We start from the raw sequence: 242,464 nt of genomic DNA, 5'->3' as shown, positions 1-242,464 counted from the left end.
CATTTTTATGCCTTACTATACTATGACATTTTTTGACGTTTTTATGCCTCACTATACTATGACGTTTTTTGGCATTTTTATGACATACTATACTATGATGTTTTTTGATATTTTTATGCTTTACTATACTATGACGTTTTTATGCCTTACTATACTATGACGTTTTTTGACGTTTTTATGCCTTTCTATACTGTGATATTTTTTGTCATATGATGCCTTACAATACTATGACGTTTTTTTGATGTTTTTATGCCTCACTGTACTATGACGTTTTTTGATATTTTTATGCCTTAATATACTATGACATTTTTTGACGTTTTTATGCCACACTATCCTATGACGTTTTTTGTAATTTTTATATTATGACGTTTTTTGACGTTTTTATGCCTTACTATACTATGACTTTTTATGACATATGAAGCCTTACTATACTATGACGTTTTTTGCACGTTTTTATGCCTTTCTATACTGTGATGTTTTTTGACGTTTTTATGCCTTACTATACTATGACCTTTTATGACATATGATGCCTTACTTTACTATGACATTTTTTGATATTCTTATGCCTCATATACTATGACGTTTTTTGATGTTTTTATGCCTTACTATACTATGACGTTTTTTGACATTTTTATGCCTCACTATACTATGACGTTTTTTGATATTTTTATGCCTTAATGTACTATGTTTTTTGACGTTTTTATGCCACACTATACTATGACGTTTTTTGATATTTTTATATTATGACGTTTTTTGACGTTTTTATGCCTTAGTATACCATGAAGTTTTTTGACATTTTTATGCCTTACTATACTATGACGTTTTTTTCACGTTTTTATGCCTTTCTATACTGTGATGTTTTTTGACGTTTTTATGCCTTACTATACTATGACCTTTTATGACATATGATGCCTTACTTTACTATGACATTTTTTGATATTCTTATGCCTCATATACTATGACGTTTTTTGATGTTTTTATGCCTCACTATACTATGATGTTTTTTGACGTTTTTATGCCTTGCTATACTATGATGTTTTTTGACGTTTTTATGCCTTGCTATACTATGATGTTTTTTGACGTTTTTATGCCTTGCTATACTATGATGTTTTTTGACGTTTTTATGCCTTGCTATACTATGATGTTTTTTGACGTTTTTATGCCTTGCTATACTATGATGTTTTTTGACGTTTTTATGCCTTGCTATACTATGATGTTTTTTGACGTTTTTATGCCTTGCTATACTATGATGTTTTTTGACGTTTTTATGCCTTGCTATACTATGATGTTTTTTGACGTTTTTATGCCTTGCTATACTATGATGTTTTTTGACGTTTTTATGCCTTGCTATACTATGATGTTTTTTGACGTTTTTATGCCTTGCTATACTATGATGTTTTTTGACGTTTTTATGCCTTGCTATACTATGATGTTTTTTGACGTTTTTATGCCTTGCTATACTATGATGTTTTTTGACGTTTTTATGCCTTGCTATACTATGATGTTTTTTGACGTTTTTATGCCTTGCTATACTATGATGTTTTTTGACGTTTTTATGCCTTGCTATACTATGATGTTTTTTGACGTTTTTATGCCTTGCTATACTATGATGTTTTTTGACGTTTTTATGCCTTGCTATACTATGATGTTTTTTGACGTTTTTATGCCTTGCTATACTATGATGTTTTTTGACGTTTTTATGCCTTGCTATACTATGATGTTTTTTGACGTTTTTATGCCTTGCTATACTATGATGTTTTTTGACGTTTTTATGCCTTGCTATACTATGATGTTTTTTGACGTTTTTATGCCTTGCTATACTATGATGTTTTTTGACGTTTTTATGCCTTGCTATACTATGATGTTTTTTGACGTTTTTATGCCTTGCTATACTATGATGTTTTTTGACGTTTTTATGCCTTGCTATACTATGATGTTTTTTGACGTTTTTATGCCTTGCTATACTATGATGTTTTTTGACGTTTTTATGCCTTGCTATACTATGATGTTTTTTGACGTTTTTATGCCTTGCTATACTATGATGTTTTTTGACGTTTTTATGCCTTGCTATACTATGATGTTTTTTGACGTTTTTATGCCTTGCTATACTATGATGTTTTTTGACGTTTTTATGCCTTGCTATACTATGATGTTTTTTGACGTTTTTATGCCTTGCTATACTATGATGTTTTTTGACGTTTTTATGCCTTGCTATACTATGATGTTTTTTGACGTTTTTATGCCTTGCTATACTATGATGTTTTTTGACGTTTTTATGCCTTGCTATACTATGATGTTTTTTGACGTTTTTATGCCTTGCTATACTATGATGTTTTTTGACGTTTTTATGCCTTGCTATACTATGATGTTTTTTGACGTTTTTATGCCTTGCTATACTATGATGTTTTTTGACGTTTTTATGCCTTGCTATACTATGATGTTTTTTGACGTTTTTATGCCTTGCTATACTATGATGTTTTTTGACGTTTTTATGCCTTGCTATACTATGATGTTTTTTGACGTTTTTATGCCTTGCTATACTATGATGTTTTTTGACGTTTTTATGCCTTGCTATACTATGATGTTTTTTGACGTTTTTATGCCTTGCTATACTATGATGTTTTTTGACGTTTTTATGCCTTGCTATACTATGATGTTTTTTGACGTTTTTATGCCTTGCTATACTATGATGTTTTTTGACGTTTTTATGCCTTGCTATACTATGATGTTTTTTGACGTTTTTATGCCTTGCTATACTATGATGTTTTTTGACGTTTTTATGCCTTGCTATACTATGATGTTTTTTGACGTTTGTATGCCTTACTATACTATGACTTTTTACGACATATGATGCCTTACTATACTATGACATTTTTTGATATTTTTATGCCTTAATGTACTGTTTTTTGACATTTTTATGCCACACTATACTATGACGTTTTTTGATATTTTTATATTATGACGTTTTTTGACGTTTTTATGCCTTAGTATACCATGAAGTTTTTTGACATTTTTATGCCTTACTATACTATGACGTTTTTTGTTATTTTTATGCCTTACTATACTATGACATTTTTTGATATTTTTATGCCTTACTATACAATGACTTTTTATGACATATGATGCCTTACTATACTATGACATTTTTTGAAGTTTTAATGCCTTACTATACTATGGCGTTTTTTGACATTTTTATGCCTTACTATACTATGACGTTTTTTTCACGTTTTTATGCCTTTCTATACTATGATGTTTTTTGACGTTTTTATGCCTTACTATACTATGACCTTTTATGACATATGATGCCTTACTTTACTATGACATTTTTTGATATTCTTATGCCTCATATACTATGACGTTTTTTGATGTTTTTATGCCTTACTATACTATGACGTTTTTTGACATTTTTATGCCTCACTATACTATGACGTTTTTTGATATTTTTATGCCTTAATGTACTATGTTTTTTGACGTTTTTATGCCACACTATACTATGACGTTTTTTGATATTTTTATATTATGACGTTTTTTGACGTTTTTATGCCTTAGTATACCATGAAGTTTTTTGACATTTTTATGCCTTACTATACTATGACGTTTTTTTCACGTTTTTATGCCTTTCTATACTGTAATATTTTTTGACATATGATGCCTTACAATACAATGACGTTTTTTGACATTTTTATGCCTTATTATACTATGACGTTTTTTGACGTTTTTATCCCTCGCTATACTATGTTGTTTTTGATATTTTTATGCCTCAGTATACTATGACGTTTTTGATATTTTTATGCCTTACTATCCTATGACGTTTTTTGATATTTTTATGCCTCAGTATACTATGACGTTTTTCGATATTTTTATGCCTTACTATCCTCTGACGTTTTTTGACGTTTTCATCCCTCGCTATAATATGTTGTTTTTGATATTTTTATGCCTTAATATACTATGATGTTTTTTGACGTTTTTATGCCTCACTATACTATGACGTCTTTTGATATTTTCATATTATGACGTTTGACGTTTTTTTGCCTTAATATACTATACTATGACTTTTTATGACATATGATGCCTTACTATACTATGACGTTTTTTGACGTTTTTATGCCTCCCTATACAATGACGTTTTTTGATATTTTTACATCTTACTATACTGACGTTTTTTGACGTTTTTATGCCTCCCTATACAATGACGTTTTTTGATATTTTTACATCTTACTATACTGACGTTTTTTGACGTTTTTATGCCTCCCTATACAATGACGTTTTTTGATATTTTTACATCTTACTATACTGACGTTTTTTGACGTTTTTATGCCTCCCTATACAATGACGTTTTTTGATATTTTTACATCTTACTATACTGACGTTTTTTGACGTTTTTATGCCTCCCTATACAATGACGTTTTTTGATATTTTTACATCTTACTATACTGACGTTTTTTGACGTTTTTATGCCTCCCTATACAATGACGTTTTTTGATATTTTTACATCTTACTATACTGACGTTTTTTGACGTTTTTATGCCTCCCTATACAATGACGTTTTTTGATATTTTTACATCTTACTATACTGACGTTTTTTGACGTTTTTATGCCTCCCTATACAATGACGTTTTTTGATATTTTTACATCTTACTATACTGACGTTTTTTGACGTTTTTATGCCTCCCTATACAATGACGTTTTTTGATATTTTTACATCTTACTATACTGACGTTTTTTGACGTTTTTATGCCTCCCTATACAATGACGTTTTTTGATATTTTTACATCTTACTATACTGACGTTTTTTGACGTTTTTATGCCTCCCTATACAATGACGTTTTTTGATATTTTTACATCTTACTATACTGACGTTTTTTGACGTTTTTATGCCTCCCTATACAATGACGTTTTTTGATATTTTTACATCTTACTATACTGACGTTTTTTGACGTTTTTATGCCTCCCTATACAATGACGTTTTTTGATATTTTTACATCTTACTATACTGACGTTTTTTGACGTTTTTATGCCTCCCTATACAATGACGTTTTTTGATATTTTTACATCTTACTATACTGACGTTTTTTGACGTTTTTATGCCTCCCTATACAATGACGTTTTTTGATATTTTTACATCTTACTATACTGACGTTTTTTGACGTTTTTATGCCTCCCTATACAATGACGTTTTTTGATATTTTTACATCTTACTATACTGACGTTTTTTGACGTTTTTATGCCTCACTATACTATGTCGTCTTTTGATATTTTCCTATTATGACGTTTGACGTTTTTTTGCCTTAATATACTATACTATGACTTTTTATGACATATTATGCCTTACTATATTATGTTTTTTGATATTTTTACGTCTTACTATACTGACGTTTTTTGACGTTTTTATGCCTTACTATACTATGACGTTTTTTGATGTTTTTATGTCTCACTATACTATGACGTTTTTTGACATTTTATGCCTTATTATACTATGACGTTTTTTGATATTTTTATGCCTTACTATACTATGACGTTTTTTGACGTTTTTATGCCTTACTATACTATGAAGTTTTTATGCCTTACTATACCATGACGGTTTTTGACGTTTTTATGCCTTACTGTACTATGACTTTTTATGACATATGATGCCTTACTATACTATGACGTTTTTTGATGTTTTTTATGGCTGTCTATACCATGACATCTTCTGATACTTTTATTCCTTACTATACTATCACTTTTTATGACATATTATGTCTTACTATACTATGACGTTTTTTGATGTTTTTTATGGTTTTCTATACTTTGACTTTTTTTGATATTTTAATGCCTTACTATACTATTACGTTTTTTGACGTTTTTATGCCTTAATATACTATTACGTTTTTCGATATTTTTATGCCTAACTATCCTATGATGTTTTTTGATGTTTTTTAATTTTTTAAGCCTTACAATATTATTAGGTTTTCATGCCCTATCATCATATGAAATTTTTTGATGTTTTTATGCCTTTCTATAGTTTGAAATTTTTATGAAATTTTGTGCCTCACTATACGCTGATTTTTTTTTTTTTGCCTTATTATATCATGGCGTTTTATGCCTTAGTATCCTATGACTTTTTTATGCCTTACTGTACAATGACTTTTTCATGCCTCAACCTACTATGACTTCATTAGTTCTTACTTCACAATGACTTTTTAGGCCTTACTATACCATGATGTAAATTATGCTTTAGTACACTATGACTTTTATTCAGTGTGACTTTTTATGCCTTGGTTTACTATGACATTTTTAAGCCTTAATATACAAAGACTTTTTTATGCCTTACTACACTACAACACTTTTATGCCTTACTATACGAAGACTTTTTTATGCCTATCACAACATAGCTCTAAAGCCATGACAAAAAAGCAAGGGAACACAGGTTGGGCAAATAATAATACATTTATTAACAACAAAATGATGTAACCAAAACAAAAGTACTAAGATAAGCTGTGAGGTATGGACATCAGTACGATCAGTGTTGTGGGTGCATGTGTGCATGAATGGGATATATGAAGTGTGAGCAGTTGTCTGCATGAACACAAAAGTAGAATATGCTGAGTAGCTGAGAGAGATAGAGCCCAAAAACAGCGTGAAGAGGCGACCTCTTGTAGGGTAGAAGCACTGGGCCAAGGTGTTTCCAACTTGGTGATCAAGGTGTTGCTCCACCCTCCAGGGACCTACTGCACAAATGGGAAAACAGAATAATAACTTAAATAGAAAACAGAGATAGGTCAGGGTTCTAACATTGGCTATGTAGCCATAGCAAAACTCATAAATAGCTCCTTTAAAGCTGCATTAATTCATTTTATGGGCATTAGGGGCAAAAAATATGCCGACAATCACATGGAACTGACATGTTAATAATATGCATAGATATTAGATACATAAGCATAAACTTTGTACACTTGGTGAATGTAAGTTCTCAGACAAACATCTGATTCTTTAGCTGCTTTGCTTCACCAGCTGGTTGCTAACTTTATCTGTCTGGTTTGGTGCGGGAAATATTATAGATCACTGAAAAGAGCTGTTTGCTGCTGCTGCCGCCACTGCTGCTGCCACCGCCGCCGCTGCCGCCGCCGCTGCTGGAATAAGGGGTTTGAAAAAGCAAGCTTTGAAATAGACAGTTAACATCATGTATTACTCTCACTATCAGATATTTTTGTTAAATGCAAAGGGCATCACAAACAGAAAGTGTTGCATTATGGGATGTTGGCAGCCTTACTGTTGCTAGGCTAGCAAGTTTCTTCATGCCGATTTAAAGTAAGTTTGTCTTTTACAGTTTGACAGCATTAACAGTGTTTGGGAAAGGCAGTTCATATTACAGGATTGTCTGACGTCTTATTTAACGTGTTTCACTGCCATCAAGAAAATCAATTCCCGACCAATGAAAACAAGTTGAAAGTGTCTCCTTGACATTACACAGTCATTTGATAAAATGTTAAAAGTATAAAAAAAATGATTACACATATAACATTTACAACAACGGATGTACTTATATACTACATGTTGTGTTAAAAATATTATCATAGAAAGTCACCCTAAAAACTGGGCTAACAATGAGTTATTACTAATCTAAAGCATTAAGAAATTATGTATTAACCACTAATAAAAGCCATCATTGACAGCCGCGCAGCAGCCCCGTGTTGGTCTGAGAAATCTTGAGAACTACGAGCACCCAGCACAGATCACAGTTGCATAATACAACCATCTGATGTTTATTTCGCGTTGTCGTGTTTACAGAGTGAGCAGCCGGTTGTTTTTGATGTGTGTTGTGCAGCGTCCCAGGAGGTGGCCGGCAGACAGACGTGTCTGTGTTCCCGCACAACGAGACAGGATGGGCAGATCACACAGCGTCTGAAATTGCAGCCAGAAAATGCTCTCATCGTCTGCGGGGATTGAGACTTTGTCGCCTCCACCATTGCAGCTTTCCATCCTCTTCCATGGGAAAAACAGGGTAATCGTTTGATATGATTCATCAGCTTAGCATTAATCCACTGGACAGTTCTTGTGTGTTTGTGTTTAAGTGTGGTCTGGGCAAACCCTCCTGGAGAACTCCTCGGGAATTGGTTTTATTGGAAATGTGATCAAAGGAGTCAAGAAGCAACCAAAGTGCAATCTGGCGTAGAACAAAATCAAGCTCTCTCTTCAGGTCTCTTCCTCTAACCTGATAGTGTTTCATTCACTGACCAACAAAACAATCAGACATACAGACACTGCACCTCTGTTACTTCTCCAACAATGCACTTCAAGCCTGGAGATGGTTTTACAAAGACTGTGACTATATGACTCAGAGCAAACAGTCAAACACATTTCAGGTAACAAAGTGAGATAGAATAGTATGAGGAGAAGAAAAAAAATTTACTGAATTCCATTCAATCCAGCAAAGTGTTTCCTGTAAGGAACTTAGGATGTTTTACCAGTGGTGAGTTTTTCAAAAGGTTTCCTCAAGACATTGTTAATTATGACCCCACAATATCTTTAGCAAACTACAACTCAGCAGATGGCATTAATTGTTTCCATGGAAATGCAATGATAGCCAGCTTTTCAGGTGTGAAACTGGTCTTTTAGTACAAATTTTGCAATGTTGTATTTTCAGACAATGTGATGCAAATTTTCACAACGCAGCAAAAGTGTAGAAAGTCACTGAAAAGATACTAGAGGACACAAACAGACTTGGATTCACTCTAAGACAAAGATACACTTGCAGAAGTTGAAAATATTTCAGTTTAAGCTGTGAAGTGTGAGGGTGAGAGAATAGACACTTAAGGGCAACGTACTGTATATTGTCAGTGTACAACACAAACATGTCAACTGTACAGGAAAGTAGCAGAGTGAAGCATTTTTGGCGCATGCACATGGTGAGCAAGTCTCACTGTAATAGATGGATGCCATCTTTGAGTCTCGTATTCAGTTTCATAACACATCCATGATATCAGTACGCTGAACACTGACTGCAAGAAAGCTGCAGCGCTCACATTTGCATTCATAAAACAAAGCAAAAAATCTGGACACACCTCCAGTCTGATCTAAGAGCAAAACTAAGACTGTCTCAACTCGCTGAACTTGTCCAACAGATCTCTGTTGATATCAGCCTTTAGAGGTCATAAGGTCATGTAGTTGAAGGTGACGCTGGGATGCTCTCCCTGCATTTTCCTTGTAAGGGGAAAGGACGGGTTAATGGTGTCACAAGTTAACCTCAGCTGACAGAGAGAGATGAGTAGGAGAGACCGAGCCGGCAGTGATGGAGGGTCCTCTCCTCCTCCTAATAAAGCAGAGAAGGGAGACCAAACGATGTTAAATTACCTCCGACGCCTCCCTCTCACACAGAGCCAAGCCTCCACATTCAGCCGTTAAAGTAGCTGCTGCAAAAACGGGGGAATCTTTCCAAGAAGCTCATTTGACGAACATTGAGGTTTATGGTGGCTGCGCAGAGCGTGAGTGAGCCATTTGCGTTTTATTCAATCTACTTAACCAGCTGACGGAGGTTGTAAAGGCTGGCAGCCTCAGTGAGTGGAGGCAATACTGATGACAGCATCATAAATAAAACTGCTGATGGCACGTACATATTGATGGGGACACGGGTGTGAAGCAAGGTAACATAACCTCACTGCTCCTCCCGCAGCTCACAGAGGATGTCAGAATCATATAGAAGGAGCAGACCGCCCCCTTTTCATTTCCACACTAATCCATTAAGTTTGTGTGCACTTATACAGTATATATACGTATATATACACTTTATGCTATCTGACATTTTGCTCCAAAAAAAAACACACAGTAGTAGTTTATTCAGGAAATGCTCCTTGATTTATATTCGACCCACTGCCACGGCAGGCTTGTGCTGTGATACGGACCCCCGCCCCACTCTCCTCCTGGCAGGGTTAATGCATCCAACACACACTGAGAGAAGCCATTTACACCCCCCCATTTGCTTTGCAGATATTTGGTGGTAACAAGTTGTCCAACATGAATCATTTATGTAGCCTGAGGCTTCAGTTTTTACAATAAGTAAGTTTGATCTTATGCCTGTATATAGGCCTGCATCTGAAGCATGGGGATTTAAAAGTGCTTAAATAACAAAAAAAAAAGGGCGGGGGAACATGGGTATTAAAGTTTCAAAAAATGAGAAAGTGACAAAATAATTGCAAATCGGTTTCGGGCCAGGCATTCGCCACACGCTCAGACAGCCTTTTAAGCAATTTCCTTGTCCTTGTGCTTGTTTGATGCCTTTTCCTGCAATGTCACTGAAACACAAGCACACATACATGGGCATCAAAGCCACCACGTTCCATTAACTGACAATTTCTTTCAAAGAAAAGCAGCTATAAGAAGGTTAGAAAAAGTTTTCTCTCCTCTGTGCCCTCAAAACTCAGACACAAACACCACAGCAGACAATAACAGATTAAAAAAAAAGAACATTTTAATCATAGTGGTGTGTTTACATAGAAAGCTGCACTGGCATTGAGCTGATGGCTTGTTTAAATGCTACGTACCACTGCAGAGATAGATGGGGTAATGAATGGACCACAAGGTCATTTTTCAACATCCCTCTTTCCTCCCAGCTTCGGGGCGTTATCACTTCCAATACTAATTTAGCTTCACTCCTCCATCACCTCTCTAAACCAATAACTCACGTTAGGTACAGTAATCAGTAGAAATGAGTCAGTGTGCATCTCTGTACCTGCTGCAGAGCGTACTGCATAAAAGTGCATAAAACGTAATTTTTTTTTTTTCTCATCTCGTTCATGAGTGCTCCTGCGAGATCAGCGCTGCGTGTGGGCATCGAAGCCAGGAATGCGAGGAATTACAGTCTGGCTGTGCACAGTTTTGCTCTGCATCCCAGTTGTGAAATCAGTCAATCCGGAAAATAGCTGCAAGCTTTTGGGGAGGGGGTTTGAGCATCACAGGAAGATTTGGCAACAACTTTCATCTCTGCTCCCCTACTTCCATCCCAGGTAAAGCCCTCCCTGAACCTGTGACGCTGGCGGCAGACACAAACCAGAGCTACAGTTTGTTTACCTCCAAACACGACAAACAGCTTCATTGTTGCAAGGTCTCTCGTCATGTTTATGCTCCGCTCTTGTTGCCTGTTGCTGAGGGGATCAGTGAGGTTTACAGGTTTACAGCACCTTCACAGGGACAGGCTGAAGACTGCGGCGAAGACACTGCACAGGGCGTGAAAACGAAAAGCTACATGACTGAAATGAATTACACCGTCTGCTCTGTGTGTGTGTGTGTGTGTGTGTGTGTGTGTGTGCGCGCGCGCGTGCGTGCGTGCGTGTGTTATAGTCATATACTGCGTGCGCATACACATCTTTGAATCTTCAAAGGGACTTTTTGAGGATTAAAACTTGGATGTGGTTCGATTCAGGTTCAGGAAATACTTTTGGGGTGAAACTAATGATCATGTTCATTATTGATTAGGCTGCTGATTATTTTCTATGTTAATTTTTTAGTCACTCCACAGCAACCTTTAGAGAAACCTTCAAAACTTTCAAACTCACCAAGCACTTCATTAGGAATATTAATAGTTCCTTCCTTTGTTCTTAAAACAGCCTCAGTTCTTCGTGACATGGATTCCACAAGATCTTGGAGACTTTCCTTTGAGACTCAGTTGACATGACTGTATCGCATCATTCCTGCAGATTTGTCAGCTGCACACTGATGCTGCCAATATCCTGTTCTACCACATCCCAAAGGTGCTGGATTCAGGTCTGGTGACTGGGGTCATGTTCATGAAACCAGTAAGAGAGGACTTTTGCTTTGCGACATTCACATGCTGGTCATAGTGATGTACATGTCCAACAACAATCCCCAGATTGGCTGCAGCATTCAAGTGATGACTGATTGGTATTAAAGGGCCTAAAGTGCCAAGAAAACATTCCCCCACACCATTACACCACCAGCAGCAGCCTGGACTGTTGACACAAGGCTGGTTGGCTTCATGGACTCATGCTGTTGATGCCACTTTCTGACCCTACCATCTGCTGCCTCAGCAGAAATACAGATTCATCAAACCAGGCTACATTTTTCTAATCCTCAACTGTCTGGTTCTGATGAGCCTGAGCTCAAAGCAGCCTCAGATTTCGGTTCTTGGCGGACCGGAGTGAAACCCAACCCAACTCAATTTGAACTGAGGTCGGCACAAATGAGTTTTTAAAATGGTTGAGTTCACATCAGGGTTCTCTATATTGTTTGCCATACTCGGGCCTGGAGAACATGAGACGGGTCAGACAGTATCCTCTGTGCTTGTCTGAGAACAGAGCGCATATTGACTGGACGGATCCGGTGTTCATTCCTCTCTATACCCTTCACGACTGCAGTACAAGAAGAGCAAGATTTTAACTCTAGAGTGCGAATGCCATACCATGCTGACGTCCCATACCTGAGCCTGTTCTCTAATACAGCCTGCTAGAATAAAAAAGATCATCGTCAGGTCCACCCCACACAACCCGAGTCTGAGTAGGAAGTATAAGCTCTTGTGTGAACAAGAACACAAACTTTCTACACGGGCCTTCCAGCAAAAGGTGTTGTCCAAGTGAACACAAAGGTACGCTTGTAGGAGTAGACCTGATTGATTGGTTCATCATGTAAAACCACTGGACTATGAACCCCCCACTGACCCAGCGTCCAGAGCAGTGTCCTCAGTTTTTCTTACATTTAAAATGAGATGGGCGGCATCACACCGCTGCACAAAACTCTCTCTCAGTGAAATAGGCTGAGGGATTTGTGTCCTTGTGCAGTAGGCTGAGGATCACAGTGTCATCAGAAAACTTAAAAATGTATTTCATATTGTTTATATTAGGGCTGGATTGAAAAAAAAAAAAAAAGTATTCTACGTTCTAAATCGATCTTCACTTAAATAATCCAATATCGATTCATTTTACCGTCCCCATGGATGTTTGCTGAAGCCGACCACCGTTCTCCCACAACGAGATCTGGGCTCCACAGAAGCCCCAGGTCTGAAGGCAGATGTGTTGTTGCATTTCTGGTCCATTTGTAATGTTAACATTAATAATTTTAATAATGCACCAGGTTAGAAGTCCAGTTCACAGCATTAGTTCTCTGAGAATCTGACTCATAGCCAAGCAAAATTATTGGTATAATTACTAAAATGTCTCCAACTGAGTCGATATTGAATTAAATTGAGAATCACAATGAATCAGGACCTTGTCAATAAGAATTGAATTGATTTTGGGGAAATCAGTGGCAATACCCAGCCCAGAGAGAGAGAGAGAGAGAGAGAGAGAGAGAGAGATGGCGGTGTGTATGACAAAAAACAAAAGCAAATCTTGACGTTTCAGAAGCTGAAACCAGAGAATATTTGCCATTTCTGCAGATGCAAATTTGGCAAATGACAAATCAAAATAGTTGATTAACTTTCTGTCAATCAATGAATCAATCAATGCATCTCTAGAACTCTTTATGTCAGTGAGTGTCCTCACAAGTATAGAAATAAAGATTTGTGTGCGGAGGCTGAGTGTTCATCATCAACATGAAATCAATCCGGCAGCTCAACATGTGGATATTGAACTGTCATTCACTCTAATTAACTAAATGAAAGAGCAAAGACAGTATGACCTGGTGGTATCAAATCTGTGCTGGATACAGGGAGGTGGACAAAATAATGGAAACACCTGCACAATCAAGCACAGAAGCCCTGGAAATAAAATACTGTATTTGTCCATCTGATAATGTTGGATTCTCATGACGTTTAACTTGACAGCCTCTTATTTTGTTTCAACAAAACCTATACAGCAGGGAGATATAAACAGAAGACACTTTTCAGAATAAAAGTAGATGATTTCTAATACGTGAAGAAAAACATTACTGCTTTCGCAAAGACATGGTGACATGGTACATGTGTTTCCATTATTTTATCCACCCTATGGATCTAATCCTTTTGCTCTACATTTCCAGAAGCATGTTGTTTCAAACAGTATAGAAGGAAAATCGGTTTCATTCAGCGCTGGCACCAGAGGAAACAATTGAGGAAAAAAAAAAAAAAAAGGCAATTTCTGTGCAGCCATTTTTTTCTCTCCTGCAGAGGATATAAGACCCAGAGGAGTGTTTTTTTGGGTGGGTCACTTGTCTCTAAATTGGAGCTTAATTTTCCTTTTTTTTTTCCCTCCCCCTTTAGTATTCATCACCCACACACACACAAGTTCACACTTTCTCCGTTTCTCACAAACACACCACACATTCCTCTGGCATCTCTCAGGTGGCTGTTTGGCATCCTACTGCAGCTCTCTGATGTCACCACCTGGCAGCTGACGGTCGACGGCAGCTGACATGATCAAATCGGGTGCTGTTTCGCTGCACCTCGGGAACAGGGACAGGTTAATGAATCTGCCAAACCAGCCTGGACATTCATTGACATGTTGCACCTCCAATCCTCTGCCCAGTGGGGTCACACAGGCAAAACTCACAAGCTTCAAGACGACCACAGAGAGTCCAACAGGCCAACATCACTGTGGTGGTTTTTTCTTTTTTGTTTGTTTGTTTAATTTTCCTTTTGGCACAGAGACAGAGAATCAGCCAGCCAACTCTCATGGTATGGACCATTACATTGACGGATTATTATTTGGTCTCCAGGCACTGACTGCACACTTTTCTCAACCAAGCTCATCACAGTAGAAATTGGGGGGGTGACACTAATACCTCCCAATAACCATTTCAGATACAGAACACAACAAAAGCCATTATGCAGAATCAGCCATGTGTGGGCAGCAGCAGCAGCAGCAGCAGCAGCAGCAGCGACTGTGCCAAGTGGTCACATGTCCTGCAGGGAACAGGTGCACCAGCCTGGAGAGTAAGATGGACCACGTCCCATCAGAGCCTCCGCCTGCAGCCAGCAGTCAGCAGTCAGAAAACCCTGCCCTCATTGTAAGGCTATTGCATATACATCTTTTCTACATATAGAACATAAAGGGAGAGAGAAATTCTCTTAGCGCTCAGAGGCAGGACTGTATCTGTTACGGCTCGGGGGCTTGCTTTACTCACTTTACATTGTAACAGTTTTCACATTAAGAAAATAATAATTGCCACAATCAAGTCAAGTCAGTTTTATTTATGTAGCCCAATATCACAAATATGCCTCAGGGAGCTTTACAATCTGTTCAGCGTACAACACCCACTGCCAAGCTGGATAAGGAAAAACTCACATACCTCCAAAAAAATAAACCTTTACCAGGGGAAAAATTACATCATTTGTTTAAAAGGGATTATTTGGTTATAGCCCTATTGCATATGATTTCATTTAAGGAGGTCCAACACAAAAACTAAATGGACTGAATGAATGGAGTGAACTTCCATTCTCAATTGCCAAACCATAACTTAATGCAAATCTTCTGTATAATTGTTTTTCTTTGGGCAACACAGCTACATTTGTTGCTACATGTTGGATTTAAATGACAAATGTGAATTGCTAACTGTGCTAGTGACAAAGGAAAGCAGCGTATTTAACCATATTTTCACAGAAATGTGTTTTAAATGTACTGAGAATATGAACTGACGATGGAGAGTCGATTATATTGATGCATGTTGGAGAAACAAACAAGCCACTCAGAGCTTTGTAGGCAGGGTTGATGTGCCAAGTCTCATTTTTAATTTGAGCAGGTTTACATCAGTATAGAAAGAACTATGTGGCAGATATAGGCCTTTAAACACGTAATGTTTCAGGGGTTCAAAAGTAATTGGACACTTGGCTACTAAAAGTTTCTTGGGCAGCTGTTTATAGTTTCAATGTTAGTTCATACACACAAAATAGAAAAAGGCTCACACAAGAGTGACAGAGTTGAGAGTTGCCAGTTAGATTGAGCTGGAGTAAACATGCCACAGCCTGGCTGAGAGCAAGTTTGGGCGTTTCGGGAGGGGCATTGTGCGAAACTGAATGTGACACAATAATCATTACAATGTGTCCGAACCTCCGCTCTTTGGTTTAAGACAGAATGACTTTGAATACTAACACTTAAAGTCCTACCTCTGCAAGAAGTCCAGAGTTGCTCCCAGTTCTGATGTATAGCTGATGTTGAGACAGTAGTATGTTGCAAACATCAGTGTAAGAGCATTGCCAAAATCTGAATACTTGTCATTCACAATGTGCTGGTCCATTGGAAACATGAAGTGTGCAGCCGTCAGGGGGGGAATTCACTACGGTACACAACAGAGGAAAAAGTCTCATTTAAAGTTATAACAAGCTAACATCACGACTATCGACACCCACTGTGAGGAACTACTGTAAAAATATTTTGCCGTCATTTGGCTACGTGTTAGCACAATAAAAAGAAAACATTCATATCCAGGTTTCACCTTAAATAATTAATGAAACAAAAAGGTCAAGATCTCTGTGACCTCATAAAATACGATTTCGGCCTCTAAAATGTGATCTCAAGACCCCCCTGAAGGAATCTCTTCAAATTTTACTCACACATCCACTTCTACTAAAAGATGAACTGATTACATTTTGGTGTAAAGGTCAAAAGGTCAACAATCAAAGTGACATCACAAAACACATTCCTTGCCATAACGTAAAAAGAATTCACACACAAATTACGACACACTTCAACACAAATAGGACAAAATGATGAAGAGATGACATTTTATATCCAAAAGGTCAAAGGTCAACGAGTGAAAACACTTATGGCCATTATTCAACACTGTAAATCAGCAACAGAAGGGAAGATTGTGACCATATTTGTGCAACTTGACTGGTTGACTGAGGTTTACAACTGCAAGACCCTCGGAGATAATTTTCCATCATGTTTGCGATTCTTTGTGAGCTTTACCAGTTGCTTATATTTCACTGGATTGGATTGAAATGTCAATATCTCCAAATTTCAACTCTGTGCAGTATTGATATAGTTCTGTCATATCTAGAAGTTATTTGGTCCTGCATAAACAAACTGAGTGCCACAGATCCACTTTAAGATATTTTGACTGAATATTTGCCCAAGAAGGATTATTTTAATTTACTTGAAACTTTTGTATGGGAGTGCTAATATTCATTGCATACATATAGAAAACGTAAAGATGTTATATAACTCAGTTTTTGAAAGTAGCACTGGCTGTAACAGATTCAATGGTTTTATTTCAGATATTTGTACTATGTTTATTTCAAGGTTTTCTGTCTCAGTGTGATACCTATTGAGCCTGTTTTTCATTGAATTCAGTGACAGCTTTTGTTGCATGCTGGATGATGGCATCTTGTTCTGTGTCTGGACAAAAATATTAATCTTAGTTCCTTAGTGCAATACACATTATTTTGCAATTTCAAGCTTTTCTGAACTAATTTCTGATGGAGGCAGCTGCCTGCTCCCAGACAGCCAGGCTCAGACCTAAAGCTAGCTGCCAGGAGGAGGCAGCTAGCTGCATATGTTTTTATAGATTCCCTAGGCAGGTTGTGACATTAATAATTGATTAGGATGGTCACTGGACTGCTGTGTTAGTAAATTTAGAGGATTGGCAATTTTGATTAATATGTGTGGATATAATAATACAGCTCAAAACAAAATAAACTCTTCCAGGAATGATTGCTGAATATAAGCAAACGTATAGGGTTTACAGTAATAGGTGGAGACTTTAATTTGGCATCAGATGAGTAGTTAGACAGATACCCATCTATTCATAATTATTACCACTACAACACTACACTGAAGGAATTCATAAATGTCAACTCTTTTATTGATTTGGAGAGAAATAAAAACTTAGGAGACAATTTTCTTGGATAAAACCCAATGGGAGATCATGATCCAGAACAGATCTTTGGCTGGTGACTCCATAAATTTTGTGACAAATGTTTCAATATCCGCTGCACTGGTAAAAGACCTTTGTGTAGTTGAAATTACACTGAAACCAGAAAATAAACCTAGATGAAGGAAAAAGCACTGACTGTTCATTGATCTGTTAAACTTAGAAGAATATAAAAGACCTTAGTGGTTATAAATGATACAGAACTAACTACTTAGTGTAGAAAATGGGAATGTTTTAAATATAAGGTCAGGAATCCATCCTTTCAATTTAGTAAAACTAGATGTCAGCAACAAAGAAAAATGAATTTAAGAAATTAATGACTGTTGCAGAAAAACTGACTTATCAGATGAAGACAAAGCAAAGTCATTAAGTCTACAATCCAGATTAGATAATTTATTCCTCCAAATGGCACAAGGATCTTAATGTTAGATCCAGAGCTAAATGGATATAACAGGGGGAGAAGAATACATCTTTTTCCTTTTTCTTTTTTTTCCTTTTTTTTTTACTTGAAAGGAGAATTTAAATCCAACAAGTAACCACTACCATGTTCAATTTCTTACGTTTATATTAGACGTCTGATAAGGCAGTAATCCTCTGACACTGCCACACTCACCTGTGGCACCTGGCAGCTGTCTCCACTGTGCAGGCGGGATATAAGAGCGTGGGCGAAGTTATCTCGTTGCCGAGGTCCGGGTTTGTTTGGAGACCGGCGAGATGAAGAGGAGGAGATTGGAGTATTTTCCACACTGACCGCGACCTGAACACAGAGCCAGGGATCAGCGAATACTGTAGCAAGACAGACACCTCTTCTCCCGTGTAGGTCGCCATCATGTTTTTGTCAGCCATATTTAGTGAGAAGGGCGGGTTGCTGGTGGATGCCAGAATGTCATTGGCAGAACAAGGGGGTGTGTCTGGGTGTAGCTTCAACTTTTATTTTGAATGAAAAAACATTATTTATGGCATTATTATGGCAGATTGCCGCAGTATTGTGTTGGCCTTTCATCTTTATATTAGTTGATGCTCATAAAGTCACAACTCACCATAAAATTCAGTCATTGTCATTTTCACCTTCACAGTATCTACTATGCATTGGAGGGAAAATACTCTAGTTCCTCAAAGAGCATAATGGATTGTAATCCAGGTACATCGGCCTTTTCTGTGCCTTCACAGCTCTTTTGGAAACAGATATTGAACTGTTGTTTATAGTGAGGGACATGTTATTGTGACCTGCGTGCAGACACTGCCTAAATCAATGCTAGAAATGTCTCACTACATGTTCTCGGGGCTTTAGCTTGTACAAATCCAGTTAGGAGCTGCTGATCCATAAACCATGCATCCATAATCAATACCTGATGTAATCACTGACTCTCTGTCAGCTCCCCTGTCAGAACCTAAAACCCTCTGTCTTTCTTTCATCAAACCTCATTTGGAGAAACTTGTTTTAGCCTGCAGCTGGATGGGCAGTGACTTCAGTCGGGGGGTGGTTCTCCTGAAGTGGTGCATATGTAGTTACTCTTTTTTTTTGGAAGACGCTCAGTAAAATCTTAAAACAGATGGCCACTGTAGTTTTAAGTGAATATCAGAATAACAAGAGAAAATAGTGCATTTTTTAGTATAAGTAGTAGTATAGTATTAGTAGTATAATAGTAGTGAGTGTTGTAACTCACAATACAGTCAAATGTTTGCTTAATGCCAGTGTATAAGACCAACTAAAAGTGGCTTCAAGTGCATTAACATATTCAACCAAGAGCCTTGCAGCACATGCAACATGTGATAAAACAAATGCGGCACTAATTAGACTTCACATTGTAGATCACCCTTTTTTAATGAATTGCATGTGTGAAATAACTTGGAAACAACTTTAATTAAATTTTCTGCAGCCAATGTCGGCACAATGTCAGTGCTTTTTACTGTCATCTGACAAAGTAGAGCACTAGTTAATTAATACCTCCCCTCAGTGTGACACTTTGATGTCTACAGACTTAGGTCAAATTGCAATCAATCCTTTTCTGTTAAAAACTTTTTTGTTGCCTTATCTACCATTGTCAGGACAGTCTAGATCCATTTACAAAGACTTGGATTGTGCTCTGATACAAAGTTAATTGAGCTAACTCAGAGCCGTCGTGATGCTTCAATGTGCCTCCGCAGGCTTTGCGACTGAGGCGTACCGTCTAAATGGCCATGAAAGGAAACATCAGTCACCAGTCTGCCCCAAAACAAAAGCACCTACGTTCACCTTTGATGAGGAGGAAGTGCGGGGGAAACAAATAATGTTTTAAGGGGCGAAACAGCTGCATATCATGACAGAGGAGCCCACAGGAGCCTGCAGAGGGCTCAAACTCCTTTTTAAGAGCCCATCTACATTAGCCGAGGATGGCGTCTGTAGTGGAGGTGAGCTGTGATTTAAATAGGCAGCCTGCTGCATCAAAGCCTGTCTCGCTGTTCTTCTGGCTACAGCCTTTTCCGCTTGCATGGTTATCATAATTGCTCTTGCTCAGCGGACATGCTGCTTCCGTCAGGGCCACGTCCTCCTGCATTACAGCTGAGGAGCCTCAGCCAAGCAGAACCTGGCTTTGCAGGTAGACATGTTTTTTTTTTTCCAACTCCTCAAAACATCTCAGGAAGTTTGACACAGCTAGTTTTAGGAATAATAAGAGGGTACTTCGTCAGTGACAGCGTGATGGCTTATCAGCTTTAGTCAACCAGCTCTGACTTGACCTTCTAACATGTTTCCGTTGACCTTTTAAATCACATTTTACTCTCTCTTCTTAAAGGGAAAGTCAACCCAATCTAGTGAATATCAAACTTTTTCCCCAGAGGCTAAAGTTTCTACATAGATGTAGAACAGAGACTGTGGCCAGCTTGAATCACACTAGCTGTCATTACACAGTGAAATGTGCCAAAAGTTGGGTGAGGATTACTGTGAAAGCACAGTGCTGATGTTAAATGATGTGCTGACCCATCATTAGGCCCTTCACAGAGGGACAAAATCTAAATGTCCATAGTAACTTTTGAAAACCAAGCCTCCACAACAAACTACTCTATCCACATGCCCGGCATACTCGAAACTGTCTGCTTTGCAACATCACGGCTACATACTTTACATTTACACTGTTGCCTCTCTTAAAGTGTTGAAGCTCCACTGGAAGCAATCTGTTTAGCCATACGCTGTACTGGCGAAAACATCTGTATGCAGAGCTGAAGTTGGAGCAGTTTCTATGGACATTTTGATAAAAGAATTTGTCCGCTTTGAAAACTTCACCAGTGAAATCCATCTGTGCGGTGACTACAGCTGCCGTCCTCCATGTGAAAGCAGACTGTTTTGCAGACACTTTTCAAGGCTTGGTATGAGAATAGCTTTTTTTCTTCTTTTTTTTTTTTAAAAGTCTGTCCAAAGGAATGTTTTCTCTGGACAGTGTTTCATTGATGAGCTGCAGAGGAAGGATAGTAGCAAAAAGAGGCTGTAACTTTGGAGGATATCCACTTGATTTGTCTGACTCGGATTTCTGAAGCCTCATATTACCTTCAGACAAAGTTTGGCACAGAGCAAGGACTGGATTTAATCACAAGCCCTCCAAACTGAACAACCATACAGGTCTCTTTTTTTTTTTCAACCCCTCTGATATGACCCATAGGAGCGTCTCCGGAAATAGCGCCCCTATGGCGGTTGTCATGGTTACAACAACAACAACGTGATTAACTTTGTAGAACCGTCATGGATGATACAAACAACATAACCTGCCACTTTTAGATGGGAATCAAACACTATACTAGAGTAATATAACTGTGTTTTGTTGACACATTCATCCACCCCAACCTCGTCCTAATGCTCCTGTCATAATTACTGCAGCCGCTAGATGTTGCCTAACAACGAGGCGTAACTATGGGTCATAATAACCTGCTGCACAAACAACCTATGGGCTCGTTTTTTGTTTTGTTTTTTACAGGAGAATAGTGTATACATATTGTGTGCTTGCACTTGATGCTTTCACTCAGAACAAGCTGCAGTGAGTTTGATATGTTGCTTGGGATACATGGCTGCCACACAGTGACTGTCACAGCCCATGAAACCGTGACCCAAACGCTCAGTAAGCACTAAATCAATGTGCTGTGTGTGTGTGTGTGTGTGTGTGTGTGTGTGTGTGTGTGTGTGTGTGTGTGTGTGTGTGTTTCTTCCTTTCATCTCCCATAAGTCTGCGTTTTGGTTTTTGGAAACACTGGTGGTGCATTTATATCATAATATAAGTTGTGTTTTCCCACAGGAGCGGCCAAATACCTCCGATTCACCAGTGATGAATTGGCAAATTAGTGGCCAGCTGTCAAATGCCGGTAGCTTGGGCTTTTGCAGCCCATCACTCCTAATCAAGAGAACCTAGCCCTTTTTAATATGTTGAAGATAAAGTAACAGGCACTGTGATAGCAGTTCTGCTAAATGAGCCATTTGAAAGCGTGGCTCATTTTTCATAATCCTGGAGAAGTCAATTAAGGGACTTGTGGAGCTGAGGGAGGCCCAAGGAGACACTGAGGTGCAGTGTTAGAAAAGAGACACGAGTGAGTTTTAGTCACAAGAGGAAGAAAAACAAGCAGCGTCTCAGTGGAAACACCACAGGGAAATGTAAGGAACAGTATCTGAAAGAAGAAAACAAAAGACGGAGTATAAAAATGTCAGACGCAGTGACAGCGACACCAGTTTTCATCAGCCAGCCAAAATGCTTTCATAGCCTTTGACTGGCCGATGCAACAAGAAACAAAATATCCAAATTGCTCGTCTGTAAAAGAAAACGATTGTTTCCCTTTGTGCGGCTCCATCTGCTCCCAGTAGACCCTAAACAGCTACAACACCACGCCCCGCACTGACAACGAGCCAGAGGAAGAAAGTGAACTCCTGCTGAAAGGCTGTTAATAGTTAGTGTTGTGTATGTGAACAGTAGGAAATGTATGCGCCATTACTTTATCGCCCTCTGACAAGAAAACCGAGGGTTTTTTTTTTGTCCCACGCTTGTCGGAGTGTATTTACATACACATAGGCCTCATTGTAAAAAAGAAAAGTGTTTTCTCCTTAATAAAATGTGTGAATAAAATGCCTCCTCTTTTTGTAGTAATTTTCACATCAGATAAAACTGGATTTAATCCAATTTTTCTGCCTTGTGCAGCTTCTCTTTTGTGTCTGGCATGAATTTAAAACATCAACAGCTGACTTGCTTGCTTTGGTCCTTCTGAAGATCTGATACATTTATAATATAATATATATCCACGTCATGGTTTTCTGTGGAAGGGACAGAATAAATCAACCATGCTTATGTATTTTGTCAATGTTGTTGCAGAATAACAAAGTTGATTCATGACTTTAAATCCCCCAGGACTACTTTAAAATAATGCCACAGCAATGGCTGTTTGGTCACTGCAACCAATCCAAATTCATTATAAAGTTTCATTGAAAAACAATAGCTTTTTACACAAACAACTTCAAATGTTTGGCAGACAAGCGGTTGAAACAACTCAAAATCCTTTCCTTGGGACCATTTCTTAGATTCCCATACACAAACACACCCACAATAAAATGTATGAGTTAATAGCCGTACTCTGTTTACTCATACATGTTTACATTGTTCATCTCTGTGCAGAATTGGACTTTTTGGCTTTATTATGGTGCACAGAGAGCACAGAGGACAGAGGCTGGAGGAGAGGCGGAAAAAACTGAAACTGTGTCAATAAACTGAAGAGTCAAAACAAAGCACGTTTCGTTTCTCTGCAGGATTTGTGGTAAATGCATGTGACAGCTCCTCGAAAAACCAAACAGATCACCATAAACCAACAGTGGATTCATTTGACATCCCTGCAGGCCTTTTTTGTAAATGCCAATGCAATAATTTGAGGCACACCCAACTTTAAACTATCCAGTCTGATCTTATGAAAGAGTCAAATTAATCTCTAGCAGCTATTTTTCGTGTCATTTGTGAATTTGAAAAAAAAAAGTCTCAGGTCAGGAGTTCCTGTCAGCTTGAATGGCAGCAGTTCAAAGGATCATGAACAGAATAATTTTATAGATGAGGCGGAATTAATCTCAGCATCTTTTCATCCACACACACACACACACACACACACACACACACACACACACACACACACACACACACACACACACACACAACACACACACACACACACACACACACACACACACACACACACACACAAACCATCAATACTAATTGGAACCAGACTGAAGTGTTCAGCAGTCTCCTGCATGCAGACTCGCCCCAGAGATATTCATTCTCACCAGCAACAGAGCATGAGCTCATCCCCAGCTGCGTCACCAGCGGGAGGGGACTAAACTTGCAGGCACTAAATGGAAGGGTTAAAAACCAGTGAGGTCATGTCTATAGGTCATACGTGCAGATCTTGATTTGTATTCAAAGACAGGATGGAGAAGTAGGAAGATTTCGTAGAACGCAGGAGTCCTCTGAGAGCTTCCTCTCCTCCTGCCTCGGGACATTGTGCTGCCAAAATAACACAACAAATGAGTTCAGGCCCCACCAGAGCGTGATGTAATCTGCTCCTTAAAGGCACAGTCTGTGATCCAAATGTAAACAAAAAACCCCCCACAAGTCAAGACTGAAACCATCCATCAGTCTTAAATGCATCGGCAGCTTCAAAGAGGATTTCACACATTTACCACGGTTAGATCTACTCAGGTCTATGATGTCATCTGTAATTGGCTTTGTCAAGTCTATGAAAATACCCCAGATCACATTATCAGGGTTATTTAAAAGCACCTCTGAAGCTTCACCCATACGAGTAATTAAAGGTCAGGATCTCGGCCTCTCGTGCCTTGATTTTGACCATTCGTTTTAAAACCTGTCTCTGTTGAGTTCACCAACTTAATGGAAGAGCAGCAATAAATATAAAAAGATAATGATACTTTGGTGTATTAAACTGGTAATATTCTTCTCTGAAGATACATGTAAACTTTTCTGTGAACCTAAGTGCAGAAGGTTCTGATGCGCACATTTCCTAAATGTCAGCAGTACGCTGTGCGGGACCTGCGTGTCAAGCAAGTTGATTAGTTGATTCAACTCTGGTTGGTAGGCAGGTACGAAACGAAAATGAAAAAAGAAGGAAATGTTATACAAGTCGTGCGCAACATAATGACAGAGCAAAAGCCTCTTTCTAGACTCTTGAACTTGTTCGACAGTCATTCTGAAAGGAATCCATCTTCGGTGAAGCATGGATAAAATTCTCACCAACTGTAGCCTCTATAGAGAGCAAATAATGGCCCAAAATGAACTGCAGCCACAAGAAAGGCTGAGTTCTGAATAAGGAGCTCAGCTGTGATAATGGAGGCAAAATAATTAACCACCTCGCAGACTGTACGTATTTGGACTGTGAGCCATTTTCTGTCGTGTTGGCTCTGTACTCAAGCACACCAGATGTGACAAAAGGAAAGTGTGTGAGTGTGTGAGACGTGCATATCCTTACTGCGTGAACGCTGTAAGATACACCCATTTGAGCAAAGGCAACAAGTTAATGTCCCATATCAAACAGTCACTGACAGACCTCTGATGGAAATGAAGGAGATCATTAACGTAAGAACAACAGCAATATTATTCTTAAAATGTTCATTTTAATAAGGTGCTGAAAATATTCAACAGTCACATTTGCTCTTTTTCCTTTTCACAGAACAAGGACATTTATAACCCAAAGCCAGGAAAACCGCAGATTGTAAGCTGCAGAACAGAGGAACATGACCTTTAGGTATATACACAGACAAAAAAGTCACAGTGTGGAAGAGAGAGAGACAGAGAGAGACTGAACACACTGCACTGGGCAATTAAGGCAACACGTCAAAAGGTAATAGACAACCTTTTCTGTACAAGGAGAGTAAAAAAAAAAACTAAAAAAACAAGCACCAGGAAACACATTACAGAGCCTCCTCAAAACCCACAGGAAATGACATTAAAACACTCCTTATAGCTGCTGTGCAAGACAAAGACACAAAAAGAAGTCATGGACAAGTTAGAGAAAAAGTTTGTCTATAAGTGACAGATGTTGCTTTTGCTTTGATGTGTTTCTTTGTGGTTATGTCCCTCTAGGTTTGGAGCTGTTTTTTTTGTCACAGCTCCAGTTTTATCAGTCAAGGAATCCATGAAAATGACAACTTCCTTTTCTCTTTATCATTAAGGTTTTTTTGGTCAGTACACTCTCAGTTGGCGCAGAGACACCTGCTGGTGCTTTGGAGGAGGAGCAGCTTGGCAATTACGATGCAATGTAATCCTTGTGTCTGTGCAATAAAATAATCTCCCTCAGTGTGCCTCAGCTGTGGTCGAAATCGTGACCAAACATCCTGTTTCTGTGAAACAGTGTGAGTGTTAACGGTGTTAGTGTTGAGACATTTCCAATAAATACTGGCAGGCTGCTGAGGACAACAAATGATTAAAAACTGTAAAAAACAAATGAACATTATTCAGTTAGATTAAAATGCAAATCTCCCAGAAATTGACACAATTAACCATAAATTGGCTGAACAACTTTTGAAACGTGATGGTAGTTCAGATGACTCAGCTTCCTCCACATGGACAGTTCATTGATGGGGAAAAAAGTGCAGGCTTATCCAATCCCAGACCACGTCTCTAGCCGACATCAAATCATCACTCTAGATCATTTTTGCATAATATTGTTCTTGAGAGGGTGATAAAACATAATCTAAGTACCTGCCTCTCAATGACAGGCAGTATCACAGGTCACTTAACAGTGTCGGGCCGGTCGCAGCCTGCAGTTTGGAGCAGCACTAAAACAACAGGAGGTCGCTCGTTCGTCCCTGACTCAGCGCAGCCAGGCCTGCTGATTGGCTGATGAAGCTGTCCCTTTAACATCCTTCATTTTTTTTCGTGACGCTGATCTGGAGTCTGCAACGTCCAGCTTGTGAGCTTAGAAACAGTGTCCAGTTTATTATAAAGACTAACTAGGGAGGTGAACGGAGCAGCCACAAGGGGGCGACACTGAGAACAACTTTAAATATACTTATTATCATCTGTAAACAACAATAACTAACAGTCCGTCATGCCGTGCCTGGTTAAAAAAAATGAAACCGTTCACAAACGTTTGTTTACATACAAACATAGACTGACATATAAAAACAGGTTATGATGTGTTAGTCATATGGCATTGAGTCAATCACGTATAAAGAGTAAACCGTTGCTGTAGAACTGCTCTGTGGTTCTTCTCAGCAGCCATACAACAGCAATCCATCACCACCCTTACAAATTTATATACATTTACATCCTTAAAATCTTACATCTTGAAAGAATGTGGGCTTTCCACTTTCCTCATCATCTCCCTTTTCTCCTCTGCTTTGTGCAAGAATAATTATTTAGTCCCTTGTTGTGAAGTTGTCTTGTCTTTTTGTCCTCCGCAGTGTCACACGGAGACAAAGACGTCCAGGTAGAGGCGGTCGTAAGACTCCCTGAAGAAGAGGATGAGGACGAGGCTGAAGAGACAGGAGCCTGTTAGACACCAGTTGAGCCATGACAGCTCTGGATGAAGGAGAGAGGGAGAGAGAGTGGAAGAGAAAGAGGAAGAGACATGTTTGGGGTTAGATTTAAGCGCTCTGCGTCAGCTCGTATCCAGAATGTGACACACTGGGTGGGCAGGCAGATGACTCAGTGCCCTGCTTAAAGTCGCTGCCACCATCCAGCACTTTGTTGTTGTTTTTTTTTTATTATTTATTGTACATTTGTTTCTTCTCTTTTCAGCCTTTTTTTTTTCTTGTCCTTTCCTCTGCTTCCAAATAAAATGGTCTGGAGCTGTTTTCCCAGTTTGGACTAAGCCCCTTAGTTCCAATTAAGGAAAATCTGATCACAGAAAAAATAGTGTGCCTCCAATTTTGTGGCAACAGTTTGTGTTTGGCCCTTTCTTGTTTAGCATGACAGCACCCCTGTGTACAGATTCAGGTCCATAAAGTAATGGTTGCCTTAGTTTGGTACTTGACCAGCCTGCACAATGCCCTGACTGCAACCACATTGCCCCACGCCTCCTTTATGCAAGGAGGAAACTGTGCAGGTAGGTTCTAAAATCTGGTGCAAAGCCTGAAACCATGAGGGTGGAGGCTGTGATTAATGCCCATGTTATATGGAATGACATGTTCAACAATCACATGGGTGTTCAGGTGTGTCCACTTACTTATGGTCATTTGCTGCATATCTAATCATAGCAGTGCGGAGGTGAATATTAAGTAAAAACCAAAAAAATACACGTAATAAAATAAAATAATTCATTCAGCAGGTGAAGTCATTGCGTATTCATGCACATATTAGCTGTTGCACATATTAGCTGTTGCACATATTAGTTGTTGCGCATATAAGCTTTTGCACATATAAGCTTTTGCACATATTAGCTATTGCACATATAAGCTGTTGCACATATTAGCTGTTGCACACCATCACTTAGAACAGAGAATGACCGCTGACTTCAACCCTACCTCAGTGCCAAGCAACAGCATGTGACTATAATGAAATATGAGTCATCTTCATAACTCCAGAAACCTAATGAGAGTTGGTATGAAGTGACACTGAATAATTTATAATCATATAGGACTAATGGCTAATCGATAGAAATTCCAGACATACCGTATAGGAAATAAGAACAGCCTCCTGAGCTGTCTTTCATGATGATTTTGAATAATTCATTGATACTAGCAGTGTTCCCCATTATCATTGACCTACACTTGAACCTAAACATGGTGCAGAATGAGGTGTTCTATTTTCTCAGCTTGGTTCAAGCTCCATTAACCACAGGAGAGGTGCTCTGGCTGTCTGCAATAATGCAGAATCTGGAGGGCAGACAGGAAGCTTGCAACTGCACTGAGCCGTTGGCATCTTGACTCATTAGCACACAGACAACCTCTTCTTCTTTTCAGCCTCTGTGATGCACACACACTCAAGACTCTCTCCATGCAAGCCTGCACTAACACACAATCACACCTGACTCAAGTCGATACTCCCAAAAAAATCAATAAATCTCAAGTCTTTCAAATGCATGAAGTCGTCCCCATTGTGAAGCCGGCCGTCTCAACAGCACACAGGTGTTTGAGGTGTTTTGCCATGACTGAGACGTTAAGCAGAATCTATACTGCGTGGTGAGGGCCAACGTCTCAGTCAGGACTGACGACGCGGTGGCAGCAGGCAACTGCTCGGGTCCTGATAACAAGCCGGACTAAATATAGAGAAATCAGGTCGTATACACAGCAGAGCCCTGGGGGCCCTGCCAGCACAATGTGCTTCAACTCACGCCGGCTCCGCTTCAACTCCAGTCAGCTGGCTTTTCATATCGCCAATCAGCTGCCCCGGCCTAAAGAGAGCACCAGATCAATGCATGACGCAGCCTCTTTGTGGTAAATTATGAGTTTTGGCTGTAAGGCACAAAGCTTTCTGAGCTTGATGCTTCACCTCTTCCATGAGGAGAAAGAATGTGGGGTAAGAAGATGAAAGCCAAGGATAAATTGAGGTAAGAGAGAGGTGGAGAAGGGGGGTGGAGAGAGTGGAGGGAGATGAGGGATTGGGTGAGGGTGCTTGCAGTAAGGTGTCAAGACTCCTGAAGCAGCCTCATTAATCAGGAGTGTGTGAGCCGGACAGGGGGAGACCTGGCGTGGAGACGGGTTAATGGAGTTGTGTTTATCTGACCTAAAGTCTTTTCAGTCAAACTCTCTCATTTTCTCACATGTACACTCGGACAAAGACTCGTCCATTTAAAGTTGGATACACACAGTGTGTTGGGGTGTGGGTGTGTGTGTGTGTGTGTGTGTGTGTGTGTGTGTGTGTGTTTGGTCCTGCAGTCTTAAAAGAATGCTAATGCAGTGCTGGGTAATTCAATCAGGTGATGTGGTAAAAATGGACAGGCAGCTCAATCGCTCCCCTCTGATCTCTGAGGACATGCAAAGTAAAGTTTGGAGGAAATACAGTTAAAGTTTGGCTGAATGGTAAACAGACAGGAGGGGGACTGAGGAGGGGGGGACTGAGGAGGGGGGGGGGTGAAGGGAAAAGATTAGAGCAAATAAGATAAAAGGAAGAAGAGAGGAGTGAAGTCACTTTGTTCTGTTCCTAGAGGCTCCTCAGCTCACCGGCTTGCTTTAAAGTTGATTATTAGATTTTAATGATCACAGCTTAGAGGACAGATATATCTGACTCGAGCTGTGTTGCAGCCCTTTAAACTTTCCTATAATAAAGTGAGCAGCCACAGATTTTCTGGGCTGAGCACTGAAGGTGACTGCACTGGCTTTGAAACATTTGAGAAGCTTAGACTAATAAAAAATCACTTGTATCTTTTAAATCCCTCGTCATAATTGTCCTACACATTTTTTCTACTTTTGATAAATGGTTTTCATCTGTGGTGTCCTCTTGTTTTCACCTGTTTTAATCCATTTGAAGATTAGGCTTTTATAGTGATTGTTGAAGCAATTTATGAGGTTATTGAAATGGCTGATAATTAAGTTCCTGAAAAGGAAGTGGGTGATGATGGCAAATATTTTTAGGCAATATCAAAGAGCCCAAAGAGCTGGTGGCCTATTATTTCTATTGAATTTTCAATCTCTTTTTTGTCATCCTTTAACCTTCATCTTAACTGACTTTTGCACAGGTGGTGCTACGGTGGTGCTATGGCAACCAACTTAAGGTCAAAATTTTGAGAATTTATCATCAGCTTTGTCAGTTTCATGAGGAGAGACTCTTCATACAGTGAGAAGAGTGAAATTTATTACTTCAGCTATAAATCTGTAACTGCAACTTCCAAACTTGTATATTCTGTTCTATTTGATAGGATGGCGCATGTTGTCGTACATCATCTTCACCATGACAACCCACTAGAAGCCGACTGTGCAACACTTCCCCCGCCACCTCTCTGTCTCACTGTGGTTGCGTCATCACTCAAAACTTTAGCAAGTAGCTTCAATGATGAGTAACTTGCTCATTAGAAAACACTATGCAAATAAGCAACTTACAACACTCATACTTAATTTTTATATATAAATTGAAGGAATCAGAGAAATGCAATAACAATCTCCACAGAGACGAATCTCTCTCTCTTTTGTTTTCATTAAGTTAAATTATTCAACTTTTAAACCCCTCCTTTTTCTTTTGCATCCCACAATGCCATTCCTCTAATGAGAAAGCAAACAGGGGCAAACTTTGCCTTTGCTTTTAAGTTGTTAAAAATCCAAACTTGAGCTTGCAAAAAAACATGCTAAGATGCTGACTAAGACTGTCCTGTGGTGAGTTCTGTCTGTTTATAATTTTGTAGTAATTTCTCAAGTGAAAGTGTAACATCTTTTAGATTTGGTTCTCAAATCTTGATTTTTTTTTTAAACATCTTAACTTACTTCTATCTAAATCTAGATCTAATCTCTTCAAAATTTAGAAACCATTTTCCTTATTCTAAAAAATGTTTTCAAAAATAGCGGCAAAACAATTGTTACAAACATCACAGAGGGCAGATGTAGGTCAAGCGCTACACCCTGCTGTGCTACGTTTTAACTGAACCATAACAACAAGACATCAGCCGACTGCTCCACTGCTGCCACAAACTACAGCGGGATCACTGTGACTGGATGATCATGTTCAGAGGACATCAGCGCGAGCATCGGACAGTTCATCATATTAACAGCTTATTACTGTATCAGTCAGCGTCAGCAGAGCGGTGCCACAGAGGAAGGCAGAGACGGGGGTCGACAGGCGTCTTACGGCCTTAATCAGTCTTAATTGAGGTCAATGCAGCGTTATAATTAATGCGGCTCAGTTTCTCCTTTACTACTGCGGCCTTTGTTTAAGAAGACGGGGGTCACACCTGAAGACACATTGACATCGTGTACAGAGCTGGATGATCCATCACAGAATGCCCACTTCCTCATTATGATCCATATGAAAATATTTACTGTTGACACACAAGTTGGTGAGCATGTCTTTAATTGCCAGAATATTGATAATGACTGCCATGTGTGTAATTAATGTGCCGCCCTTCATTTACTCTGTCAGTGTTGGGTCTCACTCTTGATTCAATACTGAAAAAGGCTTTTATTCTCTGAGGAGCAACAGAACGAGACAAAGAAAAGATGTTTGTTTTGTTTTTAAACACCTCCACAGCTTTTAGGTCGAAAAAGTTGGTCTGCAAAGGCATTTTCACTTCAGATGAGAATGCAAAGTTTAGCAGAAAAGGAAAAAAAGTTCTTGGGACTAAAGAACTGCAGCAATTATTTTTCTGTGCTGAATAATCTCTGCTTCCCCCAATGCATGAGAGACTAACAACTCACAGCTGAGCGGAAACTCAACGCCACCCCTCCCTCCTTCCCCTCCCTCCTCCTCCTCCTCCTCATCCTCCTCCTCTTCTTCTTCCTCCACAAAACCTTTGAGCCTCTTTGGCTCCACAATACCTATCTGCTGCTTTGTATTGCCCCCGATGCTCCACGCTAAATGACACAAACACACAGCAGGCGAAATTGAAAAAGAGCGACAAGCGTAGATATATGGCCTAGAGGCTCCATTCATGTTTCTGAGTCACATGGTTCAGAGACTGTGGAGATTTTTAAAACATGAAAACAGAGTCAAGAGGCCAGATAGGGCTCACTGAACCAAGACCGGGCTCTCATGGATATTAAAATGGACAAGGAGCTTAATTCATGAATGTCTCTCCGCTCACAGGGAAAAGGAGCCATAATTCAGAATGCATAACAAGGCAATGGGCAGCCAAAAGGAAAACTCTAAAATGAACTGGAAATAGATGGAAATCTTTAAAAAGGCCAGAGTCGCCAATTTTCAATATCAAGAGTTGAAAGGGTTTTGAAAAGACGAGGCTCATGCAGAATTTATCAGTTCTGAAGTCTGCATATTATTTGCCACATCCATTATGGGACAACAGAGAGGAAATTAGAGTAATGAAACAGCCCACTAGAATACCTCCAAGGGGAATTTACATAATAATCTAATTAATCTTTGCAGGAGTCATCTCTTCAGGAGAGCAATACAGCCGATTCTCAAACACGACAGGAAACATGCACTTCTTTAATTCCCTTGCTATAGTGACTGAACAACATCAGTGTTTTAACATGTACCTTTCGGCATTCCTGTGCTGTACTTTTAAAAATCAAGTGAGATATGCTCCAGTGATGATGACTACCGATACGTAAAGAAACACAGTGCAGTTATGGTTGCAGAATTGGAGGCTACAGTGAGTCGCTATCGGAAAGTGACGAGATGGGCCGAGGCTGGGTGGTTGGCATGCCGACTTCAGTAGAAGAAAAGACGCGATAGAAACTTTGGCTTTGCCGTCCACCATTGTTCAAAATCTCTTAAAACACATCAGTGATCTGTTCCTTCATTACCATGAACACACAAACTGCAGTTTATTGAGTCAATCCACAATACACCATCCTGGTGCAATAGATATTGAAATGTGTATTACTCCTCATCTGAAAATAGTTTCCAACAAATGTGCGGTTTCCTCCTCATTGAGTAACATTTGTTAAAAACTGTAGTGGGATGTACGAATTGTTGGTTTTGGGCTTTTCACAGTATTTTCTCACTATTAAATAAAAAAAGAATAATGCCAGCCTCATCCTTGAATATATCCCACTGTTACAGTAACCAAATCCCACAGGATACTGAACCTTACATAATGGTTGATCACCTGCTCTGACCTGCAAACAGCGATGGGATTACAGTAGAACAGTAGAGTTCAACAACTTGGTACCTACAGAAACTTTGTGTTTGTATATTGTTGGAAAAAGTATGTGGGCAATCTACCACTTAGGTAGTGATCTGCAAGCTGCCTGCCTGCCTGCCTGCCCGCCCGCCTGCAGCAGTGTGAACTTTCTGAAGAGAGAGCTTCGATCCATCATCGCCTATTATACGACTTCAGGGTGGGAAGTGAAGAAAGGAGCAGAAAAAGCTTCCATCATCTCGGCTTGATCTTCTCTCCAGCTGTCACAAGGAAGTTGTCAGGATCCATCTCAGCACATCAGACGCCCGTGGCTTACCCAAACACACACACACACACACACACACACACACACATACATACATACATACACACATACACGTGCTGGCATCTCAAAAACAAGGACATACTTGTGTGCTCACAGAGGAGCAATACATTATGTGCATGGCTACACACAAAACATGCAACACACTGAGATACATGCAGACACACGTTCAACCACACCAAGTAGGATATCATTCAGCATCGCAGAGAGAAGCGTCAAACAGAGGATGCAACATGTATTTTTTATGACTTCTACTCTTGTGATTGTGGATGTGTTAATGTGTGTGTGTGTGTGTGTGTGTGTGTGTGTGTTTATAATTGTGTGTGTGTATGATTGTGTGTGTGTGTTGGCCTGCAGCTGCTCTATCTACCCAAAGCTCTGTCTATCCACAACTGGTACACTGCTGTCTAATCTATGATTTATCACCATACTGACACACTACTGGTTCTGATAAATCAAAAAACATCACCTGTCATCTGAATCCCACAGTTTCACTTCTGTTGTATGTTATACGTCAGCTACTGTTGTTTTCACTTTGAATATAACTAAACCGAATTTAAACTAATCCACTGAGCATCACCCCAGCTTCATTCTCAACCCTTCAGATTCCACCTGTGAAATTTACCGAGTCCAACCTGCATCTGCGTTGTATTTCAATCCAGTTGCCATCCTGCAATTCTTTAATAAAAGCTTTTAAATGACCAGGAGCAACCTCAACTCCTGAAATAACTGATGCCAATAGTATTCTGAATAAAGTTTTATTCTCACAACAACATGTTAGGTTGTAGATGTATAAACAATGAAATGAACTACAATTAGTTGACTAATCAATTTGTTAATCAGCAAATCCACAACACTTTGGTGTTGGTCCAGCCAAGAAAGCAATTTGTAGCCTGGGCTCTGGGAACTTTAGATGTGCCTTTTTCATTATTTTCTGACATTTCACAGGTCAAACTATTAATCATTTAATCAGAAATGTGATCAACAGATTAGTCCGCCATGAAAATAATCATTAGTTGTAGCCTTGATATCTTCCCATGCTGGGCTATGTGCAGTGAATATTAGAGACCTGCTGTTCCTGACAAGGCAAGCTGCTTTCGAGCCCTGGCTGTCATACTTGTTAGCGGCCCCCGAGGGCCGCTGGGCCACACGGCTGTTCAGGTCAAACAAGAATTATATTCACCTGCACTGGCAAGACAACCTAGAAGGCAGGATCAAGATACAGTTGTCAGCCAGCAGCTGTCAGTAGCCTTGTAGCAATCGGAAGGATTTGGCAGAGGAGGATGGACCTCATGAATATTTATGAGGGTCTGAAAATATATTTCTTATTTACTCAAACAAACGGTAAAAGGAGTGTGTGTGTGTGTGTGTGTGTGTGTGTGTGTGTGTGTGTCAGAGATGGATCTGTCTTTTCCAGCTGATTGCTGCTGTGATGTAGCCAAACTTACAGGGAAGGATAATGAAACTGAAGACAGGTGAACAAAGATCAGAAGAAGAAGCCGCACTCATGAAACATGGTCTCGAGTACATACTAACATACACACAAAAATGCACTTTCTCACACACATTCACACACACACACAAACACACAGTTGCTTAGATGGATGACTGAGCTCAGTTTACTTATGAATTCACTTTTTCATGAGAAAGCCACAGAGGCAGAAGAGAAGCAGATGACATGCTGTCCTCTCTGCTGCAGCCGTAAATTATTATATCAAAGTCTGTCAGGCAGCCAACTCAAAAGATAAATCTGAGTCTAAATTACAATAGGAAGTTTTCTTTCTTTATGCTGAATGTGTCAATTGCATTGAAACCTAATTTTCCCACTGTCCGCCTTTTATCGGCAGCATCTGCAGGGCTTCAAATGGATTTTTGGAGACAATTGAGCCTGTGGCTTTTGGGAGATGAGAGAAACCTGCAGGGGACAGAAAGCCTCTGAATGGCGCACATTCAGACATTTTCCATTGACAAAAATAAGAAATACAAGAAGTATTTAGGTGGTGTTATCCTAATGCCACGAGACTAATAGGTGCAGAAGATGAATGAAAAAATGAATGCATTTGAAAATATTAACAAACCAATGGGAATTTCATCACATACTGTTTCCTCATTCGCACACATGCAGTACTCCTGTCTTACCTGTAGAGTAAAAAGTAAGAAAGAAGAGGAGCAGGCCGGTGACCAGGTTCCCCAGGAAAGTGACCACTCCACAGGTGATGCCTTCAGGGACCGGGTACACCGTCTCGATGAAGAGCTCGAAGAATATTGGCACGCTGCTGTTGATAAAAATGCCCACCAGGATGCAGGAAGTGTACAGGATGGCTGTGAGAGGGCAAAAGAAACAGCAGAACAACAAAAAGTTACAGTTTAAACTGGTAACTTTGATGTAATTGGGCATCAAATCCCATCTGAGCGACTGTTTAAAAAACGATGGCATGCTAGTCAAGTTTATGGAACCACAGTGGTGATTTATGCTGTGTTCTAAAGCTTCCTACTGTGCCATTTGTTCTCAACAGCAATGAGATTGATGACGAAAGCCTCATCCTGAAGCATTTCATTTAGAACGCCTCCCCTTAAGGTGGCAATTTACTGGAAACAAACCCAAACCACTGTGGGCATTTTGATGGAAAATGGCCAGTTTGCAACCCAAACAACATAACACATCTCCCCCAAGTCTGGTCACCTGGCCTGCAGTGTCACATAATGAATCAAATTTGTCAGGTTTGTGCGTTTCTGGCTCACTCCCTTTGTTTATATCACATTCCTATTTCAAGTGCTCAATTTTAGGAAGGATCAGTTTAAGGCTGCAGGGGATCCAATTGTGTGTTTTTCTATACTTGTGTAAATGTCATACCTGACTCAAGTAAATCTAACAAAACAGACCTTTTTTGAAACCTTACTCTGACAGATTGAAAAATGTGTATCATAAAGGCCTTTTTTAATGTATCAAAAGAGGCCAAACTTCCTAAATGTTAAATATCGTCAGAAAAACAAGCAGCCAATTAAGTTACCTGAATAAAATACCGTCTAAAATTCACAAAAGTTTAAGTCTGTAATAAGTAAATCAAAGAATGTATAAACAAAGTTACAAGTCTCACCAGGCAAACGGCTCTTGGTGCTTTTTGATACTATGAGCTATGAACACATTTTTGTTATCACAAGGAAAGTATTGATGTTTGACACGTAGTCTGGCATGAGAGTGTCATGAGAATGTTTTACTGGCTCTGTGACACCAATTCAATTTGAATTTCAGTTTCTTTTGTAATATATTGCCGTTATTAGTTTTTTTGCACACTCAGCATTAAGCTGTAATTCATTTCATGGATTCTACAATATATTAAAATCAAATTTCTTATTCTTTTGCCAAAATGTGCAGCGGTCCACATAGGAAACAGCTCGTCTCATTTGCTCCTGAGGCATGACGAGAATGCTGCTGCTTTAATTTGTGTAATATAGGCTTATTGCTACAAACAGCAGTTTATTGTCAGCTACGTGTGTGTGTGTGTGTGTGTGTGTGTGTGTGTGTGTGTGTGTGTGTGTGTGTTTGCACAGCAATCAGAGAGCGCTCAGTATGTTTGGCCATCTCAGGGTCTAGTCTCAGTCCTCAGGCTGGGACCGAAAGTAAAATGTGTGAACGTGTATTAGAGTAGATGTGCGGAGAGATTAAGCCATCACCTCTTGAGCATCACGGCACCCTCCATCTCCCTTATCACGGCAGATTGGCCCAAATGAGCTCCCCATTAGCCTGCACGTCCCTTTAATCACAGTGCCTCTGAGGGCCCCCGCGTGCCCGACTGCCTGTGACAAGGAATCCAGGCGGCACTCATGCAGCCATCAAACAGAGCCTTCTCCCCTGCTTGTCTTTATTCAACCCTAATGAAGCACTGATATCAAACCCTTCAACCACTGCACTTTTCCCCTCACGTTATTGAATTAGCCTATCTGCAGCCAGCTCCCACAAGGTAGCAGGAAATCCCTTGAAGGAGGGAGACATGAGATGAGCAGAGGAACATGGGACGTACCTCACTGCCCTGAAGAGAAGACAATGTTTTTTCTAGAAGTTATGTTGGGGGTCGTATTACAATTAGACATTTATGCATTTAGGACTACAACTAACAATAATAATAACAATAATAATCAGCATAATTTTTAAGTAATCTGCTGATTATTTTCTTGATTAATCATGGAAAGGTACCAGACCTCTGTTATTTGTCATTCCCCATCACTCCCCATTGCCCACATTTTATATTATCTCTCTACTGTCAGCTTTGTAACAAAGGCAAGAATAATTTGTCTTAACGTTATTAGTAGCCACAGTCGAAAAACATACTTGGACAAGCTACATAAAGGTGATTATGGTTTATGGGAAGTAGCAGCAGAATCCATGATATTGATTTATATGACAAATACAACCATGGGAAAGTCTAGTTTATCTGTGTACCTTCTTATATTTGGCATTAACACGTGTCCATCATTCTGTGCTGCTTTGAATAATAGGGAGTTCATTTTAGGAAATCAAGGAATTTAGACAAGACGAGACCAGAACAGAGACACACAAAATCTAATACACCACAATGACAACTTCTATGCACATGATTGATTTTTTTTTTTCTTCCCAAAAGACTGGTCAGTTGGTCGCAAAAACTGCAGATTACACTGATCTGTGTATGTGCCACTGACCATCCCACACTGGGATAATGAGGGGTTTTGGCAGATTTTGTTGCAGTATCACGACACCCCCCATGTATGCTGTGCCAGGTGGATGAACAAGGTTGGAGTCTGGCTGCTGCAGATTGCCAGAGTCTCAGATAAGAGGACATGAGATAGAAAGAAAGCAATGCCAGGGCCTGGAGAATGATGATGGATGATGATGCCTAGAATCAGTGGCTTTGAACGACATGCTGGTATGCTTATTGGTTTGGCTTAGTGAAAGTCCACTAATGTCCCTAATGGGTTTATCACTGACATCTACTAATGGACTGGTTCTGCTGAATATGTACCAGATGTACAGTGCTCTGTGCAGTACCTGTGCCGTACCTACGTGGTGCTGACTTTAAGCTTCCGGGGTGTTTACATCCATATTGGTGGAGAGTATATGAATCATTTTACATGTGGTTGCTCAGTTTTAAGACAACACAGCAGGACAAAGCCAATGGGTTTTTAGGGCCAAACACTCAAGTGTCATCCATGTGTTTTGCTCGCTGAGGACCACACTGAGGACAAAAAGGCTCCAAAACAAGCAAGAAGTGAAGCTGGCTGCACTAGAGCCAGTAAGCTATTGCCCTAGAAACACAGTGACCCCGTACGTGCAATATGATGACTGACTTTCTAGGGCAATCTCTACTGGATCTAGTGCAATAATTAAATGTATTTATTTATTTATTTATTTATTTACCTGTGTTATTTGCTGTGGTTGTTCTATTTCCCTGTGTCTTTAAATGCACTAATCAAGAGAAGTCCTAATTGCTTTGCATTCTGGACAATGACAATAAAGGCTTTCTATTGTATTCTATTGTATTCTATTCTACGAGTTGGAGTCCAGAGCCAACACAAACACTTACATGCTGGTCTATATGTACTAAGACGGGATGCAGGCGAAGCACACCTGAATCCACATAATAATTCAGTGTGGATTGTCCTGCCTTTGGCAAATTTATCTGAGCCAGAGCACTGAACTGCTCACTGAATTCATTTTGGCTCTGGGTTGCATCAGAGCCTCCCCAGTTGCATCGGCTGTGTGCAGTGTCTCCTTGGACCAACCTGCAGTGGAGGGAAGGTGAGTGACTCTGCTCAGACAGGTGAGCGTGAACCATGTGGAGGACAGCGAGGCTCCTGCTAGCATCAGCACCAGGATCAGCTTCAGCATCCCCCGAATAGAGTCTGCAAACCTGGGGGTGGGTGAGACGAAGGGGTGGGGGAGAAAAGAGGAACATCAATATATATATAAAAAAACAAAACAAGAAAAAACGCTGAGACAAAGTACTACACATTCAAGATGCTGATCTGAAAAAAAAAAAGAAAAACACCAGGACAAAAAGGCTGACATGATTACTGAAGTGAGTAAAGGCAGCTGCTTCAGAAACAAGAGGCATCCTTCATAAACACAATGAGCAGCTATGCAATTTCTCAATGTCTGCTTCTTCTGTGACTTGTGTCATAATCTATTACTGGAGACAAGCATTGTTGCAGAGAGAGGCTAGATCATTTCCTTCTCCCACTTATTTCTGAGTACGTCAGTTGCACTTGTCATTACACAAGCAGACACTATTCCAAGGGTTGATTCAATTTGTCTCACCAGCTAAACAGACAGACTTGAGATGTGCATTTTATTATATTGTGGAAGACAAGCCATTCGGCCATTCTCAAACTCTCTTGAGCATTGTGGTTTCTCTTTGTAGCCCTTTCTAAACCCTCATAGTTCATTAACTCCTCTCCGCTCCTCTGGGTATGCATATGTATGCTTGTGAAAAGCTACACAAGCCTGTAGCAAAGAAAGACACTAATTACTTTTGTTTTGTTGTGCGCAGACGAGATGCTTTAGAAAAGAGGTCTGAACCTGACAATGAACTTAATGCAAGAATAAAAAAAGAAGTGCTAGAAATGGCTGATTAGTTCAGCTAGGTTGTGAAGTTCTGTCAGCGTGCTGAGGGCCAGGGGATAAGGGAAACCACCCTTTGGGCAGATAATGAGAACATCTCCACTCAGAATGTTGCGGGATGGCATTTTTAGATGACATTAATATCTCCTGGGATTTCATGAGCTGTCATTCACAGCTTCGACATATTACCTCTGTGTTCACAGGACATCTACTACATTCTGTATTCCTAACTCTGGACTTGGAATCACTGGGAGAGAATTTAGAGCAGGCTAAGGGGCATAACATGATTAATTCTGCCTTCTCTGATAAACAGATCTAAAGCCATCATATTTCTGTTTTCAAGAAAGAGCCGGTTACACTGGAAGAGGCAGTCTAGTTAGAGTGCCAAGCGCTTGCTACTACACAGAGATGTCTAGTTCCTCTGCCCACAGCTACACCCCTCAAATCTGCATCACCCATCTGCCACTGACTGGCTCACATCCACAACCCTTCAACCTCCCCCGGTGCCAAAGAGGGACGAAATCCTTAGCCTGCATCCAGTCAAACCCTCATCTCTTTGCATAGAGGATCACAGGCTACTCCCCTGTATCAATTCCAATCGATCCTCGAGGCAGAAACACCATAAGTAGCTTATTTTGCGTACTCAACCTCCAATGGTCTCTGAGTCCAGTTGATAAAGAGCTTGGTCACTGATTGCCAAGATAAGTCAGGTGCAAGACAGTTTGAATGAAACTAAAACAATTGAGCAGAGTTTGGGTTTTGAAAACTACTGGCTTACACTTGACCAATAGCAAAGCTAAATATCCTATCATCAGAAGTGTTGTGTTTTTAAAGGGGGAGGCCACCAATGACATGACATGTTCCTTGTTTTGAGTCAACTGGACATACACTTAAACACACAGTATGTAACTTCTGCCACTAGGGCTCTTTCAATCAAAACGCCACATGGTGGAATTGCTTGGGATCGTGGGCGTTGTCTTCTTGCCGTCAGCTTCTCCCAGTTTGGATTCCTTCAGTGTCAGTCGTTCAGGAGGTTTTTTTTTTTTTACTGGGAGCGGAATTATTCACAGAGGTGTCCTCCTCTCCAAATCAAACAGACCAGGGGATTAAAACCGTTAAAAGCACTGAGTAAAGCAGTTGAAGACAGTGTTTCGCTGATGCTATACAGCGGACATGAGACGTTAGGGAAGGGTTGGGAGCTGAGATTGCTGCTAACCTTTGTTTCGATTGTTGCTCTGATAATGCATGATCCAGATGTTCAGGAGGTTTTTACCGGTGGGTGTCCTCCTTCCCATAACAAATGGACCAGGGGATTAAAACCAGTAAAACACAGAATAAAGCAGTTTCACTTTAAAAATCTGTGATTCGCTGATGATCTTCAGGAGACACAGGGCGTGTCAGGGAGCGACTGGGAGCTGAGCTGCCAAACATTTGCTTGGCTTTTTTCTCTGATAACTTAAGATCCAGACGTCCAATGATTAAAATACTTCATCTGGTTAGAATATATAATTAAAACAACCAAGGTGTAAAAAATGTATCTTAAAACTGCGGTTTAAAACTGGATAAAAGTGAATTTTGAGCTTTTAGCAGACAGCCACAACGCCAACACATAGGGGATATGATGCCATCAAAAGGCGACCAAGTGAAACGCACCGTTACCATGACACCTGTTACATTTGGCATAATGTAACTCAAAAAAATATATAACACAGGTCTGGTCACTTTTAGACATTTTAATGTGAAAAAGTCACATATAATAACATATTGTAGCTACATGTCAGTGGTTTTCTAAGACTGATGTACTTAGTAGAAGCAGAGGGCCTTGCCACAGACATGATGTGGAAGTTGGAAAGTAATACAATACTTTGTGGGCTTTGGTGTTTTCCTAGAAATTGTTGACAACAAGACTCACACAAAATAATATTGAACAAGAGAACACTTCTCTCCTGTAATGTAATTCAGACCTCTGTTACACTACTCAGTGAGTAAAGAGGGTCATGTCATCTCATGAGGCAATGTTGGAATTAAAAGCCTATCTTTAACACTCCTCTAACAGGATTTATTGGCCATAAAGATAGCATCGTTTAAGTCATGTAGAATCAGATTCCATTTTCTGCTCTCCTAGTGCCTGCGGGGTTTGATGAATATCATTAGTATGGTATTATCATTTGGGCCTGTCTATGTTTTTAGTGAGGGACATGCAGTAAATAACCAAATAGATGGAGAAGGTATAAGATGACCAGCATGCAATTACGGATTTGCAGGTAAAACAAATGAGGCAGTAGTTGATACTCATTTGTGTTTGCTCTATCTCAGCTCATTAACCTGAGAGTATTGCGTGGCTCAGACCTTTGTGATGTGAACGAGAATAACCCAGTTCTGTTTTCTATCACCTCCTCTTCCCTCACCCGCTCTCTCCAATCTTTTTAACTGGAGCTAGTAATGGGAAGATAATGAGGGACCCTTGTTAGTTATTCTTTCCCTCCTCAATCTGTGATGGGAAAAAAAGTATGCAGCGACCGTTATCCAATCAGCTTCTGTCTGGGCCATGCAATTAAACAGTCGCCAGATTGTTTGTCAAATGTTTCCATGATGGGTGCCACACCTTGCAGCATCCACCACCATTAATTGAACCTGCTGTATTAAGCTCCCTGCCATTCAACTATTCACCAGCAAGTCACAGGGAGGGAAATGCTTTCAAGCATCCAGTGATTTTTGGCAAAGGCCCGACCGCTGATCCCCTAAGAAATTTAGCTTTGGAGGAATACAAGCCACTTAAAATGTGAAATTGCAACACAAAAAGCATTTAAAAGGGGGTAATTTTCTGCCCCCTGTGGCAAATTGTGCTCAGCATTGGCTTGGTACTGTGGTAGCTGGGGGGACAGGGACCGCTAGTGGCATATAATAACTCGCATTCTGACATTAACATCTTAAGGGCTGCTAGTGGGTGAGACAAGGGCCAAAGATTGCTCTCTGCTCAGTTCATTACCACAGGCTTTCCTGGGAATGTATCTAATGATGCCATGTTCCAGCAGGATGAAGAAGAGGAAGAAGGAAAGAGCAGAGAGGGGCAGGATTTAGTTTTATGGGAGTAGAGAGAGAATGAATAAAGTAAAGATACTGGTTAGTTCCTTCTGGTTCTGCTCTTTTAAAACATTGCCCTAATCAAAGGAGCCCAGTAAGATTGCATCTAGGGGCTCATTTCCCAACGGACATCACAATCAAAGAGGGGATGTGAGGGAAAAAAAAAAAAAAAAAAAAAACAGCTTGGTGACTGATGATAGTAAATGAGAATGTCTGTTTCCTGTTTTCCATTACCCAGGCGCAGCAACCACAAATTACAAGTCAACGTCTCAATTATGCTCCAGCTTAGCATAGCATTATTACCCAGATACAGGTGTGAAATATATACAGTAGATGTACGCTTAAATGGTAAGAAAATGTCTGACTTTCAAGTTTTTTTATTTATTTTTTCTTTCAAAAATTCTGAGACAGTAATGATGAAATAATGATGTACGTAAAGTTGTAAAACTAAAACAAAAAGTGCATTAACTTTCGCTTATAACACGTCCAAACTAATTTCCAACCCAATTAATAAATCAGCAAAGCTGGCCTCACATTTTTAAAGTAAAGTAAAGGTGTTGTCATAAACTTTACTTTGTCAGATGACTTTGTATCATTACATAGTAATAGAATCAATATCTCGGTGCAAAAGTGCAGGAACTACGGTTTGCCTAATGCACAGGTAGCATTTAAGAGCTGCAATCAAATCACTACACTGATACTTGATACGTGGTTTAGACAGGTTCACACCTGACCCCTACCAACCGCGTTTATCACATTTCCACATCTGCACATAGAGCAAATGATGTGCGGCCAATTGTTAAAACTGAATTTCATTTAACTATCAACTGTAGCAGCAAAGAGTCTAATCAATCCGTCCATGGCCTCAGAGTCTATGTAATCAACACCAATAACTCAACAGCTCTGTTTACATACACTCATCTCATGCTGCAAACAGCTTCATTGATTAACGGTGGGAGTTATGGGCTCATTTACGTGATTACAACTTAAAGAAAACAGTGGGCCTGCCTGGAAGTGCTGATTGGGCCTCGGCCTACGATAAACATATATCCGTCAGAGCAGGAATGAATCCCTTGCTTTTGCAGACTCCACACTTTGTCTTTGCGGTGTGGCTCCCTATTCATCAGGGGAGGTGAAGTGGAAATGCAATAGCATCTATTCCCCTCGCTCTATCACAGCGTCGCTGGATACAGATCATATATTAAAAGAGAGTAGATTAGATGAAGGGAGCGAGCGAGAGACCCCCATCCTTTTACTCAAGTCAACCCTCCACTGTTCGTTACAAGAGAATAAGTTATTAATAAGGTTATGAACGGGAGCTAGACTAAATTACAATATATATGTATTACACCAGTGACCCGAGCCATTGCACTGTGAGGAAGATTCAAAAGGTACTAGCTCCTAATCTACTTCTTCAGGTAGCAGGGGCACAGGGGAGGCTATCGCACAGAACTTGAAGTGAATACTTGCAAGAATTCAAGGACAGTTCCATCTTTTGTGTTGCGTTACACCAGGTACGCATTCATGCCGGGAACAGGTGGTAAACACAGAAAGCCAACTAGAACTGTCATTATTCTAACTACATAGGGATCTACATCTGAAGTTGCTCAAATGTCTGGTTTTCTGACCATCCTTGAGACAACTCTACATCGAGGGCTGCATGGGTTACACAGAGAAGGTCTGCAAATGTAAATGAGGGGTTACAGTAAATGTCTGTTTTCTAATTTGATGCCTCACCGGGTCCATCAAGTTTTCACTGAGCTGTGTGGCCTGATAATCAGACTGAATTACCATTTTGTTTTCACTTAAACGCTGAGAAAATTAGACATCAGGGGTGGGGTGGGGGTGGGGGGGGTCAGGGGTCTGGAACCAGGCAAGGGTGGCGCTATGTTCTCTTTTGAAAGTTACATAATAACATGGATGAAAGGGCTGGGTATAGGCTACCCAGGTCCATGGCGTTTGTTTGTGGGAGATGTTAATTAACAAGCCCATTCTGGGGAAGCTCTGGATGTGCACAGGTCTTAGCAGTCTAAACTTGCTGAGGCAATCTTACCATACAACTGCAACCACTCAGTGGTCACAAAGTGAGAGACTTACATCATTGAAAAACAAGGTATAGCTCACCTGGCCATTGCCACTCCAAACACACAGCCACCAACAGTCGACCAGAAACCAATCCAACCTGCATCCACCTGTATAAAAAAAGAGAAGATAAAGAGGATGGTGGATTAAAAAAAACAATAAAGTAAGAGAGAAAGAAAAAAGGAGAAGAGACAGGGAGAGAGAGTCGTGAAGCAAAGGGAAGATTATTCAGTGTTCAACATGCAATTCATGACTGTGGGGACAGAGCGAGACAGAGAGCAAGCACTAAGTGTCTGAAGTCTGCTGAGGACTGTCAGTCAGTGTGTCTGGCAAATTGTCGGGCAGCATTGCTATAAGAACAGCTGTGCGTGTGTGTGTGTGGGTGTGTGTGTAAGATCGTTGTCCTTTCTTATTTATCCTGGTGAAGGCCAACACATACACTGCCATAAACTCAGGAGAAACAACGCTATGGCCAAGGGACTGCAGCAGAATCAATACGAGGTGAAGTGTACCACACGTACGCACACACACGCGCACACACACACACACACACACACGCAAAACCAATCAGCTTGTGGCACCCAGGCGAGAACGTCTCCGGGTGCCAATGAAGGTGTTTGGTTCCCATCCATCTCCCCGAGGCAATAACTCACATTCAACCAAATTCAACCAGATGGAAGATGAGACAGCAAGGGAGCAGAATCTAAAGTAGGATCTGATGCTTTTTGCTTAATCATACTCTGCAACGACCTGTCAGGAAAGTCTATAATGAAGAAAAGTGGACTATCAAAGTTATTAAATGTAAAATGTATTCTGGCTGAGTAAGTGATGAATGCCAAAATGTTATTATATTTGATCTAAATTACACTCCTCTGAGTGTTCTGTGCCGGCCAGCCGCCTGTAATATGCTAAAAACTCATCGGGAAGGCACGCATGGCTTGAGGTGAGGCGAAATGCACCTCCCCAGTAAATGGCGCTGATCAAAATATTTGATTCACAAACATTTTAAACTCCCACTACCCTATTGGCCCCTATAACTGCTGCTTATTATCTATGTAGGCTGTGCAGCACCAATGTAAGGGCTTCTAAGGCGTATAATGCCACATTGGTTTGTGCACCAATTTAGGAAGCTAAACATAAATTGCTTGCCAAGCCATTTCAATTCTGAGATGCAAATTACTATGTTTCATGTGCGGGTGGAGAGGTAATTAACTGCAGTATTCTTAGTGCCTTGGAACCCTAAAAAAAGGACAGATTTGAAGCTTAATCATGTCTGCTATATTGCGATTGTGTCAATAAGCTGGAGATGACTAGTGCTAGGGAAGGGAAAGCCAGGTCTTCTGGCTCTTGACACATTAACGTGTTTGAGTTCCTTAATTTTTCTCTCTGAATCTCTTGTTATAAGCCATTTTAAGCCAATAATCAAAGACCTTATCCTTAGCTTTAGTTCAACATGGTATTCCTCCTTCAAGTCACTTCATGTAATCCCAGAAAATCCACAAAACAGTCTTCAGTAAAAAGCAAGTGTTTTGTGTGAAGGCAGAACATGCATTCTAATAAAGTTAAACACTGCTCTGGAACTTCGCAAGTGGTTTAGTAATGGAATAAAAACAGCAATCACACTAAAAAGGAAGCAGGACACATTGGATCAGTCTGTAGTTCTGTGCATTATAAATGGCTCATCTCCATTAAGAGAACAATTACACATGACTGATGATCACAGTGCAGTACCTGTTTCCTGAGTCATACTCATTATGGTAATGCTAAGGTCTGCGCTCAATCCTTCTGTCTGGCTGTCTGGCACATTTCTACTCAAACGCCAGGAGTGCAGTGTTTTTATAAGAGCCTTTACTATCCCACTTCTTCATCAAATCCAAACCAATAATTATACACCTTAGCATTGTCAAACCATCTCACTGTCCTTTTGTGTTTCAATGGCACTTCTGGTCCTGGTTTCACCCTAACTTATACCTCCTACCTAATACAATTATAGTCATGTACAACCCATTCCTCCAATCTTGTTTCATTGACTGGACTCCGGGTTTGACAACTCCTAACTAAAATTAGCTTTTTTGATGAGAAGATGTTGGAAACATTTCTTTGCGGTTCTGGTCCATGTTGACATGACTGCATCAGATCACATCTGCAGATTTGTCAGCTGCACATTCATGCTGCCAATCTCCTGTTCTACCCCAAAGGTGTTCTGCTGGAATCAGATCTGGTGACCGGGGAGGCCACTGAAGAACACAGAACTTGTTCATGAAACCAGTCAGACGACTTTTGATTTGTAACATGGTGCATTATCACACTGGAAGTAGCCATTAGAGGATGGTAAATTGTGACCATAAAGGGACACACGTTGTCAGCAACAATACTAGGGCTGTGGAATTCAAACCATGATTGATTGCTATTAAGGGACCAAAGTGTGACAAGAAAACATTCCCCGCACCATTACACCACTAGCAGCAGCCTGGACTGTTGACACAAGGCAGGTTGGGTCCATGGATTCATGCTGTTGATGCCAAATTACCCTCCCATCTGCTGCCTCAGCAGAAATCCAGATTCATCACACCAGGATATGTTTTTGCAGTCTTCAACTGTCCGGTTTTGGCGAGCCTGAGTCTGAGCACGCAGCAGCCTTACGTTTCTGTTCTTGGCTGACAGAACTAGAACCTGACGTGGTCTTCCGCTGTTGTATCCCATCTGCCACGAGGTTCAATGTGTTGTGCATTCCGAGATGGTTCTCTGCTCGCCACGGTCGTGAACGGTGGTTATCTGCGTTATTGTAGCCTTTCCATCAGCTCTGGCCACTCTCCTCTGACCTCTCAACAAAAAGGCATTTACATCCACAGAACTGCCGCTCACTGGATGGTTTTTTTTTGTCTTTGGCACCATTCTGAGTAACAACTCTAGAGACTATGTGAAAATCCCAGATCAGCAGTTTCAGAAATACTCAAACCTGGCAGCAACAATAATGCCACGGACAAAGTCACCGAGATCACATTTTTTCCTCATTCTGATATTTGATGTGAACATTAACTGAATCATCAACTGAAGTGGGTTTAAAGGTGTCCCTAATAAAGTTCTCAGTGAGTTACTGTACAAATAACAGCCAGAGCCTTCCTCTATAGAGAGGTTTTCAGGAGAGAACTCCAGTTTCCCTGATGCAGGCAAGGTCACTTCTTGGATGTACCATGTCAACATGAAGTGAGCACATGTTCCCAAAGTGTGCCTGAATCTGTATCCTATACTTCCATCTCCTTTCTTCTAGAGTCCATCCCTGGTTTTTACGTTGCACTCAAACTCAAATGTCACTCCAAAACAAGAGCTAGGAGCTGAGGAGTTGGTGTGGGACTTGGTTGTAACACCTAGTCATGGTAGTTGCCAATTACTCTTTCCACCACTGCTTCACCAAGGATCCACCCAGTTTCCTAAACATACATTTCCTAGACATTTTCAAGACAAGAGTAAAAACCCCCCTAAAGCTTTCAAAGTGTGCATTCAGAATCCTATGGGTGACATCACAGTTGCTGTCTACATGTTTAACTCACAGTGTGTTTGCAGTATCTTTAGGCTGTTGTTTAATTTCCATTGATGTTCACACTGGCCTTGTATTTATGAAGCCACAAACATGAAAATTTTGAAATCCATTTCCATGTGCCTTCAGCCCAATACTTTGTCACCCTCAAGTTACTACAATCAGTTTTTGCATCACTCAAAACCCTGCTAACTTTCCTAGCATAGTGTCAGTCAGACCACTGCGTCTCCTCCTGCTGTGCCATTTGCCAGCCAGCCGATCCCTGCATGTCTCTGTTCGTCTGTCTTTCATTTATTTAAATCAACCCTTGCAAGTTTCTTCTGGGTTATATTTAGTCAATCTTCTCCCCTGGTCGCAGCAGGACATGGCTTAGTGCTGGATCACTTTTTGTCATTTGTAGTGTGCGTGTTTTAACACTATGATTGTTTTAGGACCCTCAGCTGTGGATTGGGCACAAGTTTGTTTGTCCAAATCAGTTTTAGAGAGTAGACGGCAGCATTTGTCTCATCCGACAACAACTATACATGCTGCCTCACAGCAGCCATGGTCACCTCTCAATCAGACCACATGGCTAGCTGGAAAAACAGATGACAGAAGCATCTTTATCTTTGGGGAAGAACCCTGAAGAACAGCTCAAAGAAAAATGCTGTAAAAAGATGGGGAGGGAGGGCAGAGAGGGGAGGGAAGATGAAGCGAAATCTGGAAACAGACTAAAGATAAATGACTGCATGAAGCAGAGGTAGAAGAAAGTTGTCAAATGTGTGCATTTCAGAACACTGAAAAAAGCATTTGGTATTTGCAGTACAGAAGTCATTATTCGAAAATAAGCGTGACAGCGTGCAGCTCCAGACCGGCTTCTGTGAGAGGGAGAAGAGATGGACAGGAAAGGGAGGGAAAGAAAGAGATCTCCAAAAGTAGATGAAAACCTCCAACTAGGGCAGAGTGGAAATAAACCAAGATGGCTGGAAGTTGGCACGTAGGTGGGATGTATTGCATCAGATCCAAGTGTGGCCTGTGAGCATAAATGAAGGGATTTAAGTGATGCACTTAGGCGAAAACGAGCGCACTTGCATCCCACCCATTTGCAGCAGGATCTGGTCTGCATAGATAGTGCCAGCGTGAGGCACGCTTTATATCATAACAGACTGACACAGGCTTCACAATCAGGATGACCTCTGCTCCCGTACAATGGAGCAATTATCCGCAAAGGAAAGGAGTACCAAGGTATACACATCCGCTTGTGAGTACACTTTCATGTAACCACCCACCTGCTTCAAAATGAACATATTATGGGAAACCACGAGGAAATTAATAGAAAGTATGAAATTGCCCTCTTGCTATCATCTTTTTGTGCCTTGGCCTGAGGCTCTTACTGCATATTTTAAATTACCAGACAAACAGTCAGTCTCAGTAGCATTTTTCGAATGAGAGGAAGATAACAAAAGGGAACAGAGCAGAGCAAAAATGTTTGTTCCAGTGCAAGTGCATGGGAGCTCATGGAGAGAAAGAGGGAAAAGGTCTACACACATCACATCTTGTGCAACATCTCTCTGCACTGTTTTTGGATCTGACAGAATCAACAAAGCTTACAGCAGATAGGAAAGCGGGATAAGTTAAACCTATGATTTGGATCTGCGGAGGCACAGTGAGCTTAAAAAGAAGACGCTGTGTTTGCTTTTCCTCAGTTTAACTTGACTTTAAGAACAAACATCTCCATGTCTGAAGAACAAAGAACATTTCCAGAACTCTTCTTAATACTCTTCCATTTCACCATGTTTGGATGCATCACTGTTCTGGTCCATTCATTTTCTAAGCTCCAAGTTTTGTACCCATGAGATATCCTGTAACATAGCTCACCTCACTGCAACAGACTTTTATTCTTAACACACTTTTATCTCCTTAACTAGCATGGATAAAAGGAATGTGGAGGAGAGGAAAAAAATCTTTTGAGAACAAATGAAATCTAAGAACAATTTGGTATGCGCTCTGCTACCTCTTGACAGGGGTATAAAGATAGAGGTGTGACGAGAAGTGTCTCATCCTTCGCTCTCCTGTGTGTGATCTCCTCTCAAGCAGCACCTGTCTGATGATAACCTTGAAAAGATCCTCCCTTTGTCTTTCGACATACTGCTGTGTTGAGACCTGGAAGATGGAAATGATACAGACCTTCTTCTCCAACCTGCACCCCACCCCCCCCACCCCCACTCAACTTGCCTTCCTCTTTTGTCTGTCTCAGACTGAAGATGGAAAGCAGGCATGCAAATGATGAATTGCAGTTGATTGGGCCCCTTCACAAAAGACGGACAGAAGTGCTGAGTGTGATTAACAATCATTTCCCTCTTTTTTTCTTCTTTTATTTTTAGGTCCCTAGAAATATGGCTGAATCTGTTTTTTGTACAGTGAAGGACATCATTTTTGAACTTTAAAGTGTATTCAAAAGAGGGTAAGAGCGAGTTAATAAAGCACTGCAGAAAAGTTCAGCTGTCAGGAGGCCTTCTACACAGAAATACACTTTCTCATTATAGTACAGGAGCCTTGGGGTTAATTATCCCTCAGCATCTCCAGTATTTCAGATCTGCTTTAAAATGCAATGTGTGCTTTCTGTGCGTTGACTCTAAGGAGCATCGACTGGACAAATAACAGGCCTCACTCTCTTGAAGGCATGACGACTTTCTTCAAGACACAACCAGGAGGCCGAAGAGAAATCTTACCGGATATTTATCCCATTGTTCATCTGAGTGGGCTACACTTGTGTAAAGATCTGCAAATAGCTGGCACAGTGAGGGTTTTCAAAACGGGAAAATCAAACCTGGTGAATGGAATGGTAAGCTACTCGCGCTGCTTCGTTTTTTATGCAGAAATACACGATGGCTGTCTTTTCATTCTATTCTTGGGTGCAACATCCACCTAAAGGGTAACCAAGATGAAAAGTAAAGTGTTGAGTAGAATAAGTGCTGACCTAGTCTGCACATTTTCACAAAAAGCGGCCAAAATAGCAGTATTGACTACGGATTTTACCTTTTTGATGGAGTGGTGTTTGGAAAGTCTTCCCACACAAACATTTCTTGGCAAAGTGTGCACTTGAAAAAAAAGCCCACTCATAGCTACTATATTCAGTGCTGTTAGTGACCTTGGTTTACTGATGTTCTTTTTATCCAAACCTAATACATTACCAAGATTAAAGGTGATATGTCATTCTGTGTGTGTGTGTGTGTGTGTGTGTGTGTGTGTGTGTGTGTGTGTGTGTGTGTGTGTGTGTGTGTGTGTGTGTGTGTGTGTGAGTGTGAGTGAGTGAGATACCTACCTGACTGACTTTGGCTGGTGTAAGGACCATGTCAAGGACTCCTGCCCAGCCGGCAATCACTCCTGTGGGGACTGCATAGGCCAGCGCTATCATCAGGAACCGCAGGTTACTAAAGGGGACAAACCCACATTAGAGATTCAAGATTGATGCACTCTCAACAAAGTCTTGTGACTAAGTTGTTTGTGTACTGATTCTCCCAGCAATATGAATATGGCTGAGTTCTCTGACCATGTGTGTCTTGGAACCATTAGATTAGAATAATATCCATAACATTAACCTTAAATCTTCTATATCTTCTATAATCTTCTATGCTGGACAACACATCATTCTGTGAAAGGACAGAGGGTCACTATGCTAGCCTCTAGTTTATTTTTTAACTATAGCCACTGACTAAAGTTCTGTAAAAACATACTGTTAAAATCAAGTACAGTCCACATCCTAACAGCTCTGGCCTGAGATGAAAGAGTGAAAGCAACATAATGAAATTCCTCCTTCCCCTCCTGTTCACTGGTGTTTGGAGGTCTGCCATCAGCTCCAGGTCTTTTTTACTAGTCTTCCCTATACTGTGCACACACACACACACACACAATTCCTCCTGCTTCTGTCACAGCAAAAGATCTATCCTTATGCAGAGCGTAGTGACAGAGCGATAAGCATCTATCTGCACATAGTGGGCAGAGCTGCCAAAATAAAGCTGAGGTGTCACAGAGGGCAACATGCACCTAAACTGAACAATACGGTCCAAAGCTGCTCTCCAAGCTCCATGGTCGTGTGGTGTTCAACAGATGGAGTGAGATGTCCTCTGATTCATTCACTGGATGAGTGAATTGATAATAAATTATATATCATAAAAGACTTAACAGAATTAATTCACTCTGGTTTCCGCAATAACGAATCAAACAACTCAAAAACCTCCCTGAAGCTGAAACCGGTACCACGGTAACTGTGACTATTACAGCAACTACTGCGGCTGACTCTCAGTATATTCAGCATCAGCATATTTAAAAAGTGTGGAAACATTTATTTGTTGATATTATTCCCTATAGAATATAATATTCATTCTTGAGATATAAGTTTAAATGGTAAATTCCAGTTTGATAGCACTGTTTAATGGAACTATTCCTACTATTCAGTGAAAATGGGGGAGGACGATTAAAGGTGTTCTTATACATGTAAAAAAGAATTCTCTCCTGTGCTCCCTGGGATTATTTATATTATATAATTATCTATCAATTATTTTTAGATTAACCAATTAGACATTTAGTCTATAAAACAATAGACTATAATAAAAAATACCTGTTATAATTTCCTAGATCGCCAGGGGATCTTTACATGACCAACAGTTTAAAACCCAAACATATTCAATATATTTCCAGTTTATCAAAGTGCTCACATTTAAGAAGCTCAAACCAGAGAATAGTTTGCATTTTGCTTGATGAATGACTTTATTACTGATTATTAAAACTGTCACCAACTATATTTACACTGAGTTTTTAAATCGGGTAATGAAACCAAGTATTGCCAATGAATAGTTGCTGATCAAGTTATCAGCTAAAATCAAACTGCACAATAATAGATGAAAACAAGCACCATTTCCCAGCTGTGATAAATGGCTTTAGGCTACAGATATTGTGCTGCAGGGTTTATTACGAGCTGTCTGCTAATATCTCATCAGCTCACAGCGAACTGTGTACAGCAGGGCGAAGAAAAAAGAAAACAGACACCTCTGTACACCTCGTTATGTATGCGTATTCAGTGTACAAACAGAGAGCGCACCTCTTTAGGGTATATGGCCCCCCTCCAATCACATGCAACCCAATTACAATCACTTGGAACACCCACGCTAATCACCTTCGCCCAATGAGGTGGCTTGCTGATTTAAATCAGTGCCACCTCCTCAACCCCAACAATGTGATTAGAATCACTGGGCGTCTGACAAATGAGGCAGAGCTGGCAGAGCCGGCAGCAGATTCATAGATTGTTTTGTTTTCTTTGCTCTCCTCTTTTTTGTTTATGGACACTGTTTAACATTTATTCTCCACCTGCTTTGTTCATTATAATGCAGGCGGTATCCTGAGCAGTATCGTGCAGGGACATCTGGAGAACACTTTTGGCCTCCCGCATCCCTACTATGGCATCAAACGCTCAAACACACTGACAGATCAAGTTCACACACACACTTCAAGTCAGTCTTTGAGTTGCAAACTGTGGGGGGAACTTGTCCCAAGATACATACACTGTACAGCAAAAGCATTGTTGCTTTAAACACATGCACACCCTTCCCCTTTCCTGACACTGGTGTACTTCAGACAATGAATCACTTCTATTTGCAGAATGCTTTGACTCCACAGAAAAACAAACACAGCCTGTCTCTCTACTGCAGCCCTGTCTTGTCCTAAGCAGTATGAAGCTACTTGGCCTTGGAGAGAGAATGGAGGGACGGTCATAAAAGCCCCATGATGGAGCACCCTCTCTGCTTTTCTCCCAGCACCCCTTTCATTAACCTTGCCACAACAGCAGGAAATCGATATCCAGGCACCTTTTTCTCTGTCTGAGAACTTATTTAGATAACCAAATGTAAGCAAGCTACTGGGTAAGAGAGGGGTCATTTTTCCCCCTTCCCTTCCTGCTGGTGATGAAATATTTCCGAAGAAGTCACAAAGCTGGCGGCGTCATCAGCTAAGTGCCATTTGTCCTTGGCAGACCCGGCTGGAGATCAATGCATCAAGATGACAACTTTCGAAGCTAAAATGAGTATGACCGGGGAGGGAGGGATCATCAATACTCTAGGCTTAGGGCTGTTTAGCATTCCCTCAGACTGTGATCAGAATACAATGATAACTTTACACCATGTGTAGAGACATTCAGGCTTCTAATTAGACTGCTGCTGTGGAAGCAGATGTGAACAGCTGGAAGCTCTCATCAAGCTGAAGATCATTAACCAGTGCTCATACCCTGACAGGCTAAATGGATGAACAGATACATCAATGGATAGGTATCAGGCGCGCTAACTGGCTAGATGGCTGACACCTGCTGTCATTGTGGAGGGCACAAATTGTTACCATTTTGTCAGCTTCTGCAGAAACAAACTTTACTCGGAATGCACCAATCAACAATGATACTGACCTTATTAAGCAGATCAGGTATCATACAGATACGACTAATCAACTTTAAATACAGTTTCTTCATCGATGTCATTATAAAGTTACCTAATAACATTAATTAGGTCACGACCAACTTAGTTTTTAGTCCCACTGCCATCCCTGGCCTCATGTTACCTTCCATAAAAATGGTCCACCTCCACCGATAGACACTTGGGAGGAAGTACGCTCAGCGGCACAACTAGTTACATGCTCAGATGCTCTCAACACCTGGAGAGAATTTAAGAGGAAGGACTACAAGCAGGTTTTTCAGAACACCACATATAACAGCTGAAATAAACTCTTCTGCTTCAGGCGACTGGAGGAACTGTGGTGCACAGGCGGGCAACCATACACACACATTCTGCTCATGCGCAAAACTGGAAAATGGTTCCAATCTATTAGGGAAACAATGCATCTTTACACCCCACAAGACCCAAGTTTCTCTCTGTTACCTGAAGAGACAGAAGGAAGGAGCCAAAAGTAATTACTCCTGACCCTCCCGCCTACAATTAATAGACACAAAAATTATGAGACAGATATAAAATGTAACAAATTACTCATCATTGAGGCTTCAAAAAACCCAAATTTATTAAGAGATGGAGCCCAGCCATGACATTACTAATGCAATAAAATAAGCTTTCATCTTTATCACTTCACTTTCCTCACCAGCTAATCATCTACTCTGATGTTTGGACTGGGCAAGTAGAATAAAGTGGGTTTATGAGGGAATTTTACTTGACAACAGCTTCCTGTTACACACTGAGATGTGGCCAATGAACGCAGTGAGAGTTAATGTGCTGTAAAACCAAAACAATGGGCGAAACAAGACTAAAAATGTAAAAATATTAATTAGTGGAGCTTTAAATTTTAATTCTTTTGCCTGACGTGTTTCTGTTATTATGTCTACCTCCTGTATGAGTGCACATGGACACAAAGACTTAAAAGTCACTTTTCCTCCATGTCCAGTCCCTTCAGAAGAATTCTAAGGCTTGATGCTGCTGGACCGAGATACAACATGCTGCCCAAACAGGTCGCTGGAAGGCTGCCTATCAGAAGTGGAACAGAAACCCTCTTAGCTGGATGGCCTAGTTAAGTTGGCCAGTCTGTTTATGTATGTGGATGTGTGTGCATCTTTCCAAAACTATGCATTAGGTTGATATCTGCCTGGTCCCTGTCATCTATCTGAGGGAGCTCTTTCAGCGAGTTAAGCCCGTCTACGCTGGTCAGAGGCCTATAAAAATCCTGGTGCAGTAGTGAAGCTGTTTCTTTCTAAAGGGGACCAAGTGTAGCCAACAAAGCTAGGCCAACTCCCCGGCTGCCATCGCCCAGCTTTCCTCTCCCTTTTCCAGCTCTTTAATCCCTGGCCACTGCCATGGGCCTCATTCCTCCACAAGCCAGGCAAAAGGCAAGACACTCACTCCTCAGGCGATGCTGTTTCCTCATGGCCCAGAGGATAAATATTTCCTCAGTAGAAAGTGTGAGAAGGGGGGTGGAGTGCTGCAGGGTTATAGTGAACTGTGATTCAATCACTGTCTCTAGATTTCCTCTTAGCTCTCCCCTTATCCGTTTCACAGGGAGGGAAAAAGACAAAGGTGATGAAACATCAATAACTGCATTCCACTAATACTGAAATTCAAGACCTTGTCATAATATATCATCTCTCGATTTCTGTTACCACATGCATCAATGGTGTTTTGAGAATGTATCGATTACTGAACCTGATGGTATAGATGCAGAGGATGATGCAGTGGATGATGCTGCGACCAATATATTATAGCTTAGTAATTAATCTAGAGGGAAGGCTGGGGTTTCTTTGATAACAACCCAAGCAGATGGTGAGTGGCAGACCCCTTCATTAAGATTCCATATCCTTCTCCAGCGCAAGACTCTGTCACTTTAACTTTCTAAGACAAGAAGCGTGCATTGCATCAGTAAATAAGAAGCCAAACTAGACCAAATGGATTTGTAGACACAGCAGTTATTGAGCACTGAAGGTGCTGCAGAAATCTGCTCCTGACTGCTCTGTTAGAGTCTGATGTCGTAAAACATGACAGCACCTGAAACTAATTTCAAATGCAGCGCTGAAGCTTCACTTGTTTTACACGTCTACACCAAAATTGAATCAAGGACACATCAATTTAGGCATGCTGAATAATGTACTGAAAGAATGGCCTCAACAAACCGTGTCAGATGGTATTGGTCTTTCAGATGACTTTGTGTGTATGTGTGTCAGCATGTGTGAGTCGGTTTTTACCTAAGAAGTCTGCAGATGCTGCTCCTGTAACTGAGTCTCTGGCTCGCAGCGGCCACACTGGGAGGCATCGGTGGGCGTGATGGGAAATAGAGCAGGACTGCCACAAAAAGCACGGCAATTGCAGTCAACTCTGCCGGAGCACAGCGACAAAGATAAAAGACATATGTGTTATCTTCATAGATAAGACAGTCAGACCAATTTGACATTTTAAAAAAGGTCACAGTGACATCTCAAAAGTCCTTTAAAACCAGCCTTGGAATGAACACAATGGCCTGCTAGACATGACCATAGACTAAATACATGTCCTTGTAGCACTGGTTGATATATCAACTTATTTCTCTTGGTGAACCAACACATTTTACAGCTCTATGTCATATATGTATGTATATGTATATATGTATGTATATCGCTGCTTAAAATGAGTTGTCCCCACAATAATCATAATCATATGGAGAGGTAGCCGGTTTCTACTGTGCAAATTTTAAAGTGCTTTCTATGTCTGTCCTTTCTGTCTTTTGATAACCTCCAAAAAACTTTTGGTTCACAAAGGGTGCCTGCTTCGTCCTTTAAAAATAAATAACAATACTACCTTAGGTTAAACAAAAGCCGCAGCCTCAATCTATTACAGCATGCTTGTTTCTCTTTTCAGCGTGCTTTTAATTTTCTGAATCAGTTAAGCATAACAGTCCCAGCAATCTATTTTTCAGAGGGGCGGTTATGAAGATTATAATTGGAGTTTTTTGGTGTTCGTGCAAATATCTTGGATCCCTTCGCCTGATTGTATTTGTGTCCCTTGACGGGGTTGACATGATGTCGAAATGATGTGCTATCGATCCTCCGTGCCCTCAAAGGTTCTCCCTTGCTGTTGGTACCTGCATACATAACCAGCTGGATCCTGTCTCGGATGGAGCTGTCGGAAACTGCTGCTGCCATCGTGGTTGCTGCCTGGGTGTCATTGGGGGCTGGCACTACCATAGGTCCAACTACAAATGAAGCCGCGCCTCCCAGGTAGGAGAAGAGTGAGGCCACAGCCGTTGCTGTAGCTCTCTGGTCAGGAGCGAACCATGTTGTGGAGAGGTAGGGGCCGGCGCTCATTATGGTTGGGCCGGCTAAACCATTCAGAAACTGACCTCCGTGTATCATCCTGTAACAGAGACAGAAGGAGGAAATAGCTTCAAATCTTCACTATAAACAACAAACAAAAAAAAATCACATATTGTAAGGAAGTGATGTGGTGTAGGTACAAACATCTGTGCGGCACTTTGGGCTTTTCTTTGAACAGCAAATATCAATATCAAAAATTACAATTTTCCACAATATAGGGAGTAATTTAGATGTCACGTAAAATAATAATAATTAGGTTAATACATTCTAACACTGACACCAGGCTAAGTTTATCTGGCTAATTAAAGTCTAATTTCAGTTAGCCAGATGTGGAAAATGCAGTTCTCTTAGCTCAGCTGCTTTCAGTTACTATAATCAAGTTTAGTCTCTGAAAGGTTGAGTCTGCATTGTGTGGCTCTATAATGGCCTTTAAACGCAACTATCAGTAAAATCATGACAATGTGATTGATATGATATGTAACTTTACATTGTCCCTGGCCAGATGTGAGATTTCCGCTTCCAGCTGTTGCAGGGACACTGCACAAAATCACAAAATCAAAGTTGAGGACTTTTATTTGATTAGGAAAAGTGTAATGCAGGGTTTTCATGATGCGTGTTGACCCTGTAAACCTTTCTTTTGTGTGCAGCCTATTTATAATACACTGTTAAACAAAGGTAATCAGACATGACTGCAGCAGTGAGCCTGTCATCAGTGTATTCATTAAGTTAAAAATAAACATCAAGTAATGATGCATTTCTTATAAAAATCTGATGGAGTAATGACAGGTGAAAGAATGAAAATAAGGTGCAAAATCTCCAGGGAAGTAAGTAACAACCTGACCCTGAGAGAGTCCAAGTTATAGTCTCACTTTCAGACCGAGCTGTGCAAGACAGATGTACTCAGAGATGTCCCCCGATGGCACCAAACCCCTCACCACCACCACCCGGCCCCCTCCTGCACTGTCTAACTGAGACAGCCAGCCGCCAGAGACAGGGCATGGCTGATTGATTGTCTGTGAGCTCAGTAAAGACACCTTTCATTCAGAGCAGTTTGAGACGGCTCAGCAGGGAGAAAAGGAGAAACAGGAAGGAAGGAAGGAGGGAGGGAAAAGGCAGAAAGAGAGAAATTGATGAGGTAGAGAGAGGAAAGGACAAGGAGGGATTCTGGGCTAATTCTAAGTATTTGATGTTCAAAAATATTCGGTATATTCGCGTGCAGATTGTAGGTTTGACAGCTAAGAGTCCCCGCTGATCCTTACTAGATGTTTACCAGCCGCAACAGCATGTGGCTGCTATTGTTTTCATCTTGTGAGTCTGTGTGTTGTGACATCTGTTGTGCCCTTTTAAATATTTTGTTAATACCAACTGGATGAAATATATCACCAGTTAGTTAAGTGAAATAATTTTGGAAGTAATAGATGTAAGCGTATATGACCAGGATGTATGATAATCAGTGGTCCCCAACCAGTTCCAGCTCATGGCCATGACTTGAAAATCTCAAACATCAGACCCCATAACAATACGGAGCCCAAATAAAGCCTCAGAGCACTTTTTGTTTTAATGATAACACTTGAACATTAGGACTGAACTGAAAGCAGAGGAAGCTCAATTCTTCTTTTCTGTTTGACGGGGGAGACACCATCTGTCTCTTAATGCTTTTTCTTTTCATTCATCCTGTCGCTAACCAGTTAGCCATTTTGATACTCCAGCGTTTGCCATAGATGTAATCTTTTAGTGCACAATCACACTGAGCTAGAAAACAAGTATACAATGTGGTCTGGCAGCAAAGTGGTCCAGCAGGACCTATCCAGTTTCTATCATTAGCTTAACAGTGAAAGGAGTTTTTAAACATTATCAATGTTTTTAAAGATAATTTTGTTTTAAAACATTTCTATTTTTATTTCAATTTTTTTTTTTTATATAATTACATCTTTTTGCAAATGATTTGTCAGTCCCCTTGCAATACCTTTGCAGACCACCAGTGGGCCCCGGCCCACAAGTTGGGAACCACTGTTCTAAAATATTATTATTAAGATTTAAAATATTATTCAATAAGACCTTGGTTTAAATAAGACGATTGATAAGACTGTTTCAGGATTTGCTGAGACCCTGAGAGACTAATAGCTGCCATCCTTTTGGCATCCATCACTGTCACTGCAAAAACCATCAATATGACCATTTTAAAAATTCACCTGTGTGGGGATGACAAGTACATTTTAACACACCACAATACTAGTGCTGATATGACACTGAGGTTTTGGTACTGATACCATAACCAAGTATGAACATGTTTTTCTACAAAACCATTAAATGTTGTCTAAACACAAGCAGCCAGATATGAACTTTGTCTACCTAAAATACAGTTTAACACTGGCAGATTATTTTTCTTAAATCAGGAACAATCTGATCAAAGAATATGTAAACATAATTAAAAACGAAAAAGAATTCAATGCGACTGGAACATTTTGTTTCGGTACCCAAACCTACATTTAGAAAAGCAGCAGTATCTTCAGACATAAAGCAGGTATACACTAGTTTGTTCACTCTTCATTGTGCTTACACTTCTCTGCCTTCTAACTGTTTTTAACGTTGCTGTCCACTGGGTTCCAGGGTTGACAGATAAATGCGTCATGGCAGAATACAAAGTACCGTGGTCGCTGACAGATTGACTGTAGAATAACTTGTTCACCCTATATCTCCTTCCCACATCTCAGACCTGCTAACATCCAAGCCTACACACCAGCACCCTCCAAAAATATTCTCTGACACTTACTTTTTATTCATCCCACTCCTTATTTCTTTGTAGAGTTCTTTGTAATGTGCCTCGGTCTTTATTGCTAAAAATTATAGATATGTGCACATCTATGAGAGTGATTACACACTAGTGTCCTGTTTTGATCATGCATGGGAAACATCATTTACATAGAACACAGAATAACCTGGTTATTCATTTCCCTTTATACATAATTCTACCATTATCAAGGTTTCTGATCTGGCCACCTGCGTTGGTGCAGGCATGTCTTTGATGTCTCCTCGACAGCCAGCCTCTCTGTCATTTCTCTACCAAGTTGCCGCAGCAGTTGAGGGATGAACCCAGTGTCGGGACACTGCTGCATTCACCGCTATGCTATTTTCTTCTCCATCTTATTACAAGTGATGGAAGACAAGAGTGACAAGCGAGAAAATTTATCCTCCACATAATCAGTGCCACACTGTCATTTCACTTCAGTAAGTTATCATCATTACATCATTTGTCAGTATATATATATATTTTTTAAAGTTACCACTTTGTGATTTAGGTCAAAGATGCATCTGCTGTCATGGAAAAAAATATCAGAAACCTAATACCCCAAACCACAATATCCCAGTCTTTAGATAGCATATTAGCATATTCAGGTTTGTCAAAATGTGTGTGAAACCAGAGTATGGTTTCTACACCTTTACATGTACTAAGAACCTCCAGGTTAACAACAGGGTATATTAGTGTTAGGGCTGAACGATATGCAAAACAAACTAATAATGTGATTATTATGACAGAGTCACAATTTCAGTTGGAATGGCCATAAAAATGATGATGCTATTTTTAGTAACACGTTACCTCACACCTGGAGAATATGATTTGTAGGCCAGGGCGTTTCTGTAGCACCACAATGCTTCATTTATGGCATGTTGTGACACATTTTTCCTTTATAAAAAAAAAAACAAACTGCAGCTTCTGTGATTTGGATATTGCAATTTCAATTATATTTCAATTGACTGTTCAGCCCTAATTGGTGTGCATAGAAATGTGCTCCATGTTAAGACGCTGTATTTTTGCAGAATACTAAAATGTGACGTCCTTAGCCACAGATATCACTGGATAAAATGAATGCATGACAAAATGGCTTACTGTTAATCACATGTCACATTAGGGTCATTCGAAGCATCTCTCAACATCTGTGACTGGCAGGTTATGTGTTTGTCCCTCAAATCAATTGGTGCTTAATTCAAGCGCTAGTTCACCACATATTCATTAGCTCTCGATTGGTCAAATCATCCTGATCCGGTTAATCAGGTGTTGGTGCAGAAAGGAAATACAGAAAATAAGCCGTGCTGGGGCTCTGTAGGACCGAGAGTAAGCACCACTGATCTAACTGCTTGGCGTCTCTCCATGATTAAGAAGTTTTTTTGTGGTCTGTCACACTTTGTTAAGTGCAACACTAGGTATATCACTGTGGCTGAGCTCCATTTGGCTGGGCCAGCGTGCCACTTGTTTTGTAATGGCAAGAGTGGAGGCACCGTGAGGTGAGACAGCAGGTAGGATGCTGAATCTATATCAGCTGATACTCAAACAGCAGCTGCAGGTGGAAATGGTAGAGGTAGAAATGCTGTAGTAAAGCAATTTAATCTTTTCACAGCTTTTAACTGTTGGAAGAGACGCTATAATACCTTTTCTATTTGGATTCAGCCACCCATCTGAAATATGTGTTTTCCTTTTTGCTCTGAATGCTGTTGATTCACTTGGTATTTTGTTTACCTGCTGCAGAGAGCCGCTGATTCAAGTCGGCATAGGCATCATCTGACACACTGTAATGGAGTGGACACCACGCCCCAACTAGCACAAGCCGGCATTGTGCCAGTCAGGTGCTGGAGCGCCACTTTTGATCACAGTCTCATTTAGGCCTGGGAAGGGTCCAGATATCAGACTGGTCCACCTGTTGCACTTCATCATGTCATTAGGCACAGGGATTACTCCAAACCCAACACTCAAATCCAGTTTGTCTAAACACTGATTATCAAAGCAACTCAAATAATCTGTCTAATTTAAAACAATAACTGTGGATCATTTGAATTTTTCATCAGTGTTAATACAGTGCCAAAACCTAAATTATACTTTAATCGATATCTTAGTTTTTCTATTTAAGAAAAGAAAACACATTAACAAAACACGCCAAACATGTTTTTACTGTTGTCCCAACTCCCAACACAAATGGCTGCAACATAAAAATTATAAGTTCTAAAATTATAGTTAAAACAGGTATATACCATAACCTGACCAACTCAATGACAGCATTCAGTATCACAGCTTTTGAAACTTTGTGTTACAAAGTTTGGTCAGTACTTTCTAAGTACAGAAGTTCATTATCCTGTCTCAGCGTCTATATGATCTCAGGATGGATGTGAGAAAGAAGAAAATTGCCTTTAATGTGACAGGAGATGAGGACAGATGGTGACTAATATGAGGATGAGCGGTCACACGAGGCAGCCGCACTGTGGTGGGAGAAGGAGAGTGAGGGAAGGGTGCAGCTTTTTTTTTTCCCCCCAACAAGAGATGATTAAGTTAATCAGTATTGATGAACCCTGTCAGACGGAATCTGATCGTGAATGAGACAAAGAAGCCAGCACTGTGGTGAAATCATCTGACTGCTTCTGGTACGCCAGGGCTGACAGACCCAATTCTGCCACCACAGAAAGGCCAGGCCAATTCTGTCTTGAAAATGGCACCACAGCAATTGTCACAGTAATATTACAGCCTGCTGCAGCACCCACAGCATGTTCTGATGGCCAATCAGACAGTGTGAGTGAGTCTGAGATGTCACTGATAGACACTTACTAATCACACAGCTAGTGTTTATTTAAATATATGAGAGAGACAGATGGAGAAAGAGACTGAAAGGGCAAGACAAAAGAGTGAACGCTTGAAAACAAAAAAAAATTGAGGAAGGTAAAAGTTGATGTCTTTGATTTGAGAGCAGACTTAAGCACAGCAAGGTCTAATCAGTGACCACTGATGCAAGAGTGCCTTTTCTGTCCCTGCCTGAACCGCACAAAACAAACACATTCAACTCAACGCTCCTTTTTCAACCATAACTGTAGCAGCTACACAGAAGATTCTGGATATAAAGGAGAGGAAGTTCCACTGCTAACACGTTCACAACTGCCTTTGATTTCTTAAAGAGTCAAAACATAGGCGGTTTACTTCCTTGAGAGGATAGCATAAAAAAGAAGGAGAAAAAAAAAGTAATCACATTTCAAACATGAAACGGCATGCGGAACAAACAGATCTGCAGGGGGCTGTCAAGGGAACTTCACTGTTTCTAAACCTGGATAACTGTCGCCACTTGTCTCCCGATCAGGGGAGCAGGAAACTCAAACGCTGCGTTTGATCGCTCTTGCAACGCCCTTGAACTCTACCTATTCAAAATTCTGGTGCCAGCTTCCTTTTCTCTCAGGTCGTCTAAGTCGTCATCCAAGCCCATTCTGATATGAAAAAAAAAAATATCTTGAGAGCCAGCCTACACAGCAGCACCACAGGTCACTGAACAAAAGCTCTCACAGCCTGATATTCTTTTATCTCCACTACTGCAAAGCAAAGAGTGACATCTACTGGTGATCCAGGGAGCTGCATGATCATCATATCAGCCTGTACTTTACTGTGATAATCCATTATGTCATCCATTAAAACATGGCTTCAAGAGCAGTGACCTGTTACATTTAATATGCAAATGAAGCTGAACTGTGTCAGAACTAACATTTGCTGTGATTCATGTTATCTTGGCTTTCAGTGAGCCATCTTGCTTTCCACTTTGAAAACTGAATCTAAAGAGCTGAAGGTCATGGCTGTGTAGGACTGCTCCCATCATCCACTGGGAAAACAGCTGGCAGCTCTGACCCCGGCAACACACTTTGAACTTTGCACGTGTTTCGTCTTGAGCTCTGCAGACACCAAGATCTGACACATCCTCTTGTATGGCTGGATTCAGGCGGGTGAGATGTCAGTTTTTTCAGTTTAAACCACCAGTCCTGACTGTATCCAAACAAGTAGAGGAAGAGGTCTTTTGCTTCTTTGCAGCCCTGTTTCTATTTGATTCTACTTCCCCTTTACAGTAAAAGCATCTGGCAATTGTTCGCGCCAATGCTGCTATATATAGATATATTTGAATGGATGGATAAAAGCCACCAATAAATGACGAGTCGAGATGCATTAGTCTTAACTGGAAGGTTATTGAATGAGGGTCAAGAGAGAGGCTGAGCTCAAAGTTACATTTGAGGGAGCTTTGTGGGCTTGAGACGAATCTTAATCCGGCCCAATAAAATCAACAATTGCTGCTGTACTGCCAACCATGATCTATCATTAGAAGGGAAACTCAATTTTACTCATCAAGATCAGTTAACATGGTTAACTCTTCTCCTGTAAAACCATGTGTATAATGCTGTGTGTGACTCAGACCCATCTAGGTTAAGTCTGAGAAAAATAACCCCTGATGGTGTCTGGGTATCTGGGTTATCTTATCCAACATTTTGGGACACTGGAGTACTCTTGTATGAGGTCACTCTGAAAGTTAAAACAATAAAACAACTTGAAATAACCAGTTTGTAAACTGTGGCATTATTAATATTTTGATTTACTGATGAAATTAAAACTCCAAATAGATCCTTATATCATTTCTGGAGGACTTCACATTATTAGGCTCATTAAAAAGAAGTTGAGTTTGCCCAAAACTCTGACCCAGTAATGAGAGGTGTATCTGTGTTTCTCACTGAAATACAGATTTCCAAGACGCTCTTTTGCTCTGTTATTTGTTTCTAGTCTGTATAAGTTAACATTGTAAAACACAACCAGGTCCACATTGTATTGATATGCAACACAGTGACCTATACAAGGTCAACAGTCTAACATAAGTAGTCTGCACATGCACGACGTGTTTATTCTACACGTTGCTACAGTACGAGCATTTAGAAGTGGACGTCACTCTTGACTGACAGCTGTGGTTGTGATGCTTCAACCACATGGAGCGTCAACAAACCAGGATGGTAAAACACATTTCACAGAAAACTGTAAATACTCTTTTTCAACTTAGGCACCTTCACAAGGGAATCGTGATTCTTCTGCCGAATACGCTTTAACTGAATCTTTTTTATTTTCCTTACATTTGGCCTGTATCAATATAACATAAGCTTTTCAGTCCACTGATGACTTTCTTACCGCAGCCTCCTGAGACACGGAGCGAAAGAGACCGAGAAACAAATTGATTTATGTGCTCTCTGAAAGCCAAAATCATTTAAAAAATCCTCAAGTCCGTGGAGTGAAAGCAATATGGGACACTGGAGGATTCTGTGGAAAAACAATTTCCTCTATGTATTGATATTTTATGATATACTGCCTCATTGTGCAGCCCAATAGGAATCATTAGATGGATTACTACTCGGAAATATTCAATGAATTTACATTTTTAAAAGGCACATTATAAAGGCACATTATAATTGAAATGACCTTCTCTGAGCACTTGCGCTTTCTATAAGAGGAACACTGAGCTCATGAGTAAAACAGAGAATTAAACACTAAGAATAATGGGATTCCTTTTATGTTGTCCAGTGATGGCCTGTCAAAGTGCTGACAGATAAGGGAGGAAACTGGCAGCAAGGACACGAAAAGAAGTTACAGAGCCACACAATATTGAACTGTCTTTCAGAATCCTGCTCTCTGGTAGCCAAATGCTTTCTGGCAATCCCACTATCCAGTTACAGGTGTGTACTCTGAAGAAAAAGAAACAGAACCCTTGGATCAATACAGCTGAACACAGCATAGCAACCTGAAAAGCCACAACAATAGACCAACATTGCATGTTGTACTGATGTTCATCCAGTGTCCTGTGTTCAGTGAGGTCACAGTAACCTTTGACCATCAAAATCTAAACGGTTCATCCTTGAGTCTAAGTGAAAATTTGTGCCAAATTTGAAGAAATTCCCTCAAAAAATAACGCCTCCAGCTGGGGCATAAAGAGTGGAATAATGCTGTAGTTGCTGCAAGTGGATATTGTGCTGCAAGATGAGATATTGTGCCAGAAAATAAATACGTTGTCTGTGAACATTTTACTGATTTGTTCAGTATCCTTTTTGACTTTCCAAATATGTAAAATAAAATGTCCTTATTACATTTATAGAAAACACAATCTGGTCTCAACTACGTTTCCTATTAAACCTATATGCTGTTGCAGTTAGGTTGTATAGAGATGTCATTTTTAGGAGACAGGGTTGGTCGGTCAGGTATTTGTTTCACCACTTTGGTCCAGAATGAAGTGACAAAATATTTATTGGATAGTCTGCATGAAATTCTGTCCAGACATTCATGATCCTACTGACTTTGGTAATGCACTGACTTCACCTCTAGTGCAACCACGAGGTTGACATTTGCAATTTTGAGTGAAGTGTCTTGACAACTCCTGGATGGAGTGACACTGGTGATCATTGCTCTTCAAAATCTCAATCTGTCCAGTTCTTTGGTTTATGATAAGATACACATGACATTCCCATCAGCCTCAGCTGGGCTTTGTGTTGAACATACTAAGATGGTGAACATGGTTATCATTCTACCTGCTACGTTTAGACATCAGCATTTTAGCACAGTCATTCCGAGCGTGAACAATTATTTCCGATATAAACATTAAAAAATAGAAGTTAGTAAAATATTCATGTTATAATTTCCCAGAGCCTGAGGTGACCTGTTCAAATTATTTTTCCAGTTTTTCATCCAAACTTCAAAGACATTCAGATATACGATGAAGAAAAGCATTAAATCCTCCTGTTCCCCACAGAGGCTGAAACCGGTGAAGGTGTGACAGTTTTACTTGAAAATGACTGAAACGATCAATCAAAATAGTTGGCAATTCATTTTCTGTGGATTGACTAATCCATTAAATTCATAATCTTGTCAGCTACATCACAAATCATGGCGAACTCATTAGACAAGGTGATGTTCTAACTTTGGCAAGCAACTCGATGCTCATAGATGGTCCTGAACTGGGTGTGGCAGCCGGTTTAAAAAAGTATTTCCTTATAAATCAGATTAGTCGTTATGGAAGGCTTATGACTGCAATGAAGATCACGAGTCACTCTCTGTCTCTGTTCCAAAACCTTTCAAAAGGTTCATCATCAACACACTTGCCTTACTTGAAACATCTGCTAGCATAGTGTTTTACAGCGGCGTCTTACCATCGTCTGAGAGGCTGCTCTGTCAGTGGTATGCTCCGCAGAGCCGCTCCCAGCAGCATGAGGAAGGCAGAGAGGAGAAGGGATGCCCGCAAACCTGGAAGACACAAGATATGGTCATGAAAGTGGAAAAAAACAAAGGAAAAGAAATTATTTTATTACTTCCTGCTAATGAATATTTTTATGGTTTGTTTTTGACTAGAAGTATAAGAAAATTGACTAAACAAAACAGAGAAAAGCAGCAAATCTTCATGTAACAGAAGCTGGAGCCAGCAAACATTTGGTATTTTCTATTTGGTAAATTACCTAAACTATTAATTGATTACATAATACAACAGTCCATCAATAACTCTGACCTTCATGAAGGTTATGAAGGTCCAAAATGACCATGCAGCTGTTTTAAAGTCTATATTATTAGTAGTATTAGTTTTGGCTTGGTGTACCTAATAAAGTGGCAACTGACTTTATATGGCCAATAAGAACACTAACCAAACAGACAACAGGAATCCCAAAGCTTCCTGTTTGATATCATTTGTTACAGCAATAGTACAGACAGACCTTTATCTGTCAGCTTGGAAGTGTCTATTCTCAGTTTCACCCACATGATGTCAATATAAGGAAACTCTCTCTCCGCTTCCCTGTTTCTGAAGCTTTGGCTACCGCGCTATAATTACCATTGTACCTCATCGATCCCTGATGCGAAAACAGGTCACGTGCCAATATGGGCCTATGGTGCCCGTTAGAAATGTGTCTTGCTAAATACTCTTAAACTTAAACTTAATATCTTTAGACTTTTGATTATTAGTTGAATTAAACAAAACAAAACAATGAATCAAGAAAATAATCTACAGATTAATCCATAATTAAATTAATAATTAGTTCCAACCGTAATTAGAATGGACAGATGTTTTAAATGCCTTGGATAAATTTCAAAATATCTGTAGCAGCATATAAATAGGGGAAGGAAATGAGCAGTGCCTTGCCCTCTCACTTTAACCAGTGTTTATGGGTCCTCCAATGATGCATATGAACACCCTAAAACACCTCAGACTTTAGTTGCATTAGATAGATGTCACAATGACTGAGTGTAACCATGCAAGTGTAAAACAGGGAATTGTCTAAACTAACCAGTCTTGAAACAGTCAATTAATCAGGTGGTAAATAACAGTTTTGGTGACTGATTACAGTCATTTATAAAGCAAAAGCTTTCTCTTGCCCTATCTGAGAATTTGCTGTTTTTCTGTTTTATATAACTGTAAATTGAATATCTTTAAATTGTGAAGTGTCACATAAACAAAATGAACAATTAGTCAACTTCAACTCTTACTTGTGATTCTTTCCTATTTTAGACATTTTATAAACGGGATGATGAATGGGGAAAAAACTGCAATGCAATGGACACAGAGACTCTGTATTTCCATCATAGGTTATTCAAGTGACAAGTAACAAAAACTGTAATCAGTTAATTAAATTGTATTTTGCCGGCATGCTATTATAATAATGCTGCAGAAATCTTGTACTTTCTGTGATGCAGGTGGGCTAATATTGCACAGAGTCTTGCATTTGTATTTACACACAAAAAAAAAGTAGAGCATTTGTATTTACACAAAAATATTTCACATACCCAAAAGTCAGAAACCTCGAGCGGCCCTGGAGGCCAGCTGCTGTGAGCAGGAATTACAAGCTTTAAAAACCTCACAGTTAAATGGGAGGATCAGCTTTGCCTGACACATTCTGCACTATCAGCGTATATGTATGTCATACCCTAAGCACATTACAAGTGCTCTGTGACCACATCACATATGACTTGGTGTTAAGACTCTAGCCTCTCTTGGATGCCAACTACTGTGTTGTTGATCATCCACAATTTCTGCCCTCGGGTAGAGGGAACTCTCAGAGGAAAGCCAAGCTTTTTCCCCACTGACAAGACAGAGAGTGTGTATTATAGACAACAGTTTAAGCTTGTTGCAGCCTGTGGATGTTACGTAGGTTTTTTTTAAACAAGGTCACACCATGGCTTAACACAATTTGTGAGTGCTGAATGAGCTGCCCTAACTCAATATATGACTCAGAGGCAGACATAGCTGAACGCTGGGTCTAAAGCAGGGCAATAACTTTACAAGTCTGTTGGGGAATCTACAGCTGGATTATTTTACTTTATATAGTCTTGTCAGTAATAAGTTTCTACCACTCACTGAGCTCAGAAGATATGATATGACAATCTATGTTTAAATTACGCAAACAAAACACCCCTGACTTCTAATTGCTGATGAATCAGAATCACAAGATGAGTTATGTAATTTCTTGGCAAGATTTGGCTTGTGGTCTTCAATTCATCCTGGTTACTGGGATGTTGTTACTGTTTTTGTCACCTGACAGTTCAGCACAGACAGTAACTACAACGTGTCAGTCAGGTGATGTGGAGGAACTGGTTAGGTGGCAGGCGTCTGATTCAGTGGCTTAAGTCAAGAGGGCTCCTTCAGACTCCCTTGACATCACTCAAAGGCACTACTAAATATTTTGGTGTCTTGTGAATTTGAACCCTCTTGAAAGAGAGAAGTCTTAAAAGCCCATCAGAGGTTTCTAGTCCCACATCAGCACTTTTTAGCTTTCAAACAGGTTCAACTCATCTACATGGAACACTGAACACAGGAAAACCCTTCTGCACAGTACAATGTTGATTTAAAAAAGTTAAAGGGGTATCAATCGTTTTTTCTGCCAACATGTTATATGATGAAGCCCATTAATACAAAAGTCAACCAAAGATGCATGTAAGTGATACCTGTACACCTGCACACAAAGACCAAGTCAAGTTATCAAGCAAAAATACCAAATATTTGTTCTTCTTTTCAAAGTTTTTTTCTGTTTCAAATTTAAATTGTTGAATATATGTGAGTATTAAACATTTGGTTGGACAAAGCCAGTCACCTGAAGATTTTTCACAATTTATAGACCTAATAAGATGAAAATACCTCAGTCGCTCATTCTGAAAATGGACAATGACAATGATCATTTTCTACAATGCTATCTAAGACTCATACAAATTTTCAGACTAAATAAAAGTGTCAGCCAATTTATATGAGGAAATATCCAATAATGGTATCAGCTAACAAACAGGATAGTAGTTGTCGCTCCACTGTTACTTCAGTTACTTTAAAAAGAGTTGATTAGTTTATCAAATATTGACGGACATGGACAGACATGAAATCTACTACCAGTTTATGAAATCGCAGGTATTTTAAATTTAAGTGGCCCTATCTTAATACTATGGAGTCAACATTTGTGATAACAGTTATCAAAATACTTTAGGTCACCAGGGTGAATATCTTTATCAGTGACAAAATACCTCGAATTCCCAGGCCACAGAATGATATGACAATACTAATTTATGTGACCAGAGAAGCGTCTTCTGTGTAGGATCCATGTCAAGTAACTACACTAAACTTCTCAGTGATATATCAACAAGACAAACATGTCATGAGTTATCTAAGACTTGTGGGTGATAACAGAGGGGTCGGGTGAAAAAGAGAGGTCAAAAAACCACAATGTTAAAATAGGACACAGTGTACCAGATTAGAAGAGCTCACCTTTTTTGTCCAATAACCACATAAACAGCAGCCAGGGGACGAAACCCACTGGGCCCCACAGAACCAGAACTGCGATGTCGGACTTGGTGAAGCCGAAAGCGTGAACGGCCGAGTTCTGGATGGGACCCCAGAAGTTCCACACCATCCCCTGCATTAACCCCAGCAGGGAAAACAGGGTCAGAACCAGCCATCTTCTCCCGTACACTCTGCTGTTTACTGGCTGAATGTTTGCCTCCGCATGAGAAGGGGCAAGAAGAGGCTCCCGTTCGGCCTCGGTGCTCGGAACGGCACCCATCGTCGCTGTCTTCTTGTCAGTTCAGTTAAAATTCCGGTTAAAACCCCTGTGTAGTAACGGGAAAAGGACGTCTCGCCGGGCTTCTATCGACCACACAAAACAAAAACAGCCGTTAGCTCCCCTTTCTGTCACTTAACTTTACTGCGCATGCCCAAACGGAAGCGGTTCGGAACGTGGAAACTGATGTTATGGGGCTGCCATTTTGGCTCGTCTGGAGCATTAGCTTGAGGAGGGCTGTTGCAGCGTCGGCAGATCCCAAATGGAGTAGATTCACACTAAAGTGTTCCAGATGTAAACAGAAACCGTACACTGTCACGTGAGCTTTGTTTACTTCCGTCCGTACCTCAACTACACGTGTAGTGCAAGGTGAGTCCCCCTTTTTTCCAGAGATCCCTCTATTTCCGCGAAGTTTGAAAACGTTAGCTTTCTTGGGATATCTTTTCACAAAAAGAGGCTAGCTGATAGCATCGCCTCACTATTTGAAGGGAGTTTAAGGGAGTTGTGTGATAAATCAAGTTCCTCACTCAGAACGATGAAACCAAGTTGCCCCTTCTGTCACGTAAAGATAGTTAGCGACATTATCTGAATGTGTAATGACATTAAAGTGGTTTATGGTGAGGTACTAGCTCGATCGGGTGAGAATGGTATGACAAAAAATTCGGGAACATGTTGTTTGTTTGTTTTTTAGAGGACAAAGGCCATTTAAAATGGTTAACAGTTAACTACAAGTTACGTTGATGTGTATTAAAGAAAGTTAACTTAGCTACGGCTGCAACTAACGATGATTTTCATCATCGATAAATCTTTTATCATCAATAAATGTTTCATCGATGATACGGCTGATCTGTGATGATGACACATTTGCTACACTGCCTATCTCGTCACATTCACCTCTTCACTCTCTGCCTGAACCTGCCCGAGCCTGCTGTTGAATGCAGGGAGTGACATTTGGGTTGTTAGTGAAATGAAAGAGCACTGAGGGAGGAACAAATTGCAGTAGACACAAAACAGCAGTTTTTTTTAGTATGCATAAAGTTTTACAATCTTGTTCACTTTTATCCTGCAGAAGATATCTTAGCTAATAGTCACTGGTACAGTATAATCTCTGTGAATAGCGATGATAATGTAACACCACAACTGAAATACCATTTATTTATCAGCTAATCTCTATCTACATCTTCTTTGTTGCAACAGTGTGCTCTTCAGGCCATGGCTGCCACCCCCATTCAACCCTTCAGCACAGAGGAGACCCAGAGGATTCTGCAACACCTGCAGCAGCCGGCAGTCTTCATGAACATGACCAGGGGCTGGCCTGTTCTCCACTGGACTGCAGAGCACCTGTCTGCCTGCCTTGGTGACAAACTGATCCGGTTCAGACTCGGGAGAAAAGGAGACGTGAACAGTAAGCTGTACCTAAGATTGATCTCGACAGATCTGGGTCGAAATAATTCCTGTGTAATTAATCACCTGGATTGAACATGCGGAATAAAAGGACTTCTGTGTCCCAAAAAGATTCAGTTGAAATGAATTTCTTCAAAGCACACTCTTATAGGAAATGCAAGTCATTTCCATTCAACACTATCAGAATCATTTTTAATTTATCAAATTCAATATGGTAAATTAATAAGCTTTTTCTGTTTTTGTGTTCCTGATCACATCAATGCACTCTTACAGGAACGCCCTGAACACACTCACACAGTTACACACATTAACACCTGGAAGCTGCCCAGTACAACCACAGTCTGACCTGCTGGACACTGAGCAGCTCCACTGGAGCAGTTGGTGGTTAAGGGCCTTGCTCAAGGGCACAATAGTATTCATGAGGATTTGGATAAGATCCAAATACTCAGTTCTGTATTTTCACCCAATTTTCTGTGATCACATAATAATTGCCTGCAGTCTTGTGTAGTTTATGCTCTAAGTGATCATTTACAGGTTAGACTGTAGTTAGCAGGACCCGATGAAGAGGCTGTTTTAATGATCTGGTTTAAAATGTCACGTAAGCAAAACACAAAGCAATGAGGATTTTTGCCTATGAGCATCTGGTGTATTTTGTCGTCAGTGTGGCTCTAAAACAGCCACAATAATGACTCCTCCTGTGATAAATAACAGCGTGCAAGTCTTCTAATAAAAGCTAGCTAATTAGATTTCTAAATCATCTTTTTCAGCTGCAACAGCTGACAGGCTGACACGAGGGCATTACTCATTATAAGTGCCGTCACTCAGCTATCAACACACGTTGTTTACTAAAACAAAGGCAAAAGCGAATCACCACAGCTGTGATTTATTTTTCTCATAAAAGTGGGTGAAACAAAATTGCATGCCTGTGTGACGAAGCATAGTGCAGAGATTCTGGTACATGAATTGCATTTCTTTTAGCACAGATCAGTTCAATTGTTTTTTACGTTACGTACCATTATGATCAAGTGATGATTCGCTGTCTTGCTCATTTTCTTGCTATTTTCTCCCATTCTCATAGCACCTCTGTTCGAAACCCAGTGTTCCTATGTGGAGGCCAAACTGGTGCACTTTCTCAGCTGGACCCGGGGTCAGTCTGGGACAGATGTTGGGCCTTTTTCTGAATTCTCCTCCTCAGAGTATTGGGCTTATGCCGACTACAAATACATCGCCATCCTGTTTCAAGATCAGCCTTCCATGTTTGAGGTAATCTGGCCTCTGCTTACATACACACATGTTAACATTTTAATGTACACCTGTGGGACACTTTGGCCTTGGAGGTGCTACTCATAGTGTCTTTTGGTCTGTACTAGACTCAGTCTTAACACAATCTTGACAAATTACACATTGTTTGAAAGCTCTAAGTCTCCCGAGTCTACCTGTGAAAAACATTTTAGGATCCTCACATCACCGCAAGAGCTGTTGACACAGTATTGGTTCAGACTTGTGGCTATTGCTCAGAAGTGCTCACACAAACGGTGCTTCTACAGACCTTATATTCCCCTTTCTATGCCAAAAAAAAATAGGCAAGGCAAAAGAAACCCCAATATTTTTACCATGTTTGCCTTACAATACAGTACATCTTACAATTGAACCAGTCGTTAATGGTGTTTTAAGGGTCAGCAGCAAGCAATAATACAAGATGAAAGCTCATTAAACAAAAGTTTGGGCCTGTGGTGAAGAAAGTTTTGACAATTTAGGTCAGTCCCTGGCTGTATGAATGAATTAAAGTAGTGTATTTTTGATAACATGGAGGTTCTTAAATAGTCAAGATAAAATATATGACCAAAAACGTATGTGGACACATGAACTTTACACTCTTGATGTAACCTGGATGTGCTCCCATTCAGCCACAATGGGAAACTGGGCAGACGATTTCTTTATTAAACTTGCTTTGTGTATAAGGGCCTTGTGTTGACGTAGGAAAGATATGAATCACCATGAAAAAAGCAGAACAAAAAAGTATGTGGACACTGATGGCTGTACACATTGGCCATATGGTGTATATCCTATGGAAAATAATCTTCCCATCCCATTATTACATCTGGTAAGGAGGTTATGATTTCACCCACGTCTGTTTATTTGTCAGCAGGGTTATGCAAGAAGTACTGGACTGATTTGCACCTTACTTGGTGGAGGGATGGGGCATTGGCCAGGGAGGAACCCATTAATTTTGGGGCAGATCTGGATAATTTACTATGAATTTGAATTTTTCTCTCTGAAGTCTGGTGTATAATGTTTGACATTGGCCTTGGCGGAGGTCTGCGCTCTTTTAGTGTCCTTGTAGTTTTTCATTTCATTTTCTTTCAATTTTTAAAAACAGGTCAAAATTTCAAATTAGGACTGACTGCATCTAACAATGCAGTGAGACAGCACTGTTAAATGATAGATCAAAAGCAGAACAGCAAATCTGGTCCTGACGTTAAAATAGTTGAGAATACTAGACTTCAAGTGAGAGCATAATGTGCATTTACCAGTGACCACCCAGGATCAGATATGTTGCCAAACTAAAACAAATAAAGAGAATCCAGGGTCAACTTAAACGCGTGTTTTTATTAGTGTTTTCATTATATAAATATGTCCATGCATGTCAACAGCTTAATTGTTTGTGTTCTCAGAATGAACACACGTTCACATCCTGGTGGAGCTGGTCATGTATGACTTATATGAAAAGTATATAATCACATACAGTCTAAGCAAACAAGAAGAGAAGAAATGTTATGAATACCAAATTTTATTTGAGATGACAATAAACACAATTAGAAGTTTTTTTTTCTTAAGGCTTAATTTAAGAAATATTATTCACATACTATTACTGTCTAATCGGGTTGCAACAGCTTCAGCTTATCAACAAATTAAAAATTAAATGGGGGGAAAAAAAAAAACGAAAGAGCCAAAAGAGTCTTTTTTTCTTAGAATTTTCAATGTTTTGACATTTTCAATTAAAATGTTAAGCTTTTCCCTCTAACGACTTTATTATTAGCTGCTATTCTTGTCCTGTGGTAAGTAAAAGCATAAAAGTGCCATCCGTTCTCGAGCCGCTGCCACACGTTCGTTTCATTTTATCTCAGTGATAAATTTTTATTGGGCATGCACCTGCAATTATTACCTGCTGACATTCATGCTTTTGAGACAGGCAGACGTGGGCTATTTTTCAGGATAAATGATGCTGGGGAAAAGGCTGCCTGAAAGCTAGATTGACCAGTCTGTCATTTACAGCTGTCTGCATACATCGTAATGACTTGCATTATTGCTACACCTCTGTGCCCTGACAGGATATGATTGACAGGACATTTTTTCTTGAAAGATGACAAATATTGTCTTTGGATTCTCTACACAGAGACCTCTGTTGGTCACCTATAATAGGTGTAAGTAGCTGATGAGGTGGGGCTACATCTTTGAGCTTATAGCCGTGTTGTGACAGCTGTGAAAATGTGAGCCGTGTCTCCATGTCATGTTTTTTTATCACATCCAAAAAAAAAAATGAGACTTGTGATTTAAAAATCAATTGTTGTTATTATTATTTTCGATTGATAATTGTCATAATGTGGTGTGTGTAAGTGTGTATGCGTTTGTGTTGCAGGATGTAAAGTGGTCCGACTTTGGTTTTGAGGGACGTAATGGGAGAGAGAGCACCTTATGGATCGGCACAGAGGGGGCCAACACACCATGCCACCTGGACTCGTATGGCTGCAACCTGGTGCTGCAGGTCCAAGGACGGTAAGACGGATCATCAAGCTAAACCTAGATGCCAAATCCTTTGGTGCTATTTTCTACTTATCCCGCCACACAACATAATGGGCATGTGAGTGTCAGAACCAGAAGAAGATGGCCTGGTCTGATGAATCGCATTTTCTTTTACATCATGTGGATGGCCAGCTGTGTGTGCATTGTTTACCTGGGGAGGAGATGGCAGCAGGATGCACTATGGGGAGAAGGCCCTTAATGGCAACAGTATTTCCTGATGGCAGTGGCCTCTTTCAGCAGGATAATGTTCCCTGCCACACTGCAAAAATTGTTCAAGAATGGTGTAAGGAACATGACAAAGACTTCGACAAAGGCATCTTTTTTTTTTTTTTTTTACAATTTTTTATTTGTATAGCGCCAATTCACAACATTCGTTATCTAAAGGCACTTTTCAAATAGAGCAGGTCTAGACCTTCTCTTTATAATAATATTTACAGAAACCCAGCAATTCCCACCAAGAGCAAGCGCTAGGCAACAGTGGCAAGGAAAAAACTTCCATTTAAGAGGCAGAAACCTTGAGCAGAACCGGACTCAGGGTGGGCGGCCATCTGCCTCAGCCGGTTGGGTCGGAGAGGGAGAGGGACAGGGAGAGAGGGAGAGAGAGAGAGAGCATCTGTGGGATGTACCAGAAAAACAAGTTCAATCCATGGAGTCCACACATTGCAAAATCCTTGTACAGGACTTAAAGGGTCTGCTGCGAACATCTTGGTGCCTGATACCACAGGACACCTTCAGAGGTCTTGTGAGGTCCATGCTTCAACGGGTCAGAGCTGTTTTTTCTGTTTTTGTTTCGATGGCATGAGGGGACCTGCGCAATGTTAGGCTGTTGGCTTTAATGTCGTGGTCGATCGGCGTATACCCACTGAGAGGCGTAAAAGTAAAAACTGACATCGCCCTGTCATACCTGTGATAATGGGTCTCTGCATTTAATAGAGACTTGTCGTAACTGAGCTGAAAGAAGGTTCAGGATTCCATACAAGCGCGGCTGTGCCCCACCACGCTGATGGTGGTGTTTTTATGCCGGTTAACCACCTACCTCTTCCATAACATGAAAGGTGCAATGTAGTGTAACTGCTGACACCGAGCGCGATCTGTCCTCTGCCCCACTGAAAGAGAGTTAATTCGTCGCAGAGCTCACCAGCACAGTAGGGGAATGGAGATAGAGGGTGAGGCGCTATATGGGGCACTGTGAGTCAATAAACAAAAGAGGAAAGGTCTCTGAGTGTCTTATCTCACTCTGCTGGTCTTCCAGAGAGCAACAGTTTTATCTCGCTCCTTGTAATTGGGTCTCGGATTCTGTTATTTGGTATTGATCTCAAAAGGGAACGAAATTCAGCACAAGCAGTTCTTTGACACTGCTGATCCATGAAAATACAACAGCGCTGATTGATTCCATGACATTTGTGACAATGGTGGGTCAGATGCACAGGAAACAATAATGGCAGTGGCTGTGTTACACAACACCCAAACTATTCAGGGGGATGTCATTTGAGTTTCAGGTTAGAGACAACTGGATTCTTTTGCACTGATTAATTTTCATTGGCCCTGTCAGCTTTAATTATCCTCACAAAATGACATAATACCTTTTGGAATTGATAAAAAAAAAAATGCTGCTTGGATCTTTAAAACACTGTTCACTGTCACTGTAGTTTATACTAACAACATCTTCTTCCTGTCATCATGATTCCTATATTTTGTGTTGTATCTAAGTCCATCACAGTTGAAACTGTTTACATAATTTCTAGTATTTACTACGCTCTGTCAGAGTGCAATAAAAGAGTTGTTTACAGTTTTGGATAGCTGCAACTCTTGGCTTACAACAACCTACTCGGCCTGAATTTATGGCTGACTCGGTCACCACCAAACAGTTGAATGAATTTCTAACGACAGCCTTTGCCTGCTCATTAGTCATTAGCTCATTAGTGAAATCATATCTACCTGCGATGTTTCCTCTTTGCAGGAAACGCTGGCACCTCTTTCCTCCAGAGGACACGTCTAAACTCTACCCAACCCGAATCCCCTATGAGGAGTCCAGTGTCTTCAGTCAGGTGGATGTGCTCCATCCAGACCCGAGGAGGTTCCCTGACTTCCAGAGAGCCAGGGTCCACACCGTCACTCTGCAGCCAGGCCAGGTCAGAATTCTGGACATGGTAGTGTCATCCGCTGCCAGAAAATGGACACACGCAGAAAAAAAACATGGAAAATATAAAATCAGCTTCTCTCAAGATGTTACATTTCATTTCATGACCAAATAAGGGCGGTTTCATTCAAGTAAAATTTCGAGATTTACTCTTGTCTTATTGAAGACATTGTTTATACATTCACATTCCCATCATTTTTTATTTTTTTTATTTTTATTTTTTTTTACTAAATTATATAAGAAGACCAGAGGTGAAATAATAAGCCCATTAACAGGGAAATAATTGAAAGCTATTTTTATAATTAGTGAATGTTTAAGTCATTTTTTTAAGCAAAAATGCCAAATGTTAGAATTTCCTGTTTTTCTTTGTATTATATGATAGAGTATCACACGGATATAAAATATTAGCTATCAGGTAGATACTATTTTCTGGCATTTTGTAAACTGAACAATTAATTGAGTGAGTGAGAAAATAAATGCAGCACTAAAGAATTGTAAAAAAACAAAAAAAAACATAAGAAATAGTCACATTTGTAAACAGCTTTATGCCCAGCTGAAATAATAAAATAATAAAGCTATAGTTTGTTCTCAGTCAATCTTGGTTAAACATTTTGTAGCTGTGTTAAACTGTGAACCCTGTGTCATGTATAATACCAGTATGGTTATGCCATGTTTTCATTTTTGTATCAAACATTGAACAAAATTACATTAAGCACCTCTTTTGTAATGAGGAAAACCACCCATCAGTGATTTACTGAGGTTTGATGTTATGCAATACTGTAGCTCTACATTTATGTGATGAACTGCTTGTGACACAGAAGCAATAACCATAAAATATGGCTTTATGAGTCCTTAAGCTCTGAACATGTAAAAGTAGACTCAACGGTGAGATTTATTTGTCGTGGTGTCCTCCATAAAAGCGTGAAGCAAGGCAACGGTCGTGACTTGTGTTCCAATTAAATCCTAGCCTGCTCAGTTATAGGGTTTCACCTTCAGCAGAATGGAGTTTTTATATTAAAGGAAGGGGAAGGTTAAGCTACATTAAAGTCGGCTGCGTCATCACTCTTGATGACTTGTCCTGGAGAGAAGTTACAGGATCACGTCTAAGCCAGTAAATCAACTGACAAATCAGTCAGGTTCCCTTCCTCTGCTCCGCTTTAGACGTGGGTGAGTTCATGGTGCCCCTAATTTTCAGAGACCTGAATCGCTGCCGGAGTATTCCTGGGTGTATTTGGTCTACTTTGCCTTGTTTCAGATTCCAGCTGCATTGTTTTTCAAAATGGTGTCAAAGCAATTAGCCATCTGTCTGTTTTCACTATCTGCTTGTGCTGGAGCTCCTGCAGTATACCAAATACCCTCCCATCAGCTGCACCAAAACCTGGCTATCGAGTAACTCTGGTGGCTGATTGCAGAGTGATGTGTAGGTTACCGTTGATGACATAACAAGCTGGTTTTGCTTGTTTTGTTTAATGAGAAGTCTGCGTAAAATACCCTAACTCTGTTTATTACCACCTTTCCTCTTTTCACTGGGTAGTTTTTTGGTGTAAACTAAGTCCTGGCTGGTCTAAGTTGATCCCATGATCAAAAGACTTTTATCCATGGATGTTCTTTCTTAACCTCTGGGCTCAGCCTTTTAACTGTATAGGGTTCAAAGGTTATAGTTATAGGATTCCATCTAATCATAAGGAAGGAAGGAAAGAGGGAAGGAAGTTTGGTTTCCTGACTTTCAGAGCTATAGACGCTACCTCACATTCTTTATTTAGCTAATGGAGCAGGCACAGATGTCATCCCATGACTTTAATCTGGTCCGTTAGTCATACATTAACAAGTCATAATATATGGGAGGCAGGTTGTGACCCCTGTCTTGGTTTAAGGCCGGCCTTTGGCATCAGATGTTTGATTCTTCTGGGGCCTCCAAATCAATGATGTTGAACTCCAGCTGATGGTGTGGCCGGACCCAGCATTTACAAACAGTTGAAAGCTACAAGTGCACTTTTGTGCTTAGATTTTTGTCACCATAAAAGTACTTCAGCTGTTGACACAGACTGGATAGTTATGGTATCTACAGCAATCTCCTGCAAGATGGCTCCACCTCTGCAAATCAAATCAAAGGAGAGCTCATCCCTCTTGTCTTGTCAGACCACAGGCCACGAATGAATCAGGACTGCTGAGGAGGCAGGGAATCAATAAGGCTTGCCCGTTTTAATAGAGTCACTTTGGTGAACTGCTGACAGTGTTTGAGGAAAGAGGTGTTTGCTGCCATCTAGTGGATGACCAGTACAGTCATGTATTCTCTTAACATTTATCATAGTGGCCTGAAGACAAAAAAAAAAAAAAAAAAGGAGGGGGAGTGGGTGACGTCTTGATACTCCTAATCCATTTAAGCTTCTAATAATGTTTTATCTTCTCTGCTCAGGTACTTTATGTTCCCAGACACTGGTGGCACTATGTGGAGTCAGTGGATCCCGTCACCGTCAGCGTCAACTCCTGGGTCGAGTTGGTAAGGAACCCAATTTTGTCTCTTCCCTCCTCCTGAGCTATTCAGCTGAAAACCTCAAACAATGAAAAGACGTTCCGTGACTTTTGTGTCTCAAATAAATTTGAGGCACGTTGGCTTCCCCTCCTCTTTGCCCCCGAGGAGCCCCTGCTCCCGGATGAAGGCCCCTCTCAGCTTTGAGTAATGAACAGGTCTGGCAGTAAAAGATTCCCTGTCATTATGATGAGTGTATGTGGACAGCAAGGAGTGTGTGCCGCATGAAAAAAAAAGCTCCCTGCTGCCAGACAAATGTTTATTCAAGCAGCGGGTCCCTCTCCAGCTTTTCCCTGCAAGGTCACAGACACAACAAACTGTGCCTGCAGCGTCTCTGTGATTCTGTGTAATTATCTTGATATGCGGCACTCGTACTTGTTTCTGCTTGGCTCTCTGCTCCTGCACAGGGAGCGGACGATGTGGCGAGAGTTAGCGAAGCTGTGACCAAGGCTGTTGTCTGCGCTATTAAAAGTGCTCCGAGTGACGACAACGCTGACGACTGGCTCAATCCCACTGAGGTAGCAAATTAATACTTCCTCCAATTAATAGCTCCCCAATTACTGCCTCTCACTTGTGTTGGTGTCACTAAGAAGAGAAAACTAATGCAGTCTTCAGCTTCTGTAAAAGATTTGCAGGTTCTTCGGTTTCAAAAACACCATGTCTGTGTCTAACATTGTCCTCTGCTTGCAGCTCACTGTGCAGGGAATTCTGTATGGAGTCAGAGATCAGAAAAACTAATCTGGTCATCGCTCATGTCAATCCTTTCATCCGTAGCGGTCTGAATTAGGCCTCAGAATAGATTCAGTATCATCAACTAAACTTTCAGTTGAATCGTATCATCATGATATGGGCAAACTGTTTTCCTCATAATAATAATAATAATAATAATATTATAATACTCATGTTTTTTCACAAATTTGGTCCAATTCTTTTCATCAGGTGAAAGAGGCCTTTCATTTTGCATCACTGCTGTAAAATACAGTATAACTGACGATGAGATTCTGTGACAGAGTACTACCCACTGTACCTCCCACACCTTCTTCTCTTCCTGTGTATCAGTCGGCACAGCCGAGGCAGCTTCTGCCACTCAGAGCGGGTTTATTTATCCCACCTACAGGAGGTCACTTACTGTGTAGTCACAGTATGTGCTGCTGTATAAGAACCACAGATGTTAAGGAGAGACTAAAGCTCCAGGGATGCTTCCTGTAACTGCAAAGAGAGGAAGAGTGGGACTGAACTTTAAACGCTCTTTACTTTCTCGCTTTCTTTTACAAGCTGTTTTCTGCCAGAGGTAGATAGCCAACATATGCTGTGCCATACTGGGGCTTTAAATCAGGCGGGAGAATATTGAATGTTATTTAAAGTTATAGAGTTCAGAAAGTTTAGAAAATGTATAAAAACTTACTAGATAAAGACTTAAAAATAATAAATAATAAAGACATTAAAGATATTAATAAAAGCTACACAGGGTTCCCCAAAAAATGTAGTAGCTAGCTGCTGCTGCAAGATAAAATTTTCTGGCGATAAACCAGTTACTAAATGAGCTGTAAAGCCCATGTGTGTAGAATACTGATGTGATTTTGGCATCTTTCTCCTTCTTTCAAATTATTCTGATGGCAAATGTTTACTTGTAGAAAAATGAGAGAACCGGTGCAGCGTATGTGTTACTTTGACCCCATTCATTTCATTGAATCTGTGGCACGTATTATTGTCTGCAGCAGTGTCTCTTTTTGAAAACACCGCTTGGGTTCACTGAAGTCATTCATTTCCACATCCTATTAGTTTTTAATGTGATTCTCTGAAATGATCCACACATGGGGTGATTCTTTTGCTTTCTTTTTTATATTTTGGGAAAACAAACACATCGCAGCCCTTTTTTTTTTGGGGCCGAGCACTCACCTCTGCGTGGAAGAAGTACACTTGTTTCCTCTCACTATCCTACAGGCTTTAAATATGTCTCTGTGATAGAGCGACTAGAAATGTTAACATTTTTATGAAAGGCCTGATGTTAGATTCAAACCTCAAAATCAAACTATGCCTCGTCGTTTGACATTTGGATGTAATAGCAGCCTAACACACGCAGGTGAGAGGTGGTTACTTAGCTGGCAGCTCATACTTGTGATCTCTCGGTCCCAGTTTGTCTGTGCTCTGTTTCTACAGGAAGGAGTAGCATCCCATAATGAGAACATGCAGTACGTGAACCTGGCAGTAAGGGCTTGCGCGCAAAGACAGAAGGCCCTCTGCCACGGCAAACTGACCCGGGACCCAAGAGACACCCGTCCAGCTAAACGGGACTCCAGCGGACAAATTAGAAAGAAGAGAGATTCGACGGGGGATTGTGTGCCCTTCAGCGTTCCCTTTGGGCCACATCTCATCTCTGTGCGCTGTCAGCAAGAGGACTCACCAGAAGCGAGGGAGGTGACCCCTAAAGATCTGCGGTTCAAATCTTCCAGGAACGGAGCGTGCGCATCTCAAGAAGACTGCACTGTCAGCTCGGAGGCAGCAGGGAGATCTGAGGCCGCACCTGCTGTCAGACTCCAGCAGGAGAGACGTGAACGTAGCCCCGACTTGACCCAGTGTAGAGCACGTGATTGTGCAGATGAGACGCCAGAGAACTCTTCAGAGGATTGTGAGGTATCCAGACATGCAATAATAACCACTAATGACCTGTTAGACTGCCTGGTGCATCCTGATATCATCGCCCGTGTCACAGAGCTTCTACTGGAAAGACACGCAGGGAGCCACAGGACCACTGCACCATCCCAGCTTTAACATTCACCTGCCATACACAATATACAAGTCTCACTGGAGTTTACGGTGATTTAGAGCCTTGAAAAGACCTAAAGATCTTTCGCCGCAGACATCCATCCTCCAAGCTTCCTGTAATGCTTTGGTGTCAGTAAGAAGTGAGGGAGGAAAGATGAAGATTAACACGGAGTTTCACCCGACTCTTCTTTCTCTTCTCATCTGTCAAGGTCGTCCTGAGATAAACCCCCGGATGCGAGATGTCACGGTCAAAACTAATTGCAATGCGATGAGTGACGCCATCGAGTGGCTCTAAACATTTCCTCGTTTTGTTGTCCTGCACATGCTAATACTGTTTGGTTCTTCCAGAGCAAGAAAAATGACCACTTAAATCAATTCAGTATGCTAATAAGCCAAACAATGCAAGATGATATTCCAGGGATGTGAACATTTGTTTCCTGTAAAATGTTTCTCTTGTCATTTAGATGAGAGATGTCATTGAACAGCCACAGAGCGCTGATCGTAATGGTTTGATGATTAATGAGAGCTATGTGAGGAGCGCTGAATGAAACGGGTCAGTTTGAATACAGTCTGCCGCCACAGGTCACACATCTCAGAATAGGCAAAGGAGGGGTGTGCATCTACAAATATAATAAATGTCATCTTTTATTTGCTAAATGTCACTTCCTGTCCTTTGTTTTCCTCTAACACGAATTGTGTTTTACACACCCAACCACAGATAATCACAGATTTTAAAATTTCAGTGTAATATAGTGCGATGGAAAATTGTTCTAGTTAAGAAGAATGAAAAAAAGGATGATTTCAAATTTAATCATTAAATTTTCCAACAGCACAAAAAAAAAAAAAGTTTTAGCATCACAACAGTCTTTTTTTTACAGAATAGGGAGCAGCATAATTTAAACATTTGACTTGTCACTGTAGAAAAGGCTCAGGTGTTACTAACAACATTAACAATGGCTCTGTTCTATTCGAGTGTCCTGGTGAAGTCATGACAGTGTGACAGTGAACCTGCATAAACAATACCAGGACCCCGAAAAACCGGAGCAGCTGAATTTTATTATTTATACCTGTTCTTTTCTTACTGCGACATGTCAAAAATGTCTTCGGTGAAAAAGTTAAGTATTTCCAGTATTGAAAAATACACAATACAATACTGACTTTTTTTTTTTTTTCATACAATTTTTAGATTTCCCACTTGCAGGCCAATAACTGGTTTCAGTTCAACTTTCAAAGACTTGAAACTTTCTATTACTATTTTAAAGTACTGTATGTCAATGCAGTTGCAAGCAGGCACTGTTTTTCTTGGTGATGTATTCAAGGACTCTGTCACAAACTTTGTTTTTTCTAAAACTCAAACCAGAAGATAAAGAAACATTGTGAAGCAAATAATATGGATCTATTCATAACAATCCCCGCCTGCAACTGAAGGACCAATAAGGTAAATCACAATAAATGGTTTACATGGGTAATACATATGCTGAATTTTTAATTATTGGCTTACGATGTGCCACACCACTAATAACTATTTTCCTTTAATATCATTGTTATAGGCGCACAATGTAAACTTAACCACTTCTCCAACATGTGCTGTCAGGCCGTGTAGGTTATAATTACCAGCGTGTGGCTGGTATTGTCTATATGTGTGTCATCGTGGCAAAATGTGGTTCTGGAGACACCTAGTGCAGGCGATTTGTGTACTTTTGCAGGTGTGCACATCTGTGGACAGATGTTTGTTAGTGTGACCGGTGTGATCCCATACAAGATGGTCTCTAGTTATTATTCAGCATCGTAGAAAATAAAACGTTCTGACATGCAGTTAATACGCAACAAATATATACAGAATACAATATCTGACATTCATTTGTAATAACACTATTGATCATGCTGTGGGAAGTCACACAATATTGTGCCTGTCTTAAACACTATGTCATGTATTCAGTCTGATTTAGGAAAAATTCATTCCTGTTCTCAGCTTATAAATCTTGAAGTGACTGGAGTGTTAAAGGTTTCAGAGAATACATTGAATGATGTCACAAACAAATACTGCGCTTCCAACCACAAAAAATGTCCCGACAATCACATCTCAGTGCTTCATTTTCACAAAAAGTACCTTAAAACAAAAACATGACAAGAAACTGAATTAAAAACGGTACCTTCACATGATAGCTGCGTGTCTAACTGATCCAATACTTCACCTTTTGTAGCCAAATCTAATCAGCTGCAGTGAAGACATTGGCGGCACAATTACAATCTGGTGCTCTTCCCCCTTTTGTTCATTTGCACCTCATTAGATTTTTTCTTCATGTTGTCATCATCATCTTCCTCCTTCCCTGAGTCCTCCAGGTAAATCTTGTCCATCTGATCGGGGTCGACGTAGGTGTAGAAGCAGGACATGATGGAGAAGATGATGAAGACGGCCAACAGCAGGCCGGCAAACAGCAGGAACTCTTTCCACTGTGACGACAAATAGAATTAGCATGTGAACTGTGCTGGATGGAGAAAGATTTAGTTCACTGCTGAGGTTTGCTGAACTCTAGAGAAGGAATGTGACAGGCATGCAATGTTTTATAGTAACAGGTTTTAGTAGAAGATGTTTGTTTTATTTAAGACAAAGTCACAAAAAGGCCTTTTTAAGAGTTGAATGTCACATTTTCAGTTGTTACAGTGATTATAAGCGATGCAGGGATTAAAAAGCTCAGAGTTATAACAAAACAAAGAAAACTACAAAAGGAAAGGGAAGTTTTTCACAAATTATAAAAAACAAGACTAGGTTAAAACCTAGTGTATGGCTGGAGCAGCCATGGTCAAATCCTGATTTTATACCTGTGACTGCAACTGACAAAATTACCAAACACATAAATTAAAGTCAAAGACTGAGCTGTGATTTCAGCTATATTTACTTAATAAAACGATCGCTCAGAGAAAGTTAGAAGCGACACAATATCTTTCTTATTTTGTCTCTCACACAGCACGCAGCCTCCGTCTGGGATCCACAATAGTTTAGCCTTTATTTCCCTCAACTCCAGAATGTAACAGACTTTTATTTGAGGCACGTCTTTATTTCTAACTCCCTCCGCTCGATATGTATAATAGCTCATAGTGGCATTTTAGTACGAAGCCTCGTTTTCAGTCGCTCTTGTTTACCATGTTAAAGTTACTGCGTTACGTGTTAATATAAACTCAACACTTACCTGTAACCATTTCAAATTTCAGCCATGTGCTAAGTTTATACCCAGTCTTGTCTGAAGAAAGTCTCTAACTCTAGAATCTAAAATTAGCCATACTGCAAGCTGTAAACACCCCCCTTACAGTGATGAAGCACTTGGCCGACCAGTGGTGGAAATATGATCAGTCAGTCAGTCAGTCAGGGACATTCCAGATTACAGGGCTGGCCCAGCTGTTGTGGTCCAGCCAAAAAGATAACACACTTTTCTCACTTACCCTTAGAAGGATAGAAACTCATGTATTTTTATTTGCAGCGCTCAAAGGATTCAATACTGACATTTAGAAAATTCTAATTTAACCGTAGGAACTATTTAGAGAGAGTAACCAGGTCATCCGCAGTAACTGGATCTGGGAAGATGCACTGCTGATTAATGTTGAAGTTCAAATGAAGTTCATCTTCATTGTCTTGGGGTGCAAAAGATAACTTTGGTAGATAAATATAAAACTGCATGGCTGGATTCCACTGGAGGGAAGTGAGAAATGTGGCTTTTTGTCATTTAGGAGAACTGACACTTTACTGTGACACAAACTAAGTATTTACAACAAGTAATGTTTCAGCCTTAAAAGTATTTCATACAAAAGGTCAGTTGACTGTGGTTTCAGTACGTCGACCCTCCTTCCTTATATGTTGTAAGGGGTTTTTAATGTCTCCGATGATGCCCAATGAAATCATACCTGTTCCAGTCCCGCCCCCTCCGCAACGATCAACACGATCACATTCCCAAATGCAACAGTGAGCAGCCAGCCTGCCTGTAGGACTGACTTCATGTTGGCCGGAGCCTGGAGGCAACACAAATCCAGTGTGAGTAAAGAGCAAAGACATCAAGCAGCTTTGGGATCATACAATCTTTAGAGGTTCAATGAAATGGCATATTACTTCCTAAACGTGACAAAATATTTCTGTTTTGTTATTTGGTGTGGGACATCAAACAGTCTTAAGTCTTAAACCAACAGGATAAAGGTTACGGAGACAAGAGGAGTTTAATTTAACAGAATAGGCACAACTGATTAACTACAGATTCCATGGGATCGTCAAAGGCCTAAACCTCACTCACACATTCAGTCCCTGTGGGTTTGAATTCTTGAAAATGAATATGATTATGTTATAATGAATTCCTTTCCAAAAAAAGTATCAAAATGGCCATAGAAACTTTTCAAACTACTTCAGTAGCATAATGCTATTCTCCACTGTCCATCTGTATGCTCAGTGTGTTTTAAACACTCATTTCTATGGATGTTTTGAAACCTTTTTGCTGAGAAATTGGGCGCTTGTTGGAATTCATTTAACAAAAAAGCCTTGCCTTGCACTGATCCAGGACAGAAAGCATACAGACTATACAATCAGACGTTCATAGAGTTGTATTGATTTTCACATGCAGCTGAGTGAAGTATTATAATGTCAAACCTGTGAGTAGGAGAACTCCAGGCCGGTAATGGAGAACATGACCTCTCCAGCAGTTATGAGGATGTACTGGGGGATCTGCCAGGCAATGTGCACATCGTTGGCCTTCACATCTTCCATCCTGTGAGTCACAATTTTACCCAGTTCCTGCCAAAGCAACACAGAGGTGATGTCATGAGTATGGAAGACTTTTAAAATCTTTGTATAAAATGCTATTTGCACGACAGGCGTCCTGACCTCAGTGAGTATGACGGTGTAGGAAGCTCCAAAGTCCAGCAGGCCCACGTCAAGATGAGAGCAATTCTCTGTCTGTGGGCTGCATGTGACATCTGAGTATCTACCCGGAGGCAGGAGGTGCATAAAGGATGACATGAATTAGAAAAGAACAAGAACACATGATTTGACTAGTACCGATCTACACTAAATTAAAAAGTCATATCACACATATTTAAATTATTTAATTGAGGTCTAATTGGGATTTACTTAAATTGCTGCAAAGTGGGAGTTAATGCAGGCATGGTTCTGGGAGTAAAAGTCTTGTTCATTTTCTGCATGAATAACTTTGAACAACAACAACAACATGAACAACAGATCCTCTTGTTACATGTAAAGGAAGTAAAGCAAGAATCCTCCAACCGGGACTGCAGTCAAGTCTCTAAACCTCGAGTCTCGAGTTCCAAGTCTTCGAGTCCGAGTCCAAGTCTGAGTCGAGTCTCCGTTATCTGAGTCCAAGTCATCAAGGTCAAGTCTGAGTCGAGTTCCAAGATGGATTCCAGTGCTCCACTCTGGCACAGTCAAAGAGCAGATGCACAAATACAAAAGGTCTACAGTGTAGGCCTTTTTTCAGTGTAGACTCTACACTGAACACAACTGTCAACATGAGTTGTACTCACTCTCCCCGGTCCACAGTCTTGTTAGCAGACATGGTGTAACCAGAGGGCACGTGGAAGGTCACAGCTCCCACAGTCAGGTTTAGAGCTTCTGCTTGTGTGTTGAGGAACCTGTTAAATTTGAATTATAAGAACTCATGATCAAATGTAACCGATTAATCAATTTGGTCAAGCTGACCTACGAGGAACTTTTTATTTTGAAGCCGAATTACATTTAAATGTAAATTATATTAAATATTTTACCTGAGAAGAGGATTCCCTTCTGTATCTTTCATTATGAAGTCTTCCACCTGGATGACGAATAAAACACACAATAATATCTGAACTCATTTGTGCTGTTACACTCAGTGCCCAGGTGGTTGAATATTATTAATAATCATAAATAATAATTGCCAGGAAGACAGTCAAATCAAACCCGATCGAATCACAACCACACCATCCTGATGAATGAGATGAGCTGGGTTTAAATAATACCCAAGGATCTTCACTTTAAAACTTCAATTGTTCCTTATTTAGTCATGAATATTTAATACTATTAAAAAAACTTTGGAACCAATTTTCAGGGGCACTCACGAGTTTGCACCGGATCTCTTTACTTTCAGGGTACAGGATGAGACTGTAGGCCATTTCTTGTTCAAACGTCTGGTTACACCTTGAAGTTGTTCCATCTAAGGTGACTTCAATGATCAGTTCCTTGCTGGACGCCCCCAGTGGAAGCGTTTCATACTCAGGAGGGTCCTGACACAGAGACCAGGGAGTTAATGTTCAGGTTCTTTCACTGTTTGAAAATAATCTCTGACAAAAAGAGAATGAAATACAATATACGAAGCCTTAGATGATTGACATTCTTTTCTCTGTTGAACTAGTTTATTAATATTGTTTAGAATATAGAACTATATAAACCTCATATTACATATTTCCTTAAATTAAGTTGCAAAATTTAGCAGTTGAGCAAAGACAGAAAGAAGCGTCCTAATCTCCAAAATGTTTCTGTCGAACAGCTAGAGGCTCTGACAGTAGCTGGTAAACAACTTTAGCTTAGTGGGTTCATTAAAATGTAAATGCAAACTGTTAAGACAGACAAAACAAGTTTTAAATGTCTCAAGGGTTTTGCCAAAGACAAACACAAACAGCACATTCATCATGAGCCAACTGGCTTTTGTGTGCCTTGTTAATTGCTGTGCTTTTTTTTTTTGGTGTGTGTGTGTGTGTGTGTGTGTTATGGTACACTGAGTGCTTATAGTTTTATATTGTCCTTTGGATCTTATAAGCTATGTGTCTTTGTGATCCCTGTTTATTCCCTTCATATTTTTATTTTATCTCAGTGGTTAAATAAAGCTAATATTACTGAGTGAAGAGGTGATAAACTCTGCACACACTCTCCCACAAGACAAACACACTCTCACATTCTCAGACCTCTGGTAAATTTAGAGTCTAGACTTGTGTTTGAAATGCAGAAGCAGACAAAAAAAACAGTATGAATTTGAGGAAAGCCTGGTCACTGGGAAATGTTTGCTGCCCTGCGTCCACATGGATAAAAAAAGTTGCTTTTCCCTCCTCCCATGTGATTACCTGACAGTATCGGATGGGGTCTGGAAACAGGTCGCTGTCAGGGATCTTCACACTGACATTACCTTCTACCAGGTTGAAGGCCTGCAGGAGACAGCTCCCTTCAGGTGCAGGATCCACCACAGTTTTCTAACAGATGTAGAGGGAAATTAGTGAAGCATACTGATAAATATCAGACAACACAGTCTGAAAATTAGTATTATAGAAAGAAATTGTTATTATTGTATTACAAAGACTTATATAGCACTTTTTGTGGTTCACAGAGGTCTCACTTTTTTTGATATATTCAAACATTACAATGGGATTAAAACAGAAGAAATTAAGGATAAATTTAATTGTTCTTACAATTCACATACACCTTTTTGTCTGGACCAAAGCGGTGGACCGACTGATGGATCAACATAGAGAACATGCCTGCAAGCTGCCCACATGATTTCAAATTAACCTCATGAAGACAGCTCTAATTCCAGCTGCCAGCTGCTGAGAGTATGAGACATCAGACTAAAATAAATTTGGAGGGTTGTGACAGTTTGTGTAGTAACCGAACCATGAGGACAGCTCAGTGTTTTCCAGGACAGTTCCTCCAGGATGCGTAGGATTTAAGGAAGTCAGTCTGTGTGCAGGTATTTTCATGTTCTAGCTGCTCGATCTAAGTGTGTAAGTAAGCAATGGTTTTGGCGAGTGCCTTTTAATTTCTGTAACGAGACGATTCATGATTGCTGCTCATACGCACCACGACGTTCACCTCCACCAGTGCGGCCGCGCAGAAGGCCAGCGCTGCAAAAATCATCCCCATGGCCATTTTCCTCAGAGGCCTGGAGGGGCAGAGAGAGTCAGTGACAGACAGTCAACACTTTTATATACCCTTCACGACTATAGGCCCAGTGTGTGTTTACTGTTCTGAGAGTCAGGCTTTATCACTTTATAAATCAGGAGTGATTTCCACATCAGTGTCCTCACTGATCTGCCTGATAAGAGACTGCCTCACCACTTGTTTTGACTCAATGCCATCTGTTGCAAATGTGTCCTTTACAGCCTGAGCTATTCTATAAAAACATGAATAAAATCATAAATTAAGAAAGAGCTCTGTACTATTTGTGTTGTGTGTGCAATCACATTTGAAAGTAGTTTTAGTTCAATTCTTCGGAGGAATTAATGCTGAAATGTGATCACTTATTCTATTCTTCAGTAAACTGTGGCAATCCATGGAAAAGTGCTGTGTGCTCCACATACATGAATCAGCCACTCATCAGATTTACAATTGTAAATGTACAGTATGTTTGTGTATGTGAGGCGTATCGCTGGGGGATAAATTAAAGGTCACATGGCTCATTTTCCCAGTTTAAGAGGCTTCTTAAATGCTCATGTCTGCAATAAAGTTGGATGTATCCAAAACAACAGGCTTCTACTCACGTGATGTTGATTCTGCAGAGGGCGACCAGCGGATATATGATGAGGTCAAAGACGGGCACGAATACGAGAATCAGCAGAGCGTTCAACATCTACAACACCAGGGAAGGAAAGAAAACACGCCGTTAAACGACTCCATAAAAAGCTCAGTAAAACTCGTAAAATCATAAAGGTTAAAGTTACACAAGAATAAAGAGACTAACAGGGGCTCTAACTCCATATCACCAGTGATGAGGTGGCTGTGATAGACAGCTGTAAAAGTGTTTTCATGAGAATGACAGCATCACTCGCCAAATCAAACATCAGTCATCTCTAGTGCACTATGGGAAATGTGCTGATGACAAAATCCATTTATACCACGGACATGAAAAAATACATGTTTCTGGCTGGATGGCGGGTTCCTCATTTTGAGTATAAACCAATTATACACTATAGTCCATACGTATTTGGACAGTAACACATTATTGTGTTGCACAGTGGTTCTCAAGGTGGGGTCCAGGGACCTCCAGGGGTCATTGAGGGGGATTCCTGAAGGTCTCCAGCAAAAAGGGGAGAATTTTATAATATTTAATGTTTTCCACAAGTAACACAATGACAGAACGTAAGACTATTTTGGTCATGGGTTTCAAATACTTTCTGTTATAAAATATCTAAAAGCAAAAACCCAATTGGACAAAATCAGGGACAAAATCTTATCACATGGGGGTCTGTGGTCTCATTTGTGTCAGTTTAAGGGTCCTGGATGTGAAAAAGTTTGAGGAGGATTTGAAGTTAAACAATGACTATGAGGCAACACGGCTGACTTTGAGCTTTATGGGTGTTTGAGGGTGTTTTCATCCATGCCAGCACAACTGGACTCTTTTCTTGTCATTGTCAGCCTTCCAGTTTTAGGATGACAATGATCCCACACCGACAGATAAGGCAAACATTCACATCTTATGGTCATAAAGTACAATGTTCCTGACTGAAGTGACGATGGCTGCAGGGCATCACAGGACAGATGCCCGGTGTCTGCGGATGTCACCAAACATTTACGCATGATGCCTTTATTCAAGTTTATTTTTAACTTGTCCAATTCATTTAGGACTGTGTATAAACAGGGCTGATGTGGATGTAAACAGCTTCAATTTAAAGCTCAAGTCAGCCTTCAGCCTCGTAGCTATTTTTCTTTAGGACACGGCCACAACCACATACATGTCTTTAGTGCTTTATAACTGAGTGAAGAAAACGTAACCTGCCATCCCATAAAGGACATCTTATGTTTTTAGCACTTTGAAAAATACACAGCTCGGGTGAGACCATTGTTGGATTTTCAATCCTTATTTTATTCACTTTTGTACAGAGCTATTACATTTTATTTTTTTATAACTCTGTTCTCCAGGACATTGGGTTTAAAATGAATCACTGTCCAAATACTTACAGAGTGCAGTGTAGTTTAACCACTGCTCCAAACAAGTTAAACAATGAAAGTATGAGAGTTAACCAGACCACACACACACACACACACGCACACACACACACACACACACACACACACACACGCGTACACACTTTAAAAAATGCTTCATCACAGCCACTTTGTTTCCTCAGGTTAGTGGGCATGTTGCAGTATAAGTGAGATTATACTAAGAGGCTTTTTTTAATCAAATTTGGAAAAGAATGAACTTTGACCCCTCATCATGAAGCTTCAATGAAGAGTCGGATGAAACTGATACAGAATATATTAGATATAGTCAGGGAAGAACTGGAGTTTAAGACGTTCAATCCATCTTCTTTATTGTTTTCTTGTCATACATCGTTGCTTACGGACACAAAAACTAGATCCCACTGAGAACAGGTGGAGCTGCACATACCTGCATCTGGTCGGGCTGAACATTGAAGGAATCTCCCTGTAATAAAACAACATCAATTGATCTGAGCAGAACAGCCACTTAAACTTTAACTTCGTAAATCTAAACCTGATGAGTGCACGATTTATCAAGGCCATAAACTGATGGCAATCACTGAAATAAAGTGACCGATCGTTACGAAGATCTGTTTTACAGGACCCACAAACTGATATCAAAGTGCAATAATAAAAGATGTTATCAGCTTTTTTCAACAGTGTTATTTCATGGAAGGAAACTCTTACAAAAGCCATGTTCATCCTCGTGGCTTGAAGTGTCCAACGGGAACCCTGCAACAGCGAAGAACACTGATTGTTAGAGTGTTTTCAGGCAATAACATGAACCGACTCGCTTTGTTTGTTTTCCTGACGGGGAACATTTGACTCACCTCCCGAGGAAGACGTGTGTTTGTTCTGACAGTTAGTTTAATCAGTCGTTTTGAGCGAAGAACGAGTTCGGGGAGAATGAAATTCAGGAATGTTGATTGTGGCTTTGGGGCTTTCCATAATCAGAAGGTTGTGTTGAGTGTTGGCCAGAGTTGATAACAGATAGTTATGGGACTGAATAAGAGAGCTATGACACCATGACCTTGACCTTGTGCTGACTGAGAAAACCGGTCACGTACGAACACGTCAGTCAACAGGAACTGAACGTGATACTTGATTCAACACTTAAAAACTCTTCATATTTTTTTTTACCAGTAAAATGAATCCGTCATCGCCAAACCACATACTACACACTAAGAAAAACAAAACAAAGCATCCCTACGTCTCCAAATGTGTATGTGATTATAGCATCATTGACATTATTCTGAGGACATTAAACGCTGTTCTTGCTTCTTATTTTTAAGGCCACAGTTTGACATTTTGGCAAATACGTTTAAAATCACATCAGCTGGCAGCCTGTTAGCTTAGCTTGACATAAAGACGGGAAAGAGCTGTTGGACACAGCTGAACTATTGATCACATATAACATGACTCTTGATAAGTTGATAAGTCTCTTGTCTTCACGTACCTGCTGATCGAACAGAGCCCAGAACATCGGCAGCGGGATGTAGAGCACCAAAACCCGCAGCACCATCTTAATCTCCTGGATCAGACGCTTCTGTTAACACACAAACCCACACACCAGATGGATTATTGATACAACGAAAAAACACCCACACAAACACTCTTTTTTTTGACCTTTCCAACGAAATTGTCAGGAAAAGTCCTTTTGTTACCGAGTACTTGTCCTCAGCCCAGTCCAGCCAGTGCTTCCTCTGGGGTTCATACTTCGACCTCCTCCAGCGGTTTCTGATGGCAAACTGCAGACCAAAAGTAAATACCAGAGACGAAGACAGAAACAGTGTAATTCATACCATTATTACGGCACAAAATGAATCTTTATAGTAAACACTACAATAAATCATCTGATACGACTGGGGACAACCGGCCAGATTACTCACTCCAATGCAATTGCAGACTTCCAACAGGATGTTTCCCTGGGGAGGGTTCTTCTTGTACATCCCGCTGCCGACTATGAACACAACTACACAAGATGGATGAGGAGTTAGACTGCGACTGGACGAGTGAAGAAAAATTGTTTATGTTGGAAATGGATCAGCTGTTGTCCAAACAGTTTCTCCATTTGCCTCATATCAGCGCATAGTAATAAATCCACGGATTAAGATGAGGTACGGTACAGACAAAAGAGCAGAATTTAGCAGTAGTTTACCTTTTAAGGAAGTGTTTGCCCCTTTACACTGGCTTGAAAAAAAGGGGGTTCGGGGGTAATAAATTCTCACATGTTGTAAACACACTTCAGGCCTCTAACGCTGAAGCCCCTCTCTCACCCTCGTCGCTGTGATCTGTGCACGGCCCCTCCAGTAGTAAAAGCACTGCTTGTTTTCACAGCGAGTGGGGCAGCCGAGCATGAATCACACACAAGGATCAGGGGTGACGGGGGATTCAGAGGCAGAGACAACTGACTGTCAGGACGTATGCTGAGGGGCTTTAATCAACAGGAAGCCCGGCCTGTCAAAAGCCGGACTTCATACTGTACAAACATGTTCTCAGCATGCAGATCGCAGCCTGAACCGAGCTTAGACTCTGAAATGTGACAGCTAATTCAGACGCTGATGGTTAAAATATTCAGATTAGGGCATCGCATTGCAGCCTGGTGTTTTTATTCATTTCCTGGAGGTAAACATTTTTGTTTCGTTTTATTTTTTCCTGAGAAAAATAAATGTTCTTTGGTGGCAGATTTGCATATTGCATCCACACAGCTTGCATACATTCACAGTAATCACTCCAGCAGCTACAGTATTTAGGGTTTAACTGATTTGATCCAGGACACTGATGGGACGGTAGCAGAGATATAAACATTATCAGCTGATATTGGCTATAGCATTATCAATACCTCTTTTCACAGATAAGTAGAAACATAAGTGCGTAAATGTGTTATGGGCTGTATATTTTTACCCTCATTTTTCTTTAAGTTTAAAATAATTTGACCTAACAATCCCAACTCCAGAGCTTTCAACCTCATCACATGGTCTTCATCAGAGGATGAAGTTTGCCAAGTTGTGATAAGAGATGGATCTTGAGATACACCTGTTTGACAACTGAGCAAATCCCACGAGGTGATGAAAACAGTGTGATACAGCTGAAAGCTCCAGAAAAAGCAAACTGGCATTTCCGTGTGTCTCGTTCTGATTAGGAATTATAATGATGTGATTTCCAGTTCAAGATTTACTGCCCTCTTGACGTCTCATCTATTTACTGTTACTCACTTACCGTTTTAATGTTTAGCAGGTCTAACGTTTACTATAGTCACCATCTTAGTTAGCATGCTAACATTAGTTCATTAGCACAAAACACAAAGTACAGAATGCCATTGAGAGTGTTATGTAGACACTACTGTGCAGATGATGCAGGAGACATCTGATTGGATGTTGCAGGTGGATGAAGGCTCACCTAACGCCACGACCATCAGACCCGCAGGAACCCCGAAGGCCAGAGCGTAGCAGTCACCACCGAAACACTGCACATCACCTGCAGGAGCAAATCCAGCATTAACGCCATCAGCGCGCTGATGTTAGTCACACGGTGGACTCACCAGGTTCCTCAACACTGTGACGGTGAATGCTCACCTCTCAGTATGGGTGTAATCACAGTCGACAAGAGGCTCCCAGCATTGATTGACATGTAGAAAATGGAGAAGAATTTCTGCCTCTCGCTGACCTGGAGGTGACCAACAAAAATCATCAGGTTTTTTTTTTTTTGCCTGAATTTTTGGTAAATACTAGATTTTATAACGTGTAAGTCACTGCTGATTTCTGCTGAATCTTTCTTTTTCTTTCTTTGTTTTTAACTCATTTCACAGAGAAGTTAAAAGCTAAACCGCTTTCATTTATTCAAACTACAGAGGGAAGTGCGGCGCCTCACGTTCTCCTCGTCAAACTGGTCTCCTCCAAACGCTGACACGCAGGGTTTGATTCCTCCGGTGCCGAAGGCTATGAATATCAGACCGACCATGGACAGAGCACTGCAACACAAACACACAGCTAATGCAAGTGGAATGGATATGGATATCAAGTGTCTATTCCCTCTAGCACTGAAAAGTCAAAGTCAAATCAAAGTCAACAAGCAAAAATGTGAAATATTTGCTGATTCCACTTTTCTTTTGGCTTTTTTTTCTGTTTTATTTAATTGTAAATTAAACATCTTTGGGTTTTGGAATATTCACCACGGCCTCTGAGAACTCATGATGGGCACTTTTCACTGAAACAGATTCACTCCCTGCACCTCTGATATGCCGAGTGATTCAAAGTGAAATAAAAATGGCTCAACATGATGACAGACACCTCCAGCAGCACTGCCCTGTGACCGTGGCTGCTCTGAATCAGCTCCAGATAACTTACATGTGCATGTTGTTGTTTCCCACAGTGGGAATGGCTCCGACCGACTTGACCACATGGCCGATCACATAGACAATGGAGAGGTAGATGATGGTCCTGTTGGGAGCAAACTGTGATTATGTGCATTCAGAGCTGCACTCTTGTTATTATACAAGATCTGTGTGTATGTTTGGTCGGAGTGATTCATCTCCACTAAGACGCGGTGTCATAGAATTTAGACAAAGCTCCTGGGTTGAATGACGTATTGCAAACAGACGCAAAATCTCAAAACCTCTGCACATAAAAGTAAAACTATTCGCATGGCTTGGCACCACTGTGTTTAGTGATTTCGGGTGAGTTCATTTGGGGATGAAGGAGACGGGGGACTCACTTGAATTTTCCGAGCCAGGAGTCAGCGATGAGAGCTCCCAGTAAGGGGGTGAAATAGCAGAGGCTGCTGAAGGCATGGTAGACGGCGGTGGAGAGGTCCTTGTCCCAGTGGAGGTAGGTGAGGAAGTAGAGCGTCAGCACCGCTGTCAACAGACACACAAGCATGAGCTGTGGCCCAATGCAAGGGATGGAAACTACCACAAAAAGACTGATCGCTCATTACATGTCAGCAACACCTTGACGACCGCGTATTAAGTTTATCAATCAAACTCCCAGTATCCCATAATCCATCACTGGTCAAATCATTATTGTCGATGCGTGAAGTATTTGTGTTTAAGTGTATGAGTCACGGGGAGCCACATAACCTCCGTCCTGTTAGTGGGTTAGTCTTTACAAACTCATTCTTATTTATTTAGTCATTCATTCATTTATTGTTAAGAGAATTTCAAAGGTTTCCAGATGCCAGATTTGGCAGGTTGAGTTTTGGGGGAATGTGTATAAAATGATGGACGAGACAACCGAATATATTTCCGTTGTTTATCTTTGTTTTATTTCACTGTAAATTCGATATGTTTGGGTTTTTGACCGCGAGCTCTACAGGAAACACAGATGGGCACATTTCACCATAAGTTTCAACCTGAGAACAAAATGTCAGTTTTCAATCAACCTCATTGACAAACGATTTATATTCTGCATTTACACATGTACTTTCTCAGTTACTAACATTTTAAACACAAGGCGTTTTCAGAAGAGAGGTCCAGTGCTAGATGCTGTATTTTACAATTAAATAATTCATAAAGAATATCAGTAGATAAATTGATAATGACAATCATTTGTAATGTGTCTGCTTAATGAATATTTCTTACAACTAAATATAAAATCAATCCACTTCATCTGGAACTGACGTGATTTAACTGCACAACAGGAAATTGTTTTTCTTGCGTGGCATGTTTATAATTGTGTGTGTGTGTGTGTGTGTGTGTGTGTGTGTGTGTGTGTGTGTGTGTATGAAGCAACTGAAGTAATGTGACAGACATGTGAGAAGAAGTGAGGTCATGTGAGGGGAAGATCCTTATCTTCCATTACAGGCTCTCTGTCATGTTGTTCTGGTGGACTCGCATCCTGTTCGCTGGTTTAACAAGCTGAGCATCAATGATCAATCAACTTTGTGTCAAGGACTTTTCACAGTGAAAAGACCCTAAAGCTACTCTGTCAATGTAGAGTCCTGTTCTTCAGGTCAAATCTATGCTTCCACATGATGTGCAGAAAAAAAACAAGAATCTTTTCTTACCTTTCATGCCATAGTAGGAGAAGCGTTCACAGAACTCATTCACCACTATGAAGCAGATGCTGGTCGGGTAATTGGTCCCACATAGCTTCTAGAAGAGGAAAAGTTTGTTCACAGGATGAGAATCAACAACAACTTACAGTATGTACATTATTAAAACAACCCCTCTGACAGTAAATCTATAATCCGTTATCTTATCTCTCTTCTCTTGGTCAAATATTTTTTTTAAAAAACTTGCTGATTCAATCGATGGTTTCACCATCTGACCGAGATTCGATGAGTATTTGGCCGTGGAACGAGAGGAATGTGGCAGATACATACCTGCTGTTAGTCCGGCACTCATAAAATACTCGAGTTAATCATTGTGCAGACATAGAAGTTACACAAAACTTTAAGGCTTCCGATCATGATCATGCAAAAACTCCAATATATTCTCATATTTCTTGGACAGACAACAGGTAACTGTAACCTAACAGACTATCAGTTTTCATCTGTTGTACCTACATTTCTACTGTTTACATTGGTTTTATTGTTGTAATTGTGTATTTGACTGAATACTAGCTTTACATGTGTATTTTTCATTTTATGCAACTTTATGCTGCTGCTGAAGTAATTTTAATATGAGAAATTATACTTTTAACTTTTAACGACGTCTTTAACTTGCAGTTTTTCTGCAGAAAAAGATTTTACTAATGAAGTCTATGCTAAAGAGTTCATATGTGATGCATTGCTACAGATGACACTATCCAACAGCACAACACCTGAAAAGATAGTAGATTCATTTTCTTAGTTACAGAAATTAGGGAGAGTATAATGTGCAGTTTGCTCGTGAGCCTCTCTTTTTCTTTTCTCTTTTTTTTTCTTTGTAGTATCTAAAGTGAAAGCTTCCCTTGTTCAATAGTAAATCATTAAAGCTAGTGTTATAAAAGAAAACATCTGAAAGAGCCTGGCTCTCAAACGGACTGCAAATCCTGGCTGAGTGAATCTATTCGCAGGAATACTGATACTGTGTAAAATATTGACTGTGAAATGAATGCTTTTCCAAATAAAACAAAATGAATTGACAACAATGCTGATGAACAACAAATGTCATGATCATGAACATGATCTAGCTCCAGCTTCGGAGGTGAAGATCTGCTGCTTTTCCCTGTTTTCTATCATCAGTTCCTGGAATTTGTTATGAGCGTTCAACACTTTTCTATTACCTCTGTTATCTCAGCTCAAGTTAATCTAAACATAATTAACAGATTATCCAGCAATGAAAATAATTAATTGCAGTATGTTCACTTATGAATAAATGAAAACTTTAAAAAGAACAATTCCTCTCCTGATTATTCTCACACTTTTAAGACTTGAGCACCGTTTAATGCTAAAATCATCAAGACGTGGATTGTTGGACTTATCGATCCACATACAGTTTCTCTTTGTCATTATGAAAGTCAGTGTTTTCTCTGTCATGCAGACTCAGTGCTCTGAGCCACAACCATCTCTGGCCTCATGTTGCCTTTTAGAAAAACAAGAGACTTTCACACAGGGAGATGATTTTAAATCAGGGAAAAAGCAGGAAATGATACCAAAAAAAAGTTGGATCAGTGCATCCTTGCTTGTCATGGGTTTTATACTGTGGAAATGCTACAAAAAAAATAATAAATTCCCACACCCCTGTAGCAATAACCATCTCGTGCAAATACAGCGCCTTGGCTCGTGTTTGTCTTGGCTTTGTGACATCCGTCTCTGAGCTTTCTGCCTCCAGCTCCACTACAATGGAGGTGAATGTAAACACTCTCCACAGAGTCTCCACAAAGTAGCTACTTGGCAAATATGGAAATGTGTCGCGACAGAGAAGTGAGTAAACCGCGTGCGTGATATGATCACAGCTGCTAAACGGAGCGTGAAGTCTTCCTCCGTCAGTGTCGCTCCAAGAAACAACCTGGGGCAATTCAAACCAAAAGTGCGCGCACAGATTCTGCATAGCTACCTCTAGGGATGACAGGAATCAGTTGCGTTTGTGCCTTATTTTTGGGTGAAAAGACCGTTTGCTGCCACTATCCGTTCATCAGGATTACTTGTGGCTCTAACATCCCTCGCCTGGAGCCTCTCTCTTTTTTTCTTTTTCTTTTTCTTTTTTTCTTTTGGATTTTAGATGATGCGCCTGTTGCATCATCCCACCACCAGTTTAATGTAAAGCTTCAGTGAGGAGTGTGTGCAGAGCAAAAATCCAAACTGTCTGACACTGCAACACACAGCATGCAGCGCTTGTCTGACTAAAAAAAAACTTGCACAAATCACTTTTAGAAACATTTGAAGCGCCCTCCGCTCCCACGTGCCCACGCGTATGTTCCAGCCAGACTCCGTGCGGTTTTTTTTTTTTTTTTTTTTTTTTTTTTTTTTAACACAACGATGGATTGAAATGATTTTTAAAAACTTTCAACAACCAAAACACACATCTAAACAACTTGAACGACTCAGTCTATGCGACACAAAAACTTTGCATATATTTACCTTGGTCATGTTGCCTTTAATGTGCTGGAGAGATTTGTGGATGTTTACTGCTGCATCGGGAGATCTTGACTGACATCCAAGTCCGTCCCACTCCTGCTCTGCTCTGCGAACCGACGGCACGAATGTAAAACCTCGATCACTTGTGCTTTTTAAAGCAGACTTAAAAGTTAATATTCCACCATAAACCCCCCCAACTTGCTGCTTGAGGAACTGCAGTGCGCCTGCACAGACTTCACTTCTTGAGGGAGAGTCTCCAACCAAGACAAAAAAAAAAAAAAGATCACCCAGTGAGTGTTTTACATCTAGAAGCCGGGGTTTGTATTAACCCAGTTTATACGGAGCAGGAGGTCCGTTAGTTGTAGTGAGTGTAGTGGAGCAGCAGCTTCTGCTTCTACAATAGAGTCTTTGTTGGACTCTCAGCCGCAGACCTGACTGTGATGAAGGCTCAAAGTGGCCTGTGACTGTTCGCCAAGCTGCCTGTTTTCCTCGGAAGGATGACCCTGAAAGCATCACTGGCTGCGTTTTCATTCACTATGGGCAACATGCATTACCTCAGTGTGTGTGTGTGTGTGTGTGTGTGTGTGAGTGTGTGTGTGTGCGTGTGTGTGTGTGTGCGTGAGTGTGGTGTGACAACTCACCTCTTATTCTGAAAAATACATCATTTTCTTTAGTTATCTTCACATGTGTCACTTTGTGTCATGGACAACACACGGCTCTGATGAGGAAGAATGCATATGAATAACACATAATCTATGGTCACACTGCGTCGACTATGAAGTAATAATTTAATCATTAGTTGTTGTGTAAGTGCCAAATGAAACCTTCTGAAATCAGTTCTTATCAAGCATATAGGGTAAATACGCCATAAAAGTAAATACGCCATAAAAGTGTAGCTGGTTGCAAACTGTAGTTGAGTAAAAAAGTGTATTTTTTCTGAACCGTAATGGAGTAGAAGTATAAAGTGGCAAAAAAGTGAAGAAATACTTAAGTAAAGTAAAAGTAGTCCTATAGCTACATACGTTATATTTGTACATTTTAAAGTTAAATTTGACCACCAGTTGTAACTGTATATATTCAGCCTTTCTTGACACCTTCATCATTTTTGCTCAATGATACTTTAACTAGATCCCTTGTAGAGGAACCGCTCGACATTCAGCTCATCAGGACCCTAAAACATTAGATATCTGTATGGAAATTAACCACAAATAGTTTGATATGGGATAGAGTAATAGAATAGAATAGAAGCGGTTTCAACTGTATCTCACCATTATCAGTAGATGGAGATTTCTCGGGTGTCATGGCAACGGTTCAGGTGCTGTAACAAGTGGTCACATACAGGTGGATGGTGTAGTGCGTTACATGCGGCACCTGCAGGAAACACTCGACAAGAGAAGGGAGAAAAAACCATTTGCTGTCAACTTCAGCTGTCTGTGAAAACCTAAAGAAAGCATCGAATGTGAAGAGGTCAAAGGTCATCGACCGGCGGTCAGCTGACAGTGCCAAAGACCAGGGCTGTAGCCGGGAGACGTGATTCCAAGTTGCCAAGTGTCAAACCTCCAACCTAAGAAAGCCTGTAAAACCCTCCATGTTAATCCTTCACTTAGCTTTTCCATCAACTTCTCCTTCCACTTTATCATTCCCAAGGGGAAACTTGTCTCGCAGCCAGGTGAAACACAGAACACGGTCTCATATTTTCTTTCCTGCAAAATGTTCCACACGTTTTTACAAGACTTTCTGCAAAGTGCCAACTAAATTTTTTAGTTATAAAATAGTCCACAGAGAGTCTGTGACAACCAGAAACACTGCTTCATATTTTATAAACCGATCATTGTTTTTTTGCAAATATTCAACCAGCGAAGTTCCTGGTAAATACGGCTGTCAAATAAATGTAGTTGCATAAAAGTACTAAAATAGTCAAACCTAAAAATATATAGCCCTAAAAATATCAACAGCTTACATATCTAATTTATGTGCACGGTCAAATTCCCAGAAACAAAACTGCACACATGACTTCCATGTCAGAGAAACCTCCCCTCGTATGAACACCTGATATCATGTGACTGAAGCTGCACGCTTATGTCATGTGATAATAATTAGAAATTAATTACAAAAATTAATCTGCTGATGACAACTGTGAAACGTGGTTGAAGTCAATCTCACACTTACAACTACAATTGGCACATAAACGGTGAGTCTGCGACACACACACGGCATCACTCTTGTGTTGGAGATCCTTTTACTTATTCTTCCAAAAAACATGTTTCCTGTCATGATGCTGACTCAGATTCCTCAACATCTTTCTTGTGAACTGTTTTTTCTGTTAAGTTATACAGAAGTTCGTTTTTTTTAGCTTGCATGACTAATAACCCCAAGTTAAACACACGGCTGTTAGATGTGATACTGAAGACACACTAATCCAAACCCTAAAAACCACTGAACAATCAACAGATATGTACAGGTCATGCAGTGTGTGACTGGAGAAAACTGAGGCGCTTTCTCCCCCAGCTCTGTGCCGGCCACTGTATGAGGTGAATTCAGGTAAAAGCCGCTGCGAGTTACTGGTTCTCTTTATTACATCTATCCCAATTACGGGGGATGAGATGGAGAAAATGAGCAGTTGATGAGGATTTCTATGCTGAGAGACAGAAATATGGATTGTACAAATGGAGATGAAACTCACATTATGGCCCATAAAGATTCCTGGAAAATGGGCCTTATCTAATTCTGCAACCTAAAATGAAATAAATCTTACTAGCTGCGATTTGAAAGGAACTTAAAGTTATGATCCCGTTTCAGAGCTGTGGAATAAATCAGATATTTTGTGTCCCGCCCAAGTGTCTCTGAGCTCACACTGGGTAATTTTAGAGTGACTATTAAAACCAGGGAATTTGACACATTTACAGTAATGTCCTTTTATGTTAATTGTTCCATTAACAGAAATAAGCAAATGATTAAGGCCTAAATTGGCAAACTGGAGAAAGCTGCAGTGCTGTAACAGTCCACAAGAGAGCGGCAGTGGTCCGCTGCTGAACAGACAACCGACAGAAACACTGCAGTGTTTTAAATTAGACCAACACGAAACACCAAAACCATATGTATCAGTCTATCAGCAGAGAAATTGTGTAAAATGAAAATTTGACATGCTTTTAAAGAAATTATTTTATTTTTTTAAGCACTAGATAATGGAGACAAAATCATTTTTGTTTGCAGTGTAATGTTTATACTGTCCATGTGTGTCACTTCATGACACAAATACACAACCGATAATAATGCTTCTTCTATTACAACAGAACACAACATGGAACACCTTTATATTTGAAACGAACAAACATCAATATATCTTCTTTTGTTTTGCATTATGGGATTGTTTGCACAGAGCGATTAGAGTGAACCGTACTCATTATACAAAAAGGTCAAATGTGTGTTCATAGTGGTATTTCTATACGTACAGTTTTTAAGTTTGTATTTTTGAGAGGGAAGATCAAAAAGAAAATGATTCCTGGATTCTCAACAATAGTGTGTTTGTTTATTTGTTTGTTTTTACCTTGCCCTGATTCCATATTGTACCTACTATATACTGTTTGTCATAGAATACTGTAAGAAACTGTAAGAACACTAGGATACTTCACCATTTTCATCCAACAGGAAATGAAACAATGTGTGATGTCACTGCCAATAAAGTGTAATGATAAGAGAACAAATTGTAATTCCAGAGAATTACAAGTTATATTTTAATTCCAAGTTCGTTACGTGTTTCGCCGCTGTGAGCTGTGTCTACATTTCCTTTGTGCATTACATCTTAAATCTCTTCTGTCATGTTGAGGCTCTGTTAAACCCACTGAGATGCTACATAAAATATTGGACTGTACAAACAAGAAACAGGGAGTTTTAATTATAAAACAAATCAAAACTATAAACATGGTTAAACCTACATTTCTGTATGTACAAGATGAATTTTACTAAAACATAAAGAGTAAAAAACAGTATCTCCAAGTTAAAATTTTCAACTCACTGCCAATGTTTTTTTTAAATTTTATTTTCCTCAACACTATGGGTCTGGATTTTAAAATACATTTTTAATAATATATATGTTTATATATTTTCTAAATTTTAAATATGTACAGTAAAATATCATTTTAAATTACTTAACAGGGAAATACAAGTACTTGAATTGGTGATGCAGACACTTCTGAAAAATTTGATGTTCACATTTTACCCTTATTAACTTTTAGGAGAGGCTAAGCTGCACCTGATGGACCAACTACAGCTCTGAGGCCAGGGCCTTTCTTAAAGGATAAGTCTGGCTATATTCTTCGTTTTTCTAAATGCAAACCAATCCCATGAGAGACTTCGACCGACAATTAACTGATCTTGCAAAACAAGTATCGTCTTTGTCGTCAAAGCCTGATGTATTTTATCACCATAGCGCTTTGATGTTGTCAAAAAACAATTACAAACAAAACAGTGAGTCACACTGTTGTAGCATTGCCATGAACACACACACACACATACACACTGTAAATTAATTTGACTCAATCCCACATACACCGTCCCGCTGCCAGAAATACACACCAGAAGAGCAAATGTGTATTCATCCGCCGCTGAAAGTAGTCCCTAGCACATGCACTTTTTCCTTCTGTTTGAGCATCATTCTCCATTAGGGTTGGGGATTATTTTTGGGCCCTATTTCTAAAAATGTTTACACTGAACTGTTGTTGGTTTTTGTCTTTTCATGGGATGTGTTGACAGGAAGAAAAATAGAGAACGTGCAGAGAAAGCGTATGTATTTTCATGTTGGGGAAACTAAACGAAACACGACTCAAACTGGAGGTTGGGTCCGTTCAGGTTTGGACCCGGGACACTTCCCGCTGCGAGGCAACAGCTGACGAATTAAAAAAAAACAAAAAACTGCGGCATTTGTAGAAGTGAAACTTAACAAATCCCTGGAGAAAAAAAACCCTTTGACACTTTATAGTTTTTTGTTGTTGGTTAAAGAATTCATATTTACATTAATACAAATGTTTTAAAATTCTATACATACTGCTTTGTATTCTGTACAGTACAGCCTACGACTGCTTCAATCAGCTCATGTTTTATGCAACAGTTTAGGTGCATTCCATCCAGCCAGTTCTCATGATGTGAACACTGGATAAACAAGTGCCTGGTGACAGGAAACAACACCGTGTGAATACTAAAACAGCTCACAGAGAAACACCTCCTGCTGCTGCTGCTGCTGCTGCTGCTGCTGTCCTCGTCTCGTCCTGCTCCACTCCTCTGTCCAGAAACTGCAGGTTGATTTCTTTAGCAGGGCAGAGCAGGGTTCTGGTGATGGGCTTCACTGTGGTTCCAGCAGGATCTGGCCTCACCTCATAGTGTTTGATCAACTTTGAAAGATAAAAGAGAGAGGAAAATTGTTCAAGTGAGTGAAATGATATTTTTTGGCAGGATATTTATTCACGTGAGCCACACGAGCGCAGACAGAGTCCACACTGCAGTTAATGATTAGCACCGGCTCAGCAGCTGACTGAGAAGATTCAGTCCAAAGTCAGACGATTGATCTGTGGTCTGTATCATCCCAATGCCAAGAATAACAACAGTTACTACAGGTCAGTGCTGCTCTCTGAATGTAGCTAAAAAGTAACCGACTTCCTGGGAGATTGGTGTTTAACTTGCTCAATTCACAAGGGTGTACGCCGTGGGGTTGGATGCTGCTGGAGTCAAAGGTCACTGATGTAGACAAAACAAATCGAAATGAAATAAAGAAAAAAGGACACAAACTCATGTGAAAAATACAGTGAAAAAAAAAGTGCTACAAACATAGAGATCATAATAATAAGAGAAAGATCAGGAACACTAAGACCAAATTATGAACCGAAACTTCTAAAATATATCAGAACTAAAGTTATAACTTGAGTTTAAATTTCGTTTGATTGAAATGAAGCTATATGTACATTATAAAGGAAAAATACATTCACATACAAACTTCTGACACTGCATGACATTTGACACTGTGACTATCTGAACTGTAGTAGCATCCTGTAGTGTTGTGACCCCTCCACATCATATCATTGATAAAACCTGATTTTTATAGGAGAAAAACCTCAGCAGTAAAACCCTCCACGCACAGGTCAACACAGTCCATAACAAGCTAAAAATACACACACCTCTGATTTATTGTTGGCTCATAATTGTTAATGTTTGAGTGTGAACCAACAGACAAATGTTTACACAGTAAGCACACATACAGCAACATTTTTAGCATTTCACGTTCTCACCCTGGACAGAAGAAGATACATCTCAAGTTCTGCCACCCGTCGGCCCAGACACGCCCGGATCCCAAAACCGAACGGCACGGACCCGAACGGGTGCTGCTTGGACTTCTCCTCCGCCCCCCGGAGCCATCGCTGCGGCAGGAAGGTGTGGGCGTCAGGGAAGATCCTCTCATCGTAGGACACGGCGTAGTGGCACAGGTGGAACAGCGTCTGTGGGAGAGGACATCCCCGTTGTTAAACTGTAACACTGTACAAAGTCGGTACGAGGGAGGTAAAGCTGTTGGGCTTAAAGCTTTGGCATCATTAGCTCCAGCAGGTGAAATTCACATAAAAAATGTCTTAAGAAATTAGATTTCCATTTGTCCTTGGGCTCTATATGAGACACAGCTGATCTCATTAAAACATGAAAGACAAGGCATATTTGTATAACTCATTTCACACACAAAGACAATTCAATGTGCTTTACATAACGCATTCAAATATTTAAAAAAAATCATAAATCATTCAAATACAAATTAAGAGAAGAGAAACCTTTTAAAAGGAAATTGAAATGAGAAACGAGAAATAAATACAGGATGGATAAAGATGTGAGTGCAAGATGCTTCAAAGTTCAGTGTCAAAGTTAAAAGTATTTAACCTGGAATGAAAGGTTACTACAACACCAAGTGATAATGTTGATGAAATAACAATAACAGGCCAAGGCCACTAGAGGGAGCAACTGTTGTTCTCTTCCTGTCACTCAGCAGCTGCACAAGACTGAACAACTGCCCCATCACTTTACTAGTTCTGATAAATGAACTGTTTTCACAAAGCACCTAGCTATTAACCTCTCATTAAACTATCCAAACAAACACATACACTGATGGAGTAGCTCCCCTACTTCCTTTCTGAATGGTATTAAGGTAAAATTATTCATCTAAAATTACATTAAGACAATTTCTTACCGACTCAAAATGTATTTCTTGAAATATGTCGATATGAAATATTTTTATGAAGCTGAAATATAGATTTACTTTATGTTACATTTTTTTCCAACGATAATGTGCACATTTTGGCCATAAAACTTATATTAAGTTTTATTTACCACATTTCCTAATCTTATTCCAAGTGAATGGACATATATGACATGACTAAGTTGGATAAGTTCCACCAGTTCTTACTGAATACAGTGAGAATATCTCTTTCTCTCATGAACCAAGGATTTTGTTAAAGACGCCACATGGAAAATTTGAGTCTGACACACAGTCTCACCTTTTTGGGGAAGAGGTGATCTCCCACCACAATCTCATTTTCAACAGTGAGGCGGGCGTTTCCTGGTACCACCGGATACAGCCTGGGGACCGCAGAACACAGTGGGAGTCAGCGCACGCTACATGATGATCGAGTGTTGACTGCCATGTTTTTATTTGTCTAGTTTAAAGCTGCAGCACTTAGTTTATTAATTTAATAATCAACTGACAGGAAATTAATTGGCAGCTATCCTGATCATCAATACATTGTTTTTGTCATTTTTCCATTTGATAATCTCCTTTGTCACACATGACGGTAAACTGAAGACGTTTGGGATTTTAGAGCGACGGTCTAATAAACAAGACGTGAATACATCACGCTGGACTCTGGGAAATTATACTGGACATTTCTCACTATTAACTGACATTTTAATGACAAATCAAGACAATACCCTGCACATTTATTGAATATAAGTCGCAGCCTTAGTCTAGTCATGAGACAGATCTTAACATTCGATGTCAGGTCCTTTCAGCCGGAGCAAACATCCTTTAAACAACCAAACAAACCAGTGGATGTCTTATTGATAAGACTCTCTGACCGTAGCGTCTCTCTGATGATGGCCTTGAGGTAGGGCATCTGAGCGATGTCATCGCTGGTTGGCATCTTATCTCCGGGGCAAACACCTATCACTTCCTGGTATAACTTCTCTTGGATCTCTGGCTCTTTCGCCAAGTGGTACAGACACCAGGAGATAGTGTTGGAGGTCTGCAACACAGAGGAACACACACGCCGTTATCATCTGTTGTTTGCCGCAATGCTTCAGTGTGTGTCGTCTCAGTGAGATCTCCAGGTCATTTCAACATTTTAATGTCTATATTCGAATGTGAAGCAGATCTAAACTATGTGTTGAAACACAGCGATTAAACTCTTATTTTAAATAGTTAGAATAAAGTCTTGTGCATAGATAACTGATATAAAAATATATTCTTCAAGCCAATAACACACACACACCACACACACACACACACACACACACACACAATCTACTCACTGTGTCGACTCCTGCCAGCAGGAGTTCGGTGATGCTGCCCAGAATCTCGGTGAACGTCATCTGATCACTGAGCAGCAGGTGTGTGAGGTACGCTCCCTCCACGTTCTCGTCCAGGTGCACCTGCTTCTGGATCTCGTCCATTTTCTTCTGGACCAACTCTTCAGCTGCGTGACACAGGGGAGGGAGAGGGAGAACCAAAAGTGAGAGGAGACGGCCTCCACACTTTTTGCCCACTAGATGGCGAAAGACGAACACACTGAGAGGGATCTGTGTTCAGACGCCTACATGCAGGAAAGAACAGCAGGACATGTGGGTTGGACTTTGTCCCTTGAGGGAGTCACCAGAGTTTAGTGTCCTTGAAATTATTTGATACCGGAACCTTAAAAAAAGGTCCAGGACTGAACTTTAGTAACCTTTTGAAACGACAACCATTAATGGGGGGTAACAAAGAAAGCACTGAGTGACTCACAACACTAACACTACCAGGCAAAGCGAACTGAGCGACTCAGCCGCTAACGAGAGCCCACGCCCAAACTGACAGTGTGTTATTTGGGACTGAGGATGCAGTTCAAATGCTTTCTAAACAAGGGAAGAATGCCATACTTCAGTGAATCTTTTTTTAAACAATGTTTTCACCCCACAGTGGCGGCATGTGGTGTCTGTTTATTCAGAGGGACTTCAGGGGATCATGTAAAGGGGAAAAAAAAAAAAAAATCAGGTTCCAGTGAGTTAACACTGAACAGGGAAATAAATCATCTGCTCATCACAATGAGCATCACTTGCTAAATATTAAATAGCAGCTGGCTCAAAAGAGGCTACACTTTGATTTGCTGGTTGAAGTGAATGTTGCTCACCGACTTTGAAGAGATGATCCCAGGCTGCCACAAACTTTTTCCAGAAAGTCAGGTAGGGCCAGTAGGACTTGGGGAAGAGGACGATGACCTGGGAGAGCTGAAACATTTCCCCCACGGAGAGGATGAACTTTTGGGTTTCCTCGGGCACCACCTCGTTCATGCAGCCCATACGCGTCTCAAACAACACGGAGCAGATACCTGCATTTAAAAAGAAAAGGAATATACAGTGACTATAATATTAACAATTGGCTTCAGTAACCATCCGAGGTCAGAAGGGGTGATTTTAAATGATTTTAGCATATAGACTTTGGCCAAAAGTATGTGGACCCCTAAAAATTACACCTGTAAGTGATTGTTGAACATGTCATTCCAAAACCATGAGCATTAAACCTGCTGTTATAACAGCCTGCGCTTTTCTGTTTCAGGTTTGAACCTGGCTGCAGGGATTTGCTCCTATTCAGCAGAGGTGAGGTCTAACACTGAAGGTCTGGGTCACAGTCTGCATTACAGTTCATCTCAAACGTGTCAGATGGGGTTGAGGCGACGGTTCTCTGATCACAACCACTTCTTCACAGAGCTCGCTTTACGCACGGCAGCATTGTCATGACGAGACAGCAGAGGGTCTTCCCTGAAAGGAAGGGGCCTAGACCAGAAGTACACAAAAGTATGTGGACCAAGAGTGACCAAATACTGAACTGTAGTATATGTGTCATTTTTCATTTTGACATGTTGACAGCAAATGAGCGTATTCACCAACATCCCCACATGTTCTTCTAATATCAATCCCATATGAATGGAGCTTCAGAAGTGCATACGAAATTGTCAAAACCTGCAACTGCAACTTTGAAAATGATATGGTTCAAGGTCATATAATGTGCCTGAACCTCCCTGTGGGATCACAGCAGGTTCTAGGATTAAACCCACAGTTTATCTCACAGTATCTAATCAGCTGTCAAGGCCAAACGACTCAGCAACTGTGTCAAAGTCAACACCCAGAAAGACAAATAACTAATACTCCGCTCCACTTACATCAAGCTGTTAAGGTGTTCACACAGTCATTGTAAAACACTCAGGTGAAGCAACTTTGTGACACACTTTTAAAAGACAGCTGTAAGAAGTAGATCTGCAGGAGTCAAACAGTCAAGGACAAGTGCAGCAATCTATCAGAAACGGTACGTGTCGTTCATGTGAAATGCTTTTCGTCTTGCTGTGCCCTGTGTTTTTGGAATTGGCTTTTGAAGAAGAAATGATTAACAAATCTCTTTTGCAGAGAACTTTGTTCTTGTAACATTCAACTTGTGTTAAGTTGTAAGAATGTGCAGTTTCTTTCATTCATATAAGACTTGTTAAACCACCACCTAAAAAGTGACATGCATCTTTTGTCTAGAGAGCTTGTGAGGAAAATTAGGATTTTGAGGGGATTAAATAAAAACATTTAATTTATTTGTTCTCTACTGACCCTCAAAAGCAAATTTGTAGAGCTCTCCAGTCAGGTCATTGACCATGACTCCGTGGCCGTTGGTTTCCCTCAGCCGGGCCACTCTGCTGATGAAGTCCGTCACCACCTCGTTGATAGTGTTCGAGTAGGAGGAGACATGTTTGGGCTTCAACATCCGAGGGTTCAGGATGCTGCGAATGCGCTGCCACTTGGCCCCCATCCTAAAAAAAAAAAAAAAAAAGAGGATTAATAAGAAGGTAAAGAATAAGACAAGCTCACACTGGTAAAAACTGAAATAATCCATTTTACTGCTCTAAGATTAAGGTGTAGACCATTTCACTGGAAACTTCCAATCACAGTTATGACACACACACGGCCCGACTGCCACGAATTCCCTGTTTGTTTTTAAAGTTTAACATCCTCTCCATGATTAGTAGGTCAGAGACTGAGAAGCCACAGACGTGGAGAGACACAGGTGTTATTGGTTTTTGTGTTTTCATGGGATTTGTTGACCAGACTTATCCCTTTCTTAATAAGTCCAATATAAGTTTAGAACTGGGAACCGCTTCTCTTCCTTTTTACTCTGAACTGGTCTTTGATTTGTAAAATAATCATTTTAAAGACACCTGAAATAGTAAAGGGGGTTCTGTAGGTAATCACTACCAACGTCGAGGGCTGCCAAAACAAGTCTGACAAGACTGACTGAATACCAGTGAGGGAAAGCTGCTGTTAGTCAAGAAAGAAAACTTTGCCTTTTGTTTCTGTTTGGGTCTGACTGGAGTGAAAGGCACAGAGAGGGAAGAAAAGTTCGCTCTACACAACTATAAATTTGCACACAGCAGAGTACAAATGGCAGCTTAACTATAAATACTGTATGTCTGGCTAAACTGTCTTCAATAAGACAATTCCTAAGACTGAATATAAGTGTTACAGAGTGCTAAAGGCATTGTGGCCTTTATCGATACTTGTTATGTTATATTCACTTTGGAGGAGTTTTAAAGTTGTTAAGATGAGTGCATATTTGGCTGTATTGTTTTACTACATTCACCAATGAATCTCCTGATGAAAAAATGCAGTTCTTTGAATTTAAACCTGCAGTTACTTAGGGGGAGAGGAACAAGCATATTAGCATCTTTTAGCTCAGCTTTTTTGCAGTTTTTAGTTGATGTGGTGGACAGATGCCCGTTTATGCATACATCTGCAAACATTTTGGAGTCATGTTTGAGTCCACGTTAATGAATGTAAATACAATATTCACATTTGTCCCCACCGACTAGTCACTAACTGTGCTGGTTGGTGCTGAGCTGGCAGTGTACAGTGTGTTCTTAGATCTTCTTTTGAAGCCTGCTGCATGAAAACCAATGCATGAACCAAAACAGTAAAGTTACAGACTGGAAAACCAAAACAATGAGCTGAAAGACACGAAAATGCTCATTAGAGCTGAGAGGAACTGCAGAGTTAAGTCAACATTTTCTGTGGATTCATCTTTACAACCAAGTCCTTTCACATTAAAAGTAGTCATGTGATCCATCGTTGATTGTAGCTGTTTTAAAGACCAGAAAAACAATTTTTACATTACTGCAAACACATTATAAATTAAAAAACATCAATGCAGCCTTTTAATTTCAGCTGATATTGTTCTTTTGAGGATTGTTAAGGATTTGGAAACCTGGTGGTAATCCAGCCATGCTGTGACATAAAGTCTGTTAAATAAGGAAGCTCATCTCTCAGAGAACACCAGGCTTTATATCCTCTCCAGCCTGAGGAGTGGATGCAAAGCTAGAGGAGGGTTTAACTCACTCTGTCAGGGGTCCATGGGCCTGGTTCCTGAGCTCTCTGTAGCTCCTCCAGTGGGGCATGTCAGTCCGGACCGGGTGTCTCCCCTCCTGCCTCAACACCTGCTCTATCAGCTCGGCGCTGGCCACGTTCACCACGACCAGAGGGCCGTACGTTGACTTCCACAGAGGACCGTAGATCTTGCTGTGCTCGATCTTTGAGCAAATAATGATAAAATGAAAAAAAATAAAAATGAAAAAATACACAAATTAACACAGTTGAGATGAATGCATAAATTGCTGCAAGAGAAACACTCTTTAATTTGGCTAGTTTACTTATTCTAACATTAAGTTTCCATTTTGGGGCAGCACATTCCAAAATAATTGCACTGAAGTGACTAAAAGTTTGATGACCGAGTCTCGTTTGTGCAGTAATGGAGGCCACTAGTTCAGTGTCTTTGTTCAAATCACTTAACTCTGTGGTCACGTCTCTTCTCCAGGGTGTGTGGCTGAAAAAGTCCTCTTCTTCTTTTAATGGCAAATTGCAAAAAGGCTGAGCTTTATCGCCACCAAAATGCTGCAACACAGAGTTCTTATATCCTTGTTATCAGTCTTGTATGTTGAAGACATAATGTAAAAACTGAACTTCCTGAACTGTGTGTTTAATCCAAGTAAGTTCTTTGATTGGTATTTTTCAGGCAAACACAAGAAATGGTTTGAGAAATGTCAGCTGCAGCATTGTTTGCAAAACATTCATCCAGTTTGAGCTGCACTGAAAATCCAGCTACGATATCTGCCTCCAACCCAATACAATGTATAGGAAATTCAAATTTTTGTCCACTTGGATTCAACAATGAACTGATTAGAGTTTGGTGGTCAAAGGTCAAAGGTCACCGTGACCTCCCAAAACACTTTCTTTGGCTTCTTGAATGTGATATGTCAGGATCGCCTAGAGGGGCTTTCTTTAGCGCAAACATTCACTTGGACTCAGAGATGGACTGATCACATTTTGGTGAGCAAAGGTCAAAGTTGAAGACCAGGGTGACCTCACGTTCTTGTGATTGTAAATATATCAGGAACACCCAGAGGGGATTACTTTACATCTGGCACAAATATCCGCTTGGACTCAAGGATGTTATACAAAAACACTTTTATCCATTATACAGTGCTGTTTATCAGGAAGGGGAGTTTGTGATATTTCCTGCGACTTGGCTGGTTGCCAGAGGTCTTCCAACCAGGAGGTGGTAATTCTAGTTTTTCCATGAAGTAACTGAATAAAGTACATGTAGTTCATAGTGAAGATGTAATTTTTCACTGCTCCAGTGTAGCTACTTGGGAAAAAGAATAAATCTCAGACGCAAAATCAATGCACATATACCAAAAACCTGCAGGGATAGATCAATCTGGTGAGAAAATATATATTTTTGTAATTTAGGTGCATTGATCCTTTATATAAACAGTAACCTATTCCACTTCTTACATTCAATGCTGAATTCAGGGTGAAAGAATAACTGCAGTGCACGTGCATGGCTGCAGTGTAGCTGAAGATGAAAAACAAACAGTATCAAGGACAAGTCATGTCATGTTATGTTATGTGCACGTCACCCCTCATCCTGCAGAGATTCACTCATTTCTTTCTTACTTGCATTTGTTGCGTCGTTTGGAAATAGCCCTTCACAAAAAGCCAATATAAGGTTGTCATGAAACTCGGTCCGCCTAATTCGTCCATAGTTTTCAGTTTGTTGTTGGTTCCCATCACGGGGGTGGTGGTAGTGGTGGTGGATGCGTCGCGGCGGTGGATGTCCCCATAATTCACCGGACTGAGTCCCGCTGTAAATCTCTGAATCCCTTTCTGTCGCTGTCGGTGGACGACTCGCAACCCGACGTTCATCAGGGATTTCCTCAACATTTTAACAACAGAAAGCGTCTCTTTCCCGCGGTGTCTGAGGTACAGACAGACGTGACAGTCCTAGTCCGCGTCTCTGACGTGCAGTCTGCACAATGGCTCCTTATCTGCAGCAACAGCGCAGCTTGATCCAACCTCTGAGCCAACTGTGGACTTCGATACGTCATAAACTGCAGTTACAAACTCTAAGACACCTGTTGCTAATGTGGTTTAAGAGATTAAACTCAATGCACTATTACTAATATATAGCGTTTTAATAAGTAATATTTCTGATACTCTACTGCAGCAGGTGCCAAAAATATAAAGCAAAATATACATAAATAAAGACAACAAACTGCATTTACATACCGCTTCTCCTGCTTTGTTCATATTCATAGTAAAGTAAATAAAGTAAAATAAAGTAATTTTAGTGTTATATTTCTGCACCAGATGCTTTGAAGATGGAAGACTATATTATAATCATGGATTGTGCATTTAAAGGAGAATCCAACCCTTTTTAAGAATTCACATTTATTATTCCTGTGCCCCAGAACAGACTGGTGAATATTTGTGAACATGCAACACTCTCCTCTTAAGCTAGAAACCAAAGGGAGAACCCTATAATGTCATCCCAGTTTGCTCTATAACAATGAATGGGGCTCTGATGCTGTTTGTGTAATTTCTTACATCAAAATGAGTGTTTAAAATCATACGCTTTATGTCCAATTCAACATCTGGATGAGACCTGTTAGGCGGAACACTACACAGGTACTGTATATTATGGGGTTAGTGAGGTAACTTAGTGGCTCAAAGTAATTTCAGCTATTAGCCTGACTGATGAAAGCAAGCCTATAGGCTACCTCCAGAGTCTGTTTCTCTGCAGTATTAGCTCATGATTTGCGCTCAATAGCCCTTAATGTAGGGGGTTCAATTAAAAAGAGTAATGCAGTTCCTGCCTTCCATATTTTCACTTGTCACTCAATTAATACACAACTGATTATTCACAAAGTCAGTGCCACTTGTGTTAATGATTCTCTGTGATGTCTATCTTCAGGAAATATAATACAGAATTAACTGTCCCTGGGCACAGGATTAACATATGTGACATTCAAGCCTTTCATTTAGTCCAAACTGCTTTCAAATGAATGAACTGTATGTTGATGAACTTATTTATCAGTAACTTGAACTTCGTGCACAGCTGCTGTTACTTATTTGAAGTTTACCTTCACTTACCGTTGCAGTTTATGGATTTGTGCTGCTGCTTGTGGACTTGATGTTTGCTGGTTGACTCTGTGTCCATGAAGATGTGAGCACTCACATTGTGTGAATCTGTCTTCTGATAAAAGAGCGTGTTATGTAATCTGATTCCATCCTGCATCTAAAGGAATGATAAGCACGGGGGAAATTGCAGGAAATTAACAAACGTGTTCAGGCCCACCGCCAAAACAGTAATGGCCGCCCGGCACGTGTTGTATGCTTCAAACCTGGTTGTGGGTTGTTGGACTTCGAAAACCAGGCCGACCGCACTTCAACCGGATCTCTCGGCCCAGACCCGGCCGAGTCTTTGCCACAATAACTTGAATAACAGGATAAGAAAAGTAAACTGGGGAACAAACAAACGTAGAAACTTCTCGTTCCCGTGAGTTTTTAAAATCGGACGAACGGGAAACGGGGCGTGCAGGTAAAAAAACAGAGGTGTGCACATCTGTCTGCTTTAATGGACTGCGCAGGTATGCCGAAAGGAGCCAACTTTGCTTTAAATACGGAAGACAAAAAGCAGGAAGGCCGCAGTGGGCCCATGCCTGGCTCTGAGGAAAGTCCGCGGCCAAAACACTCCGAAACTTCCACCAGGCTTTTTATGCTGTGTGCACGAAGAAATCACCTGCTCGGTACCGGATGTAAGTCCGACAGCGTCACAGGCTTTGAATTTTCTAGAAAAAAAAAGACCGATTAAAATCTGAACAATAGACATTAGTGGTGAGGTAACACAAAAACACTGTGAAAGTGCTTTTGTCAATTTCCGTGTAAGTGTAAAGCAGGAAACTGGTGAAAGACCTGGTGCTCAAAGTTGCTACACAATATGTGACACTGAAGTTACAAGTAGAATTTTTAACCTATTTTTATATGGCGTTAATTTTGTGCCTCATTTCTGAGCGCACAATGGGACTTTCTCAGCACAGGCAAATAAGTATTATAAATTATAAATGAATATTGAATTTTCCCCAAAGGATCAATGAAATATTATTTTATATAAATGTATGCATTTCTAATTGGTGCATTCAAGCCTCTTGCTGCCACCAGAGGGCGACTCCCACTTTTCCTCAAGAAAGGGAAAATCTGTACAACCTGACATCATCATTGGGTTGTAACTTAATTACGGCTAATTATAGTTCATACTTTGTTTTCATACGTTGTCTCCACAATGTGAGACTATTTGTGGTGTCTAAATACTTGTTTCCAAAACCACTCAGCTGGCGTCATCCAGGAAGAGAGTCACATCACCAGTCCTTCCTGTCTGTCAGCAATCATACAGGGCAGATCAGTGTGTGCATGAGAGTATTGGGTAACATAACATTAGTAACTTTTCTCCCAGTGCAACATGGAAAAATTGCAATAATAGGTAATACATTTACTTCATTTTTGGCTTGTGATGCCTTGAAACAAAACAAAGACATATTTCCTCTACTCAGATAATTCTATTCTAATCATTTTTAGAGAGGTGGGGAAAAAAACAGATTACCAAAATGTCAGAAAACAGTTAACACTTCTTTTATCATGTTAATCATCCCACAGCCCTTCAGATTTACCTTGTGACCCCTCAGCAATACCCTGACCCTATGTTATAGGAACCATACAGTGCCTTAAAATGTGTACTGCAGTCTCAGAGTTTATCAAGGTTGACTCAACACCTTCCTCACATGACCTTGACAAAAACAAGACTTTATAAGCTTCACAAATGTGATGCAGTCGTTGTATAGATTTTTTAAAATTTCTTTATAGCTCAGTAAATCAAAACTCAGGCGCTGTTGCTTCTCATGTCGATAAAGTCACAAAACAACTCAGTGAAGAAAAACTTGATATGAAAAAGGAAGGAGGGCGGTGCCCAAGATATCCGGCTGTAACCTGAGGAGACCTCAGAGTCACCGTGACAACAGATGGGAGCAGGTTTTATGTGTAGAGGAAAGTTTCTCACTTTAGCACCTGTAATTTTCACCAGGTTCCGGTTCGTTAAATTTTTACACAAACAAAAATGTATCCAATCAATCATTTGAAAGATGTTAAACAATCTTAAAATTCACTTGCGATATCTGGAATAATCAAATAAAAACTGACACAAAAGCTGAAAAACAATTAAAATCTTTATTCTTCTACAAAGAAATTACTCTCAAATTGTTTACAAATGATGCTCAGAGGCCACCGCTCTCCTTAAGGCTACACAGAGTATTGACTTCTCATATTCAAAGACATCATTTCTCTCTCTCACTGTATCAGCTGGGATGCCAAAGACATGCTGCAACATAAACAGCAGCTTCCTGTGTGCTGAGACAACTCAGCAGTGATATGGGGCTCATGACAAAACAAGAGTACACATGTTATAACTGGCAAAGGTAAATAACAGAAGGCACATGAAGTTCTGTAAGACTCACATTGGGGTGCAGTATCAAAGCATCTGGCTTGTTTCGCAGTATAGTCCATACTAACTTGTACTTCCAATTGCTTGGCTATTAAAATATATATAAAATATATTAAGCAATTCATCATTGGTCGAGTATATTTTGAAATATAAATAATTAGATTCAAGTATTGCAGGTTTAAAGCTACAAAGCATGACCCTAACTGAGTCGACTGATCACTAGTGCACTACTTCGCCATAAATCAGACCCACTTATATACTCAAATATCAGAGAGATCTTAGTTCTTACAGCTGCATTAATCAGTATTTTTATATGAACAGTGAATAAAATGACTAGGTCAAATTCAAAAAAGGGTTGTCCTGTAGTTATGAAGCTAGAGATAACCATCACCAGCCTTTCACCTTGAGCTCTACAGAGCATTCACCCTTTTTCAGCTCGTTGTTTTTGGTTTTCTGGGCAACACACTCTGCTCTCATTAACCCCGTTTCCAGTCACAGCAGGCAGCTGTTTTCTGTCAAAAAGCTTTCATGGACTCACTGTACACAGCCTGCTTGGTGTCAAACAGCTGACAGAGTTAGCTACTCTCTGGTGAACATAATGGAGCATGTAGAAGCTACAGACCCAGATATATTTCTAAGGGATTGGTGAAGACCAAAACAGAGCTCATAGGAAAGTGATTCTGGGGCATCTATTGTTAAGGTCGCAAGAAACACAACTACAAATGAATGCTAATGTTGACTTGTGACTTCTGGACGTGTAAATAAGCAACTGTTTGCTCCACTTTTGCAATTACAAATTTCTACAGTCATAATTTATCAATGTTAGGTTTTCAGCTTGTTCCACTTCCTGCAAAGTGGCCACAATAATACTAATATTAATACTACTACTCCTAATAATAATTTTAATTTTAATTAATGCAGCTTTAAATGAAAGAAAAAAATGGTTGTCCTGCAGCTGGGTTTCAGTATTCCAAAGCAAAAGGCACTACAGCTAACTTTACAAAAAAGCAAAGGACTCTGTCATATCAGTGTGGCTCATCCTAAAAAAACAAATTCATTTCTGTTATGACAGTTTAATGTCTCCGGTCAAAAAGCTGTGACTCTTAAAAATGAACTAAAGCTATTAACCAGCATCTGACCTAGGCACAATAAAAGGTTTCTAATATTGCTATAAGCTGAAATACAGAAACTCCAGTGATGGTTTAAGATGACTGATTGGTGGCCAGAGACTTCCATCAACACAACACGAACATTGCTGCCATTCTGCCTCTGATATGCTAGGCCAGTTTAACCGCACATCTGCATCCACTGAGATGAAACATTATGCATAGTTTACTGCTTCTCTTTCACCAAACGCATCACGTCTCTCTGAACTAAGGCATCTCTTTCACATACAATCTTAACATACATAAAATACACATCATGAAGCCATAAATCAGAAAATAAAATTTGAAGTTTGTTGGCAGAGAAGCAACAAATTATATTTTTGCTAGCAGAATTGTGGATATGTAGAGATGACAGTCCCACATTAAAGGAAGCAAGACACTGAGTAACAGGTCTGTGCCTGGTTCCTTCACCCTTTCCTGAAATCCTCCCGCTGTCCACAGGTAGGCAGTCGTCCTCATTTCGCTCAGTCACTTTCACTGCCTGATTCACTCAGCTGGAGGTCATTCTCTGCAACACAAGAAACACTGGTTCCAGACATGTATCTATAAAAATGTATGAGTCCTTATATCTTTGTCTCACTTTACTGGGTTGTGTGTTATTGTACAGTTTTGTTCGTTTTAGGAAACTTTTATTGCTTATTCATTTCCTAAACCTCAATGATATAAATCATGTTCACAATGTTAGACATAATGTATGAATATATATATATATATGTCTTTTTTATTCATAATATGCATTTTTACATTCTAATATTTGTATTTTTTATTTTAAGGCATTTGACTGTAGATTTTTACTGTTTTGTTTGTCAGTGTATTTCTATTCTTTTGTGTGTTAAATGCCTGATTACAAATCAAAATTCCATTGATAATTATAAAGTAAAAGACGATTAATGTGACACAGATTATATAGGACAGAAAAATTCCTTATAATTTAATGCTTCTTTTATACCAACCACATCATGTCTCTGAACTAATTTCACTCACTTTAACATATTTCATTTGAACCTAAAATGATCATGAGGAAATACTGTAACAACTTTGTTGGTGTAGAGGGCAACAACCTTCAAATTTCATGTCATATTAACCTCTGTTTAATATCTTTAAACATGTTTCGTAGAGTGACTGGTTGAGTAAGAGTGAAGCTGTGAAACTGAGTTGCTGCTGCTTTCATAGTTGTGCTGAAACTGTAAAACTCCTGGCTCATTTTTGACTTAGGAACAAGTGGCTGGTATCAACCTTATGTAAAGATAAGAAAATATGGAAAACATGAAGAAGATAAGCTCTCTTACATACTCAGATGGAGCTAAGATGGCTACTCACTGAGTGTGTTCATGAGTCCTCCACTCTCCTGGTGGCGACTGCTGGTGTTGATGATAGGCATGCTGTGGTTGGCTGGGGCCGGGGCCGGGGCCGGCGGTGGTGGCGCAGAAGTCCGTTCATCTTCAGAGTCGCTGCTGCTGGAGCTGTCATCACTGCTGGAGGACGAGGAGCTGTTGGAGTCTGAGGAGCTGTCGCTGCTGCTCAGCTGGTCCATGATCTGGGCCTCTGCCATCAGCTCTGCACACAGTGGCATAAGCACAAACAAGGATGAATAAATGTGTGATAATTATCCCCATTTATAGAAAACAGTGCACACTAAGTCAACTGATTGTCAGTACAGATGAGGACATTGTGCCCGACACCATGTTACCTCTCTCAATGTCATCCATGGGCGATGCCGGAGATGTCTTCTCTTTGGGAGGAGAACTCTTGGAGCTGGCTGAGGTCTTGTTGCTGCTGCTGCTGCTGCTGTTGTTGTTGTTACTCCTCATCTGCTGGCTGAGGCGACTGGTCTGTTGCTCCAGGCGAGAATGGATTTTGCTGCTGCCCTCAGCCCTGGGAATACACACGCACAGCACAAATAAAAATATGTAAAATGTTTCTATTAAAATGGTGCACAGGTTTGAAACAAATTTTATGCAAAATAAAATGTGAACCAATGCATGTCTCTATCAACTCCCTTTATGTGAATATATTGGGGAGGGCATGACAAGATTACATGGACTAATCCAGCCTCAGTAACTCTCATTCATTAGGCCGTTTTATTGCTGCCCATTTTATCTTTTTCAGTATGTTGACTTTTCCCCCCTCAGGCAAGCTTAAGAACTGTTTTTCTGTTTGGTTTTCACTCTGGTTTGGTAAATAAAAACATGAACACACACTCCACATAAAACTAGCGATGGCAAAAATTTGTTGAGGGAATATGGAATTGAAAAAAAAAAGAGCAGTAGTAATCTAATTTGTGAGCAGTTTTTTCTACCCACCTGGTCTTCTTCACAGCTATGTTGCTGTTGAGTTTTTCCAGTCTGTATTCTCCTGTGTCATGGTTCACAATGAGGATGCACTCTTTCATGTATGGCCTCTTGGATCCCTTGAAGACCGTTACTGGAGCACTTGAACCCTAAAAAACAGAAGCAACACAGGCAGGGCTGTAGCCAGGATTTTGAAATACAGCAGTCATGAGTCTCCTCTCTCCCAGAGACTTTTCACAAGTCACCAAAAATGAAGTCTGAAAACAGTTTCGTTGTTTTTTTTTTTGTTTTTTTTTAATTCTATTCTATTTTACCATGTTTGTTATTTTATTTATTACTGATCTACTCTCCCTACTCCTTCGCCCACCCCCTTTTCATTCATTCATTTATATAATTTCTTGTTTGGCCTCATGGTTGGCTTCACAGCCCTTTGGGATGACCTGTGATGGGGTTATGGCAGGTGTTGAGGGAAGGGCTGCTAGGAAGTATTGGCTCCTTTAAGTTTGGATTTGCTTTTGGGACCTCTGCTTTTCTGGGAGTAGTATTGGACAGTATTGACACTGACACTATTGCAACTACTGCTCTTTAATGTACATCCCATCCCATCATTATTCCCTGAAACCCCAAGTTAAGAAAAGTCAAAATGCTTAATTTGTCTGAGCAACAATCAAAAACCCAAATATGTTGATTTTACTGTCAGAGATCAGTGGGAAACTAGCAAATACTCACATATGAGAAACTGGTGCCAGCTAATTTTTTGGCACTTTTTTACATTGACATTACCTTAAAAAAAATTTATTGTGATTATTCAATTATCAAAGTCATTGCCTTTGATTTTCTGTCAATCAACTAATCATTACAGCTCTAGATAGCACTGCTTGGTTTCTGATTGTCTGAGGAAATAATAGAACTGACATGTTAGTAATTTTCGGAGGTTAAAACAGCAATAACCAAACATCAACATATATTGATGGTGGCGAAAAGCTTTGAAGCATCAAACACTACCTCTAAATTGGGTAAAGTAATAGTGACTTGCTCTCCTTTGCCCACTTCAAGGTCCCCTTCACATGTTGTATCAATGGAGGCTGGTTTGAAGTCATCTGCAAGAAAAGAAAACAAGACAATGAAACATATTATAAAAAAAATACTATACACTCAATATTAACCACAGTATTGCTGATATATTTGTAAATATTAAACAAACAGCTGCGGTTGGTGCTGCAATTTCCTACCGGTACCACTAGATAGCGGAACTGTACAGATTGACGCGATGCTAACATTAGCTAACATTTTGACAGCTGGGGTATCAATGTGTTGTAATAGTTGAGAGTAAACCAACTTAATAAGACAATATAAACATAGAAAACTGTCATCTTACTAAAAGGTGCCAACAGCAGTCGGATAGAAACGGACTGACGACGCGGCTAAACAGCTGCCTTCGGATATTTAGCTAAGAAGCTAACTAGCATGCTACGGTTAGCTTCTGTAAAAGCCAGACAACCAACTGACTCAAAATCCCACTTACATCGCACTGTATGGTAGGCACTTTTGGAGTGTTTCTCAAACGTCTCTCCCAGTTTCAGGACATGTTCTTGATTGTCAAAGTTGGAGTAAGCTGTCCCATTCATTCTGAGACTTTCATGAGCTTTAAACTTTCTGCTGTTCTGTTTTATTCGATAACCATGTACGGCAGAGTACTGACCACCTCATTGGTACCATGAAGTCCCGCCTCCTCTACGTTATGATTGGTCAAGCGGACTGTCTCTTGTCTGATTGGTTCAGCGTCTGTCAATCAAGATTTTGTAATGACAGGGCAGCTTCAGGGCAAATGTCACATGGTTTCTTAGTACTTTCTTTTAATAATTGTCTCTTTTTAATGATATCACACTCATTCACTGTATTTTTTTGAATAGAATTGTATTCAAAAACATACATATATTTATATGACTGTCCATCTGTGGTAAATTCAATGAATTGGACAAAATTTGGAAAGGCACACACCTGTCTATATAAGGTCTCACAGCTGACAATACATATCAGAGCAAAATCCAAGCCATGAGGTAGAAGAAACTGTCTGCAGAGCTCAGAGACTGGATTGTTTCAAAGCACAGATCTGTAGAAGGCTACAGAAACGTGTCTGCTGCATTGAAGGCTCCCAAGAGCACAGTGGCCTTAATAATTCTTGAATGGAAGAAATTTAGAACAATTAGAGCTAGCAGCATGGTCAAACCGAGTATTCAGGGGAAATGGACCATGGTAAGGGAGGTAAACAAGAACCTCGTGGTCACTCTGGCTGAGCTCCACAGATCCTGTGTCTAGGAAGAAGAAACATCATGTCTGGTTTCCTCCAGACATGATGCTTAGAATTGAAGCAACTGAAAAACAGTTCAATCTTGGCTTCATCAGACCAGGTCAGTCAAACCCAAAGAAACTTCTGAGTTTACTGTCAATGTATCAGGAGAGCTTTGTGTGTAAAAACTCAGTGTGTGCAAAATTTAATTAGTTTGTTTTTTTGCACAGAAACTTATGCAAAATGTCTGTTCTTGATAATGTTGCTAAAAAAAATTCAGCCAGTAAAACCAGAGAGCGATAATATAAGGGTTTTCTGTGGCATTATTTAGTGGTTGTACATCAAAAAGTGCATGTTAACCATTGAACCTATTTTTAGAGTCCCTGTATATCTGACCAGATACTTTTCTGTATTTGCTTTTTTTTTATGTGTATTTATACTTTTTACTTTTATTTCATGCATTCTTTCTTTTTATTTGTGCTTGTGTTAAAAGTTAGTGTTAACCCATTGAACATATTACTTTATAAATAATCAAAGAGAATAAATTAAAAATGAATATCAGTGTTTAGAGCAAATATTAGTATCTCAACCCACAGGCACCAACAGTGACAAACTACCTTTTACACTAAATTAGCAACATCACTGGGCTGAGCTGTGAACCTAATTACCAAATTAGCTGGAACAGCTCAAACACACTGTGGAGGTCCTGAAGATCTGGCAATGAGAGACTAATGAACTGCTGCAGTAACACCTACTGACTTGCAGTTTCAAGTCCCGCAGGCTGCAGGGGCTCTGAGTTCAATGAGCCCTGTGGCAGCGACAATAATCTCTTTTCCTTTCTTTAAACGGTTAATGATTCCTAAGCCTTAAATTCCTGTCCTGTCCGCACTTTACTGAGACCATATGCTCTGCTGCCTTCAAACATTAAAGGATCAACATCCGAAAACAAGTGGAATGATGAGATTACACGAGTGTATAATCACCAGTTCCACAACATGGTCCTCCTACCTCCTGCGCCACATGAAGGGATGGTGGGCATGTGCATGTGTGCAGGTGGACAGGAAGTGCAGCGGTCAGGATGGGAGAAAAATGGTCTGGGAGACGCTGGGATTAATCTTAAATAGGAAAGAAAACAATAGAGGAAAGAGTGGTATTGAACCAACCAAGGGGCTCTTAGTTAGCCAGCTCTGTAACCTTTGACCTCTATCTTATACGGGAAGAATCAGAGTAAAGTTCATCAGCTGCAAGAAAACTCAGAGTATAAAGATTTTGGTTAAATAATCAAGCCCAAATTATTTTGGGCATTCAATTCCTTTTTTTTTATGTGTGTGATTAGAATCCCATTTTAAAATGGCTGGTGCCGTGATTGAGAAATGACTAAGATGGATTGCAAAAGGACCAGAATCCTGTTTCACTGTGTCTATATCCCATATGAAAAGAAACCAGCAGGGGTCTGTTTCCATGGATGGAGGTAAACACTGGATGTCCTCTTGCGGTATCAGTTACTGCGGGGGTTGCCCTTGGATCGTGGGAGGTAAGGTTTACTGTTTCCAAGCAACTATCCACAAATTCACAATACTGTGGTCGCACTACCATTGAGAGTCCCCCGGTTGTGATCCAGTAGCAGCGGTGACAGAGATGATAGCGCCAGTCTGCAGGGGAAAAGTACATACTCTGCCAAAGTAGACTAAGCAGCTTGCAAGGCTGAAGTTTTTACATTTCTAGTGTGTGAATTTATATAAAAGCACAAACTCCAGAGTGCATACTGCATAGTCTTTATTTGATTATTGTGGACTGCTCTCAGGAATGCATGTAGTTACGCAACTTTTGTCAAGAATAATTTTGGGGGAAAAAAACAACAACAAAACTTAAATACTCCGCCCCATCCTCCTGAGATAATGTGCAGAAGGATTTGATATTGTCAGAGGTAACTACTGTCTGTGAATTCAAGTCAATTTTAGAGAGGTGGATTCACAATTCTTCAAGTCTGACTTCAAACGTTAGTCGGCGATGCCTCCTAATGCATGACTGGGGGAGAGAATCCACAGTCCTTTTTCTGAATGAGTGATCTGAATCCCTGCCTATCTGTATTCCCCATCACTTCCACTGAGAGCACATCAGGAAGAAATCTCTTGAACAGGAGGAAGAAAAAACAGCTTCAGTCTTCATATGGGAATCTGAATATTGTTTATAACAGAAAAAATTGTGAACATATTGGAATATGATGAAATAACACTCTAAGCCTTTACTTTTGATTTAAAAATTTGAATACAGTTTAAAATCACTTATCATTTATGCTTTTTTTGAGTGTTTTGACTGGCGATTTTCTTAACCTCTTTCTGTTGTTTGTGTTGTTTTAATTGCTGGAACAATGATTTTTTGCTGCTTTCTTGGCCAGATCTCTCTTGATAATGAGATTTTAATCACAATTTAACATTAAACTCTAGTTTATTACATAATAGGAGCGAACAAAATATTGTGCTTTTTAATGATTGCATATTTACTATGTGATATACAGTGGTGTGCAATGTATAACCTAATACAGTCATCTGTTTTTGAGTCTTTTGGGGCAACTCCAAGACAATTCACATGTTTTAATATTAATCTCAAGTCAAATCTAAACTTCATAGTAAGTTTCAGGTCCCTCACAGTTTTCTTTTGCCTATTCTTGAGAACTTGAGACTTGACTATTTCTACTTTCAAGGCTCAAGTAAGTCAAGTCCTCGTTTTTGTGACTTCAATCTGGCTTCACCTCTGCAGTTTAAAATGTTGAGGTTGTATTTTGTGGTAATGGTCTATTAAACTGCAGTCAATTCAAATGTTGAATATTTAGTTTTCTGTCTTTATTATTACCTTACAGAGTAATGCAGTACAGTACAACACCACAAATATCAGCCTTGAGACTAGTAGAGTAAAATCAGCTCCTTTTAAAAATGATCTCTTTCACAAAGGTATGATGTGTTGAGTGTTGAATTATACATTACATTGCATTACATAGTGTCAGGTATTCTTGTTACAATCATTATTACAATGTCACAAATAATATGTTACTGATCCGGATGAGTATATTCAGTGTAAATCAAGTCTCAGGACACATCAGGTTCAGGTTTGACTCAAATTGAATGACAGAGAGCAAACACCACCATGATCTGGCCTCTCTGCCTTTGGGGGGGTGGGATGGGGGGGTGGGGGTTGGGGGGGGGACATATGGGCTGAGTGTGGCCACAGCCAGCTTTTTTCATCTAGACCAATCAGGAGCAGAGTGAGAGCGTTGGTCCTATGGCTAGTGCTGTCTTCACTTGCTGTCGGAAATATCAGAGTCACAACATCAATGTCTCATGAACGACCCACCAAGGGCTAAAAATGTACAGATCCCTACCAGTCACTCCCCCATCCAAATTTACCTGTCACTACAAAACACCAGCAGTGTCCATTCAGTATGTGTATTCCCTTCTATATACACACTGCTCAAAATTACACACCTATAACATCATAAGTGCTATGTCCTATGTTTCTGGGTCTAAACATTTTGCTGCAAATGTATTTAAACACAATCCTTTATGATCTATGATCTGGTATATGGAGTTGGTATAAGTCAAAATATCATGTAACGTTTTTTTTTCCTATGCATTACTTTTTGTTTTTATAAAATCAGCCAGGGAGTTTATCTTCTCTATTATAATGGCTCTGAGCCTTTTGTTTTCAAACAACCCCAACCCTAACCCTATGTCAGGGCCACAATAACCCTAATTCTCAGTTCATTCGTATAAAGTTTTGTCATAGGAGTTATACAACCTGAGTAAAACATTTCAAATATCATTTTCTGGGCCGTGTGTTTTGTTGATTAACTGCTTTGCTAATCAAAAGTAAATTTTATTTCAACTTTTAACTATTTATTTCTGTATTTATTTCTTACCATTTAAATCAAACCGGTGCTCCGTTATTATCAAGATTAAAATGTGAAGAAGAAAAGACGTATTCCATCATTTAAAACTGTGAGCGCTGAATTTGAATTTACGAGCAGGACCCGAAGGCAGCACAGTTCCCAAGGAGAAACCCGCAAAGGAACGAGGTCGTGTATCCGAGATCCTCCGGTAAAAAAAACCCCCTCAGAACAGCATGAGGGGAGGGCGGGCGGTAAATAAATGACCGACCAAATCGTGATTTCATGGCAGCGCCGTTCCGGTCCAGCCTGCACGGATCCCGGTCTGTAACTCAATTCAGATCCTTCACTGAGGAGCTGCCGGGGTTCAACCTGCGATCTGATCTGATCTGGATCTGAATCCAGACAGAAACGGGACTTCTTCTCTGTGATGTGATGGAGGCGGAGGCGCCCCGAGAGTGACCCTGAGTGAGTAGCCTACACAGGAGCGAATGACTCAAATGATGTTTTTGCTCTAAAATCAAAAGGGCGGGTAAGTGACTGACGCCTGATTGATGTAGCCGAGCCAGTATTTCTGCTTCACAATCAATGCTGCAATTCACCTGAAGTGCTCCTGTGCGGACTTGTGTGTGTTTGTGGTCCTCTGCTGTGGTTTTACACGGACTCTAATGTGCTTAATGTTGACCCCCAAATTACCATAGCAGCCCTTAGACATGGGCTACATGCATGTCTGTTATAGGCGACTTTCCTTTAAGATTTCCACAGTTTTTGACGATATAGTTGTAGCCTATGTTATCACTCTGCAACCTGCCACAGATACTTATGTTTGAATAACTGAAAAGAAGCTGGGAATTTGTGTGGTCTTAATTGGAGCTGCAAATATCGTATCATTTAACTATTAACTAAAAAAATCATAATGTAATTAATTTAAATTCCCTTATAGAATTGATTAAACATTTAATCTAATTAAAGACAAAAATGCTCATCACATCTTAAGGGAACCCAAAGTGGTGTCTTCAAAGTTCTTATTTTGTCTGGTATTGAGATATATTGGCCATAGAAGATCATATATTACATAGATATGTTCCACTATTATATGATAAATAATGAAATACTAAATATTGTATGCATTTATTTAGTCAACAACTGTTTTTTGAAGCTCAAGGACCAACTTTCAGTCTCAACTTTTGAGCCAATAGAGACGAGAAGTCCTTTAACCTTTAAAGTGCTGAGAAAATGGAAATTTGAACATTTACAGATCCACACTCCATCTACTGAGTCATCGTGTGATATAACTGAAAGCTCTAGAACAGCTAGAGGAGGTAAAAAAAACAAAAGTAAAAAAAAACAAAACTGTAAATCTGTAGTGATATGAAATTGTGAAAAGCAAATTGCCTCATTTGGGAAACTCTGACCAGCAAATATTTGGTATTTTAATATTTATAAAGGATTTACACTATCCAAATCTCACTTTATTAAATTTATTTTGATCAACTAATCAAATAATATACTAATTCAATTTAGAACTGGTCTTAATTGGTTTCTGTCGTGCAAAGCTCAGGCTGCATCACGAATGATGGTCTGACTCCCGCACTCAAGAACTTAACATCATTACCTGAATCAAAGGAAGGAAACAGCTGCGAGGCTGAACTCTCACCACCTTTGGGAATTGTCCCCACAGCCTGAACACTGTCCTCAGTGTGAGGCAGTCTTATACACTCACATGGAGGAGTATGACCATGGTGTAAGAATCTTTAGAGGGAAACCCAGCTGAGGGGATTTCTGTCTGTACATATGATTTAGACCCAAGATGGGAGAGTCTAACACCACGCAGCATTAGAAAGATGACTGTATTTGTCTTCATTTTCTGTTCCCTCTGTGTGATGCCATTTAGTAAATGAAATAGTAAGACAGTGCAGTTACTCCTTATTTCCCTGGGGGAGTCCCTGGAGTCTCTTGGATGCTCCCGGGAATCCTCTAGTGCAACATTTCGGGCCTCAGAAAGCAGATGCATCCAAGCCATGACTGGAAATGCCTCTAGGGCTGATGGGAAAGCTGGCTGATTTCCAGACTGCAATCAGATAATGTTAATGAATACAGTAAAACTGTGTTATTTGCGCTAGCAGCAATTTTTTTGTTTTCGTAGGAATGGAAAATACTGTATAATGGACCTCAGGCTTGCTGCACATGAATAGTTGATGAAAACCGACTTAGTTGGAGTGTTTTTTTTTTTCCTAAGATGACTGACTAGTCACATGACTGAAAAACCATTTAAATTGTCATGGGTGCTCTCTCGAAGACACAGGACACGTATTATTGCTTCGCTTGCATAATGTTTGATGTGTCTGGTTTTAAGCAGAAATGATTGGCTCATTAAGAGGAATCAAATTCTTGAGTCTTGGATTAGTTTTGCCAGGAAACTCTAATTGTGGGTGTCTTTTCCATTTTCTTCTCCATCATGTGTGGAGGAGTTAAACCAAGGCCTGTTCTTGTGTGCTGGTTAATTTAAATGAACTGATGGATTTGTGGACAGCTACTACACACAATTATCGGGGATATTTGGGGTGTTGGTCACAGGCCTGTAGAGCTCTGATTGTCGTCTGTATTGTTCCCAGGAGTTTTAGTTTTAACCTGGATGGGCTGCGTCAGCTCTTCATAAATCCATTTGTCTGTAAAATCCTTCCCAAGTTCTTCAAAGCTCTTTTCAAACAAGTGACTCGCACTATTAAAACTGAAGAAATGCCTTCGCTCTAAATGGGTTGTGTATTAGCAAGCTAATGTGTATTAGCATGCTAATACACACAGCTGGTTCACTTTGAGAGTAAGTAGGTGTACACAGCTAGAAACAACTAATCTCCATGTAATGCATGCATGTATTGTGATGCATTAATCTCCCCTTTGTAAACACTTCTGTAACTAGGTTAAGTTGAAACTTAAGAGCAGTTGATGCAGCCTGCTGCTGAGGAGGAGTTTACATTTTATGAATACACATGAAGTACACTGATTTTCATATTTTTTAAATAAAATTTGACTACAATTAAATAAAAATGACAAAAAATGACATTAAATTATTTTGTAATAATGAAATAAAAAATTGAACTAAATTAAGTTTAGGTCCATTATTCCCTCACCAGGGTAATGTAGAATTATATCCCCGGTAATGTGGAGTGAAGTAGACTTTAAACATCACAAGAAGGGAGATCAAAAGTTTCTCAGCTGAAGGAAAAAAAAAATCTAAAATCCAAACTACAGCTCTGATGAGTTCTGTAGTAGAAGTGTTTGCAGAAATATGTTTGCAAATTTAAAATCAACTCGCTCTCAGCGCCTGTCTTTCACTTTTTCTGTGAGCGTGACAGACTAATGTTTACCTGAGTGAGAGACGGCTCCACAGTGTTGCTGTGTCGCTCCCTACCTGAGCTCTACATGGATTTAATCAGTGAGGTGATGTGATAAAAGGTCAAGCTAGTGGACCTGCAGACTCTTATAGCTTCCTGCAAGCTACACACACACACACACACACACACACAGCCAGTTAAACACAGAGTCAATAGGACTAGATTTAACGGGAAGGTCGATCTGTCAGGCTAAGCCAGCAGAAATGCATGGGAGGTATACTAAGGGCCCCGGGGCCCTCCAGTGCTAATGTATACACTTGAGACAGTCATAGTAACGTACTGGTTTTGTTTTGGAGCAAGATCAGCTTGACTGGACAGAGTATAATTACCTTCCATTAACTTATTGGCAGAGTTCAGGTGTTTTTTTAGTCCATTGACTTCCAATTACTTAGCTGCTCAGTAATAGTCATTACTGTGGTCATTAAAGGACTCAGGTTGTATGTTATGAGCTGCTTTTTGCACCGGACACGAGTGTCTAGAAAATTAAACTGCTTTACATAACTGCAGTGTAGATTTAAATAGGATTACTGTTGTATGGATTGCATGGATTTCAATGCTTGTGCTAATTGATATTAATAATGTAGCTTATGTGCTTGCTTGGCACTGTCCAACAAACTGATCATAAAACACACACTTGCATTTTGAGCTGAGTGTCTTTAAGCTGATAAATCAAAGCAAGTGTGACATCATATTGTGATGATCAGATGTCCAAATTAGTGATTTCAAGTTTAACACTGGGCCATAGTTCATTGAATAAACGTTTGGTTATTTCACATTCGTTAGAATACATTTGCCATATTGTGATATATATTGCAATCCCAGAGAAATATCTACTACTTTATTTCTGGAGCTTTCAACTGCATCTCACAGTCTTGTTGTCACTACGTGACCGAAGTATGGAACTGCGGTTACATAATGATAACTGGGTTAGCTCCGCCTGGAGAAAAAAAAGCTCACGCTCAACATCGATAACATTTTGATAATGTTTTCAACCACGATGGAAGTGCGGTGGTTACTTCTGAGTGAAACTGAGTGTGAGTGATTGTCTGTGTCAGCCCTACGATAGACTGGCAATCTGTCCTGGTTGTAGCCTGATTCTCACCCATTTTACGGTTGGATAGGCTTCAGAACCCATGACCTTCCACTGGATAAGCAGGTACGCTGATTACAACCGTATCGCCCAGCCCTATCATGCACAGTATAACCGGTTCCAGCAGTGTTTGTTGACTTGAGTCTTCTGAGGTGCAAATCTCATGGCTTGGCTTGAGTCGGTTATATAACATTTTTAAAATAGTAAAAAGCAGAACAGAGTCTAGACAGATGTACCCTCGTCTTTGCTGTTGACCTCAGCCAGAAGACACTCAGCCTTGATGAGAGGAATGCCACCTTGATTAAAGAGCGCAGTGATTATACCTTCATAAAAAAAAAAAGAAAAGAAAAGAAAAATCTGGCCCAGATAATGCACTGGAGAAGACATCTCTGATATCGAGGCTGTTGAAGTCATCTTGTTTTGGAATTTGAGGCAAAAATGGTCAAATATATGACAATGGGAGTGTGTTTCAGGCAGCCAAACATCGTCAAAGCTCGCACACTGAACTCTGTTGTCCCCTGAGAACCTCCTTTGTTCTCGTGTCCTGCCTGCAGGATAAACTGTAACTCATCCCCTCGTGTCCTGTTAGAACATCAGTCACAGCTGCATGCACAGCCACAAGTGTGCAGCATGCCTGACGGTGTGTGTGTGTGTGCGTGCGTGCGTGCGTGCGTGCGTGCGTGCGCGCGTGTGTGTGTGTCACCCATCCTCCCCATTTTACCAGAAAACACAATCAACAAAGGGCATTGTGGGTGGATGACAGTCTAGAGTCTCTATCCCAGTTGTGGACAACCACTAATTACCAGTGGAGTAATTAAGAACCAGGCAGCTGTGGCAACATTAAACTGCTTCAGAGAGACCATCGAGAAACGCTGCTGCTGGAGGTGAAACAGTTAATTATACCCTTTCATGCTGCATGCGCACACCATCAAAATATGGCCGCACAGTCTTGGAGACGCGGTTAATATTGTGAGAGTGATCTGAACAGTTTGGGTCATGTAGAGCGACTTGGTGTGTCTTCACTGAGGGAAAGCGAGGGCGGGGGTGAAAGAGAAATCAGTTTTTTACGAGACAGACTGGAGAGCAGGAAGGTCGCTTGATAAAATGCTAATACAAGCGTTTAGCATCCATGCTCCGTCAGTCTGACGAGGCCGGTCGGCTGCGAGGTCTCTTCAAATAAACACACATACAACACACACACACACACACACACACACATATGCAGCAGTGCTGTGAAGGACACTGACAGTGTATCAGACTCTGACACTATCCGTGAGCTTCTCAACCTTGCGGGTTGATTCTCCTCGCCTTGATATGCAGAGAGAGCGAGCAGAGATTTGGTTGATATAATGAGTTTGGAATTTCATGTTTCTGTGAGAATAAACAACACACTCTCAGCAACCCCAGACTGTGCTTATTAGAATTAAATCATAATATTGCTGTCAAGCCTGCTTGGGTATGTTTCGGTTCAGTCTACTGTAAAGCTGGGCTGTGCTCAGCCGTGGAAACTCAAACTCAAACTACTTAAATACAATTTCAATTTTTGGTACTTATACTTCAGTACTCCCGTTGTCTGCTACTTTATACCTCGACTCTACTTCAGAGGCAAACATTGTTCTTTTTACCCCATTTATTTGAGAGCTGTAGTTACTAATTAGGGTTTTACAGCCAAATTGTAATATCTTCTAATTAGATAAATTGAATTGTTCAATGGATTAAACTGCTAAACATTGTGTTAAGTAGGTGAAATGAGCTCCTCCTGACCAGCGACACTTGGGAAATACTGCTTCGACATTCATGCATTAGTAATAAATTCGATAATACAATACAAATAATGTCACGGGGAGGAGCATTATGATTTAATGCATTTACATTTGCAATCCATTAGTTCATTGCATTTAAGAATTTTTACGACGTTTTATTGTATTGTACTCACAGAAAATGTGATGTTCGTGACACGTTTCACACGTTTATCACCATTTCACATGTGATAGATTCACGGACCAAACAACATTTCACTTGTGAAGAAGTCATATACCGGCAAAGATAGTTCACATATAAAATATCTAATTTCACATATGAAAACACGAATTTCACAACCTCCTTGTAAGGGCAACAAACAAGAAAGGCTAACAAACGTACATAAATACAGTAAATGAATATAGATACTTAAAATTGAGGCTATAGAAATGCTGAGAAACCTGATTGAAGCTCTTGTACTGCACACCCTGATTTCCGTTCTTTAGAAGTTATTTGCTGTGTTCTCTGCAGCATTTGGTTTTCCAAAACCTAATATATTCAATAATTTACATGAGAGACGTGTCATTTGCTGTGGTTTACTTGCTGTTCATTCATTTCTAATGTCTGCGTGAGAGACGTCTGCGTGTTCCTTCTCTAATGCAGCCCTCATCCCATAATAATATTATCTGGATTAGCCTGCATAATCTATTCAGGTTTATTAGCCTGGTAGTATTAGCATATAATAGTACAGAACCTGCAACTGTGTGTCGTAATCGGTGGTAAATAGAAAAGCCAGTTTAAAGTACAGTGTAACCTGTTTAATCATTTTCACAAACCAGAAGAAGAAATCAAACCAAAAAAAGTACAATTTTCAGAAATGCATCATGTTTCTGTTTCTTTAATTGAACCTATTCTTTTATAGCATAGATTGTTTCATATTGCCTTTATACATCACCATGAAAGAGCTTTATCAGTCTAATAATGATAATAGTCTTTGCTGCTTCCTACATCCCTCTTAACTGTAGTATCACCTGGAAATCTGGCGTTGCAGTTCTTGCGTGTGAAGCATAAGGCGTTTCTAATAAGTCAGACAAAAGCCTTTAAAGTTACCTCAGCCGGCAGCAGCAGCAGCAGCAGCAGCAGCTTCCTGTCAGAGCAGTCATTTTTCTCAAAGCGCGACCTCGCTGACAGCCTGTGGCAGAGTGAAGGCTCCCTCAATGTGTGACCTCTCCACCCATCATCAAGTGTAACCATGAGTAAAGGTGCAGGCAGAGCTCAAGCTGTTCTCACTCCACCCAACCTTTATTCCTAACAACCATTTGTAACCTGGCTCTCATCTTCCCCACCTCTTTTTCTCCTTTTCTCTCTCTACGCTCCACGCTCTAATGTTCCTGTCTGTTCCACTCTGTCCAAAGTTTCATTTGTACGAGTTCTGTTCATTGCTTCTTTCTTTTTACCCACTGAAGAGGAAAAAACGAGGCTCAGCTGGAGATAAAGTGAGCAGACTCCCCATTAACACTTGTGTTAAACCTATCGTTTTCTATTTTATCCATCTCAAGTGGGGCAGGGGCAATTTTCTTTTTTCTTTTTTTTTTTAGTAAGAACTGTGGAGACAAGGATTCAAAAGGTGTCGCCAGATTGATCATATATTGCAATGGTGGGAAGCCAGAGAGGGATTATGTCATTGTTGCTGCAGTAGAGATGCACAGAGATGGGTGCTGAAGTGGAGGAGATAGTTTGAAGTGAACAGTTTCACACTAGGCTTGGGTGATAAGACAATAGATGTCATAAGAGAACAGAAATTTGTCAACTGGAAGAGATGTTACTGAACAGTTTATACTGTAAATTAGAGAATGTTTTGCACATCGTGAGCAATACTGCTTTATGGCAATGATAAATTTAGAAATGTTTTATATCAATGTGATGAAGCACCTTGATTTGTCAGATATTTAATTCACTAAATTGGTAAAGATCTATCTGTTCATATAATCTGTTCATTCAGGTTTCCAGAAAAAAACGCACCATAAAAATTCCTGCAATGTCAGATTCCATATGAAAGATTTCACCTGTATCTCCCACCACTAATTCCACATGACACATGTCTGTCTGATTCTTCCTCAAGGCAACAGTGAAGAGAAAGTAGAGAATGGTCACTTTACATTAGAGAGAAAAAACAGTTTCTGTCTTTCCCCCATTGAAGCGGTCAGGAGTTTTATTTTGGTTATCTCTGTTTTACATTCACCCCTCAGGTGACAGGCCCCAGGTTGACAGGTGAAAGAGCAGAGCGTATCAAGATGGGTAGTGGAGAAATCATCGGAGCGACTCAGCCTCAGTCAGACCCAGACTCACGAGTTTGTCGAGGAGTGAGGAGTTTGTTGTGCACCCAAGTCGGTGACTAGGAGACGTATCAGAACGGCAGCGGCGGTGTTGCCGATTTCAAACTCTCATTCTCTGTACTGACAAGGTTTCGGGTTTGTTTTGCCCCGCCCCTTGTCGGGATTGGTTTCTTAGGTTACATGGCGTATGAATCCCTGGCTGTCTGAATCCGTTTTTATGAGTCATTGGTTCACCGCAGTTCCAAGGTGGAACTACGCAGTCATAGCGCTGACTGCTTATTTCACTCACGATATATCTTGTGTTATATAAAAAACATCATATGGAAATGCTAACAAGTTTAAAAACCTGATTTCTCTTTCAGATTCTGTCCTTTTTTTTTAACAATTCAATGTGGTTGATGGAATTTGCTCAGATGAACCAAAACCTCAGAGCATTACATAACCAACCACCCTGAGACATAAAACAACCACAGCAGATAAAATGACCATCATTTTTTAAACTTCAGATTCAGGTATCACCATGATGCCATATGACAGCGGTTTTATAACAGTAAAATCCATTAAAGAATATATTTTATAAAGCACTGAAGATCTCACACTGTGACAGGTTCAGTGAGAGTTTCACCCAGCTCTTCTTCTTCTGCAGTTCTATGTTATCACCTGATATGATGCTATCTCTGTATCACTGCTCTCAGCTATGAAACTGTAACAGATTCAGACTGTAGCGATTTTTTTTTTTTAATCTCCTCTGACAACAAGAATCACTCACCAGATCCCAGTGGCTACCCCTGCAGTAATTAACCATTAGTTTCTGTTCCACAATATAAAAAAATAGCAAAAATAGAATTGTGACTGAGTGGATTTTTGCCTGTGAGTGTTTTTCTTAAAGAGCAAGAAACGTACGCTGCACACAGTGAGGTATTGTTCTCTCAGGGTTTCCAGTCCGTACAGTGTAGGCATTGGCAAAATATATTTCTCTCTCTCAGAGGAGATGTGTGCTTGTGTGTGTGTGTGTGTGTGTGTGTGTGTGTGTGTGTGTGTTTGTGTGTGATGTGAAGCCAGATGCAGAATGTTAATGAGACTGAAAACCTCTGCGCTGCTCCACCTGACAGCTTGAAGACGGCCTCTGCTTGATGTGTTTGTGTGTGTGTGTGTGTGTGTGTGTGTGTTCTGCATTTGTTTACCTTCACAACCTTCCACCGGACCATTAGGATTCAGGTCAGAGCACCTTTTTACCAGGAGGGAGGATTATCCTGAAAGCGGCAAAAAGGTTGGTTAGTTGATCAGCAGGCTGAAGGAAACTGACTGGTTCAAGAGGCTGAAGTCCCTGCACTGACTCCCAGTGTAACTGCTTTGCCTTTAGCAATTTGGTTGGTAAAAACTGGATTAAACTACTGGTCTGTACATCCTCCCTCCTCTTCCTGTCTCTCCCTCTGTCTCTCTCCGCCATGAAGTGCTGAAATAGAAACAGTGCTGCTCTATTACCAGAAGATGCTGTGGGGTTTAAGGGTCTAAAGATGTGTGTAAGGAAGAATCAAATGTAGAGTACTGTAAAGCCCTCTGAGACAAATGTGTAATAAGCAGTGATCAACATTTTCTTGCAGCAGGAACAAGAACTGTTGGACCATTTAAATCCAGATGAAAATATCCTTTACTGATCTTTTTTGGCTGAACCACAATGTTGCGAATGTTGCTGACTGACTGAGTGATCATAATTCCCCCATTGGTCAGCCAAACGCCACATGACTGAGTCGGAGTTTCCCCCATGGCTGTTGCTTTCTCAAAAATGAATTAGTGCAACCAGTTTCCATTAGGGGGGAGTTTATAGCCTGCAGTGTTGCCGACGTAGCGCGTTTGAAGCAAAGTTCGATTCGCTGGCATATACTAGGTTTTGACCTAGTCTTGTTAGAAATTAGTCAAGATCCAGCTACTGACATGGTTCAGCACTACAAACTCGTAGACTTGTTGGAGATGGTGATAGGATGATACCAGCTCCCATACGACCAGTGTTTCCATATTGGGCTGTAACACCTTATTTAAAGTAGTGAAATACTTACAAAATAGTGAAATAATTTTAAAATGTCGTTGGAGAGATTATGTTGAAGAGATTATGATCATTTGGACTATTTTTTGTGGCATCCGACTGATTTCCATCGACATAAAGTCAGGATATATTTCAATAAATTGACCCCTTCTCTCATCCAAGTTTAACCATTGAGATTGGTGCTGACTTCAGCTTGACATGCAATGAATGATAACTGATGACTGACCAAACCAAATGCTGTTTACTTTGAAACAGTTTTTTCCTATTTCGATTATTATGTACTGAATGCAAAACCTTACATCTGTTCACATGAGTGAAAACTTTTAACATTTATTCTGTATTTAAAAGACTTTTATTTTATTCCGTTCATATTCTATATTATAGTCAATTAGAATTTTTTCATTATTGTAATTGTGGTTTTGAGCTTATGAACCCTTTCCTAAATGAAGATTTCCTAGATTGTGATTGGGCTCTTACAGTCTGGCAACACTGGCCATGACACTTGACACCTATAAATGCCAAACTGTTAGTATCTGTAGGCTACAATTGCCACTTGGGAGCTTTGGGGCTTGTCAGATTTGTTCATGTATGAGAGTCTGACAGAAGACTTCCTGGCTGCCTGTGGTCTCACTGCTGCAGTTCAGTTATGTCATTTAAAGTGCGCTTTGATTAATAATAATTTAAAAAACAATAATAATCCTCTCCAATTCATTTCTTATTTCCTCCTGCTGTCATGATACAACATACATGTGTCATTTGTCTTTATTTACTGGAAAAATTATACATCAGTTACTAGTGAGATGATATGAAATACAATCTAGGAAGACTAGTTTGAGTGATCGATCTATGATTTTGAAGGGCTTATCTGACACGTAAACACTGCACACCGGTTTTTAATATCACAGACATGATTTACAGCTCTCACACACACACTCATTACGCAGCCTGGCTGGCATGTTGATTCCTACGGTTTAACCTCCTTGCGAAATCCGTACTTTTTGTACACTTACATAAACAACAGCTTTTCCCACAGTGTCTTCACTTCTTTCTGTGTTTAACATTAGAAGCTCCTTTTTTTTATGGCAGCTGCGTCACTGCTGGGTGTACCTTTAGATCCGGAGATAGCCCGAGGTCTCCTCTAATGGCTTTTCCACGTGCCGTTATTCAAAGGGCAGCGACCTTGTGTGGCTTCCCGCTCTTTCCTTGGACCCTTGGTTATGTCACCGGCGTTGCATAATGTCGCACTCTTCAGCACAACTGTGTTTGGTGCAGACATGGGCCTCGTCCTCGTGCAGAATAACCCCCTTCAGCAGTTCACAGCCATCGCTTGTTGCCTTCATTCGGCCCGAGTACAGTGTCATTGAGATTCAAAAAGCCTCGCCCACTGTCTGAATATTCTGCATTATAATACATCTCAGCCAGCCCTCTCTATTGATGTGTAAATGCTGAATTTTCTGCAGTACGCCCAGGCTTCCTACTATTACTATGAAGATTGCCGCGGTTGAATTCTGATGGCTAATGTGTTTTTATTTCTGCCTCCCACGCAGCTCAGAGTCTTTATGAGCCGCCGCCTCTCCGGAGAAGAGGAATAACATTGATCTTTGTGTTTCAGAGGCTAATCTTCCCTCTACCTAAGATAATCCAGCCAACATTTCTTCTGCTTTCCTCTCTGTTCTGGCGATTTAATACATCCAGTCCACTGCACAGATGCGGATGCGTTGCACAGAGACGCCCATGTGGAAACCATCATGTCTTTATTGTCGATTAATGTAGGTTGAATATTAAGAGAGTTTTCCATTCGATAATGAAACTCGGTCACAATTCTGTGCTGCAGCTTGCCAATTTCCTATTTGGCTAATACTTCAGATTCAGATACTGCTGGTGCCTCTTGGCAGAAAGAGGCGCCGTCACGTGAAGTAGGATAGAACTGTTTAACATTTTGAAGGAAGAGCCCCTCTCTCCTTCTCCCGTGGCGATATTTCAGCCGGGGAGCCAGTTTAGTGCATATTCAAGTTGGAAATGATGATGAAAACGATATTAGCCTCCAACAGCATAATCCTGCATTAGATCAGTCGTGCTAACCAGATCTGTGGTATCATCTGGAGGAGACCAATCAAGGCCAGCTGATGAGAGAGGCATGTGGATGGGGTACAAAGTGATCCAGCTTTGAGCAGGACTGTATGGCACACTGCAGAGACGGGTAGATTGACAGGAAAATTGGATTTCAAGGCTTCCCATCAGGAGGGCCAGGGTTCATTCAGTGTACTGTGTGGCTGCAGGCATGCTGATTATGATAGCAGGCCCCCTTCTACGCATGGGGGATTTAAATCAGCCAATACAGAGCTCAGGAGGGAACATGTGTACGCACTCACACACATTTACACACACACACACTGTATGCTGACATATTCATTCACAGACACATCTGAGAATACGGGTCATCGAGTTTTCTTTACGTAACATCTGACATGTAAATGCCACTTTAATGGAGTTGTGCAGCAGCCCCTCTTTCCTATCAGACCTACTGAGAGCGGATGGAAAATTAAATAATGAATGAGGTTAATGGGTCATGATGGTTATGTGCTGCCCTGTCTTCCATTTATTTCCCCTTTTCCAGGCCGGTCACCTGTTCCTAGCCTGGTCCAATCAATAAAATCACACACACACACACAGCCACACACATACACACACACACACACACACACACACACACACACACACACACACACACACACACACACACACACATACACTAGCACCAGCATATTTAGCTGTTGCTGAGCAGAGCAGATCATCACAACAAGCCTGCACCGCAGAGCACCCCAATACAAAACACTGCGATGTTTTAGGACCGATTGATGGACCTATAGTAGGAGGCCCAGATTTTGATATGGGTATTGGTATTTTTGTCAGCAGTGCAGAAAAGCATCATTGTTGAACAACAGAAAACTAGCAGGTTTGGTGATTAACTAGTTGTTGAAATCATTCATCAATCACTCAGTGTGAGGATTTGCTGCTTTTCTCTTGTTTTGCCGTAAACTGAACGTCTCATCGCCTCGACATGTGGGAAAATGTAAAGGACATTTTGATTTTATTGTATCTGACATTTTCTGAATTGAACCATTAAATGAAACATAATTGGTAATTGGTAAAAAAAAAATACCCATTAGATGCAACCGTAGATGTTAGTATATCTAGCAGACTGTATTCCCAGGGATGTGGGTTTTGCACACACACACACACAGACACACACACACACGTCATCAGTGAATGAAGCAGCAGTTTTTGCAGAGGAATGTGGGCCACTTCCCCTGCCGCATCCCCGTCTCTTCAGTACTTTTGGTCAAAATATGTTTGTGTTGATACAAATATCCTACTGTAACGGCAGAGTAGAGAAGCTTATCACAAAGCAACCAGAGTCTACAGCCATTCATCCAATAGCTGTCAAGTCTTTTCGTTCAAAACCACAAATTTCAACCTCGTAGTTGTGCTCGAGGATTCACAGAGGTCATTCAAATTCATTGTCTGGGATCGATGTATGTCCGTACAAAATTTCACAACAGTGCATTTAATAGTTGCTAATATATTCTGTCAGACAGATATTCATTAGTCACCTGTAAATCACTTAATAAAACTGATCATTATGTTGATCTTCAGGCACAATAACATAAAACAATCAAGAAAAAAACTGAAATGCACCCAAGTGTAAACGCAACCACTAAATATGAAATCAGCAAGTCAAGTGGTTGAAGCGTATGTAGTCACACTTTATTACACACCTCCCCTTCTCGCACTATAAAATAAAAGGAGGCAGACTAGACAGAAACACACAACACTTCATTGATGTGTCTGCAAACGTCTACACCAGAGGTGATGTATAGAAAAAATAACAATATTACAGAACGTAGAACTCATTCTGATTGACCAACTTTACCCAAGTTTACCTTAATGTCAGTGGACAAAGACCCAGTTGATTATTTAAATATAGTTCAGTGTGTCAAGCCTGTGGCTACTTTCCTGTATGTGTGTCACCGCGTTCCTTTGTGCATTGTACCCTCCATCAACCTCCCGCCAGTCGCCCATCACTCTATCGATTGTCAGGCATCAAAGGACTACACTGTGCCCCACAATGCCCCCATGGTTGCCAAGTAATCAAGCGCCGGATGAACGCGTTGGCAAAGGAAATTATTTGCGTTGTCCTGTATTAACACACTCCTCCCCATTCGATATGTAAACATTTCCATCCAGCCAAGGGGGTCAACAACAATGCATCGTTCCTCTCTAGTAAAGCTAACAGTAACAGCTATTGTGCAGCACTGAGGTGTGGATTGTGTGAACATGCTGCCTGTGCACACACTCTATTAGGCCTCATCTGTGTGTGTGTGTGTGTGTGTGTGTGTGTGTGTAATAATGTGGAGAAATGACATGAGTGAAGCCTGTCTTGTCTTTACTTCCTGCTGTGTTTATTGGTTCAGGAAAGCCCTCTGCTTCAGTAGGCTGCTTCATGCTTTCATGGCTCCCACGGTTACTTACTCATCACTAAAAGCTGGCTTCACCCTCCTTCATCTCGTCTCGCAGCTCCTCCCCTGAGTCATGGAGGCTGTGCTATATTTAACAGGCCTCAGAAAGTAATGGTGTGGCAAGTTCTTATTGAGTTTGCACCCCACAAATGTCTCTCTCTCTCTCTCGTTGTGTCTTACTCTCTCTCCTTCGTTTCTCAGTAAAAGGCTTGTCCGTGACTCACCCACGGCAGAGCGAGGGCCCTATGAATTATTGAACCAATGGTGAAGCCCTCATAAATTATCTAGCCATGTGTCGCCGGGCGGAGCAGGACAGCTCAGTGGATACATCTCATCTCGACCCTTGGTGTCAGTAGCACCCACACCTCTGTATGGGTCTGATAACAGGACAGGGCCAACCTCAACACTAACAGACAGACACACACACACACACACACACACACTCATATATACACCCTGCAGTGAAGGCTTCTTCTTTTTGGCTTCTACACAAACATGTCTGGGCTTTCAAACCAGAAATGACAGTGCGCATTATCTGCACAAGTTAGAGCAAAGCCAGAGCACATTACACCAAGACAGCCACCTATAAATAGTCTGCATACAGTAGACTTATATAACAATGGATCCAATAATGGTGTCAGTCATAGTTTGCACCTCTGTGGAGCTTTTTTAGCCTCTTTTAGCTCATTGTTTTGGTTGTAGAGTGTGTGGATTCTGCTGTTTCCAGGAGCAGCAGGTAGCTGTCATCAGCAAACAAGCTCTGATAAACCCACTGTACACTGGCTGCTCAGCCCACACAGCAGACTGGCCGTCAGAGACCAGCTGGTGCAGAAAACAGAACATTTAGCAGCTAAAAAATCCAGATATTTGAGTTGGCGAGACCAAACCAGAGCTTAAAGGAGTGTAAATAGGCAGCAGTTCGCTAATATGTTAGCTGCGACTAATTTATTTAAGTCATTATATGCATTTTGTCAGACTGTTGTGGAGTTCAGTGAATGCAGCTTCACTGTCATGTAAAGTGACTTCCTGGAGTCTGTGCTGGTTGCCTGGTAGCCTCATGGAGACGACAAGTCAAGAGCAGCCACCGTGTGCAGTAAAATTCAAATGGTCAATATTGATTGTAAAAGTGGATTTCAACAGTTTGGCAATGATTACACACTGTATATTACTGTATACTCATATACTTAATAAACATAAACTCACAGACCCACCTCCATCCTCAGATTAATGCCCTCCTGTGGTCCCCATATTGATTTTTTTTGATGTGTGATGGAGCTGTTAAACACTGAATAAACACGTTAACAGCCTTGGACGTTTTTACTGTCCTTCTGTTGAAGGCAGGAAAGCCTTGTGATGCAGAACAGCAGGTGCTTAGTGAACGCACCCCCTACTGCGAGTGGGCTGCATTGACCGCTGATAATGGCTCCACTAACGCCTCATATCTCGCTGCTCTCTCGCTCTGTCACTTGTTCTTGCTGTCAGGGTAAAGTAAGCAAAGTGAAGGACGCTGTGTTTTTAGTGCGTATGGATGTGGGGAAGGAAAGAAAGAAGGCGTCGGCTTCGGTGTAATTCTGGCAATAAGGCAACTGTAGCTCTGGTTTGTACTCTGTTTCATGGACACAAACATGCCAAGAGCCGTCTGGCTGATGCCTGCATGGTGCCTTTCGTGACTGTTATTCCCACAGGAAGTTGTGGTTGTGGGATGCCCCCGGAGTCTCTCTGCATATGGCAAGCAAATGGCAAACTGAAGCACTGGACACATACTCTGATAGCAGGGCCTCGGCTTAATTCTGTAACGCACTTACTCACTGTTCATGCATGATGTTTGATGCACAGCCTGTTATGACACATGCTCCTCTGACAGAGCACATGATCCGATTAGATTTTGAGCTTCCTGCTGTGTAAATAAATCTGCATATTAATGAGGAAAATGGGATTTTATTGAGATGCAGATTCATTTTTAAACCCCACCCTGGTAGTATGTGAGGACAAGTGCTGTGTGGTGATACAGGAATACCTACTAATCCATTCATTTTCATAATTCATATTGATTGGTGTCAATTATTTTCTTCTTCTTCTAATGAGATTCTACTCTACTGCATAATGCAGCCCTTCACAGTCAATAACACTCACATCTGTAATGTAAATAAAGGCCAGATCAATTTATTATAGTAGTTATTATTGTATTATCTCAGTATTGATGTGATACTCATGATATTCACAACTAGTCATCCAAATTAAACAACAAAATACTGAATGCTGGATGTCCAGAATGACACACACCAGCTCAGTCTGATCTGACTCCCTGATGCCTCTATTGACACGGTGACATCATGTTATATGATGCCACAGCACCGTGGTTGAGGTTTGGTTATAGGTTTAGGCGCAAAACCAACTTGGTTAGGATGGGGAATATCATGGTTTCACTTAAAGTTGAGGGGCATTTGTTGTCATGGTTACAACAATAACCACTTGGTGAAAGTTAGGGAAAGACATGGTTGAAAGAAACCAACATAGATAGTGGGTAACAAATAGTGGTCTTTTTTTTTCACATACATCATACTACTTCCTCCTTTGCCTCCTTCAGACACTATAGAGCTTTGTTGTGCACATGTTGTTTTTGGGGGATTTGACTTTAACAGTCGTTAAAGTCGTTTTCCTTGTGAGGACTAGAAAAGGACTGGAAAATAGTTTAACTATTCGCTCATCCTATTGAGTTATTTTTTAAATCTATAATATCCTCAAAAATATAAGTTCTCATTTGTTTAAAGATCTATGTTCGAACTTGGCAACAACCCAGACAGAAACTCTACTATAAGAATTAAAGAATAGCCTTGTATATGCATATACACGTTTTTTATCTGGTGCATTGGCCAGAACATTAAAATAACACACTGAATTGATGCTCCTAAAAAGATACATTTTCCAACGTGTCTTCATCAGGTTTACTTAAGATATAATTCTGGCAGCGTATCCACATACTTTATCTACTTCAATTGGCGCCAGTGTGCTGCCCAGTAAATTATGAATCAGGACAGACCGTTCTGGAAAGTTATGTTAAAGTTATGTTACATGCTTCGTTACATCCAGTAAGACTGACTTACAACAGTGGTACCAATTAAAAGTAGATATTCTTCCATGACAGACTTCTCACTGGAACTCTGTGGAGGCCCAGGATAAGGCGGCGCCCATGGGGGGCTTTGTTGCATGTCATTCCTCAACTCTCTCTGCCCTTATTTCCTGTCATCTCTCGACTGTTGACTTGGTAATGAAAGCATAAAATGTACTCATCGGAAAAGAGCTGCAAGGTCTCTCACTCTGACTCATCTGTGTAACTTGTAATTATTCATTTAGACACAATATCTCCATCAGAGTTTTCTTATGATACGTTCACGTCACTGACTCTGTTGTTATTTGTCACATTTGGGGTTTTACCACATATAAAAAATCAGGTGTTTTACTGAGAACTCTGGCCTGTGGTTGGTTACTTTTATCCAGGACACCTTGTGAACTTGTGTATGTGATCCAGGTCATCGGCTGAGAGAGCAGCTGTCATTTCATTCTGAGTAAAGGGAATAAAATGAGGGAGAATTAAGGATTAATCAAGTGTCGAAACGTGGCCAGGACGATGATAGAGCAGCGGCACCTGCCTGCACTTTGCTGTGTGTGTGTGTGTGTGTGGTGTGTGCCATGTGTTGTGTGCGTGTCTGTGTGTGTGTGTGTGTGTGTGTGTGCATAACAGAAAGCACCTCACAACTCAAACACAACAGCCGCTTCCCGGTTTCCATGCCAACCACAAGGGCTGTTCATGTTGGAGCATGCTCAGTTTGGCTCCCTTCCCTGTAACAATAGCCAGTGAGAGAGCTCCTACTCACACACACACACACACACACACACACACACACACTCTCTCTCTCTCTCTCTCTCTCTCTCTCTCGCTCTCTCTCTCTCACACACACACACACATGCGCGCACTCTACTCCAGCTCGCGGTGGGAGCGAGACGGAGAGGAGAGGCTGCCTGCTGCGCCGCGGAGCTCATAACACACGCCGACCACCAAACATACACTGGCCTCATAACAAAGGTGAGTACACAAAGCTGCGAATATTCCTGCCCTTTATCTTCTTGTGGTGAGGAGTTTGTAGCATCGGGAGCTCTGCCTCTCCGGTGGACAGAGCTGCAGAGTGGAGACAGTTGTTGCCGGTGGTTGGAAAAAACTAGAGATGAAGAGGAAGCATGTGCTCTGCTTTGTGAGTGACAGGACTGCATGGATTCTCTTTAACATCATGCTTTCTTTTATAACAGCATCATTGTACTCGGGTTACTCCCTGTTCCGTCTTGGGAACAACCTTTTGCGTGCATGGATATTGTCATTTTATGAATGGCGTAAGCAGGTTGAGTATTTATTCCGCTCAATCGGCGGTGTAGTAGTTGACAAAGCAGGGATTGCTCAATAATTCATGTAGCCTTGTATGGAGGGAAGTCAGGGGGATGACAGCAGGTGTAATGTGACGCTTTGCATAGACACAGATAGCTCTTTTAGGCTCCTTTGACAGCGCAGCTCAGTTTTACAACCCTCTGTACTGTTTGCTTATTCAGATCCTCATACTGTATATCAAGCGTGTTCTTTGTAAGCTGACTTGACCCATAGTTATAACTCAAAAGGTGAAAGTATCTCCAAGAAGAAAAGGAGGATAGATAGATCCAGCCTGGTCTGGATGCTCAACCATCTCTGAAAATGTTATATGATCTGCAGGTAGAGGGAACGTGAGGAGCTTCTCCTCATGCCTGACTGACCCTCTAAAATCTTGTGTGTCTGTATTTGCATGTGGGCTGTCTGTCTGTCTGTCTGTCTATCTGTCTGTCTGTCTGTCTGTCTGTCTGTCTGTCTGTCTGTCTGTCTGTCTGTCTGTCTGTCTGTCTGTCTGTCTGTCTGTGTGTGAGTGTGTGTCAGGGGCGGTCAGCAGGAATGATATCTCCAATATGATCTTGTAGTCTCGCCCCATTTCTCTCTCAGAGGCACATTTAGAGATTCACACACACACACACACACACACACACACACACACACACACACACACACACACACACACACACACACACCCGCCTCTCACAAGATTAATTGTTGTGGCTGATAAATTCCTGGTTGGTCGATAGTGTACTCCTCTGCAGCCGGCCAGCCCCTTGTGTTTGTGCTTGTGTGTGTTGTTGGCCGTTCACAGAGCAGCATGAATATCAACCGGCCCGGTCTGTGGCCTCATATGTAAACTAGAGGTGCAGCCAGGGATGACTGATCTGGTTGGAATCAATATGATGATATTATTGACATTATCTTGCCAATATTCATGTATATGAGTAGCAAATGACTGAAGAAGAGAGTCAACACTTTACTTTAAGCCACTATTTCACATTTATAAGCAGAATATAAACATTTAATGGATGGTTTATAACACTATAATGAGTTGTAAACAGCTATAAGGGCTCATGAAACTGTTTGCCAATGAACAGTATTTGTCAACATTCATTCAATAAAGAAATTTTATATCATTTTATAAACACCTGTGTTTTACTGTATTGTCATCGTTTATCTATTTATACAGCAACCTTCACTTATGGATACCTCACAGGAGGAGATACAAACAATTATAGCTGCTTATAGTGTGTTATAAAAGCTCATATAGCCTACCTATGAATGGAAGATGTTCATCAACAAATAATGAAAATCCAAGGTGATGATTTTTTTTTTCACAATCCAAAACTCAACTAAATTAAATTTGGTATGATATTAATAAACGTCCTTAAATATGAGAAAGTGGAACCAGAGAATATTTGATATTCTTGCTGATTGACTTCAAATGAAACAACCTGAAAAAAAAAATCACGCAGCTCTATTTATTTTATTTTATGTGCTGACAAAGTTTGGCTAATGTGATGAACCTGAACCTGGTGAATTTACGTCCAACGCTCCCTTTTCCTTTTTACTCTGCAACACCTGAGAAGAATATCTGGCTTTTTAGCTGTTAAGTGCTTTGCTATATTCACCAGCAACGTGCTAAACCTGTCTGCTTGCCATGACTGTATGGTTTTGTGCAGGTATAGTGAACACTGGGTTTGTCAGACCTTTGTGTCTACTGCTGACGAAGATGAGGTTATGACATGAACCAAAACTATGCTAAGCTAAAAGTGGCTAAAAAGGCTCCAGAGTTGGTTCTAACTTTCTGTGGTTTCCAGAGCGATGCCTTGAACATTAATCATTTGACTGATTGGTATAAAAATATTGATTGGTGGCGCTTTGAATGCTTTTATCACTTTTGTTTGAAGTGTCGTCGGCCTAATTTTCCGTCAATCCCCTGTTCTATTATTTGCCTGTATAAGTGCCTTTGTTTCAACACTTATGTAAACAGTTTCCTCCAGTCTGCTCCTTGTGGACCAGCGAGTGGAGGAGGAGGAGGACAGCACACCACGTTAGCGCTGAAATTTTTAGCTGAGAGGGAAACAGACAAACAAGAGACGAGAGGCGGGGACAGAGAGAAAAAGAGAGGGACAGAAATTAGAGAGTTGTAGAGTGATGGATGGCAGACAGGGAGAGAGAGTGAGAGCCACTCTTTCACCCTGTGGGAAATTGGAAAATAAATTGAGTTGACACAGGCAGGTTTGCATAGAGATATTGATGCTGGGGAGTGGGAGGGGAGAGGTTTGGACTGGGGGCTTTAGGAGGTTCACGCGAGGCTAATCATCTCTGTACCCACCGGTTAGGATATGCAAAAGGCTTCCCGGGGTTAGTAATTAAGAATTTCCATCTGCCATTGATAAAAAGATACAGTCCAGTGTGGCTGGCTGTCTCCTTTGTGTCTAATTAGATGGCTTTTCAGTTTGTCTTTTGGAACATTTCAGTCAAAATGAGGCATTCTTCTCTAGCAACAATTGTTTGGAGTCCTCCTGCAGAAACATGTCAGCTGATCCCGGAGCGTCCTGACCTCTGTTTTGCGTTGGGCAGAATAGAAAGTGGCACCAACTGTGTGATGTCAAGTTTTGTGGTGAGTTTTGAAGGCTCAGAGCAAACACAGTGTGTGAGTAATGTGACGGTATCTCTTCTTAATCTTCTCCCTCGTATTCTTTGTGTTTTCCTGGACTTCGTTTTTGTCTTCTTCTGTGGTAGCGAGAGTTTAGAGACGGGGGTTTCTACTTGTGGTTTTAAACTTGCCACAGAACTTGCTCAGAAAGATCCAAACCCCCAATCGTTGCTCGTTTTTTGTTCCTGATCCAAACAAAGTTGGTAGACTGAGTAGACTGAACTGTTTACGTTTAGACATTTCACACTTGGAAAGGAAAAGATATCCCTGATGATACACTAAAGAAGATGCACACAATCGCGAGATGTGGTATATTACACTTGCACACATGCACACTCACATATACTCCAGAGTTCATCCAACCTTTCGTGTTGATGCTTGTTAGTCAGGTCCCTGTAAACTGTGGTGACAGTCGATCGATGGCCCTCCATCGCTCCTCATTGCCAAACCCAGTGGCCACCCATCCCCTCTCCTCTCTGCCGCCCTCTCTATCTTCCTCCGTGCTCCTAATCATCACATCCCTCCAGCTCTACCCTTTCATCACTCTCATCCCTTCTTCTTCCATCCCCTGCTTTCCCTACCCCCCTTCTCCCTCGATGCTTCCCTGTCTCTGCTGTCATCTGAAAATCTCTCCTCCCATACAGTGTAAGCCAATTACAAGCTTGTCCTTGGCTTCTGGAGGATAAAGAAGAGGGGCTGCTCCAGCTTTCCTCTCCCTGCTTTTATTTCACTCCCTCCTCCTCCTCCTCCTCCTCTTTCTCTCCCTCTGTTGTGAGAAGGTGTGAGTCATACGATGACATCCAGAATGCCTTCAGCAGATACGGATCCTTGTAGGCGTCCTTAGGAGGCCAGTCAGTCGATACCAGGCCATGATGTATCTCTGATGGATCCTTGTTAAAGCTGACAATGAGCTGACAAGAAAGGCTTTTGGAAAACACTGACTCCCCCTCAGCAAGGTCAAGGGGCAGCATTGATCCAGAGAAAGGAGGGGACTATGAGAACACGTGGCTGAATGTAAAAACAATTGGTTTCGGATTGTAGTCATTTTTATTTTATTCCTTTCTCAGTAAAAAAAACACATATTTAATATTTTAAAGTCTTATTACACAAAAAATGCAACAGTTGGATAAAATTCATAAAGTAGGTGTGGTTAAAGGTCCCATATTTTACACTTTTCCTGTGTTTTATTTTAAGTTTTGATATCCATAAGAAGATATATTTGGGGTTGGGTGGTGGGTTTGGCTAGCCCGGGATTGGTGCATGGCTGAGAGTGGTGACTGCTTTGTTGTGACATCACAAAGTTACACAAGTCCTGACGGCTCGTTTTAAGGCTCAGTTTCTGAATACAGGCTGTGTGTATTTCTCTGTGGACTGATCGCTTTGATACTTCACAGTATTGATATAGAACCTAGACCTGCTGTATAATCAAAAAAGACATGTAAATCTCACTTAATACAATATGGGACCTTTAAGGTGCAGTTACACTATGCTTTATCCGATTCTTCTCACCTCTGTTGAAGCCTCCAGGCCTGCAACACATACAACAGACCAGAATGTGTTTTCTGTTTCGGGGTCATCTTCGCGGCTCAACAGGCTTCAGATTTGTCGTAGCTTTCCAAAACAACCTCTGTGAGCATTTTCTAATCTGACCTCCCCGTCACCCGGACAACATTGTTCATCAGTGCCCTCTAAAACCCATTACATGTTTGATATAAAAAATATCATTGGATTCTATTTGAATCAAAACCCGGTGACAGTTGTGGTGTTGTCTGCTTGTATTGCCGGCACTGTCACATCAGGTCAAACCACACCCACACACTCCCCTACTGAAATGGATTAGATGGAAGTTTTTGGGTGTTGATGAATTTTTTTCAGAGGCTGAAAGCTTTTTATTGGTGTTTGGTTTTTGGAAACCTGCCTGAGGTTTTCGCCTGAAAACCTGTGCAGAGTCGAAATGTAACAAAGAAAAGCTTCCAGGGTGGATTCACGCAGATTTCACCTATCTCACTGAGATTTTCTGGGTTGCAAACATGAATGTTTTCTCTATTTGAACAAACGACAAATGGTCTCATTTTTCTGGCGAGCACAGTCTCGTTAGAAACTTTCAAGTCAACTCTCGTGTCGAGCTGAGGTCTCTTATTTTGAAAAGAGGCCCTTCAGTTTCTGGGAACAGCGAGACATCAGTGAAATTTTCTTCTTTTTATTCAATTTTGTTTGTGACGGGGGAGCATACATCCCGAGCAGCTGCATGTGACCCAGCGGCTAAATAAAAACAGCAGAATCTATTTACTGGTTTCTTTGGTGGCAGGCTGGCTAAGGAGAGGGAGAAAGGCTTTGATGGGATACATGAATGTTTTTTCTCTTTTTCTCTCTCTTTCTTTCTCTCTGCCTCCATCGTCAGTCTCCATTTCTCTCTTCTCCGTCCACCCTCACCCTCTCTTATCTCCCTGTCTCCCTTCATTCCTGGTTGTAGGAGTGACTCACGTAGCCATCTGCTGCCCAGCAAATCCTCTCCTGCCTTATTAGCCTCCTTTTGTTTATTAACGCCACTCCTGAGACGACAATGATACCTCTATCTACCCCGTCTATCTCTTTCTCTGCTTATCCCTCTCTCCAATCACCTTTAACTCTCCCCCTCCTCTGTCCTGTCAGGCCTTTATCATGTATTCCTCTTCCACTCCCTTTCTCCTCCTCGGCTGAATTCATCTCTGCACGCGTTGCTTCCCTTCACTGCACCTGATATCGTTTTTTTTTTTTCCTCTCCTCATCTACCTCTTTCTTTTTGTCCTAAGAGACAGATTGTAGGAATGAGGTCAGACTGTGTGTGTGTGTGTGATAGAGAGAGAGAGACAGAGAGAGAGTGTGTGTGTGTGTGTGTGTGTGTGTGTGTGTGTGTGTGTGTGTGTGTGTGTGTGTGTGTGTGTGTGTGTGTGTGTGTGTGTGTGTGTGAGCATATGGATATGAATGTGAGCAGACTGTTGATGTGTTGTTGATGTAGGTGTTGCTGATGCTGATGTCATTATGATCCCCTGCAGAAATGACAACAGACACAGGAAAACACCCTGGGGGCGTGCATGTGTGTGTGTGTTTGTTTCTGTGTGTGTGTGTCTGTGTGTCTGTGTGTGTGCGTGGGTGTGTGTTTAGGTTACCAAACTGAAAGAGACACGAGTTCAGATAACTGCGTGTGCTTTGGTTCTCGCAGACCTTCGGTTGAACCTGACTACTGTCATACTGCATCGTCTTGGCGACTGTATCTGCCACGATAGTTGATGGTGTTGTGGGGTTTTTTTTTTTGCTTTGCACTGTGGTTTTAGCACAAACACTGGCCTTGGGAAGTAATTAGAGCCAGACGTACAGCATCACGCGCGGCTTCAGCTGTTTGGTCTTTTGTGGCTGATGTGTGAAAAACACATATTGTTTTCATAGGTAATAATAAAATTAAACTATGGTTAGCTGTGCTTTACAAACTGGCAACTGAGTGTATTCACAAACATGAAAAGAAGACATCAGTCATAACATTTCAAACATGACAAAGCCGGCAAGTTCACTGTGGAAATAAGATTTATTTTGACAAAGAAGCGCTGAGAATGCACCAAAATAAAGGTGTGAGGTGGGAGCAGTTGTTTTGGGCATCAGGCAGCAGATCCAGAAGTAAAAGTCTTGTTCATTTTATGCATAAACACTGGTAGTTACTGATGGTTGGATCACTTCTATGGCTTGGAAGCACATTAAACTTTCCTGGTTGAATCTTCAGTACAAAAGATGAACATTTAGATTTAGAAAATCCCTGGTGCCTTCCATTAAAAAATCAAAGGTACAAGCTTGTGCGCATAAAAGCTGAAGGAGAGACATCAACTACGAATCCCAAGTTTCATTTCTTCTTTAAAAAAACATCCGATGGCAGAGCATAATGGGTCAGTTTGTGATGGACTTGGTACCATGTTGTGTCCCAAGTTTGAAGGACATCACATTTTGAATTTGCCACAGCTCAGATATGTGCGTCTGACGGGCTTCTTCTTGGCTGATGCTCATGGGTATTGTAGTCTTTCGACATGGCAAATAAACAGAAAAACACCTTCGATCTCAGAAATGAAGTTGAAAGAATTAAGAATAACATAAACCTATATTACTTGTTAAATTCTCCAGGAGACTCCTGTGTTTCTATTTTGAGGAACACTGAGGATCTTTATAAGTAAAACAGAATAGACTCAGACTCCCTCTAATTCAGGAAAATCTACATTGAAGAAAACTAAAGAAGATGATGAATGAATGATTGATGTAGAAAGTGGAAGGACAGAAAAAAACAGACTGACATTTGGCGTGGTACGTCGCAGTTTTCTTTGTGGCCTGATGTGGATCTGAGAGTATTTCTAAAGCTTTAAGAGACAGAGAATATGGAGGATGTTCTTTTGATTTGAAACGGTGCATCAGAGCGCTCAGCCTCAGGCGAGTGGCCTCATGCTGAAAACACGCACTTGTTATTTCTCTGTGTCAGTTAAATGCCAGCAGTGTGCCTTAGCTTTCCTCCCAGCATTACACAAAGCTAAATGTAGAGATTACTCATTATATCACATTCTGTCTGTATATGTCAGCCTCTGTTTCTCTCCTTCTGGGATGAGTCTCTCTTTTTCGCTCATTCATCGTGTGGCACAGATGAGCAGTGATGATGGGAGCGCTTCATTTCTGCTCCTCAGAGGGGAAAGTCGGAGCTTCATAAACTTGTTCATCAAACATCCCGTTTGAAGATCAAGAATTTTAAACTGTCTCATGGGATTGTTATCACCACAGTGCAGCCTGGATAGTGGCAGTTAAAAGAGATGTATAGTTTGATCTGGTGTCTGCAAGGTGTTTGTGTGTGTGTGTGTGTGTGTATGTGTGTGTGTGTGTGTGTGTGTGTGTATCTACCTGTCGCTGTAAAGGTTAGCTCTGTGTAGCAGTTGTTATAGATGCAGCCACCAAGCTGAGTGAGATCCATAACCCTCCATCGGTTGATAGGAGAGGCTGGCTGTGGCGTGACAGAAAGCCAGGGTGCTGATTGGGTGAAAAACACACACGCACACACGCTCTCAAACACACACACACACACACACACGCACACACACACTGTTATTGAGATTATTCCTTTCTTTTTTTTTATCAAGGCTTGTTTTCCTCTGTGATCTCTGGGTAATTACATGGCTTGCTGCTTCATCAATTAAACATGAGCCACTGACATGCAGACTTCGATTGTGTGTAATATTGATCACAGATATTGTGTGTGTTTGAGAGTGTGTGTGAGTGTGTGTGAGTGTGCATGTGTGTGTATGTCCATCTCTCACATATATGGAACTAGACCTGGGTATCATTTGAAGTGGTTTGGTGCCTATGTCAACACAAAACCTGAGTGTTGGCTCCAATACTAAAACATAAGGCTGCAACTAGATCATTTTCATTATTGATTATCTGCTGATTATTTTCTCAATTAATTAGTTAGTGGTTTGGTTTAATTATACAGTGTCACGGGACAAAGAAACTGAGAAGGTGAAACTAGGAAACTTCTGGTATGTTTTCTTGACACGACTCAAAAGATTCATCAGAATAGTTGCCGACTGTTTTCCCATCAGAGAAGTGATCAATTAACGCAGAGAAATTTTATTTCTACTAAGAAGATGTTTAAACATGGTTCTCTACAGAGAAGTTATTTGTTTGGTTATTTTTTTTATTGGGCCTTTATTCTCAAATACATCATTATCTTTGCAAAAGCAGCTGTGCAAGAACATTGCTTGAATAAATTAATGTATAAAATTAACACAATTCTGATTTAAATGAAGAAACATCTTATCAAGGAATAAATAAACAAGACTTTTTCCTTTGACTGTCAAAACTTGGTGCTTAAACACAGGCACACTGCATCGGTAAGGCAGGTCAGAATAAAAGCATATTCTCAGTCACAATGACACCGAGCCACAAAAGACGAAATCCTCCTCGTCGGACCAAACATCAATAAGATAAATGAATAATACAATAAACCTGAAGAAAATTTAAAATAACAAGCTGATGAAGCACAATAACCCCACAGTGTCAGACCCTCCTTGTGTCACTTCAAAGCGCCAGTCTTCCCGCAGCACTTTATCTTCATTACAAGGCCTCATATCACATGATAGCTCCGGTCAATCATTTGCATGAATTGCCTCCTTTGAACCACCTCTCCCGAGCGGAGAAGACTCCCTCTTTTGTCCTCTCTGAACAAGTGCAGATCTGCTGCGCCGCTCATGGAAAACCTCATGCAAAAGAAGCAAGGTGTTTGCTCTCAGGTCATCTGCTGCCTGTATAATTCATCGGCAACATTTCTGGCTCCCAACACATGAAATATGAATGAGACCGAGATGACCTGGAACCATAGGAGAAGAAGAAGAAGAAGAAGAAGAAGAAGGACATGACAGAGCATTTTGATTTGTAGGTGCTCTTTACTGCCACAACAACAAGTGACTTGTTGTTGTTTAACCTTGTGTAAAGGAATTGAACTTCACAGTGCAGCGATGTCAGACTTGACACAGTTAGCTGGTGACGTTTAAAGGCGCCTTGCGGAGTTTTCCTGTAAACAAATCATATTTTCTGTTTAAGATTCATTGTGTTACTCAACAAAACGCATTGTGTTTATACTTGAGATCTAACAAACATATTGAATACATTTTTTTTTTTAACTGTTTTAATTTATTTCCCATCATATTTATTTACAAGGAAGCTGTTTTGCCAGCAGTCTTCACCACGTTATTCATTTATTTTATTCGCTGATTGGTTTGCACAGTTAAAACAAAAGTACAGTCACTATAAAAACGTATGATACGCAGACAGAGACACACTCACATATACTCAGACGAACATTAATCTAAAGTAAATGAGCGTGTGCAGTAGAGGTTGGAAGTTAAAAGCTTAAAAAGACCTCTACTGAAAATTCAAGGTTAAACAAACTGCATCACACTAAAGAATGCATTACTATGTGTCTTGGAGCATTATGGCCGCTAACAGTCAATCAGCGGAGTAGCCTGAAATCAACAGCAGGAAGTGACGGGTATCTCCCGCATGCTGTCTTAAAACCATTGCTCTATACTGCCACCAGTGGCCAAAAACTCCACTTTGTACCTTTAACCAAGTTGAAGAGGGTCGCAGGCGTCTTCTCATTTGCACACATCTGGAGTGAATGAAAGAACGCTAACACCAAGATGAATCGCCGCCTGCCGTCCATGAACATGTTGCTAACTCCGAGCATAGACCCAGCTTTAGCTGGTTTGCATGCGGCGGAGTGATGCACAGACGAAACGAGATAAGAGGCAAACAAACAGACAAACAGGGCTTTGCATACTGATTTTGAAATTTAAATACCAATGCAATAAATTAATATTAGAATATTTGTGGCCAACCATAGCTGTGACTAACTGTTCTGTACTGAGAATGGCAACACATTGAAGAAAATTCAAAAGGCCGTGTTGCTAGCGACGTGCTCTTTCTTTCTTTTCTTTCACAAGTGGAAAACTGAAATATGATCTTCCATGATAGATCCATGAATCGTGAGGTTTACTGTGAGATTTATACTATGAGATAAGGATTTTCCAACTCTGGAAAGGCGTGGCAGCAATAATTTTATTCTCTGTCTCAAAAATCGCAGAGTAAACTAAATTACAATCGATTTCCTTTGCAAAACAAAAAGAAGTTGAGCCAGGACCCTCACTGTGCCTCTGCTGTGGTCTGATGAGGAGGATGCTTCTTTCTTTTCTTTTTATTTTCCAACCAGCGCTCTTGTTCTTGCCTGAATTCGTCCTTTAAAACTGCCTCAACAATAAGTCCATTTTATTTTTAACACTGTGTCTGAAAATAACCGGTTCCAGATCCCCGCAGCGCCGAGCTCTCAGCTGCTGTAGTAAACCGTCTCTGCTGTACAACTCTATTCGCCTCCCCGGAGACTTGTAGTTCATACACATACCACAGTCATTCTGTATAATTAACTGCGCTCTTCCACACTCGCACCTTTGATGTTGCCCGTGCTCAGTGTCTCGCAGATCCCCACCCACTCCCTCGTCTCCCCTCCCTCTGATGAGACTGGTAGTGAAGGTGTTGCTGACAGTGCCCCCGGGTGGTGCCTCATTAACCCACATTTCAGTGGCTGATGGGAAACATTGAGAGGTGGGTGGGAGGGTTTGTGTGTGTGTGTGTGTGTGTGTGTGTGTGTGTGTGTGTGCGTTCATGAGGGAATGTGTCTTAGAGGGAAAAAATGGAAATGTCGAACGTTGCCTTTGAAGAAACTCTTCAGCGTCTGTTTGCGGGGATGGAAAAAGCTGGAAGCTGTTTTTCTTTTTCTTTTTTCATTTTACAACCTTTTCTCCTAATTTAGAATTCAAATCACCCAGGTGCCCCTGCATTCCTATACGGTTACACTCATCGTCAATGCTAATGCTGTGCATTCATCTAGGGTTGGAAGTTGTGCTTAAAAACAGGAAAGGCTTGTTTCATTTAATCGTACAGATTAGGATGTCCTCATTTTTTTTTTTTTTGTTTGTTTGTTCTTATCCTAATCCAACAGGGTGTCCCAGATCCACTTTATTTTCTGTGCTTTAGATTTAAAACGGACACTTTCCCGTGTATCGCGCTTCTTGTCAGTTTTGCGTTGCACTGCTATAATGTTTTCTCAGACTCATGATCAGTTTTATAAAGAAAAGTAATCAAAATCAACGCAGCACATTTTGGGTGTGTTGTGTCGGTGGCAGCTCACTTCCGTCAAACTCCACAGCTCCAGATTTTTTTTCTTTTTTCATTTGCAAACTTGTAGTCCTCCGCCCCAGCCCCTGACTTCAGGCAGTTTATCAGACTTCACACAGCTCCCTCCCAAACCACAACAGACTTTATACAATGTTTTTCTCACATATGCAGTCGTACTCCCCAAGACCTGTAAACAGACTTGGATGTGAGTCGAGTTCCCTCCTCTTGAAGTTAAAGATGCAGGTTTTAGACCCACGTACTTGATTTGTACGTTTTTTCTCTGTGGTGAAGACGTTTGGTTTTGAAGGACATTCAAATCAACAAGAGCAAGTTCCGCACTGAACACAATTAATGCAAAGACTGCTAGATACGATGTCTACCTTCAGTTAACCCTTTCTCCAGTGGAACCATCAGTCTCCCCTGATGCAGAAGCAAGTGCTCATGTTGTCAGCGAGAGTTTTCTTTGAGGCTGCGTTACGAGCAAAAATCCTCAGATCCCGTCGCTGCCCCACCCAGGTGTTCCTCTACTCCCCTATTGCTGTTTTTTTTTTTCCCTTTTCAGTCCTCCTCCTCCCCCTTTCCCTGCTCAGCCCTCTCTGATTTCCTCCTCGTCCCTCCTCACCTCCTTAATTTGCATCCTACCTCAGCCATTTAGTAAACTAATCCTTCTAGTAGCAGTTAATGTTCAGCCTCCACCGATCCTCCAGCGCTCTAACCTCCCTCCCCTCGCCTCCGTCCATCCTCCTCCTGACAGGAGATGGAGAGGCACTTCACTTCATTAGGATTCTAGGTTCTTATTACCTGTGTGGCCCTGTGCAACCCCTCCCCTCCTTGTGTGTGTGTGTGTGTGTGTGTGTGTGTGTGTTTGTGTCACAGCAACAGAGTCTCACCAGCTTCAGATGCAGAGTGATTCAATTGGATGAGCTGTTGCTCTCGATCTAAACTGAGGCCGCGACTGGATTATTTTCATTACCAGCTGCGGCAGTATGGCTGCTGGTGAGTCTGGGTGTGTGTGTGTGTGTGTGTGTGTGTGTACGTGCATGGCAAAATGTGGTCCTGGAGACACCTACAGGGTGACACAGCTTCGAGGACTTTGGCAGGTGCTTCTATGTTTTCTCTGTGGACAAATTTTGTCACTGTGATAGCATCACAATCACAATCTCTCTCTCTCTCTCTCTCACACACACACACACACACACACCCACACACACACACACACACACACCCACACACACACACACACACACACAAGGTGAAAACAATACTGGCCCAGGCTGTCACAGGCTGGTGACTAACAGCTTAAACATGCTTAAACTGTTAATTGATTGCAGTTAATTATGATTTATTTTCAGTTGATCACCTCATTTATTAACTGATTTTTTGGATGAGCATTTTCGTACAATAATTTCAGCTGAAGACAACATTAAACATTTGTGTTTATGCACCTTCTAAACACTTGACCGCAGGTTTGATCATATGCGTACATGAAATATTAGTCACAGAAAAACCATAATGCGACTTGTCCAGAAGAAATATCTTCCTGTCAGAAATCCTGCTCGAATGCAGGAATCTGTAATAATAATGGCGGTCAGGTCTTCTTATGTAAGACGCTGCGGATAAGCATCTGGATCAATAGACCGACGCTGAGCTCAGATGGAGCGCTGAGGATTGGGGCTTAATGTGGATAGACTCTCACAGAAATACAGATGCAAACTGCTGGATTAGCACATGACTGACTCACAGGGAGGCAGGTAAACCAACAGGCAAACAGATTACTCATGTAAGACTGTGGGAGACGTGTGTCAAATATTTGAGATACATATGAGGTGTGTTTGGTTTTTATCTTCATCTGCGCTGTAAAGTGGTGTGTTTTTTTTATATATTTTTCTCCAAATCCATTAAAGGCACTTCCTTTTGGAAAATGACGGAAGTGGTCAGCTTGCATTCACCTCAGTTATGTTTTAGATGGTGATGACTAATTTTTGCAGCAGAAGGAAAAAAAAAACTCACTGAAGAGTTTTACAGAACGTCTACAAGCTCACTTGTTTGCTTCGGTTTGGTTTTGAGCTTATAAGTTCATGTTGTGTGGCTTGTACACTTCTTCTTGTTTCCTCTCTTTCCTCTCTCCCTGCACTGAAGCACTTTGTAGCGAGAGTTCTTCAAAAGTATTTTAGAAATTTAGTTTGCATTCTCACTTACTTACTCAACTATCCGTGCAACGTGATCTGCTTCTTCACAGTCTGTAAGCTCGATCAAGATGCTTGAGTCCCTAATTTGTCAAAATATGTCTGAATACGTGTCTTCTTCCTACGATGCTGTTGCTGTCTCCAGCCTCTGGAGCTCTGCTGGTATCAGTGTGTTTAGCTACACTTTTGCCAAAGCTACTATGAGCTGAAAAATACTGAACAGACAGCGAAAAAGTGGATTTAGCTGCTTGTGCTTTGCAAAGGTTCTGTGGTGCAAGGCAACTGAGTTTAAGCTGACAGACTCTGCAGGAGCAAACAAACTTTTTTACAGCGATTTCTCCACTTTATCTCAGTGTAGACGTTTCCCCTTTAACCAGGAGCGAACTGTTGTCTGTTTACAAGCTTGAAGTATTAGCTAAATGTTATTCAAATGGAACTGTGTGATATTTGAATACAGGTTGTGATAGTGTGCATTTTGCATTTGCTGTTGACTATGACTTAACGACCTGTGAGCTGCTCCACCAGCTGTCTTCTCCGTACTCCACCTGGCTGCCTCACACTCACACCCTCCGCTCCCTCGGCCGCGGTGGAAGCCATTGTTGTTGCACGCAGTTTGTTTGATATTGTGGCTTCGGGGGGGGCTCATAAAAGAGGAACCAGTCGGCTGTAGTTTAGTGTTCGCTGGCGTCCACGGAAACCGCTGCTGTGCAAAGTGAAATATCTCAGCAGCTGGTGGTGCTCGAGCCGTGTTTGAGGCCAGACCTGCACGCCAGCGCTCAGTGTGCGGACAGCAGTCTGCCATTTTCTGCCACACGCTGAGTGGAGAGCGCCGCGTGTCTGCGCACTCGAGCACACGCACACACCCACACGCTTGTAGTACTACCACGAGGCGTTCCTTTGACTTGATTTAAAATACATTAAAATGAACTCAGTATGCTTTATTGCTCTTTGGTTAAAGGTTTTATTAGTTACTCGACAACAGCTTTTCACTAGCTGATTTAAAATGCAGTGTAGAAACTGAGGGCAACAACAAACATACACATCTAAGTTGTCTTCTTGACTCTACGGCCACACAGCACCCAGCCATGACTGAGCAGGCCTCTGTCCTTGTTTTCCAAAAGCTCATCGCTCCCACACTGAAGTGCAAAGCTGGCATTTTCAGATTTAGCCACTCCAGAGACCGGTTTTATTTATTTATTTTCTAAAGTTTTTGAGTCTGAAAACAACAGGCCAGTGGATAGAGGGACAAAACAGAGGTAACAAGACAAATTTAAGCCTCAGCTTGTCTGACTGTGCGTCCTCTCCTGTCTTGGCCTCACCGTGAGGTCTGGCAGGGCCGACACACTCCCGCTGTTCCCGCCTCCAGCTGTGCTAACGTTAGCTAACCACTTTCATTCACACAGCCTCAGATTCAGACACACACGCTGAGCCACAGCACACGTTGGAAGGAGGTGAACACTTTCATGCCATGTTGGTTTTTACGAGTGATTAAATATCGTTAACCCCGTCCACCTGACAGAGTTCTGCCGAGGAGTGTTACAGACTGCAGACGCCAAGTTTCTTATTGTAAATTCAAATATTTGTTTTCTGTAAGTTCTGAACACAATGGAGTCTTATACAGCGCTATACATAACAAACTTTCAGACAGACAGAGAGAGGTTGTTGCCTGTACCGTAAACACAATGGCGGCGGCTCTCGCCCTCTTACGCCTGATTGGATTAAGGTTGAACTTTATTGAACTTGTAGCTGCAGCCTGCGAGAAAACCAAGGAAGCTGATATTACTGGTGTCTGAGTTCCTCGGATCATACACCTCTTCGCCAGCAGTGGCTGTAAACCGAAATGCTTTGGGGAAAAGTTTGATTGTCTGGTTTTTGGTCAATAAACAATTTATCACAATTATACATTATATCAGTTAGCTAAACCTGCCATCGCCTGTTAGTTGTGCCATGTTGCTGGCCATTTTACAACCTCTGTTTTGCTACATGATTCAATTAGAGTGGGTGGATCATAGCAATCATCATAGCATAATGGTGCAGGGCTGTTTGTAGGATTACAGTGTACATGTTTTTTTGGTATATTTTCATGTTGTTAATACTCTGAAATGACTCTTCTGACGCCTCAGTAGAGCTTTATCTTTATTTTCTTGATTCTTACATTTTACACACATGCTGTGTAGTTGAAATTCTTAGTTGTGTATGGTGATGTGTGTTCATTTGTGGAAGACTAAGCTTTAAAATCTGATGCTTGATGACTGGCTGCAAAGCAACAATGGAATCAGATGCAGTTTGGATCAGGGAGGTCATTTTTACTACGTTTTACAGTAAATTTTTAATCAATCTGCAATTTCAGCTGGAATACTCTTAATGTAATACCTTTGTTTATTATTAATCTGCAGTTTTAGTGGTGGATACTGTATGTTTTATTCACAGCTGGATCCTGTTGTTTTTAGCAGCTGTAACTTCTCTGCTTTCCCATGAGAATGAGAGTGTTTGTGGATGATTCTCCTGACAGGAGTGAAGAATACGTTTACTTCTTTTTAATATAACTGTTTTTATGGAACCCCGGTCTGAGATAAGATAAATTTATGTCTATGAAATTATGAGAATATTGAGGTATGTGAGGGTGAGATATTGCCAGACAGACTTACACACACACACACACACACACACACACACACACACACACACACACACACACTGGAAACAGCTGGACCAGCCAGATGGAGTTGTGACTCTGCATGTCTGTAAGGAACTCTATAGGTGTCAAAAACCATGGATCACATTATTATCACCTCTTCTACCACTGCATAAGGTCCAAAAGATATTCAGTCTGCAGCACACACACACACACACACACACACACACACACACACACACACACACACACACACACACACACACCAGTAATAAGACATGCCTACAGAAACACTTCTGCATAGTTTAGGAGGCTCTGAAGCGCCCATGAAGAGGGGATGAATGAAACGGGCCAGAAAGGCAGGGAATTGGCTCAGTGATTTAAACGCTTGCTGGATAAAAAGGGGAAAAAAATAAAATAAATAAATGGGTCACTTCAGTCAGTGCCGATAACCAATTTCTCATTCCCTCTCTGAAAAGCCTATCGGTTTCAGTGGGATTGTCACAGCGAGGTTACTCAGTGAGAGGGAAGGCAGAGAGAGGGAGAGTGCCAGCGTTCAAAGTCGAGCTGGAAATACAGAACGCAGCGAAATAAAGTCTTGTTTTAAATCAACGGATCTGGGGACAGACAAAGTGTGAATGAAGTAAGTTGGATCATTTTTTTGCAGAGGATGAGCAGAAGCCTGATGGAGGGGTGGGGATCCACTGGAGGCCCTGTCAGTCATGCAGCACTCCTGGGATGGAGGCGGGTGGTGGTGGAGGGGTTCGTCCCTCAGTGACGGCCACTTGTCAAAAGCTTTGGATGATGCAGCCACAGCACTCTCCATCCCAGCATCCCATGGGGGGGAGGGGAGGGGTGGGGTGGGGTGAGGGGTGGGGGGTGAGGGTGTGTTAACGTCAGAAATCATGTGACCTGAGCTTTGAATAACAGCATTTGGTTTGCTTTTCTCATCGTGTGGCTGAAGATGTAGAAGTGGTGGATGCAGACGAGGTGGGGATGGTTCTTTTTGTTTGTTTGTTTTTAACTGATTATTCGATCATTCCTGCAGAGCCGTGTTTCCCTGTCTGAGCTGTGTCTTTGATTTGAGCCGTTGCTGCAATGCACAGTGTAGTGTCTTTTGTTAGAGGCCTGCTGGCCTACATTACATTCATGTCTGCTGTGTAAATATGTCTGGAATTTGTGTCATTTATCTCATTACGCTTTTATCCTCTGCTTTATTGTCTGGAAATTTTGACATGCAGTTTGCAGTTGAGTTCCATTTATCTTGTGGTCTATATATTCATAGTATTTTTCTTATTTGGAAAGTTTTAAAGAAAATATTGGCAATTTAGGTGTCTGTTTTTTTGTTTGTTGGTTTGTTTGTCAGCAGGATTACACACAAAGTACTGAACTGATTTGCACTGAACTTGGTGGAGGGATGGGACATGGGCCAGGGAAGACCCCATTAAAGTTTGGGGCAGATCCAGATCATTTACTATGGATTTGAATTTTTTTCTCTGAAGTCTGGTGTATGTTGACATTGGCCTTGGCGGAGGTCTGCGCTCTCTGAGTGCCCTTCTAGTTTGTTTGTGTGTCTGTCAGAAGAATTACGCAAAAGGTGCTGAACTGGGTGCTGAATGGGGCATGGACCAGGGAAGAACTCATTACATTTTTGTGCACATCTGGTTTAAGGGGCGGATCCAGGATATTTTTTTTAGAGATAGGGCGTTTTTCAACATTTTCTCAGGAAATAATGTTTGGATCTTGATCTTGATCTTCTTGAGTGTGTATAATTTGGTTCAGATAATAATCTGAATCTGGTGGAAGAAAATGTTTGATCTTAGTGTAGGTATGTGCTCTACTGAGTGCCGTTCTAGTTTTATTGTTGTTTATTTGAAAGTATAGTTACACTGTATTGATTGATTAAGTAATGTAAATCTTTATTTAATTTTAAATGATTTTTGACAGGGACAAAGAACAATGCATATTGCACCCAATTTATCAATTTTTATTTTATTTTATTAAATTGTGTACAAGAGGAAGCGATTTATTTAATATTCATTCACTTTTGAATTAAATTACTTTTTTTTGTTGAGACAAATGTGCAATTTTATTTTTCAATTGCATGTTTCCATTTTTCTTTTTGTTTTATTATTATAATTATTATTATTATTATTATTCATTTCATTTTTTTGGTATTTAACATGTACAGATGTTTAATTTTCCTTGATTTAATTACATTAATGTAACTTTAGTTATTTTTTATTGGTCTAGTTATTTTATTGGTTATGGACTTTATTGCTTAGGGACTTTAAAACACCACCAGTATTAATTTTCTTTCTTACCCAGAACTGTTGATGAAACATAATAATTGGGTTGTTAATAGAAATCTGTGTTGCTGCTTGGAAATATAACATTGAATAATTATCCTCAGGCTGTTTTCCTGGAACTCAACCTATGACTGATTCAACACACACACATATAGCATGTACAAAGTCTTGGCTTGATGCGTGTAATCTGCTGCTCTCTCCTGACAGAGAAACACTAATTATGTAATTGACTCAACATCTAATTCAATCTGCGAAAGGAGGACACGGTGTGTTTTACAGTATTAGGATACATCTGCTGTTCAAGTCTCTGTAGCTCTCTGGCTCTAAGAGTTAAAAGCAGCAGCAGCAGAACTTGGCAGAGAGATCTTCTCCACCATGGCAGTTTGTTATTATGTTTAGAAAATGCAGCTCATTGATTGATATGCTTTTTCCATCTTTTTCTCTCTCTTTCCTCGTAGCTCAGGGCTACGTCTGTCTGGCTCTGGTGGAAGCTCCAGACGGATCGCTGCACTGAGGGGAGACTGAGAAGAGGAGGCCGGGCACTTTGGGATCTGAGCCAATGACCTGTAGGAGGAGAGAAGCAGAGTAAAGGCTTGATTAAAATGGGGTAAGTTTAGAAGATCAGACAGCGCGCTGCCAGCAGCTGTAGGAACCGCTGGCTGCAACAGGAGGATTTGTTTCCAAACCTGATCCCTGCAACACGATGCTCGCTGTTAGGTAACCTCTGCCCAGTCGGAGGGAGGGGGGGGGGGGGGGGGGGGGGGGGGGGGGGGGGGGCTGTGCACTGCCAATAGCAAAATACAGACACTGACTCACATATAACACACTCGCATGTCTGCACACAGGCAGAAATACACAGTAACAGGTTGCACAGAGAAGTATAGTCATTGTCTTACAACAACAGAGCCACAAACCTAAACTTAATCAAAAATTATATCAAAATCATGAATAGTGGCTTGAATGAGGCTTTTATCGTGAGATCACAGACACTGAAGTTCAGGCAGAAGAGCAAAGGATTAGATTATTAAGATGCTTCATGATGAACAATGCAACATCTTCAATGTCACCTTGGTTGTTTTTCTTCTTCCTAATGACCCTCAAACTGAGCGAACACCTTCAAAGTGTCTGCCACTGATTTCAGACCTGTTTGTCCTGTGGCCCCCCCTAAAATAAAACAAGGTCTTCCTGTGACCCCGTCATCACAGTTTATGTACTTTTTGTGGACGTCAGTTACAAGCAGTTGATGTGTTTAGATTCTGTTTAGGGGCTTAAGGGGCTTTGAAAAATGTAAAAAATCAGCATCGTTGTCGTGAAACGAGGCCGGTTACTGCACTAGAATCAGGAAAATTGAACTTGACATTGATTTGGACTGAAGATGTGAATCTTACACCGCTGGTACCTTTTTACATTTACATGACGCAACATTTATTCATTCAGCAGACACTTTTATCCAGAGCGACTTACAAGTTACAAAGCTTCAGTGCAGTAGGAAACCTTGGTGAAAGTATTAAGTATTATATCTATTTAATAAGTGCAAGGAGCTCAAATAAAAAATGGCCAAAATTATGTGGATACCAAGTAAAATGTGTAGATGCCCAGACTTTTTTCCCCCCTAAAACTATGATCATTAATCCATCAGATTTTGGAACCTGGCTTCGGGGATTTGCTCCTATTCAGTCACAAGAGCATTAGTGAGGTCAGACACTGATGTTGGCTGATAAGACCTGGCTCCCGGTCAGCGTTCCAGTTCATCACACATGTGTTGAGTGGGGCTGAGGCCACGGCCCTGTACAGACCAATCGAGCTCTTCTGTGCCAAAATGTGAAAACCATTATGGATGTGAGTGAGAGAGAGAGAGAGAGAGAGAGAGAGAGAGAGAGTATTAACATCTCCTGTCACTGGAAATGAAGGCCCAAGTCCAAACCAGGAAAAGTGGACCTAAACCAAAGGAACACAAAACAAAGGTGTCCACACATTTTTGGCCATATAATTTAAAATGCAAAGGCTCAATAATACACAAAATGACTTGTTAAGATGGAGATTTTTGTCAGTGTGTTTAATAATGCAGACACTGACAGTGAACCCCATCGCATGAATGTTTTATCCGCTCATTTTGATGCTGCCCTCTTCACGCACTCAGCGATCATATTTGGAGAAACCTTCCCCTGTGCATGCTGGGAACGTGGTGGCTGATTTACCATCCTGCTGGTAGGGATGAGTTATTCCTCAGTTAGCTCCAGTGACAGAGAGAGCAGGGGGAGCGCGGACCTCCAGCCAGCCTTTATACTGGCAGTAATTCAACCAGAGAAAGGCAGAGAGAGAGGGAGAGAGAGGGAGAGAGGCGTGCTGAGCAGCATGCTGCACGCTATTCAGACACACATGCTCATGCTAATTAAGCCCAAATTCCACATGTCAGCACTTTTCCTCCAATCTCAACTATGCACACACACACTCGCACACACACACACACACACACACACACACACACACACACACACACACACACACACACACACACACACACACACACACACACATATATATATCTCACACACACACACACACACACACACACACACACACACACACACACACACACACACACACACACACACACACACACACACACACACACACACGCACGCATATTTGTATCTCCCACACAGAATAACAGGAAAAGCCATAAAAGAAATGAAAAATGAAAATTAAAAACACTCTTATGCACAACAAAGAGAAAAGGCAAATTAAAAGCCATTATTTAGTCAGGCATAATAATGGTTATGCAGTGACTGGTTTTGACCTCGCAGGGTCTTCATCAGCATGTGGGTAAAAGAGAAAACAGGGTGATAAGATGATGTATGAGAAGATGTAAATTTGTCAACCCTCAGATATTTTTCCTCACAGTTTCTGCCATGGTAGTTATTCCTTTTGTGTAAAATGTTTTTGGGGAATGATGCACATTAGTGAGGACGGCCGCTCTGTTGCAGTATCGGCTTTGCAGCCACGTTAGCGACGTTGCTCTGTGGATGACAATGACAGTTGTTTTGTGCACTGACCTTGGTGATCCCCTGACTTTTCATCCAGACACGCGCGTTTGTGTTAGTGAAATGTTTCAACACTCATCGGATGGATTATCACGAAATCTGGTAAAGTGGCATCGTCAGGTCAAAATTTAAATTTGTCCACTGCTGTGGTTTATGACCAAAAACCCAGTGAATATAATAATATGACGCAAAAAATTAAAGGATCGAGCTGCCATTATTCTACATGCTACATGAAAAAGACCAAAACTAACAAAGCTTTAGTCCGTTATGTCTTCTCTGCACCGTCTATAGCTCTCAGCCTCGAGCCCATTTGTTCCTGCCAGAGAAACTCAAACAGGAGGAAACAATGCCTTCGCTGCAAACTTATTTCCAGCAGCAGATTCATTCACATTTGACAATATGTGTGTTCATGCAGGAACAGTCATCCAGTAGCACCATGCTGTAGCTTCTTGATGCTTATGTAATGATATAGTATTTGAGAGTGTAGTGTTTGGAATAATGGAGCTCTGTGGCTCAGAGGAATTCAGCTATATCAGTCTCTAGCTCCACAGACGATACTTAGTCAGTGGAATCAATTCAATGTTGGTTTTTGTTTTTTTCATGAGATTCTTGACAATGACTGAAATACTAAAGAGCTCCAGCTCTGTCCTTGATTATAGAAGTTAGAAAAAACCCGTGTCTCTGTGAATGAATTTCCACCGACAGCCACTGAGTGTCCCCGGTGCTGATAGGATTCATTTTAGAGCGACAGATTAATGTCCTTGGGTTTTTGTTTTGGAGCACTACTCATTTAATAAACAGCCAGCAAATGAGATTAGAGGGAAACCGCCTGCGCTTGTTACGGTGGAGGTTACTGACTAACTGTGATCGCAGCCTTGCTCATACCTCCAGCATGTGAGGAATGGAGATTTATCTATTACTGCGAAGCTGCAGAGAGGAGCGGCGGCCTGTTCGTGCTTTGGCATTAGGGAACGTTTGAGTCAAAAGATGATTTGGGTTTTATTATTCACCTAATGCATCAGGGATGAGCCCTCTGAGTCCCTGTTTCATAATCACAGCCATAATCACAGCTGTAACCCTGATGCAGACAAAATATAAGATACGGATGATGGGCGTTTGGGTTGGGCAGTCGACATGCTATTTGTACTCATTATAGTGAGAGAGAGAGAGAGAGAGAGAGAGAGCGAGCGCTGCAGTACACCTAGTACCGTCTTGCCAGCTCTCTGGGCTCCTGGCTAATCTACAACTGCTGTCTGATTAGTCACAAGGAAAGAGCGGAGCCGGCCGCCAGCGGACAGCCGAGCAGTTATCTTCATTACTGTCGCCTCAGCTTACCGCCTTCTCTTAGCGTCACACTCATTTCCTCTTTCTCTGTCTCATCTATGTCTCTTTTACCAGCTCTCTCTCTCTCTCTCTCTCTCTCTCTCTCTCTTTCTTTCTCTCTCTCCTTTTTTTCTTCTGTCTGTCTCTGTATCTGTCTCTCAATCTCATGTTTTAATAGCCCGACAAGCAGGGCAATAATCCCTCTATTATTATTCTTGCTGCAGAGAAAGAAAAAAGAAGCAGCCTGAGGGGGTAGACAGGGAGCCATTTATATAAAATGAATGTGATTATTCTGGTAAAGGAACCACGCTTCAGAGACAGTGTCTCTGTGTCCAGAGCTGGAGCGATCCAGTATTTCAATATGTCTGTGAACTGCGCCGTCGTCCCCGCGGCTGAAGACCTCTGACAAATATCTGCCACTGTGGAAAGTCTCAACTGTGGATTCAGAGATATGAGACCTGAGCTGTGAATGCTGAAATCAATGTCGTAATATTACAGAGAAAATTTAGTTTTATCTATATCCTGATATGGCAGAGGCGAACAAAGTTCCATACAAAATAATCAGATTGATGTGTAATGCAGTGAAGTTTGTGGGAATGTTATTTGCTGTGAAGACACTTTGTTAGTTTTTGATTACAATTTGCTTAGAATCATTAATTTAGTTAATAAAACTGGATTTTGTAGAAGAATAATAAGAAATGATCGAATCATCACAATATGATTTCCCAGCTTTAGAGAGCTACTCTGACAAAATAAAAGCTTCTGAGAGCTCCTCGCTTCTTATAGTGCTGGATACATTAATTCACATATCGTATCACCAAATCAGTTAAATAAGATCATTTAACAAGTCATCAAATATCAACATCCATCAAACTCACATTTTGTACCAAAAACAAAAATATGAGTCATGATTCAGTCAAACATGAACACGCAGATATGATTATACCGCTGGTAATAAACAATCAATAAATCTGCTTAGAAATCAGAGGAAAAGGAGCTCCTCAGGGAGTAATTCAGTGATAGTTGTCACTACATCCAAGGAACTTCAAATGGCTCATTCAGTACACTTAATTTTGGGTCTGTCTGTTTATTTGATTAAGTTGCATTTGGAGTAGATTAACTGAGTGAAGTTGTGTTGCTTAAAGTTTGTACTATGCATCCATGGTTTGTACGATACTCTCAGGACCTATGGGTGAGCTGCTGTTAGCTTGTGAGCCACATATTGGCGACCCCTGTTTTAGACTTTAAATCAGCTTTAAGATTCAGGATCAGTTACTACATTAAGTAACTTTCAACCCATGAAATAAACTGAAAAGGTTGTGGAGCCAAATTTTGTTCAGAGTCACAGAAGAGAGTTTAAGTTTCCAAAGTTGCCGAACGTAAACAGTATCTGTGAGTCTGTGTTCAAACTTATTATGATGCAGAAATAAATCTGACAAGTTTCTATTTGATCGAATGGTGCAGCGAACAACCCAAAACATGTTTTTCAATGTAATCCATCTCACCGATTGTGTAACACTGACTACAGTTAATGCAGATTTGATATTCGTGGATGATGGATTTCACCACTCAACAAGCAGGTTTTAATATTAATTTTTATATTAAACAGAAATTAATGTTGCCTCCCTGGACATTGGGAAAATATATGATATAACAATAGTTTGCTGTAGATGTAAAGTGGTTTGTAGTAAATTGGCTGAAATTTGCAAAATCAGCGATTTCAGTGGTTTGTTCCTTTCAGAATAAAATCAAGGATTTGAAATGTTAAAAAGTTAATATTTCATCGTGATATTGGTGCAGAAATAATCACAGCTTTCATTGTTTTCTCTGTAGATACTGATACTAACAGAACAAGAACACAACGTGTCCACGATCACAGGCTCAGCTGTTGTCTGCATAGATCTTACCTTGATATATCCTGTCTTCGTCCCTGCAGGCTGCAGATCTTCGTACCTGCTGACTGTGTGTCCGAGTGCCGCTCGCTCAGCCCACAGCCATGCCAGACGTAAAGCCTCCACCACCATGTGACTACCCCTCCACCTCCTCCGCCGCAGCCTCCGCCGGCTCTCCTGCTGGCTGCGCCTCTCCCCTCGACCTTGTCATAGACATGGAGCCCTGCATCGCCAACCTCCCCCTGTCCCCCGACCCACTGTCTTCCTTCCCCCGACACAGACCCAGCATTCCTCACTACCCGGGCGTCCAGGGGCCTCACTTCCCTCTCATGGCCAGGTGTAACAGCAGCACCCTGCTCACTAACCTGGGACTGAGGTACTGCTCCAGCAGGCAGGGCCCTCTGGGGGTGGGGCCGGGTCAGGGGATGGCCCCGGGCTCCTGCAACCACACAGGAAGCAACGGCGGCAGGCCTTACAGGAGTATGGAGAACCTGAACTGGAACGCTGTGGCAGATTCTGGCCTGTGTGCGTTCAGTGCTGCCCCCTACAGGAGCGTGGACAGTGAGTTCATTTTACGCTACACATCCACTAGCCATTGGTATGACGGGCCCCCAGATGGATCTATGGTGGGGGCCCATGGACTGGTACCCAACCCGGAGAGCCTGGCATTTTACCCTCGACATGGGCTGCCCAGGAAGGACCTCCCACTCTTCCCCCAGTTGCTGTTTCCAGGTGGCGTCGACGAATGGGATGCAAGGAAAGGGCTGAGGGAGAAACTCCGCCTCCAGAGTGCGAGGTCAGCAGTTGAGCCTCTGAAGCCCCTCCCACTGCGGCCTCAGGTGACCCCAAGTGAAAGGGAGAGTGTGCATCACATGAATTCAACAGGAGCTGGTTCCAGGTCGCTGTGCACAATGCGCATCACCAGCCCCGAGGAGATCAAGCAGGAGGTCCTGAGGCGCTTACAGCTCCGGCGGCAGAACAGCAGCCCCAACCTCACTCTCCACAGCTCCCCGTCCACCCCGAAAGCGGTTAAAACATCCTGCACAACAGACAACATTGCAGGTAACAGGAATGGATCAGATTCTGAGTGCCGCAGACCTCCTGTGGGACGCCTTCATATCCCTACATTCGAGGAGTTTAAGAGGATGAGGCAGAAGGAGGGGGAGCAGAGCAAAGAGTCCACAGCGGGTTCTGTGGCATCTGGAAAACCTGAGGCCGACTTGCAGGATTCTGCTGGATCAGAGAGGGAGTTACCTCCTTCTGATCACGCTGTCCCTCAGTCAGGGTCTGATGGAGCAGACAGAGAGCAGAGGGGAGATCCTGAGGAGGTGAAGGGAGCCAAGAGCGCAGGTGAAAGGACAGGCACCAGTGATGAAGGCCTGCAGACCGTCACCTCCTCAGAAAAACTCCCTTCCAGCGCTGTGAGCAATAACAGCACTGAAGATCGCACCTCCTCCTCCACCTCCATTTCCAGCACATACTCCCCCATCCGCACGGGCCCGTCTCCACGTTCACCCCTGCAGCCCCTGGCCAGCTCAGCCCAGGAGAAAGCCCCCGCCGCAGGGCGAGACGATGGGAGCAGCAGGCGTAGGAGGAGCAGTCTGGAACCAGCTGGGTCGGTTCCTTTCCCGCCCAGCAGGGAGAACTGGGAACGGCCCTCCAGCTGCTGCCCAGCGCTCCTCCTGGAGGGGACGGACCTGTCCAGCTACGGAGCCAAGATTTACAAGATGAAGGACGGCCTCATTGGCTCTGCACTGGACCTCATCAAGAAGAGGTGAGTCTGGGACGGGGGCAGGAGGAGAAGGTGGAGTGGGGTCTATGTGTTTGTTATTGTCAGAAGTGTTCAGATCTTTTTACTTGTAACTATTGCTGCTATCACTTCTGCTGCCATTGCCAAGATCCAAGTGGAGTTGGATACAAACCAGCTCCATAGATAAATGAAAACAGAGGAGTTTAATTCAATTCTAATTTCTTTTTCAGTTTGTGCTGCATTGAACTAATGAGACCTCAGTATTTTACCAATAAATATATCGTTTTTAAATCAAGTCAATCTTGTTGATGTTGAAATTATATCTCTTAGTTCACATGATCTGAGTCCTATAGCAACAGAGGAGCGTATGCAAGTACACTTCCATGTTTGTGCTATGCAGTGCTAGAGCATTGTGCTGGTGTGTGCGAGTTCCATCTGTTTAAGCCCGCGTGTGTTGTGTTATCGATTTATCTCAGTTATTGTGATAACAGCTGTCGGAGCTAACAGTGTTGGCTCCGCAGACGAGGCTGTGGGCGGGAGGCTGGCATGAAGCATGACAGACTGGAAGACTAGCACCGTCCCCACAGACCCACTGTTTCCCTGTCTCTCCTCTCTCTGTCTGTGTCAGCTGTTGGCTAAATAAATGCAGGCCTCACTCCACTGTGGTTCATTCTGATCAAGGGCAAACAAGAGGAGGGTGTGTTTCTTTTTCTTTTTTTCTTTTTTTTTTTTACAACACTGTGGTGTCATTTGGGTCCAGGCTTCTATGTGATGTAGATATTAGACCCTGAATACAGAGGATCTACTTGATAAAGCCCGTTGGAGAATATAAACTCCACCCCCTGCAGGCTGCAGGCTGCAGGCTGTGATAGATGGGAGATAGACGGTGTCTTTCCCTGCCTGTCAGGACTCTCCACTGACTGTTGTTCCTTTGTTTGCACTGCTAGAAGGGATGATGGATGTCGGAAGCTCCTCTGCATGAAGGAAGCAGAAAAATAAGTGCTGTGTGTGACTTTGTGAACAGTACATGTTCAATATGTGTGAGTCTTGGGCTGCAGCTAAAGGTTGTTTGTACGGTTAATCTATAGAATTTATCAGATAGGGAAACCTGCCTTTTGTGATGTCTTGAAATGATTTATAACCTGATGAGCACTAAGACTACGAGTCTACAGTCACTGCTAGCAGCTCTGTGAGGCTGTTCCTAGGCACAGCCGTGAGCTAAAAGCTAATGTCAGCATGCTAACATGCACGCAATGACAATGCTAACATGCTGATGCTAAGCAGATATGATATTTACCATTGCAAACATTTGCAAATTAGAATGACACACAAAAAAAGCTGGGGCTGATGGGAATGTTATTAGTTTTGCATTTGATCATAAACCAAAGCACTGGACAAATTGAGAGTTTGACATGATGGTGATGATGATGGTGATGGATGAAACTGATGGATGAAAAGTAAGAGAACCACCAAAGTTATTACAATTCATCCTGAAGGGAGCATGAACATGGGCAGCAAATTTCACAATAATCCATTCGATAACTGTTGAAACATTTCACCATAAACCACTAATGTGAAGCTCATGGTGGCACTAGAGGAAGAAGTCAGGGAAACACCACAGTCAACAGGATTCATCCTCTGGAGACCACGAATGTCTGTTCAACATTTCATGGCAATCCACCCAAGAGTTACTCAGATATTTCAGTCTGGACCGAAGTGGTGGATCGACCAACATAGCATGGTTAAAGACTAAATTCACTTTGCAATGATATAAAAACAGAGAACAGCAGCACATTTTCAAAGTAGAGAGTGTTTTGAATTTGACTAATCTTTTTAACAAATAATTGATGATCAAAATTGTTGATTCATTGTCTCCCAGTCATTTCAGCAGCACTGCGGTCCCCTCATAGAGCCACCTAACAGCTCCAGCAGCTCACATTCAACATTGTTTATCCCAAGTGGATTCATCTTTTATGTTCAAAAAGCACCCACGATGCAACACTCTGTGCGCTCCCCTTGTGATTTAAATTCGACCTAAGGCTCTGTGAATGCTAATACTTGAAGATTTATTAATTAAACATGGCAATATTCTGTGTGATCTCTGCACCCTGAGGTATTTGACTTCCACCAATAAGTCTCTTTGTTTAAGTGTATCATGCAGCCAGACCTGCACACGGAGCATAATACAACGCGTGCTGCATTATCGCAGCAATATTCATATTATTACACCTGGGAGGGGTTTTTATAGACCACAAATAGAGTGAAGCATTAAAGCAGCACCAGAGTTAATTGTACGCTGCAGTAAAGGTGCACCAGTTATGTGTAGCATTCAAGGGAGGCGTGTATCCACCGTATTTTCTTTAGTGTTTTCCATTTCCAAAGAGAAATATATTGAATTCATTGGAGTGATGTATGCATCGGGGAAAGTGACAGACGGGCTAATTTAAGTGTCACATTGCACCGTTTTGAGCAGTGATCTATCACATACAGTGGTTTCCTGATAAATTAAGCTGTAGGTTATTACTTCCCATGCATCATCTGAGGTGTGACAGCTAATACTGTGAGGGGAGTGGCCTTTAATGACAGTTTGTCCAAGTGAAAACCGATTGGGCGCTTTGGAGATGTGTCCTCAAAACTGTATTAATTACATCTGCCTTCTCGCCATGCCACGTTTAATTTGAGCATTTGAGCACTTTTGATCTGCTGCGTCGGCTTCGTTGATTACATGTGTAGCCTAATGCGAGATAATACAGGTTGCCAGGGTTCGCTGTAGTTTTAATATGAAATGTGTGTGTGTGTGCCTGTGTGTGTGTGTGTGTGTGTGTGTGTGTGTGTGTGTGTGTGTGTGTGTGTGCTGATGTGCCACAGAGCATCAGAAGGATGCTGAGAAATGTGTTTTTATGACATGTCCAGAAAGAGCTCCGTATTTTAACTGGGTTGGGAGGGACAGAGCTCAGAATGGACAGAGTTATGTAAGAACCATTAGAATAATGAGATCTCGCCACAGGGATACACGAGGATACATAACAGGCCAAAGTAAACTACATACAGTATCATGGCTGAGGTTAAAACTAGTGCTGGTGCATTTAATTTATTAGGGGATTGACATAAATTTGTTAATTGTTTAAGTCGTTTAGCAAGCAAATATGCAAACATTTGCCAGTTGCAGCAGCTTAAGTGGGAGGATTTACTGATTTTCTCAGTTTTATATCAGTGTAAATTTAATATCTTTTATGGTTTCTGTTGGATGGAAAAAAATCAAATTGGGTTCTGGGACATGATAATGGACATTTTTCATTAATTTCTAATATTTCTTACACTTTGTTTATCACTTAATCAAAAAGTAGCTGACACATTGGTTAATAAAATATAGATAGCCCTACGTTAAACAAACCAAACACCAAACAGGGAAACAAAAAGAAAACATGCATGTCACCAGTGTCCACAATAACAGCAGCAGTTTAACTGATGATAACAAGGTCATGTCCTGTGTGGACACGACAGGAAACATCAGAAAGAAGAGAAAAGAGGAGATAACATGCAACATTAGACTGCAGCATTAAATTATATAAAAGCACAGGAGCCAATATCACTGAGTGTCACATTTATGCGTCGCTACTATTGTAACATTGCCATGATCAAAACTAACCCAACCTGCTCCTGAGACTAACCCTCCCCCTCTGTTGTTACATACACCAGTTTGTGAAAAAAAGTCAATATTTCAGGAATGTACAGACATAGTTGAGACTTTTATGGGTTTTGACCCTTGGGCCTATTAAAACTGCTCAGCCGATGAAAAAACTGTAAATGCCTTTTAATTTTAATAAAAATATAATAATCTCTAAAATTGCTGTTACAAGGGTTTTTTTTCTTGCAGTCAAAGCAGTGATATATTATTTTGCACTCGTGCGTGTTGGACCGTGAAACTTGCCAGTGTTTGAAAAACAAAATCCATATACTGTGTATAGTTTAGTATAGTATAGTTCCTGTGTGAGTTATTTAGCTTAGCTTAGCTTAGCTTAGTTTAGCTTAGTTAGCTCTTAGCTCAGTGTTGGTGTCATTGCACATTTGTTTTGTTCAGCCTCAGTGTTTACACTTCCTGCGCAGCACCAAACACAACATCGAGCTTAATATGTTCAGAAGTGTAGGTTTTGTAATTTGTGGTGTTCATCTGCCCCCGAGTGGCATAAAAATCAAATCCTGAGATGGATCTATCACAAACGGGCCAACACTTCTGTCTTAAAATGATTTTTGGAGTATTTTTGTGCCTGGTGACAATATAGAGATGACAGAGAAGGAGGAGAGAGAGAGAGAGAGAGAGAGAGAGAGAGACGAGGAATGAAATTCAACAAAGGTCCCCAGCCCGACAAAAGTCAGGCACATTATGGTTCATGGTCGGCGTCTTAACCCCTAGGCCTCTGATGCTTAGATGTCTTATCTCTGAAGGGTGTGTTGCACTGTTGTGTGTTTTTACAAATGCATGTATAAGTCCCCACAGGCAAGCATTTGTGGTTTCACTGTGGTGTAATTTCAGTGTGTGTGTGTGTGTGTCACTGCCTGTGTGCTTTTGTGGGGTGTCTCAGATCACATGTTGGCCGTGTGCTGCAAGAATGGATCCCCAGTTATCAGACAAAGGAATGAAGGGAAAGTATGATGCCTGGGTGTGTTTGTGTGTGGTTGTGTGCAGGCAGCGCCCCTCTGGTCCAGGGGTTCAGGTGTTAATGTCCACTGATGTGTCTAATTACTGTCCTCCTGAAGAGGGTTTGAGAGGCATTGATTTTGGTGTTTGTGGGGGTAGAAGGATGATGGAAGAGGAGGGGGGGCGGGTGGAGTTGGATAGAGGGAGGCACAGCAGGGAGCAGAGAGGCATGTGAGCTGGAGAGGGAAGAGTTAGGTGGAATGAATGGCAGGGGTGCTGTAAGGAGAAGTGAGCTCTGCCAGAATTATAATTTCAACCCTGCTCTCCCTCCTTTGACTTTCCCTCTTTCTTCATTTACTCCCTGTCTCTCACATCCTGCCTCTCCTCCCTCCCCTTTCCCCTCTCCTCCTTCTCTTCTCTGCCTCCCATCCTTTCGCTCTCCCACTCCTTGCCTTCCTCTTCTTCCCCTTGTCCTTCCCTTTCCCTCCCTCCCTTCTCTCCATCCATCCATCTCTCTCTCTCTCTCTCTCTCTCCTCCGTACCTCCGTCTCCTCCTCTCTTTACCAGCTGCAGTGCAGAGATCTCCGCCGAGGCCCCCGTCAGGCTGTCAGGTGACCGGCACGGAGGCTGTGACATCACCGCCCCCTCGACCGACTGTCAGCCCTCCGCCGTTGCCATGGCAACGTCGGCAACGGCCTGCGGAGCTGAGGCTGGCGACGAGACGCCTGCAGGAGGAGGAGGAAGAGAGGAAGCAGGAGAATGCGTAAGGACTCGTTTTCGTTTTCTTTCTTCTCTTTCTGTGTCTTAAAATGTGTCGTCTGTGCGTGTCTTCGCTCGCCGCTTTGCATTGTTGCTTCGCAATGTGTAGAAACACACTAGATCTATTGGTATTCAAGGATGACAGGGACAAGCAAGGGGACTGCGACACACACACACACACACACACACGCACATCACTCTCACATACTGATGCAGAGGTATTTGTTGAGACAAGAACAGGCATGCAGCACTCTGTTTTCCAGCAACAGCTCGACGTCTGAGGGTGCAGTAAAAAAAAGAGGATTAAGCCCCCCTCCAGCTGCGGGCTGCTGGTAACTCAGCGTTTCATTCCCTGCTCTCTGCAGCTTGACACCAGCCTCAGCTGCAGCTAGCCTTGTGCTCCTCTCTGTGCATCTGCAGAACAGAAGAGCCGGACTGACATGGAGTCGCATCTTGCTTGCTTGCATGCTACAAGGCTGTAGGTAGTTTAGAGAACAGATGTCGGGGTGCGTACGATTCTAGCCTTGCTTCGTTTTTTGGCTTTGAATCCACAATGGATCCTGCCTCTGCATTCTTAAAGTAAGGGCTGCTGTTTGATAATTCAGCGGAACATGAATTATTCTCCTCAGTATTATGTGATTGCTGCAAGCTGTATATCATGTTGCCTTCTGGTGGAGGGAGATGAAAACCTTCCTCCGCCTTTCAGTCATGTGTAGCTGTTAGTTGTCAGAGAATTGTCAACATTTAGGGAGGTAATCATCGCAAAGCCAATATCATCAAATGCAATGGATGCGGGTGATGCCTCTGGGGTGAGGAGCTGCATGTCAAAGCGCTGACCTTTGAACTTTCAACCTCAGGTCAACTCTCAGGGGCTTGATAGACCCCTAAAAGGATTTTAAAAGCCACGTGAGGAGTGTTTGTCCACGCAGAATGCTGCAGTGTGTCAGGGAATTCCTCGCTTCACCTCAAAAATAAAAAATAAAAAAGCCAGGAGATGCTTTGAATTGTCACTTGGGGGACGTCTCTCATCTTCAAGGCTGGGTGGCTTCAAGTTGTGATAAGAGCAGATTTTTGGATATGTGGCCTTGTTGTGTTTAGAGTCTATTACAAGACTTGGCAGACGCTCAGTGCTGTATCTCAGTATGAAATTTGGATTCTTGTCAGTTCTACAAGCTGGGATCAGAGAGATAACCAAGACTTGTTATGTAATGATGTCATGACAGTGAACATGTTGACATCGTACATGAAAACTCCTCTCGCAGACGCGCACAGACACACGAGCTGTGATTCCTCTCTCCTTATCTCCTCGGAAGAGTCTTGCCCCTTTTTCATCTGTTGCTATAGAAACGTGACAGTTTGATTGACGCACGTGTCCTTCCACCTGGCAGCACACCGGTCTGGGCTGCAGGCGCTCCAGCTCGGACGCAGCCTATGAGCTGGCTGAGACGGTGAGGGCGCAGCGCGAGTGCCGTCTCCGGCCCCACTACAGCGACCCCATGCCAGCCGACGCCTCCAAGCGCAAACAGCTGGAGATGAAGATCGCTGCTGCCGCCCGACTCCACGGCCACCGCCGAGACAGAGACAGAGACAGTGGTGAGTGCATGACAACTTAGTCACAATCAAAACAAGTGTTTGACATGCTTTCTGTATTAATCCATTAAATATTTATGTTACAGTTGAGCAACTTTGGAGCAAATGATGACAAAACTGAAGCTGCAATATCATATTATAAAACTAGAAAGTATTCAGGATGCAAATTATCCAAGGAATATAATTCAAGGCCGCACAATTTCAAGTCAAATTTGTCATTTGAAATAAAAAATGTTTACAAATTTTTTATCTGCTTCTGGATTCAAATCTGCATCAAAGCCCACACAGTGATGGACAGTTATGCTGAATGGCAGATTGGTGATGTTTACAAAATTTTCAAATTGTCATTGTAACTGAATCATCACATATTGGTGAGATTTTGCAGGGTTGCCTCAGTGTTTGGTTTCTGCATGCGTTCATGCTCATGCTAAATTTATGTCAAGTAGACACCAAAAGGAAACCATTTATAAAAAAGAGTGAAAAACAAAACAAAAAAAACGTACCCAAATGTTTTATGCACCGGATTTGATGAAGATTAGTTTTCAGGAGGAGTAATGAAAACAAAAATGTTTTCCAAAAGAATTCACAGTGGCAGACAAGCTGTCAGTGTGGAAATGAGCATGAAATAATTGTCTTGAAGCATGACGGGACAGAAGAAGAGTTTTGCTTCTAAAAAGTTGCCATTTCCCAAAGAATTTCTCAGTTTCCCATCACCTCAAACCTCCAGTTCTAGAGAATACATAATATCTTGAAGCCAGTAAAAGATGGCGTCTTGCTAATAAAGATGTGAAGGCTAACATGTCTGACATTCCTCAGTGACGCCAAATATCGCAACAAAGAGGCAGTTCTTCATTATAGTTTTAAATAATTTGGACATCGTATAAATCTGACCATGAATAAAACATGTGACTTAAATTAAATGCAGATGCATCAGTCGCATCTGTCACACCTGTCCTCTACCTCTGGATATATTTCAGACAGTCAAGCTTTAGGAAAGTGAACCTTGTGTAACCTTGTGTAAAGTCAATTATGGTTTAAAGAGTACTCCAGTGATTTAGTCTTAAATTTCCATAAAATTGTGAGACCTACAAAGACAGATGAACAAAAGAATAATCTAAATCAAAGCAGCAGAGAGATATATTTGGAGTTTTAGTCCTTAGTGTGGCTCAAGCTGTAAAAACACTGAATCCTTCATTTCCCATTATGCAACTCTTTGATTTCTTTTTGTTAGCCCCTCCCTACCTGGCAAATGCCCACATCATTCAAATTCCACATCTCCAGGTTTTTGTATGCAAGTTTCCATGCCCAAGCTGACAAAAAACAAACAAACACAGGGGTCCAAACACATAACTTTCTTGGCAGAGGTAGTAATTGATTGTCTGTCACTTAACTTAAAGGAGCTATTTGTAAGTTATGCTATTGCTACACAGCTAGCATTAGCATTAACAGCTGTTTTCTTACCAGGCATGGTAAGAGCTTCAGTCATCGTTGCGTTTACAAGACAGGAGGTTATAATAAGCCCCATGAGACATGCTACTTGTTCTTCAGGGCAGCCTGGACGCTACAGTGACTCGGTATCGGAAAGTGACGAGACTGAGTTAGCTGATTAGCATGCTAACCTTCAGTAGTAAAAAAGAAGTGATAGAAATAGAAGCAAAACAAGAGGGTTGGAGACAGTCCTTGGTAAAAGAATGTATGTAAGTCAGTAAAGCAATGAAGTTTGATGCTGAACTTGCAAAGTTTCTTGTAGACTGGTATGTTAACAGCTGTTAATCCTAACGTTGGCTATGTAGCGATAACAGAACTAACTCCTTTAAAAGTCATCTCACTGGACAACTTTGATTAAATCTTAGTTATTACAACAACCCATGCTCCTCTTGAGTGCAGTGACTACCATTTAGGGTCCCGGGCAGCAGGATGTGATCATGTATCTTAACACATACGTAAACACTTAAACACGCGAGTAATAATAAAACACATTTGTCCAAAAACAGGCTTTGATCCAATCTTTTTATCAGCGGTTCTGACTTGATGCTTCCTTCCTGTGGAGAACTACATCCAGCCTGCTCTGTTAATAAATCCCTAGACTTGTACAGAACTCCACGTCCTCATTACATCTCCCTCACCTCCCCTCATCAAGGAAGGTGAATCACTGTAAAATTGTGAATGAATCTCCATCTGAAGCCGGCATTTTACAATCTGTCGCATTTTGAAAAAGATTAAGGCTATTAAGAGCTGCATTTGTTTTGTATTAACATCTCTTATACAACTCAGTGCCATCCTCATCTCACCTCCCCCACCAAACACCCAAACACACACACACACATATATATACACACAGAGCTCCCTTGCTAATACTGTGCTGTCAACAGAAGCTATTTGACACTGGACGCCGGCCACAGAATGTCAGTCAATATGGCATATGCTAATGGTGACCTTGTTGCTCTTTCCAGCAGATAAAGGGGATATGCACTAGAAATATATTTTTCCTCAGAGCAAAAGAATTATCATCAAGTGGTTTCATGTTGATACATAATTAACATGGCACATGTATAATGAACCAGGTGTTTCAATGAAACATTTGAAAGCTTGTCTTAGCAGCTCAGCAAACACATACAGTCCCTCGGTTTGAACACACACACACACACACACACACACACACACACACACACACACACACACACACAGTATTGACATGATATGTATTGACAACAAAGGTTAAGTCCTTGACTGGAGGGTTAGGGATCTAATTATTGGAGTAAGATGATATCTATAATAGTTCCTTCATTTTGACATGGCCACTAATGACTAGTCCAGATTAAATGGGCGTTCATTTGGGTGGCTGCTATTAATGGTTGTGTGTGTGTGTGTGTGTGTGTGTGTGTGTGTGTGTGTGTGTGTGTGTGTGTGTGTGTGTGTGTGTGTGTGTGTCTGTAGAGACTAAGTCCACAAGCACTAATGAATCTTCACCTCCCCAGCTCCAGCAGCAATTCGCGGTCGCTCTGAGCCCCCTGGTGAGGAGCGTCAAGCGGGTCTGGGCGTGACTCGGTCCGGGCAGCATCGCTGGAGCACCATCAGCAGTCTGAGTGCTGACAGCGGTGTGGTGGGTCTGAGTGATGAGCGGGAGGAGGAGGACAGCGAGCCTCGCCGTTACCGCAGAACCCGGGGAGCAGAGGTTGAACGAGTGGACAGCGGCATCGGCCCGGGGCTGTCCCGCACCTGGAAGAGGCCCTCTGCCTCCCTCAGAGCCTGGGAGGCCCAGAGACCCTGTCCAGACTGTGGACTGAGGGACGGAGCCTCCAAAGAGCGAGGAGAGCGCATGTGTGAACGTTGCTCCAAACTGCGCACAGAGCGTAAAGAAGCCATCCTGGAGTTCCTGAACACGGAGTCGAGCTACGGCGAGGACCTGCGGATCATCAAAGAGGAATTTTATTGCCCCATGCAGAGCGCCGGCCTGCTGACAGCTGAGCAGCTCACTGTGGTGTTTGGTAACGTTCAGGAGCTGATAGATGTCAATGATCGCTTCACTGAACACCTGCAGGACAGCATCGACCAGGCCTTTGACCAGGTGACCCATGCTCTGTCATATTGGTGGTCATATTTTGCAGATTTTCAATGCTGTTAAGCTGCTGGTGTTACATAATTCACCTTCAGGGTCACATTTATAAAGCCATTAAACGGCATGCTTTCTTTTGATTGCAAATACCCACAGTACAATGCAAAGATGTTCATATTAACAAAACATTGAAACAGTCTGAGATTATTTCAACTTTCTAATGCAATATAACCCAAGGATTCTCTACACACATCCAACCCACAAGGTTATGCACAAGTTCACACACACAAACCAAATCCCAGTCAAAAATGTTAATAGCCTATATCAACAGAGTCAAAGGTTTTAGTTGGAGTAATGTGAAAGCATGAGGGCCCAAAGAAGAGAGAAAAAAAGATGGGCGTTAAGCCTAGATTTCAAAACCTCAACAGGACCTGACTCAAGAACTTGTGCTCCAAGCTCAGTGAGCAAAAGGACTTTTTGTTAAACCTAGGAACAGTTAAAATAAACAGTGTAGAAAGAGTGTAATGAAGGTAGTAAGGTGGGACATGCAGGGTAGAGCCAATCTGTTTGTAAGTCAGAAGGAGGGTTGTGAAACTCGCTCTTGCTTGCAGTGCAGCACCGTTGGGATTGGTGAAGGTCAGGAAAAAAGTATTTCAGCATCTTTAGTTGCTAAATTGGGGCCCATCCCAACTATTTTATTTAAATGAAAAAAGCAGATTGTGTAACGTTCCTGATACGTGGCTCAAAGGTCAGAGAGTTTCAACCACTTCCAAGACAAACCGGCTTGTTTTACATCTTCCCTGGAGTCACAACGCGTTTTTGATCAGATTTGACTGGACCTTGTGGTAAAATCATTTGGTCAAATACTTTTTCCAAGGTTGACAGTGAGCTGTGACTCAGTTTTTAAGCCAATGTGGACAAGAAGTTGTTTAAGTGCTCCCAATATTTTTGGCAATCCCATGACAACTGGAAGCAACTGGAACTGGAAGAGCAACTTGTTTTGTCAACCAGTCTTTTTTTGTTTAATTCTTGTACCATGATTTAGCCATCTCCCATCTTGATTCAAAATACTGACACTCATGTCTAGAAAACATCTGCTGCTCTCACACGAGACTCTTCCCACTGCAACTCACAGTTCATCCAATCCAATGCACCCTTTGCAATATGTTTGTCACTCCTTTGCTTGATCACATCTGCTGTTTCACAGAGCTCACCTGAAAGCCACTGTATGCTGCAACTGTTGCAATCACATAAAGCATTTCATAAGACCCACCTCCAGCACTCCAGCTGTAACCTGCAGGCTCTGAGGATATAAACTCTTATGGGAGAAGTTATAAATGCCACTCCCCAGTCACCACTGTGCTGAGCTTGGTTTATCCTTGAGGGAAGCGATGACGTCAGAGCCAAATATAAACTCTGTACATATTCTGCATGCACATAATTTTTTATTACGGTACCAGCAGATGAGTTGCTGGGACAAACTGTTTCCCAGTAAAAGACTTGACCGTTTTCTCTCATGTGGTTTGACCTCAGGGAGACGAGGACCTGCTGACAGTGTACATAGGAGAGATCTTTCTGGAGTTCGTCAACATGCTGCCCGCCTTCCAGACCTACTGCCTGCAGCAGTCCACCTCGGTCAACTTGCTCAACACGCTGGAGAAGGAGAAAGAACTGCTCCGGTACGCACAAAGCACAAGGACTCATCTTTCTGTTGGTCCGTGTGATGGCGAAGTTACTCTGGGAGCTTTCTCGAGTTCCTGCCACGGCTGTTCTGTGTAATTCTTAATGGAAAAGACAGGGGGTTATCACTAATTCAGAAGAAGGTCTATTTTAAGAGTAGAGCTGCAATGATTCATATTTTTAGACAGCACCGCAGCTCACCCATGAGTCAGGCCGTCCTGTGATTCGTATTAATCAACTTTTTAAGAGATCTCCAAGGGCATGCACAGACCGTACGAATCTCTGTTTTCATCTCAATTTCCTGTTTCTCTTTTCAGAATCTTCCTGGATGTTTCCCAGAACGACAACACAGCACTGCGTCGTATGAACTTGCGCTCCTTCCTCATGGCGCCCCTCCAGCGTGTGACCAAATACCCACTTTTATTGAGCCGCATCATCAAGGTCACTCCCGAATGTCACCCCGACTACGCACGTCTCCGCGAGGCCAAGAGCCGCGTGGAGTCCCACCTTGAGCACATCAACATGAAGACCAAGCAGGAGGGCAACGGCGTCACCTGGTCCCTGCGCTCATTCCGCCGAGACAGCCGCAAGAACCGGGAGGTGATCAACATCGAGATGCGAGAGGTGTCGATGAAGACGGTGGGCTGGGCGAGAGAAAACACGCGCTTCGTCATGGAGGGACCACTCCAGTTGTCCCAGCCGGCAGATGGTCAGTGGGTGAAGAAGGGCAGCAAGGCCCTCAAGTTCCAAAATGTTCAGAGTCTGCTCATGGTGAGGACACAGCGGGCAGGTGAAGCCCCGGGACAGGGCAACGACCTGGGGGCACGGGGAGATCAGGTGGAGGGCGGTGGAGAGAGCATTCGTGATGGAGTGCTGGTTCTAATCAAGGACAAAAGCAGCGGGAAGTTCGCCGTGCTGAGAGAGCCCATCCGCCTGGGGAACTGTGTGGTTTCCACAGATCCGGACAGCGAGGACACATTCGAGGTGCTGGACATTCGACGGGAGTCTTTCGTTTTCCGCGCCTCGGACAAATCTCGTACCCAGCAGTGGTTCCATCAGATTAAGAGATACACTCGAGACTTGGGCACCTGGAGGAAAAGACGCAATGCTTTGCCCAACATCATGATCAACACAAACCAGACCCGCTCCTGAGACCAAACCTCCCCCTCCCCCCGTTCTTTGTTACACTGTAAATAACCTGAATCCTTCTACTGCAAAATCAGCTGACAACGAGAAACATTTCTGAGTGACACCACTGTTATAACGTGTGAGATTTCAGTTAAAAAAAAATCTTTCTCAGAGTCTCTTGAGGGTAAGTTAGAGAAAGATCAAGCACTTTTTTTCCTACAGAGCTATAAGTGCACCATACTGTCATGAAGTTAACGTATGAAGATTTAATTTAAAGCCGTTACATGAAAAAAAATATCAGATTCTTGGACAACCAAAAAAACTTGGGCTGTGCTCGTCAGCCTTGATTGTAAAGACTGTTTGCTCTTGGAGAAAGAGAGCTGTGTTTTCAGTGAATAAGGCGTGTCTGTTGAATAGCATGACTGAACATAACTGACTGCAAAAAGAAAAATTGTAATGTCTTTTTTTTTTTCTTTTATACAAGACAGTTGCGAGGGGGGAAATGTTTGTTTTGGTATGTAACGGTAGAGATGTGGTCAAGAGCATTGTCCAGTGGTTTCTGTTTGTTGTCACTGCCCTCTCCTGTCTGTGCCGCCCTCTGCTGTCCGTTGGCGGCAGAGCAACTTTCACTGCCAGAGATGCAGTTGAGCAGAGCCTCTCTTAACAGGCTGAACAGACCTCCTGTATCACTGTGTTGAAATGAGAACTCACGTAACAGCAATAACCTCTGCCAGTTTTCAAAAGAAGTAGCTACTGTATATGCATTTCATTTCCCCCAAGGTTTCCTTTTTGCCGTTCAGGTGTTTATCCTGCTTCAATGAGCGCCGTGTTTCATGTTGAGTTTCACATGGCTGATTCAACTGAAGTCTCAAATCCGATCATGTTTGTTGCCTTCCCTCGTCATCCTAACACTATGGAAGTCTCATAAGTTTGTGAGAAGTCTAGTCAATCTACTGTGTGTTAGTTAACATCATGCCAAATAGGTAAAGTCAAACACTACACTTTCCCTCACTGTGTGTTAAGTGCAGAGTTTTTCAACCTGGGGTTTTGGTTCAGATACATTGATATTTGTTCGTTTGGTCTACAATATATCCGAAAATAATGTAAAATGGCATTCTCAAATTACGAGAGCCAAAGGAGTCTTTTAATTTTTTGTTTTGTCCAACCAACAGTCCAAACCCCAAAGTTATTTAATTTACAATTATACAAGCATTATTTGAGAAACTGGAACCAGCTATTTTTTTTTTTGGCAGTTTTAAATAAATATTGCTGACTTTGAGTCAATGCACTATCTACTGACTTATCATTTCAGTATATATTTCCGTATATAAATAATATAGGTTGGAAATATGTGACTATTTCATGACCCTGACAGTAGAAAGCAAAAAAAAAAAAAAAAAATCTATTTTTAAACTGGCATGATGACATGACATAAAATCTCCAGTGGGGTCACAAAAATTTCTTGATGAACTCTCCTCAAAACAATAACAAAACAAAAACCATCCGGTCATAACATGGTTTTAACTGTCTTAATAATGTGACGTAGCAATGAGTTGTTGTGCCTTGATTACTGTTAAGTTGAAGCTGACTGAAATATTTCCAATCCGTCACAGTAGCTTTTATCTCCGACATGTGGACTAGACTGCCCTCTGCTGGCGCTCCGTTGAGATCAATTTACAGGCAATATCATTATTCCTCCGACGGTCCCTGGCTGCTGGTGACATGTGATCACCTGATCTCTTTTTTTTTTTTCTTTTTTTTTTCTTAGTGTGTTTTTACTTCTCCTGATTGTGTGTTTATTTATGAAGGCTTTATTTTTGTTTAATGCACTTTATTCTGATTCAGTAATACAACACTCTCCTGTGTAGCTGCTGGTAAAAAATATGTTACGCGGTCTTGTTTGATCACAATTCTTCATGTTGGAAGGAAATCTTGTCGACAAAAGCTGATTTCAGCGTCTCGAGACAATACAGTTGATCCAGTCATCAAACCAAAACCACTATTTAAGACCGACGCTGTTTTGTTTGCAATGAAGTAGCACTAGAAGAGGTAGCGAATCACTGTGTTTTGGGAGGGCGGGGCTGCTCAACTCCACACCAACACTCCTGTGCTGTTGGGAGGACGCTGTTTCAGATTAACCCTTCCAATATGTGGGGAAAAAAAAAACAAAACCAAGACTGCTTTGTATGAGTCGCATACCATTATTTTCCCTTTTCTCATTTGCGTTTGAAAGGCCTGATGTATTATTTCCCCAATGAATTCTATTAAAATATTTTAAACGACAACCTTTCTCGCGTCCTTCTGAGCGATTTGTTCATTTGCAAAATCTGGCGAAGCTTGAAACATAGAACGTAGAATATATTTACAGTCATTTTTAAGCAACTGTAGAACAACTGATTCAAAGACAGAAAAACAAACGGTACAAGTGGAATGCACTTATTACTCCACGAAACAAAAACACAAGATGCAAGAGTTTGAAAGTGAAATATTTCTATAAAATACAGTTCAGCTCCACTACAATAAAGAGGCAAACAGAAGCTTGGATGCTGACAGTAGAAACAAACCTTCAAGACATTTCCTTAAGTGAAAAAACAGTAAACATAGAACATGCAGTACATGACATTCTGACTATTTTGTATTTTTGCTCACGGATCTCCAGAGAAAGCTTCATCACTCGACATCCAAAATATTCAAAAGGCTCAAAAGACATATTCATTGGCACTGTTCTGCAAGGGTTTCCTTGCTGTTGAAAAGAAAAGGAATCTAACTAATCACAGAGTAGCTTTATATCATGTGAAGTGCATCTTTGTCTTTTCTTTGGCTCTTCCTCTCCTGTAGCCTCATTTATAAAAAAAAAAAAGAAAGAAGAAAAAATCCTGTGTATTCAGGTCAGATTATAATGACCAAAATCCAAACAGAGACTTTTTAACAAAAGTCAGAAAAGATCCAGATCTGGTGAGATGCTGTAAAATGTATTTTACATTTTGGATTGTAGATTTAATCGTCTGATTGTTGCATCACTTACTTTCTTCATGAATTAGGCTCCTGGATCTCTGATTGGATGCACCCATTTTTTGACAGTAATTCAGACTCCTAAGAAATATCACCAGGCGTCGACTCGTCTGGTGAACAACACAAACACATTTTACGTTTTCTTTTTTTTTTGTTTGTTTTATGATGTTTTTGTAAATAAACACAAACCACCACGGAAAGTAAGCTCTGCACGGCAGGAGCACTGTGGGCGATCTCCGCCTGTCTTCTTGAATGAATTAAACATCAATTTACTATAATTCAAAAACAAAGAAAGTTGACTGTTGCAAATTAGATGAAACCTTTGCAAAACCAACTCAGGGAAACAATAACAGATGCATCAGATGAAGCTGTGAACACGGATTTCCAACAACCAGCAACAAACCAAACCTTCGATCTTAAGCCTCCGAACGAGGGTGTCAAACTCTGGCACCTTCTCTGCCACCCTTCTGACAGACTGCCATCCATCTGAAGCACCTCTCATGCATACATTCACACAGACACACACATATTCATCCGCGCACTCACACAGTCTGTCCTAGGCTGATGGCACCTCAGGCAGATCCCTGGGTCTTGCCTTCCAGGTGGGGTAAGGTCTCCAATCTGCAGCAGCCGTGGAGAGGTTCCAGCCCGGGGTAGCTACTGCGCCCTCCTCCATCTCCCACAGCCAATCACCGCCTCCCAGCTTTACTTGTCCCCGCCAGACTCGGACTCCTTGGCCAGGCCACGGATGGACAGGTCGTACACCACCTCCTCGATCTTCTTCACGTCGTACTTGAGGCCGTCGTAACGCTTCCGCAGCGGGTCGTTCTTCAGGTTGAGCAGGCGGAAGCCCGAGTCCAGCTCATTGATGAAGTTGGAGATGCGGAGCGGCCGGTTGTAGTCTCCTGCTGTGACGCTGTTTACCGCCAACCGTGACTGAAAAAACCACAGCACGAATTGAACAGTTACTTAGCTTACACATATGAGATCCTATCACTATTTACTAGGTACACCTTATGCTACAGCTGGAAATTTCATGGTGTATTAGGGACACAAAGCATCGTTCTAGCCTTTGTACATTCTTAATATAACAACAACAGACTCACCAGTTCACTAGCCATGATCAGCACACCTGCCAGGTAGTCCTCCACGTCCAGGTGAAAGCCTTTCTCTCGCACCACCTCAACTGGAGGGTGAAGAGAGTCAAGAGTCAGGCCACATCCCTCAGTAACAGTTACACACCAACACATGAAGTGGTACCTACTGCCAAGTATCTGAGCCACCTCCTCCCGAGTCACAAGAGCTTCACTCTCCAGGTAGACGACAAAGGCTGCTAAGAAAGCCAAGCGCTGCAGGACAAACCGCCAGTGTTCATGGAACCTGAGGGGGAAAACCAGAGAGATCAGAGAGAGGGAGACAAAACACTTTACTTTATTTCATCACGATAATCCACCCAGTGTCAATTCTGAGTCCTGAGTATAGTATAGAAGCGTGAGAAAGTTGTGGAAATATTAGCCAAGCCAAAAAGAAGAGTAAAGCAATGACACAGACACAAGCAGACAAGAGTTGATTTGCTTTGTAAGCCCAGCACACAAAAGCATTATGTGACAAGTGGCTCTTACCTGTAATACTGCTCCACAGGAAATTTTGTTTTGAGGTCTGCAATTTGTGTCCGGACTGTGCAGAACAACTCGCGTGCCTTCGCACATTTACTGGGAACTAGTAGTAGACAGGAAAAAGAAAAGGACACATTTGAGGGCTCAAACAAAATTAAATAACAAGTCAAAACAGTTCACACTGTGTCAAACACTCACTTTCTTTGAATCCAGTCGGCTGGTGAACACTTTGGAGAACTGTCAGTATTTCTCTAGCAGTCTGCTCCAACGTCTGAACCACCTTACGGATATCCTGCAGAAACATGTAAAGAGTGTTTTGTTTATACGAGTACCTCTCCTAACATGTCAGTAAAACCTAACGTACTAACAATACAACACATTTAATGGATCACTGACACCTTCTCAAAGTCTAAACCAAGTCAATGCAATGTAATTCTTTTAGGGGAGTTTCTTTGTGCTCACCTGGAATCTGAAGTTACATGTATGTCCCACGGTATATATGAGCATAACAACTAGTATGTAAGCCAATTGTGGTCCAGTATGTAAATATATTTTATACAAGTGTGATGTGGAAACTTGAAACCTCCAGCGCACACACACTGGACTGACTATTCAATGAGGTTGGGGACATCCTCTGTCCAGCAGTTAAACTTTTAAAACCACAATTTGGATTCTACAGTTAGGGAGAAAGATTAAATGTAATTTTTAATAGTTAACCAGACCAGACCAGATATTACTCTAAGCAGAGTATGTTCACATGTATGAACACATGATATGGGTCTTTGAGATGGGCGTTCGCTCACACATGTGCCGAATTAAAGCGCGTACACGTCTAATGTGAGAAATTAGGTTACGATAGGTATACACTATCAGATAAAGACGACAGCGTTAAAATGACGATTTTTTAAATGAAGCTTGGTGTTACCCACTGTACCTAAACGACCGCGCGTAGAAGAAACCAAGCAGACGGCAGAGCGTCATTAATTTACATTATAGTTTAAGTGACACGTTTATTATGCATTTTTATGAAGTTGGATAAAATTACGTTAAACACCTATTTATCGCAGTCGATCGCTACAGGCTGTGCCGCTTCATAAACAGGACCTCTGCCATTTTTTAACAGTTTATGGAGAGAAATTGTTTACTGTGTGTTGGCAAGGTTTCGGCTCAGGTTAGCAGCTAGCTAACCGTCTCTGAGAGCTAATGTTGACGGGCTGTTCATTCATACCTCTCTGACGTCCTGGTCGGCGCTCAGGAAGCCCTGGATGTAACTGAACATCTCGGTGACAGACATTTCTGATCAGAGTCAAACTGACGACAATGAAGACGAACCGTACGCTGCTAATTCACAAAAACATCAACGTGCACGAAAACCGTCCCCGCCGCTTCGACAGGCGCGTGGAGATGACGTCACCGCCTCGACGTCACGTTGTTGTCGCTCCGTGTTTTCTGCAAATGAATAAATGAAGAAAAAAAATGAGAAGAGATTAAATAAAGAGATTAAAAAAATGAAAATGTAAAAACAAAGCACCCTGTCTTCTATAAATTATGTGGTTTAATACATGAACAGGAACAGCATTGTTTGCAGGAAAGAAATGTGATAACTCCTCTCTTTATTTTATCTAGACAGACAGATGCTGTATTATCTCATTCACCCTGTTGACGGAGCCAAAGCACCACCCTTCTCATGTTACCCTACAATGCCTTCAAAAAAACAGCACTCTTACCAGGTATAGTAACACTCTAAGTTAATTAACATGAAAAAGTAAATTAATCTTAATTTCAGTTTTCCATCATAAATCTAAATTACTATTTCAAAATTATTACATCATATCATAATATATCATATTTTTTTTATTTTACAAACCAACATTTTGACTTATTATCTCATAATTATGTTTATAATCAGTTAATTTTGACTTAATTTTATTTGAATCTTTCCTAATGTTCAAGTTCACTGGTCGAAATGATCCTCCATACATTTCATAGATATGTATCCTAAAGTCAAATTCCAGGTGCTGGGGGAAAAGGTAAAAGTAGCAATACCACAATATGAAAATAATTAATTTCAAAAATCCTGCATTTACATAAATAAAGTACATCTGGCAAACCAAAAGTGATTATGATTCATTGCCATTGACTGAGATGTAAAGCAACAGAAAATTATGTATTACATTAATATATCCATTAATTATAATCCCTTTATGAATGGTGCCTTATGAGAATGTAGTAGCCTAATGATAGGAAACTCAAAGAAAGTAGAAGTTCCTCTAAATTGTACTTAAGTATGTACTTGAGTGAACGGACCTCGTTACTTATAAATCTAAATAATATGTTATTCAAAAAAAAAAAAAAACATGTAATCTTACCCTTTTAACTAGTGTGTGCAACACTTGAAGTTGTGACATTTCCGACGGCTCTAGAAGGCACCATCTGAGAGCGCAGCTGACGCAGGGAAACAACAGTAGTCTCTCAGTCGCCTGTTGCTCCAACTAGTTATCCAGACAACCCGTTGCAGGTCAGGAGTTACGAACAGACTCACACTCTCCGCTCGTTCACATAACATTAACACATTATCGAAACGGTAGCGTGTTTTTAAATGCCCCGTTTTACTCGTTACGTCAGGACTTTGAAACAATGCGGCTAAGTGTTGTTCGGCCGACTCTCTGAGATGGAGAAAACCTCAGCAGAAGATGACTGCGTGGATTCAGGAGCCGAAACTGGAGGGTGAGTGAAGCAGAACTCATACTGAGGTGTGACAGATCCGGAATTCAAATCCATCATTGTTTTTGTCTCACAGCTAATGGCTTCTCAACATCTACCTATCAACCTTTGGAATTCCCATATTCATATAGCCTATTCTGGCTTTTGATGTAAGATGTAATTTTAAGAATCTTTAACTGGGTTATTGAACTTTATTGTGGATACAAATCATATTTCTAAGCAGAGTGTTTTATATCTCTCCAAACATGTCTGTTTGCATAATTTTAGCGACAAGAGTTATACCTTGTCAGATAAGGAAAACAACATTAAATTGACAATTTTTTAAATGAAGTTTAGTGGCACCCACCGGTTTTAACTGAATGTGTGTAGACACTTTATATTATAGGAAAAGCCACTATTATACTTATCAATCTGGATTATAATAAGTTAGATACCTAGTTATCATAGTCAACCATTGGATGTACTAAACCTTGTTATAAGTCTATTGTTAAACAGTTTTCAGAGCAAGACACTATTTTAAACCAAATTCATTAAATATTAGACCAAAGTCATATTATTCTTGGATTGCACCCCTTTGCAAATAACCAATGCTTGATAAGGACATATGGAGGAGGTGTAATCCTAATTCTTCAGTGGAAAGTTCAGTCTTAATCACCAACTCATTTGTTAATGAGAGTCCAGCCACATGCTGCTGTAGATGGAGCTTAATTCAAGAATGCTTTGACAATAGAGAGTTAAATGACTCATTGTGTTGTTCACTCTGTTTTCAGCCCTTAAACAAAGATGCGCCTCAGTTTCACCTGCGGTATGTCACTGCTGGATGTGGCTTTGTTGTTGTAGAGAAGGACTTGTGTTTGTGTTTTAGTGAGAGACCCCACATGACCCATAACTCCTTTAGAGACATCGTCTTCAGTCTCTCCAAATGTGACTCAATACCCCTCCAGGTAGTTGTTTACAAGCACAATTTGACCAGTTTCTGTTTCTTTTTGTTTTCTTATAAGTCTAACTGTGTCTTTATACCTCTTCAAGGGGTCGTTGTGGAATAAAGAAAAGAGAGAACAATGTATTTTTTTAAGAATTATATCAATATTACCCAACCTCTTAGTTCCCCTATAGAAATTAGATTTGTTTTCAGTAGCCTGTGTAGATTTAGGGGTTTCTTAATTGTTATACATATGTATTTATTAATCAAGGACAATGCTCAGTATTGACATTAATGGAGCCAATTTTCATTCGTAGTCCCTGAGAAGATGAAAGAGAAAAGCAGCCAAACAACATTCAGAGCACATATGTATAACAGAAAACAAACAACCTTATAAAACCTTATACAAAAGTCATATAGAACGTACATCAAAAAAGCTTATAACTCCATAACAACAGACGTTACACAAGTCGACGCAGCTTTCAGACCAGTTTTGTTCTCTTTATCCGCGTGCATCAGTGCCCCTGTTGTCAGAGTAACATGGGACCAGGCAATTTCATTAGCTGTGAACTGGAACAAAACAACACGATGTGTGTGAGAGAAGCATGTTTCATGGGAAAAACCGAATAAAAAGAAGAGAAAAAAAAAGGAAAGAAATAAAGCAGGAGATACATCTGTAGAAAGCGCTGGTGTGAGAGGAAAAGCAGTGACGTCCAGCTGATAACCACAGAGCTGCTCCCTCCATCAGCTCACATCCTCCATCCTCCTCTGCCTCACTTCCTGCTCAGCTCCCACATCCACTGTTCTCCTCACCTCTGACAGTCTCTGCCTTCACCACTCCTCCAATCACAGCTCACAGTGGCCTTACTGTGCTCAGACAATAACATTGGGCTCTGTGGTGTGCAGGTATTTTTTAATGCGCTCAAGTCATCAGGTCCACATTAACTCAAACCCTTACTAGAACCTCAAAATCCTGTTGCAAATTATTACATTAAAATCACAAAGAATTGTTCCTATAATACCTTAATATAATTAATTAGTGCCAAATGGTTAATAGCCAAAAATGTGGATGACCACTTAATCATTTACATCACTTATCAATTCTGTATCAATGTAAATTGATTATCTTGGATGCTAGTTGGACAGTCGATTATCTTGTGATATTTAATTTTTGTCAGTACTGGCCTGTCCTAAATGCCTTTATGGAGACGACAGAATCTGTGGCTTATAATGTATCAGGTGATTTAGGTGTTTAAAGCTGCACAAATCAATAGTTTTATGTTAACAGTGGGTCAGACTATGTGTAATGTTTGCTTTCCAGCATATTTACTGTTTGGTTCAGTCTCATCAACCTTGGGTCTCCAGGAGCAGCAGGCGGCTGTTTTCAGCAAACAAGTTCCGATTAACCCACTTTACACGACCTGCCCAACACCAAACAGCACACAGACAAAGTTAGGGACTCGCTGGCGAACACCGAGGAACACTAGCAGCTAATGAACCTGATATTTCTCTCAGGAGTTGGTAGAGACCAAACCAGAGCTGAAAGAGACTAGAGAGTACTGGACTTACATTCATTAGGTAGCCAGAAACATGGCTTCAAACGAATGGTTATGTGCTCTGTATCTGCTGGACGAATTAAGGTGATAATATATTAGTGTTGAGTTTATAGATTCCCCCTCAGCTGGCCAAAAAAAGGATTAATGCAGCATTAAGTTTACTTGACAATAAATCTCTTATAATCGTGTGAATAATGACTGTCCTGGTGGAAGTAGCATGACAGTCTTATAGTCTTCAAGAGGTCGGGTTGAATGGTTAGGCATACAAAGAATGTGATTTCACGTTCCATCTCCTACTATCAATCAGCACTGGTTTCTTTTAAACCATGACTTTCCCAAATATAACTAAAGCTCATGTAGAGGTGGCACGCCTTAAAATGTTGTTATGTGTGACTCTCCATCTTCATCCTCCTGTTCTCTTCCTCCATCCCACCTCTCCCTTCCTGCCTCTCCCTCCCCTGATCGAATCAGAGACACCTGAATCTGTCCAGCTCTCCGTACACGTCAAACGAGCCCCTACAAGACGCACCCCAGGTCACTCTGCAGTCAGACCTTGTGTGCATGACCGGGCTGCTGCCTGTCTTCGTTTCACTTTTGCGTTTGTGGTCTTTGGGTGGAGATGAAGCGAGGCAGCGCGGCCAGACTGGGAACGCCAAGTGAGATGCTAACCGGCGCTGCTGGGGGAATCCTGCCAAACACACACACCCAAGGGAGCCGTCAAAACAGAGGCGCGACTGCACACGCTAGTACCTCCAACTCTACAAAGAGTCATAAACCTTGAGAAGAAAGATTTTCTCATCTTTTTTTCCACATTCAGTCATTTTCTCTCTCTGTGCATGAGGGGACATGTCGATGAGTTTCACTGTCATTTTGCTGGAACCTTCCGGTCGTTTATGATCTGCTCTTTATATTTGTCTTTTCATTCGCTACCGACGCCAACATTTCCCCCTCTGCACTTCCCTCATCATCTTTGCCTTTTACCTTTCTCTGCTCACCTCTGCTTCCTCCCACATTCCCATCCATTCCTCATCTCTACGCTGCTAATGCTATCTAGTTAGATTGATAACCCCCTGCTGCAGGAAACAGACTCTCTCCTCTGTTTCCTGCTGTCCTGTCGCTCCGGAGGCATTCGTTTAGAGGCGGACTCACAGTGAGGGTCACAGTGTGTGGGGGAACAGTCTTCTCTGGTTGTCAGCTGACTCCTGCGGGACTAATATTCTCAGGTTGTGTCGTACACATGTGAGCTGAAGTTTCACGGATAGTTCAGGGAATTAGAACATGTAGGATGCAGGTTAGCTCTTCAATCAGTGTCATTGTATATGGGCATACACGCCTCTTGAATGTTTCAGGTACACATATTTGTGTAATTGCACAAATTGGCTTTTTTTTCTCTAATCTATGGAGATCACATTAGCAGAAATCTGATTCTGCTTCTCTCCCAGTTTGAAGATGGGAGCTTTAGATTAGACCCGTCTGAATGAGAATGTGTGTGTGCCAAGAAGTGGAAGTAAGACTCTTTATGATAAAGAGTTTAAGAGTTAGATTAAAAGATAAATACTACTCTCATGTCAGTAAGTTAAGTATGGCGCTGAAGCCAGGATATGATTAGCCTAGCTTAGCATAAAGGTCAGAAGCATGGGAAGCCTGACTGTGCTATTCCTTGACAAACAATCTCTTTTCTCACCATAAAAAACACCAACTGTTGTCATGTTTCTGTTTGTGTACGGATTAAAGAAACAAGATGTTGTACGTTGTGGTTAAATGCTGAGTTGGTAGCTGTGTGTTTTCCCCTTGGACAGAGCCATCCTAGCTGTGTACTCTTTGTGCTAAGCTAGGCTAATTCCCTCCTGACTCTAGCCCTGTGTTTATGTTGCATTCACACAACATCAGCAGAATGGGGAACACTGTAAGACCTCCAGTTGTTCTGACTGCAGAGTGTTTACATTATTAGCCTATTATTGTGCTTTCTTCATAGTCACGTGATTTGAATAACATAAATTACCTACTTTTGCAGTGTTACTGTGTATAACTTTGTTTTAAATTAGCTGAATCCGTTGTATGAGTAGCTGTAAGTGTTTGTTGAACTATTCTGTAGTTCTTTTCACCAAATGGGAGATATTGTCGCTGTCCAAAATACCTGATATAGGCAGCAGCAGCAGCAGCAGCAGTACTACAAACAGTATTACAAACAGTACTTGAGTGAATGTCCCTGTGTTTTATCCCTTCAGACAGAAACCGCAGTAAAATGTCTGAGTGCATTTTTGGTGACCTTTCCAGTTGGACCTCTTCTACTATTTAGCCAGATGTCAGCACTTTATTTGAAATAGGAGTGTGTCTTCCTGTAAATCATGTTGATTGCACTTCATGCTGTAATATAAACTCCTGTCTCCTCTCTCTGTTTCTTGTCCCACCCACCCCCTCGCTCTGTGTCCACACCGCCTCTGTCGTCTCTGTTTTTGTCTCTTTTCTGTCGTCCACTGCAGGTCTGATTACAGTCCCTTGTCCTCAACAAGCAGTAAGTAAACCAATGGCGACTCAAAGCATTGCTAACAGTGACTCACACACACTCACAGGCTCAGGCTCATGCCCACGACTTTATCTCCCTAATACACACTGACAAAATAAATCCACAAACAGGGGAGGATTGTGTTTGTGTGTGTGTGTGTGTGTGTGTGTGTGCATGGGTGTTTATTGGTCCTTAAAGCCTAAAGCAGATTTTAGGGAGGATTCTTTGTATGGTAATAACAAGCTGCTTGACTGATTATGTGGTTCCTCTGTCCACATTAGTGCATTTAAATACTGATCATTCAAGTCATTTTTCAAGCAAATATGTCGGTAAGAAATAGTTGTTTTCAGCCTCTCAAATGTTAAGATCTTCTGTGTTTTCTATCATTGTAAACTGAATATTTTTGTTTTAAACTTTTGGCCAAAACAAAACAACAAAACGAGACATTTGAAGCTGTCAACTTGATTTCTGAGAAACTGGAACGGATATTATTCACTATTTTCTGACATTTTATAGACTAAATGATTCATCAATTAATCGATCATACTGGATATAGTCGATCGTTAGCAATGACAGGAAAATTAAAAGTAAAAAAAAAGGTCAAAACACAAGTGAAAGCTTTGGGAAGGATGAACACTTCACATGATTACCCCAGTACAAACTGAGGACTGTTTCTTCTTAGTGAGCTTTTAAAAAATTAACAAAAACAAAACAATACATTTTGATAATACATTTATAATACATTTGTTAAAGTAAAATTTTCCCCTAAGGATTTTCAGCTTTCCGTGCATCAACACATCATACACAACACTTCCAGCACATCCATTAACCTTATTCATCAAAATTCAAATGAATTGTTTTTGAAGTTTATTGGATATGTTGTATATATCATTAGGCCATTAGTTACAGATCGGCTACTTCATATTGCTTTTATGTGTCTCAGTGTGTGTGTAGTTTTGTGTGAATGTGTGTGTGATAGTGAAGATCTGTGTTTGCAGAGGTCACAACCTCTGCAAACACACTGGCTGCCAGGTCTCTAGCCCTTTCACAATGGGAGGATTATATCCAATATTAGCCCATTAATCTGGTCTACAGGAAGCTGCATTATCCCACCCGCACCACACCCGCAAGTCAGGAAATATAGGACCACATACACACACACACATACACACACACACACAGACACACACATTGAGAGATTCAGCAGTGTCTGGTTTGGTCTTTCCCCTCATGTTTCCTGTGTCATTGCTGTATCAGATGAGCTTCTGCCCACTATTGTCTCTGTCACTACTGGAGGTCAGAGTGGGAACAAAACGTGCACTGGCACAGACAACACAAAAGGAAAGCCTGACCGCAATCAGAGAGACACGACAGTTACTAAAGCTACTGTACTCGAGGTCGTCACGTGATTTAAGCCTCCACTCCAAAGCAATGGAGGTGAAAGGAACTTTATTTGTCCTCCTCACAACGCTGAAAAATAATTACATTTAAAACCTTAAAGCGACTTCTCCAGAAACAATGATCCAGTCACTGGATGGTCCTCATAGTACACAGTTGGTCATTTTTATATGCAGTATTTCTTTTAATAGAAAGTAGTTCCAGTGAAAACTGTTGACTATATGGTTTGTGGATAATCCAAACAATCCACATTCCTGCTGGAATTTAAATGTGACTTTAAATGGCAGAGCAACATTCACCTGTGTTGTTTTGTGAAGGAGGTAGAAACCGTTGAGATACAAACTTTATCTCTAAAACACGGCACATACAAAACAGTCTTTTTTTTGTCATTTGGATGATATCTTTACCCTTTATATTTTGAGAATCTATGTTTAAAATGGGCCTAACCACTGACCTTGAAAAGATTTATGACAATTTGAACAAAATCTTTGGACATTGCCCTTTTCCTGCAGTAGGAGGCTGTGGTATCACTGCAGTAATACACCCTGAGGTGTCCCGATGTACAGACTGTCAGACTTACTGAACAACTGTTGCATTTTCAGCTTTTTTATTTTGTCTCATCAGGACATCTCGTCATGTAGTGACACTTTGTTGTAGTAACTTTTTCCCACGCCTGTGGTCTCGTGCATGCCAGTTCATCTTATTATTATCTTCTTCTTGATGGATTGTGCTCCTTCCGCAGATCTCAGTGCTGAGTGGCTGAATCTGCTCCTAAATGCCTTCAGAGCTTTCATTAATCATTTTCTGCTGCAGCATCTGAAACGTTTGCCCTAAAGGAAAAGATGAGACTCCAAATTACTAAAGGGCTGGGTGACTTACTGTGTGTCAAGCATTTATTGCCCACCAGGGAGTTATGTGTTGCATGAGGGACCTTGACAAAATAAACAAAAAAGTGAAAGTTTTAAGAACATGGTTTAATCAACGGCAACGTTTAATCAACACTGATGATCTCTGAAATTACTGAAAGTCTGTTTTTTTGTCTAATACTAGTTGTGATAGTCAGTATTAGACTATGAGGAAATATACACATCCCACAGACAGACAGATAAAGTGAAAGCAGCTGAGTTGATTTGTTAAAAGGACGGGGGAGGTGGAAACAAATTGCTGTGGTGACAGATTTTCCAAAGATGTGAAAGGAGAAAATCCTCATCTGTCTGCACAGCTCTGTGTGTGGCTGCCTGTTTTTGTCCTCAGTGTGTGTGTGTGCTTATTCATGCATGTGTGTGCGCACTGATGTGTTCATTTCAAAGGTGCATGCAGCATCAGTCGCCCTCCTTGTCTGCAGCCTCCACAGACGTATATTTAGGTTCTCGTGTAGGAGCATACTATATGTTTATACAGGTGGTCTTAACCCCTGACCTTTGACCTCAACTGAGACCAGCTATAAGCCCCCCTGCAGACTGATATGCCTAACCACCAACATCAGTCTGACCAAGGTTACACTGTAAGAACAAAAAAACATGACAAATATTCTGTCTTGCTTGTATCAAGACTGAACGTGTGGCATGTTTTCACCAAATTTCAACATGCAATTTGCAGTTTGCATGATGAGATAATTTCCTCCCCCTTCACTTTGACATAAAAATGTGTTTGTAAAATGTGATGCTGCGATCTGCGTGTAAACAGTTCCAGCTACAGGGCCCTGGGTTTCTGTGGTGGTAAATAAGTGCCAGCCCTGGACCTGACATAGATGTCACTACAGACAAGCTACTAGAATTTTAAAGATTAAAAAAGAAGCAATTAACTTTATTCTGTCTTGATCCACCATGCAGACAACGAGACTCAAGTTCTTGAAGCAGCATCTTATACTACTTAAGTGCCTTGTTAAGATGTGGTGTGTAAAGGCTCGGGGTGGATTAACAGAGATCAAATCTTTAACAAAGATTTTTATCTAGTTTAAGACGTTTATAAAGCTAAAACATGAACTTCTATCAGGTTACAAACCTCAGTTGCAAGGACAGTATTAGACTATCTTAGACAGGCAGCAAGACTGTGTCATAACAACTCCTACTATATTCAAAATGTAGTGCAAGATTAAAGATTATCTCACTTACTCACTGTGTATTTCTGACATTAGTAGAGTTTTGAATTTATGTGTAGTCTTTAATCAATGCAAAGGCTTGTGCGATATTTTTATCACTCAGACTAAACGTGGAAACTTTAACTGCATGGATTTCATGCAACAGCAGTGACGTGATGTTGAAAAATGCTTCTCGTAATCCTTCCTCTCTGCTGTCTGCAGCTGGTGTGTGCAGCATCTTTGAGCTTTCAATAGAAGGTAAATAGGTTTTGATTCAAGAGGCTTCAAGTGAGCCCCACCCCAAACGCTTAATCACACAACCTCACTTTCTATTGGTCACAGCAGATGAGTGTCCATTCAGCCAGAGTGACCTGAGACCTTGCCCCTAATGGTTTTCTCCATGCGTGTGTGTGTGTGTGTGTGTGTGTGTGTGCGTACATATATGTAAGACAGAGGGGGTCGGCTGTCAGAGTAATGAATGCTTTTAGGCCAGACGGGGGGAGTTTTAAACTGCACAGAGGTCAGACTGTAACAGAGTAGACACACACATACAAATATACTAACAGAGATGTAAACAGACTTAAGAAAGACATGCATGATTTGTCACACTTGAATGCCTGAAAAATATACTGTCAATATATTTATTACGAGCAGATGTAGGCTCATGAAAATTTATACCATAGCTTGTATCCAGAAGAGAAAAAACCTTGGATAAAGGATTAAAAGAAAACATGAGACAGATTGAGGGGATCCAACTTTTTGCAGGTAATGTTAAGCAAAACAAAGACTGTGAACATATTTCTTCCCTAGAAAGGGATGAGGAAGGAAAGGAAGATGAAACAGTGAATAAAAATAAATGTGCCTCAGCATGCTGAACAGTTCAGCGAGTCAGGATAGGATTGATAGTGGTCTAACAAAAGAACTAGGAGTCACAGGTTGACGTTGACGTATTTTCAGGGATCAGTCTGTCACCAGCAGATGTTCGCTCGATGAGACAAAGACACACATGTGTGTGTATGAGTCAAGCAGCGAACTCCAGGGCTGAACAGTGAAGCCAACACAGAAGAGCCAAAAAACTGCAGTTCCTGAAATGGCCACTTGAGGGTGGCTCCAAAAGCGAGTCAACCCCCATAGACTCTGATGTTAAAATGTCCAACTGTACAGCAAACATGTTTACAGCCTGGTTAAAAAAAGAAAGAAAACGGTTTTGGTGTCTTTAGCTAATTTCCCATTTAAAGTTTATTAAAGTTGATATTTGAGGGCGTGTCACTTTGAGTGACAGGTGGGTGAGCGTACGCTTGCCACAAAGCGGGTTAGGTCAGGCACTGCCACTGCTGACGGTGGAGCAGCTCACTCTGTCAAAACCACTCTTCAGAAACGTCACGGAGGGAAACGTCCATCTTTATTTACAGTCTATATGAGTAAACGTATAAATGTATTGAATCTTTAGTGCATGAGGAAGCAGTTTGAATCTGGTGTACTCTGCCAGGGGGAATGAAAGCCACTGTACAGAGAGGTGTTTACAGAGAGTGAATACATTGAATGGCCATTTCTACTGGTTGTAAATAGTATCACTAATGGGGTTAGTACATTGATCACCAGCATGAAAAAAAGTTCAAGTACAGTATACCAAGTGTTTGAAAACTATGTCTGTCTCGGGTCACGTTAATCATTTTTGTTGTGGTGAAACAAACGTCAAACACTTGGCCTGCCTGTGCATCCACTGATGCCAGAGGCCCCCGCTATTGTTATTCAGCTCAGACAGGCAGCAGATTAGCAGAAGCAGGAACACATGTGCATGTATGCAACTCGCTCTCAACTCCACTCTTTAAAATGTGTACATGACCCGCCCAGTTGTGTTTCGGCTGCTGGATCAAATGTTTACTAGTGAAAGTGCAGGAGCCTGTAAAAGTTTTACTTCCTTCCCTCAAATAATTTCAGGTTTCTGTGGTTTTAACTTGGCAATTAGAATTGATATCTTCCCTGCAGGCACGCAGTTGGTCACCAGCATCGTTAGACATTAATATTTGGTTGGATGTAGGTTGTGACGTCAGGTGACCAAAGTTTGATGTCAGGACAATGTCCAATGCCGATGTCAATATGACGTAGAGTACTGACGACAGCTGATGTTGATATTTTGTTGGTTTCAGGTTGTGTTGTTAAGTGATTAAAATCCAACATCTTCCAAATGTCTCATGCCAACTCCATCCTGACATAAAACACAGGCTTTCTAGTCGTGAGCAAAACCCAACATCTGCTAAACATCACAATGCCAATTAGCCAATGTTGATTTTCATTTCCAGCCAAAAATGTAACGTCTTTCTGACGTTACGTTGATGTCCGGTGCCTGCTGGGTTTGTAGAGGCCATAGCCCAAACTTGCGGATGCGTTTTTTTAGGGAGGCGCACATCAGCTACAGCTACATGCATAGGCCCTGAAGCTACACCGTCACCCCTCGACGCATAATTATAAATTTAGCTCGAGAATGTGTCTGACATCACATGTGAGTCCTATCTCACACTTTATTTCTGCACGTCCTCGTGTGTAACAAAGAGTGTGGTGTATGTTACACCTTCAACTGGTTAAAGGGGGATCTGAGCGTTCGCTCCCTCTTTGCCCTTCATCAGCACAGACTCGTATTCACACTCAGACTCTGGGGAAGATGACGCACTTGTCTCTGTTAGAAGGACAGCGCTGAGTATCCCTTTACATGCCAAACCACTTACAGTGAAGCCAGCCAAGGTGCTTTCAGCATAGCCAATTAGCCAATTTAAATAGCACCTGATGGATCAAGGACCACCCGTAACACACACACACACACAAACACACACACACACACATGCACACACGCACGCTGCCAGTGCTTTCTGCCTAGCTGAATGTAGCATATAGAGCCAGGCTCTGCTATAAGGCAGCTTGGATTAAGTGTTACCAAATGTGCGTCCTCCAAAATGAGGTTTGGACCATGAGGCCAAGATCTCAGCTAAATATGCTGCAGTCGGCTGTTTGTTAATAGTTTAATTGAAGCAGTGCTGTCTGTCAGCCTTGTTGTGGGCCTTTCATGATGTGTGAGCTCACTGAGTGCATATTCAGTGCAGTATGTAAGTCGTTGCACAGTGAAACATGTTTTGTTGTTTTGGCTCGGCACCACAGCGACCTGGGTTTGAAATGAAACAATGACTATAATGTAGACGTTTGAGGTTTTCACAGGTTCACTTGGTTCCTCGTACTGAAGACCCGACCTGGGTGCGAACAGGACCACAGTTGGGTCAGGTTCAATTTCTATTCAGTCTAATGAGAAGTTTAATTGTATTGCAGTTGGTCTCTCGTCTGTGTGTCAGTATATCTGATCCAAGTGATCAGTGCATCGTCATCATCTACTCTTTTCAAACATGGCTGCTTATTAAATTAAATTCCAGTGTTTTCTCTGTCTTCACAGGTCATCCACATTTTGTTTTGTTCGGACCAAGTCTGAATGTCTGGGGGTCGCTTTTAGATTGGGTGCCTTTGTTTTTCTTTCATTTACGCAGAGCAGGTTTGTGCTGGTTCTAAATGTTTAACCAATGAAGATCTCAAGTTGAGGTGGTGATATTCACCTTTAATTTGTGGGTGTTTATCTGTATCAAATGAACAATGCAAACTGTAGCCCTCTTTATACATAGTCCTCCAATTTTAGGGGACAAAAAAGATACAGGGTGTCTTCCCTGATGATGCAGCCGTCCTCAACTCTGCTCTGGTCTCCTCAAGAATATTGTACCACCGGCCATGAAAAAACTCCTTGTTTTGTGTGTTTAGGGACCGTGTATAAAATGTCCTACACTGTTCAGCCATTATAGATGTGAACATCCTCAAACACCCTGAGAGCTAAAAGTACTTCCAGAGCGTACTGCATGTTTATGTTTGAGTGACGTAGACATTAATAGGGTCACGGCATCAACACCTCTTCAGCTCCTCAAGCCAGACTGCCATCTCCCAGGTCTGTCTGGACGGTGAAGATCACATGACATGCATGAGCTTGGACTAGCTCGTGTTGACTGGCTCCTCACAAAGCCTCTGTTCTAATCTTTCCCCAACAACAGTCTGCCGTAACTCATCTAATCTATGTAATCCTTAAATTTAAAACAAACAGCGGTTTAAAGCCAAGGAGAGTGGCTCCACATTACGGTCTGATTGCTTTTATCTCCTGTGAAACTTCAGGGTTGGCGGCGTTCACATACAGACCCCTTTGTATGTTTTCCTCTGGGACAGGAAGTCGGCAATTCCCTTGATTTTCAGGCGCTGCTTATGCTGCACTTAAAGAGTGATATCAAGCAAAAAATACCAAGCCACATCGTTTTGTGTCTTCAACACGACAGAGCAAACAAGCGTGTTTGCTTGAATTGTGTCATAATATGCAGTGTAATTTAAGACTGTAATTATGTGCAGAAATGCATACTTGCAGTTTTCTTCATGTGTATTGAACTCAAGGGCGTAGATTTGTTCTCAACATTGGTAGGGACGCAACAGCCCCACCACCCCTCCAAAACAAAGCAAATGGCTTTTTAGTGGTGTCAACCAAACAGCTTATTAACATATAAGATCTGAATATGCATTCAGAAAAGCCCATATGCAAATGTAATGTATGTACATTTGTTGATTTTCCATATATGAAATATATGTACATATGAAGCAAAATCATATATCATATAGTGACATATATGTCCAGCTCATAGAAACATGTATTTTAGCATGTCAGTTTATATTATAGACATATGTTAGATACATATATATCAATCCCAAAGCCTGTCAGTGTATGTTCATATTATATATGTAAATATCAAAGATAGATATGTATGTTTAAGTTATTGAGAGAATCATATACAAACATCTTTAATTAGCACGTTGTTTTAATAAAACTGCATGTTACTATGAGTATTTCATTAATGTTATGAACTTATATCTTCATATATCCAGAGGATGTATATATCTTATAATAATATATCCTCTCATGGGTGACACATATGGTAACATCACTCTTGATATAGTGACAGATATGTCATATATGTGTCATAAGTCATAGTATAGTAATGGCACAATAAAATGTCATAATTTAGTAAGACATAAAAAGTCATTGTTTTGTAAGGCATAATATCGTCATTAATGAAAATGTCTACACACAGTAACACACCAGGACTAGGATTTGAACCCAAAACCTTCTCACTGTGAGGCCATAGTTATAACCATTATTCTACCAAGCCAGCCAGTATGTCTTTCATAATATATAAGGCATGAGAACGTCATAGTGTAGCAAGGCATAAAAATGTAAAAGAAAAACGTGATAGTATAGTAAGGCATAAAAGTGTTATAGTACAGTAAGACAAAAAAGTCATACATTCTGTCATTGTGTTACTTATGGATGGATTTATAGTGAAAATAAATTATTCCCCTTTTTCTGGGAACCCCAGGAACATTCAAAGACCCCTGGGGGTCCCTGGACCCCACTTTGAGAACAAATGCACATATACATCCGTGTCCCACACAGATAATTTACATAGGAGACTTAGAAAAGGTGACTTGGCACCATCTGAATCAGAGCTAAACGTCTGTGTGTTTAACTCTTTGAAATAATAAGCAGTTAAGGTTTTACTGAACTTACAGAACTTTATATTAGAGTCAAGACTTTACATTTTAATTTCCTTGGCACCACTCTAACTGACGTACGAGTGTTGGACTTTACATCTTTCTTTCTCTCTCTCTTCTCTTTTTACCAGACGACAAAAAAGGGGGCCCCCATCTTGAATTTCCTCCTTCAGTTGTTTTGACTTTAGAGGGCCAAGCTAGCTAAAGCAGTGACTGCAGTGCTTATACACTCACACCCACACACACAAAACACACTCTGAGGCCTTCGTCGAGTTTTCGCTGCTAATCACTCTCATATGTGCAGGGGCCACTGGAAGGCGTGTTGTTTTATCTCACGTCATCATCTGCGCGTATGGCTGCGAGCATGTGTTGCCGGTTAACACTTAAACACGGCGCGAAGGTAAGAGCCTTGGAGAATTAGAAACGACAGGCCTTTCTGTAAAGGAGCAAATAGATTTTGTGTGTGTCCAGGACGGTCGTGCACACGCATGATTGTGTATGCGGTCAGCCGAGTCAGAACATCAGCATCAGCTTGAAGACTCGAGTGGATTAAGAGCTTAGAGACACACTCCTCCAGAGCTTTACACACAAACCCCCTTCATTCCCTTCACAGGATCGGGGTGACTTAATCTCTAATTTATTCCTCTCGGTGCCAGCTCCCCACGAACCCTTATTGCTAAAGGAACGCCTCGGACTGAACATACAAGGTACTGAGTTGTATCAAAAAAAAATACAACTCAGTACGTCATCTATTTGGCTACTGAGTGACTTTTAAGTTCTATTTGTAACGATGCATCTGTGAATCTTCTCAAGTTTTAGTATTTAATAAAGATAAAGGCGAGCTATAGTGACAGGTTACTTTGTCCACGCTGTTTATATCAATAAGAGACGGCTCAACAACAGAAACACCTCTCTGTAGTTCAACAGCACAACAAACTGCAGCCTCCAAATTGATCATGAAGTTGAATGAACAAAAGCTGAACATCATAACCGTCATGAAGGTCGGATTTATTGCAGAACTGTTGTAATAGACTGCATTAGTGTTAGGTAGGTGTACCTAATAAACTGGCAGCTGAGTTTATTTTAAAAGGAGTCCAATTAACAGAATCAAGACATGACGCAGAAATGCAGCAGCATCACTGGATGATTTTGATGATGTTATTCCATGGAAGATTTTAAATGCTTAAATACAAACAAATCAAACAAAGAAGTAAAGTGAAATGCAAATACAATACAAATTGCCATGTGTATTGTCTTTTTACGTATGCAGTTTTCTTCAACATAATTGAATGAAAACATATGTTAAGAGGAGGCTGGAGGGACTAAAGACCAAAAATAAAGTTTGGACTCAAACGCTTGGTTATATAACACTCTTGTTAGGCCTTTTATCTCCTCTGAAAAAACAGATGTAAGCTTCTCTGTTTACATGTTAGCTGTAGTTGCAAAAGTAATAGGAACACAGGAAATGCCAAAGTTTCTAAGTGAGGTATGACAGACTGATAATCTCACATACTGATGATCTTAGATTCAAAATCAGTATTCTGTTGAGGGATAAGGAAAGATGCAGCACAGACACAGCAGTAAGTTTACTGTTCATTAATTACAGCACAAACAGCCTATAAAGTTATATAATTATTATTCACGTTTTTGCAGAAAAATATAATGTCATTGTGGATCTCCCATGGATGCTTACATGTATTTTGATTGGCCAGTTCAGTGCATTAAAATGAATCAAATGAGTGAGGGAGCTGATTTCATGTACTGGTCAGCTAGTAACCAAAAAGATTCGTATAGTTCATTTAGTCTGCACATGTGGATTTAGATATGTGTGATGTGATAGAGCTCTTAAAGCAGGAATATCTAATTGGATCCCAGTCATATGCACGTGCTTCAAACAGTAGTTTGGGTCTAGATGTGAGATGCCAAAGAGATAGATAATGATTCTAATGCGATCAGGCAGAAGTGAACGGGTGTGTGTGTGTGGCCTCGATCCAGACCCAAACTTAGATTGTTATTTAATCCCTGTGTCAATTTAGTTACTGATATCCCAAGAACTTTGGATAAATACAGACATGAGATAAAGAAGTAGCGCTGGAGAGAGGTGGGGAAAGAAAAGCGATGGAGACAAAACACGTGAACACATGGTAAAAAATAGACAAATTAAAAAAGAGTGGAATGGAAATAAAACTGTAAGAGCATGAAACTGAGATGTTTGGACAGGAAGGAAGAGTTATGATGAAAGATGTTTTGAGCCAAAGCTGGAGTAACTCATTATATCTCCTAATTTGCCGCTCCGTTTGCTTTATTGTTTATCGTCAGTTCTAATGTGGCAGAACTTGGACAAAGATCTCTGTTGCTTTTCGGCTCATTTGTGGTTCTGACTCCTGAGTGACCGTGAGAGCTGAGTGCAGTCAAAGTCAGTGCAGAGAAATCAGGCCGTCTGTGTGACAGTACAATGTGCTGTACAGTAAATACCCTTAAAGATCCCTATCATCCCTGTGTTTGCCTCTTGATGCCAGCCACATGTCAGGGAGACAGACATTGATTCTAATGGGATCAGGCAGACGTTAATGAACATGGGGCTCTCTCTCTGTCTGTGTGTGTGTGTGTGTATGTGTGTGTGTGTGTGTGTGTGTGTGTGTGTGTGTGTGTGTGTGTGTGTGTGCGCGTGCATGTGTGTGTGTGTGTGTGTTTCTGGGGCAGGTCGTCTGTGCCCTGGCATACAGCTTAAACCTGCAGTGGATTTGTTTTTATCTCTGCTGTCTTTATCTCGTTAGACGAACTGAGCCACATAAGGACACTTTGTGTTGGAGCTGAAGTTTGACGGCATTTGATCGAATCAGAATCCGATGTGTGATCTGCTTATTGAATCCGCTTCCTTTGAAATCACCTTATCCAGTCTATTTACAGTTTAGTTTCTAAGAATTTTAGGTTGTAAATAAAGTCAGGCCACATCATTTTTCTGTAGGGATATTGTCCATCACAAATAAGTCATGAAAACAGACTGTGGAAATAAATATCATCCTGATTTTACATATTGTCATTTTTCTGTTTTGGTCTATTCTGTATGCACCGCAGCTATTGCATGTGTACCTGTCTGGGAAGAGGTATTCCTCCTCTGTTGAGGTTTCTTCCATTGTTTTCCCCATTAAAGAGCTTTTTAGGGGCAGGTTCTTTATGCAAATCCAGGGTCTATTTATTTCAAAGGTTCCACGTCTGAAAGTTTGTAGTTGTTTTCATTTGTACGGTAGAAGCCACAAATACACACAATATACACTCCTAATGGTCTCAACTGGAGGCTGGAAATGTTGCCAAACAAAATTAGATCAAGGTGAAGACAACATCTGATTTGTTGCCATCGGTTCAACCTGTTCAGACGTTCAAGGGCGTTGTGAGAACATCCTTATCCAAACATGTTCAACCTCATCTCAACCAAGTTGGAGAATGAAACTCAACTTAATCTAGACACCCAAGTTTATGAGTGTAGATCTATATAACAATATTATACTAAACTAAGAAGTGGTCATCACACTTTGGTTTCATGAAACCTTTGTTAAAAAATATTTAAAATGTATTGCAGTGTAAATCCTGTCTTGTGTATGATTCTGGATCCTGAGCTGACTGTGTTGTCACTCCTCTAATGGCCACCTCTTAGCAATGTTTCACTGTAACCTAATCTTAACATTTAGTAAATGTCACCTCTCTGGTCAAGCAGAAACTGTCCTTTTGCAAAGGCCAGCAGGACTCATGAGACAGAACCTGTCCCTGTTAGGCCTCTCTGTTTCATGGAGGGATTCTGGCAACACTCAAACAGTCTGCTGTGCCAGGGACAAGAAGTCTGTGTGTCCTTTCCCAAACTGCCTCAAAGCACAAATGAAATGGGACAAATCCCCAGAGAAGTCAGATAAAGACCCGTAGGAAAAGTGCTCAGAAAAGAAAGAATGAGAAAACATGGAGATAAGAGGAGATACTGTTTGAGTGTGTAACATGTAAGAATGAAAACACTGGCTAAGTATGACCGCAGTTTGGGAACATGTCAGCGGCGGTTCTGCAGCACCTGTGCCAGGGTGCCGAGCTTTTCTAGGTCAGGGGTTCAGGAGGCGGCTACACCTGAATGCATCGCTCCTGCTGCGGTCTGGAACATTCCTCCGGGCTTCAGTAATGACCTCCTAATGGCACTAATGATCCTCCACAGAGGAGCCCTGCTCCACATGGGTCTGATGTGGAGGAGGGAGGAGGAGGGAGGATGTGAGGGGGAGAAAGGTAAACATTGAAATTGGGAGAAAGATGGAGTTAGTTGTGGATGAGTGAAATGGAGAAGGACGGGAGCGAGAGTTCTGTGGGAAGAGGGAAGGAGGTGTGGGGGGGGGGGGACCTTGAACAAAGAGGTAAACAAAAGAAAGCAGGAGAAAGACAGAGGGAAAGTGAAATGTACATACATACATGTATTTGATGCAGGAAACTGGAGTTTGCATCCAGTCATAGACCTACAATTAATGTTTGCTCTTCATCACAACCTTACCTTCACCTTCACTGTTTTACCTACCTAACCTCGAGCATCCCTTAACCAGAGTTTCTTTGCCATAACCGGGATCTTTTCCTAACCTTAACTATTCCCTAGTTGCCATTCACAGATACTTCAGTAAGAAATCATTTTAAAAATATTGATATTGAATGTCAAACTACATTGTAACTGAACCTGATGTAGAGTTTTGTTTACGGGAGATAGGGTTTGAAAAAAGCATCAGCAAGAGGGATTTTATGAGAAGCATATGAGCCTGTTGTCTGACCGTACACACGTCCTTTAGCTTCTTTCTTTGTTTGCCTGTAACAATTTCTACTTAAAAAAAATGATTTTGTCTTCTCTTCCCCATGTTTTCCTCACCCCATTTCTCCTCTTGCCCTCTCCCCCCTCTCTTTTTCTTGTCTTGATGATGTTGTATGTGGAGGTGAGTTATCCATGGGCGAGCTCCAGGATCCCTTCCTTGTCAGTGTCCATCTCATCGCCGACCCCGGCCAGGGCAAGTTCCTGCAGCATGCTGCCGACGCTGTGCTGGCGTGGGTTCACCCTGAGCTGCAGCTCTTCAGAGTCTCAGAGCGGGCCTCGGTCTCCCAGCGGCCCTGGCCCAAGCACCATCCAAACAGCAGCCTGACAGCGGCATGCCAGCCGGCCTTAGCCGTCATCGTCTTCCTCCAGGAGGCATATGGTGGCGAGGAGCAGATACTGATGCTGCACCGCGCTCTGCAGAGGCCGCCCTGGCGATACCACCACACTGAAAAAGTCAGCAACGGCCGGCGGATGTTACCCCTGACACCGTGCAGTCAGGACTTTTTCACTCTGTCTCCTGGAACCCCGCTCTGGGCCGTGCGACAGGTGCATTATGGGAAAGAAATAGTGCGATTTACTGTTTATTGCCGACATGAAAATTATGTCGACATGGTGCGGCTGTACAAGCTGCTGCTTCAGCGGAGGGTGGCGCAGAAGAAGGAGGACTTTTGCTTCTTTGTGGTGTACTCCAACCCAGACATGGAGATCCAGTTGTCATTTAAGAGGCTCCCGCGAGGTCAGGGTCCACTGGTGCTGGAGTCGGCCGTGATGGAGGTGAGGGTACGGGACGTCGGAGCGCTGGTGCCCCTGCTGCCACACCCCTGCAGCCCAATCAGTGAGGTCCGCTGGCAGACGGAGGACTACGATGGAAATAAGATCCTCCTGCAGGTGAGAGTAGTATCAAAAAAATGACATCATTTACCAACTGTACGTGCACGTATGTTACCCAGGTTACACTGATGACCTCCAGTGTTAGTTAGTTCAGGATATTCAAAGAACAACTTATTTGATTTCAATTAAATTTGATGAAAACGTGGCCTTTTGTAAAGCACTTTACATTTTGGCTCATATTTCCTGAAATATAAATTGTATCATTCCCCTGGCTCAAGACTAATCTGTCAGTATCTAGTATTTCCCAGAATTGAAATAAGTTTTATCTGTAAAGCTCTAAAAGTAACGAGCTCACACAGCAGTAAAAGAAGCATCAAGTCCCTTTAATCCCTCCATCATCCAGATTGATTAAAATTTGCATGCTGACGATTACACAACAATCTGTGCTGCTGTAAGTGTGTGCGATTGAATACGCACTCTCACATAAAGTGGTCCTTGTTTGGAGGGTATCAGTTTCAGAGGGGATGTGTGTCCAGGCAGCGGGAGGTAAATCTTTTTGAAAGTTCAATCCGATTAACCTGCAGTCCATTACTGGGATTGGAACAGTGCTGAGGGAAACAATAAGCTGATCTGTCATGACAATGGACCATATGCATGATGCCTAACTGCCACCTGGCCTGAGGTCATGTGCTCCTGTGACTTGCCGCGGCATTACACCCTGTCAGTGACACAGCGATGTGGTTGGCAGGCAGAGTAGCATGTGATCAGCCTTTGATGTCTGTAACAACTTATAAATATGTGTATACCATGAAGTTTCATTATGTGACGGGCCGCTGGCTCTGGATTCCCCACTGTAGTTTCAGAGTTTCCCAACATAAGAACATTGGATAATTTAACAATATAATATGTTAATCTTATGACCATCAGTTGTTGTCATAACTGTGACAGTTTTATATCTGTTTGTTGTGGCGGATGAATTTAAATCCAATGAAAATAAGGCATCCAATTTCTTTTTTTTTTTAACACAATCAGTTCAAAGAAGTTGAAAGAAGTTTTTTGTTTTTTGCTAAAGAATTGTGATCAAGATATTCGCTGCGCAAGACGTTTCACATCTAACAGATCATTGTAAGTTCTCTCTCTGGCGGACAAACTGTCAAATACTACCACTACAAATGTATCTTTGGCATCTGCACACTGCAATTTCTTGATACTTATCAGACAAAATATCTGCCAGTATAACATAATATCAGTTCGGCCAATTTATTGTTCAGGCTCTAAATACTGCAATACCCATGAGTTTCAGTCTGCTGTGGAGAAGCAGCCAGTCACAGGCGTGAATCCAAGCTGTACCAAATTCAGAGCACTTACGGAACATGAACTAAAGTGCACTATACTTTTTTTGCATTCATCCACCACTGATCCAGAATCTGATCTGAAAGGGAACTGATTTAAACCGCAGACTGTTTTGTCAACTTGTAATTTGTAGCTTCAACCTTCCATTAGCATTGCACAACGCAGAATTTCTAAGCGCTATGATTGGATGTTCCTTTCTTAACTTCTGTCCCTCGGTTTTATGTCTACAGGCTTGTACCGTTCACTTTTTATCGGAGGCTTTTTATTTTCTTACACAGCTGCTCATCTTTTTTTAATTGATGGTTGAACTCATTGTCCACCCAAGAGTGCTCCAGCTGTCAGTCATCTAACCTTGTCTTGTCTGTGGGATGGGAACAACAAAAATGCAACTTGGCGATATGCTGTTGTAGCCTATTATAGAATCCAAGGTTGCAACTAATGCCAATTCGCATTATCAGTTTAAATCCCCATTATTTTCTTGGATTTGTCTCAGCATCAGAAAATAGTGAATAATTCCCATTGTAAATTCCCAGCCTTCAAATGTCGTGTTTTGTTTGACCAACAGTCCAACACTGAGATATTCAGTTAACTGCCTCATATGACAAAGAACATCGGAAAAACGTTTCATTTTAGCAACTGGAAAAAGGGAATGTTCCGCATTTTTGTTGAAAAATGACTGAAACAATGATTAATCAATCAGTCGCTCGACAGAAAATGAATCAGCTATTTTGACATTATGATATTGTATTTGATCGATTAATGTTTTATTTATTCTTCTTAATTTTTATAGAGAATATTCCCAACATTAACTGGATACAGCTCCTCATATAAAATGATTTGCTCGGTTATGGACTGTATGGATTTCTCACTATTCCCTGATATTTTATCGACCAAACAACTAATCAATTAATCAAGAACATTATAGACGGAATTATTTGATTATGAAAATCGTTAACAGCAGCCCTAGGTGCAGATTAATATTCTGTTGACCTACTAATCAAATAATCAGCTAATCGTTTCAGCTTTAATGGGATCAAAGCTTTGGAAACCACCACCAACCAGCCACAACCAAACTGCTGAGCAGATGAAGAACAAGTTTATTAACTGAAATCACACATTTTCTTGCTCCTGCAGTATTGCGTAGTTGAGGATAAGTGTTCAGTTGTGCTGTTTTTGGCAGGCTGAGGTCAGATCTCCGGCTGACCGGGCTTATCCCAAGATGACTAAAGCTCACAAGAGTAAGGGTCTGATCATCGGCATGTCAACAACCTCATTACCCAGCACCCCCTGCTGCGGCTCCTCACCAGCACTGTAGCATGTTGTCCCCATGGAAAACTGGACAGATCCTGTCATGTCACGTTAGCAGACAGAGGCACACACGCTTTCATCCGAACATGCACAGTTTTAGTAAATAACGAATGTGCAGTGGCCCTGCAGCATCTCTGGGATAACGGCAAACACACACACACACACACACTTGTTCTGCTTCGGCCTCCTTCAAGTGTCATTTAGTTTGAAATTACAACACTCACTGCCTACTTCATTCCTGTACGGGAGAGAGAAGTGTGCAGCTGTACAACCGCATCTTGGCTCAGAGCGCAGGAGAGCGTCGGAAGAAGAAAGACGAAGTGAAGAAGAAAGTGAGAGAAAGATAAACAGGAGGAAGTCGACTGAGAACAGAAACGGAGGGGAAAGGTGGTTTAGAAAAGAACCGACTTTGAGACATTGAGCAGAGAGAGGGGAAAACAGTTGGGCTTTGTTACACACACACACACACACACACACACACACACACACACACACACACACACACAAACACACGCACACAGACACAGACAAACAAACACTAGTTTTAAACTAATGATTTCGTAAATCAGGTTGCACTGTTAAAGTAGTAGGCACACAAGATATTGGTTTATGCTAACCAAGTTGACGTTATTTACTCATTTAGTCAAATGTAACGGGCATAATTCTTTTGTTATTTCATGTAAACTGTTCTATTTTCAAAATGTAATTTAAAATATTTAAGATTTACTTTATTATCAAACTGTGTTTTATCAAGTCTCAGGACAGATATGTCGACTGTTTCTTCATTCTGAACGTGATACAATAGCAAGCTAATTTAGTTTAGCTTGTTTAGCTAAGTCAGTTTTGTTAATTGGTTCAGTCAGCTACACCTGAAAGTTACTGGGTGAACATATTCAGTAACAACTTACCTCTGCAAATTACTTTGTGTGGTGCAGCAGGTTTAAACTTAGTGATGTGTAAAATTCAATTAAGTAAACACTTATGCTAAGTTTGAACAGCTGGTGCAACCGGCTCCGGTTTACTTGGATTACAAAAAACTGATTTTCTGACTGATTCATCTCTAGCCATGTGGTGAGGTTTTCACAGACAGTCCAGACCATAAGTATTTGGACAGTTACTTATTTTTTTGTTCTTCGTGCTCTTTGCTTCAATAGGAAATTTAAATAAAGGTTTCAAGAAAATAAGACGTTTAGGACTCAGTTACAAGAAGGAGTTACAGGCCCAAGGGATTAAAAGAAACAGACAAGAAGTTATATATACATATATATCTGCTACATTTGGGTGGATCTCCGTGAATTGATTCATGTAATCAATTAATCATATAGCCTATAAAATGTTCAAAAATGGTGAAAAATGTCCAACAGAATTTCCCAGCACCCAAAGTCACATCTTACATGACAACAATCTAAATTTAATATAAAACAAAGGAAAACCAGCAAATGTTTCATTTATTTCTGTATTAATTTCTCAAATAATGAATTGGGGATAAGTGTATATTTGTATTCAAGCCTTTATGATGAGTAGGAACAGAGACATCAGTTGTTCCCTGCACCGACTTTAGTCTGACAGGAGCATATGGTAAATCACAGTTCAACTCTTGTTCTCAGGGCATTTAAAGTTCTGCTTCCATGATATTTATTGTTGTTGAATCTGAACATATGGAAATCTGCAAAACTCCCCTCCATCCCCGCATGCACTTGGAAATAATTGTCTTGAGGCTGCCGTGTGGAAAGTTATTGCTTCTGCTTGTATTGTTTGGTTGGAAAGCCGGATGACGGAGCAGACATTAGAACAGAAACGTGGAGAAACTATCAGCGTCTCGAGGGGGAGGGGCCTGTGCACGTCAACTAACGGGGAAGGAAAACATAGACGAGAAACTGAACTGACAGAGCAATGAAATGAAATCGGCTGCAGCTGCCTTACATGTTAAAAACAAGAACATTTTCACATTTATGTCAGAGGATCATTGCTTCATACATTTACAGACCTGTGACTTTGTGGATGGTAATAACACTGCGGCTCTGTGTTGTACAGTTTTGACGATACTTTGGTCCATAAACAAAGGTGTGATACGCATGGGGCTCCTCTGGACGCTAATGACTCCTCCAGCTGCTGGCGTGATTCATAAAGTGGCCAGGCTGAGAACAGGGGGCATGCTGGGGCCTTTGTTCACCCCGGGGTTCCCTTGTACTCCTTCCTCTATCGCCCTGCTGGCTGGACGTAGCGTGAGGAGTGCTTGGTTGCATGAGAGCCCACGGAGGGACGTTAATGGTCTTGAGTATGCACCTCTTTCCTTTGTTTCCCCTGTGACCTCATATTTCACTACATCTACAGAACATACAAGCTGTGCTCTCTTGCACCGCGGCAGTTCTCTTTTTACAAACATGCAAAATATTCTTATCAAACTGCTATTTCAACAGGTCAAGAATGAACCTCCGAGCTCAAGCAAAATATTGTGTCATCTTGAGAAGTGTGCTAGAATCAAAAAACCATGGGGAAATCCCGAAATCTGAACTTTAAACAAGCAAAACTAGCAAATTAAACTTCAGAAATTCAAGATAAAGGTTCTTGAAACAGGACAAACCTGCGGGAGATTGGGGACATGGAATCCAAGTGGGACATGTTTGTTCAAAGCCCCCATTGCCAACGCAGCTGCCCTGAGTTGTAGCCAGAAGGTTGTGTTGGTGTCTTGTTATGGTAGCAACCAAAGAATGGAGGAGGATTGTTAGGCTGAAACAAGGTCTTTTCAGTCCTGAAGGCCTTGGTGGTGTATGATGCAAGGGACACTTTGAGGAACTCCTGAACCCAACTGGCAACCTCTCTGTGTGGGAAGGCTTGGGAGGTACATCTCAGTTCCCTCGTTTGATCAGTCCTTGCTCCACCTGGGAATTCTTCATTCATCTTGAAGGGCATCCCAAATCTTAAATTTTTGCTCTCGGGAGCGGGGACGTGTTCTCTAAGGAGCCATGAGCAAGGATGCAAAAGCAGATTTCACCTAAGATGACAATTCAGAGGAGAGGACATCTCATTTCTCTAAAAACATATTTCCAAGTTTCCTCTCTCCTTGTATCTCTCTTCGCATCTTCAGTGGGAGGGACTAAGGTGGCAAGGAAAAGACACAGATGAGGAAAACGTTAATGCGGTTAAGGGAATTGAGGTTTACCCCCCCCCCCCCTCAGAGCTTCACCCTGACACATGAGAGGCTCTGGAGACTGTTGGACTGTCTTGGCAGATTATTTGTGTGTTGCATGTGTGTGTCACAGCGTTTCTGTTTTGCTTTTATGCATACAGTTGCACGCATGTAAGAGTGGTCTGATTCTTGAAGCAAAGCCATCTAGTGTTCTCTTCAAGGATGTGTGGGATGAATATGATAATACGCTGCTCAGACTTGTTCTTGTCAGCTGTAATTACGTTCCACCTCTCAATCACCACCACCATCGCTCTGATTATCAGGCTCTAAGCTCTTGCTAAAAATAGTTTGAATATCTTACAAAAAAAACATCAAGACTAGTTTCCTTGTAACAAGTTTAATAGTGTATTTCAAATGGTGATTTGCACATTTTTTGTATCTCCCATAAGATCAAATTAGATTTAATCAACCTAAAATGAGCTATTCTGACTTCTCTGGTAAAACTGTCTCATATCAGTAAAGTTAAATTCTACAATATAAATCCTCATTGATTTCCTTTTCTTTCCTGTTCAGGTTCAACGTGCACATTTCAAACACAGACACGATCCCTGCCACTTATCATCCAGTGTCACCGAATCAGCCTCGGCTCCATCCACCTTCACCCGCAGCGCCTCCTCTTACAGGAACCGCCGTTATCATCACCGAGTGACATCCCATCCCAGAGCGCACCAGACCTCCCACATCTCCCTCCCTCTGGCCTGCGAGGAGCAGGATGAGCAGGAGCAGTGGCCTGAGCGGCACCACCCTGACAGCTGGAGGACCCAGTGGAGGGGCCACCAGTCCGGGTCCCTCTTCTCTCTACCCAACGTTGGCTCAGCCAGCTCCCGCTCCACCTGCTCCTCTCCTGGACCTTCCCCCAGCCCCCATTACAGGAGTCACTCCCTTAACAGGCGCTCCTCCCTCATCCCGCCCTTCCGGCTCAACGTGGATGCTCTGGTTGGGGCAGAGGAGACGGATGTGGACACAGGGAACAAAGTGAAACCAGTCGGCAATGTGGACCTTACAGTGGTGTCTGCCTACATCAATTCCAGCCTGCCACAGATTTGTCGGCCGTTATCGGCACCACCCGAAGACATCGGACCCTCCCTCTCACCTGGCATCCCAGAGAACACCTACAAGGCAGCCACACTGAGCCGGATCCCACACAGCTTCTCCACCAGCAGCACTCCCTCTACTTTCCTGGGGTCATGCCCCCAGAGCACCGGTGTGACCACAAGTGCGGCTCCATCCCTGAGCGATGTCTCCATGAACCAGTCTGACAGCTGCAGCGTTATTAGTGCACCAATTGAAGAGGCGGACAAGGCAGAAGAAGAAGAGGACCAAGAATTCTACATTTGATTGACGCAGTCTCACCAGTAATGACTTGTCTTCAGGACTTGCACCGTCAAAACGGCTCCACTCTGCGCTCTGGTGTTTGAGAGTAAAACTACAGGCCAGTGTCAGTATAAACTGGAGCACAGCACAAACTGTATTTAATGTTCTTGTTTATTTGTGAATGTTGCTTTTTTTTTGCATGTAGATTCAAGCTTTGTAAATGTCAGGTCATATAAGTAAATGAAGTTACACATTTAAAGGATCAATCACATAACTGTGTACAGATTCACTATTCAATAAAATTATTTCCCTCTCAAGTGTGTTACACACCGTTACTATAAGGAAACTTACCAACATTCATTCTCCATTTTATTTACCTGTAGGTGTTTAATCAAAAAAGTAGTGTTGGTTTGAGCATGAATGTGAGTAAAGGATAATATCCACACAGTGTAAAGAGCCTGTGGTATCTGGAAATGATTTAGAGAGAGTTTTTAGAGTGAGTTTTATATTTCATGCTAATTTCATACAGGTTTGTAGTAATAGATAAAAAATTGAAGGTTCTGAAAGCTCAGACCATCAGTCAGCTGATTCCTCAGTGTGGAGCCTAATTGCCAACAAACACTTAAGAAACACAACAATTAACCGGCTAAACTAGGAAACCGGCCCTGAGGTTGTTCTTTACGTGACAGACACTAACCTGAAGCAGATGACTTGAAGCGTCGTGAACACTCCTGCAGTTCATGGATTACCTGTGTCTAAAGTTGTTGTGCCTTGTGCACCGGCTGTGTGCACAGGTGGGAAACAATGAGGGCCTCCACCAAAACCATGTTGCTGCCACCTATTGGCTTGGAGTGTGTATTGCTCCCATTTGGTAGCACTTGGAGTCGTGTGTGTGTGTCCACCTGATGAATGTAAATACAATATTCACTCTCCTGTTAGCTTACCTTTAGCTGCTCATCAGAGCTTAGCTGTTCCACTCTCTTCACTAGCTAGTATCTAACTTTGTCTGCTGTTTGGTGCTGGGCAGGTAGAGTACAGTGGGTTAATCAGAGAAAACAGCTGGCTGCAGCTGGAAACAAGGTTGATGAGACTCAACCACACAGTTAATTTGCTATAAAAACCAAGACACTGAGCTAAAAGCTGCATAGAGCTGCATGGTTGATAATTTTAATAAGTTTCAACATTAATATAAAAATATCACATCCGCAGCAGAAGGTGGAAGAAGGCAGTAAACTTTGCCCAGTTTGATACTGACAACAAATGGTTTGTTGAGGAATCACCAGACCCTTAAAACAGCTTAAAATAAATGCCTCAAACTTGAATTCCACCTAAACACCTAAAATAATTGCAATCTACACACACACACACACACAAACACACACACACCTTCACTCAGTTTCTGCCTCAAGGTTCCTAGGTTTAGGAGACAGGATTCAGTTGCGCCTTAAGTGGTTGAGGACATTAATTAATAAATATGGGGAAACTGAGGAGGGACTCACTTCGGTGTACTCATGATCATTAGTAAGTTTAATGATCATTATCAGGTTAAAAATGACTTAGTCCATGCCTGTTGTCATGTGAATGTGGAAACTTTTAGGGGCTTTTAAGGTTTATAGTTTGGTGGATAGTGAGACATGGTACATTTATAAAACGTGAATTCAGGTCAATTTATTTGTCAGGCACATTTAAAAACAACAAATGTGGACCACATGCTTGTAAAAAGTACAAAACATGAGCATAAATTAGTCTTGACAAATATAAAAAGTACGACACAGAAATCTACAGAATAATAAAGACAATATAAATGTAAGTCATAATAACATTAAAAAAATCTGGTCATGAGTTAGTCCTTTGATAATACAATGCTGCCCTCTTGTGTTGAACTTTGAGGATATAGATTTAATTTGACTCACACCCAGAGATTTTATCATCATTAAAGAGCTGTATCTTGATTTTTAAACCAATGTCTAAATGAATAAGTGTAGTTAATCCAAGTTAATCAAGTGTTTCAGGGCTTGGTGGAGCAGCGCCGCTGAGTGTCAGGGCTGTTTCACCGAGGCCTGCGAGGCTCCTCTGCGTCTGGGGAAATCCTGAGCGGCCTCTTGTTTCAGCTCGGCCTGTGAAACCTGCCTCTCTCTCCTCAGTCTGAGCACTTAAACAGGTGTGAGTCCGTCTGTGTGGCCTCTCCACGCTCTGAAGAGGGGAAATCCAATAATAGTGCTCACTGGTTGTCATGGCGAAGTCTCCTTGCAGCCCTGCAGAGGTGATGTCATCATCGACCAATCAACACAGAGAGTTGTGTAATGTGTTGCTTTTAACAGTGCAGAGGTTACACATGAAGAGGATCTGGAAAACAAATCAGTCTGCGAGTTGTGAGAGTTCCTGAGATCCTTGACAGTTTTACATATTTTATACAACTGTCTAAATTATATTTTTGCCCTTCATTTTACAAGTTGTGCGTGAAAGTGGCCCAGATCTGTGCAGCAAGTGACACAAACTGATAAACTCCAGACCTTAAGGGTATTTCAGTGCTTATCATTATTGAATTGAAGCTCCAGCAGTCGTAATAATCACCTCATGCCATCTAAAGTGTTTATACGGCTGTAACACCCACAAACCACAGATTTTTTTTTTTCGATTTTTTAATAAATGAGGTCCTTTCTAGGGCCACATTTAGTATCTCATGCAGTTATGTATTATATATATATATATGTATATATATATATATATATATATATATATCTGTGGGTATTTGGACTCATTTGGCGCAATGAGGCCAGTGAGTGCTATTACCACTTACAGCAGTTATTCCTAACCAAGGGTACTTGTACCTCAGGGGGTACTTCTGCAGCTACAGCACCGGGGGGGGGGGGGGGGGGGGGGGGGCAGTATGTGGGAAGGTTTTGGGGTTAGCTCAGCTGATTTACAGTATATCCACGTTTGTGTTTAGGAGGAAAATCAACACACAAATACGAAATAAGAACTAATAACACCTCAACCCCAATTACTGCGACTGAGAATGTGGGAAAACTATGATGTAATCTAGCATGAAATTTGAAATGGTTATCTAAAAGTGATATAAAAAAAAAAAAATGGTTGAAAGGTCTGGCTTCTTTCAGTCCAAGCGGTCACAGTACAATGCAAAGAGAACAAAAGAGCCCCAGCCTAAATATTGACATCAATTCCAGGAGCACTGTGTCTTACATGAGTGCACACATGCAGTAAAAGTGTAGATCCACCTCATGAGCCCATCTACTGAAGGGGCAGAATGAAGGGGTCCTCAACTCACCTGGTAGGGACACATCAGACAAAAAAGACTGAACCGCTGCCCCACTATAAAGCAAAAGCAAAAAAGTAATAAGCACTTCAGACATAATGTTTAACCTCCTGCGGGGGCGACTAACCTGATATCAAAAGAATAAATAAACAAAACCATTTTAAAGTGGTAATAATAAAACACAAAAATGTGACATTGATGGAGAAATAGAAAAACTAGAGTAGGAATATTGCAAAGAAAACCACAGAATAATAAAGAGAGAATATGAGCAGTCATGAAGTCATTCATTAAAGCATTTTATTAATAAAAGAGCACCAATAAAGAAAGCTGAAACTGCCAAGACAGATTCAGAGTTGATCGTTGATTGCATGTCTGATGAGGCTACGAGAAGCCCCAATTATCCCAACCACAATTATTTTGAAATGACAAATTCTCTTTGAAACCAGAATCAGCTAATACTGTTGTGCTATTCCTATTCCTTGGGTGTCTGTTATTAAGTTTCCCTTTGACTTGGATGATTGTCAATCCTCAGTGACTTTAACTGTACCTTGAAAACACAAGACAGCCTCTCGCTTCAGTGCCTCATGGCAGCAGATGGTGCTATAGTGCAACAGAAACAGATCGAAAAGGTTTCTACAATTCCAACTATTTAACAATTCACTTACCTGATTCATGAAAGCCTCACAGACCAAAACCTCCACAGTCTGTGCTTCAGAGAACATGTGAGATATTTTCTCAAACATTTATGCCTCCCCATGTTTTTAAACGCCTTCATCATCTGCTGTGTGGTCACTCCCCTTCATCTCCTTGCGCTCAAAATAACAACCACCAACATTTTTCCCATGGTTCTCCAGAGCCACGCTCATGTTCCTGCGAGGTGAAGCCTACATGGGCCACGTCCCCTCACGTCGCCCCTCTCCCAGTGCCAGCACTAGTGGCTCTAATCCGCCGTGGCGTACCTGGCAGATCGCTCTGGCGACACCGGCGTTGTTGCAGCCTGGCCCGGCCCCGCACACCAGCATCCCCTCTAATCCCTCCCAAAGGCCCAGGAGCCTGAAGGGAAGTAGGGCACCGGAGGTGAAGCAGAATGAGTCAGTCAGTCACAGAGAACTGTGCTCAGTGCATCTCTGCTCAAAATTCAACTCTGCTACTAAACCATCATTTACACAGCTGCCACTCATACAGGCTGCTTCAAAACTGTGTGGGTTTGCTTTTTACTTCTTGTTTGATATTTCTCTTTTTGTTTTTGTTCTGTTCTTCTTCTGTAGCTGTAGTCCTTCTTCCTCTGTTGTTCTAGTTCTTCCTCTGATGTTGTTGCTGCTTCTCTTTTTCTTTTTTTTCTGTTATATTTTCTCTCGGTCGCACGGAAACTTAAAACACAAGAAATTTAACCATGAGTGGGTTTGTGGTGCAGTTTCTAGCCTGTGAACTCCTCCTCCTCCTCCTCCTCCACTTCCTCCTTCTCCATTCATTATCATTTTTCCCTGCACGGTCAAAGGTCACGGGCTGGAGAGGGGACTGGGGTGAGAGGTCTGAATGGAGAGCCTGGGGACATTCTCCACCACTTAGGGATTAAGTTGCTGCCGTGTGGAGAAAGGCGGAGGCGTCGCAGAGTCACACAGACACTCGTCAACGAACATGTTGGAGGATGGAAGGAGAAATTCTCATGGAGTAATAACAACAATAAGCTGCTGGAAACACAGACTGGAACGCACGTGCATGTTAAGCATTAGTACCGCTCTTAAGGATATTTCCAACATGCATCGCTTGAGTAACACTTAAACCAAAACAATAAAGCTGAAATATTCGCTTTCTATCATGAGGAGTGCCTGAAATTAGAAAGCTCTGAAATTATTATGGGTGAAGCTTTGATTTGCAGTGTTTATACAAAGTTCTGAGGTTGTTCATAATTTCAAAAACATTCCCGCAACGCAAAATACTTGTTAACAAAGGTGCAACACTCTGAGAACACACTGAGGATGTCATCTAGAACACAGACGTCAGGAAGAACATCTCACTGGGACGCCGTCTGGACTGGAGAATCGCAAAAACAGTTCACACACATTTTAAGAAATTGGAATTATTAATAATTCATAATAATGGATTCTTTAAAGAGTTTTGTATCAGAATGTTTTAAGTTGGATCAACAAAAAATGAATAAACAGCAACTGTTTATCAAAGTACATTTGCTGGTTCTTGCCTCTCAGATGTGAGTGTTTGCTGTTTTTTTCATCCTCATCACAAATCAAAGATGTTTGGGTTTTTTAAACTGCTGCTTTAGACAAACTTAGCATTTCAAAGACATGCAGACTCTAGAAAATCATAAATATAATTTTTTGACATTTGAGAGACCTGTTAGTTGCAGCCTGAGCTTTAAGAACATTTAAAAAATAATAATGATGATGATGATGTAACCCTCTGTAACGTTTCCCATAACCTACTGGTGATATTACGGGGGAAAATAGCAACTTGTTCATTGATCGCAGGATTGGTGGTCAGATCCCTGACTCGTGCTGTGTACATGTTGAAGACTCCTTGAGCAGACACTGAACTGCAAATTGCTCCTGATGACTGGGGACCATGAACCAACTCATGGCGGCAGTAAAGGAAAAGTTGGGGGATTGCCAAAGTCATTAGGATACACCTACATTGTCTGTCAAGAAGCTCTGACCTGCTGATTGCACCAATCAGAGAATCAAGTCATCACGGTTCATCCTCTGGGGAATATGAATATCTGTACAAACTGTCAAAGCAAAGCTCCCAATAGCTAGATAGATATTTCAGTCTGCACCAAAGGAGTGGACTTGCCGACTGACAGACTGACATCAACTGGCATGGCTAGTGCATGTTGCAACTTCTCAGTCCTTTTAACTGCATGGTCTCAGATTTATAAACAGAGCTTTGTATCATTTTAACGATCAGCTTTCTGAAAGATTTTCATCTTGACTTGTCATTTGCTTATAAATACTTGAGACTTGACTCAGACGCCTAAAGGGCAGAGCAGCTCCGTCCTGTAGTAGAGCAGTATTGGCTGTAGCCTGGTACAAAGTGGTTGGCATGCCAGGTCACTACTTCAGCTTGACCTGGCTGTAACCAGGTGGCAGCTGACCAAACAGTGGGGTAAACTGGCAGCTCAAAGAGTGAGTGAGGGTGACTGTGTTGTTAATATTGGCATGTTGTAACGAAACAGTGCCAAACACACATAATTACCTGCACACATAGGTGAAGAATTGTTACCTTTAAATGTGCAGCTCCCGTCAGGCCGAGGCCTCCTGAGCGCTGCTCCACCCACCACCCTGACCCTGACCCCTCCGAGCAGCGGCAGCTTGCTTTGCAGTCGGTCCGAGGATCAGAAACACAGAGCACAAATCATTATTTCTACTTCACAAATATGAACCTCTAACAAAATGTTCCTCCAAAGGCCCCACAACCGCCAAAGATAAAAGCTGCTGTTTATGGCGGCATCTTTTCAAACAATTGTCTTTGGTCAGTTACCGTGACGTCTCATCTCCTCCATCAAAGTCCTTAAAATTCCAAATTCCCGCCTCCAGAGTCGGGGCGTTGGGTTTTAAAGAATGTGGCGATTACATTTAATGAAGCCGAGCCATGGCTCCACTAATTAGTCAAGTCCAGTAATGGCCGGAATCCCCTGTTAGACAAAGCAGCCAAATACCTGATGGCTACCAATCATGTTCTCTCCTTCATGGGAAAAAATGCCCACAATTTATTTTGCTGACTGTCATGTCCCCAATTAAGAGGGACAGTTGAGGGGAGATCGCTCCACAGCAGATTGATTTTAGGTGAAATAGAGGGCATACTATCATTCACTGTGGCCAATTCTTCATGTTTTTTTTGTTTTTTGTTTTTGTCTTCACATGCATTCAGATGAGTGCATGTTGTGCTGTAATAAGCGCATGTTAAAGTAAGAATATCAGCAGGATACATAAGTATGCATGATCTGTGTTGCAGGGCTAGTTAATGTAAGAAACTGTACATAATGAGCTGTTAGGTTTTTCCCCTAAAGTAAGAAGTGAATTAGACAGAAGTTCCTTAATTTACTCTGCTCACTCTCACTGCAAAGTCTCAACATTAAAAGAGCTGAAAATGATGGATCTTGAGGCAGACTCTATAAAGCTTTATCTGTGTGACTGCTTTAAAATGTAATGACATTCAAAGGCCTAATCCTTGTCGACGGATTAGAGAGACATCTTGCAGTTTCATCTTTTATACTAAGAGGAAATAGTGAAGATTTTTATTGCTGCTGCCGCTTTCACTCCAAGGTTGTTTGCCACCTGTATTATGACAAGAATCACAGCTGAACAGACTGGGAGAATGATGACCGGATTGTACTTTGCAGTATTAATTGCTCTGGTTGTGCCGCTGAAGTGTTCATTTTGTTTTATTTATTTATCTATTAATCATTTTCTTTCTCCTCATCACATTTTTCTTCTGTAAAGGATTTGAACTGTTTGCAATGGTGAATATCATTATGTCCATCAGTCCGCCACTCTGAACTGGACTGTAGTAGCTATTAGATGGATCGGCATTAAATGTTGTGGGTCCAAGTCAAGTCTTTATAAGCCAGTGGCAAATCAAGATGACACACTTTTAGAGCCGATAATTAAAATGACACAGACGTTTATATAGCTGAGACTATTCAATGAAAAGGACCAATAATTAGTGATATATTTGTTTGATGCTGACTTATACATTTTTACTCACACTAGTGCCGTGGCTCCAGGGGAGGTGGAGTCAGTCTGTCAGTCAGCAGACTGACATATCTGGACAGCTAGTGGATGCTTAATATTTCGTACAGATGTTCACAGTCCCCAGAGGATGAATCCTGGTGACATAACTCTTTGACTTTTCCTCATCAGCACGTCACAGCCACAAAATTCATGGTCCCCAGACAATATAGGCATATCCCAATGACTTTGTTGATCCCCTGACTTTTCCTTTAGTGCCACCATGACGTTGACATTTGTGATGTTTAGTGAAATGGATGGATTGCCAAAAACTTTGGTACAAACATTCGTGTCCCCCCTCAGGCTGAATTAACTTTGGCGATCTCTTAACTTTTCATCCATCACCATCATCAGGTCAAATTTTTGTTTGTCCAGTACTTTGGCTTATGATTGAGCACCATTAGCCTCAGCTGGACTTTCTCTTGTGCTAATTAGCAAATGTTACCATGCTAACACCCTAAATTAAGGCGGTGAACATGTTAGCATGCTAGGGTTAGCATTTAGCCCAAAGCAGTGAGTATAGAGCTGCTAGAATGGTTGTAATGGTCTTGTTTTTAAATGAAAAGAAATCATAATAAACATATTTTTTTGGGGCATTTTATCTTCATCTTGATTTGAACAGATGTGATCATCCACTGACTAGATTTTGATTTTCAGTTTTGATTGTTTATATATGTCAAAGTATACCCTAATCTAATTTATATTTAGCCCTATTTAACTTAATCATATTTAGTCTAAATGCCCTTGTCAAGCTGTACACAGAAGTGATAAAATGTTTCATGATGACTGAGATGCTGCTATTCATCACATGCTGGAGCAGCAACATGTCCATGATGAGTGAGTCCACATTCCACAGAGTGAAACCAATTAGAAACGCTGACGCAGCAGTGTGACGCTCAGAGCAGAAATGTCTTTTGATCAACACAACAAAAGGCTAAATGACTTGTATAACACAATGGATGTCTTAGTCTGTGTGTGTGTGTGTGTGTGTGTGTGTGTGTGTGTGTGTGTGTGTGTGTGTGTGTGTGTGTGTGTGTGACCTTTGAAAAGAATAGTTAATTTTACAAATTACAAAGAGAGCAAGGTAGAAAATCTTTATATTTGTGCGTTCCTGAGCAATACATTTTGCATTTAGTCAACATACTAAATTCTATTATCATGGCCATATTAATCCTACAGGGGGTCCTAGGGCAAAAAGTTGTTTGTGAGCCTTAATTTACCCACTGCTGGTAATTATTTAAGAATATGCACTAATAGTATACATTTTGACAGTCTATAAGACAGGTGGACAAACCAGTTAATAATGAAGGACCTGACTTAAATATGTAAACAGTCATCTAAGCTTTAAGACAGAAGGCAGCTCTGTCCAAATAAAATAAAAAATAAGACTTTCTGATAAGGCACCATTCATAAAGGGATTATAAACTGTAGTAATTGGCTTCATTAACAGTTAATAAATCATTTATTAATGCTTCATAGATGAATATAAGACATTAATAAGTACAACTTTTGGGTTGCCAGGTTGTGGTAAATCGTCCTCCAGCATGACACCTTTGCTCATATCTGACAAATTAAACAATATGAGAGCAAACGTGTTAATTAGTGAGTTTAAGAGGTTGTGGACAGGGCCGGGCTAGCTCTAATTCCAGTCTTTATGCTAAGCTAAACTTGAAAAACGTGGGAGGGTATCAGAGCTAACTATTGTTCAAAACTTAACTATTAATTAAAAACTTAACTATTAATCAGATGCTTCAGATTGTCATCATTTGTTTACATTGTTTAAGTCTACTCTACATCATAATTATGAGATGTCTATATCATTTCAATTTTTCTTCTTCTTCTGTTTTTTTCCCCCTGACAGGAATGTGTTCCTATGGCCTATTAATAGTTCCCAACAAAATTTCACAGGTCGTGCGTGCGCGTGAGGTGCCTTGCTGTGCTGTGCGCGTGTGTGTGAGAGTTTTTTTTTTTTTTTTTTTTTCTTCCCTCTGCCCGGTTTGGGATTTGCTGGTCGGTGACATGCCTCCCTCCGCCTGGCTCCTTATAGCCCCGGGGAGGCAGGAATCCCGGACGAGTGGTACGGACATCGCCGACGGAGACCGGCGGAGCGTTCCCCTTTAAACACGGTCTTATGACTACAGGCTGCCTCAGTGAGAGACGACCGGAGGACCGGACCACAGACTGACAGCCGGGGAAAAGCAGGGGACTGACTCAGTGACAAGAAACCGGTGACAGTGACTGACAGCCGGGGACAGCAGAGGACACATCTCCCCCTGAAGAGGCTGAATGGTTGGTGCCAGTCCGCGAGAACAAGTGGAGTTAAACGGATACTACCTCACCTGTCTGCAGGTAGGACTGTGTCATCAGAGCTGATCAAGTAGATTTTAAAAAGCATATTAAAAAAATCAATAGTCCATTAAGTCAGAAGGTCAACCTAAAGACACGTATTATTGTCTATGACAATTTATTGGGATTAATCAATTTATGAAGGTATCACAATGTTCTTTTATTCCTACCAAGACTTGTGGTGACCTTTTAGTACTAAGAATAAATTCATAATTTCCATCTCTTTATGCAGTTGTGGAAAAAGTGCTCAGATCCGGTAGCTAAGTGAAAGTATCATTACAACAACTTCAAAGTACAGAAAGTCCTGCATTAAAAATATCTGCATTTAATTCTCTTTGCAGATAATATTTCCATTGGTGTATACAGCCTGTATTACCTTTTAAATATAATAGAGTAGAAGTTTAATGTGGCATATACAATTACTCAAATAAAGTAACAAAGTACTTAAGTACAGTACTTTGTTACTTATGATATACCAATAGGCTAATAATGTTGCAAGTGTATATCCTTCACACAGTGACCTCAGAGCACCTCATGTTATTTGCAGCCTCACTGATTATATTGTGATTATTCTGCTGGATGTAGTTGCATATTTACCAACTTATGTATATATAGATATTGTACCCAAATACAATTCATCAACAATAACAACCTTAAATTATTCTGAGATGAACAGGCAGCTGTTACAGTATTTATTAATATGTCTAATCTTAATATGTCTAATATTGATATAGATTATTATAATATGGCAAATGGCTGCAAAATAGAATAATCAAATCAATGTTCAGTGCAATGGGGTGTTTCAGTGTTATGCAATACATCAGACAAAAGTGTTCACACATGCAAATAAAGAATTTCAACAACAACACAATATAATGATACAAATCGCTGACAGTCAATAGTTGCCCACTGGTTGACCTCACTGACCTCGATCATGTGTTTTTTTTCCTTTGACTTTCTACAGGATTTAGTTTCCCTGACCACCAGTTGCACCCTGAGGACACTTCCCCTCCTGCAGCTCTGAGGAAATGTGTCGCCTGCCGGTGGCTTCACTCTTCATTTGCTTCTGGTTGGTGGAGAGAAGCCACTGCAACGGCAGCCTTCAGGACAGCATGGGAGAGCTGCACACCAGGTTTGCTGTCAGCCTCTATCAGACGCTCACCGAGACAGAGAACAACTCTAACCTGATCGTGTCTCCAGTGAGCGTCTCCTTGTCTCTGGGGCTGCTGCAGCTCGGTGCCAGGGGCAACACGCTGGCTCAGCTGGAGGGAACACTGGGATACAACGTGAACGGTAGGATTCGTCTCCGTTTCTACACACATGGGGACGAATGGGGAGGGGGGGACTTTTATTCAGGTAGCATTAGCTGCTCCTCATGCTGTGAGAGCGAGGTTGGAGAGGTTGTTGGTGGCCCTCAGTGCTGTTGGTACCAGGTGGTGTGGAGTGGTGCTGCTGCTGCTGTTGGCCCTACAGAGCACAGTGGTGTCTGGAGCCATAATACCTGCCTCCACACCAACTCTAATCTCATTAACCACTCCTGCGGCTCGGCCCCAGGGTCGAGAGGTCAGTGTGTTTAATTACAAACAAAATGCCAGTTGCAGCTGCTGTTTCTCTTACCTCCATGATGTGATCTCTTTGTCAGTCAGGGATGGTATTGGTTGATATTGGGCTCGGGTTTAGGAGGATGGCTTGGCACAAAATTTCCAGTTCTAACCAAAAAATAAAAAAGAAAGAAATCATGTCAAATTCAGTCAAGTTGAGCTGCAAGCACAATTTTCATAAATGTGTTCCGTCAGTAAAATTTTCAGAAAATAGTGAAAATGCCAAGCACAATTTCTCAGAGCTCAAGATGATGTTTTCACATTACTTGGTTTGTCCAACCAACAGTACAAAGCTTCAATTTACAATGAAATAGAAAAGAAGATTCTCATGTTTAAGAAGCTGGAAGAAGCAAATGTTTGATGAATAATGTAAGCGATTAATCGATGCTGATTTATCTTCTGGCGATCGGCTTTCTCGTTTCAGCTCTAAAAACATGTATTTGCAAGTTAATAAAACAGCCTGAGGGTCGGTCTGTTGTTATGAAGTTTAGCACTGCTACACAGGAAAGACGCCACCTTTTGGTAGAAATCACACTGTGTAGTAACTGCTCCTAGGAAATACTCATCTGTCTCTTTCTAAGTTTATTATAAAGACAAATTGCGTACATATACCAAGAAACATTGAAGCGTGGAGGCTGATGTAAACATTTACAGAAAGAGCGAATGAAACCAGCAAAACAGCAACAATACACAGTAAGTTCAGCCTCTATTCTCGCCAATACAAGATTATGTTAGCACAAGAATTATTACTCAAGGCGGCTCTATTTCCCGACCTGCAAGGTTGAGCATTAAAAGGTAGAATCGTAATGATAAAGAAAAAGGAGACTATAAATATAAAGAAAGATAGTAGATATAGAGATACGGTAGATTTGGGAAAAAAAACAAACTTATACGCAAGTTAGGATACAGAAAACAAAAAGATAACTATATAGCAACAAGAAAAAGAAATAAAAAAAAGATCAAGCATGAAAGGGGACCAATTTGCAACTGACTGCTTCTGCCTACTCACAATAACTGCTGTGGATTCTTATGAATGAGAGAATCTGTGTTCGCCCTTGAGTTTGGATCATTTCATCTGTAAACGCTCGGAGTTTATCAGATGAGAGGTCAGCAGGTTGAGAGAGTGAGCCGAGCAAAGCTCAAATTAAGTCAAATGAGCATCTGTTTGTGCACAGTCCTGCAGGGATACGGTGTGAATTCAGTTGAATTGTCGCCGAAACAAGCTCGAGGCTGCTGAGTCGGATATATTGAAGTTGTGATTATTTTGTAGAAGGGGTATCACAAGACATTTGTTCACAGCTTTTGAACTTGGTGTGGATTATATTTGTGCAAACAGTGCTGATGATCAGATGTTAAAGCAGAGCAAATGGTTGATAGATACTGAAACTGATAAACAGTTGACAGTGTTTCAGTCTGTCTGTGGATTCACGTGCATACAGCTTTTCTTCTTCAGCTAAGAAAGTTTAAACTGAAGTCTTCTTTTTGCAAAAGACTTCCTACTGCTCGTCACGCAGCGTCACATCTGACCTCTGCGTTTTCCTGTGTTGCAGACGCCCAGGTACAAGACTTCCTGTTGCACTCGCAGGGCGACATGAGCAACACCAGCCAGGGGATGTGGCTGCACCAGACCTGCACATTATTCATCCAGAGCGGTGTCCAGCTCCTGACTGAGTTCACCCAACACGCAGCGGCCTGGGCAAACACCAGTGTGGTCCGAGCCAACTTCAGCCAACCCAACCACACTCGCAACCAGCCGGAGAGATCGGGGCACAACCATGGTAAACGAGTCAGCTTTATACACCAGTTAGAGCTCCACTAATCAGTTTCTTTACACTGAGAATGAATGAAGTTAGCTTGGGTAATAAGCAAACCCACAGAGAATTATCATCAGCCTCTTTTAGTTCCTTGTTTCGGTGTTACAGAACATTAACTGTGTAGTTCAGTCTCATCAGTCTTGTTTCCAGACAATTAATGACTAGCTGGTGAAGGAAGAGGAATATTTGGCAGCTAAGAGACAAAAGATATTTTTCTTAGGAGTTGGGGCAAAGATCAAACCAGAGCTAAAAATGAGAGTTCAGTGGGATGATAATGTGGCTCCGTTCCTGCTGGATGTTCCCTAACATGTCAGCCATTAAAACTTGAGAGAGAGTTATTAGAGTGATTATGAATGGCATGCTGTTATAGAGAGATAATACATCAGGGCTGTGTTTTAGTTTGTTGTGGAGTTGCTCTGCCCCTTAGTGACCAGTTAAATCAAATAATGCAGCTTTAACTTTTCTAATTCTGATTCTTAGGAGCCAAGGAGTGTGTAATAATTCTCTGCATTTTTTTTTAGTGTTAGCTAATAAAAAGTAAGATTAAAGGAAAGTCCAAAACAAATATAGTTTGTAGATAATGTGTTTTTCCAGCTTTCTTATCCTTTCACTTACTACCAATGTCATGGTATCAATTATAGTTTTTCTAAAGAAAGTCTACGGTCAGTACTTTCCTCATCTGTGATATTTTCAGATGCTATTCTTCTGTTCATTGCGTCACAACACTGCAGACTGCTGACTACTAAAAGAGAAGTTGCACGCCCGTTACATTAAACTTTGACCTTCCCTGGTTACCTCTCAGATGAGACGTGGCCCCTCCAGGCAGGAAGCAGCAGCGGGGAGCTGTCGGGCTCGGGCGAGGCCCAGGCAGAGGCCCTGTGGTGGGGCCACCGGCTGCAGATGGCCCTGGTCAACACAGTGGCCTTCAGGGGTGTCTGGCAGAAACAGTTCCTCTTCACCAACACCCAGAACCTCCCCTTCACCCTCTCTGACGGGAGTACCATCAAGGTGCCCATGATGTATCAGGCTACAGAGGTCAGCTTTGGTAAGAGACACAACTGTTAAAATTAACTCCTCATACTGTGAAGTGAATTTTAGATCCTTAATATGCGATTGTCAGTTTTGTCTTTTAGCTTCTCACGTCACTTTAAATAAATGAATAAATGAAACAGTGGAAAAAGTTATAAGCTGCGCAGCTGAACTCGTTGCCCTCCATGGCAGGTCAGTTCAGGACGGCATCAGACCAGCGTTACACCGTGTTGGAGCTTCCGTACCTGGGCCGCTCTCTGAGCCTGCAGGTGGTCCTGCCCAGCGAGAGGAAGACGCCGCTGTCCTCCCTCGAATGCCAGCTCACTGCTCGCCAGCTGGCGTCCTGGGACACTGGCCTGCGCAGAACCAAGATGGACATTTTCCTACCCAGGTAAAGAAGAAAACCTATGCAGTGGATTGAAATAGTGGTTTAGATGGCTCAGACTTGATGTAGATGTTGTTGGTATTTACAGGTTCAGAATGCAGAACAAGTTCAACCTGAGGTCAGTGCTTCCTGCCATGGGCATCAGTGACGCCTTTAACCCGACAGCTGCTGACTTCACTGGAATATCAGGTCAATACATCAATTCATTTCAAAATTAATTCAAAATATTACTGCAGCTCTGCTGGTCAGCTGACAGTTTGTTTCCTCCTGCAGTGGAGGAGGGTCTTTATGTGTCCGATGCCTTCCATGAAGTGAGGATAGAAGTCACAGAAGATGGGACAAAGGCAGCTGCTGCCACAGGTGAGAAAAAGTCCTGTAAAATAATGATACGGAGCAGAATTGAAAGGTTATGATATGAGGTTGCTAAAAGAAAAAGGAATTTCTTACCTTTGCAGCTATGGTGCTACTCAAACGATCCCGTGCTCCTGTCTTCAAGGCGGACCGGCCGTTCTTATTTCTGCTACGACAAGTTAACACAGGTATTTACTATAAACTGTAGAAACTTTGTAAAGATATTGGAGAGATTGACAAACACATTTTTGCTTCTGGTATTTTCATGGCATTTTGTGACAGTTATTAAAAAATAGAATACGCTGACGCTTATTCTGAGGTTTGACTTGATTTATGTAGACTTGATGTGACTGCGATGGATTATACGACTCAAGCAAGTCTGCTAGTGATTTTCAGACCGTAAAAAAATTAACTGAAACTGACAGCGGTCTGTCACAAACAGCCTACATTCAGCAGCAGTCAGATACAATTTTAAGAATGCACGAGTTACATTTAAAGCCCCAATGTGTAGGATTTGAACATATCTGATTTCCTGACCTGTTGGTGGTGTTAAAATACACAGCCACAGGGGCAGTTGGATGAGCGAGCTGAATGCAAGAGAGGATAACAAGTTCCACCGTGTCGTTTTTCCACAAACAAAAAATAAAAAAGACCTTCAGTAGAAATAAAAAGAAGTTGAAATCAGACATTTTCTGCACGTTGTGACTTTGGAATTTAAATGTACAAAAACAGTGACATGACCCCTCAAACTTATATTTGTCATCTTCTGCATTTCAGGATCCGTCTTATTCATGGGCCGAGTGATGAACCCAGCTGACCAAGCGCCCTAAAAAAAAAACACACACACACACACACACACACACACACACACACACACACACACACACACACACACACACACAGACCCCTATTTCACTACTGGTATTTATTTGTGGACCAACAGGAGGGTCCACGGACACTTCAGGAAGAGGGACAATATTTTTGTACATATCTGTAAATAAAATTTTAATACATGTTTTTACACTTTGGGTGTTTCGATCCTTTCTTCCATTATTGCGGATTACAAATTTCTGCCTGACGCTCGGCTCCAAAAATTACCAACAAAGACGCAGAGTCACATCTTTACAGAACACTTTATTTACATGGCCCTTCACAGTGTAAAATAGAAACTTTATTCATGGAAATACTTACAAAAAGGCCATTTTCCACTGAACATTCTCTTTAAATAGTACTCTAGGGTTATTTACATCTTTACAGTGTATTCAAAATACTCTTTTGGTAGCGGCCTCTTCACAAACAAAGACAAGTATGGCAGATTTTGGTCCCTGTCCAAGGAGGGAGGGAACGGAAGAGGGCTGCCCTCTGAATCAGAAATCAACTCTTGACCTCTAGACCTTCATTCGGATTATTTGTGTATATTTGAGAAAATTGAACAGGTTTGAACCAAAAAATATGAGGATTGTTGGAAAAAAAAAATCTTCTGCAACAAAAAGGTAGTTTTCTCTTTTAAATTACATTAAATAAACATTCTCAAATTTACACAAGTGCATTCACGGTTAAGTGACAAGAAGTTGGTTTGAGATTCATGGCGAGGAGAGAGGGAGTTCGGGGTGGGGGTGGGTGGG

At 41.2% G+C, this 242,464-nt stretch overlaps 9 protein-coding genes and 1 long non-coding RNA gene across 10 annotated transcripts; 4 read left to right on the top strand and 6 right to left on the bottom strand.

Annotated features, from left to right (window-relative positions):
- Nucleotides 1–25,401: 25,401 nt before the first annotated feature.
- dirc2 (disrupted in renal carcinoma 2) lies at nucleotides 25,402–72,881 on the bottom strand. Its single transcript, XM_022741390.1, has 9 exons — nucleotides 72,466–72,881; nucleotides 68,882–68,975; nucleotides 58,678–58,949; nucleotides 57,806–57,935; nucleotides 52,409–52,517; nucleotides 45,609–45,676; nucleotides 39,563–39,690; nucleotides 35,942–36,124; nucleotides 25,402–27,311 (listed from the first exon to the last, which is right to left on the bottom strand). Exons 1-9 carry the CDS (start codon nucleotides 72,758–72,760, stop codon nucleotides 27,196–27,198), a joined length of 1,395 nt encoding a protein of 464 aa, XP_022597111.1. The 5' UTR covers nucleotides 72,761–72,881; the 3' UTR covers nucleotides 25,402–27,195.
- Nucleotides 72,882–73,020: 139 nt separating this feature from the next.
- Nucleotides 73,021–86,042, top strand: hspbap1 (HSPB1 associated protein 1). The gene is made up of 8 exons (XM_022741105.1): nucleotides 73,021–73,126; nucleotides 73,955–74,162; nucleotides 75,240–75,424; nucleotides 77,802–77,938; nucleotides 79,926–80,097; nucleotides 82,522–82,605; nucleotides 83,043–83,153; nucleotides 84,796–86,042. The coding sequence occupies exons 2-8, from the start codon at nucleotides 73,970–73,972 to the stop codon at nucleotides 85,405–85,407; spliced, it is 1,494 nt and encodes a 497-aa protein (XP_022596826.1). The 5' UTR covers nucleotides 73,021–73,126; nucleotides 73,955–73,969; the 3' UTR covers nucleotides 85,408–86,042.
- Nucleotides 86,043–86,234: 192 nt separating this feature from the next.
- On the bottom strand, nucleotides 86,235–103,982 carry LOC111218690 (solute carrier family 15 member 2-like). The gene is made up of 22 exons (XM_022741102.1): nucleotides 103,844–103,982; nucleotides 101,345–101,432; nucleotides 100,055–100,196; nucleotides 99,688–99,780; nucleotides 99,212–99,311; nucleotides 98,917–99,007; nucleotides 98,741–98,818; nucleotides 97,231–97,313; nucleotides 97,006–97,089; nucleotides 96,798–96,887; nucleotides 96,029–96,073; nucleotides 95,751–95,786; nucleotides 93,901–93,989; nucleotides 93,221–93,302; nucleotides 92,491–92,616; nucleotides 91,492–91,656; nucleotides 91,162–91,208; nucleotides 90,922–91,029; nucleotides 90,266–90,365; nucleotides 90,032–90,175; nucleotides 89,302–89,406; nucleotides 86,235–87,855 (listed from the first exon to the last, which is right to left on the bottom strand). Exons 1-22 carry the CDS (start codon nucleotides 103,850–103,852, stop codon nucleotides 87,646–87,648), a joined length of 2,115 nt encoding a protein of 704 aa, XP_022596823.1. The 5' UTR covers nucleotides 103,853–103,982; the 3' UTR covers nucleotides 86,235–87,645.
- Nucleotides 103,983–107,648: 3,666 nt separating this feature from the next.
- On the bottom strand, nucleotides 107,649–118,450 carry LOC111218691 (sterol 26-hydroxylase, mitochondrial-like). Its single transcript, XM_022741103.1, has 9 exons — nucleotides 118,106–118,450; nucleotides 116,489–116,679; nucleotides 114,710–114,909; nucleotides 113,251–113,448; nucleotides 112,397–112,560; nucleotides 111,944–112,110; nucleotides 111,367–111,448; nucleotides 110,119–110,325; nucleotides 107,649–109,227 (listed from the first exon to the last, which is right to left on the bottom strand). The coding sequence occupies exons 1-9, from the start codon at nucleotides 118,370–118,372 to the stop codon at nucleotides 109,045–109,047; spliced, it is 1,659 nt and encodes a 552-aa protein (XP_022596824.1). The 5' UTR covers nucleotides 118,373–118,450; the 3' UTR covers nucleotides 107,649–109,044.
- A 3,244-nt stretch (nucleotides 118,451–121,694) lies between these two features.
- eaf2 (ELL associated factor 2) lies at nucleotides 121,695–127,145 on the bottom strand. Its single transcript, XM_022741343.1, has 6 exons — nucleotides 126,965–127,145; nucleotides 126,445–126,539; nucleotides 125,452–125,588; nucleotides 124,839–125,023; nucleotides 124,469–124,705; nucleotides 121,695–123,656 (listed from the first exon to the last, which is right to left on the bottom strand). Exons 1-6 carry the CDS (start codon nucleotides 127,065–127,067, stop codon nucleotides 123,613–123,615), a joined length of 801 nt encoding a protein of 266 aa, XP_022597064.1. The 5' UTR covers nucleotides 127,068–127,145; the 3' UTR covers nucleotides 121,695–123,612.
- A 48,891-nt stretch (nucleotides 127,146–176,036) lies between these two features.
- LOC111218031 lies at nucleotides 176,037–191,527 on the top strand. Its single transcript, XM_022740119.1, has 6 exons — nucleotides 176,037–177,706; nucleotides 182,889–183,084; nucleotides 184,469–184,673; nucleotides 187,649–188,238; nucleotides 189,760–189,905; nucleotides 190,224–191,527. The coding sequence occupies exons 1-6, from the start codon at nucleotides 176,037–176,039 to the stop codon at nucleotides 191,056–191,058; spliced, it is 3,642 nt and encodes a 1,213-aa protein (XP_022595840.1). The 3' UTR covers nucleotides 191,059–191,527.
- Nucleotides 191,528–193,371: 1,844 nt separating this feature from the next.
- tsn (translin) lies at nucleotides 193,372–197,057 on the bottom strand. Its single transcript, XM_022740888.1, has 6 exons — nucleotides 196,891–197,057; nucleotides 195,861–195,954; nucleotides 195,669–195,765; nucleotides 195,311–195,426; nucleotides 195,153–195,232; nucleotides 193,372–194,982 (listed from the first exon to the last, which is right to left on the bottom strand). The coding sequence occupies exons 1-6, from the start codon at nucleotides 196,954–196,956 to the stop codon at nucleotides 194,752–194,754; spliced, it is 684 nt and encodes a 227-aa protein (XP_022596609.1). The 5' UTR covers nucleotides 196,957–197,057; the 3' UTR covers nucleotides 193,372–194,751.
- A 1,113-nt stretch (nucleotides 197,058–198,170) lies between these two features.
- fam124a (family with sequence similarity 124 member A) lies at nucleotides 198,171–225,533 on the top strand. The gene is made up of 4 exons (XM_022740916.1): nucleotides 198,171–198,389; nucleotides 203,348–203,379; nucleotides 217,417–218,183; nucleotides 224,491–225,533. Exons 1-4 carry the CDS (start codon nucleotides 198,334–198,336, stop codon nucleotides 225,313–225,315), a joined length of 1,680 nt encoding a protein of 559 aa, XP_022596637.1. The 5' UTR covers nucleotides 198,171–198,333; the 3' UTR covers nucleotides 225,316–225,533.
- Nucleotides 225,534–227,045: 1,512 nt separating this feature from the next.
- Nucleotides 227,046–229,455, bottom strand: LOC111218746. The gene is made up of 3 exons (XR_002664989.1): nucleotides 229,234–229,455; nucleotides 228,581–228,624; nucleotides 227,046–227,637 (listed from the first exon to the last, which is right to left on the bottom strand). It is a non-coding gene; the product is annotated as an uncharacterized LOC111218746 (long non-coding RNA).
- Nucleotides 229,456–235,399: 5,944 nt separating this feature from the next.
- Nucleotides 235,400–241,698, top strand: serpine3 (serpin family E member 3). Its single transcript, XM_022741149.1, has 9 exons — nucleotides 235,400–235,662; nucleotides 236,624–236,952; nucleotides 238,811–239,038; nucleotides 239,877–240,119; nucleotides 240,296–240,494; nucleotides 240,577–240,677; nucleotides 240,762–240,848; nucleotides 240,944–241,027; nucleotides 241,617–241,698. The coding sequence occupies exons 2-9, from the start codon at nucleotides 236,688–236,690 to the stop codon at nucleotides 241,667–241,669; spliced, it is 1,260 nt and encodes a 419-aa protein (XP_022596870.1). The 5' UTR covers nucleotides 235,400–235,662; nucleotides 236,624–236,687; the 3' UTR covers nucleotides 241,670–241,698.
- Nucleotides 241,699–242,464: the final 766 nt, after the last annotated feature.

The sequence above is a fragment of the Seriola dumerili genome, unplaced genomic scaffold (genome assembly GCF_002260705.1).
Source record: "Seriola dumerili isolate Sdu_G_001 unplaced genomic scaffold, Sdu_1.0 BDQW01000052.1, whole genome shotgun sequence".
NCBI lineage: Eukaryota > Metazoa > Chordata > Actinopteri > Carangiformes > Carangidae > Seriola > Seriola dumerili.
Note: the sequence above shows the minus strand (reverse complement) of the source record. Positions and strands in the feature narration are given on the sequence as shown.

Coding starts and splice junctions, on each gene's coding strand:
- dirc2 (XM_022741390.1), bottom strand. CDS start 72,760: ATGGGTGCCGTTCCGAGCACCGAGGCCGAACGGGAGCCTCTTCTTGCC. Junction 52,518..57,805: donor AGCATCTGCAGACTTCTTAG/GTAAAAACCGAC, acceptor TGTCCCCTTTAG/TAACCTGCGGTTCCTGATGA. Junction 36,125..39,562: donor TCACCTTCCCTCCACTGCAG/GTTGGTCCAAGG, acceptor GCCCTCTCACAG/CCATCCTGTACACTTCCTGC.
- serpine3 (XM_022741149.1), top strand. CDS start 236,688: ATGTGTCGCCTGCCGGTGGCTTCACTCTTCATTTGCTTCTGGTTGGTG. Junction 240,849..240,943: donor AAAGGCAGCTGCTGCCACAG/GTGAGAAAAAGT, acceptor TTACCTTTGCAG/CTATGGTGCTACTCAAACGA. Junction 241,028..241,616: donor GCTACGACAAGTTAACACAG/GTATTTACTATA, acceptor TCTGCATTTCAG/GATCCGTCTTATTCATGGGC.
- LOC111218031 (XM_022740119.1), top strand. CDS start 176,037: ATGCCAGACGTAAAGCCTCCACCACCATGTGACTACCCCTCCACCTCC. Junction 183,085..184,468: donor GAGAGGAAGCAGGAGAATGC/GTAAGGACTCGT, acceptor TCCACCTGGCAG/CACACCGGTCTGGGCTGCAG. Junction 189,906..190,223: donor AAGGAGAAAGAACTGCTCCG/GTACGCACAAAG, acceptor TTCTCTTTTCAG/AATCTTCCTGGATGTTTCCC.
- hspbap1 (XM_022741105.1), top strand. CDS start 73,970: ATGGCTGCCACCCCCATTCAACCCTTCAGCACAGAGGAGACCCAGAGG. Junction 77,939..79,925: donor GTGCTGCAGGTCCAAGGACG/GTAAGACGGATC, acceptor TCCTCTTTGCAG/GAAACGCTGGCACCTCTTTC. Junction 82,606..83,042: donor TCAACTCCTGGGTCGAGTTG/GTAAGGAACCCA, acceptor GCTCCTGCACAG/GGAGCGGACGATGTGGCGAG.
- LOC111218691 (XM_022741103.1), bottom strand. CDS start 118,372: ATGTTGAGGAAATCCCTGATGAACGTCGGGTTGCGAGTCGTCCACCGA. Junction 111,449..111,943: donor ATCATCAGAGAGACGCTACG/GTCAGAGAGTCT, acceptor TGCGGTCCCCAG/GCTGTATCCGGTGGTACCAG. Junction 109,228..110,118: donor TGTATCTTCTTCTGTCCAGG/GTGAGAACGTGA, acceptor TATCTTTCAAAG/TTGATCAAACACTATGAGGT.
- LOC111218690 (XM_022741102.1), bottom strand. Junction 100,197..101,344: donor CTCCTACTATGGCATGAAAG/GTAAGAAAAGAT, acceptor GTCTGTTGACAG/CGGTGCTGACGCTCTACTTC. Junction 93,303..93,900: donor CTCTGCAGAATCAACATCAC/GTGAGTAGAAGC, acceptor CTGCCCCTCCAG/GCCTCTGAGGAAAATGGCCA.
- eaf2 (XM_022741343.1), bottom strand. CDS start 127,067: ATGAATGGGACAGCTTACTCCAACTTTGACAATCAAGAACATGTCCTG. Junction 125,024..125,451: donor ATAGCTGTGAAGAAGACCAG/GTGGGTAGAAAA, acceptor GTGTATTCCCAG/GGCTGAGGGCAGCAGCAAAA. Junction 123,657..124,468: donor AGGACTCATGAACACACTCA/GTGAGTAGCCAT, acceptor CTTGTGTTGCAG/AGAATGACCTCCAGCTGAGT.
- tsn (XM_022740888.1), bottom strand. CDS start 196,956: ATGTCTGTCACCGAGATGTTCAGTTACATCCAGGGCTTCCTGAGCGCC. Junction 195,766..195,860: donor GCCGACTGGATTCAAAGAAA/GTGAGTGTTTGA, acceptor GTCTACTACTAG/TTCCCAGTAAATGTGCGAAG. Junction 195,427..195,668: donor CCTGTGGAGCAGTATTACAG/GTAAGAGCCACT, acceptor TTTCCCCCTCAG/GTTCCATGAACACTGGCGGT.
- fam124a (XM_022740916.1), top strand. CDS start 198,334: ATGGAGAAAACCTCAGCAGAAGATGACTGCGTGGATTCAGGAGCCGAA. Junction 198,390..203,347: donor TCAGGAGCCGAAACTGGAGG/GTGAGTGAAGCA, acceptor CGTCCACTGCAG/GTCTGATTACAGTCCCTTGT. Junction 203,380..217,416: donor TCCCTTGTCCTCAACAAGCA/GTAAGTAAACCA, acceptor TTGTATGTGGAG/GTGAGTTATCCATGGGCGAG.